Genomic DNA, 221,418 nt, shown 5'->3' with positions numbered 1-221,418 from the left:
AAAAAGGTTCTGTCTTTTTGATAATACGCTTTTGGTGGAAAGGCAGGAACGTAAGATCACTTCTCTCCTAAAGATAAAAAATTAACCAACCGCGGGTTCTTCAAAACAAGGGGATCATGGTTGTTTCTGATCTAGTAAAGTGAAGAAAAGGGATGTGTCTTTGCTCAATCAGAGACTGTTATTTTTCCTTCTTCGATCTGGGACTGATATGCTGGAGAAAACTGTGCTTATTTTACACGGAAAGTTTTGAATGACTAAAGTTCATTTTGTGTACTTTTCCTAACAGGGTGTTAATAAATTTGTAACGAGTCCGGCATACGATTTAAATATTTTACTTTATAATAATCACTTTATTGTTATCTTAAACATGTGAGAAATTCAAGAGTACCAAGAAGATATTCCTTACTAGAAATTCTATTAAATATATTAGTTCAAGAAATGCATCAAATAGATCGCATTTTTTCATTACAGTTTCAATAATCGCGTTGTGTTTAAGATCCAAAGTCAAAAATAATGACCTAACCTGAATTAAAATACTTGGCAAACAAAGCCATGCCTTATTTACCCCAATATTTTGAGAGGCAATTGGTGCAAATTAGGTAGGTCAATAAATAAGCACGAGCATAGGAAAACAATGGCACCTAAACAAAAACAATCGAACAATGAAATAAAATAAATAGCACTAAGCAGGCCATTGCAGCACCGGGTATCAAGCAGTCCAAGCATTTTTGTTCTTGGCCATCGCCATCGCAGTTATTGTTGTTCAGTTTGATTTGAATTTGTTTGGCTCTGGTGTATTGCAGTTGTAGTTGTCGCTCTTGTTGTTTTTGCTGCTGCCGCTGTTGTTGATTTGGCCAAGTTTGCTTTCAGGCTGTCGCCGATGCTGCTGCAACTGCCGGATTTCTGTCTATTTGTCGTTTGATAATCTACCCCCGCCAGACGCCCTGGACCGCCCTGGACCGCCCTTTCCCGCCTTTCTCCTTTCCCGGCATTGTTTGCCCGTCGTGTTGTCGAATGGCACACATACGAATTCCGACCGAGAGCGAATCTTGGGCACAGTGGCTCCTCGTTCTGGTCGCTGATTCCCAGATTCCCGGATTCCCGGTCTCCGCCGCAAATATTGAGGGCTGCCCGCCGTGTTTGCCATTGTCCCAGATCTCCAGAATCGACCAAAATGGGTCTGCGACCCAACCACTAGACTAGATTAGAATGATGTCATCGAGGCACTCGATTTGTGGCGAAAACAGTAATCAGGCAGAATTTGTCTCTTGATTCCTTAAATAGGGCAGAAAATAATGAGTCCTATGGGACATTAAAATAAATATTGATGTACCTGCGTTGGAGTTCTACCTGAGATGCTCTTTTTATTTAAAGTTATAAATATAATGTCGAATTCTCTTTCTTAAAATTGATACCATAAATATAAAAATCTTCTGCACCTTTACTGTACCGACGGATTACCGAATTCTAGTTTCGACTAACTATCAATTGGAGAACATTTAAAGTGGCCCGTATGTATCTCCACACCCCACCCCGTTCCATCTATCGATTCATTGCCCCGTAATGTATTTACTTCTGCATTATTACACTTGCCATCCTGCAGTCCCTCCGCCCCCTCGAAAACCGTGCAGCAAATATTGTTATCAAACATTTTAAATTTAATCAAAGCACACACATTCAATAAGCTTTGGGCCACATTTTGGCTGTGAAAAGGTAGACCAAGCAAAATGCCGATAAATTGAATACTCTACTTTGCTTTAGGGTTGTGCGATTTTGGAGGGAGTAATATTTCTACATCTGAAGCGATCACTATTGATTGATTGGTGATTGATTTAAAGACAAAAATAAATGAACCCATGCACCTAAGTTGGTAATTGAATAGCAAGAAAAAAATATTCTATTTTCCCAGGAAAACTTTTGAATTCTTGTTTTGAGGGCTACCCCCTTTCGGTTCCAAATTTCTTTTTGGTTTTGCATGCAATAATAATATCGCATGCAATAAAGTATGTGTGTTCAGGGTGCAGAGCACTGGAAATTGTAAGTTCCTGTTATGTGCTCGTGTCCATGGGCGGGCTTACAGGGGGATGGAGCCGGATGATAGCCAGGGGAGGGTGCCAAGCTGCTGGGAGCAGACAGCATGTGTTTATTGCCAGCACAAAATGATGATTATACGTAATGTGTAATGGTCAGAAGGGCGAAAGTGGGGCCGAGTGCCGGGGGCGGGGGTGTAGCTTTTCCGTAGTTCTGAGTGCGGCGTGTAAAGCCCCGGAAAAGCAGCCGGAATAGCATCAAGCAGACGGCAAAAACAAACAGGCGTTGGCGTTGGCGTCCTCGGCCTGCCAGTGGCGTCTCCTTGGTTTTGCCATTTTTCTGCTCCTGCTGCTCCAGCAGCACCTCCAGTACTTCGCCACGCTTTGCCCTCTTTCCGCTCCCCAGTTTTCCTCCACCGCTCAGGCAACTCTATTTTCCATATGTGTTAGCTGCATCCACAACAGCCAGCAACATACTTAGCCCATTTTGAGGCTGGCTTTCAATTTTCGATTTTCATGCCATTTTACGCTGTGGAGATTTCGAAAGGTTTGAAGAGTCGTTTAAGCGTGATTTTTTTAAAGATAGTTATCGAACTAAATTGTTTAATAATTATTTTTACAATTTAAACTGCTCTAAAATGCAAATAAAAGTATAAGTAATATATATTATATATAAGAGCTGAAAAACTGAGCCGTTTGGTATCAGTTTAAAATTAGTTCTTCCTATTTTAAATATGTTCATTTAATATTAGAAAGTATTTTTTATAATATTAGTAATTTTTTTTTGCTTTTTTTTTCCAGTAATTTTATATTGCTACCATAACCGTACAAAGAGGTTGTTTTATTGCAGAGTTCATAATTTCGTGAAAAAATGTAGTTTTTCTTCGCTTTATTTAACATATAATATTAAATGGTTTCACTTTAGTAAACTTTTCACATATAAAGTGCATTATATGACGTAAAAACGAGCATGATTTGGAACCTATTATATCTAAAAATCTCTCACGCTGTCACACTGCAGGTGGAACTCATTATGTTATCATTGCAAGTCATTTCCATGACATTTTCAACCCACGGCGAAAAACCAACAAAACCGAACCAAAAACAATAGGCGAGCGATATAGGGAAATGCGAAGCGCCTAGAAGTCCGAACCTGGAAAATGAGGGGCTCGAGGGACGTGGGCGTTGTGGAAAACATGTAAAGCCAAAGAGCCAAGGGAGCTTTTCTATATGAAGTTACCCGAAAACATGTAAATTAGGGATCCAGGGGCGCCGGGGCAAGGCTGTTGGTAGGTGCGGATGAGCGAGTAAGACCTTGCATTACAATTGAGTTACGTTTCAGTTATGCTGCCTTTATTGCCCTGGCTAGTGCGAAAGGGGGTTCTGGCGGTTCGTTCAAAGGGAACGAACCGTTCGGAGTTGTTTGCAGGAGAACCATGTTCATTTTGTGCGAAACAATGAATTTATATTCGTAGTCCTCGGTGCCCAGTTTCTGTTTTTTGAGCTGAGTTATGTTCCTGCTTTTACATAAACATCAAGCAAAAAATAGGGAAAAAATGGGTTTAGGTCGGGAAAGTATGCGAAAAGTGGGTGGAAAACTACAGTTGGGGCAGCCAAAGAATGAAGTACTGGAGTTGGGTCACTCGCAGCCAGCTTAACACATTTGACTCGTTCCGACTCGTCCCCGGCAACGAGCTCCGCATCCCATGGATGCGGATTCGCCCGCACCACCCACCCATCCAAACACCACCCCTGCCACCCGCCTGCCCCTGGGCTACAGATTAAACTGTGCTTGTAATGAGAATTTCTGCTCTCCACCTCGCTGATGATGATGGTGCTGATGAGGAGGCTGCTCACTGTGGGCGGCCCTTCTGGGTGGTGCTGCAGCATGTGTGGTGTGGGAGCTCGGTGCGTCGGGTGGGTTTGGGGTAAAAACATTGCATTGAGCCTCTGGCAATTTGCATTAAAGTCAGCTCTTTTTCCTGCCACCGCGTTTCCACCTCAACGTCTTTTGTTGTGCGAAATGAGTGTGTGCAAAGGTATCGGGTCAGAGCTTGGATTTTATGTCACTCTCAAAAGGGGAAAAAATGTAATATAGAGTGGTTTTAATACCCTTCTCGGGACTGCACTTGCACTGAGGAAAAAGCTGAAGCCGTTTCCAAGGGAGGTAATCGCCAAGCGAATGTAACCCCCGGAAGAACTGCAGTATAGTTAACACCTAAATAATTTAAAGGAGCGGAACAAAATCCAGCTGATAGAGCTTAGAGCGAAAAAAATGAATTCCACTTAAATAACAGGTTTGCTTTCAATAAATGGTATTAATTCTAAATATTAATAATTAATTCTAAAAATTTCGAAACGAATTTTGTATTTAATTTTATTCTTATTCAAATGCCTGGGTTGGAGCACAAAGTTAAACTTTTTGGCTTTCTGCATTGTTAGCCAATAATTACTCAAACAATTTTATATTAAGAACACAGCACTTTTCTCACAGTGCAGCCCATTTGAAAGAAAACTTTGCTGATGCAGTGCAACATGTTGCGGTCGGCTGCGTGCAATTGGGATTCGAGTGAGCATAAATTAAAAAGAGACGGCGTCCTCCGCCGAGGAGAGCTTATGAGTTGTCCTTACCGGTGCCCCCCTAACACCGCCCACTTTACCGCTCAGCATCCGCCGTCCCTTAACGCCCCAAAGCCCCTCGCCCGCGGCGAACTGCAAACTATTCGCACTCTCGGTGTTGCTACAAATTGAGATTTATGTGTGCGAAACTTGCACAACCTCAGCCAATTGTGTTTCTGTGAGTGTCTCCAATTCCCCGCCCCTTTCAGACCCCGCTTTTCGCTCAGTGAGTGTGGCCCGGTGACCGTCTGGGAAAATGGGAAATGGCAACTGGCAATGGGTTAACAGTTTCCAGCTGTGGTTAAAAAACTTTGCCAACTTGTCGCCTTTTGGCACTGCCACATTAGCCCACTGGGACGTGGCCAAGGGGGGTTGAGGGAGCCAGGAGCCAGGAGCCAGGAGTGCGGTGATCAGCACGATGGCAAAGTTCTTGGCCAAGGGCTATGGGAGTTCCGGCTGCGCCCGAGTACTTGCCTGGAAGTCCCTTCATCAAGGATATAAATGCATATTTAAGGGAAGACTAAAACTATACAAGCCACGGTATCGGGGGAGGCAGTAATTTAATTATTGTATGCCAGATAAGACAACAATATAGGGGTTGATCAAATAACTAAACTTATGTTATGTTATGAAAATAACATTTTCTTTTAAATTTAAGGGAGTAGGAATAGGTTTTTTTTTGTTTAAATGAAATTTATAACCATAAATACTTAAATATTATCTAAAAAATATACGCTTAATATTTAAACAAAGTATTAACAGTCAATTTCCATAAATAATTTCTTTAATGCAAGTAAAATAAAATGTTGATATCATGTGTCCAGAAACTTTAAAGCCGCAGCTGATCTCTTGCAACATGTTGCTTGTGTGTTTCACTACCAAATCGTTTCTCTATTAAGAAATTTAACATTATTTTTAAAACCTGTTACTCCTATTTTCATATTTTTTGTAAGTTTAAGAATATTTAAATGATTTTACTTTATTTTTTATAAATATATTTTTAATTTTTCTTCCAACAAATATGTTACTTGTTACTTATGTATAGTACTCCCCCACCCTCGAATGTTAACTGAATGTTAAGCACCTCTGCCTGCGTCGCCAGCGCTGCCGGCGTCAGCCGCCGACGTCACTTGCGACTGTACCTTTTGTACCTGTTGTTGCTTTGGATTTGTTGTTATTGTTATTTCCCTGGCTTTTTCGAATGCTCTTTACGCGCGCTTTTGCCCCGTCATCTGTGTGCGTGCGTGTGTGTGGTGCATCTGTGTTAGCTGTATCTTTGTATCCGTATCTTTTGTTTGTTTGCCCTGGCTGCTACCATTTGCCTCACGTTTTTTATTTTTTTTGATCCAGACCACATTTTCTTTTTAACCAAAAACCAGCAAACGGTCAAACTTTAAGGGGAGAAAGAGCTCCATAGGGGGCGAGAAAGGGACGGTCAGACAGCTGAAACCAAATTGTGACTTGGTCTTTTATTTATTCACTGCTTGCCAGCAAGTTTACTCTCCTTTTCAGCAGCTACGTGCAACGTTTTTCGAGCTTTGTCCCTCTCTTCTGGTCGCCACGCTAGATTAGATACAGATGCACATACAAAAGATACGGATACATGGCCACAGATTCGTCGAGCTGCCTTTCAAAGGGGCAGAAACTGAGAAATACAGTCTGCCTACATGTTTGTTTGCTCTAAAAAAGGTCAAACCCTTCGGCTACTACGCGCCCAAGCATCCAGCATTAAAATGCAATCTAATAATTACACATAAAACATAAAAGCAACAGCACCAGATCTTGAGCCAACTTCTGGCCAAAAGAGCCTGCAGTGTTGATTCAAGGCTAAGCAAAATACACTTATATAAACGGCGGAAATATGAAAGGCAAATCGATTAGAATTGTTGATTAATGGACTTAAAATTACATTCCCAGTGTTATTTTATTAAGCATTATTTATAAATATTACTGTGTTACAAACTTAATATTATAGTTTTTGGGGATAACCTTGCTTTTAATATATTTTGTTTATTGAATTATTCATTAAACCAAATACGGTGTATTTATTTGCTTACATGGTGTCAAAGCTTTCGCACATAAAAATTGTATTATTATTTAATTGCATGGTTAATATGTTTAAAAGATTCCTATAAGGCTCCTCCCCTGTTTCTTCTCAGTATATATACATTATATTTTTTAACCGTGTACAGGTAGGGAGTCAAACAAAGGAGGGGGATAGAGTTGACGGCGTCGTCTGTCCCAACTACTTAACCTTTCGAGCCAGCCAAACTGCAGGAGATGGCTGGCAGATAGGAGTCAGGAGTCAGGAACCTGAACCCGAAACCCGACACTGACATTAACCCGCCAACGCCAGACTCCGATTCGGCGTCGGATTCAGGCTCAAGCTCAACAATTGCCCAGGGAACACGCCCACGCCGGGGCCCAAGGAAAATGGGGCGGGGAAAAGTCGGGAAGGGAGCTGGAGCTGGGCACACATCACATGTAAAATGTTTTATATATGCTGCACCCACAACAGTCCTGACATCGTTGCATCCAACCAGTTGCAGCGGCCTCGGGGAAACTTCAGCCTCATCAGTACGAGAATTATCATCGCACTCCTCCGTCTTCCCACCTACTTCATCATGCCCATAGTCATCGCCATCACCATCATCATCATCGTCTCCTTGGGCGTCATCATTCTCATCCAACTCATGTGGCTCATGGGCTCGTTTTTATCATGCATTTTAATGCGGCCTTTGAAAAGTGAAGTGGAGAGCAGCAAGAAGTGGAAAATAACTAAAGTGTCGCCTCAGAGACTCGGACTTCAACGAGTTGCACTGCGATAAAATCGCTTTTTAAATCAAGGATATTCTCTGTAAATTAAGGACAGCGCATCTCAAGCGTTTTAAAGAGAGCCCGAACTCTGGAACCCAGAATGATCACTCGAGATTTTATCGCATTTCACACTGATTTTAATGATTTGTGTTACTGATTTAACAGTAATGATTTAATATGTTCTAGGCAAAGCTCTATTAATTTTAAAGATGAACTTACATTTAGTTACTTATTACATAATCGTCGATTTCCCCCAGTGCAGCCCCTGCAACTCCTTAACCAAAACTCCGAAAGTCTGCGTCTCCGTCTTTTGTCTCTAAAATATTATAAAACATAACAATAAGAAGGCGAAGGCAGTGTGAAGTTTACTTTAGAGCCCCCTATCTGCCCCTCCGAAACCCAAACTCGTTTGTGTCGTCACTAAAAAGTCGTGTGCTCCCCCCGAGGGAGCCGCCCGTGTATTTGTGGAACAGGTTTCCCCCTCTGCCGTGCACCATATAGTATACCACGGGCGTCTACTGTTGCAAGTCGCACCCAGTTCTCTACTTCGAACTCCATCTTCGAGTCATCTTTCTCTGCCATCTCCCGCTGGTTCTTAAAGCTTCGCTTTCAGTGCGTTTCGGCGTGGCTTCTTTTTTCTGTATTTTTCTGTGTTTTTGGCCTGGCCTTAACTAAACAAACCCGGTCCGCTGCATACAGGGTTCCCCCTTTTCTTTTCTCCCTGTAATTGCTTCGCTGCCGCACCGTAGGTGTCTCGTTTTCGGTGTTGCCTGTGGCGTTTATTGCCGCATTTACAAAATGTTACAAAAATTAAGAAAAGAAAAGAAGAGACGTCCGCCACCCACTCTCGCTGAATGTTGCCGGTGGGTTCGCCCATGTTGCTGGCGGAGGTTGCGTGTTGCTGGCGTAAATGGTGCCAAAATAAAATATGCTTTTGAGATAAGATGCGAACTCTCTTCTGGGGACCACTATTTCATAAAGGACAATTTTTTGCCGGGGTGTTTGGTAGAGTGTGCGGGTTGTGTGGTGCAAAATATTATAATAATAAAGATTTTTCCGAGTATTTTGGACCTTTATAATACTTCGTTAGATAACAAAATATTTTAGGGAAATTTTTTATTAATAATGTATAATTAAAACCTTTAATAGAAGAAAAAATAAATTTGAGGTGTAATTTTAGTGGTGTCCTAATATTTTTCTAGAAACCCCGATATTACTGGAAAATGTAAGAATAAATGCATATCTTTTAATACCTAGAAAAAGGTAATATATCATTTTTCGCTTCATAAATGATTATTTAAGTGGTCTGAATTGGTGGTTGTCTTAAGAACTCTTTAAAGGAATTTAACGTAGGCATCTATAGAAGTTTCCCCCGAATTCCTCCCAAAGGGATCTCTGTGGCACCCCGAGCTATCAAATTTCGATTGGGCTGTTCTTGTTCTAGCCACAATGGTGCTGTTGCGCCTGTTGTAGGCCCGGCTTTAAGCCAACTTATCGTGCGACTCGCCGTGGATAATTGAAACGGCGGACAGTTGCAAAAAGCCGGCCAAAAGCAGGCAGGTTGTCAGTTGGCATCGCCATCCTCCATTCGCTTTGGCTAGCGACTTTTGTTCTTGGTTCTGCGATACGTTCGTGATGCGATTTGATGTGTGCAGCTGCTGCTGCCCGTTGACAACGTCATTACTGCTCTCAATTTCACATATCGCATGGCACACTACGCAAAAACCCTCCGAAACTCCCGCTTTCGAGCGGGCTAAAAAGCCAAGACGACGCCGTTCTACCTGCCATATGCGCTGTGTGCTATTTGTGCCATATACCGTAGGGCTTTGCCTTGCCTCCGACTCCATTTCGACCCTGTCCCCCTGCCAGAGTCTGTTAATGTGTCGAAAATGTTACGAGTGGAAACATGTGGCCTGTGAGCTCCCAACAAAACAGCAACAGAAATGGCACTGCAAAAAATGGGAGACTCTAAAATAAGCCAGGCTATAAAATGTATTATTCGCTTCCTTTCATTTAAGAAACAATTTATAAAATATTTAAATTTATTGCATTATTTTACCAAATTTATTTGCATTCTTTTCTCGCACTGCATCCGCAACCGCAACTTTCGCCGGCTAGCAGCAGCAACATGGCGCACTTTTCCCGGGCAACTTTTGATGTTCGCTAGACATAATTCTAAGAAATTTTGACACTTTTGACATTTAGTAGTTTTGTCTACGCGCAGTCGAAGTTAGGGTCGATGTTGAGCCGAGGGCCGCAGCTTTATCCGTTGTCTTTTCCAGAATTCCGTCAGTAAATCCATGAGCGCAATTAAAAGTTGCAACTACTTGGGGGCAGAGGGTGTGGTGAAATTTGGGGTCTGGCCAATATCCAATGGTCAGCTCACGGGCCCTCTGATCCGGAGGCAATACATTAGCCAACTGTGTTTGCTTTTGGCCCGCAATTTTATGTTAAACGAAAGTTGCCGGAGTAGCTGAAGTTTCGAGGGAAGGATCTGGCTAAAAGTTTTCCTGGACAATATGATATGTATTAAGGGCGTAAACTTTTCGTCTGCATAAGCTGAGCATTATTTTTCCGGCTGGAATATTTGAAAAGATTGCCAGAGTGGAAGTGGAGTGAATGATTTTGGTTTGGTTTTGATGGTTTAATGGCTTTTTAAGTTGTACGAGTACTTTTTATGTTTTTAGATATTATATTTGAACTAAAGCAGGGTACTTGCAAATGGAAATTCTTCAGATCACAGGGCAAGTTTTTCCTATAACTTTTGAGTGCACTTTCCTTAATCGCAAGGCAAATAAATCACATTTCTAAGTACGTTGGTATCAAGAAATATAATCTCTTGTGGATTTGCCCGACCTTTTCAACCACTGATACTTCATATCGAAATGCCTTTTCGGCTTGATTTCTCACGGAAAATCGATAGAAATTTGGTTTGTTTTGTGTTTGGGGTTTATTCAATTACGGGGTTTCCAGCGCCCGGAAACAATTAGCACGCCATACAAAATCCATATCCATTCGATGGCCTCTCACGGACGATTGGCCTTCCTTAAGTGGCACCATAGCCCGCCTATCGTCGATTTACATCTGTTTCAATATATAGTTTCAGTTCGACTGGCGCATGCAACGCAGAGATTACACCCACATAAGAAGTGTGACAAATGCGAGGGTTGCTCCTGCAATCTTGCTGACAATAATCTTTGGCAATTTATTGCGCCCGGTTGGCGGGGTGCTGGGATGTCTGGTCTCTGGAATGGTGGCTAATGTCTTGGGGCAACACGGATTAGATGGTGACAAACCGCCCGGACAAGCAGCGTTAGTAAGTAACGCCCCCCAAAAAATGGCACATCAGTGGCGGAAAAAGTTCCGATCTATCCGGCAACTGTTGCTGATTATTTATTTGCGCTTTTAGCTGGCCACACACTGAGATAAATTTTCCACACACGCTGCTTTTTTCCTGCTCCGTTTTGGGAAACTGCGATTTTTGTGACAGCCAGTGCGGTTAGTGGGGAGGAAAAGTTGGAAGTCCTGGTCCTTTTTGACAAGGGTGGACAATGGCGATTAGCGTTTGGCACTAATGGGGGAAACCCAGAGACATGGGGCGAGAGTCATCTGTTTGCTCAAAGGCTTTGGCCACACGAGGGGGATGGGGGATGGGGAAAAGCTGAGAGCAAGGGGAAAACTGGTGGACATAGGGCGAAAAGCACGGGGGCAGGGAATCTGCTGTCTGGGGAGCTATGTGTCCTGTTGCTGGTGCTGACTTGCCACTTGTCTTTATTAGTTTTTCGTATGAGTTTTGCTTCTGTCTCCTAGTGCACAGCTCCAAAAAAATTTCTGAAAATATGACAACCATTGATATTATCGCATGTAAGTGCTAAAAAATATATATTTTTAAGGAATTGTTTTTAAACTAATATAATAAAATGAGTATACATAAATAACATAAAATACTTTGCTAAAGGCCACATTATTTATAGCTGCAGAAAAAGGAAGCAAGGGTTTAGGCAATTTGCGATCGACTTTTCAAATAAATAAATAACAAAAATTTTAATATTATATATATCAATTATTAATTTTTTGTGCAGATAAAAAGATAGGAGTTATTTTAAAAATAAATAAATTTCTCATAGTGTACTTGCCTCCGCTCTTGTCAACAACAGGATCAGGATAAAGTGCATTGGACATACTTTGGGTTTTGGTTAGATGGTTGGGAGATACAAGAGGGGGAGGAGATTTAGCAATAAGGCTAAGGACAAACGACTTTCGCCACTTGTTTACTTGCTGCTTAGGTTATTAGCCAATGCCACATGTTTGCTCAGCCGGCCAGCAGAGTGTGAAAATTGAATTTTCCCCCGTCCTGCGTAGCATTTCTGATTTGTAAATTTACATAATTACCCGGCAAATGAAAGGAAATATAATTTCTTATCCCAGGCGACCAAAGTGCTGGCCCTGAGTATCAATAAATTTTCGTATCTATTCCAATCTCTGATTTCTGGGGGAATGAACTCTGAGGTAACTATTGCACCGCGGGAGACAGAATGTCAATAATCTATCCAGATTCACTCAGGTAGAGGTTGAATCGGTTTTCTCCTGGAGTCTGGGTGTCCCGTGTCCAGTGGAAATTCTTTTTCGATGTCATTTGATGTCACGCTTCAAGAGCTGGAATTGGTTTTTGTTACCGCAGCATCCGAGGGAAAATCTGGACCAGGTTATTGACTTTTCTTGGATTTCTCTCTCTCTCTCTCTGGCTGAGACAATAAATACTTGATGTGTTTTGTGTGTTTTGGTTGGGCGTCGGACACTTGAAGGGGCATAAATTAAAATTCAATAAAAATGTCACAGCAAAACAAACACTTTGAGCCACAGAGCCTTTTCGTTTTGGGTTTTTTTTGAAAACCCGGCTAGTTTACTTTTATTCTGATAAGAGGCTGTCCAGGCTCCTCAGGTGGCAAAATAATAATTTGTTTAAAAAGGGTTCGGAAAAGGAACATTTGAATTTGGAACCCAAAGCCTTGGAAGAAGTAGGGACTTAATTTATTTATCATGTAAATTGAAAAAGCTCATAACTTGTGAAAAGGCCCCTACACTTTTTTAAAAAGCATTCACCTTAAATGATTTTATTTACCTACTTCGAACTTACATCATGTAAATCTTTCTTTAAAATGCATTAACTCATAGAATAATGCAATAAAACTTGTTCATATCCTTTTTGAATCCTTTGCAGATACAAATTGCCAGCTAAGTTTTGGAATACTTCATTTAATTTAATTCCATTTGAAGCTAACTTGCACATAAACAAACTTTGATTGCTATTCAAATCTGTTAAATGGCTAGATCACTTTGAAATTCATGTGTCGGCGAGTGGGCAGGGAAGGACTTATAAAATGGGGCAATAAAATAGGAATAGAAGGAGCAGAAATCCTGGCCAGTACGCAACAATTTATGTGCATTTATAATTCAAAGGGACAGGCAACAGGAAAAAAGGGAAAATAGATAAAAACTCAACGGAGGCTGGAGGAAAAGAGAAGAGCCGTCAGACCGGCGACAGGCGACAACACAACACAAATTGAATTGGCTAAAAAGTTTTAATTAATTTATTGTTACTTCAGCCTGGCAGTAGCAGCAGCTTGTGATTTCCCCCAGACACTTCCTCCCACCCGGAAGTCAGCTCATTTAAATTGTTGTCCTTGTGTTAATGCACGGCTGCAGAAGTTATCTAATTGTTTAGTGCCAAGGGAACAAAAACAGCTCAATTGGGGTGTAGCGGGTTAAGGCGAGGGGTTAAGGTCCAATTTTGGGACTGGGTAATGGCCAGCAATGAGTCAGCCATGTAAACGGTCAAAGGACTTCTTTAATTTTACTGTCCCTCACAAGTTAGAATAGTAAGTTACAACTTTAACCTTTTAATAATGTCTTTAACAGAACTTTTGAGCCATTTGGATTTAGTTTAATTAGAGAATTACTTCTTGTTAAAGTAAAGCAATACATGAAAAAGTAAATATTTGTTGCTTTCATTAACCTTCACTTAGGAAACTATTGAATGACTTAATTAAATGACGAAATAAATGATTTTGTCGTATTGGTGACAACTCTACCAATAATAATATTAAGAAACTAAAATAAAATTTTAGGAGCCCAACAAGCAAACTTGGAAGAACACCCAAAAGGTCACTTAAATAATCCACCATGAAGCCAACGTAGATCCATTTCAAAATGCATGAAAACTGAAGCCGGAAAACTCCCTAAGAAGCCAAACCACAATACGAGTCTCCAAGACAAGGCCAATTATTTGGCTAGCAACCGAATCGGGTAATAAATACACATCACCCTCGATTAAGATGTAGGCCAGAAAGGAAACCCCTCGAGAAACCGTGTGAAGGGAACGACACCTGTAACAACCCCGGAAAACCCTAGTATCGAAGAGCTACTCAGCCTAGGATATTCCATTGTCGGCCGAGTGAGTCAATTGCACAATGAAGTTGTTTTGATGATGATCCCGGGCAAAGCCACCGACAGCTGCCCCTAGAGTGCATTCCAGCGAATGTAAAACTATATTATTAATCAATATTTATGGCAGGGAGCGGGGCTTAGGACCAGCCGACCATCTATCAAGTGAGCAGCTCAAAAAAGGGGGGGCGAGATGAAAACCTAAATGAAAACCGGGAAACCTGTTATGCGAGAGTTGGGCAAACAGACGGCGAGACATCTAGGGTCGAGTTGCAAAGGAAAATATTTCCAGGTAGACCTCTCTCGATTCATGCTTGTGTGCACTTTGACCACAAAAAGGTCAAGACGACGCTCCCGAAGATACAGATACTCGAGAGGGAAGACGTTTGGGAAATCACTCGGAAAAACACTGGGAAATACAAAAGTATATGTTTAGTGGTTATATATAGTTAGTTATATATATAATAGTTGTCTATATTTTAAATATATATTTTTTGTATAATCTTTTTGTCATCATTAAAAAATAATATGCTTTTTAAAGAAATTAAATTGTAAACTATATTAATACAAGCTATTGAATACACTAACCAACATAGGATTGTTTTGGATTGATTTTTTATACATAACATTTTTCATAATTTCCTCTCATTTTTTCTGAGTGCAGCAGCAGCATTATAAATTGCAGAGGGATTTCAGGGTCTGCCCTGCACCGGGCTGTCTTCTCTCAAGCCAAATAAATATTTTTTTCCACAGACACAACTCGTTCAGGTCAACCCCTCCGTGTCGTACCCCTGATTCCCTATTTAAACTACATATATCTCTCTGGATTTCACTGCCCAGCAGTCCGTAACCAAACAGATGAGCAAACGGACAACCGTAAAAGTGTTGCCGTTGCCATGGAATGTAAAGTCATCTTCATGCATAAATAAGCTCGGTGGCAAAGCAAAGTTAAGAAAATAAAAAGCAGAACGCAAAGTGTTCCCCTTATATCAATTTCCATATGAAAATAGTCAAAGAGTCGTATGAAAACGCTTGCCTTTCGTCTTTGATTTGTTTGTAAAGCATACATGCTTTCCCACATTATTTTGACTTCGGAAATATTTCTAATTAAATTCACACCCAAGTGGGCCGGGCTTGTCCAAAGAAAGTTCTTCTAGTTCTATCCACGGCTGCAGATAGCAATAGATTCATTAAATTTCATGAGTGTGTTCTTTTGAAATGTCGGTTGTTTTGCCTGGAATTAGAGGAATAACATTTTTCTTTAGTTTGCTTGGTAATTGAATGTTGTTGGCTTGACGCTTGGTACATATTTCCCAGATTTTCAGTTCAAATAGAGACTTCTGTAGTCAAGTGGTCTTCTCACCTTTGACATTACAAGTTGGCTCCATTTCTTCCTAAGTCACACCTTAAGTCACTCCTTGAATTCGGACCTGGTTCTTATGAAATATTTAAATTTGGCTTTTGAAGGGAAACGTTTTATTAATGCATTTTCTATGGTAGAAGCCATACATTTCCTCATGAACATTTAAAAAGAGGATAACACATTTTTTTACCAATACGATAATTATTTAAAAATGTAGAAATAAAATACGTTAATCGTTTTTGTATACCTGCCAAAAAATATTAACTAATCTTCAAATTTGTATTATCTGTTTACCCAAATTTCAAATGGTACAAAATCCTTCTAATCTTTAGTGAAGCAATCGCCCAGCTCGTTTACTATTCCCTGTTGTACGTTTTAGAACCCATATACCTACATTTCCCCCCACCATTTGCACTCCACTTTGGCTGCCGTGCGATGCAAATTTTTTCCCAAACAATAAACCATTGGTGGCCATGTAATTAGAGCCGAAAACCAGGCCGGCACAATTGACAAATGAGCCCGGTTCGAGGACGTTGGTGCGTTGGTCCGCTTTATTAACGGCTCAACTTGTTGTTGGTCAACTGAATCAAACTGGGTCGAAATCCATGGGCAGAAAACGTACGGGGCAAGCTGCAGGATGGAGGGACAGGCTGTGGGAAATAGGGAGTTGCCAGTGCCACATGCAACTCAATTAAGTTTGGCGGCATCGACGGCAACAGTGTGGCTTAAATATTCGCTGTTGCATAATTTTCTGCTGCCAGGAGTCGACGTTTTATAAAATATATTACGCTGGGCATAATAATTCACGCGTGGAACGGGAACGTGAACAGGAACAGGATCAGGGAACAGTAACGGCGAGCAGGAGCAGGCTTCAAGCGTTGCGAAAACTAATTAAAACCGACCGGCCACTGCCAATTAAGGTGGCCAAGAGGGTCGGGACACACCCACTCGACATGCATGAAATTCTCATAATAAATAGTTGGCTCGTTGGCGGGGCGTGGATCCTGAACTCCCTCTAATTTACATGTGCTCCTTGCACAAGAAAAAACTGGTCAAATAATTAACATTAAAAATAGATGAATAAGGCCAGCTTGCAATTTTGTAGATGTTATGTGTCAAACTATAAAAATAGTACAGCATTGTGACTTAAAAAATCCAAGAGACATTTTATTCACGGTTAATTTACCAATAACCAATCACCAATTTCCAATTTATTTATTATTTATATATTATATACTTATTTTATATCTGTAATGGTTTGCCTTGGGTATTACCCTATACCATATTAAACACAGTTTCTCCCAGTGTAGTCCCTCATAATTAAAGTCAACCCAAAAGAAGCTTTATGAGTTTGGCGGCGCCCAAAAAACGCGGTTTTATATTTCAATAGGCCCAACTGTCCGCTCATCCCCACTGCAGTCCAGTAATTAATTGTCACTCGACGCACGAACACAAACGCAAACACAAGGAGATCCTGAGAGGCAGATAGGAGTACGCTGAAAGAGATGCAGATACTCGCGTAGAGGTTGGGGTTGAGGTTACGCGTAGCGGGAGAGACACACTGACCCTAATTACGTGTAACGAGTTCATAAATGCTACACGCACCTGCAGCGGCACTTACTCGGGGAATGCGGGGAAAATTTTCCCCAGATACCCTCGATGGGGTGGTATTTTAGTGGTAATTCAGTGGGCTCTCAGACCTAGTTGTGCTTATACTTATAAATATTTATTTTCCTTTTTAGCACATTATAAAAAACTATCTATTTGCAATGAATTAAAAATCTACGATTTTTCTACTTAAAACTTTATTGTTACACTTCTGGCAGTTTTTTTTTACCATGAAAATATTTTTATAGTCTTAGCATTCAAATTTAATTTGATAATATGGAATATGAATACGATAAATATTAGGTACTAATTATTTTGTTGTTTTCATTTAATTACAATAAAAATTTGTAGCAACCACAATTGTTTGAAATAAAGTATTAGCATCATGAAACAACGTAAAATATAAGTAAGCCAAAGGCACAACAATGCGTACCGAATACTATCCTATATCCGTGGCGACTTCGCAACTTGTTGTGGTCTCCTGTTGCGGCTAATTAAAATGAGGAAAACGAAACCTGGCGGCAACTTTTGCCATTGTCATTTAGGCGCAGGGATTGTCTGACTTTGGATCCGGACCCGGTTGCACGTTGTGTGTGTGGTGTGTGTTGCGTGTGGCGTTCCTCGCGCCACAATGCCCGACATGTGACGTGGCAACTGGAGAAGGCGAGAGTGTTTGTATCTTTGTATCCCCGGACAGTTTTGTGATTTCACAACTGTTTCATGGCCATGTCCAGTTATGTCTCATTGTCCTGCTGTCCTCGTTTCATTTCGCCTCGCTCGTTTTTTTCATTTTTTCGTCTGTCGCAGCCAGTTAATTAATCTTGTCACTTGTCACCTGAAAGTTTCTGGCTTAGCGCGGCTTGCTGTTGTTTCTGCCGCCATTAATGCCACCTGACGTCATGTCAGCTCACACCTTTCCAGGTGAGCCGTTCGGAGGATGGAGCTGGGTGTGGCTGGGCATAATTGTTTAATTTGTTAACGCACTCCGAGGAGGCTATGTGGGTTAATAGTTAATAATGGTGGGGAAATTAACTCGCAAATGACCTTAATGGTATGATCAATTTGGGTAATTTATTAGTGTTTTTTTTCATAAAACGACATTTTTGTACTGCATTAAAGTAAAGATATTCAAATTGTATCTACATTTAAAATGTATATGCATCGAAAAACAGCAGATGAAACTGCCATTTTTCCCACCAGCCCAACGGGCTGAGCCCATATGGCATTCACCTTAACCGCAGCAATTAAACGAAGACCTCTTGGAGCTGTCATAACTACATCCGAGGGCTTTAAGGACCAGCTCCACCCACAGGTTATTATTCCTGATTATCCGCAAGAATCTCCCTGTCTCTGGCCCTGCTTCCTCTCCGGATATACTATCCCACTGACCGGCTGCGGGTATTATTGATGACGTTTCCCTTAACGAACTCCCAGCCAGCTCAGCTCAGCTCCTTCACGAGCTCGTTCTTATCGCGCACACATAAAAGTCAAGAGGAATCGCCAGCGTTTTCAGTTGATTGCAGGTGTTGTTGCCGCTGTCCCTCTTTGTGCCACACCCCCTTTTTCTGCGCCCAAGGCCCGCGCCCCCCTGGACAGTGGATTGGTATATGTGGTATATGTATTGCAGGTGGCAAAGCATAAAACTTCATTATTGTGTCGTGTCGCTTACGTGCGATGATGGCAATAGAATGCCGTTAACATCTGGCAGTCGCATCAGCGGCAATGATACCGCAAAATAGCAGCAGCAACGGCGGCGACGTGCAACACGGCGAGGGGCAACAACAAAGCAATATATCATGAGTCCAGCTTTTAGCAAGCTTTTCATAATCAGTGATGCATTGCCAACAGCCAGCAGCTGACAACCATGAAGAGCAGTGCACTCGGCGAAATTAGGACACCTGAAAACTGCTTTCAAAGGGGCTATTTGGTGTAGATATCCCTAACAATTTGCCAGAATCTTAATGTAAGATATTGCAAAACAAGTACCGAAACATTATATCAAATTTTAAAGTTCCGAACAAGAGTTCGGTTAGAGAGTTTGTAATCTTGGTTAGCAATAGAAATGCCATGATTTATTAGGGCATGCGACTTCGTTCCATGAATAGATCCAAATCAAGCAGTCGATTTATTTTTATTTGTGTAAAAGGGCGCGAAAAACGACAGCTATGGGGCTGGCATGACATTGTTGTGACTCACGTCTTTTCTGGCTCTTGTTGGTGTTGCCGCCGACATAAATCCATATTTTGTTCAGCAAATTTCACGATTGGCCGCCAACAACAAGCCGAGCTGAAATCATAGGTGGAAAGCTCGGGAAATTGCTAAAAATTTCCAATTAACTTTAAAGTTGAAGGAGTGCCAAGAAGCAGTGCTGACCGTGCTGAATGACAATGACACCATCGTGTGCCAGGTGCCTTGCAGCATAAATCCCATTTGAAGATGACAAAATATTCAGGGAATTCCCCTCTGCCGTCTCCCTCTAACCTGCAGCCCTCTCGCTCGCCCCCCGAGGAGTGCCATCTTTGTCTCGCCCTGTGTCCATCATTCTTCATTTAGTGACCCGACACGAGCGTAGGATGTCAGCAGCTGTTGGCCCGGCTCTCTAGCATCATCATCATCGATGTGGCTCCATTTCCAGCACCTTCCCGCCCACTCTTGGATGGGTGGTGGGGGCCGGTGGGTGGTCGTTCTGCAGTGATGTCACTGGAAAAGGGACGGGAATCGCTGGATGTGTGCAACGCATGCGGAAAACAAACAATGCGCGACAGGCGGGCAAACAAACATCCGACTGACAGCAGAAATGCGCCACTGAGGCAGATGAATGGTGATGCAGGGACGGGCATTTTGAAAGGGGTGGGGCGAACCCCAGCACTAGCCCCTCGCACGAAGTCAACAGTCAAACGGAGCTTGCGGTTCCAGGACATTGCACCCTGCGGTATTTGCTCTCCATGTTTCCTTTAAAGTGTTGCCTACATCACAGCTGAATAAAAAATAGTTGGAGAAAGAAGAGGTAGAAGGTGAATATATAAAATACCACTTTTGCTTTAAGTATTAAACAAATATCAACAGGAACTGGTGCAAAAATTAGAAAATAAAGGCAAACATTTATAAAAAGTTTACCCAACTTCTAGCTTATAGAATAACAAAATTTTGAAATATTACATTTTACATTACATATTTGTATTTTCTTTTTTTCAATTTTGTAATATTTATTACGTTTTTTCTAATTATTATGCATTGGCTTCTTTACTTTTAGTCATATTTTTTGTCGTTTTATATATATGTTTTAAGCACCAGCAAGAGCAAAGCTCTTTAGCTACAATTCAAATCCCCTTTCTTCAAATATGAAACAGCCGCATCTGGCCGCAAAGAATTCGCTTTGAGCGACTGCAACAATTTAAATCCAACACATCATGCCGGGCAGCTTTTGCAGGGCTGCCTCCTCTAATTACTTAATTACGTGCTCCACCATCGCTGGGAAACCCGCCGTAGCAAAGGGTTTGGGTGGCAGGAGGGGGTTTTTCCGGACACAGGATTGCAGGCCGGACGGCAGGGAAGCCAGCAGGAGCCACCGAAAAAGCCGCACTGGTTACACCTGTGGCCAGACTAATCTATCATGTGCCATAAAGCGCTAAACGGGACGAGGAGCTCTGCAGCGGCAGAGCCATCTCTTTAGTTGCTCGCCATTCTCGGCCATTTCCATCCCGCCTCTCCCACTTTTCCCGCTTTTCCTCCTTTCTGCCGTGTTGATAAGCCGCATTGTGTCCGGTGAGTTGCGCACGCGGCTTTTGTGGTCGAGCGGACGGTACAGCGCTAGAAATGTTTATAGCTCCGCAGGGAGCCCAGCTCAGTGTTTGCCAGCGCGGTGTGTGAGGTGTATCTTTGAGTGTGATTATACACAGCGAGAAATGATTTTGATTAACCAATAGTTTTACCTAATTTCCGATTGGTAAAATAAGTTAAGGACTGCATCTGCATCTCAGAACATAAACACTACAATTTTCGTACAACTAGGCTATTAATGATTTAAAAAATTATTTAAATAGAATAATGTTCTAAAAATCTAAGCTTTTATTTAATATTAAAAATAAAATAATATTTTTTTTTATTTGCGAAATATTTTTTGAATTCCCTTCATCTTTTGTTAACAATTTTCCAAAATACCAAACTTACTGAAACTTACTTACTCTGCACTTGTGCTTCTGAGTGTAAGAGCAGGTGTGGCAGTGTGCGTGTCAGTATGTGGGTGTGACTGCCGTGGCGCAGTTGTTATTGGCCAAACGAGTTGGCCAAGCTGATCCCCAAAGAAGCGTCTAAAAGCCTTTTGTGCCTTCTGTCCAAGGGACGATGAAGCAGTGGAAAACTAAGGGCCGGAAGATGTTAAACATCGGAGCTTGGTTATCTCCCCCACTTTTTTACACATGGTCAATCGATTTGAAAGCACATACATGCTCTGACATTTTTTAATGAATAAATATTTGTGATATAAATGATTGTTTATTTGCAAGATTTTTGTAAACTCTGTAAACCCATCGCTTGTGAGCATTTTAGCCTGCGGCCCAAAAGCATGCAATGAAATGTGCTGAATTTGGCTTTGGCATGAAAAACTGCTGCATGCTTTTGGGCGCAACAATTTTTCACTCTGATAAAAAAGAGGGGAGGAAAAACTTTTTAATAAACTATTTTGCAGCGTCGACAGCTGGAACTTTCTTTCTTGGTGACTTGCCAGCACCCGAAAATCTCTCTTTTTACGCAAATGTGCAGATAGAAATCTGATTTCTTTTCTGGGGTACAGAATGAAATTGTCAACATAATTCGCAGTGAGCCATGAATTCTTTGCTGCCGACAGACGAAAACAAATGCTAAAACGAAAAAATTATTCAACCGAAAGGAGAAATTCCCATGACCTTTCTGTGTGCAACAACAGAACAGAATTTGTTGTAAGCGTCAATAATGCAAATTGATAAGGCACAGGCAAGATATTCCTCTGGGCAGGACTCACAAAAACCAATTGTGAAAATGGCTGTCGGGTGAAAAAATTAAATGAGGGCAATGTGATTGTCACAAGGAGCAAAAATCGAAGGCTGGCAAGGGTTTGGCAAAAAAAAAAAAACAGTTCAATTATCAGAAATAATTGAAAGTCAAAGAACAGGTGAAGTTTAGATTTGATTTTAAAATGCTTTGTTTAGAAATAAATAAATATGAATGACTATTTTATAATTAACAATATTGCAAACGTCATTTAAAAACCATCTTATAACAAGCTGACACAGTAAAATTAATTTTCTTGCAATTTATTAAATAATATAAACTCCAGAATATTTGTTTTGTTCAATAAAACACAGCATTTTTATTTGTATTACTTAATATGAACTCCAACATCGAAAACATTAATAAAACCCTTTTTAGGGTAATGACTCTTTGACTGCCTCGGTTTCCGAGGAAAAAATAATTTCTATAAAAGAGGACAATGAAAACAATGCAAGCCCCGAAAAATAATTGAAAAAGAAAGATACCACAAGAGATGTAGGTGCCTTGATGAATTTGAAATCAACAAAAACGAATTTACTTTATATTTTCGATGTAAATTTCGTGAACATTTTCCATCGCCCATATTAATAATTTTTTTGTTTTGCTTTCCGCACAATACAATTTCGTTGCCCACAACAAGCTGATGAGGGTCACCCTCCATCTCCTCTGGTGGCCAGGACTCAAATCGAAGCGCAAGGAGGCCAAGGAATTTGTATAAGAGACAATGTGGGGGCCCCGAATCAGATGTTAGCCGCTGCCTGTGAGGCTGTGGAGGCCAGTTCCATGGGATAGGACACGAATGCCTTCAGGGTTCGGGCTGCAGCTGACGGCAGAGTTTCCCTGGCTCTTAGATGCTGCTGATGCTGCAGTATGTGCTGCTGGTTATGAAGGGGCACGCCTGGCGCAATCCGATGCTGATCGCTGAAAAACGGGTGCTTCAGGGCCTCCTCGGCGGTTATACGCTTCTGGGGATTAACCTCTAGAAGGCGAGCGAGCAAATCGTAGGCGTTGGCCGGAAATATATCCAGCCCATCGTAGCGCTCCAGGTTGTGCCCACTGTTGCTGCACAGGCAATTAAAGGTGGGCTGCTCACAGCTCCGGCACATTTCGGTGCTTCCATCTGGCCTCCGATATTTCCGGTGTATTTCGGGGGCCAGGAAAAAATCCGCATACCGAAACCTCATGCACACCCGCCGCAAATCCAATGTGCTTACCTTTTGGGCCAGCAAAATCAGTCTATCCAGCATGAAGGCAGTTTTCCGCACTGGCATATCGCCAAATAAATTGATTATTTCCGCCAGAGCCCCGCAATCGTGGGGGGCCTTAAAAAACGGGTGCAGAGCCGAGAGCAACGAGAGCATTATGACGCCAGCAGCCCAGATATCCACCGCAGTGGATTGCTGGGGATACCGGAGGAGCACCTCTGGTGGCCTGTAGCCTGGTGTTCCTGCTCGGGAGGCGTGCATTTCCTTCTTCGAGGTGTTCGTAGAGACCACGTAGTTGTTGGGATCCACGTTCGGGCTCATGAGTCGCAGGCGGTTGAGCAGCCTGATGGTGTCGGCCTTCTGGTAGGCCATGTCCTTCTTGGTCAAGTGACCCCCCGTCTGTTCCCGCAGTTTCTGCATACTTGGAGGTCCTGGCAGAGCATGATCGACACCGCCGCCGCCGCCCAAGGCCCGCATCCTTCGGCTGGCCAGGTAATCATCGGCCTCGGCCTGGGCAGAATTTCCGTCGGCCAGCATAAGGTTCCTGCCGCTTTCCACCTCCCTCAGAAAACTGAAAGCCTCCCTAGAACTCAGGTCATTCGACTGAATGAGACTGCCATCTTCGGCGATCCGCTGAGCCAAGCCGAAGTCACAGAGCAAAAACTTGCCGGTTCGGCGGTTAAATAGGATGTTGCTCGGCTTCACATCCCGGTGAATCACATTGAATTTGTGCACATGGCGCAGGGCAATGAGCAGGTTCCTCAAGTAGTCACGCACCTCTTGAAAGCTCAGACTCCTGTAGATGTCGTGAAATCGGTCGTGGGTCATATAGGGCATCACAAAGGCCACGTTCTCGTTGTACCTTATGCAGCAGTTAATGCCAATCACATTGTCCACTCCGCCGATGCGAAACATGCACTCCAGTTCCCTGAGAATCCTCTCCGGATGGCTTGTGGGATTATGATGTTTGATGGCGAACCGCCTCCTCTGGGTTTCCACGAGGCACCGTTCGCGCTGCAGAGTGCCCAGGAGAACTGTGCTGAAGGTGCCACTTCCGATGCGGCAGTGTACGTCGAAGATTTTGTGTATTTCCGGAATGCTCGCTTGGAGGTCCTTCAAGGCCTCTTCGTTTTTGTCGATGGCCTGCATATTTCTCGCCTGCATGGCAGCCAGTTCTTTGTGGGCATTATGACGACTGATCTTGGCCAGCTTTTCATTGAGATCAACATGGGGCTTGGGCAACTGATGAGTTAATACCTGTTGTTGCAAATAGCCAGAGACGGAGGGTTGAATTCCGGAAGCCATACCACTTTGCCGTTCGTTGTAGTACCGATTTTGGTGATAATTAGTTGAGGATTCCGCATTCACAATCGTGGCGCCCATGTTGGTCGCCGATTTTTCCAGGACTCCCATTCTGATGGCGTAATGCGATTTGGTCGCCGTCTGCTGACTGCGATGGTGGTGTGTGTCCTTCCTGTCCATTTTAGAATTAGAATTTTAGCAAATATTCACGGCACCCATCAACAGCCCAGGCTTCAGCCGGTGGGACCAAATTGTTTCCTTTCCCAACTTGGCTTGGATTTTATTTAGTTGTGCAGTTTTTGATGTCGATTTCTAGGCCTCTTTCCGGGGCAGAGCGGAATCACCTGGCGCGGCTAACCGCGGTGTAAACACAATAATTTCGAATGTATTCGGGGGTGTTTGTGTTCGAATTTTGTGCTAGAAAATTACCCGTTACTAAATAGAGACTATGTACTTGTGTTTTTTTCTAATCATATTTCGACAACTAATGCAATGCTCTTGATGAGGTGGAAGAACTTGTTTAAGGCACACCCCTAATATACGATTTTTAATACATCTTGTTAAGCTTTAAGTAAAGGACTCATAGCATATTTTGTAGACCCCTCCAGCTCCAGTTCATCTATTCATGGCTGCAGACTCACTTACTACCCATTCATATTCGGGCATTCCCCCACCCCACATCCATATATCCCGGATTATATGGAAAAAGTTCCTGGGAAACCTATACCAGATGCTGCCTTTGTGGAGTTTGATTGCCCGTATGGTGTCGCCACCTAGCGGCGACCCTTCCTCGCCGTCGTTATTGTTGTTGTTCGGGGGCATGCAATTTACCGCCACTGCACTCGACCCTAAAAATGTCCACCTCGAAATTTCGCCCATTCTAAAAAAGACGGTGTCAACATCAGCTGCCCGTCCACTTGTTTTTCACTTGATGCTCGAAGTTTTCCCGCGGCAACAGCTGACATTGTGGGCGTTACTATACCTCAAATCGCCTCCCCCCCTATGGCGTCAGTAGTGCCAACCGAAAATCTCCTCCCACTTTTTACCTCCAACACATTTCGAACACAAAGGTAAGCTTTTTTGGTCAATTTTTCAGCTCCCGCTGTCGCAAGAAAAGTTGGTACAATGAATATATTAAAATATCGTTTCATTAAACCTAAATATTTGGCAAGAGTGAGTGAAGAAAAATGTTATTTCGTTTGAAGGTGTTTTATCAATATTTTATTACAATTATATTATATTTAAAATGCAAAATGTTAAATTTTTATACAATATAACTTAAAACCTCTAAATATGATCATTGAGCAATTCTTGAGATCTAAGCCCTAGATATTTTTTCATTTCATCTTTTTAAAATATATTATTGTGGTGTTATTATTCTTATGTTATGTAAAGATTGTTATGAAATGCCCTAAGTCTGGTTACTTAATTTCACCTTCACTTTAGGTCAGAAAAATTATAAAATAATTCGCATTTGTACACATTTTACATGTGACTAGGGCGTATAAATGCAAATTTTCCGCTCCTATTTTGCAGAATATGAGAGTCACTAACATTCAATCTTAAACGGATCTATCGACCGATACATCATGAGCCTTCCAAACATTCTTATTTTGCTGGGTAAGTTCTTGGGAATATAAAATTTAGTTTCCTTAGTAAAACTTATCAACTTCTTTAGCGATTATAGTGGAAGGCTGTCCCAAGTGCACGAGTTTTATTAAGTACGACCAGCCAGAATAAATGTTGTTTCTCCAGTGCATTCACTGCTGATTAAATTTGTGTAAATCAATTGCGGCGTTGGCAGCTAAAATGGCCTCTTTAGAAAGTCATTTGGCTGTCGAAAATATAAATGGGAATTGAATGTGTTCAGTCATTACGAAAGTTTTGGTAGTAGAAGGTACTGCGCCGGGCCCGAAGTAATTGCCCAACAAGGCAAACTGGTTAACTGGCATTTAAGAGCAGGAATTACAATTACCCAATGCTTTCCTTGCCGCTGTTTTCCTTAGAATTTTCCTCGCTCTTCGACCCACGCTTTTCCGGCCCCAGAAACTCCTGTTTATTCATTGCCGGCAGTCGAGTGCAACTGGCCTTTTCGAAGTTTGCGCAAAACTATTGTCAATTGGAGAGTTGGAGTTGGCCCGGGGATTCTCGAATGGCCAAAACACAATGCAGAACAACACTTGGCTGCCTTCCTGCCACCCCTGCTTCGCCCACCTCCACCCACTTCCGCCCACTGAATAGTGGAAGGAGGGTGGTGTGAATCCCATCGCCAACCGACAACAACTTCTTCATCAAGCGAAACTCCCTTTGACCGAATTTCCTTGGCGCCTTCCGTCGTGGCAAGCGCCAAACGGAAACTTTTCCAGCCAAGTCAGTTGGGATTAGCCTGGATGGCCAGGCGGAGCGGAGTGCGAGGACCCTCGCCGGCATCCAGGTTAGACACTCGGTGGCAAACTGCAAATTAAGCTCGACAAAACGATTTGCTTAGATTGCCGTGTGCAAATAGGTTTCGGGTTTTCTGATGTAGCAAGTGCCTCAGTAATGAGATGGTTTTGAAGGAAATTATTTGGAAATGGGATAAGTAGAGATATTTTGTGTTTTGAAGATAAGGTTTTTACTTTGAAAATGTCTTAATTATTTTATTAAGAGAACACTTTTCCCTTTATTGATTTGAAAAATCACGAAACTCTATATATTTCCTTAAATGCTTTAATATCCCTGCCCCTGCAGCTGGTTCTGTATAGGTCATATTTCACTTGACTAACTATCCAATTTCGACTGCCAGACATCTAAGCAATGGGCCGGCCGTATCACTGGCTTCCCCTTCAATGCAGACGCTACACTCAAAAAAAGCTTTAGGGGGCAAAGATGTATACCAAACTACATAAAAATATCTAAAGTATTTCAAGAGAGATATTGTTTAATTATTTAGCAAGATAGTTATGGCTTAGATTCAGAAAGACAAATCATTGGGTTACACTTCAATTTTGCGTCTGGAATTGTCGTCGCTGCAAACATCATGAATGCTGGTAAATGGAGAAATAATGATTAGAACTTTATAGGATTAGTTGTTTAAACAAAGTTTACCAATAATATTCAAGACGTTTCCAATACTCATTTTTCACGGAGGTTGCGAACTGCTGCTCTGTAAATTGCAGTCAATTGAGGATTTTTAAAGTATCGGAACTTTAGTACCGGTAAATTATTATATTATACACGGTTCTGCGTAGAAAATTTTTAAAATTAAATGTCAATGTAAAGTGCCAGCTTTCATCTTTTCTATAACACTTTTAAAAATATGGTATTTTATTTTTGAATTATAATTTGTATGCCCTTGCAGAGGGTGTTATGATTAAAGTCAGAATTTGCAACGCAGTGAAGGAGACTTTCGACCTAATAAAATATATATTCTTGATCAGCATCACTAGACAAGTCGATCTAGCCATGTCTGTCTGACCGTCCGTCTGTTTGTCCAAACTAGTCTCTCAGTTTTAAAGACTTCGGGCTGAAACTCTCCCAAAAGTCTTTTTTTATGTTTAAGAATTTTGAAATAAATTTAATAAAAATCGGACGGCTCTTAAAGAAACGGTCAAGGAAATAATAAAATAATTATTTTAAAAAATTGTATAGTGTCGCTGAAGCTAGCAACGATCCTTAAGAATTGAACATGGTGTTACTGACATTGATTATTTCTTATATTTGCGATTGTATACGAACTTTGGCTTGCCGAATTAAACTTCTATTCTAGCATTTTTAAACTTTAAATATTTTTACTAACAATACTATTGTTCGCCTAATTTATCCACATTTTTTCAGTGCATCCACACACCTTTATCCTCGCAGTCGGAGCCTTTGTCTTGCAGTTTCGGCCAAACAATTTCGCTTACCTCACTCGCAACACGTTGCGGTTGACAGAGGCGCGCCGAGCGGGCTTTTTGGAATGGGGGTCTGGACTGCTGGGGCGGATGGGGAGTTGGTTTTGGCACTCGAAATCTTGTATGGGCCAAACACCCGTCGCGCTGCTTGTTGATTGTTTTGCCATTTTGCGGTTGCAATTGATGGCACAGGTGGTGGGGAATGTTGCCGGGCTTCGCAAATGACCGCAGTGCACCTGCAAAAAGGGGGGGTGGGGCGTGCATATTCGGAGGGGCCGGATTCAGGAACTCAGCCAGCCTTAAAGCTCACCAAAGTCTCCTTTTGGCAACTGACGGCAGCCGGTAGTGCTCCTAACCGTAAAGGTAAATCCATGGAAAATGGCCAATGGCCAGGCATTTCTTTGGCTTGCGTTTGGGGCACGTGTCTGGTTCGGCATGGTCCTACTTCCCTTTGTTAGATTCTGTCATTGCAAATGCTTCAGTCGAGCTTATACCCTTAGTTCTGGATCATTTTTGGAGACTACCAGAAATGAAGTTTTTCAAGGTTCAAAAAAATATGTTTTTCAAAAAGAAACAAATTTCAAATATAAAAAATTAATCCAATAAATTGGAATTTGGAATTCTGTTTGTACACTTTTTGATGAAACATAAGGTGGAAATGAACCGAGATTTCGAGGGTATCTCTGAGGCATTTTCCAAATTCATCCCAAAACTGCCTTTTCTTTCCGGTACCTTTTGTTTGCCCATTGTTAACGAGCGTTAGCCCAAGGTAAGCTGAAGTGCAATTTAATTTCCCCGCCGATGATTGATGCTACCATGTGGAGGCTTCACTTTTCAGAGTGTCCCTTCCTGCCCCGACTCCTTGCTACAAGGATAATGCCGCACAAATAGCTAACAAATTTTGCCTGCCAACACACCGTGGGCCGGGGAGAGAAAACCACAGAGCAGCAGTGGAAAACTTTTTATCGCCGGGCAGGTTAACTTTTAAGCAGACCAACAAGGACTCCCGATTCAAGAGGAGCGCAGGACATTGCCAGAGATAAACAGATTTATTGTGCTTAAGGACGCACATTAAACGGGGCAGAGGGACTCGGGCTGAAAGCCGAAAGACCAAGTACAAGGACAGCGATAAGGACTGCGGAACTGCCAGGACTGTTTATAGATTTTCGGTGTCCCCAATTAGCGCAAGGGAAAAGCGGGGAATGCTGGGGAAAACGGGGAAAGCGACGGAAATTAGGCGGGTAAAAGGAGCGCACAACAGTGCTGCAGTGTCCTCCCAATTCCCGTCTCTTTACTCGTTTCTGGTTAATAGGAATGTGGCTTCAACACGGCAAAAAATCTCACGAAATATTTGTATTTTCTACATTTATTATTAAAATGTTTTATCACTAGGGTTTTGAAATATCTGTCAAATACTAAACGGGTGTCTAAAACGTATGCAAAGAACGAAGGGTAGTCGGATGCTGTTGCATACTTTTCTACACCTTAAATTATGTTAAAATGAATTTAAAACTCAACTCGAAAATAAATTTACTTTTAAAAAACATTATAAGAAAATATTTCGCATTCCACACGGTGAAGTATGACTTTTAAAGATTCCGATTCCAGGTTATATAGACTCCAGCTTTATTCCCAGTGCACCCTTAAGCGACTCCTTGGAGCTCGAAATGCAACTTTCGCTCCGCTCCTGTCGCCAAGTTGTGACAGTTGCCAAAGGATAAGCGCGGGCAGCGGCCCAAAATTAACCACAAATGAGGACAGTGCCGAGAAATATGGAAGTTTCGCCCATCGAAGTCGAAAGCAGGTGAAAAGGATGTCGCGGCTTTGTAGCGCTTGGCTGGCCAGGGATTTCAGCGGCTTCCTGGACAGCCACTTGCGGAGAACTGCGGCCACAAATGAGCTTAGTTGATGTTTTACTCCTGCCGCTCATTTTCCTTATCCTGGTTTTCGTGTTCCTTCGTTTATGCGACAACTCTGTTGGTATTTCGGAGCTTACGTCCTAAATGTCCTCATTGCTTGTGTTTTGGTTTTATTGAATTAGCTAAAGGTTTTCAGAGTGGTGTCAAAACTAAAGGAAAGGGATGGTTCGTTTGGTTTCATGAGATAAGTATCTAATGCAAGTTGAGAATTTAAATTATCAATATTAGTCGGAGTCTTAAACCCCTTTTTTGTTAGAGCCAATGTGAAATAAGAGCATAACTAAAGAGGCTTTCACAAATTTATTTATGGTTCAATTTATAATATATTTAAATCCGATTGGAGCTCAGAATATATTTGTTATATGTTAATTTTTAGCTTCACATTTTTATTTAATTTAATCTTCACTTAATCTTCCGACTACCAGGTAGTAAACCTAAGCTCTTACCGAACCAGCAAAATACTAAGACCCTAATTCCTTACTCCAGCTCGGTGTAAACCCAGTCGCAACAGCATTATCCTTGGACTGCTCGCCCCTACCAGCACTTCCTGCAACCTTCAGGCCACCTTTGGAGCCAACTAATAGCCGCAACGATGGCGACTTTGTCACACTTCAATGAGCCACATCAGCAATAAAAACAAATAACAGCTGAAAAGTTGTCGGGGAAAAGCCAAGGCTGGGAAAATCAGGGGGAAATGTACGAGTGAACTGCAATTTCCACACCAAATCGAAGTCGCTGCTGTTGCCGTTGGCATTGCTTTTAAGCTTAGTTAAGAAGCACTTTGAAGAGCTTTTCCTAAAGCTGCACCAGTGTCCTTGCCCCCGCTTTTCCCCTGCCGGCGGAAAATTGTTGCTTCATTGCATTTTATGCTTGTTCGAGTTGTCGTCGGAAATTGCTTATTTATTTGAACTGCTCGCTTGGCTAACAAAACCGAAACTAAACAAGGAAAAAAGGAAATCAAACATCTAATGGCATAATTCCCGGCCTGTCTCACTCGAACCTGATGAGTTTTCCTGTCCGACATTGGGGGCAATAAATTTTCCCTGGAAATGGCTCTGTTTTTCCACTGCACCGACTGACTGACAACTTGTCGTTTGTTACTACAAAATTCAATGAATATTTTCCTGGCTACCGACCAAGAGAGACAGAACGAAGAGGTAGATGGTGAAACCATTTTATTGACTGCATTTTCCACATGAGATTTGGAGTTTTCCCCCTCGGGCCACAAGTGAAAGTGGCTGCATATTTTTTGCATGGCTTGCTGCAGGTACCATAAATTCTCCAAGCTTGTCAACTGCCTTTCTCCTTCGAAAATTCATTCAATTTTCTGCCCCTTAAATTCTTAATTGTGGGGCGTTGGGAGGTCTGCGAAAATTGCTTACACAAATATCAATAACAATAAATTGTAAATTTATTGGTGGCTAGGGCGTAGCGAAGAAAGACAAGAACAAAATACAAATTAATATATTTCCAGAACGAAAAACAATTTGCCTCTAAAGGAAATTTTTCGAAGCCCAAGGCCCCACAACAATTTGTCTTGCTTAATCTCAGTTCATTAATTTAAAGTGCTACTTGCAGAAGCGCATGAAAATACTCAAAGGAGTTGGTCGGGGAACTTTCACCCACGTCCTGGAAAATGTCAAAACATCTTTCTGACCGAACTCGTGGTTTGGTTTTCTTTTGGGCGCAAATTTGTGGCCCGCTCAAAGTTTGCCACACAGAATTTAGTTCCATTTGGCTAAGCATTTTGCAATCATTGGCAGCAGCCGTTTTGAGGATTAGGGTCAACTGGCTGTTGTTGTGACTTTAATAATTCATGAGCCATCTCTGTGGCTGACCTTCGCAATTTTTGGGGTCAAGTTATTCTGGCCCAGAAGCCGACCTATCACTCCCCCAGTCATCCATCAGCCAAAGTCGCTCAAGAGCTGATGGCCAGACAGACGGAAAGTCGAGCCCATAATTCTGTGTAGGTGTGGCATTTGTCAAGGGCTTACTCTGATTTGGTGTTGTGGACAATAGACACAGATTGCTGCTGTAGAAACGAGTTGGGCTAGTTGTAATTAAAAATTAAAGAGCCATAATTTAGTTTGAAATATGAAAGCTTGTATCTTCCCGAATTATTTGAAAGGGTAATACAAAATATTTCGTTTGACGACAGACATAAATATGCAGGTTATTGAATTTTTGTACATTTTTCAATAGTTACAATTAACGTATCCTTGTACCTTAAGAATAAATTGCTTTATTATAATAGCCCAGGTTTCTTTTAAACTCCATTCAAATTTTAAAGATAGCGTAAACTGAGATTTAAACACCTTAATTTTCCTCTCTTCTACTTATCGCCATCCTAATTTCATCAAGTCGAATTGGCTTCCTCCACAGCTTGGTTTTTGATCTTCACAACCCGCCACGCCCTCTGCCACACCCTCTGTCACGCCCCCAGCAAACAATCAACTAAAGCAACATGCACACACACTCTGAAGCGCAGTCTACCATTTTCAACACACACAGGTGCGCCCCAATGATTCAGACTCCGGTGTCGGCTACTTAGCAGCTGCCAACGCCTTCAACGCTTCACGGTGTAAGAGACCCTGCAGAACGTACACTGTAAAATAGTTTAGAACATTAGAAATTTATTAACTGAAGGATTTTAACAGTGGTTGTATAAAAAAATACTACACATAGAATCGCGTCTTACCGCCAAATAAATTATCTTCGAAGCTAACAGATTTAATCGGTTAAAAAAATGTTCTCTGTAATTTTCCCCTATTTTCTACCGATATTCTCACACCGCCCTTTCTAGCTGCCATCACCTGCAGACGACCCCAGGCAACATTTTTTATGCTTCCTATTTGCAGCGTTCACGCTTCGACTGTGCATTTCGGCCTCTGGCATTTCGACGACATCGCGAATGCAATTTTTTGATATTTCTAAGAAAGAGTGTAGATTTACAGACACCTGGGTTCATGGCACATTTTTAAAGTAAATAGGCAAAAGTGAAGGCCCAAACACCAGTTTTAAGTCTTTAATTCAAATCAAATCTTATATTGCGTAATAAAAGGCTTTTTTTGAAAAATTGGTTAAAGTGTAACAATTTGTGATTGCTGTATATTCAGATAATTAAAAAAACAAAAGTTTTAGAATACGATTAGAGATTAAGAAGGCCATTTCCTCACTCCTTAGCATTAAATAATAAAGTCAAGGCAAATTATGAAAATAACATATTTGATTGAAGGCAACACTGCGTATGAGTAATAAACTTTGAAACCTAAGCACCACCCAAAATCTTGGCGTTTTTAAATATCAGTGTTATTTCCTAAATGACATTATACATAACTCTCCCCTGGAAGGTTTTTTAAATTCTTTTTTTTTTTTAAATGAACAAGAGAACACATAAAGTATAAAAAAATGCATTCAAGGAAAAAAGCAGAGCTTAAAATGAACGGAAAATAAGCAAAGCAAAGGCTACACAAAGCAAAAAAACGTGCACTTCTTTGCAAACAAATGCAACTAAACATGCAAGCCTATCCCACAAGTGTGGGTGGACGTATGTGTCTATTTGAAAATGTTCCCTACCCTAACGCGAGCATTTGTTGGTTTCACTCCTTTTTTCAACCATTTTTTGCTTTTACCGAGCTCCAGGAGGTGCTACATTTATACACTTCTAAAAATGCGGCTGATATACTTGTCTACAATACTTAAACCATTTATTCAAAACACTAGAAATGCAGGAAGCTATTTAATAATGCTTGAAGTACAAACCTAATACTCAAATATGTTATTTCATATTTTTCAATATTCCTTAAAAGGGTATAACATTTTCTTCCAAACCCTAGTATATTTTGCTTGCTTTTCTTTCTGTCTCACGCTGCGTCGTCGACAGTTTTTAAAAAAATGAAAGCGCTCGACTTGCCAGTTCGCCCATCCCAGGGCCACGCCCACCGCCACTTCCACCGGCTGCCGCCCACCATCGGCAGCATCAGCAGCAACGGTAGCATAAATTTCCATTACCGTTGACAAATATTTACACATCGACCTCAATTCATATTCCTTTTGATGCTGTTGCTTTTAGTTTTGCCAGTCGGATGGGAGGATTGGATGCGGATGACGCGGTGTGGGCTGGCGCGGGGGCGTGGCACTTTTTGCAATGCCGCAGCAATTGCTGCGGGCTATTAAAAGCTGCATTTAGCACTATTCGCTCACACTATGTCTCTGCGAGCGCCATAAGGTCATGTACTGCAATAAAAAACGTGCAAAATTGTTGTTCATTTTAATACTTTTTTATGTGAGGAAGCAACCGGTACAACCGGTATTTAATTATATTTTTAACATTTCATTGAAACTCCTCATAAGCGAAACGAACGAAATTCATAAAGCTTAAGGTATTTGATAAGTTTAAAGTAAATCAAATGTTAAATTAAGTAAATTATACAGCACCTACGTATTTATCTTTGGCAATTTCAATTTTTTCAGCATTAAACTCCATGTAACGTTATGTGTTATTTTACAAATTGTGTATCAGATATATGGTATGTTGAAATGGCGACCTCCTCGGTGTTACCCTTTTTTATTCCAGTGTAACATTACTCCTTATTTTGCCTTCCTCTCGGTGAGCAGGCCTTTCCCTTTACTGCCATAAATCCATCCAGACTGCAAAACCGACAGCCTGCCAGCAATCAGTCAAACAATTCGAATAGAAAAGCCGGCAAACCACCGAAAATGTTTAAAGTAGCGGGCTACGTTTTGCTGCTGGTTCTGTCGAAGGAACTGGGCATTTCCCACGGCGAGCCCTACAACAAGCAACTGACCATTTTTGTCGAGGCTGGCCGACAGGAGTGCTTTTACCAGCCGATTGCCAACACTGAGAACATTAAAATCGACTACCAGGTGATCCATGGGGGTCTCGGCGAGACGCATATCAATTTCAATCTGATGGATCCCAGTCGCCGCCTTCTGATCAACGAAATAAAGCAGGAAAAGGGAAACCGCGAGGTGGTGGCCAACGAAACTGGTTCCTATAAGATTTGTTTCGATAACACTATAAGCACATTTAACCAAAAGATCGTGTCCTTCACCCTGGAGGTAACTCATGCGGACAGAAACGAGCGGGAGCTGCGAGATCTGCGCCAGGAGATGCTAACCGATTACCACTTCGATGTGGCTTATACGGGTATCGACAATTACATGGGCAAGATACATGTGAATCTCATGAGATCTCGACAGACCCAGGACTTTATTCGCGCCATCGAGGCCAGGGACCGAAACGTGGCCGAGTCCACCTACGCCATGGTCAACAATTGGTCGTGGACCCAGTTTTTGGCCATGATATTTGTGGGCTTTCTGCAGGTCCTGATGGTGAGAAGTATTTTCCACACAACCGGAACGTTCCACAAGTTTTGGAAATGTTTTTAGGCGATTTGTGCATAGCAAATAATTTTTATAAAATAGATTTTAGAAACCTGAACTTGTATTATGTCTTGAAGAAATTTTAAAAGTTTATTAGAAATCCCTGGTGATCCTAAGAAGATGTTCTCTAATTTTTTATTATATACATTTCACTTTTCAGCCTTAAAGAATTTAATTTATACAGCTTAAAACAAAAAGAAGTTGAAAGATACTTCAGTTTACCAAGTGGTGTCTTCCTCATTCAGCTGCTCCTTGTGTCTGCTTGCTTCTAATGGCAATTTGCACTTCCTGAGTTTAATTTTTTTCCGCTTCTTGGGCTTGGCCTTACCTTTGCCACGCCCCTTTTCTGTTCGCCTTTTGCTGCAGCGCATTGTTGGCGTAATTAACAACTGTGGCTCCCGTTTGCCATTGTTTACCCAGTGGCAGCCGGCGTCGCAGTGTTAATTACTCCCCGGCGACCCAGAGTCTTGCTGAACCGCACCCCGCCTCTTAACCCTCGTGTGCCCGCCGTTCTCCTGGGGGTCCCACTGACACAGTGGCTCACTTAGCCTTCGAGCTGCCTTCCTGTGTGACTCCTGGGCGAGGCTGGCAGCGATGACAGCGCTCCCCCGTGCCGCTGAAAGGTGCAAATTAAGCGCCACCTGCGGCCAGTCAAGTGCCCCCAACAATGCAGGTACCTCCATATGTGTCAAAGTAAAGCTGACAAAGGATAAACTTAAAATCCGATTTGAGTTAAAGTTTTTGTGGCAGATGTGTGGGCCAACAAAAAAGGGGTGTAAAAAACATATCATTTTATTTAATCCATATTAAATTAATTCATTTTACCTGTAGATTTAATTAAGATTTAAACCTAATAAGTTATATGCGAAAAGCGATATCAATACGTTGATGGTCTATAATTAAAAAAATAAGACATGTATAAAGTATCAGTATACCAATTCATTTTGTTGTTCCTTAACCTTTTTTAAGATTTTGTTGAATCCAGTTAATATTTAACTTTATGCACGCTTTGCCTTTTTAAATGTCCCTCCATCCACATTAATTTTGGTTGGCGGGCTCACGCACTCACGAAGCGCTTAAGGACCTCACTGCGTCCTTGTTCCCGCCATGCAAGGCATCCGTCCAGGAAAAATTTAATAAAAAAGAGAAAATTTCACAGCACATGTATGCTTATTTCTTGGCATTTAAACGAGCTTTATGGGCAGTTTTACTTTACACATAAGTGGCGTTTTAAAGCCCGAGGGAAATTGCCGGAGGAGATGGACTAACGATCGTTTATCAGTGCCAGAGGAAATGCAGAAGAAAAGCCGCTGTTAATTTCATTACGTCGACTGCGAAGGCTGCGCAATCGTAAAAAAAGACATTTAATTGCAGCTGCCAAACGATGCAAAGGCGGCGTTGGCCATTTTAACGATCAAATTATGGCCGAGAAGGAGTTGCAGGCAGATATCTCCGGCAGATAATGTCCTGCCCATTTCTGCCATGGCGCCAGCTGTCATCGTCCCTCAGCCCCGAAATCCCCCTTCCGCAGCTTAATGAGAAGGACGAAAACCGGGTGACAAATTCATATAAAGAGCCCTATCTCTGCGCCTTTTAGACTACCAGTATGGAATTTAATAGAAAAGGAGCTGGAAAAGATTACAGCTAAGTAATCGCCTTTAACAGAGATAAAATGTAGGTATTTTCAATAAATTGAAAACATAAATAAACAAAAACCAGCAGAGCGTGTATTTACCAAAAGGAAACGAAGGCGTTGGTTGACAAAATATTAATGGAAAAGTCACACAAACGAAAGTCGATAACCAATTTAGGACAAAACACTGAAAAAAATGTTTGAATGAAATTATTGGGTTCAAAATGAATTTTATCTTTTTTCTTTCTTTTTGGTATTTATGTAAAGTTTATAAATATTTTAATGAGTAATTTATACATGTAATCTTAATTTTACCTGCTCTACATTTTTTGTATATGTAAGCCCATAAGATGTTAGCTAAATTCTGGTTACGGATCCACAAAGGTCATCAGGTGAAAAAAGGGCGGGCGTAGCCAGGAATAATTACATGAATATGTAAAGATTAAACTCAGTTCTTGGGCAGAGCTTGAATGGAGCTGATGACAACAACAGAAAGCAAAACAACATATGTAGATAGTTAGGTTTCTTAGGCTCTGTGGGAGATGGCAAGCAGAAGATACAAAGCCATAAAAGCTTTTACATGCATTTGGCTAGCAGAAATTGGCAAGCTTGTACAGAAACTTTGCTGATTAAACAGTACTTTTCTTAAATCGAAAGTCTTTCCTATTGATTTCCCACTAAAGCTGACCATCCTTGGCGATTGCATGCTAATGCAGTGTGTGGCTAACGTAATAACTTTGCTTGTGCGTCAAATGTGGGAATCGAATAGGATTATGTCGGTTGCATCAACGGCAAACAATGAACACACAGTGCGGTCGAATGTCAATGAAAGAGGATTATGATTATGCGGCCTGAGGTGCTCAATCGTTTAAGTATAAGGATTATTTTAGCCGGATTTTGCTTAAGCAAATGTGCTTAATCAGATTCGACAATTAAGCCCTTAACTAATTATTTTCTAAGAAGTTTAAAATGCTTGCTTTTAATTTTCAGATTATAATTCAACGATTTATTTGTATTTCAATGAAATGCTTACAATAAAAAATGTCTCCTTTTTATCAACGCTGTTTTACCTTAACATATATTTACGGAGCTAATTTGTGATTCCATTTTATCACACAAGTTTCGTTGCGCCTTTTTCCCTACGTCTTGCCCACCTTGATTTCTTAGCCTTTTATCTCGAAAGCAATCCCATTAAGAATGCAAGTTGTGAGCACATAAGAAATGGAAAGGAGCACAGGCCTTGTTCATTATGCATGACAACTGACATATCAAGACATATGGCAGAAGTTGGCAGAGGCCCCAACACCCTACTGCCCCCTGCTCTACACTCCCTTTTCCGCCCACTCGTATATATATTCTTTCATTTTGGGGGCGTTTTAATTGCAAACTGGCACACAAGGAACCCATTCGCGTTGCCTTGGCAGTCGCCTCCAATATTGCCTTTTGACCATGGCCATTAGGGGCGGTCAAGTGGCCATCACGCCCCTTTTCCACAACCTCCGCCTCCCCATTCGACCCTACCTCCCGTCCACCCACCACAATCAGGCGAACAAATTGGGTTACTGCTCAACTGTCTGGTTAATGGCTACAATGACACAATTAATTGCATGTTGGCGGCCATTTCCAGCACTCGAGAGCCTCAGCTGCCACCGCTGCCAACGTGAATTAAGTTTTGTGCAAAAATTTAATATGCGGCAAATGCTAAAAATAAATTAGTAATTAGTTTGGGGACTCCCCCAAGGCAGCGCAGCCACCGACCGCCGCGATATCGAAAATGGCACAGGGAAAATCAGAACTTAGGCGCCATTGATGGGATGTAAAACAGTATTTTTTTTTTAATGTATACTATTTTTAAGGTCACTAATTTTTTAATTAAAATGTGATATTATTTTACTATTTGGCACGGACAGAACAGACAATACATACCTAAACATGACTTAAAAGTATTTAAATGTGCACATTTTTTTTATAATTTTAAAGTTATGTTTTCTAAACATCAGTACTTAAAAATAAAGTTTAAATGTATAAAATTAAAAAAAATATTGAAAAATGAATTTAAGAAAAAAAGACGAGGAGTCTTACGATCCGCATTGTACGAGTTAAGTTTAATTTTCTAATCTTTTCATAATTATTAATTAATACCCAGTCTGAGCTTTGGAAACAAATTTACAAAAGTACATTGTACAGGTGAAGATTTTTGCCTGCCTTTAATTATTATTAAATTAAACCCAAGTCCGAGCCCTGGAAATTTATTCACATAAGTACATACAACTGACAAATGGGGACTTTTGACCATGCCTGGCTTACTTCTTCACAAGTTGTTTTAGTAACTAAAATAACTTAAATAAGTGAATTTAAATTTGAATAGAATTTCCTGGACATATTCTTCTTAGAACCCTCTTAATAACTTTCACCTTAGCCTCCCAATGGAGCCCATCTCACATATCCCTTCACCCCTGCCTTTTTTCTGCCGAGCTGCCGGCGCCGGAATGTCCTGTCCCGGGTCGAAGGATACTTCCTGCGATTGTATTGTGTTTAGCCGGGTTAAGGGAAGCTGATGCAGAACAGAGCGCTTTAAACTGCAAAAAGCTTTCGCCCTTCAGTCGCTCGGTTTTCCATTTTCTTCGCCCTGGGAAACTTTGCCAGCAGAAGGCAGCCCATAACAATGAAACTTTGCACGCTTTGGCAATTATGTGAGTGGGCCAATACACACACACGTATGATTCCATATCCTTTGGCAAATTAACCCACTTCTGCTCTGCCATCCGATGTTTTCTTAGTTGCGTCTGCAGTTGTACAATTTTCATTCCGTTTTATGGAGACTGAGTTTTACATTTTTTTTCCTCAACTTTCTTGGGTTTGTTTCGTAGCCAACCAATTGGCCAACTTTTGTTTAGTTTCCATCGAGCTTGAACAGGAGTTAGTCCAGACTAAAAACCCTTTGAGGGGCGTGTCCTCACACTCTCCCCCAGGAAAAGTGCACTTCTGTGTTGAGTGAATTTATGTTTCACATATTTCCGCCCTACCGCTGGCCCGGTCAACTTGTAATATGCAAAGGAATTCCTGCACGCAAATGCATTAGGGCTTTTTATTTCGCACCATGAATATGCATCTTTAGCGACGGTCACTCAAGAAAAATTTGCATTTCTGCCACCGAAATTGCTGTTTGGCACGGGCGGCGAAAAACAACTAGAAAAACTGTGACCTCAACTGGTGGCTCATTAAAATGCCTTTGAGTCGGCAAAGTCAAGTTGCTAATGGTGCGCCCTCAAACGCATGAAAAGCTGCTAAAAGTTGCTAATGCACTGGCCCGTCAAAAGCTTGCCACGAATTTTCCTCTTCGCGAGTCCAAGCAAACGAGTGACCAAAGTCAGCGATTCGCACGACTGAGCGCCAACCAAATTACACTGGCCATAAAAAGTACAACGAAAAGCGGAGTGTGTGAGCCTTTGTTAGCTCCTGCAGTTGGCGGCTATTAAAATGCTGTACGTCGGCAGCCACAGATAATGAGCACACACCGAAAAACTTGACAGCTCTTAAAAACCGATAATTTAGCAAGAACGGAAGATGAATTTATAATTATGGTTGCAAAACATGTACTTCATACTTTTATAGTGGCAGAGTTACACGAAAGTGTTATTTTTAATACCTGTATGCGACATGGTTGTTTTAACTCAATGTACTAGAAGTTAGTTAGCATTTAGCAACTTTAAGGGTATATGTTTTTAAGTTTCCTTAACACTTCTTAGCTCTTCTTTGCCGAAAACGGCTCTCCGATCACTGTAAAGAATGAAGTTTGTCTACATTTCAAAGCCCAATCTTTATTAATAAAATTGCATTGCCTGCTGGGAGCTGTTACCCCGCAAAGATATTGCAACAAGACGGTCGGTAATACCTCCCTGCGGAACAACTCGTCTTGGTCTATCCCCCGCCTAATGCGTAAATGCCTAATGAAACGCGTCCTGGCCAAAAAGCGAAAAGAAGTTTGCCGTTTAGCATAGGACCACCCTCGGTTGCCTGCCCCACGGAAAAGCCCTACAAGCCAGACGACAAGCTAAACTAAGGCGAGGACAATAACGACAGCGTCGAGGACAACGGAGCTGCAAGGATGCAGAGATTCAAGGATGCAGCCGCCCAGTGACAATAATTTAATTTAATGTGTTTGCATGCAGCGACAACAAGGACAAGAACAACCTTAACCACCGAGGAGGATGCCGTCCTGGGGACCCAAGATAACTCACAATTTGTGGCCGCTGCAACTCGCGACTCGCAACGCACATCTTGCGGCGCGGCAACCAAAGGCGAAATTTATGGCTCCTTCCGTTCGAGATTCCCCCGCCATTTGGAAGGGCGGGAAATTCATGCTGAAATTATTAGTGTAAACATTTTGCATTTAATTAATAATGCGAGCAGCCAAGCCGCGCTGACAGCCGTGGCCACAAAAGTATGCAACGAAGTGCGGCCAACTTTGTTGCCAGCAATGCGATAATAATGAGGCATCGACTGGAGAGGCGAAAATAGATTTAAATTAAATTATTGGAGTGCTGAGCTAATTTTACAAAGAGGGAAATATATTATTTAAAAGTAATAACCATGTTCTTATGTAAAATTACTAACAGCTAGGTAAAGTCAAGTGTCTTAGACATTTTAACAATTTTATTCAAAATCTAATGAAATATCCATAAAAAGAATTGTTGTTATTACAAATTTTTTAAAAGATTATGCTCTATTATTTTACCGGAACAAAATAAAATTTAATTATTGAAGTCATTAACTTGTATAAATAAACTGTATTTTAATTTCAATACAAACTACCTAATAGTAATTTAAAGTCAGGCGTGTTCTTCCTATATTTTATTATTCAATAATGTCTTAAAATTAAAATCCAATACTACAAAGGTCCTAAATGTTTTAAAAAGTTATTTTGTGGCACTACAAGTTTGTTGAAGGCCAACGGTATTCGGTTTTCAAAAACAAAATGAGTCAAAATATATTATACGATTAAAATAATATAAAGTAAATATATTACAAATAATTTTTTGGCACTACAAACGTGTCGAAGCCTAAAGCTCTTCAAGACTCGCAGAACAAGCCTACCCCAACGAGAACCCAATCGCCGGCGGCCTAAATAGCCATAATCCCTAGCTCCCAGTTCGGCTTTTATCTCGCCTTTCCTCGCTTATGGGAAGGCATAAATTGTCTGGACATTTTCTAGACATCATAATATAAAGCCTAATAAATATGCGACAACAACAAACAAACAAATGGAAATCAAATTAAGCTTTGGGCAAACCAAAAGCGAGGCAGAGGCAGCTTAAAGACGCAGATTGTTGTAAATTGAATCGAGGTTGGGGCGGTAAAACAGGGAGCTCAAATGCGAAGTAATGAGCATAAAAATGCTAACAGAACCACAAAGGAAAAAAGGGCGAGGGGGTTGTGAGTAGGTGCCAAGACGACCGTAAATCTTTTTGTGGCGCTTTCAAGGTAAAATAACAATTTAAGTTTATTACTCGGATAAGAGACAGCAGTAAGAAAAACTCCCCCATGAAGAAAAAACTGGGAAAAGGAGACACAACAGTGACCACTGAGGAGTTGCCGGGCTGCTGGGGCCCCCGCACAAATCTATGATATATGACAGAGAGGAATGTGCGTCAGTTGCCAGGACAGCTGCGAGGATTTGTTCGTCCTTACATTCAGCTCTTATTCCATTTGGCGCACACACAGAAAGTTTCTTCAACCCAGGGGCAGAGGGCGGAAAATAAAGCAATAAGGGCGATACTGGGGCGGCAAAATGTTGAGGAAGTCTCCGAGTCGCTCTTTTATGTAGATTGTCACAGTTGTTGCCCGCTCTTATTTCGTGGCAACTTTTTTTACAAATCTCCTGGATTTTCTTTTATGACGGCACCATGCAAAATTAACAGGGCAACTACCGGGAAGTTGGCCGAAACAAACAGAAAGTTGGGAGAGCGCGTGGGTTGCCCCTTTTGGAGACTACCAAAATGTCACCCATAAGTAATGCTGTATCTTTGTGCTTAAGGTTGAACGAGGTTTCCATATGACTGCCTGGATAATTATTTTGACAAGCTTCTCGCCTTCAGCCTAGCTTTATTGCCCTCTGCTTTTAAATCATCGTGGCTTTTAGAAGATTTGCATAATAAAATGATGAGAAGATCAAGGAAAATGTTTTTGGATGTATTATGAAAGGCATCTAATATATTATATTTTAAACGATTTTTTTGTATGTTTTGGTTAGTATTCGTGTCTTTATGGATCAATATAAATTATCTCTCACGTTTTTGTACTACCAATTTTAAGACGAGAAGTTACAGAGCTCAAATCTTTAAGGCCGAAAAATAAATATTTCTTAAAAATACTATTCATTTAAAAGGTGTTATACAAAAATAATTGTTAATGTTGTGCAAAAAGAATATACCCGTCAATTGTGTCTGCAAGGGGTATACAAATTTCAAGGCAAGTCACACGCTAGATTTCTTGCCGTGTAGACTGGAGACACCTGTGCGTTGGCCACCACCTTTTTGGCCAGCTCCGAATCGAGTGGAGTGGAGTGGACTGGAGTGAACTGAAGGCCAGCGGTGTGGGCCAAACATGTGCGCCACTTAATGGCCAAAAGCAGTCGAAGGAAGTGGAGCAGCAGACGACTTGACTGCCGCCCGCTGGATGGTCCTGCCACTTTGACAGAGTGCTCCATGGACACGGAGCACCCAGCTGCTCCCCTCTTCCACCCCGCTGACAAATCACAATTCGATTGTCTCTACGTGTCACTTACAGGACACGGGGGCTGCATTTAGGCAGCGTCCCTCCATTATACAATCAAGGTGCCACCTCCCAATTTTTCCGGCCGCCCTCCACCCCCTGATTTCCTGGGGCAAACAAAGCAGTTAATGGCTTGCAAGTTGAAACAACGCCTGTGTGGGTGGGAGAGTGTCCGTGGGTTTTGGTCCGCTCCACTGATTTGCCAGGGCCTTATATCAGTTTTAATGTCCTGGTTTTTGGCCACTGCTCGCCGCCATGGTTGCCATCCGTGTGGTTTAATTAGCGCTGTCTGCCAGTCAACCATGTGGACAAATTTGTACATTGGCCACCGTTGAGCGTTTAGGCCAGCTTTTCATTTGCCAGGCCAACGGTTTGGCCGTGTGCGGGTTTCGAGTTCATTGATTGCCCTTCGAGGCAGCTGTGATTAGGTATTTTGTGCTGTACGTTGTTGGGGGAACGACTTGAATGCGGATTGACTAAGGCCTTTCCATCCTGAATATGTGTATATGTTTATATGGGAATATAACGAAAATACAACGAAAAAAATTACATAAGGATAAATAAAAAAAAAAATAAGAAGTAGATTGAACAAAATAATGTGTTAAGCTAAACGAGTTCAAATAATTCATATTAAAGTTGATTTCTTTTATTTATAAACATCTAATTTATAGTGCTAGTCACTCGGACTTGGGCATTCAAATTTTTAAACATCCCAATTTGCTTTAAAAAGTCCTGTAACATCAAACACATTTTTAGTATTTAAGCCAAGCTATTAAAAAAGTAAACAAAGTCTGGTCGAAAGCTTGGAAAAGCTCTCTCCCCGCACAGGTCCTTTTCAGCGGGCTGAATGAGGACTCCAAGCTCTGGGACTTTCTCTTCCTTTCACCACTTTCTCTTAGGACAAAAGCTCGCCCAGAAAGCTCTGGCAGGGATGCTGTAATGGCAGAAGTTCGCTGCCAACACCTCGGATCTCTGCCGCCACTCCGGCGAGCTTCGTTCGCTCCTCGACTTTTTCGTCCTGGCCTCGTCGGCTTTGGCCTGATGTTGTAGTAGGTCCGGCCGCCGTCGAAAGGCTGGCTAGTTAACCACGCCGATTCAGTCAAGCTCCAGCATCCGTTCACTGAGGCGGCCCGATGCTGCCACGCTCCGCCACAAAATCCCAGAGACGAGCTGCGCGTTCGGTCGGTTGTCTGTGTGTGTCAGTGGGTGAACAGTGCGTATGAGCGATTTTCGGTGGCACCCAAGGAGGCCCAAAACGAGCCGGTGGACCTTAAAGTTGTTGGGTAAACAACGAAAAGTCGGTTTCGCGTGGCGAGTAACGGGTTGCGGATTGAATAAACAAGGCCAAGGGCGAAGGGAAAGTGCACAGGCTGCGTGTAAAAACCCCTAAGAACCTCTGAAATATCTCAGAAAAACCTTTGCCAAAATGTAAGCTCAGCTAACTTGTGTTTCCCCAAAAAAAAAATAGCTACAATATAACATTATTTCCCTTAAAGTAATCAGAAAATAAATGTATCTTAAAATTTAAAAACATCTCAAAAATCAGAAACCCTAAATTCATATTTATTTGTGTTTCTAAAAACACCACAAATTTACCAACTCAATAAACTAAATGAAAAAGAAAATATTGTTGAGTACAAAGGCTCAACTAAAATTATTATTAACATTTTGGAGCACCAAAACGTATTTAAATAAAATCAAACAGAGCATGAAGAGAAAAAAAAACACTTTTTATAGCCATAAAGCAACAAACCTATAACCCAAAACCAGACAAAAAATAAATACCAGCAAACAAAATTTAAATGAAGCAGAGAAAAAGTAATATTTCTAACGACTCACAGTTTCGGAATTTTGGCGAAAAACTTTCCAATCTCCGGTGCAGAATTTTCCTGATAAATTGAGAGGAATCCCTCTCCGGCACCGAATTGCGTTCGATTTTCAAGTAACCGAATAGTTGGCATAGTTTTTGCTCTAAATGCCGAGCGAAGGCCATAAAAACATATTGGCAACATTTCAAACTCTGCAAAGTTCTTTTACCTTTGGGCCAGTGAAGGACCCAAAACAACAGCACACAAACAGGCAAACAAACAAACAGAATGGCAAACAAAAACCATTTCGCCCAATAAATCATTGCGGAAAAGCAGCAACAGCAGCAGGAAAACTTGTGAAGAAGACGAAACTTTTTGTTTTTCATATACATTTTTGTAAGCGAGAATGTGAGCTGCAAAAGTTGAGGAGTCATAGGAATTAGTTTTGGAATATGGCCGGACAATCTGACGTTTGAGCAATGTTGTTTGAGCAACGAGATGGATATTCCTGACAAACTATTTACTGAAAAATTTGCATCGATTTCCGTGTGCCTTTGCTGTAACTGATGTGCATTGCGGGATGCTTGGGCTTCTCGGGGAATGGAAACTTAATTTTTGGCCCAATCTCCTGGGATAAATCAAGTGGCAGGTTCGTTTACCTAATCGCAACACATTCGCAAAGCCATCAGGGCCGAAATCACAAAGTGGCCAGCCGACAGAAGACGCCCTGCAGGATATTTGAACTGGCCCCTGAAAACTCTGGGCCAGCGTCTCTCTCTCATCAACTTAAATTGTGGGAAATTAATCAAGTCGAAAAGGTTTCTTCTGGTCCTCTGGCCTGCGAAGACGCCACAAAAGATTGCGCCTCGGGTTTCTGGGGCGGTTCGGTCTGCCCTTTGTTTTCTGTTATTGTTATGGCCTCCAAAGTCTGGCTCTGACTCACAAGACAAGTCAACATGCGAAGGCGAACCTTTTTTGTTGCTGCCAAAAACCTTTGCTTTGCATTCAAGCGGAAATTAAAGCAACTGCACTGGCAGAAAGGAAGCATGCGATTTTAGGATATTTAAAATGGTTCAATGGCACTTGCACCAACATTATTGGGGGATTTCATAGCGTAAAAGTGAGAAAATACAACTAACTTACCAATGAAGACCGAAAAGATGGTTTTGTAGCAGAAAGTAATAAATTTACAATCCATATTTGTTACACCTTATATTTATATAAAAAAATAAAATGATTTCTCGACACTTTTAAATTTCTATACCTTACAAATTGAGCGCTCAAAGTGGTTACGAATTTATACGTGTTTTTTTATGTGTGCTTTACAAGGCAGTGAAAGCCAAAGGCCGTTGGGCGACTTTCCCCACACTGCTCAAATTGAAATTGTGTTCCTCGGAGCCTGGGGCCATCAGCTCGCATATAAACAGGCACACGCACACACAAGCAGGGAGAGGACACGTGTAACACTTTCTGCAAAGAAAAAGGACCTTAAAGCGATCCTTAAACGCCAGGCAGAGTTTCAGTTTTTTCGCCTTTCTGGGTCAACGCCTGGTTGACATTTTAGCCCGGGTGCAGAGTTCATGGAAACCCTTTTTAATTAATACAGTCTGTGCTGCAGCACCAGCACCAGCCCCCTCCAGTGGAAACCTCATTAAAATGCGTTCGAAAATGGGACCGCAGTCGGCGAATATTTTGTGTTTGTGCAGCTCTTTGGCAGCGCGGGCTTAAAGCGCGAAATCATAGAACGACAGCTGATGAATTTTTATTGGTCGTATAAAAATGTGCAGGTCCGCCCCCGCGGTCCCAGGTATTTAATATAATTCAATTAATTAGCGCGCTCGAAAATATGTCACCGCTTCTGAAAGACCGATGAAATATGGAGCCTCATTAGCATATCCGTCAGAGCGAAGAGCTCAATAGCCGATTCGAGCCCATCCCGATTATGAGTAAGCAGATTGTGTGTGCCAAATGCAGCTCTTCAAGTGAGCAGCTCCACAATCTCTTTAAAATACACATCTGAGTGCCTTGCCACAAGCCGTCTGACTGGGAAATTATAATTTGATTGAGACTTAACTGCAACTAATTGCCAGCAGTTTGACTGCGATTCGGAGCTGTTATTCATCCATAAATTCATTGGCACAAAGCCCACAAATTGATTTATTTGTGCACAATATTACCTTGTTTGGCTCGCATACTTCCAAGCAAATATTGAATTTAAGCACAACGCTTTCTGTTTAATCCCCATTACGTTTTACGTTTTACGCTTTTCCAGGCCATAAAGGAGCACAAGTGCATATAATATATTTGCGTCGCGCAATTTCCAAATAAACCATTTACGTTGTGCGTTGGTGAAAAACCATCAAAAATAAATGAAGCATAAATGCCAGGAGCACACACAAAAAATATCCGAACTCGCCGAGTCTGAGGAATGCGATTTAATTTTTCTGTAATTTTCTTTATGGTTCCTTTTTTTTATTTCGTAAATCTCCGAGCGACAAACAACGAGGGAGTGTGGGGCGATTTTGGGGGCGAGTAAATAGGTTTTGCGAGGAATTAGAAACACGAAGCGCCATTTGGCGGCAAAAATAACCGGAAGGAATTATAGCAGGCCTCCCCAGCCGTCTCTTTCGCTCGCCAAGAGCCCGTCTCTCTCTAACGCGGGCCTCCGCGCGGAGGAAATTAAATGTTTTACTGTCTGCGGTGAGAGATGAGAGCACAATTATAATTTCATGCAGGCGACAGCAGGAAGAAAATACTTGGAGTGAAATCAGCGAAAATGGAAAACATTTTCCCATTTGTTGCGGGCGTGCGGGAGTTGCATTTCGGTTTTGTGAAAATGTTGCCATACACACCAGGCAATGTCCCGCTAAGAGGATCAGCGGAAAAGGCGGCGGAGCACGGGGAAATGGCGGCAGGGGCGTGAGAGTCTCAAACCGAAAGGCGGAAGCGTGGAAATTAAGTAAAATGCGAGGCGCAAAGCGCTTGGAATTAAATTAAAACGGAAATGAAATGGCCATCAAGTGAAAACGGATCTGGACTATAACGAATAAGGTGCTCTTAGTGACATTTTTAAAAGTTCCCGAAATTATATGTACCCCGAAACTCCATGTCTGTTTACAGAAAAAATAATAAAGTGTGTTTTACTTGTTCTCAAAATTTAAGAAAAGCCAAGGCTTCATACGGGTTTTTTTTCAAAAATGTATTTTCCCAATAATATAATAGTGGAGAATTTTAAAACATGTTCTCTCAACCTAATTTCCATACAGGTTTTTGACCAAAATTTTATCTCAATTCACATACCAAATAAATTGTACTAATTTAATTCTTCTTTCTTGCTCTTCCCTTTTCCATGGTTCTTTTCCACACCAGCATCAACATCAACCGGAAATCAACTAAATTGTCGTCACTCCAGTCAAGTGGAAATTTGATTAAAAAAGGAGAGAAGGGCGGCCGCAGGAAGCGCTGAGAAAGGAGGAAAATTTGATAAATTCGAGAGAAGGCAATAGACGAGTGTGGAAGGAAAATAGAGTGCGGCTCTATCAAAAGGTAGCGCCGAAGGAAATCAACACGCACGCACATGAACGAGTTTTCTGCACGGGATTCGCCGTACAAAACATTAAAAATCAGCGGAGCGTAAAACTTACACAAAGCTCGAAAAAATCCAGAATCCCACGTGAACAAAAGGGGGGGACAAAAAAGCAGGGCTGCACTAAAATAAAAACACAAATACAACAGAGTAACGAAGTGAAAGAACGAGTTTTAGTGGAAAAAATTAAAAGATCTCCCTGGTAGCGAAAAAACTAAGCCAGAAAAAGGAGAAAGCGAACAACAAGGACGAGCCAGCTGACGGCCAGGACACATAAACGTCTTGCCTCTCCTTTGGGCTGGAGCACGAAATTAAGTGCAGATTATCAGAAGATTATATTTTAATAGCATTTCAAGCTGTTTCCTTTTGGCCAACAAAGGCGAGACAGGACCTCCCAGGACGCCCCAAGAAGAGGGCTGACCCCGGAGTGCGAGTGTGTGTGTGTGCCACAAGTACGGCTTATTGCATGATTACCGCCAGGACTTTTTTCGGGCCTCCGCTTCAGGACTCCGTGCCCGGGAATAGCTAAGCAAACATACAAGTGTGCCCGAAATTGAAATTAAAGATGGAATTAAGTGTCGCGAGTGTGTGTGTGGGCTTGATAAATTTCGAGTGCTAGTGCCTGTGTTTGTACACTGAAAGCCAAATATCAAGTATACGCCGAGTGGTCCAGCCCTGAGAAGGCTGCGGAGCATAGCAACAGGTATGTGCCGGATTCCATCTTATCTATTCACACGCAGGCTCCCACACTAAGTGCTTGGTGGATTTGCAGACAGCGTAGTATTTATTTTCGCAGTTGGATCGGAAGTGTGTTTGGCAGGATGATTAAATGATATTTAAGGTTGAGATAGGCAGTTTCACAAAAAACAGCGTATAGGTAAATGTAGTTTCATTGATAAATTTTGATTTTACTAAAAGGCGAACTACATAATTATTCATGACTTCTTTTTTCTTCAATTCAGGTTTGTTAAAAATGTAATTTGAAGCTTTTCCTTCCAAATTAAAAAAAGATGCGCATCCCTTAAATGCCCCATAAAGAAGGGAACCATTTCCCAGACTCGTATTTTCCAGCAGCCTTTTCGCCCGTCCGCCGCAATGTCTGCAAGTCATTTGCGAAGCCCTTTGCGCTATCCGCCCAATCCTAAGCCGCAACAACTCCGCGGCCTGCACTCGGCTGTTAATTAATGCCAGCCCAGTTTCCGCTGCAGCATATTTAAAAACGCATTAGCTCTTTGGGCCGCTTAGCAGCCGAGGCTGTCATAATTTCAACCGAGCATTAGCGGGCATAAAGAGCCCAAATATCCTTTGCGTGCACACGTGGACTATATGCAATGGAACAGTCTTGTAATTACTTTAAATGCAAACGAACGCGCTGCGCTGTCCTTTCCGGTTGCCGAATGGAGGTTCGTCCTTTTTCGTTGGGTGTCCTGGCTCGGCATGTGTTGCTAATTTCATTTGGCCGACAGTGGGACAAAGTCGCAGTGGGTGGAATTTGCTAGTAGGTGTACGTATGAGGGCCAGTGCCATTAAGTCGGAGGAGTCACAGAACGTAACTCTCATTCACGTCCAGGGATAAGGCAGATCCTGCCATTTCCACTGCCACCTGACACAACAGGACACTTGCAAAAACTGCGTTTTGTTTGGGGAAGGGGATTAGAACTAAGTTTCATGGGCAGAAGTTTGGGCTTTTGAAAAGAAATATTTATGAAAGAAGAAATTTACAATTAAAAGTTTGCGAGCAGGTTAACTTATATATAATTGCAAGCATTTTGTAATAGCGTCTAATATTTCCTTCATTGAAGAACTCTTACAAGTCATTGGATGCGTTTATCCATTTAAATTCGTCGAACACAGAATATATTTATTACCCAGTTTGCTTACCTTCGCCGAACATCGCAGTTCTTATAGGAAACCATCCGAACATTGTACTACTACAGAGCACAGAAAACAAGAAACTTGTGGCAAGCTTACCCCTTTTTATCCCTTATCCCAAATGACATATTTTTCCTGAGTGTAACGATGATGAGACCGCCTGCCTTCCGCTGCTGAAATGGCCCATTGTTGTTTGTTGTTTTAATGTTATTTGCCTGGCTGCCATCGTCGTCTTTGGAATCTGTCACCGTTTTACGTGACAATACAGCTGCAACTTTGTGTCCTCCGCTCGGCGGGGCGGAGGTGCGGCCGTGCGACTGCGGTGGCCCGCTGCGGTGATGCGGTGGTGCGGTGGCTCATGAAGTGGGTGGCTCCCAGGTGCTTACTGGGGATCCTTGGCCGCTCCGCTGACCCTAAGCCAGCTTGCTGTTGTCGCATTGCGTGGCTGCTTACCTGTGGCCTCACCTGACAAAACTTTAACACAAAAATTTCATTTAAAAGTTTCGCTCTCGCTGCCTTTTGCCTTCATTTGGACCTACGCCAGATGCTTAAAACTTTCTTGCCCGGGGAAGGGGACTGCGAATGCGAGTGGCAAGAAAGGGCCCTTCCTTTATGGCAACTTTAGCAAATGGACATTGAGGTCGTTGTATGACTTTGGGTATTTTCTCCGTCATAAATACGGCTGGCAATTTCTCCGTGGTCCTCGGACACTCTATTAGCATTGCCGGGGAGAACTCACCTCCTGCTGGGGACGTTTTTAATGTCCCTCCTTTGAAGTTGGGAAAATTGTTGTGGATGTCCGCGCTGAAAAGAAATGTCGGAACCTGCTTTTCAGATCAAAGTTTTTGATTTACCACAACTATTTTGTACAGCCACTGGCTCGACTCTGCATTGTTATAATTAAAGTTCACTTTAAATTTTTATTTGTACATTGCGCTTCGTGTCATTTCGAAAATTCTTGTTGTTTCTCCGGTTGTGTTCGCTTAAATTGGTTATTCGGTTAACGCCAAATAAACACCGTCCAGCAAATGGTCAAACTGCTTTTTTTACACGCATCTCAGCTGCACTTAAAACGAATATTTATTTAACATATGCTGTTTTCTCTGTTTGTTGTTATGTTTGCAGTTGCGTGACTAATTAAACTGTTTAATTGCATAAATTTAAACGACGATTGGCAATGCTGGGCATTCGGTATTTGTTTGACATGAACAGTTGAGCAAATATATCAAGCATTTGTTTGGGGTTAATATGGGGAAAGGCATGATTGAATTAAATAATTAAATTCAATAATAACTTCAGTTTCCTGAAATAGAAGGGAACGAAGGAACGAAGGAACACAGCTTGACTTTGATTAATCCAAGGAAAATATTTACTTAACCAAGCAGTTTTATTTGTTGAAGGAAAATTATGAAAGCAATGGCTTGTGTAAGTGAGAGAAAATTCACAATTTTTGTCAGAGTAGCTGATACACTATTAAATTTATATATTTAGTTCCAGACAGAACTATTTTGTTCCAGACAGAATTATAATTTTTTTTAGAGGACAATAGTCAAACTCAATGAAACAAGAGATTCCCTTCGATTTGTTCAATATTTATCGACTGAGAATCGACAGGGCCTCGGGTGTATTTTTTGTAAAACGACACGCTGTGCAGCACTTGAACTGAGTTCCCTGCAGCCCAAAAGGGATCCTTTAAAGCTCTGTCGTTGCTCCGTGACGCAGTAAACACTTATTAGACGTTACAGGATGGGGAAAAGGACGAGGCCCAGGACACGGGACACAAAACTCCTAACAGAGGCCCCAGGCAATGGAGCGTGCTGCTAAGGAGTATTCAACTAATAAAAATGTCAAAACGCATGAAGCTGATGACAAGTAACGCAAAATGGCAGCTCAGTCGGCAGGCAGAATGGCAGGACCAACGTACTTCCACCGAGAAAAACATCTCAAATGTTGTGTGTATTATTTTTGATTTTCCGAAAACCAAATGGGGGTTATAAAATGAAATTTCCCTCAAAAAAATTATACTATTACTAGTTATTAGAGTGAGATAACATTTCGAACGCACTCATAGAACTAGAGGGTAATTTGAATTTTTCGCTCTGTAGATTTCCGGTTTAGGGTGGAGGACAACTTGATGGCTTGTCGCATGCGGGCTTCGATGTCTCTGTGCGGGCAGCAATTTGCCACACCTGCTGGGAGTGTGTGTCTGTGTGGCAGCTTTCCCCGCCCCGCCCCACCCCCGTGCACCCGGCTTTCCACCCGCAATCCTAGATTTTCCCCAGCTAAACTTTCACAATTAAAACTTGGCACTTTCCCTCGCTGGCTGCGCACGCACGATTCGCATTCTCGCATCGCAACGCACCGCTTCAATTTTGGTCCGCTCCCCGCTGTTTGTTTATTGGATTAAGTGGATTTATCATATCAGATGGCAAACGCTGTCTAAATTTATCCACAGCACAACAGCCTCCGCCATTACAGAAACACATATCAAGAGCCAACGACTTCTCGTTTTTAATTACGCTGTTTTTTCCGCCGAGATCACGTACAAAATAAAGTAAAAAAAGCAGAAAGAAATGAGTTTGCTGGCAAAAGTTTTTTTTGCTACGTGTCCTGCCAACAGACATTTTCAATAAATTTTCCTATGCTCGTGGAATTAATAAAAACACAGAAAACTTTTGCACTTGGCCTGGCTGCAGAAGGTCAAAGCTGAGAGCAAACGATAAAAGTAAGTTAAGTCACTTTAAAAATTAAATAAAGAAAACATTTTTCAGTGCCACAGAACAGGAAGTGCAATAAAACTATGAACTTTATTATTTTTATCATAAGATTTTTCTTAGAATACCTACAAATTCAGATAACTAGAGAATATATATTGTTGGTCTACGAAACACGACCTTGTTTATACTTTTAAATTAGTAAAATATTAACGTACATTTTTTTTCTTGTCTAAGATAAATTTATGTAATTTTTATTATTAATTCTCTTTGACCAGAAACTCAAAAAATATATATATTTTGAAGTGCAACGGATCAGGGATGACTTATAATTACTAAAATTTGTATGGCATAAATATGAATGAACGTATCCAATTATAAAAAAACAAGTTCTACATATTCAGAAGTGTTTAAACTAGTGTTTAAAAATGGTAAAGATATCCTGACAACCCAAGGATGGCATCTCTCGTTTTTTATTGATCGACTTAGGTCAACTTAAAAGGAAAAATAAAATTAAAATATATATTTTGCAGTGCTACGGATGAGGAATAAATGAATAAATTTATACAATTTAAAAAAATAGCTCCTGCAAATTCAGAAGTATTCAAATTAGGGTTTAAAAATAGTAAAGATATCCTGACAACCCATCATCTTTCGTTTTTTATTGATCCTGACAACCCATCATCTTTCGTTTTTTATTGATCGAATTAAGTCAACTTAATTATAGCTTCTTGGTAAAAATGTGGAATAAGCCAGAAATGATATATCCAATTGATTTCATCGCGTCCCTGCATTAATTCTTGCTTCTTGGCCAAGGAGCTCAGACATTTCACTGAGCATCTACATTTCATTCGCTCGCTTTCATGCGACGCGGTCGCACGACATCAAACACAGCGAACACGCGGCGTATGCGTCATATTAAGTATACGCCCACGCGACACACACTCTGTGTGGATGGCCCCAATTTCTCTGTGGAGCTGGAGCTGCAGGCTCGTCTGTTATTTAAACACAACAATTAAAACGATTTTCCCGGCACACACACACGCACAGCAGCTTTGTTGGTGCTGTTTATTTAGACGCGGGCATGTAGACATAACATTCGGCCCAGGAACAGGAACCAGGAGCACAAAACCCTGGCTGAAGCAGAGGCAAATTGAATGAACACGCGCCCCGAAAAGCGTTTAATAAACACAAAGGCAGCAGCAACAGAAACAGAAACAGAAGCTGGAACTTAGGCCCGAGAGCGAGTCTTGACTGTGGCTGTGGCCCCCTTTTTTTGGCCCGGCTTAATGAAATGTAATGATGAGTGGGCGGCCCCGGGCTCGAGGGGGCGTGCCAGGGACAACCAGAGACTCCAGAAAGTGGAAGGGGAAAGTGAGAAAATGGCAGGCCTAGACAGCAGTTTTGATGTAAACTGGAAGTGTAACAAATAACAATGGCAAACTGCGTGGAAACAACAATGGAAATGGGCTGGGGGAGTAGGTTTGTAGAAGGGAGGGTATATACGAGTGTGTGCAAAGATGTATACATTACTTGTTTTCAAGTGTAATTTTAATGTGTATATATTTGCATGTGTAGATTGTCATCTTTTGTTCGAACGTGACAAGTCACTTTGGAAAGTGATCGGAGAGGGGGCTTTTTTAATCTTAAAGTTCCGAAGAAAAATACAAATGGAGATATAAATTACAAGAGCAATAATAGCATGACCAAGAAATTTTATCTATATTTTATATTTATATATTATTTAAAAATTTTTAAGGAATGTAAAGAGAAGAAAATATCATAAGTATAAGTTGTTGACGACAGTTTTTAAACATTTGCAGGCAGTTATGGGACAGTTGACGTTTTGGCCCATATACTGTTATTATCATCAAAGTGAGGGGCAGAACAGGGTTTACCTTAAGGGCGAGCCCACTTCAAGGGCTCTTTGGTTAAGCAATTTAATGCGCGCACAATTAAGTCAACAACAGCAGCCAGGACTCCACGTTCGGGGTCCTTTTTGCTTCCGTTCCTTGGCTCTCTAGCACTAATTTGCATATGAAACATCCAGCCCGCCACAGGAGCGGGAGTACCAGCAAATTGGAGCAACATTTTTTTAAACCAGGGAAGCCCCCGGGCTGCGCAGCACAGTTAATGTCAACTGCACGCATGGGTCGGTGTGTGCTTCCCTCTTGTCTGCAGTCAATTGCCAACAAAAGTTTTGTACCCCAACAACGGACGTGCATTTCATTAATCCCTGCCTGGCTTTATTTCCCCCCTCATTTTTCCATACTCACTCCGCCGTGCCGTTAATGCAGGGAGCAAATCATTTTAAATGCCGTATCAGCGTAAAAAATCGTAATTAACATTAAGTGCTGATTTGTTGCCAACATGAGGGAGTTGCCTCAACTTTTTATTCCAATCCGAGCCTCTCTTAACCACTGCGGTCGATTGGTTTAATCAGGGCTCTTCGATTGAAGGTTGTATCCACAGATATGTTTAACAATTTACATGGGCATTTTTGCTCAGTTGTTGCTGGAATATCATTTAAAACAGTAAGCAGATTACGGCAGAGGAAATATTTTTATAATTACCACACAGAAACAAAAACACTGAAAAATTTTTTAAATTGGAAAGCAAAATTAAAACGGAAAAAATTGTTAAAAAAATATTTTACATTTAGTTCTTATTACTAAATTCTTTTTTCATATATATAGAAAATATTAAAAAAAACCAACAATTATTTAAATATAGATAAATTACACCTATTGTAAGCTTTTCTCTCTGCGGTTCGGTTAAATGGATCTGAAAAGCCAACGGCTTTCAGGGCCACGATTTGTTGAACAAGTCGGTATTTGTTGCGACTTTCTGGGGGCCCTCCACCGAACGCAGTCAGCACCTTCCCTGTGCAAACTGTTAACGATCTTTAAACGTCAACTGACACACATTCTGCGATGTGAGGGGCGGGAAAGAGTGTGAAAGAGTCGCCAGAGGGAGACGGGGCATGGTTGAGTGTGCCATGCGTAATGCCAAAATGTTCTACATACATTTAAGTTAAATGCCAGCCATATACAATCCTCTGAGCAGCTCCACTTGGAAATTACGTGACACATTTCTAAGAAAGCAAAACTAATGTCACCGAGCTCCAGAGATATATGCCGGAGTGGTAGGGGCGCCGGGGGTAGTTTAGGGGCTCTGGCTTGACAAGTTGGCATCATGGAAAAAAGCTAGCCCAAACACTTTAGATGTCATTGTACCGCATTTAGATTGAGTTGCTCTCCAGCAGCAGAAGCACCACCAGCAGCCAAAACATAACACCAGCTGGAGCAGGAGTGCGGAGTGCTTTTGGGGTTATTTTGGAGTGGGTTTTCCCGGGCCACAACTTCCAACTCCCCGCTTTTCCACCCAGCCCCAGCCCGAGTGGTTAGTGTCACTTAAGCCCGAGACTTTGGCACTCGTACATGCAGATGGATGCCAAGGGAGACGGATTGCGAAATCTTTCTATACGCTCCTTTGGGGTACTCTTAATGTGGCTGGAAATTGGGGTTTTATGGGGATGTGAGGGGTCAAATTATGGCAGATTTATCAGGTTATTTATGATTCCCTTTGTTGTGTACCCCAATTTTTATGTTAAAAATGTAATACCTATTTTTAATCTTATTCATTGAAAATGTATCTTATACAAAAATCATTCAACTTTGGCAAAGTGAATATCCTGATGATGAATATTTTGAATTATATTTTAAATTTAAAGAGAGTTTGTGCCTGGCAGGTTTTCAGGAGCGCACTCCCGTAAAATAATGGTTTTTTAATGGTTTTCCTGAGTGTGAAAAGTTTCGACCGAAACCACCTGTCCTTTTCACCACCATTTCGGTTTTGGCTTGCTAACTGCGCACTTGTAAATAATTGTCTATGTAAAGTTATACAGCAGCTTCTTCTTCTTCGGCATCTTTGGCCGACACGCCCCCTCGACACCGCCCACTTGTGCTTCCTCTTCGGGCCAGGAGGTTCTAGGGCCGGGCTCTCTGCATGCGTTGTGCATAATTTGAGTGGATTTCGAGGGGTATTCAGACATTCATACATGTGGCATCGCATTAAGCGTAAATTTGCAACTGCAGTGCGATAAAATATTTATAAGTCAAACGCAAATGTTTAATGGGCAAACAGACATCGTCCGACGTGGCTATATCGTGCGATGTTTGTCCGCAAATAAGCAAATATTTGTGCCCGGCTTTTGGCGCCGGCTAAGCCTCAACCATCAAACACTCCACGCCTGTCAACAATATTATCAATTAAATTTATGAGCCCAATGAGCCCAAATCGCCTCTGCTTGTCTATGGGACTATCCCACTCGGTTTGGCCTTTGTGTGCATTTGCCTATGAGTCGAAAATACTGCAAATTCAATCGCTCTAATCGCACTGGAAAGAAAGAAATGCGACGCAAATTTGATCAATTATAATCGCATACTTCGCTTATCGGCCTAAATATTTGCAAAATAAAATTAATAAAATTCAGAATGTGCTTTGCTTTTTTCACTCCCCTAATTGATTATAATCCTATTAAAATCACACATTTCGGATTTTTACGAAAAAAGCTCACACAATTCTATGAATTTATTAAAATCGGTTTATTGCTTGTTTTGTCCGAAAGAAAAATTGAGGGAAATCGAAGATGCATATGTCAAAGAGATTTGAGCTCTTGCTTTTTGAGTACATTTTAAATTTTTAATTATTTAAAAATGTATAATTATAATTAAAAGAAAATGTTAGATTTTTTGTAAATAAAATATGTGTTTAACTTCTTTTTTATACATATTAAATTACTTATTTGAAAGCCAATAATAATAATTAAAATAAAGTTTTGTATTTGCTGTACATAAAATACGGCTACAACCTATTTTTGAAGTAAATTAAAATTTAATAAACAAACTGTAATTTGTAAATCCAGGTATTTTGGCAGCTAATCCCAGTTTGCCAGGCATCTGCATAAACACCGCTGCGCGGGCCTTACCCATATCTATCAGTGGCCTATTGGTCTAACAAATAAAGCACAAATTGTGCATATCCGGGGAAATGTGCAATGTGTTTCCACCAACCCTTTCCCACCTTCCTCTCATTTCGTCTATGCAGCCGGGCGTAGATCTCCCATAACTGATTAACGTTCAAATTGTTATCAATTTGTAATTATGAAGCTCTGCAGGGATTTTGCCTCCGTGCAGCTATACAATTTCTGCCCGCGCTCTACCCGTCTCTCTCTGAATGTATGGCTCCTTCTCTTTCCATCTGGCTTAATGCCCCCTGCTGATTTCGGGACGAAAGTGTTGGCCTGGCATGAAAAAGCGTTTGCGGTTGGGAGCGGCTGTTGCGGTTGTTTTCCAACACCCCCGCTGCTCGTTCAAAATGCAGAAGCAGCAACAGGAAGTGGTACCCTAGGAATTAAATACTGGAAATGCCAGAAAATGTGAAGGTGTTGTCAGCTCTTTAAAATTTGGTACCGATTGTTTAATTTGCGAATTATTTTTGTAAATATTTACAAAGTTTCCCAATGGAGCGGATTGTTTTTATCTAAATGGGCACCTATGCTTACACTGAGCGTCTAAGGTATTCCCTCGTCGAATCTTTAAAGTTTTACGACACACCGCACACTAGCACACCCGAAAACTCTAAATTTAATAGCCCCGAAGAGCACGGGTACAATGTACAAAATGTCTACTCATTGGCCTGATAAGAAAGTTCTCCCAGCATAGTGATCAATTTTACAAGTTTCTAACGAGGAAACCGAGAGATAAATCTGCAGAGCGAGTAGGGGGAGTAAACAAGAGTCGGACAAATAAGCAAATCAAAATGATGCCAACGAGTGGCACGAAATCAAATTGAAATTGAAACTAGACAAAGTGAATTGGCAGGGAGCCACAGTGGCCATTGTGCCAGTCGTGGGCTGCCAAAGGGGCTGGGGATCGGGATCCGATGTGTTATACAATATTATCATGCTTATATAATTTGCCAGCACACACACCCAACCGCTCACAGAGAGATATAGAGACAAACGCAGGCGAAACTGCGATAAAGCTCGAGTAACAAAGTTGAATGGCTGTCTACTTCGCAGGACAATTTTCGGGGAAAGGGAATTCCGGCGTATCAAAAGTTATTGTGCTTGTGTCTCTGTGAGTTCGACTGGAGCCAGGGATTATCAAAGTATTAGAGGAACGGCGCTCCAGTCCCGATTCAGTCTCAGATTCAGACTAAGTTCAGCCCCGGCTTCTGCGCCAGCTTCGTCTTGAGCTTTGACTGCTCCTAAGTTTTCGCACTTTATGGGACGTCGTTGTCGTTGTCCCGCTTGCCAAATGCCTCGGGGGCTCATGTGGCAGGCTTGACTCGTCATAAAGTCCCGACCAAGGCACTGGGAAAAATTAGTCCGAATTAGACAGTTACTTAGGCAGAATTATCAATTTACCTTTATGCAGTATTGTTGCAAATTAGCAAGGCTTTTACCTTTTGGTCGATATTATGTACTATATTATTTACAATGAAATAAAATTAAAATATTTAAGATAAAATTGATGATAATTTTCTCCAAGTGCAACCACCACAGCGAGGGCAAATCGCAGAAAACGGAAGCTGGGCCAACGCACATGCACAAGTGAAAGACAAAAGACGCCAAAAGACAAAGGCACTGGGCTAACAAGGAAAAACATGAGATGGGAAAGGGCGGGGGACCAAGTTAAAGGACCAGGAATTGCAAGTTGCTGCGACATGTAAGAATTATTATCTGCTCCTGCACTCTCAAGTGGCCCCAGAAGAAATTGGTTGGGGGGGGTGGACAATGAATAATGTCCTTGGCGCGCAATGCGGAAATGCAGGCTGCGAGAACCCAGAAGGAGCCAGCAGTAGGTAAATAAAAGAGAGCCATAAAGGAAATATGCTTTCGCCTACATTTCAATCGACATAAAATTTTATAACCATCGTTTTATTTTCACTCAGCAAGCAACCGAAAAACAAACGGGAAACACACACACAAAATAAACTAGCAACTTTCTCCTAACTCTGGCATTAGGTATTTCACATATTTGGTTACGAAAAATTCCATAAATGTCTATAACGCATTGAATTTCTGCTGTTTGCTATGCGCGGTTGGCGGGTGTTTTATTTTAACAGTTCTCGCTAATTTGAAAATTGTTTGCTGCTCCAAATATGTTTTGCGCCCTTTGCCGTTTCTGGCACTTATTTGGCCTTTGGCCAAATTGCTCGGTGCTGGCCGATGGGGCGGATGCGTAATGTGCTGCTCGCCAACTTCTCTTTGAAGTGGCTCACGTGAGCAGGGCCAACAATGTGCCAGCGGGCATTTTTGCCATATTTGCGAATTGGCTGCTCACTTTGCGGATTTTTGCTTTCCTGGTCCAGTGTTTTCGTTATTTAATGGTGGCCAATTAAAATATAATCAGTTGGCTAATTGAATTGCGCGTTATGTGGGTCAGTTAGTGTTTTTGGTGGTTGGAGGAAATTGGAAATGGAGCTAAAACTTTGTATCAGATCGCGGAGATTGCAATATTTAAATTGAGTTTAAATTGCAGCCGTTTGGTTGTAGACAATGCCATTAATTTGGCTGATGCGATTGTTTTATAATGGTCTAAATTACATGGTATAACTGAATTAAATACGTTTAAATTTAATTCAGATTAAAGGGGATTATAGAAACTGATTTATTTATTTTACAAATTTCTTCTTTCATTACGTACAATTATTTTTAGAAATTTCATTTTACAAAACACAGGGCTGTGATATTAAAGGGGTTTTCAGTTTCTTTGATCTGCATTCCGCTCTTCCACCTCTCGAAGTAAAATCAAAACCACATCAACCCCCCGACGAAGCCAAAAACATTCCCGGGTCATTTGTATTTATTTCTTTGTACCCGCAATGCAAATGAAGTTGTTCATCTGGCTCTTACATTCTATACTTGCTTTTATTATTTTTGCAATTAAATTTCATTTGTGGAAAGCACCCACACACACTCGAACGGGATTGCCAGAGGGGCAAACAGCAAGCAGCAATCGCAGTGAAAGAAGTTGCCAAAAAAAGAGCAGAGGGCGAAAATGTCTATCAGGGAAAGCGAGGGGAAAAACAACAAGTAATAACGGCGTTGATTTCATTTCTCATCTAGACCCCCTCCCTTCTGGCCCTGTATGTTGTCATCCCCTCCCATTGGCCGTCACTTTTTCGAGCTATTTCCTCTTTTTGCCCGCTCTGTTTGTCTACTTGTTAGCAGCCGCCTTGGCATTAACACGTTAAAAATTCGCTGTCCGCTTTTCCGCTTTTCCGCCGCTCCCACTCCTTTTCACTATTTCCGCTTCCTTTCAAGTGAGCCATAAAAAACAAAAATCAACGAGCTTTCTGTCGCCCGACGCCTCGTTATTTGTTTGGCCATGTTTACGGAAATCATTAAGATTTTCCTCAAGCTCCCAGCGCAGCTCTAATGAATTGGAAGGGAAACCCCCAAGAAAATTACTGAGTGAAAAAGCAGCTATATCTGTGCTGCGTAAAGTAATTTACAAATTGAAGAATCAAGCTGGAACAGGCGAGGGGGAATATTTTTAAAGGATGGAGTTCAATTTCATTTCATCTAATGATTTTCTGAAGTGCTGCTCCTATAATTATACTTTATTTCGATGATACTATACACTGGTTATCGTAATATTACTGGTTTTAATTGCAAATATCTTTTATTTTTAAAGAGCATACTGTTTAAAGCAAATTCTTCTAAACCCATAAGTGAGAACTGCTGACCAAACTCGTTCCAGTGATTTATTTGGCTTACTTTGAAAGTGGGTAATTGCCGCACTTTCCCAATACATTCGCCCCATTTTCCAGCTTTTCTTGCACTACGATGCCCCTATTTTCAAGCCCCATAACGCGACCCCAATGGCGTTTTCCCCCCGGCCACTCCGGGCCCAACTCAACTTAACTTTTCACTTTCAATTTGCCAGGCTCTGCGGCCCATAAAGCGGGGCGTTTATGGCCAACACGCGTGGCCAGCACACTGAAAGCCGAACCACCCACCAAAAAAAGAAACTTTCATAATTCATAAGCCGCAGGAATAAACTGCCGACCGAGAAAATCTACTAAGCACACGGCAGCACTTGGATTTACACTTTATACGAGGGCAAGTGTGGCGTGGGATCCGTGCGAAGGCCACAAATCATGCTTTAACAACTTAATAAGTTGGGAACCGCTCGGCCAGCGAGCCGAATTTGAATATTGGCCCAGGGACGGGACATGTGTCTAACATTCTGTTTTCCCCGGCAAAATTTTCCACGTCTCCCACCTCGTGACGTGCGCATTTTCCTGCTTCATCATCAGAAGCAAAAAAAGGAAGAAGTAAGTGGGGAGGGGGATGAGACCACTCCACGATGCTTTTTATTTGCGCTGGCTTTTTATGACATTTCAAGGGAAAATTTATATAATAATCATAAAAGCGGGAGAGCATGACCGCTGCGGAAACGCTGCGATTTATTTGTATTTGCAGAGTCCTTTCCGCTCACTATGTTTGTGTTTTATTTGCAGCCAATTGATTTGACTGGCGGCTGGCAACTGGTAAGAGCGATGATGGGTACGATTTTCCGCATTTTTTGCCGAGCCCCGGGGCTTGTTTTCGGCGATGGTGAACATAAAAGTGTAACATCATATGGCCGAGCACTCGTCTTTCGCTGCACGAAGCCATCATTGTTGCCACTGCGGCTCAGTTTATGTGGCATGAATGCTTTTATGACCGCCCTCACATCGCTCGGGGAATTCGGGAAAACGCTGGAGAAAGCGGGAAAAGCTTGCGCGGCAGTTTGGCCCTTTCACTGGGCATCAAATCAGGAAATTGCTGCAATTAAAGGGTAAATAATGATGCAGCTAACAATGAATTACGAGTGGCCGACAAGGGGGAGATACTCGTAATGTATTTAACTCCCTGACGTTTTAAGGTAGATCTTTTAAATCACATATTACTGTTAACGAAGTGGGCCTTGGTAAAAAATTCCTCGGCAACGTTCACCTCTGCCTGAGATTTATTCAGTCTACCCCCAAAACTCCACAAAGAAACATATAACTTTCAATTTTTATTTTGCTTTTACCCAAAACTATCAGAATGTTGTAAGTATACAAAATTTAACAGTTCCCTAACGATTTCTTTATAAAACAAAATTTCCCCAGTGAGTCTTTTGATTGGAACTCGAGATTAGATCTGAAGAATTTCCGTGAAATAAAACAAAGAGTTGTGAAGAAAATCGGGGATCTGGAGCGCAAGGGAGTTGTGTGGGGACGCCTCATTTGCATAGAAGATGCCAAGGATGATGCTTTTTTCCGTTTCATGAGGGAGAACTCCTGAATCGGTTCACAAAATTTAATCAACGAGTATTATAAGTTACTTTGAAGCCAAGACAAGACTTAAAAACAAGCAGATACTCGTTCAATAAACAAAATGCATTATCATGCTTAAGTGATTTCGGCAAAGTATTTTTTATGACACTCGTATCTCAATCATTCGCTTAGCCTTTTATTATGGTGCCGTTGCCCGGACAACGATTCAACCGCAAAAATTGCAAAACTAAAAGAACGGCCGGAAAAAAGAGAAGTTCGACAGTTTGCCACAGGTTCAGCCAAGCCGAAACATATGGCAGCATGGGAAAAACCGAAAAGTGAGATGGGTGGCGTAAAAAAGTAACTGAAAAATTGCTGAAAAATGACATTAATTTTAATGCATCCCAACAACCCGGACAAAATGAAAAATACAAAAACTGTCCCACTTTTTCCACTCGTTCTTTTTTTAATTAAAAATTGTTTGTGGCGCGCATTTTGCATTTTTGAAAAGGCGGACAGTGGATGTGTTGCTGTGAATTTTTATTGTGGACCTCCTTTTATTGGAGCGAAAGGAATCCTTTACCTTTCGCCGCCGCCCGCTTGTCACTTGAACTGTCAATTACATTTGCGATCCGCTCATCCTCCAGTTTCCCCACATCAAACTCATTTTCCTGTGCATGCATGCGAAATTTTCCTTCGATTCTCTTATGTTCGGTTTCATCTTTTTCGGATCGGGTTTCCCGCCCATATTGTACTTATGTATATTCCTCAGCAGCGCCATTTGATTAACATTTAAATTTGCTTTCGGCGTATGTGCAACTGACAGTTGAGTTTGGCCCGGGCTGCGCTACGATTTCTTCACGTTTCCATCCGATTTTGCCAGGGCTCGGGTGCAAAGTGTGTGCTTACGACACACAATAATCAATTGTTTTAGCCCACTTATCGAGTGGCAATAGAGTCCTAGCCGCGCCCTGCTCCGGACACTCGACTCGGTGCGAGTCAAGTCTGGTTATTGATGATGGCTCTGGAAATCGGACTACACTCGGGCATATATTTATATTATTTGCTGCGGCAAATTGTTTATTGTTTATTGAAATGAAATATTGCTCTCGGCTGCCTCGGCGATTTGCATGCGTTGATTGCTAAAATGAAGTGTGCTCTCGAAGGCAAATCAAAAAGCTGTCGCTCGTTTGACAATCGAAATGATTTAAATTGTTCAAGGGAAAAGTGAAAAGTGCACAAAATATTGGCGAAATATTCCCGAATTTCCTGTGATAATTTATTGGACATATCCTTTTTCAGTGTTCCGCTCTGTGAAATTAATTTGATTTGATTTTGGAATTTCTTGTTGTTGCTTGGAGGCTCTTAAATGTTTAAAAAAGAATTAAGTGTTTAATTTTATTTTCCCTAAATAAGTTGCCAAATAAATAAAACCTAAAGATTTAAGAATAATTAAAAATGGACGTTTCCCAGCTATTTGACACTTGAAATTTCACATGTGTGAAATTCTCTTTTTTCTGATTGCATTTATTAAGCTAATTGAACATCAGATACGTTTTATATGATAAGGGTCTTTTAAATGCGTTGATGACGGGAAAAATAAAAATATAAATTGTAAATTGAATTCTTTACTTTAATTTTATGTGGCTTACAGAAAATATGCACTTTAGTTTTCCATCCGTAAGTCCCAACTTCTTTAAGAACTTTACTCGGAAACTGCAAATCTGCGACGCGTGAGTGTGTGGGATGTATCCAGAGTAAATCCTGGCCAGAATGGTGGCAGGACTTAAGTACGTGTTGATTATGGAGCGTGTTTGTTATTATTATTGTTGCAGCAACATCTTCTTCCTCCGCTCCGTTGTGGTTAATGGCAGTGGGAGGTACGGGGATGGTAAAACTTCTACACCATTTACCATATCCCACGACTAGCAAGCGTAGTTTTTTATGCAAATATTTAAGAGCATCATCGAAGGCACGGCGAGTGCAAGATTCTTTCCACTCAGCGGGTGCAAGTGTGTGCGTGTGTGTGCATTAATGCCCCTCTGCGTGCGAGTGTGAGAGTGTGGGTGATTGCGGATGGGGATTCCCCTCCTGCGTAAGCCATATGTAGATATATGTTTATGTCTGTGCACTACACTCGACGATAAAATCGTCATGTAGTCGTAATGTCTGCATCAAATTGCATTTGCCCAACGCCTCTGGCACGTCGCTACCTCCCAGGCCCGCCCATTTCCCACTACGCTTTTCCACTTTTCCCCAGGGTGGGGGAACAGGGGGCTCCATATGTGTCGACATCGTCAACGCAATGTGTATTTATGCATAGTTTAATGCGGTTCAATGTCTGGTAACGACATCAAAACACAGCCAGGATCGAAAGGAGTCAGGGCGGAATTCTCCGCCCACTCCACTCACTCCACTCACTGAAGTCATAATCATAATCAGGAATCATAGTCAGACGCAGGAAAAAAGGGAGAAAAAGCTGCGTCTGACTTGAATAGATATTTTTATTATTTTCAAATTGATTTCGCATATCGTTAGTACCGGCAAAGATCAAGGGAACTCGGGGAGCGTATTGAAAGTGCGCTTGAATGCACGTTAACCAAATCGGATTTGTTTAATATATGATCCGGAATTTGAATTTGATTGCTAAGTGCATTTCATGCGCATATCGGTGGTTTGACAATGTTATGACAAGACTTAAGTGGGGGGATTAAATGGCAAGATAAAGAAAAGACCTAAGCGGTATGGCAATAAGGGGGATTATTCGGAGATTTCAAAGGAGCAGCAAAGATAGGGATATAAGTACATTTTAAAAAAGTAAACTAAGAGTAACATTCGGCTAGAAACAAAATCATTACAAATAAATATTTTTTGAACTTTTCTTACATACATAAGGCAAAAGAAACATGACTCTGACTAACTATTTTAAGTTCGTCCTGGGCTCGACCTTGGCTCTTCCCCGGCACGAGCGAGACGCCCCATTCGTGTCATTTGCTTGTCTAGAGGCATTTTATCATTCTGCTGATTTGAAGCACCAGCAGAGATGTATTTCACTCAGTGTCCCGGCTCTTGTTTCCTGCGTATCTCGTGTCCTTCGCCACTCGACGATTTGAAGATGCAAAAATGTCCATTTAACCGAGATTTATGGCAGCCAGCAGGGTTATTTATGGCAATTTGTTTTATTTACACGATATCTGCCAGTGGCCAGATGGAAAGCCACCTCCATTCCCTGGCACTAAGCACTCGCAAATAAATTTGCACAAATTATTATGGGTCATGGGGATTAAATGCAAACACGACCTGGCAAAAAATATAAAAAAACGTGAAGGAGAAGTGCCTATAGCCATGGTTAAATGGATGAAATTCGATGGAACATTTTCTGGGGGAAGGGGACGCCGAGGAAAAACGGCCCGCGGGTCAGTTTATCGCATTTATTGGCGCTCTATATTTTATACATAAATTGCGAGCCACGTTGCGTTGTTGCAGGTGCAGCAGCTGCACACAAAAACAAACTGGCAAACAGGCAAACAAACGGAAAAATGAAACCAAATGCAAATAGCTTAATACACATTTTTTGGCCTGGCCAGAAGCAAGCTTTCCCTCTCTTATTTTATCCGCACCTATACACAAACATGTATCTGCAAACATATAGATGGAAAACAGGGACCGCCAGCAGCATAATGAATGCCACATAAATCCGATGGGTCCGTGCACTAGATTTCATGGCTATGATTTCGTAATAAAAATGCATTTTTATTACGGAAATAAATTGCATTCCTTTCGCTGCCTTTTCTTTATTTATCTTTTTTTTCTTCTTTTGTCAAATTGTTCGGATAGTTGAAGTGGGTGAGATAAAACCCCCAAATCTTTATTTAAATTCCCACGAAAAAATACCCAACAAATGATGAAAGGACTGAATGGAGCACGGAAAATGCTGGCAGTACAGGCAAATATTAATTAGTTAATTTAGGTTCAATGGCCCAGAAATGTGGGAAACTGGAAATGATTGCTTATTTAGCTGGATACCTTAAGGTTAATGTTGCGTGTACGTAATGGGAATTAATTTCGGGCACTAGGCAACTATAATGAAGCTCTTAAAGGAATACCTATTCAACTGAAACACAGAGGTATCTTCCTAAAAAGTATTTTCCAACAAAATTATGTTTAGGGAAAAAAGGAATGAAATTAATGGATTTATTAAGATTATTTAAATTTAGAATGGATAATTTAAGGCGTGTCTTTGTTTTATTGAACTGTCACACACTTTGACTGGCAATCTACCCTTGTTCCGTGCCATTTAATTTGATTTAGTGTAAGCTCCAGAATGTATTGCGTATACGCGATGTGAGCCGCTTAGCGTGCAAAACTGTTGCATGTTGAGCGGGTTTTCGTGTCGTAAAAACCGCGAAAGCCAAGCAGCAAGGAAAAGGGCCAACAAATGGCAATGCAAATCCAAAATGGCGTTAGCTACAAGCAGAAGAGCCAGCAACAACAACGCGAATCCCCTTTTAAAAACTTTTATTGTGCAGTCAGGCGCAAACAAAAATGCCCCAAAAAATAAATACAAATACAAGGACGAGACGGAAACAGAGGCACGCATACAGGCGAACGCACAATATGGCAGCGAGGAAAACTAATATGCTTTAATGGCTTAGGACTTTCAGGACCTTGAATGGCTGCCCTCACAATGTTATCCTTTCCTCAGCCTCTGAGTTGGTTTTTTACGTAAACAAGTCAGAAGGATAAAAAGCCACGACAATCAACTGGACACTGGAAAAAACAGTTCTTTGTTAGGACTCTTAAAATAATTTTAATATATAGAGTAATAAAAATATTCTATCCTAAAGAGAAGCTAAGGGAAACATTTGTTAATTATTTTATTCTATAAAAAAATACTTGGCATAGTGTAGATAAAATGATTTATTTTGGAAAATACTCCAATATCTCTATAGTAAATTTAAGAGTAGATAACTCTTAGAATTTTATGGCACTGTTTGGGGGACTTACCATTTTGTGCTTATTTTTAACCATCCTCCGATTCCGTCAGTGGCTGCTGCATATGTTTGGCTTGACTGGCGCTGCTTAATGCGCAAAATATTGCGATGATCAATAACAATCGCCTGTCCCGAGCAGCTTTAAGCCACAGTCACTCCCCTCCGTTCCGCCCCTGGAAATCCCCCATTAGCCCCCACTGCCATTTGTTGTTATCATGTTTGGCGTCATTATTGTTGTAATTTATTTACGCTCTGCACATTTTTCGCTTACGCCTTCGCTCAGTTTTTGCCCTTTGTCCGTTTTATTGTGTATGTGTGTGCGACTTTTATCAGTTGCGACAAATGTGGCAAGCTGGAAAAGCCCCTGCCTCCGCCTCAAACACACACAGTTTTCCTCTGCCTTGGTGTGTGTGCATTTGGCATGTGTGTTGAGCGTTTGATCTTTCAATTATGGTTTATGGTTGATTGATAATTGAATGTCTAATGTGGGCAGCGGGAACCGAAATCAAAGTCTGCGACTTATTGGGGTTCATGGAGGGGTTTGATTCGGGGGCTTTAGTTGAAAGAGATATGTAGTTTTTACAAAAATATACCTCATTTTGTTTCGAGGGAAGTCAATCAACTGAAAAGTTTGAAATCATATTCCTAGCACTAGCTTTACTTTGGAGTGAGCTAACAAATTAATGACTTTAAAAAGGAATGAAATATTATTCCTGTAATCTGTTAATGTCTGCAAATTGTAATGGACAAGTTTGGAATAACCATTTTACATTTAATTGTATAAAAATAACTTCCTCTTTTCTTCAACTTCCTTACAGGTCGCATTAAATCTCCGCTTTCTTTTCCCCGACATAATAAATTATACAAAGCGAGGTCAACACATACAGTGGACCTTTCCTAAGAGCTGCTCAAGTGAATACCTAAGTAAGCATCATCTGCTTTTTATACACCCCCTTGGCCAGGCCACTGGTTCTCCATCCCACCTGCCATGCATTAATTTGCGCAAATGACAAAAGCATGTTTGCTAATGGAAAACCTGTCTGTCAAATTTGCTTAAGTGAGTGAAATTTATTCTCACCTTGGTTATTTTTTCACTGCCCTCTCGCTTTTCCTTTCCCTTTCCCTTTCTTGGACGTCTAGAATGACTTTTCCTGTTGACTCGACATCGGGGTTAATAATGAGCGAACATAATTAGTGGGAGAGTGCAGTTTGTGTAGGAATTGCAGTGCCGAGTAGAATGGTAAAGTCTCGCAGCCATTTATCATACGATTGTGGAAATCGTCTGCATTTGACACTTTCCTTTGGGCGAACAATAAATTTAAAGCCAGGCCGAAGTGAGAGCAACAAATTATCCCCCAGCACACATGCCGACACAATTAGTTAGGAGCCCGAAGGAGAAAAAACCGAAACACCACAAAAATAAAACTTGAAATGAAAACTATGCTCTGGTGATTTATGTTCTCCGAAACTTGCCCAAAGAAACTATGCTATGCAAAACTTCAAAAACAACTGCCGAGGGGGCGGGTTGGGGGAAAAATCGGGGGAAAGGCCAAGCCGCAGCAATAAAAATTGACGGCAGGGCCAAGGATAAAGGAGCTCGCCTATAAGGGATACGAACTCCGGGCAAAACCCAGGGAAACAGCGACTAAGCCACATGTGTCGCGCCCCGATCGAGAGCGCCGTAAATTAGGTCAGCGGGAAAAAAGGGAAAATGTCGAGGGCGCTGCGGAAAAGCCGGAAAACCTTCAACCAGAGTGTAACTCACCCACAGCGAAACAAATCGCTGAAGCATACCAAATCATGAGGGTAAAACGTGCTCACACTTTACAAAGCTGGTAGGTTTTATTTACAGTGAGGAAAATTGCTAAACTTAAAGCTTGACAGAAACAAATGGTTAAATATCTACTAGTTCAACAAAAAGAGTTCAATCCAAAGGTAAAATATTTGTATTTAAATCTATCTATAAAATACTATTCATTGGGTACATTTCAAACGTTTTATTTGCAACACCATTTCAATTATTAACTTATTTGATTTATGTATTTTTCTCTCTGCATAATCAACTTATCTGATGAATGTGCAGATCTGTAAAACTACTCCATTTTGCCGCAGTAAATGTATTTATCAATTTGCAATTGCAATTGGCGCAGCCAGACAAAAGAGAAATCTCAGGGAATTACATTTTATTGCCATGCGGCTACACATTTTTCGTTTTTTCCAAGCCTGAACTCGTTTTCTTTGGATAGTCAGGTGCCTAGACCTGCACTAAATAACTTAGCTCCAACCTTTCCACAGTGGCTGGCTTTCTGGGTGGGAAACTTTACTTTCAGCCCGGTCGAAAGTTTCACGAGTGTGTGTAAGCCACGAACTCCTTTATTTTCAGCCATTGGTGCAGTTTAAAGTTAAGCCAAGTCGTTGAAAAGTTGGCTTTGCGGCCAACGGCAGCCGGAAGGCTTCAAAATAAATGCGCTGCGAAAGTCAATCAAGTGTTGCAACATCGGCCCTCTGCCCGCCGCCCCTCGGCCACTCGCTACTTTCTCCCCGAGTTTCCCAGTAACAGCATTTACATCTTGATTGCAATTGATAGGTGGTCGGCAGGGTAAGTCGAGTGCAGCAGGAGATAGTTAAGAGAACCTGGCTTTTCCTATTAAATATTAATCACACTGAATGTGGACGATGGAGAATCTGCTGAAATCGATTGATAATGGAATGCTGTTCAGTAATTAATTGCAAGATTAAAGGCTCGAAATATATGTACGGAAACCGATGAAATTATATAAGGCTTAAAATGGTCTCGGTGAGGAATGCTCCTTCTTAAAACTATGGCTTATCGAAACATTCATTTACTTAATTTCTAGGCAAAGATAGGAACATTAAAGGAATACCCATATTATCCTTTATATATTCCTTTTCCCGAGCATAAATTGACTTTCATTTTCAGGATTCCTGAGTTGTTACCTGCTTTTATTTATTTCCGCCATCCTCATTTCCACATTTTCTTCTTTGGCCTACAAAATAATTGCCTCCTTTTCGCTGCCACCAAACTTCATTTGAATTCTCCGAGGTTTTTGGAACCCTTGGGAATAAGTTTCGGTTTCCTCGAATGCCGTTTGTGCTCCACAAACTCCCCCTGAACTTCCCTCGTTAACCAATGGCGACTGTAAAATTATACAAATTAATTTGGGAGCGACAATTGCGTCGAGTCTCATTTGAGTGGGAAAAAATTGGGAGGGAGGGGAGAGATGGAAATCCCTAGGCGGGAGGATCTATTCCGGTTGCCATTTCCTGTTGTGGCGGCGGGGCTGTGGGCGTGGCATGGCATTAATTATACTCAAGTGTCCGCTGGGAAAGCGGCCAACACTTGTTCCATAATGACTTTTGTACCATCAGACGACACGCCCACGCCCTCAAAAAATGAAAAAAGGGGACATCAGGATTTTAAGATGATTTAGAATTCAAGCAGCTTTAAAAATCCGAAAGGGGAAAGTGAAGGATTTTATTGCATAAACCCAAGTGTGTAGCGTCGAGCTGAAAACGTATCGGTCATGCAACAGAAAGGCAATATATCAGAGACTTATGTCAGCATCATCACCCACCTAAAACAGATAGAGAGGGAATGTGAAAAATAGAAAGAGAGCAACAATGAAGCAACTATAAACCCGAAAAAGAAAGTAAATAAAAGCCGAAACGCAGTACAAGAGAAATGGCACCGAAAAGCTAAGGAAAGCTGAAATTGGTGAGCGTAAAAATGAAATTGAGCAGCAGTCTCCAGTCTATCTTTGTACAAGGGTAAGTGTGAGTTGGGAAAAGCAGGAAAGCAAATGGCAGCAAATTGTAAACCTTATCAGAGCCTGTAGCTTCAGGATGGGAGAGGAAAATGGGAAATCGGATAAACTGGCAGAAAGCAAACATGCAAATAAATCTGTGGCTCCCAGAAGTTGCTCGACTTAATTTGATTGAAGCAAAAACTACAAAAAAGTTAAGAGCGTAAGGGAATTAAGTGACCCAGCTAGGAGACAACTACTTCTAAGACTTCGTCTCTAAGTGAAAGATAAAACTTTAATTTTAGCTGGAAAAGTTGGAAATCTAAGACACAATACTCTTTTTCGCGTTTTTTTTACATTGTGTCTAAAAGTATGCAACAAAAAGTTTAAAAACTTCGTTCAGCATTAGTTCATCTAATTTCAAATCCGAAATAAATTGTTGCATACTTTTATACACCTTTCCATGCATATTACTTTAATTACCACGGTTATGATTTTTATTTCTTCGAGTGCGTGATTGAAATAAAAGTTTTCTTGTGAAATGTCATTGATTTATTTCTTATCTTCTCGAAAAGACATATTTTTAATGCGTTCATTTCATTACTCATGCTCTCATATTTCGTTTGATTCCCCACATTATTCAGCTGTGCCTGTTTGCTTTTATCTTTATTTTGCCTGCTTTCTCCTCGACTTTTCCTCCTTCCGCCGGCCACTTGTATTTATTTGTTCTCAATTACTCTCGCATCTTGGGGCTGCCAACATTTTTAAAGCTTAACAGCATTTTTCCACCCACTTGACTGCTGAAAATAATATAAATTTATACATATATATATATATGAAACCAGGAAGAAAAAGTGAAATTGTTCAGCTCTTATTTCCATTTCTGTGGCTTATTTCGCTTTAGCCCATTTCTGTGCCATTTGTTATTGTTGTTTTACGCTTTCGCACTGCCGCAATTTTAGATATTTCTTTTACTCGGCCAAAGGGAAAAAGAAGCAGAAACAGAAATTGTGGCCGGCAAAAAGTTGAAGTTTATTTATTCTACTGTGGGTGTGGAAAGCCAGGGAAGCGGGAATGAAAGCCACCTGCACTTTTTCTTTCACGTGCCAGCGACCACGAGCCACTTTTCCAGGAAAACGGGATGGAAAATGCCTGGACTTTCATTACATGGCCAGAAAACGCAGAAAACTTTTCACTTGTTCTCCCGTACTCCCGTTTTTCCTGTTTTTTTTTTTGTTTGGTTTTGGCCTGCGGCTCTGGTTGCAGGTATTTATATTTAAATGCGGCTTGCGGTTCGCCATTGCGCCTATTGTTATGCAATGAAAGTTTGTTCGCCAACAGCAACTCCCTTAACCTCAATTTCGGATGGGCTTTTCCCTTCTTCGTTCTGCTCTCAAGAGCGCCGGTCCAGACAATTTTCATAAATTTTCCAGGCCCTACCCGTCTTGCGGTTTTATATGTCTATGGCAGCCATTTCTCAGCGACCTTCAATGTCAACGTTTTTATTATGTTATTGACTTCCAACCACATTTTCACACCAAACAAATGTGTCCTTGACAAAAAGGACACACATAGAGTCGGATAACAGCTGCGAGATACCGAAGTCTAAGAGAAAAAACGTTTAGAAAACTCAGTGAACCATAATTTGTTGTGGTTTTTTCTCCTCCAGTATAGTTTTCGAGGCCTTTTCCTACATATTTTTATATATTTACAAGCTTTAAGCAGAGTATTGAAAAGTATGCATAAACATAAATAAATAAATATATAATTTTTGTAGTATATGCCTGGCATATCCCATACATTCTAAACTGCGCAGGCATAAATATGTATTTATATACATACTTTTTTGTCTGATGACGCAAAAAGTGTTTGCCCCGCTCCATTTTAGCCTCCTTTTGGGGCTCGTATTTTTTGCTGTGTGCTTGCAAAGTGAAATTTATTAGAAACGCAAAATCTGTTTGCAGATTGTGTATAAGATTTGATTATTTATGGTCAGTTGTTTGTTGTGGCCAGCAAGCCAGAAGCCAACACTGAAAATTGGCTAACAAAACAAGCTAGCAGAGGCGGGGAAAAGCCAAGGAAAAAGCGTAAACACATAGCGAACGCAGGCCAAGAGAGTTGATTTATGTAAATTTTCTCCGTTTCGCCCACAAAAGTTGAGGCGGAAATGTTGTGGAAATATGGAAAATTATATTCAATAAAAATATCTTCCTCATAGGCCAAAAATTCGCATGTAGCAACCAAAACTAAAGTTTTCTTTTGAAAGTTTAGCTATAATTTATGCTTTGTCAATACAAATATTTACCAAGCTCCTTGCAATTGACTCTTATGTTTAACTGTCAAAATATTCACAATTTGATTTTCAACATGGTCGAAATGTCGAACTCAATTTAATTGTTCTTGTATCAAATCAATTAGCACTAACCAATCCCTAATACATCTTAGTTTTTTATGGCAAGCACCCGACTATTTCTGTCTTTCCGCACGAAAATTACAAAAAACATGCTTTAATTTAATGAAATCTTAATCCAAGCTAGTCTAGGACCCAAAGAAATCTCTTTGGATTTCCGGAAAGAATTTTCTCCGGCATTCTTTCAACATTCGACTGCCAGCGTTTCCCCATCTAGACACAAGTTTTGCATCCACTAAATTAAACTAGGAAAAATTCCCCAGCTCGCACAAAAAACTCTTCAACACAAATTCAACTAATTAACTTAAGGCTCCTCGAGGAAGCAACCAAAGCAAAACCAGACCATTCCAGAATGCTCCCTCCATCAACAACAGGGAAAGCAAATAACTTTCAACAAATTTAACTAACGTCGAAAAAACTTTACCCTGTTGTTGCTTTCAGAATTAACCCGGCTGAGAAGGGAGAAATCGAGAAGAGTGCGGGGGAACTGGAGAACTGGATAACTGGAGCGTGAGGCCAGGCTAAACAGGAGGTAAGTTGGGCAAACACTCCAATCGCAATTAACGCCAAGGGGTCTGGATCCGGGAATTCCCCGAAAAATAGCTCCACGCCACTTGGACATTTTTTGCCTGCCTCACGGTATTTTATTACCGACTACAATTTGCATAAAGACTCAAAAGCACTTGCCGCATGCAGGTGAAAAACTATTGGGCTATGGGGGTTACCTTAATGAAATACGCGTTACGGAATTTGCGTTTTCCATGAATAATGCATGATCCAGGTGGACACAGCTGCATCTGTTGCTCCAGGCGCATGCACGGGCGACCGTTTTGTGACTGACAAACCGGCAATAAGTCTATTTTAACAGCCAGATATCCAGTGGGAAAACTATGGCCCAACTGCCATTAAGGGGTTAAATAGGAGTGGTTCTTATTTTTGTGTTTTTTTTCTCCCTGCTCTGTTGTACTTTGGCAAAAAGTTTTTTCGCTGAGTTTTCGTTTTTATTTCGTGCGTCCGCAAATATTGACCGAATTAACAAAAGCTGCTGCGAAAGTTTCACCGCAAACAAAGGCGAGCAAATGGCGGTGGCGAGGAATAGTCCCTTCTCTTTCTGCACCCCATCCCCGTCTCTTTCGCTCATCCTGTAAGTGGGCTACTTGGACCTGACCTGTCCTGCGAAGTGTCAACCTGTCTTGGTAACCCAAAAAAAAAGGAATGCGGATGCTCCGCAGATGGAAAACTTATTACTGACACTTATTACTGTGCATGTACAGAAAAATCTGAATATTAAAGTGCTCAAGAAATTTCAGCCTTTGTATAATATTTCTAGGTAAACCATTTCAAAACGTATCCTAAACTACAGTAAAAATACTCCACATAGATATTTATTTTGCACATGCATTGTTTTAGTATTCCAGCCTAAACAAACTGCCAGCTCAAACAAAATAGTTTCCATTTAGGCAGGAATCTACGGCCAGAACAAATTGTAACCAATCCAGAATATTTCGAACTAAAAAGCAAAAACTAAAGTGGAACTCAAAGGGAGGATTTCGGAAGCCAGGGGAGTTTGGCTAAAAAATGTGGCCATGGTTAGTATTTGTATTTGGAAATTCCGTGCACGTTCGGCCACGGGGGTACGTGTTTGGTCCTGGGAATCGAGGAGCTGCACACCAGATATCCACCCCCCGGGCAGTTGGAGTCCAGTTAGTTTGGGAATCGGTTGGCGAAAGGGGTGCTGCGGAGAGCTCTGAGGTTTGTCGGGTGAAATGCTAAAAGCAAAAAGTCATGCAACTAAATCCTGTCGAAAACGTTTTAAACTCCCAAAGAAAAGGAATAAAAAGGATTTGTGCTAAAAAGCAGTGGAAAATGTGAAAGTCAGCGGGGGTTGGCTTAGACCGGGGACTAATGCAAGTGGCGGGCTTAAAAATCCAAAATATGCGGTTCGGCCATAACGAACTTAAATGCCAAGAAGGGAAAGGCAATAGCAACTACGCGCTTTTCCAGTTCGATTTGGCTTTGTATTTTTCACACCTAAAATCCCCAATCAGAACTTATAGTTGCAATTAAAGACCTTTAAGTTTGTTTAAGCACCACAATTTTATTGATTTTAATATGGCATATTTATTTTTCGAGCCATCATCTAATTGAGTTCTGAAATTAGTCCAAGTAGAGTACCAAACATTGGGTATCCCCATTTCAAATCCTCTAAGCGAAGTCTGTTGGCAAATAAGAACTTATATTGCGTTGAGTCAGCACTTAGTGCAGACTGTCATGCAACATTGCATCCGTGCGCTGCTGCAGTACCCCTAACCGGCATTTCCCCCCACTTTTTCCTAGCCCATTGCCACCGCATTTCCCCCAAGCTCGCCCCTTATCGGGCAACTTCAGAGTTGTCAATGACTGTCAGCGGCAGACAAGCAGAAAAGCGAAGCACGACACTGCAGTCGGGTATCAAGGGGCATCTGTGCAGCGGGTACCGGGGGCGGTGGAAAACTCCACACTCGACACTGAACTGGTGACATTTCAATTTTCACACACGCTCTGCGGTTTTTCGGCATACGAGAAGCTAGAAAACCGCAGGAGGGCAAGAAAATCGCAAAGAAAAACCGAAAAGAAATCAAAGCGAGGCGATGTCTTAAGTGGAAGTCCGAGCAAAAAGGCGTGGCTGTGGCAAAAGGGGGTGTGGCAGGCCACTATTGACCACAAGCCACAAAGTGCAAATTAAAATTCAATAAAGCACAAAGGGCCTGGGCCAGGGAACTTTGGAACTGCAAAAATACACTGCTATTGTGATATAATTAAAGTAAGACAAAGAAATGCTATCTGTATCTAACCTCGAACCTTTCCTGGTCTCTTTAAATTATTTTATAATATATTTTATTACATTTTCCATAAAAGTAAATAATTTAGTTGCTTTAAAATAAGTTTACCCTTTCGACTGACCTCTGTAACTTGAAAAACAATTTTCGTGCGGACTGTAAGTTTCATTGGTAGTCAATTCCCAGCCCCAACCCCAGAATAAGTCCCCCCGCAAATTGCGTACTAATTAGCCACAGAAATTACTCGGTTACTGGGAAACAGCAATTGGGCGTGGGAGTTCGGGGATTCGCCATGTCTGGGTCCTTTGTTAGGACAGTTCAAGGTCCTTTGACAAGGTCAGTCGTTAACCAATTCGCCTCCACTCCCCCCGCCATGGTTAAGCTTATTTGCTGCCCATCTTGTACCCCAGCCTTTTCTCTACATTCGTTGTGCTGAAAATTGCATGCAAATTTCATGGCCGGGGGCTTTTCAGGCGGGGCTTTTCCGAGAGCAACAAAGACTGAGCCTACCAGGGTTTTTCACACTCGCCTCCTGCTCCCGTGCCCGTTGACATTGTAAATAAATGGGTGTGACCGAAACTGTGTCAAGCTGCAAGTGCAGCGGGAACAATAAAAACAATGGCAAACAGGAAATGTGCAAAAATTTGTTTAAAATTTCAACAGTTAAGCTCCAGACTGTGTTTTCTTGCGCATATGTTGCACACTTGTGTGGCCGCGTTTGTATGTAAATTTAAATACACTTCATTGTTTGGGGCGCGAATTGGGTCAAGCAAATTGCACAGCAATCGCATGCGAGGGCCTTGAGCTATTAAAAGCCGGTAATAAGTTGTGGTGGTTAAGGCGCAAATGCACATGTTGACTGGGAGTTTAGTCCCATAAATCCCCCTGGAATGTTCCGCACATACCATATTTTTCGAGAGCACTAATAGTTTTAATCCCCATTTTATATTTATGTCTCACTCACCAACTCTTGAGACAGTCTTGCCTTATGCTTAGCCTCCCCTCCAATTTATACTGCAGTGCGAAAATAAATCTAATAAAAGCATGGCAAACATATTCATATATCAAGGTGCCACATAATTTTTATGCGGGCAACAAGAGAGAATAAAACAAAATAAAAGTGGGGAAATGGGGGAAAAACCAAGGGAGATAGGGAAAAGCAAAGGTGAGGGCAAGTGCAGCATAAAAATCCCACAAGTGCATAAATTTCAAGCGGATTCTTCGGGGTTATGATGCTCGCAGGCAATAACAACATCCCCGGGAATGGGGCAAATTTAATATGCCCGTTGCACCAGGCAATGAAGCAGCTTGTGCAACTGCAATGGTGCAACACGTGCATGTGGGCCACACCTGCCGAGATTTTGGACATGGCTGCATTTCCCGCTTTTCCTTACATTTCCCACCAAGTTATGGCCACAATTTCAGGGCGAACTCGGAACTCCCGCTTACCTCCACTCTTTTTTTTACTTTTTACACTCTTTTTTTGCATTCACAAGTCGAGATTTCCAGGGGCCAACTTTGCACTCAGCCAAAAATATTCCACGTCTGCAATGTATATATATTGTATTGAGCTAACGCTCTTTTTGAAATTAGCAAACTATATTCTTTTCCAATCTATAGCTGCGAATAATTTTTGAAAAGCAAAACGTGTCTTCACTACACTCAAAAAAACCAACAATATTTTTCACTGCACAAAAAAGGAGGTGAGAAGCAGAGGAGCTCTGTGTCGCTTGAAAAACCAAAAAGTGTCACCAGGACGACAAGGAAGCTGCAGCTTCTGTTGCTCCTAGGGCAGAACTTTGCTTCAGCTTGAGCAAATAGAATTCCAAGCTCTGCAGGTGTGCCTGGGGCGGTTTTTTAAGGTGAGCTGAGGTGAGGTACGCCAGAGGCGGGGGCGTGGCCCCTCCTATTAGCCTGGTTCGCATGCCAACTGAAGTGGCAATAAGTGCCATGCATATTGTCGCCAGCAGCTGCCGCTGACTCTGCGCAGCCAAGGAACAGGGGCAGAAGAGGGCTAAGAGACGGCGAATGCAACTTAGCTGGCAGAGCAACTTGGCTTATTAGAATTACAATCGCTGGATAAGAAGTGGTAGAAGTTGAGATGGTCTGAAAGCGGAAACAAGTTCATAAGCACGTCAGAGAAGTTCTGAAATACTCTCACGGAAGTTATTCATAAATAGGAATGGACATTTTGTTAATGAACAACACGGTTTTTTTAAACTTTATCAATAATTTTTTTTTCATAAATGTCCGACCAATTAAAATTGTTTTAAAGAATACGTACTTTTGAATGAATTTAAAAACGTTTTTTTGCATACAAAAATGTTTTTACAAAAATTCTGGCCGACAAATTAAGCGAGTTGTTAGATTTTGAAGTTTGGGTGTAGCAAGTGGACAGAACATTTTTTTTCTTATTTTAACTTGTTTTCAAGGGAAGAAAGATTTTTGTCCAACACCCAAATTTCAAGATCTAACTATTCACTTTATTTGTCGTACAAAATTATTTTTAACTACGCCGCAATCTTCTGGTTTATCTGCGAAAAACTCTGAACTTTGGTGTTGTGTCACATTTCTATTAAATTCACAATTTAGCAATCTTTTATTAAGCACAATACGAACTTCATACCCAATTCTTGTTAGCCAAGCCGTAAAAGTTTCCGCCCACCGCAGACACAGCGGTTACAACAACATTTATTTCAACTTTATGTCAACCATGACTTTTCCAACTCCGCTCCTGTATTTTATTTTTCACAAATTTCTAATGGATTTTCCTGGGGTTTTTCACCAGGGAGGCGGGGGAATGATTGGCCCGGGCCTGCGACTTTGGCTTGTGTGCACTTGACTTGAAGTGGTTTATCCATGTCAACACGGCTGCCCTGTCAATGTTGGTGGGTCAGTGGTCTCGGTGGTTTCAGGGTTCTATGCAAATTCGAGCCGCGTTCAAAGGTCAACAACGGCGGGCAACAAAGGAAAAAAGGTCAAGCAATTAGTGTCACAGCCGCCTGTCCAACTGCCAGACATTCGTTGAAGCTTGTTCAACAAAACTGGAGGATGGTGGTCCCCACCAGGGATTGATAGGATAACAGATAAGGGTATTATTACACTGGCACTGCGTTTGACTTTGATTTGTGAGCCTAGACGTGCATGTGTGTGTACGTGAACTTTGACCTGCTATCTGAGATTTTCCAATCACTTAACTTTTCGCTCTTCCCCATTAAAGATCGCCTTAAATGAAATGCAAATGTTCCCGGCACAAGTGACTTGTTCTCGAGTATTTACACCTCGCAGACAACCTGGTTTCGTTTGTGACACATGCTGTTTTGCTTCTCGCACAATTTAATTACGCATACGCTTAGTAGGCCGGGGCATTTCTGGGTAAACTCTTCATATTACTTGCACTATCCTAATGAGCAGTGCCAGCTGGCTACGAGCGAACCATTTAAAGGAGTTACAGGGTAGACAGGGGAGTTTGAGCTATCCCGGAAGCTTGTGGGTTAAGGGGTAAGGTAATACATCTGAAAAAAGCTGTAGACATCAGGTGGTACGTTTTATACATCTGAAAAAAAAAGACTTTAATTAAAAGAATTGTTTGCTGTAGACAAAGAAATCCTGGAAATTTGTATTCAAAAGAATTTTGTTAACAGCGGAAAATCTCTTCTTATTAAGGTTGTGTAATTTAAAAAAAAAAAAAATGATAAAAACGATTTCTGTCTGGTTTCTAGGGCAATAGGCGGAGATTTCTTTTAATAAGGAAAATAATTAAATATTCCATTATTTTTCATTCACAAATTTTATTTATTTATATATTTTATTTTTTTATATATATATTTATATATATATTTATTTATTTAATCAATGTTCAATTTAAGTTTTACCAAAAACCATCCGCCATATACTCATTCTAGTATCGTTTGGAATATTCTTCTAGGTAGAGCTCAGTTCCCATTCGAGTATGTTTCAGGCCCTTCCTTTCCCACTTTTTACATATTCATTGCGATGTAGCCTGTGGGTGCTTGTGTATGAGCACTTCCCTTTTTAGGCTACACTTTATTTTCATTTTACTTTTGGCACACGGAGTCACTATTTTCCGGAGTGGCTGCCTCGGCCTCAGCCTCGGCCTGCAGTTAATGTAATATAACCATCATCAGGGCTGCCGGCTTTAATGGCGCGGCGCCCTAAGATATGCTACACTTTTCCAGCGTCGTGACTGGCACGAAAATGAAATGATTTGTATTCGCGCGAAAATAAATTATGTGCAAGTATTTTAAATACATTCACTGAGCATTTTTTCGCCAGCTGTCTGCTCCTTTTGTTCCGCACAAAATGAGCGCGCAATTTTTCACCAGCTCGGCCCGTAGGAAAATGAAAAAGGAGGTGACTCTGTCTATGGGTTCAGCATAATGAAAATGTCGAAGTGAAAGTAGTAAAATTTACATAATCTATGCGCACGAAAATAAATGAGAAAAAATCACAAGCGACTGCTCCCCTCTCGCACTGCAAAGATAAACATTTGATTAAGCGTATTAGAGGGGGAAAAATGTAAGGAAAATGACAGTGATGGAGGGAAAATATCCTTGCAGGTAATGCTCCACTTGATAGTGGAGAACAGCAACTTTTGATGGCGCAGCGCCAGCGATAGAGAGACGAGAAAACTTTATTAGATGTGAGAAATATTAACATGGCCCACAGTGTATATCTGAATCCTTGGGTGCGAGAAAAAGTTCTCCTGGGAGCAACATCTATGCAAATCGACATGGAGCACTAAAGGCAGTGAAATGGCAAAGTTGTTGATGCTAAATTAAAATGCATTCTAAATGCAGCCACGACAATGGAACTTCTTCTGAAGTCAAGACTTTGCTAGGAGCGAGCGGACAGATGGAATAATACATAGAAATAAGCGCAGAATAATAGAAAACAATGGGGAGTTGCGAAAGAAGTCATGATACAATGAGAGCTTGTAAGGGGGGTTACTTTTTAGTCTCAATAGGAGCTTCTTACACAGGGACTTTATTATTAATTGTCAGGAATGTGTAAAAAAATATGGAAAAGGAAACAATATTTTTGGAAAAATATTTAATAAGTTTGTCTTAGTTATATATTTAAAGCTTGTGCTTGTCAGTTCTTAGCCAAAGATTAAAGGTTATTCTTAATTGTGGGGAAAAGCTTTTCTATTACCTATATTTACTTAGCTCGGGAATATTTTCCTCTCTTTTAGCCAGCTCTCCGCAATTGTCAGTCAGTCGTTTTGGTGGCGGGAGCTCTTCAACAATGCGAAAGCCAAGATAAGCTCAATAAAACTGTCGCCTTGCCACTTGGCAAATACATTTACATATGCTCTCTTTTCCCCAGTTTTCCTCCGCTTTCCCATCGCCCCTGACTTTGTACAAAGGAAAAGTGCAGCATCAGCGGTAAAAAGAATGTGATAGCCAGACTCCCCAGTGCTCCTCTCTTTATTCAAATGTGCAAAATATTCATTTATATATTTCAGTTCTAGTCAGGCTTTTCCGCAACCAAAGTTCAAAAAACTCCCGACAAACTCGTGAAAGGAAAATGCAAGCGTCATCGACAACAACAAAAGGTTCCATTGAGAGGAGTGAACTCTTGTTTTGCAGTACAGGTTCCACAGCTTAAATTGGTTCAACCTCTCAACTGTCCCGGGAGGAGACTGAGTTCCAAAATTCTGCAGGAATAAAGTATTAGGCAATGAGGGATCTACCGGGGACAACATTTAATATTCCCTTTCTGGAGCATTTATTTAAAATTTATGCTGATGTCTCCGACTGTCTGTGGGCCCACAAATGACACTCGCCGAGCGAGAGGAACACATCCTGGTAGAAAGAGACAGCCACTCGCATGTGTGCTTATGTAAATGTATTTACTTGTCTGCCGTCGTTTTGAGGCAGTCGCCAGTCACAACCTGCTACATTTCCATAAATATTTTAGGATATTTACATAAAATGGTAAAGGCGCTGGAATTCCAAGAACAAGATGAGCCGCAAAAAAGCGACAGACAAGCGGAGAACACAGAATAAAAATTAATTCATGACGACAAAAGTCAATTTTGTAAATCCACAAAACATATGGTGCAGGAAAGCCACAGCCCATATGTGTATGTGAAATGAAAATGCAAACGATGTGCGGATGCCTCAGCTTTTCCACCTCTGTTTTCCTTCCTCCGCCCCCCCATTTTTAGATTTCCCTGGCACGTGGCAAAAATTTAGACGCATTGGGCCGCATAAAATTGCATTAAAAGCTAATGAGCTCGAAATAAAAGACAATTTGCCTTTGAATTGAAGTTTTCTCTCCTTTTGTGGCTTTGGCGTTTGGTCTTTTGTTTCCGTTGCGGCCAACCAAAAAAAGCCATTAAAGGAAATTTTCTTTAAATTACAAAACCAAAAAGTCACCAGGGGTCGGCTGCAAACGTGGAAATTGCGGTTGAAATGTAAAGTGCTGACCTCAAAAAGCTGCAGGAAAATGTACGATTCTCTGTAGGAGCACATACATTTATTTGCAGTTCATAGAAATACGGTTGTGAAAGATACAGAGTTACTAATTAAGATTTAAAATTTATTTTCCAACTTCCTCACTTTGGGCTCAATTACTTATAGATAGTAGTTAAGAGTGTTCAACTTTAGTAACATGTATGCACGCCATAACAAGTGCTTGCCCATCTGTAACCAGCTTATGAGATGCTCCTAATTACATCAAACTGGCAATCCTGTGACCTTTTATCCGATATCCCTGTATGCTCACATCCCCTTAACTCTGGAGACCTATATCAGTATCTCTTCCTTTCAAGTAGTTTGCATAGCTCGTAGAACAATTTGCGAGTAAAAATTTGCTGCCATTGCAGTTAAATGAACCAACAAAGTGGGCGAGAATCTCCCTATGCAGTGTGGGCGTGGCATTGTGTTGAAGTGTTGTTCAGTCTTCTAACCTCATCAATCGTTTACTTTATGGCGGAAAGGCTTGGCATTTATTGAAGCTGCTTGCCAAGGCTTTTGTATATGCCATGCTAGCAGCACAATACTTTTCAAGCACTGTAAAAAACGTTGTAGAGAATAGTAAAAACTGATCCTGGTCTAGCAATCCAAGAAAAGTAAAAATATTCTACTTTTATAAAACCCTTAATTGATTTAATTGATTTTCCCAATATGCCTGGATAATAAATTTGACTATTCAGAAGCGTTTTCTGGCACTGTATACCAACCCGCCTGGAGCACCAGGTCCTTTTCCTGGCTGCATGCGTATTTACAAGAGGACTCGGGGGCAAAATCTCGTCCGACTCGACTGCGTCTGTCGTTAGCATGAGGCCCGTCATTTCTCCACCTCCCAAACCGAGCCAAGCTCCCGGTTCGTCCTTAAATCTGGCCCATAGAAAGTAATCTTAATGGCTTTTTTGTTGCTGGCGAAGCAGGAGCTAGATGCGGTTGCAGCAGAAAGGGTAGAAAAAAGTCCGGGCAGGCCATGAAAATTGCAAAATGCATTCAACGTTCCGGGGGCCAAACGCATAAATTGTAGCCCCAACGAAACTCCTGGCCCTTCTCAGACTCAGGCTCCGTCTCCAGCTCCTGCTCCTGCTTTTGCTCCTGCTCGTGTGGCGTCTGCGGATTTGAATAGCCAATTTGTTTGGCATTGTTTGCCCAGATACTCTGGCACGAGGAGGCGGTGGTGGTGGGAGTTCCGAGAAATCTCGAAGAATGGGCATTTGCATTTCTAAGATAAAATGCAAATATTTCAATTTTTAACTTAAGCAAATTGCCTCAATGAGTGCAGCTGTCAGTCAACCTCAATGGCATTCTCCGCCGCTCCGAACCCTTTCATTTTTCAGACACGAGCCTTTGCCCCATAAAGAACCTTTAGAGTTGATTGCATTCGGCAATTGACCGTAACCCATTTGCCATATATCGTCCTGAAATGCACACAATTGGGGGGAATTCAAAAGACATGCACTTTGGATTTTTGTGCATTTTATTGATGCATCAATTAGCACGGAACGATATTTGGGGAATTGAAAGAAATGGTTCTGTGAGTTGAAGCATAAAGTAGTGAAACGATTTTTCGGTGTTTTCCTGTGAGTGTATTAAAAAAATGTTTCTCAAAGTTATCCAAAGTCTTTTTATTGAGTTTGGCACTTATTGGCTTTCACCAAAGCTAAAGGAAAATGGTCTACTGAAGTGGAAACCTCCAGAATTGTGAATAAAACAATTTCTTCGACAAGGCTTTTCTTTGAAAGATGTTCTTTCTCTTAAAAAATTAAAAATCAAATTATACCGTTAAAATACAATTTTACTAGCCAAAGAAAGAGCTTTGAAAACATAGTTTTGAATAACTTAATTGACAGCTTTTTCTTTTATAGAAATAGAACCCCGCAGCAACCATAAAATCGAAATATCCGAAAACTAGCTGAAACAACTGTGCATCTGTGTGTTGCAAGAGCATCTTATCATTACAAGCACTTACAACCTAGTATCCATTTGCTATCAAATCATCGGAATTAGTGAGCAATAGTGAGCAACACCCTGCAGCAACAACGATGGTACACTTTTTCATCAGCAACAGCAGCAACACAACAGCAACAACTTTAGTTTCTGAGTTGCAACAATAGCAACACATCGGAAACCTAGCAGCAACAACGCGCAGCAACAGCCTAAGCAAACAAGCAACACGGACAACCAGTTAGTGAACAACGCCGGGCTTTTCCTTGTTCCAGTTAGTGTTGCTCCTGTTGTTGCTGCTGCTGGTGTTGCTGTTGCTATTGTTAGCAATAAACTTTTTTGTCTTTTCGCAGTGCTAGTCGCACTCTTTCCTCCATTTCCCCAGACTTTCTCGCACTGTCTTATGGGCTTGTGTACTTGTTACTCTTGCTGTCTGTCAGTCAAAACGTCATTATTGTTGCTATTGCTTTTGTTGTTGCTGCTGCCGATGTTGCCGCTGTTGGCTTTCTTGTACAAGCTGCGTGTTGTTTGAACAAAAACTGAGCGCACACACAAACACACGCCGGCCACCCACACCGAGATGAACATGTCGAGCAGCTCGAGAAATTCTGTGGCTGCACTTTCGAGTGGGCGGGGAGGCGGTGAAGGATCTTGGGGGCGTGGCCAACTGGCTCCTGACACTCTTGTTTGCTAACAATGCAATGTATGTCAAGGCAAAATATGTTCATTCAACTCAACAAACAAAACAGTTGAAAAAACGCCCACACGCACACAAGAAGTGGCAAAAGCAACGGACGGCGGGGGCATCAATAATGCAAGGAAACGAGGTATTTTTCCTTGATATGTGTGGGCTGCACTGGGAGAAATATACACGCCTTTACACATAAGATATAAATTGAAATATATGCAAAAATTAATCAATAAATTGTAGTTTTTGCCTGATATAACTACCATACTCGCAAGTTCATTTTAAAAAATGTAAAATAAATGACATAATTTTCGTCGCAGTGCATGAGAGCGTGTGAGTGGTGCTTCTTGTTCGTTGATTTCATAAATGCAATCGAAATGTAAGAACGCCCTGCATTGGAAATTGAAAATTGCAAATGGCTAGAGGCTAAAGGCCTTTGCACCACCCAGCCATTTTCCTAACTTTTTGGGGTGGTCTACTGTGACCTTGGCTGGGGGTTGGGGAAAACACTTTCGCTGCTCGAGTACAAGAATGTGTTGGAAATCTGCTGAACATCACAATTGAAATGGTTCGAGTGCCTGGAAGTGAAGTATGGCTCTGTTAAACAGAAATAGCAGAAAGTGCCCTTGCATTGCTTTTGCAAAATGTGAGTAGTTGATTTATAGAAAACTTGCATTTAGGGCGGTCTTGAAGTGTATCCTCACAGTTTAAAATAAAGAATAAACTTAATTGAGCTTGAATTTTATTTTTATAAATATTTTCAATTACTAATTCACAGATGGTGTCTATTATGTTTTTTTCTAGAACCTTGTCTCTAATAAACCCAACCCAATAAGCTCCTATTTATTTGCGTACCGTCATTTGAATCTCTTTATGCGCTGGACATTCATGGCCCATCTTTAATGACAGCAACAGCCCCGTCATCATCATCAGCAAACATCTTTTTAATTAGTTGTTTGCCTTTGCCCAAGGAAACACAGAAGGAGATATTGCAGAGGAGAATAATGGGTAGGGGAATTGCATTGCTGCCTTTTGGAGTCTCCTCTACCGGCAAAAATTGCATAACAACTGCCATTAAAAGGCAGACAAGCAAATTAAAATGCACACAAAACAACGGCGGGCGAAAGGGGAAAAAGTCGGAAAACAAAACAGCGGCAACAACAATGGGAATCAACAATAAAAACAACCGTGACGAGGCAACAAAAAGTTATAAACTTTGTTTAAAAAACAATTACAAGCGCCGTGGAAGAAGGCATAAAGAAAATATTAAAAAATATAAACTTTACAGTCGATAAAAAGCGCCAAAAGGCGAGACGCTAAAAGAAAACTCTTTATGACAAGACGGCGAAGTAATAATAAACCGAAGTGGGATTCGGGAAGGAGTTCGGGATCAAACCGGGATACAGATACGGTCGCAGGGGGACAGGGATACGATTACAAGAACGGATACAGATACAGATACAGATACGGATACGGATACAGATACATATACAGGGCCAGGCGTAGGCACTAAACGGCCACTTAAACGTTAACTTGATTTAGCACCTCGTAACCAAGGGAAAACCCAAACAATGGAGGCAAAAGGGGGTCAAAAGTCACAAGTGGGCACTGTGGGCGTGGCACCGCCATAAAAACAGATCAGCAAGCTGGGAAAAAGGAAAAGCCAAGCTTGGGAAGAATTGTTTGGGGGAGAAGTAATAAAAAAATGGACAAGCGACCAGAACGAATGAGCAAACGAATAAACGAATGAATATGATGGCCTGGAAGATTAACAATAAGAGTGGTCCTATAAAACGGAGAGCAGGCGAATTGATATCAGAGGGATTTGATAATTGTCGTGGGATAATCGTAAACTGGGGCTATCAGTCAGGCGCTAGAAGAACTGAAATGAAAGGGCGCCTTTGAACAGAATTATTTAGTGAAAAAAGCACCTGTCCGAAGAACTTATTTTTATAATATTAAATAAACTATGAACAAAAGAGTATCAAAATACCGTTTCTCTTAAAAGTATTTTTACCCAAAAAATATTTTCGCTTAGGAATTATGCCTACAATTAATTTAGATAATTCATTAAAAACTGCTCACTTTACAAGCAACGTAATCCAGTAGGTCGCTTTCATTTTCTGCATAATTTCCACCCACTCAATTTGCCTCCCCTCCGCAGGACAACTGAAACGAGCCTTATTATCACAGAATTGTGCAATTTATTTCTCCCTCAACTCGCAGATCAAGTTGGCAGCACTTCATTCATATTCACCTGTAATCGCTGCCATTTGTCTCCCAGTACAGTTGCCCCAACTAATTGCGTCATTAGTTCGGCGAAATGAATAATTGCAAGTTCCCGGGGTTGGCGCCGAAGGAGAGGGCGGTATAGATACCGGGGGGAACCTGTCATAAGTTTTATCACAAGTTTATCTTCAACTTCTGACGGCCGCAGCAAAAAACATTTAAGAGCCGGGAAAGGGAGGAAAACCTACGGAAAATTCCCTATTAAAGGCAGGAGGCCAAATGCACACAAAGAAAGAAGAACAGAAGTGGCAAGCACACAGGGAGAAGATGGAGACATATTCATGGCAGAAGAATGACAGGCATATAAGGGTTCCTAAAAAGGGGGCGCCAAAAAAATGGATAAGGGGTGGGCGTCCAAGGAATAATGTCCTGCGGCCGCTTTGGGAAATGAAAACTTCTTTGTAATGTGAATGACTCTCGGCCTTTGCGGATCTCTTGTTTGCGTTGCCCTGCCCGTTCTCATTTTTTAATACCCTGCAAGAGTTCAGATAGCTCCACAAAATTTTGAATTGGAAAGCATCTTACAATTATTGTAGTATTATTATTTTATTTTTTTAAAGCAATTACTTACAATATGAAAGCCTTACAGTGCTATTTCTTGGAAGCTGTTTTTTTAAGTTGAATGTGTACTTTGCTTTGACAAAAACCCCCTAGTAAAACTCTTCCTAATAACTGCTAGAGCATCCAAGCTTCGGCTTTCCAAATACCACTTACTTTTCCTTTTTCCCTGCGCTTTCCTGGGGTTTCCCACATTTTTTTGGTTGGAAAAGTTACGCGAATTGCTTGCAGCTGATGAGTAGTCGAGTGTCAGTCTGGGGAGTAGAAAACTATGTGGGAGAGTGGTCGACATGAAAGTGAGCCCAGAAAGCGTTGGTATCGCTGAATTTATCGCCCAAAAGCCGCAAAAACCGCAAAAGGCGGCGAAGGCAAGCTCAAAGACAAAGGAATTCATCACCAGGCCGCCCTTATCATCATCGCCATCGTGATGACCATCGTCAACTGAAATATCACGTATACGGAGGTGTTGCGAATGAAGACCTTTGGGCTCCCAGCGGCCTCCTGTTTGATGTGGCCGGCACCGCCATGCCCTTTATTATATTTCTTTAACTTTTTCGCCTGTCTCCTGTCTCTCGGAAAAGTTAATCCTTGGGCATCAATTTCCCGAAATAATTTGAGCAACATCAAAAGTTTTAATACGCCCAATGATAATGGCGCCTCAGTCACCCGGGCGAAACTTTTTTATTGCTCGCGCTCCGTAATTTCTTTGTCATGAGTTATGGCACCCAGCTGGCTATATGTCCTGCGCCCGCTCCCCGCCGACGACCTTTGGCCCTGCCGCGTTATATGGCCTGCGGTCAGCGGTAGTCATTATGCTGTTTATTGGGCACCTCACCTGGGCAGGAAGCCCAGCCACTCGCGACGGGTGACCGAAGTACTTCAGGCCGCCAGTCTCCCCGGATGTGATGAATCGTTCTGGCTCCGCCGCGGCAAAAGGACAATAAGGGCACTCAGCAGGGGACTTCGGTGAATGGGAGTCTTTGTGCACTCCTTGCCGTTAACGATTGGCAACTGATGAATCGTAATGACTCACTCAATGGAAATATTTCAATGTATTTTTATCAACAAAGTTGCCTTTACCAATTATATGTAATTTCAGCATTGCCATTGTTATTTCTTACGTAAACAAATGTGAAACTCAAAAGGGCAATCGTATTTTAAGATGTGGACTACCATCAACTATTTTTATTCAGTTACTTTGTTCCAAACATCACACTCTGTATCTCAGGAACCCACAAACCGCTTCAACTCCTTCCCATTAGTGGCATTAGCGACGCTTGCCAATAATCGCATTCGATCGCCGTTTTCCAATTTGGCATTTTCTAATCAACGCAGGCTCCGAAAAATTCACAATCAAACGGCAACGTGGGGCAGAGAGAAAGCGAAGGCAATAAGCAATCTCGGAAATAATGCTCATAAACAAAGCAATGCAATTAGGCGATATATCCAGGACATGGCCATCCACACACGGAGCCCCTGAAATTATGCAACAATACTTCAATACGTAACAACGGACTCGGTCTCTTTATCGCACCACGCCCCTGCTGCCGCCCCCTTTTCTTTGCCAATTAAACGCATTTGGTAAAAAACAAATTTCGAGCAGGTGCGGGGGACGCAGGATGCAGAATCCTGCTGCAGAGTGCACAATGCCATCGATGGGTCCCACCGACACACCGACAGACAGCAATAAGCGAAAAGCCCGAGAGCAGGTGCAACAACAGCTCGCTCGTTTGTTGCATGTGCACTGGGAGAAATGATGTGCTCTTATTGCTTAAAGAAATCATGTTATATGCTGAACAATTCTTCAAAATATCTTCAAGTACTGCAATATTTCTAGAACATTTGTAAGTAGGGCTTGCCAGTGCTTATAAAATTGAAGATGTCTTTTCAAACGGTTGAGACATAACATATTTTCTTCAGTGCACTTAAATATCATTTTATTTTATTGACTGAAAAAAGAAAACGTACTGAATATATACTGTTCTTAATTATGTATAAAAAGTGTCCAGTGTGTCTTGTGAAAAAACGCAATCCATTTATGATCGTATCGCTAGGCAAAAACGCGTATTATAAAATGCTTAATTATGCTGCCCCTTTTTTCTCTGTGCACTTTTGGTTTTTCCTGTCCTGTCCCAACGACTGTTCAACGTTGAAACAAGTTTATCAACGTGTGAAAATTGCGAAGCGCAATATGCACAGGCAACAACAATAATGAGGGGAGACGGAGAAGGGGAGCACACAATGTGGGTGCGGGGTTGAGAAAATGTTGGGTGGGTGGGTGCGCTGAGTGGGTGGGAAAGGAGGAGGAAGAGAGAAAAATACGTCGCCGTGCTGGCCACATATTCAAATGCAAATCACGCCATCAATATGCAGCACACACCGACATAGACTCACGCATAGGAGACACCCACTGCACCACATACGCCCCCTTCTTTCCCCGCCTGTGCACACCCAATTTTCCAACGCCCACTCCCACCCCCTGTGTGTGCTCTCCAATATCGAACGTTGCATTTTGACAAAATTATCCCTGGACGGGGTTAAATTTTGTGGTCATGCGATGCCGGCACTGAAGCTACGCCGTTCCGCTGATGATGATGAACTGGATGTCGATGACAAGGCAATCTTTTTTGAACCGGCCTCCCGCTCGGCCCCCGCCCCCGCTCAAGTCACCGCTTACACGTGTCAGTTGCCAGGCGGCCTTAAGGGATCACTAAGTACTTATGCGGTGCCACTAAAAACTTGTAGGTTTTTAATTACGCTGGCAAATGGGAGGGTATTTTGAATGTGAATAGAGAGATTCGGTTGAAAAATTCCCGGTGCTTAATAAAAACTAATTTTTTAAGTCGATAAGGATATGATATTAGGTTTTTAATTACACGGGCAAATTGGGAGACATTTTGAATATCATATCTTAGTTTGCCACTAAAAACTTGTAGGACTTTTATTATAGATTCTGTCAAAAACGTTCTCTGGACTTAATGTAAGCACCAAAAGCAATATGATATTTACATGATTAATTAATAACCTTTAGGTTTAAATAATTTGATTTGTAATAATAAACGCTTTCACAAAGCTTGTACCATTTAAATCCAATTTTTTTTTTAAGTTTTTGAAAATTTGCTTTTGTTCTTTTTCCGACCTCTTTTTGGACAACCTCCCTTCGCAATTTAATCAACCCGCCCTCGCTTAACCGCCTGCATTGGCCAGCCCAATTAAGTTAAAGCCTTGTGTTTGAGATGTCAGGGGCAACTGTGGGATGGCCAGGGCGATGACGATGCCACTTTTGCCGGCATCGATTTAAAAGTTTCGCATCTCCGGCTCACCCTCGAATTCAGGAGGCGGCCAGGGGTGCAAAAAATAAGTCACTCACTTAAAAGTTGGGCGCCTGCAACGTTGCAAAGTTTGCTCAGTGTCCATGTCCATGTCCGTGTCCCTGTCTGGACCCATGTCCTTGCTACTCGCTGGTCAGTTAGTTTCAATTTTAGTTTTTCAGCTCGCAGTTTGCGTTTTCCCCTTTTTTGGCAGGGCGGCGGGGGGTCTGGAATAACTGGACACTGATTACATGTGACAAGTTAATGAGTTTGCGGCCAAACATGCCTTGTTGAGCAAATAAATTAATTAGCGCTCTAATTGGGTTTTTTCAAGGACCTCCGCTCCGCTTTAAATAATGCGCATAAATCGCGTTTCAATTACGCCTGCTGGCCTGATGGAATCCTGCCGTCCGACTTGAGCATTTTAATTTATATGCGAAACAATTTCAATTTCCCCGCCGCCATAAATAAACGTATAAATGCACGCAAGTTCTCAACTGGGTGCGTTGAACTGAGATTTACCAGTCGAGCAGTGCCAAAAAACGGAAAATTTATACTGAGCTGCCTTGCTCGGGATTCCGTTGCCATTGCACATCATTAAGCGATAATTATTTGGAGCACAGAGCGAGTTCGAGGGGAGAAATTATTGCATTTTTAACAAGAGGCCTGCCAGCGAGTGATAAAGCGAGGGCAAGATTGCAGAGCCGAAACTTAAACGGATGAAATATGGCCGGGTGGGCATTGGGAACATTTTGGCTGGTATACAATTTGATTTAAACCGACCCCTGTTGGTCTTTATAAAGAGTGTTTCACTGCCAAAGTAGGCTAATTATTTTATTTTATGCTGTTTTAGAGCGTCTGTCAGCGAATTACTCAACTGAAAACTGATAAATCAATATGAGATACATTTTTTCTTTACTTAAAATGGTCACTCGACTGGTTTTAAAATTCAACAAACACAACATTCACAAAGGAAAATAAAAACTCTTAAAATTTTACCTCTTTTTCATTTTTCTTTAAACTTGACGCAACAAAGCCAAACTTTTTGCAGGAAGCCCTTACGATTCTGTATAGCGCTTTTTCTTTTCGGCTTTTCCGCCTATTATGCAAAATTAATTTTTAGAAACCCGAATCCCAGGAAAAGTGGTCAGGCAAAGGGAAAAGCCTTCGACTAGGCCTAAGCTCTGCCCAGTGCACTAACAATTGACTTTTCCTTGAAAAGTCCAGAAAACCCGGGAGGCTATTTAGTTGTCAATTCGGAAAAGGCACGCCAGAAAGGCAACTAAGAAGCAAATAAATATCTTATACAAAATGAAATGAAAAGCTGGACCCAAACGAGTCAGAACTGAAGCTGAATTCGAAAAAGAAGAGGCAGCAAAATCCCATAAACACGACATGTCACAAAGGGAAAAAAGCAGCAGAATGGTTCTTCCTAATTTAAAGAAATATCGGGCCAGGAAAAATCTTAAAAATAAAGCTGACAAAACATTGGACAGCGGCTCGGACTCTAACATATTGAACAAAATTTCCTGAACTGGATTTCCCCAATGACTTTGTTGTTCCGTTTCGTTTCTTTCCATTTGCATTTCAAATTCCATTTGAATGACTTTCCCTTTGGCAGTTGGCAGTTAATGTTGGATTGACAAAAGGTCTGGCCAGCTTGCCTAATCGGGATCTGCGACTTGTCCCTAATTAATTTGCTAATGCATATGCATGACCCGAACAATTGCTGCTGGGGCCATGGAAATTCGGTTAATTGAAGGAAAGCCACATTTGTATTGGGCCATAATAATTGAATTTATTTTTCCTTTGGGTCAAGAAAAACAGAAGCCAAACAGGGTATAAAAGAAGACTGAAAATCAAATCAGAGGCGTGGTCTCAAAGGAAAGCAAAAGAAAGCTCTATATATTGAATGTTTTGTGGGTGCCTTCTCCTTCTTTTCTACACAGAGCACAGCTCATAGTTATTTTAAAATAACTTATACAACAATAATTGCTTCTAAGCTATCCCTCCAATTTAACTTGAAATTTAAATCATTTTTTTGAGTGTCCTTTTAACGCCCCTTTTTCGCCATGCGGAAATATGCAAAACAACATTTTGAAGCTGGTAGTAAACACACTCTGCTCTTCTCTCCTCCTCGTCGCACTCATTTACATAATTATAAGATAAATAAAAATTTTCCGGCAATAACAACAGCCGAGGTTTTCCATCCTCGCCAGCTTTTGTTTCATTTTTGATTTCTCGCTGCCAAGGACGACATCCAACAATTTATGCAAAGTGTCGAGGGAGGAAAGGGCGGAAAAACCGGGAATATATGGGGGCGTGGCAGGCACATGGAAATCATAAACAAAAGTTTTCCCGAGTCTAAGCTAAAGTGTGTGACAAGCGGATGGCAGAAAGTGCCAAACAGGAAGCAAGCACGGACAGTGGGAATTTCTCGAAAATTTATCGTAAAATGTGGAATGAGCCGTTGCATTTTATTCCATTTGGCAGCTTAAGTGGCAATCGTGTCGAAATCCATCGCAGGCGGAATGTGCATTAACTTCTGACACTTTGATTGGTTTGGCCAGCAACTTCGGTTGTTCGTTCCCTTAATTGAAATCGGAAAAGTGCAAAAAAGAGTGAGCTTTCACTCAGGCTCTCTGGGTTTTGCTGCATAATTAAGTTTGTTAAAATTTGAATGGCGGACGTTAAATGTCTTTCCCTTGTTTCATTAACCTTATGAAATTTTAATTTGCAACTTATGAATATTTCATGCACACAAAATGCTCTACACAATTTCCTTTCTCCGGTCAAGTCAACTTTTTGGGGGTTCTCGAGGGTTTGTGCATGGAAACTTTATTTCCAACATTTAGGTCAGCTGTCATTGTGCGAGAAACTGAGGTTTTCCACACTTAATTGAGCTAATTGGGGGTTGAGAAGTTTGGGTTTTAAAACGTTAGTTATTGTGACAGAAAGGAAGACTGGGGTTGGGCAAACTCAAGAGTTTAACTAAAATTTAATTTAAATTTTAAGTAACGCTAAGCATTCAAAAACCTCTCTACAGCATCATAATAAATCAATCTTCTTAAGGTTTCAACTCTATATATTACTGACGTAATGTAAATTCAAAACCGCACTTTCTTTGAATGTCGTAACCCATTTACCCTGCAAACCGCAACAACGAGCTCATTTCGTAAGGCGCAGCTCAAAAGATAAATTCCGCAGCGCAACAAAGGATTTAAAATTCATTATAAACACCTGAGAGTCCCTGTCCGAAGGACCGTCCCCCGAAATCATCAATACCCGGCTGTCTTAACCCTTAATTAAACAGTTGAGACTATTGCCACTCCGCATCTTCCCGTCCCCAGAATGCCCGCTTTTAAGGATGCTCGATTGGGCGGACAACAGGGCAAACAACTTAAGCTGATATGAAAATTATTTCGCTCTTGCGTCGACAATTAAATGCCACGCCCAGTGCATGTTGTGCCGCCCCAAAAGAGTACATAATTAAAAACAGAAATGATGGGGGCGGGGCAGGTTGAAAAATCTGTGCATTTAATTGAAAGCCGCCGGAGAAGGACAGGCCGCAATCAGCTTGGTCCTTGGTCCTTGGCCGTGGCGTCTTCTCATAAATAAAATACGCCAAAGTGAACCGCCAAAGAGTTTGTCTTAATGGCCCTCCGTGGCTTACTCGGACCCCGCCCACCCTCCTTATCCTCCTGCTGCCCCTCGGCTGTCAATCAGGCTTTTCACCAGCCGTCGCAGTTTTCCGCGAAAAGTCCATGTTGCTGCTGTTGTTTTTGATTACAGGGAGCCGAGGCCATTTAGCAGACAGGCGAGTTTTTCCTTCCTGGGCCACAGAAACTCTGACATATTAATGAAGTTCAGGGCGAACAAGTTGCCGCAGCAACAAGTTTTTTAAATCAATTCGCGAAAACAATTAAAAACTTGACTTTCGCTGCCACGCCTTCTTCGTTTCGCGCCGCCCCCTTGTGGGTGAACTGCTGACATTGCGCATACGACATGTGGCCTAAGAGCAGGAGCAAAGGAACCTGCTTAAAGTTTCTCCGCTCGCTCGAACAGCATTGTCATGAGCACTCAAAAAAATGCATATTTTTTTAAAAAAGGGAAAATAATTTATTCAGTTTATTCATTAATATAACGCCTTGCGATAAACTCCTTAAAATGATGTATTTAGTTCTAAACCCCCTTTAAAAGTATATTTATAAGTCACTTTTTCTATAAAACAGTAAAACAGAGTAGAGTATTCTCCATGACAAAATATGCATTTTAAAAAATGTAATTCTTTTATAACTTATTTAAACCCTCTTCACGTTTTTCTCAGTTTAGTCACACACAGAAAATCATTCGAGGCTAAAGGAAATGTAAATGGTTGCGAGGGAAGGGGGAACAAGCGAGTAGAGAACTCTTCTAACAGCAAACACAATTCAACAAAAAAGTTTTCCTGCTCTTTGCATAATTAATGTTTTAATGTCAATCATACGCACTGCGCGCCATGAAATATATGCAAACTGATTTTCGCGTTTTCCAATTTGCCCCGGCTTTTGTCTGTAGCCTAAAGTTTCCGCTGGTAATTAAATTTGTAAAATTTCCATTTACAATGCTAAATGTCTGAGAAACTCCTGTGCATAAATTGTAAGTAACACAAAACTTTAAGCTCAATGCCTGATATATTTTTAAGGGGGAAATAAAACTGAAAAGCGAAAGCACTCAGCGGCAGAAACCTTTAGACACCTGCTGCCATAGAAAGGAAAATTGATTGCACATGACACGCCCACACTAATGTGCAAAAAGCAAACTATGGTGAGATGAAAAATCCCAACAAATATTCGACAACAAACAAAACACTGACAATGGCAAATAGTAATGGCATTGCCTCTGGCAACAACTATGGCCCAGGAACAACATCAAACACCATGGGAAAAGGATCTCAGATCCAGCGGCGAACAATGTGACAAACGATGTGTGAAGGAGTCGCTGCTGCTGCTCAGAAATCCTGAAGCCTTAAGACGGGGTAACAAAAAATCTAACCACACAATTGTCACGGGGGTTCATGGGTTAAGGGCGGGGGCTGCAGGGCGGGCATTACGTATACGCAGCGCTGAATTCGGTCATTTTTCATGGCTGGCAAGGGCGTGGAATGAGCTGAAGACGATGACTACAAATCGTGACAAATTCTTGATGCGGGTTAGGCTACACATTTTTTTTGCCGCCTCAACTTTCGGTGATTTCTTGTTTTTTTGCTGCGCCAACTTTTTGGCTTAGGAATACATTCTAAAATATTTCTGACGTCTGGCGGACATGTAGGGATTGCCTAGCTTAGCCGGGTTGCCATAAAATCGAGGCAAAGTCCAAGTCGACAATAAAATAAAAGGCGGCTCCCGGGTAAAATGAATTTTAAATATTTTACGGATGAATTCGCCGCGTTCCGCTGTCAACGCTGATGGCTTTCTGCCCTACATACACGATTTTGCATTTAAACTTTCGGCCATAAATTACACTGGCCAAATAGGGCGGTTAGAGTGCGTTTTTTTTCGTTTTCCGCTGCCTGCCTTACTGAAGCCCCACCACCTGACCATTACGCAAAAGCATATTCAATGACAGCATTTTTAATGCAATTTATGGTCGTTAAGGCGACAAAATATAATAAAAATGAATAATATGCCAACTGCCGTGCGGGTAATGCAACACGTGACAGGGTCCTGCCACAGGACACAGAATCCTGAGTGCGACGTACAGGACCCACACATTACCACCGCCACCACACCCACAAAATTTATGGGCGCCGTAAATAAATCGACGCGCCAAATGTGCGAAACAATACATAACTCAAAACGAACGCGAAATGAAACGAGGACAGCTCGAGAATGCAGGGCGCACATATTAAAATATTTATGGAATGTACGAGCAACCAGGAAAATGCAAAAAGCACATGTATCTAAAAAAATAATCTGATTTGCCATTAATTTCTTCAAAAGTACTTAATGAAGCTAAAGTGCAAAAGACTAAGCAAAAAGTGCTCCCGGTAAGAAAGACAATCAATAACGCACACCACTCTTTCCAAAAGGTAATTTAAAGCAAAAAACCAAAAAAATTTATCAAATTTCTTATAAGTATACATGTAGAGGGAATACATAATAACAAGATGACAGGTTTGTAGCGCTAAAAAAACTTTCAGATAAACAATTCAATTTATGATAACTTGAAAAGAATTTCAGGGGATTATATTCAACATACATCATATATGTTTCAATATATGTTCCAGAGTTCTTAATTTTAAGGCACTCCAAGATGAGGGTACTTATTGATTAATTCCAACATCCATTATACCTTTACCTAAACTTTTCTCGTATAAAATTCCCTTCCGATTAAAGAGGCCACCCGATCATTATCCTTCATACACCTGAGCATGTAAAAACATTTATATCAATATACACGAAAAACATTATGACCAAAGGGAAGGGCTCATAAAAAATTCAAAACGACTTAAGTAGCTTCAAAGTAGCGCCAGAAACAACAAAACAACACGCCTCGAAAGTGAAAAGTACACAGAACAGGGGCGGTGGAGAGCGCGGGAAGGGGTCTTCTGGGCTGGGGGTTCCTAACTGGAGTAGGGCTGCAGCTTGTTCTGCACTGACCCGGAACCGAAACCAGACCCCAAAAACCGACCCAACTCGACACGCATGTTTATGTGCTTTTTACAGCTGCTCCTGGCTTATCTTTGGCCCAAAGTTTCCCCATGTGAGTGTGTGCTTGCTCGGAAATGATTTTAAAAATAACTTTTGCGGTCATTTCACTAAATGTTCAGGGGCAGGGGTCAAACCGCGCGGGCTGTGTGGATAAGGGTTAAAAACATAAGGGAGATGGAGGTGAAGCCTGCGTGTTGCGGGTGGATATAAGGTCGCAGCAGCTTCAAATGCTTTTGGTCTCACGCGTCCAGCAACTTATTAATAGATTTTTAAAAGCGTTAAAAATTAAGGGTGAAAAATATTTCCATACAGGTTGTTTTATTTCTAATTCCAAAAATAAAGAGTGTCATTGTAAGGCGGAACAAGTTTGAATTTTACCAAGGCCTTTTAAATAAAAAGCCAATCAAATATTTTATTTCTGATAAATATTTTTATATTTTCCTTTAATAAAAGTTTTAAAATACTAAAATTTTTTACTTTTACAAAAGCACAGACTAATAAAATGTGTGCCGCTAAGAAATTGGTAAAAAGTTTTCCATTTCCCACTGCCAAAAAGATAAAAACGCACTTTCCAGGTAACAGTCGGGAAAATGGGGACGGAGATGTCGGACGTGGAAAAGGTGAGCTGGGAAAACCGAAAGAAAACACATGCACGGTTTTTGCTTTATTTCTGTGTGCGTGTTTTTTATTATTGTTGAACTTTAACATGGCTACAATATAAATTAAAATGGCAGGCACTCCGCGGGAAACGAGGGCTTGGGGCATGGCCAATGAAGTTTATGTGCCGCGCACTTTACGAGAAGTCACCTAGCACGCCCACCCTCCTCGCATCACCATATTGCACTTTTCCCGTTGGCAGCTGCCATATGAGATTATGTATCTTACTTACAAATGTGGCTAAAAAGAGTAACAACTGAAATTGTTGCAGTCAAAATAATATAACGACATATTACAATTTTTATTCTCTTCTCATTAAATATCGCAAGGCTTAGTCAAAAATTAAGTAAAGTATTTTTTGTCTCAATTCTACTATTTTACCCCCTATTGTATTTACCCAAGGATATACACACATGTGCAAGTGAGAATGTAGGGCAGAGCCTACAAAAAGTGAGACAGAGAGGGGAACAACGCGGCTGAAAGAGATAGCGGAGTGGCAGGATGCTGAAACAGATTCGACTCTTAATAATTTCCGCACTCGAGTTGATCGAAATCATAAAATTTTATGAGCCTGCCAAGAGCCGAGTAAGTGGAGCCTGCATCTCTCCCTTTCTGTGCCCGCCACTCTGCATCTCTCTCCACTTTTCCAGCCTGTGTACTGGCAAAATGGCTGCCACACTCAGTCACTCAGGAAAAGTCGGGAAAAAGGCCAACAATGCGACAAATAGACAGCCAGACGTGGAAACCGAAGGGTGGGCAACCAAAGGAGGCTGTCAGGGAACCTTTTTTAAAGCCTACGGCCAAATGAGCGTTAAAGTTATACTCGGTTTTTCCGACACATGCTCGGCGAACGAATATGATAGATGGTTAAAAAAGTCTTCAGGGAATAGAAAAAAAAGGAGACCAGGGGAAATAAAAAATTGTTCTGTCTGAGGAAGATCTATTGATTTTTGTTGTAATGTCATTTGGCTGAAAGAAGGGAATTCAAGCAATTCGCCAGACATTTCACATTCTTTACAAATTTATTGGATAATGTTTACATTTAAAAACTATTTTTTTACATTCTTCTAAGATATTAAAGCCTTCTCGTAAAATAGAAAAAATTAATTAAAAGGAAAATCAAAAAACTTTGCTCACAGAAACATACTTATATCTTTTTTGCCACCTTTTCTCAGCAACAGCCCCAGCTAAATCCCACCCAGATTTTCTTAGATTTGATTTTCGTTAGCCATAAAAGTCAAACGCTGAACTTTGGGGCTTCTCTGAAGTCCCCGAAAATTCTGACATTGCTGGCGGCTTTCAGTATTCATCATACTCGCATTATGAGCAGCTCCTAACTTCCCTTCTCCGCTGGCTACAGTTTGCCATTACGTCGATTTATGCGCTGCTGGGACTGGAGAATGCCTTCCCCACTGCCCCTGCTAAATAATGCACTTGGGAAATTAATTTTCCAACTCTGGCTCAGCATTGGGAACGGCAAACGTCTTCGGCTGCATTAAGTCATAATTTTCGTGGGAGGAAATTGCGGGGTGAATTGATTGAAGTTTTTCCAGTCAGAGGAAATTAATACGATTGTGCAATACAAGCTGCTCAATTAGCAAAGGGGCCTTTGAAGAATGGGGCTTCCCAGAGATTCTCTACCCCGCAGCTCTGTAGTAATTATGTTGTTTGTGCACTGCTCCCGATAGCTTCTTGGGCAAGGCCGAAAGGCTACAAGCTTCTGCCATTTCCCTACGTGTTTTCCGCGTCTCCCAACGCTGTCTGTTTGCCGGGTGAGCCAGGGGCTGGGAAACCGGGAAAGGAGACCATGTTAACCATCCAAATGAGAGCAGGGAGGCAGCCAGGGAAAACCACCACAATAAACAACAACAGAGGCACCGATAGCAAAGCAAACATAAAACTGACGCGGGGGGAAAACAGAAAAAGTTATAACGACTGTTCCGTACCCCACAAAAATATTATTTATTGATAACCAAATGGGTTTAACTCTTGGAAAAATATACTGACAAAGTGGACCTTTCGTGCCTCTAATTCATATTTACATATATTTGTTTCTTATGCCTTAACAACTCCAAAATACTCCCTGGGTTCGCAATCACTGGGTATTGGCGGCGTCAAAAACAAAAGCCAAGGCTGAAGCTCTTATGTTTATTATGCCAGGCATGTGAGTTAATTCTTTGAACTGTTGAGGTTGTTGTTATTTTACGTTGGTAGTAGGACATCCCTTTCCCCTACTTTCCTCCTGGCCTGATCATTATTTTTATTTCAGTCGCGTGCATGTAACACAAAAATGTTTGATAAAGATGTTATTTGATACCACAAGCGCACACCCTCGAATAGATAAGGTGCCTGCACGAAAACACAGGAAAACTGAAGGAAAAGCGCAGAAAAGTTGGGCCAAAAGTGCTGCATACTTAGAAGGGCAATAATCGAGAGAGGACGAGTGGTCTCCTAGATAAAGTGAAAAATAAGTAGTAGCAGCAAACTGGCAACTAAAACTAGTTACTTAACTATGTGGAACTACATAAATAGTATTTTAGTTTATAGACAAACGGAGAAGTTTAGCATAAGATGAGCAAATTTATATGTCAACAAGAAAAATAAACTCATAAAAAGGCAAGAACTTTATGACAGCAGTTTTTTATTATAATAAAAGTTTTGAATATTCAAATTTGAATAAGCAAGTTTAATATATATTGAATTCTTTCCTCTCTAGTTACAGCCTAAAGATACTGTATAATAAATTCACCCCCCGAATCACCGATGGCATGCAGCACTCCACTTAGTTATGCCCAAAACCTAATTACAGCTTCGGTCATAAGACATTACTTCTCATCCACGGAGACTTCCGTTCAAGGAGCTCCAACCCTTAAGGCGGAGACTCCTCGCTAACGACTGCATCATTAACCGAAGTGGGATTTCTCCAGACAAGGCAACCAATAGAACCGCCCGAGCCCCCCATCCTTATTATCCGAAAAACCAAGTAGAATTATCGACACCGAACTCCTTTTTGGATACAGAACCAAAAATTCAACCTAACTGATACATTTAATTTTATTTATAACGCACGCATGGCCAAGGAACAAGAAGTCCTGGGTGTTGTATAAGCATAAATATTAATGCACTCACCAAGGTTAGGGGATAAGGATAAGGATGTCTTGAGCAGTGTTCGGGATACCTAAGAGCAAACTTATTGGCTTATTAAAGTCTAATGCTACACGGGACTGTGTGTGTTTGTGATAATGGAGCCAAACAACACCTCCGACAGGATATCAACCATTTAGGCCAGCTACACAGTGAGAAAGTGGGACCGTAGTGTTATTAATCCACCCGAAAAATATGTTAAAAGTTTGAAATGGTTCAAAGAATGACATATTTCTTGCACATATATTTAAAAATAAAATAAAGGTAATAAACACCTATTTAGGTCTAAAAATATCACTTTTCTTTTAATATTTTATTTATTGAAAGTGAGTATAGTAATAGATTTATTTTCTGTGTATCCCCCACCCTATCTAATTGTTTCACCTAGCCATTGAAGTCGGGTTCAACGCTGAATATTAATGCCAGAATTTTCTGCTGCCCGCCGCTATTTAATATCAATGTCGATTCCCCGCCGGCAGCCTTATAAATATCCCAAAAAAGTGAGAAAGGAATAAACTTTGGCCCGACAAAGTTGAGCTCATGAAATGGTCAAAACTGTTTAAGCCATGGCCAATATTGGGCATTAAGTAGGCTTTGATGAGCCATACCCATGAATAAGAAAGAAGCTGTCCAAGTTGCTGTCCCGCTCGCTTTTATTATCAAGCCAATAAAGTTTCGGGGATGCTACACATGCCCCTGCCCTTCGAAAAACTTTCCTACTCAATTTTGCCCAGGCACATTTTTTGATCCTCTGTTTTTTGGCATTTTTAAAATATTTATGTTATTACCATGTGCTTTAATTTATGAATTTGCCAAAGTATTTAGTCAATAGCTTAGCCTGACAGAGACAAAGGGAAAACAACCAAAACTTTTATATGCTGCATATTTTATACCAACTCTCATCGAAGTAAGTGGGTAGTATTTATGGGGGTAAGGTCTTGAATTTATGTCCAAAGTTTTGACTGTTCAACCTGCGGACAGTTGAACAAAGGCTGAACCACATTATGAAATCTTAATAGATGTTCGGCAGAGAAAAACTAGTTAAGCTTTCGATGATACATGCTGAAATAAGTGATTCTCCTGCCCACCTTCAAATTAATATTTAACTATGATTTTAGTATAATAAAACTTCTAAATAAGTATTACAAACCCTCTTTCAGCAGATATTTATCCATATATTAATAATATGATTAAAATATTAAACAAATAATATACCCTCTGCAAGGTATAAAAAGGAATTACAAATTAAACAAAATAAATTAAATTATCATACATTTAAAATTAAAATATTTCCATTAGACTTTACCATTAACAAATAAAATTAATCAGACCCTACAGAAAATCGAATAATTAAATTTCCATATCAAATATCAAGCTGCCAATGTTACATGTAAAACAAACAAATAAATCCAATTTCAATCGACCAAGAAATTGCGGCCGAAAAGTGTCATTACATTAATTAAATGAGCATTTTTATGCTGACAATAACAAACAAATGGGATTGGGAATCGGCCGACTGTAGGTTCACCCTCCTGCGAATTTTCTCCGTGAGCACTCGGAACTGAAATAATTTAGGAAGGTATATCCTGAGTGCAGCTCTGCATCTGACCATTGTTTTCAAGGCCCCAAACGACCCGGCCCCGAAACTCGAGCAGCGGCAATTTCCGCTCCAAATGCTCCACTCGGCAGGGGAAATTATTAAAAGCGAAACCGGGCGCGCTATTATTTTTTGACACTGATAAATTTACGGAGCAGGGCGGAAAATGTGGAGCAGCAAGGACCTTGTAGCACTAACCTCCTCTAGAAAAAGCGAGGACTCCGCGGCAAACGGGGAAGTAATATAAATCGGTCCCCGGGGATAAATAACTCTATATTAGTTATGACAGTGTGTGTTTGGCAACTGCACTCGGTCTGTTTTCCTCCACGTCTGAGTGTGCGCTAGTGGCTTTTATAATTGTTAACCAGCATTTCTTTATGGCCAACATAATTATGCAAATTAATGTCATGCAAATATGCAACGGCGCAGCCACGGCAACTTTGACCAAAGCAAAATTATTTAAATTAAATAGCACGCGGAGATTGTGTGCTGTCTAACCAAATTTGATGTCCTTTCATGACTGGAAGCTTATCTAGTACTTCAAAAATCACAGCTATTGCAATTAGTGTTAATAAAAATAGAGATAAAGAGTATCTACAGAAAATATTGGCATACCTTAAATTAAATAAAAAAATGTAGGATCTTCATAATTTGACCTATTTTTGGGTTAAACTGTAGTTAATAAACAAAAATTGTATAAGAAATTGTATATCTAAAACTGTATTATTCACATTATAATCAGTTTATTAAATAATTGTTTAGAAGGTTTAAATATTAAGATAATGAATGCTTTAAGAATTTTAATAATTTAGGTTCATCTTTAGATAATACTAGAAACTAAACAAGCTTTATTTAATTCCTTTTCAGAATCGCAGCCTTTGAAGTCAAATACAACTAATTTTGCAGTCCTTTTCGGTCAAGACAAAGGACAAAAACCCGATTTCGAGGTACGTAAATAAGTCAAAGTGCACTCAAACAATGCATTTGGCCATAAATAAAAATAATAACAAAGACCCAGAGACCTCTCTAAGCCCAGCCGCAAAATATGCCAAAGACAAAGCGGAAAGTGCTAAACTTTTTGGGCTGACTGTCACTAGTAGAGGGCAAAATAAGGGACAGCGAGTCCTGGGGTTGGGCTGTTAAAAAATTCACAACTCTGGCCAAGACTGCTTCGCCACACCCACTTGAGTCCAGAGGGAAAACGGGCGTATACCCATGTTAAATTCTTCGAGGAAATGTCGCGCATTGTTTGACTGGAACTATGCTGTAAGTTATTTCTTTATTTTAAGTCACGCTCGACATTGCGCAAGTCTTTTTATTCGCATCCGCAAAAGTCACACATATACGCACAATATCCAAGCGCGACTTTTTGCAAATTTTTGGGAGAAGCAGGAAACCCTTTCTTTGCGACATGCTTAAGCTCAAGCTTTATGAGGCCGCTAAAAAGGGGAAGTAAAAGCACAGGAAGGGGTGCAGCCATATATTAGCGAAGTGTGTGTGGGAATTTTTGTGGGCACTGAAAAAAACCATAAAAATAGTTCGCTTACATTGCAGGCAGATTCAAAAATAAAAATTACTAAAAAAAATTATACATTTTTCATGTCCTAGGAAAAATGTCAAATAAAGCTTACAACTATAATATTATTCTTGAGATCATCTGTTGTTTTCCATCATTAAAAATGATTAAATAAATGCTTGTACTTAAAGCACTTGAAGTTGTTAAAAAATTAACTCCCTCAGACCTTAAAAGAAATTTTAAAAGGGCCTCTTTTCTCCCCGTGGATCTGAGAATGTTTGTATTCGCGCGTTTGCTGGTGTTAAGTCAGCTAAAAGCCTTCGGTCCAACCACTTGAATTTTCGGGTGCAGGGTAACTTTTTAGAAACGGATGCAAGCTGAATTACACGAGATAGAAACGCGGGGAGTTCGCAGCGCGGAAAGCGGGCTCCACAAAGCCAGATGACTATTTGTGGGGTGGCCAGAATTCCCGGGGTTTACGGGGGGTCAGTGAGCCCGAAAAAGTTTTATGCGAGCGCCAAAAGTGCAGTCATCGCACTTAGGAGCAAAGTCTAAAAATATGAGTTGCGAATGGGATTGCTAAATGTGCAGAAAGTGGACCAGGGGTGCCAAAAACCGGCATCCAGAGCTGAAGCTGCGAAAGTTTTCGTTTAAATAAATGTGGCAGCTTAGCCGAAGGCAGCTGGCTGTGGAAATAAATTCCGTAATGAGGCGAAAAGCGGCTGGAGTTCGTTGAAATTGATTAGAGGCTAACCAGAAGTCGTCCTTGGAAATTGAGAAGCTATGTGCACTTACCATGGGCAGTCAAATTTACTCGTTTATTGCTCATATTAACTTGTATTATTCTCCTCCATTCTGTGCTCCTCTTTTAAATATAAGTTTGTTACATCTATAAACCCAAGTTTGACATTATAGTTTCACACCTCAGTTCATGTCAAATATGTCTATTAGTTTGTTTTGGCTTTTACATGAATCTCTTTAACAGCTATCAACAATTTTAATTGATTTCACAGTTAGTTGCAAGCCGAAATACACACATTAGCAAGAACGAAATTACAATTGACACACATTCTAATTGTTGGAATGAACTAAATTTAATTGGCGTTCTTAAATTAAATACACACAATATCAGACACTCACAACGAATTCCGTTTGAAGACCGAACTGACTCTATTGTTACAATGTTTATGCTTTTTCTGGCATATTGTTGCAATATTTGGTTAACTTTACAGCCTTTGAACAGGGCTTTCATTTGTTCAACACATTTTCTAGTGTCTGCCTCTCGTTCTAACGCTCCTCGTCCTGTCTCTTTCCAAGTACACTTTGGCTGCTTTCTCTGCTGAAATGATTTATTGCGTAAATTTCATTAATTTGCTGCGCTGTCATAAAAACGACAGCAGCGCAGAGACCGAGGAAAAAAGTTGAATAAAATAAATTTGATTTGCCCTGTATGCATAAGCTTGTGAGTGTGTGTGTGTGCGAGGTGTACGTGTGCGTGTTAAACAAATTTTTATGGCCCACCTACGGGCGATGCACACACTCCAAATGGTATTTATGGCCCGCCGCCAGAGAACTCATTATGCGATCCTCCTCGCCCCGAATCGGAATTTTAAAATACTTGTTCATTTTTTTGTTTTCACATTTTTATTTGCAATGTCAAGAGCACATGTTCGGGCTTTTTGGTAAGACTACGTGTCAAAAATTAAAAATGACACCCTCTCGCTCCCAGCCGAGTTTATCAAGTGATGTGCTGCTTATTCCCGGCCTTAAGTCCCTGCTCCTGACTCCTCATGCATATAAATCCGGCCGTAATAGATCGTGTCTAATTTATGAGCTACGCGAGCATTACAACAACTTATTACATCATACTCGTACGTACAGATGCGTGATTGCAGGGCGTTCTGGGAGTTCCAACTTTCTCTTTTCGGAATACTCTCTCAGGGGGTTTTCTATAGGTTAGTTATTTACAATTTGACCAGGAGTTCAAATCATAAATAGTGTGTCTTAAGTCGACATAGTTCGTGGATATGTTCCCCCTGTCCACACATATCTTGGAAAAAACCTGTTATCTGGAGGGTATCTCAACTTCGGCAGTCCCAAACTGACTCCCCTGCGGCTTTTTTTGTAGCATTCTTCTAATTTACGCCTTGCGTGCTCTTGGCCAAAAGCTCTTGGCCCGGCTCGAGCATTTTCCATTAAGTCTGCAGCTGCTTTACTCATAATTCATGCCACCCACACACTCCCGCACCCAAGAGCAGAGACAGTCGCAGATTGGGGCATGTTAATTTGTAGGCCAGTGCAGGCGGAAGTCCTTTCTGAGGTCTTTAAACGCAAATGAAAGGCAGGCCGAAGCTTTTACTGCCTGCCATGAACCCATGTATCACTTGTGCGCCGTCTCCACCACCCGCCACCCCCTGTTTTCCCACTCCCTCGCCCTCCAGTGCGTGTTGCTCTAAATTAGATTTTCATTTGAGTTCGGCGTTGTCCTTTCGGGTTTCTCCCCCACTCGCATTTGTACGCTAGTTATCGGACAAAGGACCTCGCACTTTACGACCCAGTTGTAAACCCTTTTATACAGATACACTCGTATGTAGCCGCAACAGCGGAGGACCAAGCCAATGCCGAAATTAATTAGTCCGGCCAAGTTGAAGGTGTCATAAACAAGGTAATAAAGTGTATCATGTGTGCAGGGAAAAATTCAAACTTATCAATACCAACCGATGAAGTGAAAATATTTGCTCACTAAATAGATAACTTGGGTAATACCAAAACTTACCAAAACAAGACCGGTAGAGGGCCCAACTATCCGAAGCATTTAACCGTTCCGAAGCTGCAAAACAATGTAAAACAATTAACTCATTACGGGCGCTCATTAAGTGCCACAAGTTGATTAAAGCCTTCAAAACTTTTGCCGAAAAGAATGTTTGGGCAGGGCGCCCCGCTCCGCAGCAAGAGTCCCCGAACAATTTGCTCCCTGGCGGGACTTGTGACAAGTGAAGTGCCTCTCGAAATATGCCCAAGATAAAAATGTTTGCTGGTGTTGTGCCGGGTGTTTGGCTGCTGCCTGTTCGGTTGTCGACAAAACTTGGCGATGGCAAACTTCTTAAAAATACTTAAGAAGCGATAAATATCGCAAATACACACATATACATGCGCACGCCAAGGGCGGCCCTGGTGACTCTTGAAAGTTAGCTCAAGTTGCCTATTTGTTTCTCCTCATATTTATGCCCCCTCTCCGGTCACCCCAATTTATTTATAAGATATATATGTACATATATAGATACCGCCTCCGAAATCGGTGAAATTTCAGCACCAAGGCCACTTGTTGTTGCTGCTTTGCGTAGCCTGTTCTCATTATCTTTTAACGTTATTATTACGTAGCATACTTTCTGGGGAGCGTAGCTGTCATGCCTTTCCCTTACTTTGTTGCCCTCGACAAATGCCTTTGCCTTTCCCGCCTGTTTGCTTGATTATTATATTTGTTTTGGCTTTTGTTTTCGTTCCGCCGGCTTTTGCTTATTAAAAAGTTGCCATCGATTATGCGAAAAGTTTGACATCAAAATATTAAAAATGAAGGGGGGGAAGCTGTTGCCTAGCATAAGGCGGCCAATTTGTCCTAGAATTACTCGAGGGGCGCCGAAAAGGACTTCAATCGATTGGGAGATCAAAAATAAAAAACTTTTCAGCACGCGCCGGGAAGTCAATATACCAAAGGTTAGCTAATTGGAAAAGGTCTGAGCGTTAATTTGACTACAGGTGTACTTTAAAAATTAAATTACTTTTCTGATGAAATACGTGTATGATCAGAAATATACTATATATAAAATCGAGTTAATGCTTCTAATATAACTCCTTTCAATTTCTTATTTGTACTCTAAGTACACAACTTATTTTATTAAATGCGTACCCTTGACTCCAATTGTATTTATGCTGCCTTTTTATAAGAGAAATACTTGATTGATGCCCAAAATTGGTTTCTAGAGCTCTGCGCTCGCTTGGGAAAATTCCTTGGGAAATAAGTAAATAACTCCCTCCATAAATTATTTGTACATATTTACAAGCACACTCTCCTGCTGATACTCTGGCAAGCAATGAAATCAATTTAGAATAGACTTTTCAGCACACATATCGCCTAAGCCTAATCTCATCCCTCACTCTTTGCTGTCTCTTTGCAGTTATTATAGACAAACAACTGGCGGCGTCTAAGCCAAGTCTATTAACAGGGCAAACAAGGGAAGCCGAGTCTCGGAAGAGGAACCAGAAAAAGGCCAAAGAATGTGAGCAGTGTAAAGAAGAAAGATATTCGGGAAAGCTGGCGATGAGAGGGCCAAGACGACAGGGGGCGCGGGCCAGAATCGAAACAGTTAGCTGGCAAATCGGATTGCGAGTCAGCCGTATTGACACAAGGAAATCGTTAGCCGGCTTAGCCAGCAAGAGGCCAAATTTAAAATTAAAAATAAAGCAAGCCAGCTCGAATCAAAGTGATATGCTAATGCCCGAGTCGCGGAGGAGTGTGGCATGAATATTTCATGAGCAGAGCGATGACAATAAGCCGGCTCCGGGAATAAAAGACGAGCAGAAGAGTGAAATCGGCACGATGACGGAGCTAAGACGGGCTAATGGCCTGCACAAGCAGCACTCCTTGCGGGATCGACAGGTGCACCCCATGCTGCACTCTCTGGCGGATCACGGCTGCAACCTGAGCAGCGGTGGCAACAGTGCGGCCAGCACCACCAGCAGCAGCACGGCCACGGCAACCACGGCTCTCGGTGGTGCCCTGAATGGCGGTGCCGCCATAACCACTCAGCGGAGCGTGGAGTTCGACGAGCACGACATCTTCTACGTCTCGCCCTCGAAGCGAAAAGGAGCCGCAGCAGGTGGGTTGCAGGCCAGTTAATTAATTACCGAAGTGTCAATCAGAGCCCAACCAGAGCTCGGCTAGGTCATACTATATTTTTAAGCGTTCAAGTGATGACAGCTCCTCGGTTAATTGGCAAACTATTAAAATATAATATGACTTTAACGAGCCAACGCTCTGATTGACATTGATGATCGGCACACTGATTGATCGGCTTTTGAATTTGTAACTCAATACTTCTTTTCATACATTAACCTATATCAGAGCATCCTTTGTAGACTCATATTTCAGTGGGAAAACTATTTTTTAACAAAACCAAAAATGCTTCCAAAATTGCAAAATACAAAATAGATAACAAAAGTGTGTATATATAACTTTGTTTGTATTAATGTTGGCTGTTAAACAGAACACAGATAAAAGATTTTCTTAAAAATTTAATTTTTGTTAGAGATTACAGATTATTAGGCAATAATTAATATAGGTAACTTGCATTTTAAGTTTTGTTTCTTAAATGTAATCTTGATATCAACTTTTGTTATAAATATGTTTAATTGTACGTACTTAACTTAGGTCCAGAATATTTTTACTGGTAGTAATACCAATGTGTAATGTCTCTCCTACAGGTTCCGCCGGCAATGTGGTGACCTTTTCGAATTTTGTGAGTGAGCAGCGGCTCACGCCCTCATCGTCGAACCGCGGCTCCCTGAAGCGGAGCAAGGGCCGCTCCAACCAGTCCCTGTGCAGCTGCGACGCCGGCGATGAGGCCCAGCTGGACCTGCAGCCGAATGCGGCCAGGCCGCTGTACGAGTACAGTCTGGAACGAAAGCGCAAGACGCACACCTACTCCTGCGAGCAGAACGCACAGATACTCATTAGACTGGAGCGCGAGCGTAATCGCAAATTATCGCTGACTGGCTTGGAAGCGGGATTGGGAATCGGAGTGGGACTGGGGATGGGAACGGGAATGGGCGGAGCAGGTGGCGTGGCAGGAGCGGCTGGAGACCCCCAGGTGAGTGAAATCCCGCTCCACTTTGTGTAATTGTAATTGTAATCATGAGCAGCCAGCGGCACGTAGCTCCACCTGAAATTCCATCCGAATTTCGGGGCCCCTGCAACAGGCAAATGCGATAAGCAAACAGAGCGTGGCACGTAGGAGGTAGATGCTGTCGTCTCAGAACCAACTGACTGACACCTGCCACACCCACGGTCTCCCGGGGCTCGGGCTCAGCCCCCAATCTGCTTCCTAATTCCAAGGGGAGTGGCGGAGTTCAAGTTGCCCCAGCATTACGGCACATATGAATTTTGATTGTTGTGGCGAATGCTGCTCGGAAGTACTTCGAATAGATAAAATATTTAGCGGGCTGCAAAGAGGATTTCAGAGATTACTTTGAAAGTCAAAGTATTCCCTTACATAAAGATGTCTCTTTATAGACTTTCAAAAGTACGTATTAAAGGTTGCATTTGGGTAGATAAATATTAATAATTTAGGGAGATTCTTGGCAGGAATTTTTCCAGAGGCAATCGAACTATGTCGTAGTCAAGTATGTCGTGCTGTTAACTGTCGGCCAGTTTGAACAACCCGCCCGACCTATAAACAGTATACGTTCACACTCACTGAGCGTTGATCTCAGGCAATCGATATTCCCCCGATTTTTAGTGGAAAACGATTTTCCGATACAATCATCATGGCCAGCAAACGACTTGGCAGCATGGCGTCCTCGGCCAGTGTGATGCAGTCGACGGCTTCGATTTCCAGCAGGGCGAAGAAAGCGAAAAAGGCGCGGCTGCCGACCTTTGACCTTTCGCTAAATCAGAAGGTGGACATCAAGAAGGCCTTCGATCTGTTCGACACCCAGTGCACGGGCTTTATCGAAACCAAGGAGCTTCGCGTGGCCATTCGCGCCCTTGGCTTTGAGCCAAAGAAGGAGGAGATCAAGCGCATGATGGACGAAATCGACAAGGACAAGACGGGGAGGATTGCCTTTAACGATTTCCTGTACCTGATGCGTCAGAAAATGGCCGAGAAGGACTCCAACCAGGACATGATGAAGGCCTTCTCCTTTTTCGATGACGATCGCACCGGGAGCATCTCCTTCGCCAACCTAAAACGCGTGGCCAAGGAGCTGGGCGAGCAACTCACCGACGAGGAACTGCAGGAGATGATCGATGAGGCCGACCTGAATGGCGATGGCGAGGTTAGCAAGGAGGAGTTCCTCAACCTCATCAGGAAAACCAATTTGATATAGCCCAAATCTTGTTTAAATGTACCTCCCAATTCCATGAGGGAAACGACGTTGTTTCTAACCCATATAGACTTACTCATTTCAGGCAGAATACTTTTTTTTAACACCATCCTCACTCACACACTCAGTAGAGTATCTTGAAGAAGTTTGGATATGCTTCGGTTAAATAAAGCAACGCACTGTAAAGGCACACTATGGTTTTTCCTTTTTGGAAGCTTCCAATTAACCCTTGTCACCCGCTTTTGCCCTTAAATTACACTTGGGTGTGTCTACCATTCAAACTGGGAGACGCTTTCCTGATTTTTGTTGTGTTTAGATTCTCCACTGCATACCCTCTTCCTGAAGAGTTTACGCATAATTTCATGAACAACATTTAACCAATATTGTAACTTATAAAATTGAAAACGGTGTTAAATTAAATTGATCTGAGTTAAGACTTACACAAAGGTTGTTCTATACAAAATAAATTGTTTGGAATTAGGCAATTCAACACGTTATATATCTATTACTTTTTAATTAATCAGATAGTATATATTTTTCGAAGCCTAAGAAAATTAGGCAGCTGCTGATAACGAAATAAAAAATAAACCATTTTATATATTCCAAAAATGAAACAAAAAGATTTGGCTAATTGTTTGTTTAATTTTCATAAATTAGTTTTGAAACCCGTTGGGGAACATTGAAAATACCTATATACATTCAACCATTTTTAGTTTACATTTTTAAGTTCAGATAGCGCGGTATCGCAGAGTTCTTGCCATTTTTAAATAGACAAAGTTGGTCCTGCCATTTTTTGCGAGTTCTCTGGCCCAGGCCCCTGTCATGCATAGCAAATCTCTTTGACACATTTGATGTATGCCTTTCCATGGGCCTGCTCCACTTTCGGTTTTCAGTTTTCAGTTGAGTTTGTTGCAGCAAATTGTGGCTGCAATTTGGTGGCATGCGTGGGTGCTCTCCTAACTGCCGGAAGAGCTTTCCCATTTTCCAGCCCCTGCATTTTGGTCCCTTATTCGCCCTTCAACTCTGTGTCTCCGTTGCGTTGTTCAAACGGCAAACATAATTTAGTAGCATAGTTTTTGGGTTTTTATTTACGCTATGCGTTACATTTAGTTGCTAGTCGCTCTTGGGCTTTAAATTTATCAACTTCTAGTTGAAGGAATGGGAGGAACGATTGATGAATGGATTGATATATTACTGACTGGCAGCGGGAACTGGACAAAAATTTATGGGGTACTCGCAGGTTCTGGAAAAAAATTAATTTAATACCCAAAATCATTTATTGGACATTCTGTGCTTACTCAAAGCTGTATAAAACCATAACATTCAAAAAATAACATATTTGGAAGATTAAATATTGAACATTTCCTTTATAAACACATGTCGAAGTAATATTAAGTATACGCCCCATCGCACTTTAATAATTATACCCAGAAACAAAAACTTTATGTCTTCGCAAAAGCAATATATATATTAAAACTACACTCAGTTTTTATGGCCAAACATGCCACGTTTACCGCCCTAATAATTGGTAAGTTTTCCTTTTTTGGCCAGCTGGCTTTTAGGGCCAAAATGAAAGCCGAAATGGCCCTTGATAAAGTCGTAAAGTTAAAAGCTCTGATGGATAATTACAAATTGGCAGGGAGAGTTCTCGGACTTCGGGAAAAACTAAAACAAACTTGAGTATTTATAAAAGTTTTTTGCTTATTGCTTTTGCCAAATCGATTAAAGGCGATTGTATTTTCGAGGAGGGGCGTTCCCAGCACAGGGACCGCCAAAGTTCCGGTAAAATATAACCAACACTCAATTTTACGAACATTTAGCTAAATACCCGAACACAGGGAAAAAGTGAGACCGAGAGACGTTCGTAAAAAAGTTTTTCGCAAACTACAAAACTGCCATAACTCAACATTACGCCCGACACACAACCCCCGTGCCTTCGCCGTTTTCCCATCGCAAAAATGTTGTAACTGTAACAAGAAAGTTGAGAGAGGGGTGCATACCCCCACACCCACACACACAGCTACATAAATTATAGTAAAAAATTGCACGAAATTGCAGCAAAGTAGACGAAAAATTATTATAAAATGTGCATTATGAAATTTAAAACGAGACAAAGACGCGCAGCATAACTCAAAAGAGCACGAAGACGAGAAGCGCGAAAGGGGATCCGAGAAAAATGTCCATGCAAAAAAGTGGCTGCGAAAATCCGGGAAAGTCGCGAGGAAAAACTAAGGCGATATATCAAGCAATTTAATGCTTAAAAACGCAACGAGATGCGGTTCACCACAAGACCCCAAGCCCTCCCCCCCCCCCTTATACCCCCGATGCTTTCCAGGCCCTCTTCAACCCCATAAACTCGTCGTCAAATTTGCGGCATAAACGCCAAATAACCATTTACTGTTGCATACATTTGTGCGAATTTATTCGCTCTATGTATGCTGGTTAGGGCTTAAAAAGGCGGGAAAAAAGAGAAAGCTCAGAGCTCGGGCTTAATTAGAGAGTGATTTGCCATACCAGCAGCTGTAAGTAACGAGAGAAAGACTCATGGAAGAAAGTACGAGGGCTTTAGAGGAATAAATGAATAAGAAAGCAACATTTGCAAGGGGCATTTAAGTCCTGCCACATATTAAAGACAGATTAGCCACATTTTACAAAGCAATCAGGGTCATTTTAATGTTTCGTGAGAAGAATTTTGGTACTTCTCATATTTTACTATATGTAATTTTTCATATAACTATAAAAAATATGTTTTCTTTTCCTGACGCGTCTGACTTAAAACAATTAACCTCAACCCAGAAAATGTCGAAACCAAAAACATCACAAGATGGTGAAAGACCAAAAAAGAGGAACGCCCACAAATTGGCCTGTCTTAAAATATGCAGCACACGCCACCGCTAAATATTTGCATAAATTATTTGAGCTGTCGCCGGCGGAGGGCCGAAAGAATAAATAAATTACCAAATGAAAATATGAAAATTTCAATTTCCACTTAAGCAGCGGACAGGGTGCGACAGGACACGACAACGCCATTGAAAAGGACAAGACAAAGTAAATAAAAATAATCAACAAAAAGACAGCACAGACAACAATAACGAGCCGAGGGCCGGGGTGAAAGGAATTTCTCCGGGAGTGGGCATAAAGCAATCAAAATTCAAAGGAAATTTTTATTAATGGCAATGCGTTTCGTTTCGCCCAGACGCATAAAAATAATTCTGCCAAGCCAAAAAATGCCGAGGCAAAGAAGGTGGGGAGGCAAATCAATGCAAATGTATTTCCCGTAACTGAAATTCAATTTCAAGTCCCTAAGCATCTCCTGTCGATGATTATGACGATGGCGACGATGATGGCGATGGTGATGATGCTGATGCTGACCGTAGCAAATTCAATTAGGGCACTTGGCATGGCCTCGACTCGGGAAACTTTGGGAGTTTTCGGGGGATAAACCTTTTTCTTGCCCTTTTTCGCACGCCTTTTATGGCCAGCTCGCCCTGTGTGCGAGCGGGTGTGTGGAAGTCTTTCAGTCTGAGCCGGTGTCTATGGCATAATTAAATTTTATGTAGCCAGGGGGTCAAAGGAACGTCTTCAGTCCCCGGCACTTCGCCACCATTTTTGTAAATCTCCGGCTCCTTCTGGCGAATTTCGCCAAGTAACGTCAAAAGGAGTGCGTGGCATATTTCTCGGAAAGTTTTTACGGTATTGAGAGCCGACTTTTATATGCTCCCTAAGGAAGAACTTTAATGCTCGAGCGTAGTTGGCAATATAAGGGATAAAAGCCCTGTTCTCACTATAAAAATGGAATTTTATTTTAAATTGAATTTTGACTTTTACAACTCAAAGAAGAAAAAAATGAAGTAAAATCTTATTGAAAAACCTATTCCCTATATTCACACAGGTCGAAAGGGCATCGACTAGTGTTGATAGCTGTCGAGAAAACTTATTCCCAATCCTTTCGGAAGGCACGTTGTGGGGTTACATCCGCCGGAAGCTGCTCATGTCCATATTGATTTAATGCGATTTCCCGTTTGTCAACAGCTTGATACTCACTTGCTCTTCCCTCTCTCTCCCTGTTTCCAGAGTGACACGCCCAGCTTGTCGGATGTGGATGTCATACCGCCCGTGCCGCCGCCGCCGTCGATGAAACGCAATGGCAGCATGCGCAGCCTGCGATTGTTGCAGCACCTGCAGCAGCAGCAGCAGCAGCAGTTGCAACAGCACAGTGGCAGCAACAATAATAACTTGTCGCAGCTGTGCAGCAGCGATCTGCTGCAGGAATGCACCAAGTCGGCACTGGACGAGTGCACTGCCACATTGCTCAAGTGCACCACAACCAGCAATCACAGCAGCAGCATCAGCAACCATTCGAGCAGCAACATTACCCACAACAACAACAACAACAATCAGGTGAAGCCGGACCTTTGTCAACCACCCGGCCACGCCCACAATCACAGGCACAAGCTGCCCAGCTGTGCCACGCCCACTATTAGCAACCCGCCCCCGCCCCCCTTTGCCGCCCACGAGGAGGACGAGATATTCTCGCCGCACTCGAAGAAATCGGATCCCAGCCTGTGCTTCCTGCCAGGCGGCAACGGCACTGCATCCTCGAAATACAACACCATTGGGCCGAGCAGCGATTATGCCCGACATTTGGCCCACTACAGTCGCTACCTGCAGAAGCAGCACCACCAGCAACAAATGGCGCACTTCGAGCAGCAGCGGTGTCGCTGCTTCTCCCAGTCCCTGCTCAACTTCCCACAGCCGAAGCAGCCGCAGCAGCAGCAGCACCAGTTGCAGTTGCAGCAGCAACACCAGACCACAGAGCAACACCAGGCGGTGGCCCATGCCCCCCAGCAGCCGGCAATCTTTCACACCAGCAGCATGGACTGGACGCTGCCAATTAATAGTCGCAGCTTTGGCAATTTGGTGAACATCGATGGGCTCGGTGGCGGCAGTGGCAGCGGTGGTTGCCGTGTGCCGTATCAGAAAATGCCGGGGAGTGCAGTTTCGGGTGGTGGCCCCATGGCCGCCTCATCCACGTTCACGCTCACCTCCTTCGACAGCGATATCGGACATGGGCTCAAAGAACGCGAGTCGCAGACATCGCTGCACCACCCACACACGCATCCGCATCCGCACACCCACTCGCATCCGCATCCGCACCACTATCACGCCCATGTGGGTGGTGCAGCGGTGGGCGGCGGGGTGGTGGGCGGATCGGGTTCGGTGACGCCACAGAAGCACCACCAGCTCCACTCGAGCGTCACGAGCATCATGCCATGGAAGCACCGCCAGTGTCCCAGCAGGGGATCCTCCAGCTCGGGCACGAACTCGTTCCGTAAGTACAGGGGATTGGGTTCCTTTCAAGGGGATTACTGTACGGGTTGGACGGAGCGGCTCGTTATATGTTTAGGGGAGCTTTACGAACTGTGGAAAAAGCTTGAAGTCCGATTAGTTTTATGCTTGCTTTTTAGGAGAACATCTACTACATTAGTAAGAGGATTTCAAAGAAACGAAAATTTCAGGACATTGCGAGGGCTTATCTAGCAGGGATATGTTAATGAATGACAAAAATACGTACATATTTCCGAATTATTACTAGCTTCTGTCAAGTAAGCCCAAAAGTATTTACAAAAGTAAAGAGCTATCAGTAAGCTCATTAAAAAGAAATGTGAAACATATTTTATCACTAGACATGGGGTTTTATGTTAGATCTTATCTTTAAATACGATTGCAAGACACATTCAACTGGTTTCAAATGTTTAATATGAGATCAATATGGGGTTGCTCAGTAATGGATATAAAGAAGATTGGCACCAAATTTGACGACCAATAATAACCTATGACTTCGATTTTATACCTTCGGTATTTTATCCACGTAGTCATTATAATGAGTCACTATGTTTTACAGTATTTCTAAGCACAGATACTCTCCAAAATTCGATCACCAAAATGCCTACATCGGTTTAGAGCTGGTTTATTTCCAATTCCCATTTAAGACGCAATTTTATGACATTTCGCCGTCGCTTTCGAGCGGGATGCATCGGTATTTGCCTGGTAGTTCTGCCAGACGTCGTACATGACATTGCACTTAATATTCCGCAGCCCGTTCGCCGCTGCACCACCCCGCCCCGCCCCAGGGGGGCAGTGCCATTTAGTCGTTAGCCGTTTGATTGCGCTTCATGTAACATGGCTGCTAAATGTTAAACGTTGCCAATGCCCGCGTGACTTTGGTCTCATCATCATCAGCATCAGCAGAAACATCAGCGGCGGCAACGTTGTCGTCCTCGTCTGCATCCCCATCGCCGACACCATCGCCACCATCATCCTCATCATCATCAGTCTCCAGCTCATTCCCATCCTCGTCATGTCTCCTGGCAACTGCAATTCGTTAGCAGTCAAAAACTGCGTAGCTGCGGACGATGTCCTGTCCCCTTAAATTTATGCAAATCGCTGGTGCGGCCGCTGAAACTGGACTCGTTACACTGGCAGAAACCAAAGGAGTTTTATAAAAACATACAGTAGTTTTATGTTTATCGATGAGTAAGAACTTTTTAGAAAATTCGTCATTAACTTGACAAACTTTCTCTTTGCTAATTTAGTAGATCAAACGAAAATATTTTAATATTTCTAGATAAAGGGTTTTTTAGTTAAAATTTATTAAAATGTTTATCAAACTGAAAAAACATAAAAATATTTCTATTTCTATTGTGAATACATTTGATAAATGAGCCACTAATTTTCAAATACTTCATATTACAAACAATTTTGTTATTTAATTCAAATAATCAATAATTTTTAAGCACACTTTACTAATAAATTTAAGCCACAATTTTGCCTCAGTGTACACATTTCTAGTTCATGTGGCATCGCACCTCATCCCTCGATTCTCGTTAGGTTGCACATCGCCTTTCATTTGCCACTTGCTTATCGGTAATTCACTTTGGAGTCGCCCAAGTGCCGGCCACTGTAATCCAATGGATACATTGCAGCCATCGCTCTTTCTGCTGGCTGGTTCCGAACCCAAATCCAAAGAGCATCAGCTAGTTTTTCGCCTCACTTGGCTTATTTGCTTAGCTCCAGCGTCAGTTTCACATCTATGTGCACTTGTCCTTATCAATCGGATTTGGTTGCATAATCAAATTTGGCTTGCAATTACAAATTACCAGTCGTCATTGATAGTCGCCGTAAGTGGAATCGTATAATGAGATTTGCATTTCCATCGAGGAGCTTTGCGTAAGTTTCATATGGCTTAGAATTGCATCTTGCAAGTGTTTCCGTGCATGATGTAATTACTAACAATAGGAACTCGGAGTGGCAACAATTAAAGGGTGTTTTTTGTGTGTTTTTGGCTATTAATATTAGGATTAAAATAATTTTAAAGAGAAAAGTGAGTCTCAGCGGGTAAAGAAAAACAATTTATTTTCTCTCCCCGTCTTATAAACTCAATTGAAAACATTTATTTACCAGAAATAAAATTATAGTTCGTCCGTTATTATTTGGCAGTGCAATTCCCAATCAAACCCACAAAGATTCCCCGGGCAAGATGAACGCTTCTTGAATCACAAAATGGGGATCCTCCTTGTGAGCTAATTTCAGCACATATCCAACAAGTTGTTCTGCTCGAACGAACTCGATTTACTTCATTGGGAACTCGAGAGGGGAGGAAAAACCAACTCGAAGATGGTTTTCCCCACCCTTTCCAACTCTTTTTTGCTACCGAAAACCCGAAGAAAAACTCAATTTTAAACGTTTAACTAACCATATTTCCTTATTATCGTTTCTTTTTGCTTCCTCCTCGACGGCCACATCTTGATGCTGACGTGGATGATGCCACTGTGCTTTCCTGCAATGATGCTGCTGCTTTCCTGATTTTCCCGGTGCTTCCCTGCCATTGTTGTTGCTGCTGCTGCTGTAATCAATGCCACTGTCACGGCAATTTGCACACACACAAAATGCAACACAACAACGAACGACGAACGACGAACAATGAACAATGAACCACCATGTCCATGGTAATGATTACGATGATGATCATGATGATGACAACGATGCTGCAAACGACTTGGCATTGAACTGCCAATAACAACGACAACAATCGATGTGCCACCCCCGGTCATCATGAATGCTGATGACGCCTCCATGCCTCCAAAACCTTCTCGTCCTGGTCGTCCTGCTCGTCCTGGAAAATGCTTGCAGGATTCGATGCAGCCAAGCACTGGCTGGCCGTGAGCTCCATCCTCCTGATAATTGGCGCTGCCAGTGTGGCCGTGCCACTGGCGCTACGTGTGGCAGCAAGTGAGTATCGCATCGCATCGGACCAAATCGATTGGGAACGGGGAGCCTCCGACAGACACAGATCCCAGAGTCTGAGACATGGACGCTCCGTAGACAATAAATCAATTACCATAACGCACTCGACACGTGGGCCGGCCCTGGAAGGGAATCTCCGCAGCTAAAGTGTTGCAGGAGAGGTCCTAAGTGGCCCTTAAGTTAGTTAGCAAGTGAATCTGTTGCGAACAGAGAAAGATTGGATGGGAAAAACAACTGCTAGAAAGCCCTACTTTTTACCAGGAGCAAAATGTTACAGCTCATTCAAAAGTCCAGTGTTTTATTTATAAGTTACAATTCCAAACATTTCCATTCGAATTAATAATTTTAATACAAGCTAAACGTGAAATATATTTTTTTTTTATATTAACACATTTTTTAAAATATAATATTTACTCCGACTATAATCAGGTGCACCTTTTGAGGAGCGTTTGCGCGTGGCCGTTCAGCTGCTGGATCAAGTGCCTTTAATCGACGGGCATAACGACCTACCCTGGAATATTCGCAAGTTCCTGCATAACAAACTCAACGACTTCAAGTGAGCATCCTCGCATAGAAATGCAATTAAAATTTAATGCCAATTTGTGTTATTATCCCCACCCACACCCACATCCACCGCCGCCGTCCGCAGTTTTGACGAGGATTTGCGCAATGTTATGCCCTGGGGTCGCAGCCATTGGAGTCACACGGATCTCACGCGACTGAAGAAGGGACGCATATCAGCACAGGTAAGCCACCTTAGATGGCCGAGCGCCGCCCTTCCCTTCAGAAAACCTTAAGCCGCTCACCTGGAATCATTATAGCACGTAGTTTGGACCTGAAAGATTAATACGCTTCGATGGTCGGTATTTTTAATTTGTATTTCTGTTTCTCAGGGATTTTTTTCGTGTTAAAAATTAATTGCTAAACTTGCCTTATGGGGTCTGAAAGGGATCACCAAACAAACCACACACTTCACTTCGGAATAACAAATAATATATTTACTCGTTGATAAAGCTATCGTCCTGGGTATCATCTTTAAAAACCTACAGAACCATTTCCCTTTAAGGGCATCCCATCTCGCTCCTTCAGTCACACCGAAAAATAGCTTTTAATATTTTATCTGCTGGCAAGTCGTTGTCCAGGCAACAGGCGACTTTGCCCTCAGTCAGCGGAATAAGGGAAGAAAAATATTAATTATGAGCCACTCACGGAGCTCAGGAGCCGGATGCCCCTGAAGCTGCTCCTTCTGCTGCGGATGATGAGGTTCTTAATTATTTTTTGCCAAGCTACCAGGAATGGTCGGATATCCACTTGGTGTCCTTATTGAATCGCTTAAGGCTCGATTGCAAGCCGTGGGAATCTGTGGGCCGTATTTAAAGTGACACCGGGAGGGGGTTGGGCAACCAGATCAAATGATACGGATCGCAATTAAACTGCTAGAAATTGCTCAACTAATTGGGAGGAATGCCCTCCTAATGATTGACGTGGCCAGAGCAACCAAGATAAATGAGGCAAGCCGGCCAGAAAATACCGAAAGTAGGAAACGATTAACCTGGCCAAAGTTCATAAATCAATGGGAAACCGAAAACCACTTGAATATTTCAAATTGTCCAGAGAGTTTTCCACTGCCCTGTGCTCCTTTTGCGTTTTTTGTGGCCCGACCGCAAAGACGATTTTTCACGTTCGCCGCGGGAGAAAGGTAATGGAGGAAAAGCGAAAGCAGGAATTTCCACCTGCTTAGGCCATAATGAAAATTAACTTTTCCATTGCATTTTACTTTGGCTGCCTGCAGAGCCATAAATTCGGATGCATTCCGTGTTTGTGTTGAGGGCTAACAGGTAATTGCAGTTGGCCAACTACAAGCAAAGTTGGCAGCCGCAAAGTAAAATTATGCAGCACTCAATTTAATTACCCAGCCGAATGGCTCGAAGCCTGACTGATGTAATCACAGAAATGGGAAGTGTATAGTATAGCTTGTACACCGATACAAAATATAAGATCGATTTCCATTATATTTGCAATGCAGACCATTTTTAACCAAAAAGTCCAGTTTGTATTATTTATTTTAAATTACTATTTATATATATAGTATATTATATTTGTTTATATTATATTATATTTGTATAAAGCAATTATAACAACACTTCTTTTTCGAATTTAAATTTTACATTTATATCTCATACAAAATTGATTTCTCTGCACACTCTTAGACTTTCCTGAGGGCTGGCTTTTATGGCGCACTAAACGCGGTGCTTATTAAAACTTAACACTTTCAACAGCCACGGTAGGGCTCAATTGATGGCAGCCCACACACTCCCCGTTTTCCTTCAGTTTTCCATCTGGGGAAGCCCCTTAGGTCACACCCTTGTGAGCACGGGAAAACTTCTTGATTTCTTGTTCGATATAGGTGGCAAGTTATTGCGCCAATTTCTGGTTTCTCCTGTTGGCTAATTGAACTTGTTGACGCGGCTTCCTTTGAGCAACATCGGCAGACGGGAGTTATTGTGTGAAAAATATTGTGCAACCTCTAAAGATGCAGTTAGTTTAAGGGTAGAGTGTGGATAATTACTTTTTTTGTGCATATAATTGCAGTAAGAAGCAACCAAAAAAAATATTAAAATATATTTTTTCTGTTTTCTTTATATTATACAACATTTTTCATTAAAATTATGAGCATTTCAACTTACTTGACTTATAAATGAGCGCTCTGAACTGCCTGTCAGAACAGTTTTTTATGGCTTTCAGCCTAATGTGTTGCACAAGTGCCATTTGAGAACTTTAGCAACGCTCGATTCCCGGGAAAACAAGTTAACTCAATAAACTCGCTCTCCACTGACTAACAACAAGAACTGGAACGAGGAGAACGCCATAACAACAAGCCAACAACGTGGCGACTAACTAGTTGACAACATGTTTCAACAATTGTTGCCCAAAATGCCAAACGTGCAACGAATGCGCCTCCGAAAGCCATAGGGAAAATCCGCAAAAAAGTAAAAGAGATATGGAGAAAAACCAGTTTAATAGACTTGCTGGAAAATCACGTTTAAACCATCAAGTACTCAAAATCTTGTAGCCTGGCAAACGGTTTTCAGCGGCTCAGTTTTTTTCTCCGAACAGCATCTGGGCCCAAGGCGATGCCTTGATGAGGAATAGAGGAGATCAGGATGGATACATGTAGAAAAACGGCGTGGAATATTTCATTTAGTAAGAGATCTCAACTTGTCCAATGGATTAAGGTTTAACTTGATAAAAACTACTAATACCTGATAGACAAAAATACTGGGAGACTGAGGGACAGTTAAAAAACAACATACAATTCACAGATAAGACTATATAAATCTAAGGACAAAGAAAAGCATTCCTTGCAGTGCAAAATAGAAGAATACCAGAAACAGGTAGCAACAATGTTGAAACATCATGGGGCCCCGAAAAGTTGGCCACTGTTTTTGGGGCCAGGACACGGAAACGTCGTGTTACGCTTGTCCGGCTGCATGGCCGCCTGCATTCTTCCTTTCCATCTTTCGTCCTTCTTGGTCCTCCTCCTTTGGCCACCCACACACACAGCTACAGGGAGCGTCAGCGTAATGGAAACTGCACACATCGAAACAGTTGCAGAAACAGGACGAAGGACCAAGGCTCGCTGGGAGCGGAAGTGGCCGCAACGAAGAGTCGTCGACGAGGCTGTAATCTGGGCCAGGACATTCAGGACATTCGGGGCATGCATGACATGGAGGACATGCCAACGTTATGGGAGCGAAACTCTGTATATAGAACTCCCGTGGTAAAAAATTGCAAGTGGTGTTGCAGCCAGATTTGCCAAATTTGTTTTTTAATTTCATCTTCCAACTTAGTTTCCAAACTAAAAGTTCAAACAACAACTAAACAACATTTAAATAACATAATATCAGACGTTAGAGCTCAGAAAATGTTTGAAACGTTCGTCTATATGTTAAAAATCTTCACAAATTTATTAAATACATTTTATGTATTCGATGCAATTTCCCTAAATGTCCCTTAAACTAAGTTGGAATATAACTGAAAAAATCTCTAATTACAGTCTATAGAAACTCAAATACAGTAAGCTTTTCCCTAAGTATTTAAGGGTATTTAAGCCTTCGCCCCCTGCCCTGAGTTTCTTTTTATTACTTTTTTCTTGGTGAACAAGGCTTATCTTGCTGCAACATTGGCCTGCAATTTACATTTACTTTCAGAAGGTATTTAGTACTGTTCGGACTGCCGACTCAGAGGTAGGCACGGATGTAGCTGACCCCAGACCAAAATGGAAAACCAGACTAGGACCGGGCCCTCGGAGAACTCCACACAATTTTTTGTCTTGCCAGAATGATGGTGGTTTTTCGGGGGATTTGTTTTGCGGGCTTGTTGCATTCTTGTGGGACTGTAAAGGTGTTGGACTTGCGGTTTTTGCTGCTCGCCACAAGCTGCTGGGCTCTGGAATCCTTCTCAGCCCCATTTCCCCGTCTACTTTCCCCGTTTCCCTGTAATTACTCTATGCATTGCCATGCCGCAAGGCAATCAAATGCAGAGCTCCCCAGGGCGGAAATAATTTTAAATGCATAACGAACACATTCATGGCATTGTTCTGGGCACAAAAGTGACACCAAATTGCCTCGAGTTCCGGCTCCGAAATGTTGATTAAATGCTATTACAAATATGAATATATTTATTATACTGTCGTGGTAAATTCTAATTAAGAGGCCGGCTAAGGCCTGCAAATTAATTATTAAATACTAGTTTGCAATTGAAATTAAACCACAACTTTAAGGCAGGACCTTGAATTTGAATACATATTGGCGCTATAAGTATGCACACATAAATCCGGGCGCTCTGGGCCACTTCGGTCCCAGCTGCTGGTGCATTTGTTATTGTGTATTCTGCTAACTTTAATATATGAATGCTCTAACAATAATAGCAACTAGATTGCACAAGTAACCGCAGAGAGACACACAAATGTGCACGGCGGAAAATTGGCAGAGGAATAGTTTTGAAATTTATATCAATTATGGCATATACACAGATAACAAAACGGAATTTAGATTTTCAGTAAATCAAGATATAAGGGAGGTCCTTAATTAATTTGACTTTACTATTGCCTTTCATTAAAAATTTTTAACCTCTAGCCACTACATACAATTATCTAAATTTATAAACCAGACCTACATTAAATTTCGCTAATAATATTTGCTGACCTTAAAGAAATGTAAATCTCACAATCAAAATCCAATCAAGCTGATTTTGTTTGAGTTTTACCTCCAGCGTTCCACATAAATACCACATTATATACCGGAGTTAATGGCTTATCCACAAATACGCCCTTTGAGCTTATTTTAGACCCAGTTTTTTTTTGCCTGCACCACCCACGCGCACATGCAGGCCCATTAGGCAAACACATTCACACGTGCCGCCCATCGACAACAAATCACGCATATGGCCACCGCCACCACAACAACACCATTGTCAGATTCACAATTAACTTGGAGCCAAAATGCTGTCCTTAAGGGAGTTGGCGCTGTTGTTCTTGCTGCTGCCGCCAAACAAGTTTAAATATTAATATGCTTTGTGCCCAGGACGTGGGGGTGAAAATGAGTCTGGGAAATGGAAAATGGGAAATGGGGGCGGGAGCCAGGACGATGATGAGGCTGATGACGAGGTTTCGAGGACGGCGGAGCACCGAAGGCGACGCCATCGAGACGCCGACGACACTTTGGCCACGATGATGACGATAACGATGGCCCTGCTGGGGCGACGAACAGGTGTGTTTTGACGTGGGCGGGGCAGTGGGCTAATGGCAAAGTGCCTTGCTTAAACACACTTAAAGGCGCCCCAGAAAGCCAAGTACACAATGAGGCCACCCCCAGTTCCATTCTGAGCCAAAAGCATCTCAACGCGCCCGACAAACAAAGGTACTTGGCCATTGTAAAGTCATATACATGAGGTACGATGCTGCGATGTGGCCTGAAATGGCAAAACACAACCATCAACAGGTGCCGCAGAAGACCCGAACATAAATGAAATATTTTTATCCGCGGCAGAAAGGAAAACATGCCAACTTGCATTGACTATGCCAGCAGTCAAGTGCTGAGTACAGCTGGGAATTGGGGGAAAAACAAGCGAAAATATATGTAGAGCAATAACAGCGAAAATAAAGTTATCACCGTAAAAATGTTTTTCGAACAAAAGATTTCAGCATCACAAGTATTTAAGACTCTTTTTGTGCTTAAGGAATTATTTTTTGAACTCACCAACATTTATTTCTAATTAAATATTTTGTGGTATACTTATTTATCTTAATCACTGGTAAAAGAAAACACATACAAAACAAGCAGCACCACCATCGTTTCCTGAGAAAAGGCGATTTAAAGTGGAAATTTAAGCTTACCCCTTGAACCTGTTGCCTTCAATCAACAGCACAGACAGACATTTCACACCATTGCAGTTCCGAAAATTCGTTTGAATGCCCACCAAAAATGTTTTAAGAGGCTTTTGCACTGAAAACATTAGATAAAAGGAGCCCAGAAAAAAGGAACACTGCCGGGCAAGGGGACGCGTGGAAGTACCGCGAACAAAGCGGCGGGAAAGCGGATGAAAAAATGAGTTTTCACCCCGCTTTTCTGAAGCCTTTGTCTGCGGTAATGTCGGGGCATTTTTCTTATCTACCTGGAAATGTTCTGCGCGAAGCCGCAAAAAAGAAGCATTTAATGTAAATTGCTTTATTTAGGTTTTAATATGGGGAAGGCTGAAAAAAGAGTTCTTATTAAATCGATAAATGCCGAGGAGGCGGAGTGAATGTCCTCACGTATTTAATGCGTAAGAGTGGGATGACTGGAGCTTGTCCAGATAGCCAAGTAATAATTAGCAGTTTTAAAAATAAATTGTTCAACTTCTGAACTCATATTTTCTCTACTTGTCCTTATATATTTAAGAACTAAATTCATAAGTAATTATTGTGTTTGAAAAACCACTGCAAGGTTGAACTTAGAAAAATTTAAGGTTAAACACTCTGGTTGACTTTGTGCCTTCGTTACTGAATGGAAATTTAAATCCATTAAGCATAAGCAACTCAATTAAAAGATACAGGCGAATACAGCATGTTCTTTGCAATCATAGTTTCCACAGATTTTTAAGGCCGGAACCCAGCCACAACCATTAGCATTGTTATCACTCATACCGGCGCTTCATTATTTCACCCGGAAAACATAAGCGCAGCAACACCTCGAATTCCGAGTCCTAAATCCAGGAGCGCAAATGAACGCAAATGGTAATGAACAGAGTTAGGCGGCATGGTCCGTACAATTAACCCGAATTGAACTAATGCCCTCTGCTCCGACCACCTGATAAGCCCCCCAGCATCCCGGATCCCTAGTTGCCGGAACCTTACGACCATTTTTGGTGTTTTTCGGGGCTGGTATGCATAAGTGAGTCAGCCCGGCAGAGCCCAACTAAAAATCAACACTGGGAAAATGTGTTTTCGGGGATGGGTTTTCCCTGGTCCCGGTGGATAAACTTTATGCCTCCGAAACGGAATTTTCAGCTGTCCCTGTTATTGTTCAGTGTTTATTTGGTCGGGGGGGAGTTGCAGAGCAGGTGCTTGGAAATCCACAAATTTCCTCGTCTGTTGTGCAATTAAAATTGCACAAATGCAGAGCCAACAACCGAGTTGACCCAGGTCCCCCGAGTACGAGAGCACAAATCCAATTGCACAACCAACGCCGCACACAGCAGTCCGTCTCTGGCCGTAATTGTTTTTCTGTGACTCGTTTATTGAAAAGTTTTACATATTTCATATGCACATCGACCGACCTGGGGAGCAAACCGAGTTTAGCTCCATGAATTACGCCAAACTTTATCATCATCATCGTCATTATCGTCGTGAGGAGCTGCAGACACGGCACAGAGCCGAAACGGAGCAAATGAACATTTAGAGTGTTGCCTGTTTTGGTTTTAATTTACTGCCTCGGCCCAGAGAAATGGCTTAAACTACGTGCTTAGCACAGGCAAAAAAGTGAAGCAGAAATAGGGTTTGTTCCCTGCTTCCTTCTTCCGGGTTTCCGGGTTTCCGGTGCAGGCCTCTCACGAATTTATATTAAAAATTATTTATTACGCCACTTGCTCAGTTTTCGCTTTGTGCGAGTGTGCGGAGCGAAAAGCCAAAACTTTTTAATTGCTCTTTTTTCGAATCGCTTTTTGCCACTTTCCAGCTCGTTCCTCATTCTGGTTTCTGTTCCACGGAGACACGTACGTGCTTATTTTTCCCTTAATGATATAACGTGATGAAACTGTTTTGCTCACTTTTCCCTGTTCTGCGCTCTGCTCCTTTCGGGCACTCTCTTGAGGAGTTTCTGTTTATAGGAGCTTGTATATCATCCTCCGCCATAATGTGCAATTAACAAAAAACTTTCAGACGCCGTCAAAAATGACAATAAATCGCTCCGACTTAAAGGAGGAACTTTGCGGAAAGGAGTAATATGGTTCTTAAGAAATGTTTACTAGAAAGACTCCTTAAAAATATTTATAAGCTTCCTAATAATATTTCAAATATTTTAAAGAATATGCATTGAAAAAAGAGCCAGGACTGCAAAGTTTTACAACAATTTCCGTAACATTCTACCTAATTGGCTACTTTCTCGTTTCAGTTCTGGGCCGCCTACGTCCCCTGTGAGGCGCAGCACCGGGATGCAGTGCAGCTGACTCTGGAGCAGATCGATGTGATTAAGCGGCTGACGGACCGCTATTCCCCGCAGCTAACCACCTGCACCTCCGCACAGGGTAAGTTAACCGAAATATCGCACATACGCCGCATGGGCGAGCAGAATTCCTCAGAAGGCGAGGAACTGAAAGTATTCCTGGAACTGCGAAAATGCCAGCCGGCCAGGAATTCAGCTGTTTTTGCCCCGTTTTCAGTAGTTTTTTTTCATTTTTTTTTTTGTGTGCCGGTTTTCTCCGGAAAACTTTGACTCGCGAGTCCTGGGCAAAAGTTGTTGAAAAGTATCTTGGCCGGCTACCAAAAAGCAGTTTGCCGAAGTAGATGGCGGCCCTTGAGGCAGCTTTTTGGTCTGCTGCTTACCGCGTGCCATATTTTTCACCATTTCCTTTGATACGCTGCTCACTCACCTAGTTGCTAGCCAGGGAGGCCTCGCTTAAGCGAAAGGAAAACAGTTCATATTTCTTTGTGGAGGAGAGAAAGGGCGTGGCAGTCGCACCATCCACTTGCCGAATGGCGAACAAGCCGCGCACTCAGAAAAGTCACCTCACACTTAATGTGCCAAACTTAAATCGTTCTAAACTATAAAATATAATGACTTAACTGACTTTGGCACATTGCTCCGATGAAAGTAAAAAACTGTACTGATGCTATAACAGAAAAGATAGCATTTTTAGGATCCAACATAGAGCATGAGAAAAGGATTGATTTATTGAAAGAAGAGTATTTTTTACTGTATCGTACAACAAAATAATAGCTTTCATTATTTTATTAATTGTCTTATTATTAATTTATTTGCGAGGATGTAATTTTTTTATACTCGTTGCTATTGATACTCAGATTCCCTTCTGAAAAGGTTTTCTTAACTCCATTCGAATGGTTCCCTGTTCTATTTCAAGATGACCTTAATTGTAAACTAATTTTTTTAAGTGTACACAAACAGCAGAGAGGACTGCTGAATGCAACAGAAAAGCGTTGCCAGTGCATGGCAACTTTTGACTTATGCTCCGACTCCCCGGCCAGCGTTTAAGTTTCCTTGTTGGTTTTCCGTTTTGCATTTTGATTTGCACTCACTCGGTTCTTTGGGTCTTGGCAATATTTTAGTGCTGCAGCTGAGGCTGCAGCTGCAACACACAACCACTCACTCTCGGAAAAGGGATGAGAAAAAATGTGGGGAAACCAACAAATCGCTTCCGGCTTTTGCGTTGAAACATTTATGTAGCCGTAAATGGAAATGTCAATAAATCATGACTGAGGAAAATCATCCACAAAATAACAAGAAATATGAAACAGGAAAACTTGCAGCAAAGAAATATTGCTGCTCAATCGCCTGCACCCGATGGATGAGGAATGGTTGAAGGATGTTTTTATTTTGCAGAAGCCCATGCATATTTTTGACAGGTGAAAAGCCAAAGAAAACTCTGAACCGGCGCATATATGGCCAGCAATGTGAAAATCAAACGGACCTAGCAATTTGCCAATCTTCTTGATGTACCCCGTTTTTTCTTTCATCTCTGTCTGTCCGAGTCAGCAAAAACATTTTTCTTTTAATTGATGCGGTATTTTTTTTGCTGCTAAGAAAATTGGATTGAGTGAAGCGAGTGGAGTGGCAAATTGAGCAATGAATTTGATTAAAATTGGAGCAGGCGATAGGGTGAAAAAAATATTGGAAAAACAAAGACATAACAAAAATAAAATGAAAATCTTTTGAACGGAATTTGTTGTACTCAGCAGTAATTTTTTACTTCAAAGCAACTTGGTGTATTTTAAATCCACTCAAATTCCTTCAACAGAAAACATATACCTTTTTTGTAATTTATTTCCAAATTAAAAACAAAAATATTATTATTTCATATTGACTCGAAATACGCAATACCTCGCCGAACAAAATCCCTGTAAATGCTTTATACGCGCAAAATAATATATGCAAGCCGATTTCTACCATAAAAAACTCCCAATTACTTGCCAAGCAAATCCCAGCTACATTTCCATATAATCAAACGAAATCCCGCTTTGAGCTGGCTGTAAACAAGCTGCGAATCAAAGGCCCAAGCGCAGAAATCAAACCGGACCCCCGAAGAGCAACAAAAACTGACCTACCTTGGCGCACTGCAAAGTACCAAAATAAAAGGGAGTCAAAATAGCCCCCTCTGCGGCCCTTAGCTTTTTTGTGAAATCCCAGCTGCCGCTGCATAAAATAAAACCGAGCATTTTATTTTAACTACTGCAAATAAATTCAGTCGAAATTGTTGTCCGCTCCCGCTCACATGTCGTGTAAATAAAATGCGAATCCAAGTGACTATTGAGCAAGTGCAGCAGGGCGTGCTGTTCCCACTCCCGACTCCGATCCCCAGGACTCCAGCACTTGTCCCTCCACTCGGCTCCATTCAGACCCGTTCTGGAGCAGCTACTGCCAAAGAGATTGTAAAAAATGCAACCTAACGAACCGAAACACAACGCGTCGAGTGACGGGCCACGTCAGTCAGCCCGCTCCGGAATGCGAAACCAAATCCAAGTCCAAGTCCGTGTCCGAGTGCAAGCTGAAGTCCGGACTAAGCCGGAGAGCTGCACCAGAAAAAAAAGTTTTAAATAAAATTGAAATATATATTTTTAAATAAAAAAAGTTATAAATTTTAAGTGGGTATCCAACACGAACGAGTTTTACCACAATGAAAAAATTCAGCATCTAGCTTGGCAATGAATGCCTGCATAAATCAATAGATTTTATGTTGCATAATGGTCAAATAAAATTAATTAAAAAATGATAAAATAATCATATAGAATTTAGTTCGAGTTGAAACTTCTCTGAGCAAACCTTATTAAACTAGCTTGGATTTCTAGCTTTTGGTCTTAGTCTTGAAGCATTGCAAGAAAATGGTTTGAAAATTTTTTTTTGATTTAGCTATTTCTTATTTCAAGTAAAAATTTTATTTTGTGAAGTGCACTTGAAGTTTTTGTATTAGTTTCTGTCCCTTTTTCAACCAAACAAATGAGCGCTGCATAAACACAACAGCCACATAGAAATAACGCTTGGGACAGGTATATCCCTGTATGTCCTTGTTGTGGCGTCCTTCTCGACTGTCACCTGCCAGCAGCCAGCAGCCAGCTACTTTACATTTGGCTTTCCCATGTGCGAATCGCTTTTATGTGCAGTTTTCAATTTTCACCTTCGAAGTGTAAACTTCAATTTACAGAGCCCAGCACCACAATCCGAACAGCAGGAGCAGCTCGAGAAAAGGGATATTGAGAAAATTGCATTCTGCTGCAGTGGAAAGGAAAATAAGTACCAAACGGGGCATTTGGCATCATCTTGGGCACTCCCATGCTTCCCCGATAAAAAAGGGTATATTCCCTAGAAAGGAAAATGGAAGGAAGAACATTTTAATTGGGGTAGATAACCATAGATGAGTTTCCTGAAAAAAAAGATTTTTCAAGGGGAAATAAAGCTTACAAAATATTCAATAGTAACTTAAAAATACAAATATTAAACAAATAATTTATCCCAGCTAACCCCTTAGGGTATCTAATGCCCAGCAGCTGCTGCTTGGCCCAGCCTTTGTTGTTCCCCTCTCTGGAGCTGCTGTTGCCAGTGCTCTTGGTTTATTGCGTCAAGTGGCATTTGGTTGGGATTTTCATTTTGAAATGTATTGGAGCATTTCCCGTGTGCTCGTGTGTGCGAGAGAGGGCTCCTCGGGCAGTGCCTCAATTCGCATCCGATACGGGGGCCATCTATTATACATTACGGCCCTGGTCACCAGAAATCGAAAACAGTAGCAGTCACAGTTTCAGTACCGGCAGCAGTCCCGGTCACAGACAATTACATGCAGCCCCGAAGAACCGAGTCAAAGTCCTGGCTACGGAATTGAACTTCAGCTCACGTGGCGCATTTTAGTGCCTCTTCGTCCTGAGAAGGATTCGCCAGTATTGGTTTTGGTATTGGCCCCGGTACATTTGTTTATTTGCTCCATATTTTAGGGTTTTACGACGTTTCCGACATCGACCAGGTTCTTGTGGCAGCTATTTGGCTTTTGCGAACAATACAAAGAGGAGGTAGGGGAATATGGGGGGAAAGTTGAGGAAAAGAGCACAGAAAATTGCACTTAGCGAGGACTCCTTGTTTTCAAAAACCAATTTAGGCTCAGATAAGTTTTTAATCATTTTAGATAGCTCTTTAAATGAAAAAAAAACATTGGCTTGGAGTTAATTAATAGTAAGCTATGTTAAAGGCTTCAAGATATTATGTACTTACGTTGATTATAAAGAATAATTACAAAAATTGTTCCCAGTGCACGCTATAGAAAACAGCATCGAGAACAATTCCCATTTCCTTCCACCTGCCGTTGCTTTTGATTTTGCACAGCTTATTTGCTTATGGCCCCGAAAACTTCGCCAGTCCTGTGTGTCTTGAGTCCTTTTCCTGCTGCGAGCTCTGTTCCCCTGACAAAGGCAAGTAATGCCTTTTGGCCTTCGTTATGTGGCCAAATTTATTAACCCGTTTGCCTTTCCTGTACTTGCGAATGTGGGCGATACATTCGAAATGTTATCAAAATTGGGCACACAAAATGCCTGATTTGAATAGCTGGGAAACACAAATTTCAGGCACAAATGGTGAGGTTCTGGGTACATGTTTCCCCAATTAGTTGCAGATAAATCGAAAGGGCTGTTTATTGATTGACAAATCCATTTGAATGGAAGTGTTTTCCATATCGATCAATGTCCCATTTCCTTACGAAGAAAGTCCAATTTCGAAGCCACTAGAAACATGAAGATATCAATAAATAGTAATTATTTTGTATCTACTTAATTGCATGTTCGCTTCAAAAGCTAAAAACAAATCATTTTTGAGATAGCATTAGGTCGATAGCCAATGCTCTTGAGCCCTTCACAAATTTGCCAGTCAAATGATTATTTTAAATCATCAAGACTGAGCCACTGCCCATTGAGTCAAGATCTTGGCAAAACTCCACTTCACGCCACTCCAGAAAATATGTACTTAGCAGCCCTCAAAGCAAACTTGGCCAGCAACTTTGGGCAAACATGGCTCTAGCTTGGCTGGGCTAAAACAATGGTAATAAATGAATGAACAGAGCACAAGTATTTTGACAAGTGCTTGTTGGCAGCAAAATAAAATGTCAAGAAACAGATCAAAGCTGGCTGGACCAAGACAAGCGTGAATATTGCATGGCCCAGCGAAATGTTTTGTTGGCCAGGGATAAACTGACGGAGTGCCGGGCCGGAGGGAGCAGGCTAAGACCCAGGACCCACAATGCAGAGTCCTGGGCCAACCACAGTGCACTGAGTGCTCAATGGGGGCAGCCGAGCAAATGACAGGCCACAGAACAACAAATGTTACTCATGGCCAAAAAAACAATGCCAAAGTTAGAAGTTTAAGTTTGGGCTCACCACAAAGCCGCAAAACATTTCAGCCACACATCTGCTTAGGTTGCAGCAAGAAGGAAATTACAAAGGACTTAAAATTACAAAGTATTTTTAATTTTCACTTGCACTCCAAGTAGGCGTCAATTTATATTTTGGAATCAATTATTAACTTTGTACAAAAAGCTTGACCGGTGATATACTAAGAAATATTTTAGGCAGGATTTTGTCTTAACCTAAATTATCTGAACGAGAAAAGCCAAAAGCGAATTGCTTAAAGCTTAACTATCTTACTGAATTTGTTATAAAAAGATTATTTTTACATACTCTGTTGACAGTCAATTTGTTAATACTAAATTAAGTTTGAATCTAATTAAACAGTTTTACAAAAAAAAGGTTAGGCACCGAGGACTCTTCCTAGCGGAAAATGTAAATTTAACTAAAAATCGTAACCACATAATATTTAATAATCCATCTTCCCTGAACAGTCTTTCTTATATCCATTTATGTATTCTACCCGCCTTGCAGACATTATCGATGCCCACAAGAACCAGCAATTGTGCTCCTTGACCGGCGTGGAGGGCGGTCACTCCCTGGGCGGCTCCCTGGCGGTACTGCGCACCCTGTACGCCATCGGGGTGCGTTACATGACGCTGACCTCAACCTGCCACACCCCCTGGGCGGACTCGAGTTATGCGGACGCGCCGACCTTCAACATGAAACGCGGCGGCCTCACCATATTCGGCAAGGTAAGTCCTGCTCCCACTTTCTGCTGTTACAGCTGATTTAATGCTAATTAGTTGAACGGTCCTGGGTCGCTGGTCCTGGTCCCCGGTCCTCGGCCGTGGGTTGCGGTCCTTTGAGGAGCTTACATGGGGATTTGGTCGCTGATGAGGCGTCCTTTCCGCCGTGTCCCCCTCTTTCCCTCGGCCAACTTCATTGTTCGAGTTACTGGGGTCAACCGCAGTCAACGCTTTGTTGGCTTAGCCATAAACATGTGCAATGGGACAATGGACGGGGAAAAGGTGCATTGAAAAAATTAACTAACAGTTTTCTTAACTAAAAAGTTATATAACATATATTCAAGACGTTATCTTAGATACCAAGATAAACTGTTCAAAGATATTGAGTAGAACAATTTGGACAACATCACTTTCCCCATATCATCTATCTTATATTGAATGTATATTTCTAGATAAAATATAAAAAGGCATCTTAAATATTGAAGATACATATTATAAAAAACACCCAACATCCGTACATCATTGACTAAATTTATTTCGGTTTCTTATTTTAATTTTACGAAAAGGTGATGCTTTAGAAATCACTTTTTCTCAGTGTATGAAGGGAACTCGTGGAAAGGCTGGGTGAGGGCAGTTATGTACTTAAGTGCCCTCGCTGCGTGGGTTTATTGGGAGACTTTGGCGGTCTGGCTGGGACGAAGAATCCGCTGGCACCTTGTGCCCTCTAATGGCTCAACAGTTCGCAAATTAGGTGCCTACTACAGTTTACAATTACCAAGCGGCTTTGCTGCGGGATTTTCGTGTGACCCGAGCAACCGTCGGAGCGGATCATATATATTAAACTAGGCCCAAGGTCTCCCCCACAGAACTAATCCGACATCGACTCCGAATCCGTGTCCCGTGGCCGGCTTTGAGACCTAATGGGGCATAATCGGCGGTGGCTGCGGCACCTCTTGAATCTATTATGGATTTCCGCCAAACAGAAGCTGAGTGTTGGGGCATCGATTTCATGGTTAGCTGCTAATTGGGAATATGCAAATAAGCTCACTGAATAATCCGCAAAAGATGGGAACAGCTCCAGGTGTGTTCACGGTCGGACCAGCGGAATCTCCTTTAAAATCAGCGAGCCTTAAAGAGTTGAAAGGTGTAGAAAATGTATTAAGTTCAGTTGCAAAAGATTCCAAATAATTTTATAAGTACTTCTAGTTCTAAGAACTATACAACGAATGGCCTCATTTAATTCTTAGAAAATAGATAAACGAATGAATTTGGAAATCGCTATGATTAATCAGTCTACGAAATACAGCCTGACCCCGTTTATAATTTCAAAAATGCTGCCCAGTGCAATTTTTCCAATCAAAAGCCACCTGAACTTGAAATTCCATCTGCGCTTCTGGGCTCTCAATCAGCGTGAGGTCATCAAACTTAATGCCGCCAAGCATCAAGGCCAGATGACAATCAAATTTAAATCAAATTTCGCCTTCTGCAGTCAGTCAGTGCACACATTTAAATATGTATCCCTTGCAATTTCGAGATGCGCTGCACTCGTGTCGGATTCGCGTGTAATTATTTTGAAATTCGAAATTTTCTCGGGCACCTCGAACCCCAATGATGAGGTTCAAACACGATTACAGCGAAATGGCAATTTGTTGGGACTGTTTGTTCTTGATGTTCTACTCTTGACGGGCCTCCGCTTCCTCTTTTTCCGTGGGCTAGTGCCAAGTGCTATTTGCAGTGGTTCGCCGGGACAGACAAAGTGTGCATGCGGAAATAAAATGTGCAAAAATGTGCACCCAAACAAACTGAGAGTCTAGCAATAAAAACAATGGCAGCGAAAATATCAACAAACCATCACAGCTGGCTGCGTGCGAGCAGGAAATGTAAATTACTGAGGACAAAATATATTCGCGAATTATTTATGCATACAAATGGTATATTTCGCCATGTTTGCTTTCCATTTTCCAATGACCAGCGCCCTGCCAATTAAATATGGAAAACAAAATGCCAGCCAATATCAGCGTCACTTCCTCATTTAACCTGCGGAATTTTCAATTACACATCTCAAAACAATAGTCGACGAACAAAATACGAAAATGAAAAGTGAAAAACTCGGCCAGGGCGCAGGCGCCAAGAGAATTTCCCAGTGAGAGCGAAGAAAAGCGGAAAATGGCGAGGAGGAGATGAAACTTGCCGTGGTGTTGGCAAATGGAAAATTTCAGAAGAGGCTGAAATAAGCAGGCAATGGGAAAATCGAAATTTTCATTCATACTATAAGGTGAATTGCACAGTGATAGAAATTTACGCTAAAAAGGAAATATCATGATTTTATAATATTGAGAAAAAACATAAAATACTTAAATTATTATTGAGCTGAATGGGAACGGAACGAATGTTTTTTATTATTATATTATAAAATATTATATTATTAAAGTTCTTAAAACCAAAGACAGTAAATCAGATATAATTTTTAAAAATGTACCATGATGTGAAAATCATCTCACAATATGTTTTAGAAGCAATTTATTAGTATACTTAATGTCGGAGTCTATGGTCTTAGTTACCAGCCGTCAAATGTATATGGAAACCTGTCTGACATAGGGTATATATTATATGGATTTCTCTAAAATAAAAATAAAATATTTTTTATAATATTACTTTTAACAATTAACCCACGGTGGCCACTTAGCGCTGTCCGCCCGCGCTGTCTAAAAATACCCTCCCCGCCGACGTCGCGCCCGTCAAGAGGCGCCAGTCACATGGGCCATGGTGAAAACGGGCTCTCCGCTCCGGGTTTTCCCGCTCGGCGGCTCTCTCGCCGACATTTTCCCGCTCTCGTCACGAATTTCCATCGGCCTGTGTGGTAGGAAAAGGCCAGTTTTCGATGCGAATCGGCTCTTTGGGGCGCTGTGGTTTCAGTCGCCGAACGATTTTCGCCCCAACAACGAGGAGGCAGCTGCTGAAAATCGACTCGTCGCGTTTTTTGTGTGAAGTGAATGGAATCGAGGGAACGAGACGGAGGAAGGAAAAGCAAGAAAATACGAATATACACAGAATATACACGAAATTCTTTTTATAACGAACCAAACGCGCAGCGCAACGCACATAAAGCCACAAAAAGGTGAACAAATTAGCTAACAAATTCGAGTACTAACCCGCCCATGTTTCTGGAATGCAATATGTACTAACCCAAAGAGAAAAAACAAAGAAAAATAGCTGAAAATGCAGAGGCAAGTGGACTAATCGACTACTTCCTCCTCTATACGAATCGAAAAAAAAACACCCAACAACGACGGCGACGGCAACGACGACGACGACACTTTCTGGCATCGTGATTTTGATGATGACAACGCAGCAGCTTGTGGGAAAGCCAGAAGCAGCGGAAAACGAGGAAAAATCACCAGCAGCACCAGGAGGAGAAATGACGGCGGCCACGGGAGGTGGTAGTGGGGCGGGGAGTGGTGGAAAGGCTGGAAAACACAGGTCGAGGTCATCCGCACGATACGACGATGTGGAGAAGCAGCAGCGGAAAAGCCGAGCCATCGTCTCCATCCCGAACACCATCAAGCTGAGTATGCTCAACAGCGGACTGCTTTCGTTCGAAAGGATAAAGCTCGAGGCGCGCGATGAGAACAACTCCCTATCGAAGACGATACCCAACGGACCAATCGACATCCGACATTTTCTGAAGCTCTGCGACCTGCGCAGGAAGTTCCCGGTGCTCTACAAGCTGGAGTTCCAAACGGCGGCCAAGGTGGAGAGCAACACCTGTCGGCATGCGATGAAGAAGAACAACCTGGAGAAGAACCAGAATCCCAAGTGCATTCCCTACGACTACAACCGGGTGGTCCTCGAGAAGGTGGGCGGTCTGCAGGACTCGGACTACGTGAACGCCTCCTATGTGGACAGCCTGCTCAAGCCGAATGCCTACATAGTGACCCAGGGTCCCGTCGAGGAGACGGTGCAGGCCTACTGGCGCATGGTCTGGCAGGAGAACATCAGTGCCATCGTAATGCTGACGAAAACCTTCGACTTCGCCAAGGTCATGTGCCATCAGTACTGGCCACCCAACATGGAGGTTCACGAGCAGTACGGCGATATCTTCATAAACATTGTGAGGGAGGAGCAGCTGGCCAACTTCCACATAAGAACCTTCAGGCTCTACAAGATGAACGAGAAGCAGGAGGTCACCGACGAGCGGCTGATCCTACAATTCCACTACACCGAGTGGTACTCCCACTCGTGTCCCTTCTCCAATGCCCTGCTGGAGTTCCGGAGGAGGGTGCGCCTGGTGGTGGGCAACATCATCAAGGACGAGGACGACATGCGGGGTCCCATCCTGGTGCACTGCAGCGATGGCGGCGGCAGATCGGGCGTCTACATGTCTATAGACGCCAACTTGGAGCTGGCCGAGGAGGAGGAGTGCTTCAACGTCTTTGGCTACCTCAAGAAGTTAAGGCAGTCCCGCAAGGGTCTGGTGGAGAATGTCGAGCAGTACAAGTTTATATACGACACCCTGGAGGAGCACATCATATGCGGCAAGACCTGGTTCCCCGTTTCAGAGCTATCGGACCGGTTGAAGGCCAAGGCCAGGAGGAACTCGGGCACCAAAATGAACGAGTACCAGGCGGAGTACGACCAGATATGTAAGCAAACCCCACGATTTACCATCGGCGATTGCGCGGGCGGTCACAGAGCGGATAACAGGGAGAAGAACAGGGACGTGCTCTGCGTGCCTCCGGATAACTTCAGGCCCTACCTGACCTCCTTTCAGGGCAACGCCTTCACGGACTACATAAACTCGGTGTTCGTGGATGGCTACACCAAGCCCAGGGAGTACATTGTGACGGAGTGGCCCATGAAGCACACTCTGGGCGAGTTTTGGTCGCTGGTCTACGACCAGGAGTGCTCGGCCGTGGTGGTCCTGTGCCAACCGCCCTCGCAATCGCAGCAGTACCCCTCCTTCTGGCCCAACAAGTCGAAAATGGAGAAGTACGGCCCGGTGTTCTCCGTGCACTATGTGATGTCCAAGAGCTACACGAACATCAAGCAGTGGGAGTTCAAGATCAACAAGAAGATCGTCTCCCTCACCGAAATGATGGCCGGGGTCAAGGCCCCGACCCGAACCGTCCAACTATTCCAGCTGACCTGCTGGCCCATGGGCCACAAGGTGCCCAGCTCGACGAACTCGCTGGTGTACCTGATGAACATGGTCGAGATCTGGCGGAACAAGGTCGACTACGGTCCTGTGTGCGTTGTCTCGCCCGATGGTCGCAGTCGTGCCGGTGTTTACTGTGCCGCGAATGCGTGCATCGAGCAGGTCATCCAGCACGGCGAAGTCGACGTCTTCCAGGCGGTGAAGACTGTGCGGCGACACCGTCCCCAGCTCGTGGAGAACATGACCGAGTACAAGTACTGCTACGACCTGGTGCTCCACTACGTCCTCCACTTCCTGAACAAAAAGGAGTGAGGCGAGGGCGGCGAAACTATTTGGAACTGTTTGGAGATTAACTCGTTTTTTTGGTACTTTTTCTGGAGTCGTGCTTTAACAATGGTTAACAATGATCCGAAATACTTGTGGTCCACATTTGATGATGCCTGGATTTCTTTTTTTGTAACTCCGGGCACCGCCTTAAAGCAATAATACTGAGTATTTTTGTTGTCCACAGAGAAGAGCCAGAGAAGGGGAATTTATTTGTTGCGAGCGTCGAAATGTAATTTCACGCCACCGAAGATACTTTTTACTTGTTTTTTGAACACAAAACAATGATACCACTATATACTACTTGTATAAGCTTTTTGATCTGAAATGTATGTGCCATTTGTAACCCTAGTTGTTGTTGTTATAAACAGGAGGATATGAAAAGTGTGATGGGGATTATGGGTATAGAGCGAAGTAATGAAACGATACGAACAGAGAACTATTACCATTAAAGTTTATATTTATATCTGTAGTTACTATTACGTTTACTCCTAAAACTTGCTACCTGGGCAATTGTTGATATATATCTAACTACATATACCTACTATGAATCTATTTATACATCAAAATATATATAAATGTTATGTACTGTTGTAGATGGCGAGTCGCAAAGATTTCCCATTACTGTTGGCAGAACTTTATTTTTTATTCATGTTAAAGAACAAATATTTATTGAACCACACGAAGGGAGAAACTACGAGGTGTTGGAGTAAACAAAGTTTATAAATATTGTTTATTTATAGAACACACAGAACACACGTAACACTCAAACAAAAATACATAGTTATATGATTGCATCATGATTTTCCTGTATTTTCGCATTTATGCATTCGACACACAAACCTACCTACATATATTGTTGTAACTCTAATTAACTTATTTTTTAAACGGTGTGTAAATGTGCGTATGTCCATTTTATCCTTTGTAAAAACCAATCTACATGTGTAACATTTAGCACAAAGATCGTATTGGATAGGCTAACGAAACGAAATGAAGCCAAGAAAAATGAAACGAATCGAACTTCAAATGTGCGTGTTTTCATTTATTCTGGGGGGAAGTTGCAGTTTTCAGATTAAGAAAGAAGTCCAGATATACGTAGACCTTTCATGGAGTAAAAAATATTTAAAATTATTGGTTGTTTTATATTTTAGCTAATAAGAATTAAATATATTTTAATCAAATATATTCATCATCACATTCATATTTCATCACCATATTTTCGAAATTATTTTTATAATAATAATTATTTGTATATTATAGCAATATTATTTAAAGCTTGTTTTGCTCAGTTAATTAAGCTTCAATTTATTTAAATATTTTTCTGTGTACTTACGAGTGCTCTACATTTCAAACAAACAAAAATACAGATGATCTTGCCCCTCCACAATTTTGCATTCCTCAACTGAGTCATAAAAGCGGAATATCAATCAAAATATTGGCCTTTCGCCTCGAGACTGAGATCATTCCAGGGCAGAGTGGTTCCACATGAATTGGCAACTGGATATAAACAAAACGTTTAGCAATCCCGCAGGGAGAACTAAAACAACAATCCATATAAACCTTGACCAGATTACAGTTTAATGCGTGCAAATCAAACAGAGGCGCTGTCCATATAGATATGGCCATTCGATAAGCCAGAAGTAAGGGGTTACGGGTGGTGGACCGTGTGCGGTCGCTATAAAATCGATAAATGACAACACACTTTGCTTTAGTCGGCTATAAAACCAACGGCAATAATAGTAAAACTTCGTGGCGCGCAATGACATCAGCGGAAAATCGGGAACAGTCCGCAATATGAAATTGAAAAATTGTGTAAAAATCCAAGCCGAGCGGTTTAAGCCAAAAACGAATATCAACCTGACTGGCAGAAAGTTTTCCATTTTATTTATACGATTGTTCTTTAGTCTCAATGGATTTTTGGCATTGTTTTCAGCGCTTAAATTGCGGGACTCATGCAGCGCACTGCCATGGCTGGGGCCAAATTTTACGCCAGACAAATAAACCAATTAGGTTTTTGGAAATTTATCTTTACGAGCTATTAATACAAAGAGCAGCGCGTGGCCAAACAAATTGCAGGCGAGGTTGGAGGGGATGGAATTTAGTTTTAGTTAATTAAAAAGTCAGTGGCAATTAATTTAGGGGCTCTGCCCGAAAATTTATGGCGCGCACATAAAGTTATGAAAGTGAATCAAAGTGGATTGGCGAAATTGGAATTTTTATAGAGGGAAGTTGGTGGACACTTTACGGGGATAAATGGCCTTTACAGTGGCAGATACAGTATTTATTTGGGAGGATTTTTTAGAAAATAATGTTTAGCCCCAATGCGGATTTTTTGTAGTATTTAATAAGTTAAAATCTTTTACAAACCAATGTAAAATGTTTAACTATTTTAACATAATTTATTTTTTTACAATGAAAGGATTATTTTAAATCATGAGAATTACTGAGTTTGGTGAGCAATTTTTTGCCGAGTGTGCGCGAGCTAACGGTTTCCAAGTTGATTGATTAGTTTTTGAGTTGAGGAACTGTTTACGGCTATCTGGCTGCGCATAGATACATTGATGGGGTTTTCTGGTTGGTCACTCCTTAACTTGGCCACAGTAAATCACAGTCTTAGTGGCTGCCAGCGGGTGTGCGAGTGTGTGTTATTGTGCTAAACATCCTGAGTTGTTAGCACACATGTTTACAATAAACCCGGCCAGTCAACTTGAGTGCCAACACACCAAATGGCAGCTGCAAAGTCCAGACATGACAACCTCCTGTGCCTTTGTGCGTGTGTGTGTGTGTGCAGGACAATGGACATTAAGCAAATGCAACACACACACACTTGCTGCATTCAGCTCTACATGCATATAGCTCTATATCCCGAGTCAAAGTCAGTCACTTAGGCGGCCAGGAGCGACCATTTCAATTTGTCAGTCATCAGCAGGACCGTAGAGCACTGCGGTTGTGTATCCGTGCGCTTGCCTCCGTGCGAGTATCTGTGTGCGACCCCAACTATTTGAATTGTGTGCCTGTCAAAGTCGTCGTGTTAACATTAATTAAATCTATAGCCTGACATGCACAGCACTGCACTTCCCATTGGCCATTGTCTTTTGGCCGACGCATTGAATTATTGGTTTTGATTCGACATTTTTCATTAGCAAGGGAATTCCTGGGCTATTTAAATATTGAACAGCGCGTTAAGTAAACACGCATTCGCGTGCTTTTGTTTCAACGGCCAATTGTCACGCTGAAAAGTATGCTAGGCCCCGAAGGGAAAAACGAGCGCACACAAGTGCTTTATTATTCGCATAATTGTTTTTATTTTCACCCACCAGTGTTGGATTATTTGTAACATTTAAATGAAGTGCTCCGATTTGGCTCGAGGGGTGTGCATTTATGATTTTGCTCTCCACACCCTAAAAGAATGCAGGAATGCATTTTAAAGTTGTGCCTTCAAGTGAAATGTAAATCAATTTAATCCATTTGTTTATCAATCTTTAACTAAACAACCAAGCACCATAAAAAGAAATAGGGTATATGAATAGTAATCTTTTACTTGTATTATTATAAAAACTGTGTAAAAAGACATTAGTAAAATCTCAAATCTAGCAATGTAAAAGTGAAGTATTGGAATTGCAATTCTAAATTTTCCCTACCCATAAAAATTTGCTGCATATATAAAATTTATTTTAACCCCTGGCCGACATAAAAACTGCCTAGAGATGGGCTTATATTTGAAATCGAGTCGGAGAAATGAAGAACGAAGCCCCAGGGCATGAGTTGGGGCACAATAGGCATTTGTTTAATTATTTAAATTTAATTCGTGTCGCTTCAAATTAGTGCCACTCATTTTCACCCCGAGCACGTGGAACCTGTGTAAAGGCCCACTCCTTCTAGCCCACATTCCCCGCACCCATATGCAAAAGGGTAAAGGCCAACACTTTTTAACTCATTTCCATTACGTGCCCGACCCGTGGGCTGGCTTTTCTCCGGCTTCTGCTCCCGTTGCCTGGCGTAAATAAAAGGCAAAATGTTCTTGCATTATGCTGCCAACATATTATTATTATTCTTATTATAAACTCGTTTCGTTGGCATGGCGGCCGCATGCGTGACTGAGGGCCGTGAAGTGTGTGCATACAGGTGTGTAATGGGCATCACTGCAACTGCACTCCAGGTGGGGGCAGCAAAGCAAACACACGTAGACGGCGCATAATTGAATTAGCTGAACAACAAGACCAGGGAGCTGGGTAGGAACGCCTCTAACAATGGCCAATAATGCAATCTGCAATTGCCGGGTGACGGGTGACGGGTGACGGGAGAACTCAAAGTGGCTGCTGCGGAAATTGCCAGCAACTTTGGGGAATAGCAGGCGGATCAAATAACTACATTTTTCCAGCATTACTGTGCTTTAAGAACAGAGGATCGAGAAACAAATAAACAAGTTTGTAAGGTTTCATGGGAAATAAATACGAAAAGGAAAAAAATATTAAACATTTTAAGTAAACTCATCCCTATTTGACCAGCAAGATGATGGCATTTTAAAGCGTACTTTAAGAAATCACAGAATCGAGTTTAGCACAACAGTCCAAAACCACAACAACATTTGCCCATTAATCAATCAAGGCTTTAGGTTTGCAATAAAACTACGTCCAACATATAAATCATTTCAAGTTCGTGGTACCTTCAATTGCAGCATCGGTAAATCGAGTTTCGCAGTTCTTTTAATTTTACATTTATTGCACGTTTCTGGCCGAACGAAATTGTAATTTATTTATAACGTTCAACCCAATAATTGCAAATCAACAAATACAATCAAATATTTATTGATTTGCCTAATGGCATGTGCCATATCCAGCATGAATAATAACAATTACCAGCATGGTGACTAATTATGTAAGCCGCATAAAATATTTTTAATGATAGAATAGAATAGAGGAGGTGGATAATTTCTATATTGTTGCCATGGTCCAAAGTGAAAATTTTAATTACAAAAAACTGTGCTCTCCTTTTTTTAGTTTTTATATTGTGCTGAGAACAATGTTTTTTCTAAATATAAAATGCAATCGATTTAGTAATGCAATTCATGTAATTCAATAGTTCATTAACATTTGATTATATACCCTATTAACATATTTGTGAGACTAGGCATAAATAAGAAATATACGTATTAAATAACTGTTTAATGTTCTAGAAATTAGTGTAATATTTTTTAATATTTTTATGCGTTGCCTTTCCCACTGATGGCCGTCGATTCCATACAAAGCTGCAAAATGAATTATTTAAATATAAAACTATAAGTTGATTATTTTACACGGAAAGTTCCCAAGTCGGCGAGGCGTTCAAAAATTGTTAATGACATTTAAGCAGACAAAGTGCTTGGGCCAGAGGGCGGTGCATTTCAGGACAACTTTTCATGCTCTAGCCAAACTTTTTTGCGGCTTAGTGTTTGCATGTGTTTTGCAGAATGCACAAAAGCGTAATTAAATACATAATGAACAAGAGCCGTACAAAATATAAACAGCGGGCTGAGTTTTGAGTCGGGCTGAGTTCGTTGCATATTAAATGTGTCTCATATGGGTGCCCACAAAAAGGCTCTACGAAATTTGTTTAACAACCGAGCGGCGGAAGCTCATTATGAGTGGAAAAACAAAAGCAGTGGTTGTTCATTTTTGTTCATGCTGCTGTGGAAATGCATCCGAAATTTGCACTTTGCTGCTCGAAATAACTGCGAAACAAAAGACTCTTTGTCTCGTGTCAGAAGAAGTGTTGACTGCAGTCCGCCTCGCAGGCGTTTAATTAAATGCAGCCTGGATACACAGTAAGGTATTTATTTCCTGATTAGATTTAAAATTCCTGCAGCAATTTCGACCTTTCCTTCTTAATGGCTTGAACATCAAGTGGAAATTATTTTGAGCTGTGACTCGGCTGAGAAATCCCCACTTATCACACAGCCCACAAATCCTGGCCTCTGTGTCAGTTTTGGCCATCCATCATCATCATCCAGCTGGCCAGCTGGATGAATATTTAAGCCAGGATCCCAAGGAGCTGGGACGTTCGGCTGGCCCTCTTAATTAAAACTACAAAGCCCAGGCCACAAGGCAGCTGCCGTCAGAAGGCGAACTGTGTTCCAAGCTGCCAGCATGCCAGGACCACTTATTGTTATTGTTGCTTGTTAGTTACGGATATGGGAAAACACTTTTCGAATTTAATTGAAAATTATTGCACATGTATTTGGGCCGAAATACACTCGCCATGCATCGATTACTAAACAGATGGACCTGCAATTGGTCCCCAGACAAATCAAAGGTCTCGGGCCTGGGCTTGAAGTAATAAGCTGAAATTGTATTCAATTATGTTTGCCCATTGGCATTGAAAATGCATCATTGTTTTCCCATTATGATTGTTATCATTGGTTGGGGGAATTATTATCAAAAGCGCACATATATGTAGATGTATTCTTAGATATTCCATAACTTATCGGACCAAGCTAACAGGAGGAAATAAAACCACAATTTACAAACGAAATGGTGCATATGGTGAAAGGTAAATTTTAGGAAAATGCATTGTGCAACGAAGCTAGTATAAATATTTTTTCATTACTGCTTCATAGAGTTTTAAATCTGAGTTATTCCCCACAAGCACACTTCAAACTGCAAAGCTAATTAACCCTGGGATGGAAATACAGTTGCATGAAAAATTACCACATCAGATGCTTAAATGAATTTCAAAAAATATGCAGGAGACTTGTACCGCCGCAATCTGCTCTCAAAGCGGACTTCACCGCCCCTACTACCTGATTTTACTCTAATGGGAATTACGAACCGCGACTAAAAACGTCAAAGGTAAAGCAACAGAGAGTTTGCGGGAAAAATGTAAATGAAACATATCGTGGATCAAAAACCAACTGCGAAAAACCAGATGGAATAGCTCCGCACACGCACACTGAGGCGCAAAACACACACACTCACATTTATATACGTATGCATGTGGCCGCACGTATGCATAAATTTCACGCACAACTGAATTACGAGGCGCATGATGACGAGGCTGCCTGGCATGTAATGTAATATGTTGGATGCGGAAATCTGCACAAAGAGCGTTTAAAAACAACAGAGGCCTTGCCAGAGGGAGGGGATCGAAGGTTAGGCGTTGGCTACACTGGAAAAATACCAAGTTAATTATCGAACCTAAGTGCTTAATAGGGAAAATTCATAAAAAATTAACATTTGTGAAAATATTATTAAAGATTTATGTAACAAAAAAAAAAAACAAAATAATTACAAAGATTTTTAAAGTATTAGGTACATAAAAATTTTTTTAATTTTTATTACATTTCTGTAGGTGCCTTAAAGAGATTCGTTTGGTTTAGATTGAAAAGAAGTGGCCTGCAAAAATAATCAAATATACCTCAAAATTCGTCAAATTTTCGTTGCATTTCTGTCGGTGTACTTAGAGGTTCGGTTGGGTTAGACAGTTAAACAGACACGGCTGACAGGTTGGTTGGGGCGTGCAAAAATTCAGCACGCCATCATTAATCTTTATTTGCGCCCCACATCGGCCCCCGCCCCCTTCGCCTTCAAAAGGCAGCGCGTGAATAATTTAGCTACCTAATAATAAATCATTGCAGCCTGTGCATTAGTTGACTGTCTCCCGGCTCTATCAGTCTCCCTCTGTCACACCCACACACCGACGCATACCCACACACCCGCACACACACTTACAGGACCGGAAGTGCAGAGTTACATGCTTAAATGCTTATCAAATTTTATGCGTCGCCCTTTGTGTCTGTGTCTGTGTCTGCGTCCGTGTGACTCTCGTCCTGTCAGGGACTCGGCTCCACCACTAATGAGCATTAATTAATTGCCGAGCTGGCAAAGGGGGCGGCCCAGGATGTGCCACGCCCACCTTAAAGGTCTGGCTGGCCGGAAAGCATTTTTGCGGGCTTTTAGGCGCTGAAAGGTTAAATATAACCTTTGTGTAATTTCATCTTGATTTATTTTTGTGCGGAGATAATAAAAGGCAGGAAGGCATTCGTTTGTGAGATATCATTTTGCCTTTAGGCAGAAAAAAATGTAAATTATTTATCTACTGACTTTTCTGGAATTATCTACTCTAGCCTTTGGATCAAATTCTTTCCCTTTTTTACACAAATTACAAGTATTTAATAACTTTACTGCCAAATAACGTATACGACATGTGAGACGCACTTTACACCACAATGTACTAAACTTTCAGCATTATTAAAATTGTTCATTGAAAGATTTCAGTGTTTGTTTTATCAATACTTTTATTTTTGACGCCGGCACATTCTATCTCTTAAAAGGAATTTGAGACAATAAAAACAATTTGCAGAATTTCGTATGCAGCATAATTTGATTACTTTGGCAAATAAAGCACGATGGAGCAGCTGACAAAAATGTTTGGAGGGTGTGGGCTAGGTGCATGGGTATTTTAATTAAACCAGGCACACACATCTGCACAGATACTAAGAGGAAACAAATTATTGCTTCAAAATTCCGGCATTGTCCACTGTATAACGCAAGACAAAATGGATGGGTGTGAAGGCTATAAATATGCTAAAATATTTGGGCATCTATTTGCAACTTAGTTTGCGGCTTTCCGTAGAATGCAATGAAATATTTAAATGCACAATCAATAAACTGTGTGTCTGCTCCCCAAAGAAATTCCGCTTTGCATTTATTTTGTCGGAGAGACATTTCTTTTTGCCTATTTTGAGTGTTGCCCAAATTGATATTTCGAGCCCGGGCCCTGCGGTTGATGGCAGTGTCAAATGGACAAATATTTTCAATTAAAAATGTTTCTCGCAGCCACCCCCAACGATGTGATATCCCCTGTGTCGCTTTAATTGTTGTCCTGCCCAGGTAGGCTTGAACTCTTCTGACCGATGCAAATTGTTGCATAATCGAGTGCATTTCCAATTCGAAATTGTCTACGAAATATCTGCACGAAATGTGAGAAATATTCTTGGGAAATATTCGCTGGTATTGCAATTTCGGCCATTTGACATTTCATTGTAGTTCATCAAGCTGCATGTCTCGGGTCGAAACCATTTGTAAATTATTCTCGGCTATAATCTTCAATTTCGGGCTGCCGCCCCCAGCCCTTCGACTCGTATTTGTATCACAAACACTTTTTGTGACCTGGCTCGGAAATTCTCAACAAGCCAAAGGCGACCAAATACCAGAAAAGGAGTGGAGTATACCTGGGATTTAAATGCCATTTACACAGCTTTCATCTGGCCAATAACATGCGACCAAATCAGAGTCGCAGCAAAAGGATCGGAGTGTTGGGAATAGGAAACCCCACCGGAGGAGCGGGTCCCGAAATAGTGTTGACCCTTTTGCCATTGTCTGGGCACGTATGAAAGGGCTAAAAATGTGACACTCCGGGAATGCGAATGGGGAGCGGGCAGCAGCTCGGGCTTAGATGTCTCCCAGTAGCTCGCCAATTTACAGCAGCCAGCCCAACAGGCCCATTTCAGCCCACTCCCAGCCCAATCCGGCAATTCCAAAGCTGGCCGAGATTCAAATTGTGCGCACCTGTCGGCGGACAAAGACGGCAGTAATACAGTTGGGGGCGAAAAGATAGGAGTTTTGAAACAGTCTTTGAAGTAATTCAATATATATAAATTCTAAATTTAAATTAAAGTATTAAAGTCATGTTAAGACTTCTAATTGGTTTTACTACAATACTACTAAATAAAATCTTATTTTAAATATTTATATAACCTCGAAAAATGAAGGGACACCTTAAAAAAGTAAAGCATTTTATTTAATTGATTTTTTGTTCAAAATCCTAGACACCTTTTAAATTATTAACTTTATATTATTTTAAAAATTATTAAGGTATTTCATTTGAATAACACAATAAATTAATAATATAAAGAAATCATATCAGAGTACGGTTAAGCTATCCTCAATAGATACATCTCTAGCATTTCTGGCGTATCTGTAGACGCGTTCTGGGAACAGTTGGGCGGAGTTTGGGGCCTGTCTTCACCATGCCCCTCGACAATTCCCGGCTGAGGCTCAGGCAACGTTATTACCTTGACACATGTGTAACGGCTTTGTCTTTTTTGCGTTCTTCTACCATCCTTCCGCACATATTTTTTCTCGTGCCGAATTCAACTGTAACAACAACTGCAAAAGCGGCTTTTGTTTGGGCCGTCGACGGGCGGAGCAACCTTTAACCCCCCACCTGCGACCCCGCACCCTTTGACCCCCTCGTTGTTAACACTGCTATGGGCCTAGCGTGTTGCTAATGCATGTTGAGTCGAGCTTAAGACACAATTTCAGTCTGCTGGAAAAGATTTGTGCGCCCCCTTTGAAGTGGGCCCAAAAAGGAGGCCTAGAGCAGCCGAAATCCATTTAGCAATTTCCTCATTTTCAATCAGCTGGGCGGCGAATCCCCAGTTGGGGCGGGGCAATCTCCTTCGGCTCGAAATGATTAAGTATGCTACGTGGCATACCCTGGAGATCGTGCCGAAAGTGTGACAATTTCGTTTGGGAAAATATGGGAACCAATTCGGAGCTCCCGAGGGATGTAAATGCTTAAAAGACAGTTTTTCAAATTACAATATACAATATATCGTATCAGTATTTTTAATAAAACATAATAACCTCAAAAAACAGCCCTACGTTTTTATTAGAATAGCTACTCATTGAACAACTTTTACAAAAAATATAAAACACAAATCCATTCACACCAAAACACTTTGTATTGATTTGGTTACTTCTACATCGCTTAGTATTCATTTGGGACTCGTTTCAAAATACTTTTGTCACTTTCCAGTTCGATAATCGCTCACATAAATCGCATTTGGCTGTCATTAAAGTTCCAGTTAGCTTGGCCATAAAGGCTGCAGAGTTCAAGGGATTGGATGGGTTTTGTAAAAAATACGAGCCAACTTTATAGTCGCCCAACTCAGGGGAATGGCAACGGAAAATTGATGAAATTGATTTCCACATTGGCAATTTTCTGAGCGGACTCACGTTTGCACCTGACAACTGCAACCGGCTGACCTCTCAACTCCCGACTCGTGACCCCGCGACCCCCAAGTAAATGCTTTGGCCAAACATTTTGTCATCCATCTTGGGCCAGGATCCCCAACAACCACGTCGCTGTCTATTAGTAGCCTGTGCTCCCCGGTCCGCTCCTGCCCCCAAATTCCCTGCGGGTTCAGACGTCGCCATCAACAGGAGCATCCATTTCCCAGTCTCAATCTTGGCCAGCTGCAGAAGCTGCTGGATTTTTCTTTTCCGCTGCAGCACGTTTAGCCAGTCGCCTTTTGCTCGATTTTTGCAACTCGCTTGCAACAAATTGTGTGCCCTGCTTTGGGGAAAGGAGTGGAGAAAGGTTGGTATTCACTAACGACACTCTATAAAATATTCAACGTGCCTGCCAGAGACGGCTGCTAGGTGAATGTGTTGCCGCTGTCTTGGCAGCTAAAAGTTTTTAATGAATTTTTTAGCAAGCTAATCGAAGTCAATGTTAGTTGAAAAATGCATTAAAAAGCGAGGCACGTGTGTTCAACGCGTCGTATGCGCAATGTCGCCAGCCAAATGTCGGCAAATCTGACACGGGGTAAGGACAGTGTTTCTTGTTGCACTCTCCTCGTTTTTTATTGCTTTAAAAGTCTGAACTGCCACTTTTGACTTTTTAATGTCAGCTCTAGCAGAAGGTCAGACAGTCAGAAGAGCGGGAGGTGGAAAAGCTAACCAGCCGCATCAAGAGTTGCCATGTTTTTTTGCCCGTGCAGAAGGGAGGATATAACGTGCTTATCAAATTTGCATTGCAAATTTGGAATTTTCTGCTTGCTGGATATGTGGAAAAAAGGACCAAAGTGAGGGGCTCTGGTAAAGGGCAGAGTTCGCCGAATAATAAGATAAATATTTTATTGTAAGTGCAGCTCAACTGCAGGGCGATATTTTTATATGGGGTTTTTACTCCCAGGGCCAAATTAATTTTTATCAGCGACATCAAGAGCAGGCGTATCTGCTGTATCGGCTTCCAACAATATTTACAGGAAACGGAACTTTAAAATAACTCTCCAAGGACTTAGTCAAAAATATAGTTTTCCGAGTTGAATAGTTTGAAAATTTAAGATTTGTTTGCATATAAAAACAGAGCAAGCTTTAACGAACCGTGATTTTGACTGGAACTGAAAGAAAAGACTCATTTAAAACCCTGCTGAACTTGTAATTAACTTTCTCCGCCTGGGCATTACCAAAATATTTATCCAATTAATTTCTACCTTGGTTGCCGAGCAATTTATTGCAACATTTTCATTACGCTCTTCGCATATTTTCACTGCCATGGTGTTTGCTTTGGCTCATCGCATCTACTATATCTCATTTTCCCTGCTTATTTTAGCCGGCTCCTTGGTCCTGCCCTCTCGAGCATCTGCTCTGTGCACCTTGTGCCCCAGGCTGTTTTTCCAGTTGCAGTTTTCCGCAGCACTTGCCACGCTCTTTGATTGCTCGCTCCCATTTTCCCACTCCTCGCCGCCAAAGTAAGCGCCTCAATTATAGACTCAGACAGAAAGATAGACAGCCAGACGGGGAAACGCCAGCCAAACGCAACTGACGAAGGAGGCGAACATTTTTCCTCTATTTCAGGCATGGTGAAATGCGTGAAAAGCGAGGGAAATGTGGAGTAGGGCTTTTCCAGAGGAGCTCATAAGTAGGGATCTAAGTAACCCAGAGCAAGCTTGGCTGTATGACCTGCAGTTGAGCTTGGGTAAACAGTGTGCTCCGCTGCATCCTGGCATTCGATTGTTAATCATGGCCAATATTCCTCCGGGGATCAGGGATTGAGGGATAAGGGTTGGCAGATGAGATTTAAGATGATTTTTTACGCACAGGTTTCCCTGTCTTAACCTACCTTGACAATTTTTAAGCCTAATCAATTTCGAAATGTCCCCTTTTTGAAGAAATATAATCAATTTTCGGCCACTCCTAAAGTCTAATGAAGTTCTTGATTATATGTTCTTACTTTCAGTACATTTATTTAGAAATGTAACCAATAAGGTCAATTTTTTCAGATGCCATTTCCATATACCAGTGGCAACTTTTAATGGTTTTAATGTTTTCCTTTCAATTTGCAAATAACAAGTTCAGTGTCAGCACAAAGTTGTTTGGCATTTTGCAAAAATTATTAGCCAAAATAATGAGAGTCCACGCCCCAGAAGCGGCGGCAAGTCCGCACTTCATTTCCGAGGGTTTGGCTTTCCCATTCCTTCCGCTTTCCGCTTTCCAGCCCTTCCCCGGGCTCCCCCTCGAATTTCCCGAGCCCTGACAACCACAGCCAGCAATGACCTAATAAATCCGTTTTATGTCTTGGTCCTGGCGCCGCCCTCATTCGACGACTCCAATCGCTTGGACGGAAATGCCAGCGGCGTCTGTTTGTGGTAAGCCCCTCAGACAGGCCCTCCATTTCTCCAGCCTCATTTGCCTACACACTGCGAAAAATATTTATATAATGTGTACTTATCGAAGGGAAAATGAAATAGAATTTATTTAGAAAGCTATTGAAGTCACTGAGTTTCTAAACCTTACTCATCACTTAACCAAAGCATATAAACAAAGGAATTCTTTGAAACTTGTGTCTATCCTATCAAGAGACATAGTACCTAATAAACATATCTCAGTTAAATACTCATGTATATTTTCTGTTACCTTGGAGTTTTGAGTTTAAAATCGATCGCATGTTACAGATAACTTTATATTCCTCCATGTACGCCCCGCCGTTTCAATTCATATTCAAATTCAAATTGTAGGCGTGGTCGCGCCATTTATTGTCTGCGCCATTAGCTGCACTAATGATCCATTCATCGGGAGCCAAATCAGTGAGGGGCGGGGATTGGGGAGCGGGTGCGCAGCGGTGAAAGGAAAAATCCGAAGGGAAAAAGGGAAAAGGAAAACCCTAAGGCGGGCATATTTAAATAAGAGCCGGGATGCAGACTCCCACACACAAATAAACCCGTGCCCGGGCGAATGCCAACGCAGACAGACACATCGGCATTGTCAATATGCTTAATGGATTTTCAAATATTTAAACAACCCCGAGAACCCAAGACGATGGCGGCTTTTCCAGTGCCCAACCCAATACCCTGGCACCCCGCTGGTCCTGAATGCATTTGCACACATTTACGCATTCAGACAAATAAATCAAATGTTATGGGTCCCGGGCTAATGGAATTACAAATTGGTATTTTCTTCTATTTGCCATGCATAAGCGATAATTGATAATTGATAACTGGGTCAGGAAAATCCGCATAATGCCGATGAAAGGGAAACACACACAAAGTGCACTTTCCCGAGGCAAACATAAAAAAGAACACTTTTTAGGTGCTTACAACTTTTTTCATTAAAATTATAACTTTGCAAAAATTTCTAAATATGCAAGAAAAATAACTATAAGAATCTTAGTTTCCCCCTTTACAAAGATGCGGAAAAACGAATGCAACCACACGCATATCCCAGCTTGTTCATATAAGTTTTGCGGATATGCATTTATTTTATTTCAATTTAAAGTTTTAATGAGTTTTTGCATTGTGCCCTAATGCTCCTGTGAAAAGGGCCAACCCCTTGCCGGGATTTATTCCGTGTCGAGTTTATTTATTTACTCTTCACAGCGATTATTTCGAGCAGAGTTTTTCTGCACTTTTCCTCCTGCGCAGATTTGAGCGAAAATTTTAAATTAATTTGAAAATAAATTCAATTTAAACGCGGCTCCGTAGTTGTTGCTCTGTTGGCTTAAACTAATTGCCCCAGCAGTTGGCAAATCTCTGTGCAGCGCGGAATGCAATTTTTATGTTCGGCCTTGGTAACCGAAATTCATAAATTGCATATTAAATATTTTTGGAGAATATTCCAGATCGACGCGGGCATTTTCAATTTAATTGATTGCGGGTCAAAAAATTTAAATTCCACAAAAGCTTGGGGCTAATCTATACAAAGTCAGTTAAACCATGAGAGCAATTGATACAAAATTAATAACAATCGAAGCGATTTTTCTGCTTGTGTCAACCTGTCAGGAACTCGGCATTGTTGTGAGAACAAATAAATAACAAATAAAATAACCACGGCCGAAGTCCTGCTGACATTAATGAGTAAATGTGAAAAGTATCCATAGAAATCGACTTACAAAAAGGCCTCACTTCCATTGTTGAATATTGTCCGCCGGGCTTTGTGCGGATGTCCTTTTTCAGGACAACCGACACCAGGTCCAGTCGAGGAATTTCCTATAGTTATTTTCACATGAAAGTATTAAAGTTTGCGTTGGCCGTAAGAGAGTTGCAGGGTTGTAGAAAATATTTGGAAATTGCCTTCATTTTGCTTGCCACAAACAAACCGGAAACCTCCAATTAAAATTGCAATTAAATGCGACTGACCAGCATCAAACGGAGAACCGCCCACAAGGCCGAGAGAAAAACATATTTCAATTGAATTGATTATAATTATGTATATTTTATAACTGGCAAATGATTGCTGGTGCCGGGTTTCATGCAAATAAGCGGCATAAATATCAATAAATACGCACTTATATACATCAGTAAATATTGCCCGACAAATTATTTGTTTCCGGCTGCCTGGCTAAGTAATTAATCACCAAATAATTTGGTAATTTTAATTTACTAACCTCGTCCTCCGCCAAGCAATTTGTGCCCGTGCAGCGTTAATTAAGATTTAATGCCCTACTGGCACTCAAAATCGAATCCTGCCACGCCCCTTTTCCCATTTCTATTTGCCATTTTGTGTGCGTAATTAAGCGACAATAAGCATTTAATACACATTTTCTCCTGCGCACACACTTGCAATTAGTTTGGGCGTGTGTGTGTTTGCCTTCCGCCCAAATGCCACGCCCATTAAGTACACACTCCGCCCCATGGCACACACACAAACACACTCTCACGGAGCAGCAACAAATTGTTGGCTAATTTGAAAGGCACCGAAAGGCCGCCGCCTCCAATTGACATCGCTATACGGTTGTTATATAAATATATGAGTGGGGGGGGGCTTATATATACATATATGGTTATCACCAGGCTGATACGTCGTGTACATATGCCTGCAATTAAAAATTATCGGCGAGGCGGCATCGGACATTAAATACACTGCAAATTGGCCATGAAATTAAGGCTAAAAGGAGGAAGGATTTGAGGATGTGCATATTTGGTTAAACAGAAACATAAAATGGGTCCTTTAATATTGAATACTTTATTTATCATTTTATAAATCAAAGTACTTCTCTTCAAATTTACAAAAATTACCCAATAACATATAAGAAATGTTTTACAATTTTAAAATATTTTCAATAAGTTTTGATTACATTTTTATAACTGTGCAACATGAATATAATACATAGCTCTGGTCGGAAAGATAAATCTGCAAATCTATTTCAAGGAGGGAGAAAATAAAAGCTTCCATTTGGGGTAATTCTTCCTCCATTGAAATGTTTAATCAGAGTTCCCTAATTTAACGGCTAGCAGTGTAATAAATTTTGCCCACATAATTTGTGCGTTTCCTTGGGGCAAATGGAACAAGGGCGCAACAAGGGGCAACTTGCATCAGATTAGTAATTATGTAGGGCCCACAAACACACACGACCACGAATTCGCCCAATGAATCCCCATAAATCCGCGCATAAATACAAATTACTCTGGCAGCCAGCAATATCAATTTACTTGGGCGGCAGCGGGTTAAGGGTCAAGTGGCAGCCAAAGGTTAAATAAAAGCCCATGCATAATGAAAAGCGTTTTGAGATGTCCTTTGCCTTGGCGGTCATTACTTATGTTTTATGACATGCGGCTTAGGTTTTATGCCCTCGGCATTTCCTCTCTATGGAGGAAAATCCACCATAAGTATATTAGAATAGAGGGAGACAGAGGCAGCTACTTAGCGCTAATCAGTGACCATGGAGTTAGTGTTTCACCTCCGATTAATCCACTTACTTGTACTTCTTCACCTTTCAGACAATTATCCGCGAAATGAATCGACTGGGGATGATGGTCGACCTGTCGCACGTCTCCAAGGGAACGATGAGGTAAAAAGCAACTATCTAGCTAACCCGGTCCTTAGCCAACATATATCACACCCTACTAACTCCAACTTAACGTTCACTAACTATTACATTTTTTTTACCGTGTAAAACTCCACCTTAACCCAAATTAAACCATCCCTTTTCGTCGCCACAGTCAAACTAACCGAAACTAAACCTATTTACACTTTATCCTCTCATTAACCCTTACTAACCCTAAATATAACCGCAACTTAATATCACCTTATTCGGGCTTTTAACTAACCCTTCCTTAACCGGAACTTTATCCCATATTTTGCCTTCTTAACCCCACTTTAAAACTAATATCAACCCACATCGAACCTACCTGAACATCACCCTAACCTGACCCCTGTAGCCCGGGGGTCCCCTCTCTCAATCTTAACCATAACTTAACTCCACATTTACTTAACCATAACCTACAACTTGAATTTCCTTGATCTGCAGGGACGCCCTGGAGGTGAGCGAGGCACCTGTGATATTCTCACACTCCTCGGCCTACGAGCTCTGCAACACGAGCCGGAACGTCCAGGACGACATCCTGCAGGCGCTGGCCAAGAACGGCGGCCTGGTCATGGTCAACTTCTACTCGAAGTTCCTCTCCTGCAGCGACAACTCGACCGTGCACGATGCAGTCGGTAAGTGTCCCTACTTAAGAGCCCTTTAAGACATTTTACCCAAACTTTAAAACTTTAAATATTTATGAAATATTCAAGTTCCATTAGTGTTACACAGGTATTGCAATACTAAAGGTTTTTCGATCTTTTTTTCTTGAAATATCCTTAGTTTACCTTTTGAAACTACAACAATAAGGTATATCTTTAAGAAAAACAAAGCGTTTCACTAAATTTCTTAAAAAGTCTTCGACCTAGTGTTTTTTTAAACATATATTTCTCCGTTTCACACCTTTTATTATATTTTAATTTAAAAAAGGCGATATATTTTATGACAGTTTTGGTAGAAAAAAACGTGGCTGTCACTTATTCATTCTTGTACCTTTCTCAATGCCCTCGAGGGAACTTTGCCCCATCCGAAATCAATCAAAGCCAGTGACTTGGTCGCGGTTGCTCTTTGCTGGGTGGGATCCTGATTGTCAGGCTATTGTTTCAGTTAGTTCCTTATTGCCCCCTCCCCCCTCCTTCACTCCCTTTATCCTATTTTCGGCACTGCCTATCTTCTTCCCCCTTCCGTTCTGATTTTTGTGGCATTGCTTTTGACGTGCCATCAAAATGGCTCTCGTAATCACTTCCTGGATTCGTTGTCATTCTGTGAGCCACCTCAGATGTCTCCCTATTTTTTGGTCTGCACCGTAAAAAACACTAAGTCATTTTTAAATATGAAATGGTTTTTTAAAAATTTGTGCTTAGTTACCAGTTTTATTTTCGTATTTTTAATACATAAGTTTTAGGTTATTAACAAAACTAGTAAAAATATTTCAAAAATTGAAAAAAATTACATAGACCTCTGACTTAAATTAAAAATTACTTATAATTACTTTTATAACATTTAAACGCGTTTTTATCCTTTTTCCAAGCGCTTGTCTGGTAGTAAAGCCCTCTAATGCCTACTCCTTCACTTTCTTTTCATGCCTTTGTCTCTGCGGCTGCCTTGGACATGTTTCAAATTCGCGAAAACTTTAATAACGCTGACTTATGACGGCGGACCCCCAACAATGGTCCCTAATGAACTTGACTTCGAAATGCAACCCTGCCACCGGATATCCCTCGCTGACCACTCGCACACTCCCAACACACAGCGCATATTAATCACATTAAGCGAGTCGCCGGCATCGATCACGTGGGTCTGGGCGCCGGCTACGACGGCATTAATTAGTAAGTAAAAGTCATTTATTTCACTTAAATTCACATTTCTCCTCTCGCTCGCCGTCGTCGATATCCGCGTGCTCGTATTTATATATGCACGCTGCCGTCCTGGTGGCTTTCAGACCGTCGCCCTCTTTTTAAGTTATTAATTGATTTTATTTAAGACCCGGGCCTTAACATTGGCATATGGCCAGCGGTGCGATGGATGTGGATAGACCGCTATTATTTTACCGCTCATTACTGGCACATTTTCCCCGTTTTTATTTTTTCGGGGGTTTTCCGCGAACAACGGGTGCAATCTGTTTACAAGATTTTTAAGATAATTTAATGAGCTCTCATCGGGCCAACGGGTGGCGAGCGATAAAGGATTATCAGCCGGCGCATTGGGTTCGAAGTTATGGTGGTCGTAAAGGATTTAACTCGTAAGTAACTGCCGTGGAAAGAAACTGCAGGATATGTATTTAACATTTTTTGATAGGAGCTTAAAGACCATTAGAAAAATTAATGCAAATAAGCTGCTGTAGCAAGGCTGCCTTTAAACCACTTACCAATCCGCAGTTCGGCCAGTTCCCAAAAATATTTAAAGCCTGTGCTCATTAGCAGGACCAAAATGTTCATTACCTCAATGCGTGTCCTTTCCACTGCACCATCGTCATCAACGTCATTCGTCTCCATTATCGTTGAAATTATTCGTTATTATTCGTCTTCATGGTCGTTGTAATTCCCGTGATGCTGGGCAGAATGCATTTGCATAGATTTCCATTTCATTGCATCGTGGACACAATGCGAAAACAAACAAAATGTTCAAGCCGAAATTCAGATAAAACTACCTGTCCCCCCACTCTGATGTCCCTCGGCTGTTTTTGAATTAAATATTTTGAGTACATGGCCAAAAATGAGCGTATGAGCTGGATTCTCACCCAAAAACAACAACGAGGATAACAGCAAAAAATGTCCATGTAAATCAATTTCCACCGAAATGAACTTCATTTTGTGTCGGCTGTAGGACCGCGCGACCACAGAAATGTTTTTGAGGTGTTTGAGGCCAATAAAAACAAAAAACAAGCGAAATTCGTATGTATGAATATTTATGGGGCAATTGCCCGGGACCAAAATACGAAAAAAACACGAGCATGACACAATAAATAATCTAAAATTCTATGAAATTACTAAATGTCAAATGGTCTCGTTTTCGGTTCGCGACTCACCACATGGTGGATGTGCCTAATAAAACGCCATTCCACGTTGAAGGTTCGCTGGTTCCCAGTGACCTCTTTCCAGCCTTTGGAGTGTGTTTATTTAATTAATTTGTCATTAGTTGCACCGATAAACTGGTCGAACTATTGTGAATTGAATTTAAAGTTTTGGCCATCAAAACCACAATTGAGTGCCATTAATTTGTCAGCACAAACGCTTGCACTTAAAAGCAATTTCGCTATTATTCACAGAGGGAATTTTAAAATGGCTAAAGTCAATCCAAGAGAAAAAGTCATCTATTGTTTAGCAGGCCACAGTTGTTATGGCTTGATTTGGAAAATACTATACATTTCTTTGGTACTCAACAGGGTGTCAATAATGTTTTAAGTTCCAAAACAAATGTCAGCCTGATATGGCAATAAAAATAATAAGCGCCCTCGTTAGGATTATATTTTTTTTCCTTTGAATGTAAATTTTTTTTTGGCTAGCAAAACTTGTTTTTTATTTATACGTACGACATCCTGTACTTTGAAATATTTAGAATTATTTTTTAAGCCATACAATTCATCCTTAGCCATGCATAGGCCAGTATTTTTGCTGTTTGTGTCATTTAAATCGTTTAGGCCAAACGCCTGCATATAAAACTAAATTATTATTTATTTGTACAAATGTCTGTTTATAAAATATGATTACCGAGCACTTGAGCGTTCGGCCAGCAAAATATGTATTTATTATTTATTTTCCTTTGTGTGCCATTCATTATTTATATGTTTTTCCGTGTTGCTTGACTCCATGCGACTTTATTACGCCCAGAATGTCCTGCACACGAGTTGTTTTGCCTGTGGCTCTGCCTTCGGTTTGCTTATTCAATTTATTTCGAATGTAGGTAGAGCAGAATTAAATTAAATTGGGCGTAGAGATTTTTCGAAATGTGTGTTGTGAAGAGGGCAGAAAACATTATTCAAATTATTTACGACCCGAGAAAAAGTTAATATTTTTCGATCCGAAATCTGTTTTTTAGTACGCCCAAAGGACTGGAGGATGTGTCTTCATATCCGACGCTATTTGCTGAACTCCTCGGAGGCGGTTGGACAATTGATGAGCTGACTAAGCTAGCTGGCGGGAATTTCCTGAGGGTTATGCAGCAGGTGGAAAAACTGAGGGATGACAAAAAGGCGGCGGGCGTCAAGCCCTTTGAAGATCACCCCAATTTCCGCACCGACGACCCCTACAATTGTACATCCAGCTAATTGAGCACTGGACCCAAAAACACTGAGGTTGTACCAGAGATGCCGGGGAAGTCCCCAAAGTCATATGCAAAATCGATTGAGCTCCTGCTTCATATGTATAGTGAACTAAATTACGTAGCAAATTTATAAATACAAACTTGAATAACTTACAGCATAGCCAAGTACGATTTGTATAAGCTTTAAATATGTAACTTTAAGACATATTTATATTTTAATGTCTGATTATTCGGCCTAAGAAAAACTTTCCCCTGTTCCCCCGGTCTAATCGAATTACGTTTCATTTTGGTGACAATCCACAGACTGCCAAACAAGAGTAAACTTAACTATAAACTGCACAAGAAACACCCACAAATTTTGTGTTAGATTCTTTATTCTCTATACCAAGTCAATACAAGTACCAGACTTTGTTATCTCATCTCCAACTGGACCAACAAACACTTCCTTTCTTGCCTCTGAAACTTCAATTAACCCATTAATTTACTCGAAACCACATATCAAGTATGTAATAAACTAAGGTATTGAATTATATGGTAACTATTTAGTTTGTTTGCATTCAAATTCAATGCAAATACTTGTAAGTGGGAAAGCATACACTTAAAACTAAATAAGTAAAGTATCTACAGAGATAAATACTAGAGGAAATAGGAGGAAAATTGAATACTTCGGTTCCACCTTGGGGCGGGACATAAATGAAATGTTTAGTTAAATTTTTAATCAGTTTGAGGGCGAAAACTGAAAGAATGAATAGCGTAATAAATACTAAATTAGTGCGTAAGCCAAATGTGGGCGTGGCTCTGCCTGCTGCACAGTAAATTGTACATATAGTGTAAAGCATTCATTTCTAACTACACACCTGAACATATAGATGTCACCATTTTTCCAGAACACATATTCCCCTTCACTCCCAAATAGATCTCGACGCTCTGTCAGTCAGTCTCTCTGTACCTTCTAAACAAAAAGAAAACCCAAGCAGAAAAATCTAGTAAAATGCGTCTAGGTTAAGTAAACAAAATATACATACTAAACCAAATATTACAAGCCAAAACCAAAAATTCCCAAGACAAAATCAATAATTGTACATTTTTCTAAACCGAAACCGAAACCAAAACCGAGAACAAATAATAAAACTCTCTACAAATATATTATATATACATATATATAAATCTATTGTTACGTTTTGTACGATTTTGTATGTGTATATAGCATTTTTACCTATGCTCTGATTTTTATGGTCACTATATAGTTTTCTAGCAAACAATTTAAGCGTATTACTGTACTGGGTCTGAAGAGCAGAGTTGTTGGTAATCACCTAGTTCTTAGTCGGGCCTGGAAGGTCGAAAATAAATATCTGTAAAGTTTATACATATACGAATATGCCTAGATATAGAAAACCGAAAGCCGAACTAAGACGGAAACACCATATATACACAGAAACTCCATTCTCAAAATGTCTTTCAATTTATTTGGTCTCTTCTTCAGTTGGCAATTAAAGAGAAACAAACACACAATCCCCGACACGTATATGTAAAACCAAATTGTAGTTAAAAACTTGAAAATGGTAAAATGTTTAGCGGATAAATCTCAAAAGACAAACTGCAGTAAATATAAAACAATTAAATAAAAACCAACGCCTGGCTTTTCTGTGGTCTTTGATTTTTGAATGGCTTGGATATAAACTGTGTTTTCTAGAGTTACTCTTCAATATTTGTGTTTGATTTTTACTTACATCACTATATCTTTACCAATAACCATTTGGACTTCTTTATATTTATATACTAAATTTACTATTTCAAAACAACTAAATTGAAGGCTCTGTCTGAAGGGTAGATCCGAAGTGTCGACTCTATTTAAGAGCCTTGGGCATTTGCTGTTATCTATTTCGGGTGCTCGGATGATCCTGATTTTTGTTGATTCTTTTACTGATTTTCTTCATCTCCTTGTATGTAGAGCAGATTAATAGTCTTTATTAAACTTGCAAATTGGTATTGAATGGGTGCGCTCCTTCTAAAATGCGCTAAATTTTACTTTAAAAACTTGCACTGCAGAGGCTTGAAGCTGTTGTTCTGCTTTGAGAGCCTTCCCAGTAACCAATACTTATTTTGAAGCTTGGTGACAAGGTGACCGATTTTAATATTTTTAAAATTGAAAAATGGATTGGGAAAACTGTAAGTCTCAAAGTACAAATTTAATATTTTTCACCCCACTATTCGCTACTTATTTTTTTTCAGAAAGACGTTTTGCCTGAACGAAATTTCAGATGTTCTGATATTAAAACCATTCAAGCTTTTGAACTTGCACTTTATTTATTGTATTGCTTTATTTCCATATATATATGCTATAATTAATCATCTCAATTTGAACGGCAGAACGGGCATTGGCCGCGCACAACAATCACTGTGAAATAGAAACAAACAAAATATGTCTTAACATTTTTGTATATTTTAAATTTAAATTTAAAATAAAAGTAAAAGACGACTAACTTTGGCAAGTCAAAGGTATATTCCTTGCAGATAAGGTAGTTTGTAGTTTAGTACAATCATTGGTTAATTGCTTGAATTATACGACTTTAACATAAAGATGTTAAAATGTTAAATGTGTAATGTACATGTTTATTAAAATGTCCTCCTGTTGCTATTAAAATTAACTATTATTTTAACGATCAATTTTCAAATGATGACAAGTCGGGCCGAGGTAAAAGAAAAAAGTTTTTGTGGTATTCTTTATTTTAAATTTTACTGAGATGCATCGTTTCTAACAGTTTGGAAACTATCGGAGGTTGCGGCTATTCCTAAGTTTATCCCGACATGGAGGAATTTAACATATGAAATACTTACCACCTGGCAAGGGGGTGGCCAAGAGCTGAACAACGCTCAGGAAGAAAACGATCCCTACAATTAGAACTTTCAACGCAACCATTCTGGGTGATGGAAAATAACTGAACAATCTCTTTCGGTGAAATATTATTTTATAACAGCGGCTGCCTGCAAAAACCAAAGCGAGTGTAATAAAATGAGGTGAAAGTTCAATTTTCTGGAATTTGATTGCACACGGAATATAAGCTGTTCGAAGTTGACTCATGTCAATAACGAATACAATATGTGATAAGAAAATAAAATTTTGGTCCAAGCGAATTTTTTTGACAAAAACGTTATCAAAAAATTTGTATACCCGTTACTCGTATATTAAAAGGATGTACTAGATTCTTCGAAAAGTATATAACGGGTAGGAAGGAAGGAAGCTTTGGCCACCCCGTAAAGTAAATATATTCTTGATCAGGATCACTAACCGAGTTAATCTAGTCAGGTACGTTTGTCCGTCTGTCCGTATGAACGCTGAGGACTCGGAAACTATAAGAGCTGGAAGATTCAGACTTGGCATACAGATTCCTGGGCTTCCTGCGCAGCGCAAGTTTGTCCCACAATCCGCGAAAATTTGTAGCGCCTACATTTTTTATGATAGAAAAAAAAACTTTTACTGAAATGTATTTGTCTTATAAATACCTATCGATTGACTTAAACAAAATTTTGGCTCGCCCACTCTACGCCCACAATCGGCTAAAAGCTTAAATCTGTCAATCGCCCACTTAACATATATACATATACTGAAATAGCGGGTAGATGGCGCTTTACAACATCGCTTTGCTGCTTTCCATTCTTCTTTTGCTCCCTTAAGCTCAGTAAGGGGTATCTGACACTCGACTATAGCGTTCTTCCTTGGCATTTAGCTAACGGCTTAGTTTTGTAAGTAGGAGCAAAGCTGTAAAGCGCCACCTACCACCAATTTAAGATATGGTAGCGTGCCAGACCTGACTGTTTTAATGTACATTTTTCAATGCACCAGTAACTATTAGATGTCGAGTCGTTTTCCCTGCAATCCTTAACTTACATACTTACATATAAAACGAATCGATGTCGATTATAACACCTAGATTATTCAATTCATTTATTGAAATCAGTCTTTTGGTTTTTCTATTCCTAATATATTGCTTTCAAGAAAAAATGTCGTTTCGAATTATCCAAATTTCAGTTCTTCTAAAAATACTAAACAATTTTTAAGCTTTTGAACTGGATCCTTTTATTGCTTTTCTTTCCCTATACATTTTTCATAATTATCCATCATAAGGGCGGCGAAATGGGTTACCACCGCTGGTAGAAGGAGCTGTAAAACAAAAACATACAAAATATAATTTTTTATGTTAGGTATATACACTTTTAAATTTATTAAATAAGTAAAAAGAAAGGTAATCTTTTTCAAGGGTGTTGAACTTTCGGATTGTTACCAATAAGATGAAACATTTGAACAAGATCACTTTTTAAAACTTGAGAATGATTCGAAAGTTTTTCCGAAAAGGATAACGTATAATATGAAACGCTTACTTGGTATTGGAATGGCCAAAAGCTGAACAATTTTCAGGAGAAATACCATCCCTACAATAAGAACTTTGAACGCAACCATTCTGGATGATGGAAAATAACTGAACTATCTCTTTCGGGCGCGAGTCTTATTAAATGTTGTGATAACCAAATATATGGAATTCAACGAGTTCAATGCATCCCATTTTCTTGTTAATTATTTTTAATTACAATGCATTTTAAGTTAAATGATAAGGCCTCATAGATGCTTCTCTTATTAATCTTGCAATATATTTTGTGTACATTTCAAGAATAAGATTAAGACGCATTGGTTAATAAGAGCAAATACAATGCCTGTCCTAATATCGAATACAATGAGTGATAAGAAAAGATATAATCGGGTAACCAAACTCCCATTATACTAAAAAAATATTAAAACGTATCCAAATTTTTTTCTTTTCGACAGTATAGAGGTCTATACAATAAATATAATTTTAGCGAAATACAAAATACGATCTATATTTTTATTGGAAATAAAAAAAGGGGCTATAAATTCTTTCCTTCCATAAACTCGTGGTAAAATAATATTAGATGTGTCATGCTTTGCTAAAATACTAAACTATCCAAAACATCCCCCTGCATTCGCCAGCGACTGTTTGCCAAGTGAATTGGTATTTTGGTATATACTAAAGTTTACCATTAAGCGTCTAGAAAGTGTCCTCGCTAAGTTAGCCGCGTCACGCAACACTTTAACGTGACCAGGTATTCGATTTATTTTATAAGCCGAAAAAGGTATTTGGTATCGATAAGTGCTTAAGTAGTTGATGGCCACCCTATTTCATAACAAACAAAGTTGTAATTGGACCTTTACAAACATCACCCATAAAACAACAGCCAGTGCATGATTAAGGGCCTGGGGACACCGAGGACCAACTGCCAGACCGAATGGCGTCAGAGGAGCGCAATGGGGACCACTTGCTCCAGCTGCATCCCGAGGAAGTCGGGCAAAATGACAGGCAGCTGCCCAGGGAAATCGAGCGGTGTTCTGGCCTGAGTTACAATGACTTCTTCTGGCGCTACATGCACAAGAACCTCCCGGTCATCATTACAGACGTCTCCAACGACTGGGAGTGCCGGAACTGGACGGTTCCCCAGGAAGCCCGGGACCTCAACTCCAATCTGAGCTCATCTTCCATCAACTTCGACTACCTCAAAGGCAAGATTTCCAATTGCCCGGTTCCGGTCGCCGATTGCAACTCATCGTACTTCAACAGTCACACCAAGCTGGAGCTCAACTTCCACGATTACCTGGAGAAGTGGAGAAGCGGCATTGAAAACCAATCCTCGACGACGCAGGAAGTCAACAGCAATGTGGATCCCACGAGCAGGGACAATCTCTACCTCAAGGACTGGCATCTCGCCGCGCAAATGCCGGGCTATAACTTCTACAAGGTGCCTAAATACTTTGCCTCCGACTGGCTGAACGAGCAACTGATTGACCAGCAGAAGGACGACTACAGATTCGTCTACATGGGACCCAAGAACTCTTGGTAATGGTCATCTTTTGACTCTCTTCCTTCCTATATTAATTCTCCTACCATTTCAGGACCTCCTATCATGCGGATGTGTTTGGCTCCTTCAGCTGGTCCACCAACATTGTCGGCCTTAAGAAATGGTTGATAATGCCGCCGGGCGAGGAGCTCAAACTGAACGATCGCTTGGGGAATCCGCCCTTCAGCATAGACGAGAAAATGCTGGATGAACACAACGTCCGGTATTACACTATCAACCAGCGGGCCAATGAGGCTGTCTTCGTGCCCAGTGGCTGGTGCCATCAGGTGTGGAATCTAACCGACACCATATCCATCAATCACAACTGGTTCAATGCCTGCAACATAGCCATGGTCTGGCAAAACCTCAGGAACAACTTGAAGGCCGTTTGCAAAGAGATCTCCGACTGCCAGCAGATGGACAATTTTGAGGCCCACTGCCAGACAATGCTGAGGGCCAGCTTTGGCATCAACTACCTCGATTTTATAGAGCTCCTGGAGTTCATAGCCACTCGCCGGTTGGTCGAGGCAACCGCTGCCACCAAGTTTTTACTATTCGATAGGTATAGGATGAACGATTATCATGTGCAATACGACCTCGAGTGCTTAAGGAAGATCACAAGGACACTGACAGAGGATCCGACTGTTCAGCGTAGTGCCCTTCAATTAGAGGATCGCTGCCGGCACCTGCTCGCCCGATTAGAATTTTAGTAACAGCACGTGGAAAAGGCCTTGGCGTATTTTTATACCAAACTTGTATTCATATACAAACGATAGTCGTAATATTTTAATACAGATATTTAAACACCAACTCTACTCGCCCTCGGGCCAGCTGCCATCTCCCTTGGTGGCTTGCGTCCTCAGCCAAAGGCATTGGTCGATGATTTGGAAGCCGAGCTTGCTGAACATTCCGAAGGACGGTTTATTTGAGTGGCCTACAAGGGCCATGACGTCGTGACCGTGGGCGGCAAGGCGGTACGAGATTTCTCTAGTCACAACACTGCCAAATCCGCGACGTTTATAAGAGTCTTTGACTTGTAGAGCTCCCAAGTAGCCGCCTTGTAATCTGAGAGATAAACGGCTCAGACATCTGGATTATGACATTATATGTGACTCACCTGATGCACCAGGCAACCAGTTCGTTGCTATCTTCCCGATACAATCCAGCACTGACGCACATGCGAATCTGTCTCTCTATAAAGTAAAGAGATCCCGAATGACGATTGGGCCACTCTCGGTCAACCAGAGGGGCGTCTGCCACACCCAGAGACTTAAGGACAAACCCAGCAGGGGGTCTAGGAAAAGTGTGGCTCATAAAGAGTTCTTCTACACATATTAGAAATGAGTATTTCGTACTCGACCCTCAGCTTGAGAGCGTCCTCCGCTTTCATATAAAACAGATCCGTGCCATCCCTGAACAGCAGCTTCAACTTCTTGGACTCGACAATGCTATCCAGGGCATCAACGTGCCTGGAGGGAATGGAACTGCCCTTCAAACCCGATGACCAGTCCAGCAAATCCAAAGCTCTTCTGACAAGGCCGTTTGTGTTGTTCAAACTGCCCACAAACAGTTGATAGCGATCCTAAAAGTGACCAACACGACCCTCTGCGCGACTTGTTTACTCGTTGAAAGCAGCAGAACTCACCACAATGACAAAGAGACCCTCATCTCTGGCTTGCTTTGTGTCCAAGGTGTACATGTGCAAGTGCTTCATGTGGGGCTGTGTGGTTAAGAACTCTATGAAGTTATCCAGACAGTAGTACTCCTGGCAGTATTTGGGCCAGTTCTGTTTGTAGAGTCCCTGGAACCCCTGGATGTCTGGCAAGCCAATTTCTTCTAACTGAGCGCACATTTTAGTTCGGAAACGACCTCTTCCCCCAACTAATGGAACTAGAATAGATTGTGTGTGGTTGATTAAGTTGATCAACTTGCAAGGCAGCTTGCACAGTGTATTTCTCTTCAGAGATATATAGATTCTCTTACTCGGTTTCTCTTAAAGCTAGCCAACGCGTTTCTACCACGGCTGATAAAACTAAGTAATCTTAAAATGGTAACATCGATCAAAGCAGTACAATCAATCTTTGTTTGGGGCTTCCGTGAGCAGCCAGTGACACTGATCGTTGTACCTGAAGCCCAGCTTTTTGAACAGGTTCAGCGATGGCTGGTTTTCTGAGCTCACTTCGGTGATAATGTCGCGTCCCTGCTCAGCCTCTCGTCTCGAGAACTCCTTCACTATGATGGCGCCAAAACCTCTGCGTTGGTAAGCGGCTTTGACCTGCAGAGCTGCCAAAAGTCCATCCTGCGCCCTGTTCAAGGTATTCTAGTTAGCACGCATACATATTTCTGTTGGGATCTCCTTACCTTATGCACCAGGCCACGAGTTCGTTGTCCTCGTCCTTGAACAGGCCCACGCTGGTGGTGCACGAAATTTGACGTCGAATGTAGGGAAGAGAACCAGGTTCCCTCCACTCCCAGTGATCGTCTACCACTTGGGCATCGTCTACCTCTAAGGGCTTCAAGGAGAAGCCGACTGGAGGTCTAGAAAGTAATTAAACTGCTTTATAAACGAATAAACCTTACTTTTTATACAAACTTACTCCACATAAAAGTACAGGGCCTCTTCCTTGCTTAAAACCAGGGAATAGGTCACGTAGTTAAGGCCCAATTTAATATTTTTCGCCTGAATTACATCGAGCGCAACTTTCAGATATCTTTGTGGCATGGAGGCGAATTGTTCGCCCCCATAAAACGGCAACTTGACCAGGGACTCCTTCAAAACCCTTTCGAAGCTTTCAGCCTCCAAAGAGCCCACCGAAATTTGATAGCGATCCTTTACGAGAGGTAAAGATATGGCACAGATTGATGGAAAATGTATCACGTTCATACCACGATCACAAACAAGCCGAGTTCCAGATTGGGGAGAGCGTACACTTGCACATCCTTTAGCTTGGCGTCCCTCTGGTAGAGCTCCTGGAAACTGTCCAGGCAGTAGTACTCCTTGCAATATTTGGGCCAGTCTCGGGTGTAGAAACCTTTCAGGTCCGCCAGTTGCTGGGCGACTTGCTGCAGGCAGTCCATTTTAGAAACTGATCCATGGCAACCAGACAGTGATTCAATTTATACTCAAAAAATTATCTCAGACATCTTAATCCGCTTTATGATGTTATTTAGTTTAGCCCTTGCACACATTTCTTTATCCATATTTGCTTTCTGACATTGTCTATTGTTCCTCTAAGATACCTGAATTAAATTTGAATTAAGGTCCCCAAAAACAAGCCTCGCTTTCTTACAGTGTCAGTGGCTTTGGAAAAAGCCCGGAGCCCTTGAAAATCTTGGAGATCCGGAAAAACTTGTACACCTGACGCTATATGATTTTCCATTTGGTTTGTGATCGGTTTAAGTTGCCGGCACTTTATGATCAACGGATAGCTTTGTAAACCACTTTCCAACCTATCTTTACAACAACTTGTTGGGCCGAGATACGTATTATGTGCAAGTCCATAAAGAGCTTTCTCAGCTGGGAAAATTTGTGAAATGAACCTAATCAGATATGGCATTTTAGAGAATTACTCATTTCGTAGAAAATATAAGTCTACAATTTTACCTTTTTTTTGTTATATTTTTGTGTTCTGTTATTTATTTGCTTAGCTTGTTTCGGTCTGTACTGGATTACAAAGTGGAATCTTCAAAACTATATGTATTGCCGACCTTGCTTTTGCGTCAAAATAGCACTTCCATATTAGGTACTTGATTTTATTGTTACTCCAAGGACCAACTTAGATGCCCCACTAGCTTAAACGTCTTTGTCCCATTTTCAAGCATTATAACAAATATTTTGCAGATGAATAAGCGCTTTACCTTATTAATTCTTGTCGATTACCAAACCTTGATCATAGATCTAAAAGTTCAATTTTTATAATAAATTTTAGGGCGCCTTCTTTTCTTCAAGAGCCTCTATTCTGGATAACTTCCTTAGAAGGGTTCCTTAACTTGAAAAACTGTCAGTAAGCCAACCTTAGTCCTATTAGAGATGGATATTTGGAGCATACTCTACATTTAGTCATTTTTTGTTAGGTACTTATAGAAAATCAATCACTTAGAGCTTATACTATAACGAGGAAGAACTAAAGCTATAGTCGAGTGCCCCGACTAACTGATGCCCTTTACTCAGCAAGGGAGCAAGAGGACGAATCTTCAGCAAAGCAAGATTGTAAAGAGCGTAGGCCGTGTTGCGATAGATAAAGAAGAAAGGAACCTTGTAGGTCGCTCCTGTGGTAGCAATGTATGCATTGTTAACATCAATGAAATAGCAAATAACTAACCTTGACTATTTCTTATAACTGTGTTCAAGAAAAGCACTAATTGTCATAAATATGAGAGTTTTTACGAGCTCTGTCAATGTCAATATGTAAATATATCTAGAGCCGTAAATAATGATCTGTAACTTTAAACCTACAAGGGTGCAGTGCCGAACAATTGTAACCTTGAGTGCAGGCCACTTGAGCCTGACCATAAATATAGTTCCCACACTGTACTGTCTCTGCGTAGACCATAGATATGTAAGTATATCATAAGAATTTCAGGTTAGTTACGTAAGCGAAGGCTTCGAAAAATAAAATCACTTTTTAGACAGAACTCAAACGAGAAGGTTGTTTTCCTTATTACTGGAGTCCCTTTCAAACTGCAAGGGTATATAAAACCAACTTAGCTTTGCAAAATATTGATCCAATTCTAACATTTAAAGGTTATTAAAATATAAAATGTGCGGGCTAGACGGGTTCTATTGTTCTAGAGTTCATACGGACGGAGAGACGAACTTACAGACGGACATGGATCAACTTAGCTAGTGATAGATTGTGCTAGTGAAGTAAAAGCTTTGCTGTAAGCATGTCTTCATCCTTTTCGCTCTCCTTTAATAAAGGATATCAGATAGTCGAGTCCTCGTTTTTTATAAGCGCTTTCAGACTTTATTCATTGCTGGGCCAGGATATCTGGCCACCGCTCTTCGGTGCAATCATGCTCCAATAGTAGTGCTCGCCGCTTACAAGCTTAAAGTTTAGTTTTTCGAAGACGCGACAGGCCGCATTGTTATTCATATTGACCAGCGCCGTCACATCCTGCTGAAGATCGGTGGCAATGGCCTTAGATATGGCAGCAGCAACCACCAGCCCGAGTCCACGACGCTGATGGGATTGGACCACTTCTAAAGCTCCAAGAAATCCGCTTTGTAGCCTGTGGAACAATTATACAATCCTTATCTGGGGTGTTAAATTAGAGCACCACGTCCTACCTTAGGCACCAGGCACATAGCGCTCCCGAGGCCTTCTCAAACAACCCCACATTGGTATTATAGGTTATTAGCATTTGAATAAGTTTCAGGGAACCCGGATGACGGGCCGACCAAAGATCGTTTATAAGGCCTGCATGCTCCAATCGCACTTTATCCAGATAATAACCCTCCGGACATTTGATCTCCCCGAGCCTCTTAGCCTCCTGGCAGGATAAACTATACATAATGGTATTCATTTCCCGATCCATGTGAAGATTGAGTTCCGCCACAAGACCTTTGTAGACTTCATGGTGTGCTTCGTGGATAGCACTGACTTTGAAACCTCCCGACCAATCCAACATTTTCAGCGCCACTTTCAAATCGGATTTGCGTTTGCTTAAGTTGCTGAAGAACAGCTGATAGCGGTGCTAGAAAGGAAATATATATGACAAAAATAGCAGATAAGATCCATACACGTACCACCAATATAAACAGGCCATCCCTTTTCCAGTCATTGTCCAAAGTATAGAAGTTGAGGTGCTTTAAACTAGGGTTTCGATGCAACCACCTCAGGTAGTTATCCAGCCAGAAGTATGCAACGCAGTTGCTGGGCCAATCTTTTAGATACAACTTTTGCAAATTTTTCAGATCGGCGATATCTGTGATTTTCGTCAGCTGTTTCGCTGTTGCCATGTTGGAGAGAATCACTAGACTGGTTTGTTGTGACGAACCCTCTCTGTTGTTCAGAAGCTTTTTGATAAGCCTTAAGAGAAATTTTAATACTCTTAAAAGGTATGCTCATCTACTCCCCTGCTTGTATGGAATCACATTTTTTAAAGCTATTTTTTAAACCAGAATACTCGAAGTATTTTTAATTAGTATCTTTCTAAGCATATCTAATTTTCTGTCGGTGAAGAACACCATATGAACATTTTGGATATAGTATTCTTCTTGGATATGGCAAAAACGTCTACATAATCTTTTTATAAGTAGTACCAAATTAAAGCGCTAGAACTTATAGTTTGCCCCTGAATCGTGTCCACCGCAAATCATTATCGAAAAAACAGTGTTCCGAGATAATCGCGTTTAAAAATGTAAGTTTTCTACAAAGGTAGCCATAGAAAGTTAACTCCAAATATATAGATATACCGATCCGTTCAGTATGATCAATCTACATTCAAAACGATTTTACCCTGTTTATTCTGTGTAGAACAAATTGTTTTGATTGCCTAGATGCCCCACCGAAACTGCCGGGTTTGATAAGGAAAAAGCAATCGAAATGATAACGTGGTGGGTTGGACTTTTAGTGTTTGCTAACTATTTTAATGCTTTACGTGGGCACGTAGAAATGAAAAGTAGGCACGTTTTTATAAAAGTATACACTCACAGAAAAGCAGCCCAAAAATGGCAATGAATTTATAAATTCTGGACGAGGAGAGAGAAAATGAGTTTATAGTATAGCAATTTAAATAAAAGAAAAATAAATAAATCCAGATTATATTAACTTATTAATACAAATACAAATACAAATACAAAATTAACTTGCAAATGCTTTTTGAAAGCCAATAAAACATACCCTTAATTTGAGAAAATTTCCTCATTGATATCAAGAACTTAACTTCTGGCAAAATACCAGACAACATTTTTCCTATATTTTTATATTTTGTACTATAAATTATTTATATATTATGTATAATTAATTGGATCAGTAGACCTATTAATTCAATAAATATGTTTCTTTAAATTATCCCCTCTTACAAACAAAACGCACCCAACTAATATGGCGATTTTAAACTTATTTTTGCATCTTTTTCCCGTTTCTGTTTTTCTAGATGTTGGTAATGAAGAAATTACATAGCAATTTTCCTAAAATAATTCAGTTTAAGTATATATATCGCAGAGATGATAATACCCAGAGCAAATAGCAGATTTGTTGACCCACTGACAGGCGGTGTTCCGCACGCGAAGCACCGCCTGTTATTGAGTCGACTTATCAACCCATCACAACTTCTGAGAGAACACCTATGACGTGGTCGAATGACTTTGTTCAAAAGGTTTGCTGGATCACAACAAAAATGTGGAAAAGAGCCCGAAATTAATTATAGTTTCATGAAGCCACCAACATGTGAATCTTCATAAAAAGCCTAGATGTGGATGACTGTGCAAAAGTCGAAGAGGCGACACTCGACTGAGACATTCGGCTCTGAGAAAGCTCCACGCTTACGCTGGAACTGTGGGACACAGTCTATTTTATTGTGTTTATCATTTGTTTTTATATTGGCGATATTACAAACGATTACCCGAATCAGAAAACTCTTTTTCAATCTTGAATAAACACACATAAAACTAAAAGATAAACTTAATACGTTGCTTGGATAGGTAAAAGATAGTTCGTATTACTTATGACTACCTAAAAAGCTTTAAATTATTATGGTGTAACATTCAAAAAATCGGAAACAGTTTAGTTTTTTGTGGCTTAGAATTTAGATAGAAAAGAGGAATGCATGATAAAAACACAACTGTTTTAAGCCTAAAAATGTTTAGTATAGCGTCTAGTAAAGCTTCATGTTTGTTAGACAGCACAAAATGCTAAGCATCAACCACTGTGCTTTTTAACGACCCCACGGTCATTTAAAAAGCTTGAAACTGTCGTAGAAATATTTCCCGAAAAACAAACACTATCACGAGCAAATATAAAAGGCTAGTTCTACACCGTCGAATTAGTTGGCTCCGAAACGCAAGCGCTATAGTGTCGCACGGGCAATAGAACAAGAAATATGGTGGTTGTGAAGAACGAACAGAAGATCTCGGTGCCGGAGTACCTGAACGAACAGTTCTTCACGGACACCCTCGAAGAGGGTCTGAGGGAGTCGAAGGTGACGCTGAAGGAAGTGAACTTTGAGTGGGGCAGCAACCCGGGGGACAACTACTGCTCGGCCATCTACAGGGTGGGCCTGACGTTCGCAAAGTGGGCCGACGGCAAGGAGTCTGCAGCCACGGAGCAGCTCTCGGTGATTGTGAAGACCATTCCGATCAGCGAAGCCACCCAGTTTCTGGAGGACGTCAATGTGTTCATCAAAGAGAAGCAGACCTACACCGATGTCCTGCCCCGTCTGGATATCCTGAGTCGAGGCGACACATTTGGGGCCAAGTAAGGGGGTGAAAGCCTCTTTTGCAATTCTTATCTCAATTATCGTATCTTACGACAGATACTACCACTCCGTGAAGACGCCCGTTCAGACCATTGTGTTCAGCGACCTCAAGGTGGAGGGCTACAAGGTGGCCTCTCGGGAGGCAGGTCTCGACTGGAACCACGCCTCGCTGATCCTGCAGCAGCTGGGAAAGTTCCATGCCACGTCCATGGTGCTGGCCAAGAAGGTAGGGATGGCAGCTGATCCAACATCAGCCTGGGAAACCATGCTAAGTTCGTTTCTTGTTCCTGACACAGGACCCGGCCATTGTAGGGAAGTACTCCCGAGGCATGCTCAGCGAGGACACTCTGATGAAGAGCGACACCTTCGAGCAAATGTTTGGCGGCTTCCTCAAGGGCCTGGTCAAAAGTTCCACCGCTTGGCCCGGTTTTGAGAAGATAACCAAGAATCTTCAGCGCCTCTTGGACAACTTCCGGTCCGTTTGCGCGTCTGCAGCCAAGCCGAAGGAGGGCGATCGGTACGTGGTGCTGAATCACGGCGACATGTGGACCAACAACTTCATGTACGCCTACGAGAATGCCTCGGAGCCCGCGGTTCCCACGCGCGCCATCTTCGTGGACTTTCAACTGAGCTTCTACGGCAGTCCAGCGTGCGATCTGAACTTCTTCCTGAACACCAGCATCAAGCTGGAGTTGCTGAAGGAGCGTCGCGAGGACCTCATCAAGGTGTACTACGCGGCCTTCAAGGACGCTCTGGAGTACGCCCGCTTCGAGGACATTCCCACCTTCGAGGACCTGCAGTACGAGCTGCGCAGCCGCGAGACCTACGGGCTCTTCGGCCTGTTCGCCTTCCTGCCCATGATCACCATGCCCAAGGCGCTGGCCCAGGACAACAGCATCGAGAACATGCAGGACGAGGCCTTCAAGCAGCGCAAGATGGACGCCATTTTTTCGCAGAAGTTCCTGAACGACCACCAGAAGTGGGCCCTGCAGCGAGCCGACTCCCTCGGCGTCTTCGGCGACTACTAGGGCGTTGGCCTGGCACTGGGAGCTGGGGATATTCAACCTTTGTGATATGAACTGAGTTACCTCCGGGGCGTCCGAACCGTTGATGAGGTATTGCTTTTAAAGCAATAATAAAATAATTTAATAAAAATTTAACTTAAGGCCTGTACGTAGAATTTTAAAAAACTGATAGCCAGATATTGGGAGTGAAATCCCACAATTGAATGAGAACGTTGGTGTTAATTCTAGATCAAGGTTGCACAGAAGATCATTATTGTGCAATCCGACGGATGCAAAGGCCAGGAATTCATTTATTTATCCACACTATAAGATGGTAGATGGTAGGTTACAATAAAAGATACCGTTGAGATCTTCTAGAACATAGCATAGCTAATCAATTTAAAATACCGCACAGATAAAATTTAAAAAACGGACGAAATGGACAAAAGCTTATCATTACTAAATGTACTTTTTTATTAATTAAAGTTCTGAAATTATTTGAAATAACTACTTAAGGTGGCCGACTAAATTACCTGTATTTACTGACCACTTCCGAATGATTTTCTTGGCCAAGCTATTTACTTGTGGTTCAGGTCTTTACACTGCTTTCGGTTATACTTTTTACCACCCCCCGCAGTAAAGCAATTTTCTCAAAAACTGTGTGTTTGATTTTAATACAAATTTCATAGAACACTTCTCAAACGATCCGCGATCCACTGTCGGTTTGATTTTGCTGAAACTCTTAAGCAAACAAAAAACTTGAACCGACGCTTATTAGCATGGCTTACAGTGCGAATTGGCACATTCTCTGCGAGGGGCAGTTAAGAACTCGATTTTTCGGTTTAGCGGGAAAATTTAAAAACAAAAAGCTCCCCTGCTCCAAGTTCCACCATTCCATACTCACTGCTAACAGGCGACGCTAGCTTGACGGTCGTATAAACGATCGATAGGTTGGCAGGCAGAACCGGTCGACAGACCAGAGGGGAATTCACAAGCAAATGTAGATGTTATTGTTCCCAATCAGAAGGCTAAAGACAGCGATTTGTATCCAATAACAAAGTGAACGGTAGTGAAAACTGGATACAATAACTACAGAAGATATTTGTTCCTCAAGCCCATTGCTAATTCTGGGGCTTTTCAGTTGTTTGGCTGCATACTAGTTACTGCATCTAAGTTTTAATTCGTCGAAGGTCAGGAGGCAAGCACAAGCGAAGTACTGTCGTTATTATTATTTGCAATCAGAATACTAATACAAAAAAAATGAATTTAATAATAAATAAAGCAATAATGATAACTGAATATATTTATTATAGGGAAAAGAGGAGAGAAATCCGGCTGAAGTGATGGATGAGTCATACCTATTTCACAAGATCACTTATTGTTGGGCCTATCAGTTGTTTGCCGGAATTACTGCTGAATTAATTGGCTTTGTGAGTGAATAATAACCGGGAAAACCAGAAGCTAGCCCTTCAAAATCCGAGATTTAGAAACTCTATGGTCAAAGCTGCCTAGATATGAGCGCGCAAAGAGATATTAATGCCCCAATCCAATCGTTAAGAATCGCTTCATATAACATCAGAGGTCTGGAAGGCAAGCAATACAACAGGGAGCTTATCAAATATCTACGCAACTTCGATATCTATATCCTACTCGAAACACACACACTTCCGGATGCTCCGGCCCTTGGGGACTTCGAGAAGCAGCAGCCCGATTTCGAATTTTTGCACTGGAAGGATGCTACGAAGGTCTTTCGTCGAGGCAGGGGTATCGGTGGGTGTCTAATAGGCATTCGGAGATCGCTCGAGGAGCTTGGCATAGCCCACTCAACTGCTGAATCCAATGGCCTGAAGATTCTGCAACTGCGCCTGTGTGACAAGATACTGAGCATCGTTCCACTTTACATCCACACCACAGGATGGGAGGCGGAATTCGAGCCGGTGAAAAAAGCTTTACGGTCGCCTATCGCACGATAAGAAGAGAAAGAACCACGGCCCTTTTCTGGGCTTTTGCGGCGATTACAAACTTCAAATTCTGAATGGCCTGACCCACGGAGACTCGGAGGGGAGCTACACCTACTTCAGCCCGTTGGGCAATTCCACCATCGACATAGCGGCAGTAAGCCAGAATCTAATGGCCTCCGTGATGGACTTCAAGGTGGACCAGCCAGAGGAGGGCCAAACGAGGCATGGGTCCGATCACTTACCCATCTGCCTGCAAGTGGACCTGAACTCCCTGCTAAGCTCTCTAGGCACCAGAGCTTCGCCAATACAAAGGACAGCCAGGAACGTTGTACAATTCGATTCCAGCATTGTTCTGAGCGAACCGACATTGGACTCGGAAATTAGGATAGAGGAAGTTTTATTCGCTCTCAGGCACGGCTCTTGGCCTGAGATTTTCAAAAACCCCCCAAAAGATATGGTCGATACTGTCGCCCATAGCTGCAACGTTCTTTTCAGCGGATCTAAACCAAACCAAGTCGCAGGCTTACGAATTTTATCAATTTCGGATCTCACAAAGATCGTAAGCAGTATACTACATAAAAGGCTGATCAAATGGTGCAAAAGAAAGCACATCTTGAGTAATTCTCAGATTTGTTTTTCCGGAAAGTCCTCGAAGACCGACTTTGTTTATGCCTTGAAAGCAATGGCCGGAATGAAGTTGGTCGAAAAAGGATCCAAAGTTTACTCGTATTTCGTGCAGTTTGAATCAGTGTCCTCTGAAATACTTGAAACACTTCTGTGGCCCAAGCTTCAAAAACTTCGAGTATCGTCAAAAATAGTCGACTTCTTAAGATTTGTATGCAAGCAGAACCATTACCGAGACCAACTCCTCGGATACTTTCAACGCGGCTACAGGGGCCTGCCAGCACTTATGTTTGCCCTATACTTAAACGATCTTCCCGATGAGTTAAGAGGTGGCCTCGTCATCGGTGATCGCCAAATAAGCATCCTGATGCACGCCGATAAAATGGCCCTTCTTTCTGGTAGTGCTCCCGGTCTTCAAGATTTGATCAACCAGCTGGAAGACTACTGCAATAAGTGGGGCTTGGTGGTGGACATGAAGCAGTCTAAAGTTGTGGTTTTTAGGCGAGGTGGTCCGCTATCTGCAGTTGAGAAGTGGAATATAAAAGGACAGCAGATCAAAACCACTTCTAGTGCCCTATTTCTCGATTTCGAATTCACCTCCTTACTGTCAAGCAGACAACAAGTGCGAAATATGATATCCTTCGCCAAAAGTCGGCTTGAGGATTTCAGCAGCGAATCAGAACCTTGGGTACGATTAATGGAGCTTTATAAGGCCCAAGTTTGGGGAAGTCATACGTTTAAGGAGATTGACAAGATGCAAGCGCACTTTGCTAAGAAAACGAAAAGCAATTGTTATAGCCTTAATGGTCTCGCTCTCGATCTTCATCTTCAATACATTGGAAAGCATTACTTCTCCAATAATGAAAACTCCCTGGCGCGATTTCTAACTCACAAGGTAATAGAGAAAAATATTTTGTGGGCAGCACAGCTAAACGATATTTGTGAACCCTTTAAATTGAGATGGAGGAATTGTCTGAACTCTGAACTGGAATGGAACGATTTTTGTTTGAATCTTCGCAGCCGCCTTGAAGAATCCTAAATTTCAAATGGAGCTAGACAGAACGGATTTAAAGACAAAGTTCTTTAAAAATCCTACAAAAATGTTGTTAAAAACCCCTTTTATTAGTTCTTAACTTTCCTTCTTAATGTTTTGTTACGTTTTATAAGCATAGAAAACCTTTTAATATAAATTTAAAAACTTGTTCATTTGTTTTTAATTAGTTTTCTGGTCAATCTTTACAGTTACTTTCTTAATTTATAGGCACTAATAAGAGTACCATTTAAAAACTGCATTATAAGTGATTGCACACTAAATAAAAATATTTGAAAACAATTGCAAATAAATAAGTATTAATTGTATATGTATACAAAAAATTCAATGTAAAAACATTTCATGCTTGTTACCATAAATAAAAGTAAAAATACAATAAACAAAGAAGTCGAGTGTCTCGACTATCAGATACCCGTTACTCAGCTTAGGGGAGAAAATGGGAAATGGAGATATACAAAGCAGCAATAGTAATCTGCAAGCCAAGTTTGACTCTTCTTTCTCAATAATATATGTACTTTATGGGGTCGGAAACGGTTTCTTCTACCTGTTACATACTTTCCGACGAATCTAATATATCTTGTACTCTACGAGTATCGGGTATAAAAGGCTTACAGAAAGCAGTACAGAAGGTATAACACTTTCGACTAGAGCATATGTGTTTGGGTCCATGATAAGATTAGCACAGTTGAATGCAACTATGGTAAAGGCCACCCAGTTTCTCCACCTTTTTCGGAGCCTCTGTCAGCTCGCCTAGCCAAGTTTTCCACCCGCCGGTACTACCTTTTCAGCTTCCGTTTAGTACCTTTTTAGTGGGTCCCAGTATCGAGGCGAAGTCCGTCGGCAGTCACACTGAAGAAACGGAACGAAGCGGACGCAGGGCGAAAGATACAGATACTTTTCGGGGAGGAGATACTTCTTCGTATTCGTGCGTGTTTCGTTTTCGTTTCGTCGAGAAAAATTGCACAAATTGACGGAATTGCACACTATCGAGCGGAAAATCGGTCGAGTGCCTCGCAGATCGAAAAGTGCAATTAGTGTGTGCGAGTGAGTGTGTGTTGGTGTCACCTCAAAGAGAGATAACGTCAAAAAGCGAAGAAAAAACCTGTGAAAGCAAAACTAAAATATGCTTAAACTACGGTTTGGCCAAACTGCCAACTAGCCAAAAGTAACCAGCACTCTGAAAATAGCCAGCAAGTCAAAGGAGAGGTAAATTCAGAAATACTTAAACAACTAGCACATTGTGGCAAGCGGAATTCCGTGAAACGCTTGCTGTTTGCATAAATTACAAAAGAAAATAGTTGCCGTTCGCCATATAATATTCGCAAATGCCATTGATAAATTCATTGGGGGAAAGGCATATTTTCCGAGAACTGGGAATAAGGGGAACTGTCGTCTATACTGCCTTAATATATATTTACGATATATATATTTATATGTGCGCCCGAGCTCTGTGGGCCCGAAAGAGCGATACGAAATTCCCAGAAACGCATTTTCTAATTTAGACCGATTTCTGAGAAGTGACAGACAGCCAAAGCGGACCAGCAGATACAAAGATACCCGTACTCGCACTCGCACTCTCACAGATACACAGATACACAGGCCAGCCCGTGCGCCCGTGTGTGTGTATGTGTGTGCTTGATGATGTTGGCAGCTGCTGTTGTTGCTTTTGCTCGCTCGGGCTATTGAATGAAAAATGCTGCTGCAAACATTTAACACCGCAAGCCAAGCTGAAATGAAGCTGGCCCTCACACAGACTCGAAAACCGAGAAACGCGCACGGATACGAGGCACGAACACAGATGCAGATGCGAGCGCACGAGCAGATGCGGATACAGTGGGGCCTCGCCAGAGCCACGCACCCAAAGAAGTGCACAAGGCATTCCCCCGTGCGAATTCCCACGACAAACATGGCCATATCAAATATCACTGATCACATGAGCTGTCGAAACTTGTATTGATTAACCCATGCTGGGCCTTTTCGCTGGGGAACTCTGCAGCACACTCATGCACTTAAGTGTTTATCTTTGGAAATATATATTTCTCATCATATTTTAGTGCTATCAACATTTTTGAAATTTGTTAGAAGTTAAAAATGGGTGCAAATGCTACAACTTGTGATAGTTTTCATGCCTCAGCTAATCTAAAAGTGGACTCAGCCTTAAATTTCTGTGCCCAAAGGGGTGAGATAACTGGTTCTAAAAATAAAATAAAAATGTATAGCATGAGTTTTATAAGTTAGATTAGAAGTAAAACTTAAAACCAAAGACTCTAACTTCAGGATAGTATAGTCCTCCTTCACCGGGAGCCCACTGTACCTGCACTGTTCTCTCGGCGCACCACTACCAACACCGAGACCCGGTTGCTGCTGCCGTGGCCCATACCAGTCGCGTCGCTGTTGGCCATGGCTTCTTGCTAAAGGTGTACAAATGTAAAGGTGTAGCCGCTGGATTCGGCCGAAGCCGTACAACAACAAATGCTCGAGGAGGGGGGTGGGATGGCAGGCAACTTGGGAACATCGGGCTGTTGTTGTACCCTTCATGGGAAAAGGTGTTATTAACTTCGTTTGTAATGCGTCAAATTGTTGCTGTCTGCGTTCGCTGCTCCCGCTGTGTGTGTGTGCACTTTTTGATGGTTCTTGGTAAGAAGCCGCTTACCATCCTCTTCCGCTCGTTTCCTTGAATTTTCGTATTAAACTTGAGAGCGTTTTCAATTTTTTTAATAGCTTTTCATGTGAAACGGTTTCTCGAGGGGATAAGTGCAGTGCGAGTGCCGGAGCGAGACAGCGATCTTGCGAAAATGCCAAATTGTCTGCCCGGCAACAAGGCCGCCTGTCCCCCTCCCTTTCACTTCGCATACACCCCTCTCTGTCGCACGCCTAATCATAGGTAGATTGCTGCCCTCCTGCTTACACCCCCACCCCGGGCCGCTCTTTCATCCCATTGTTGTTTGTTTTCCTTTTTTTTTTAGACGAGATTTTTCGTTGGAAATTTGATTTTGTTCGTTATTGTTAATTGTTCGCGTGAATTTGTTCAATTGAAACGCAATGCCAAAAGTGAAATGTGGGCAAAACACTCAATTGTCGGTGTGTGAGTGGCTCTCGAGTGGGTTCACAAGGGGCAGCCAGAGGGGTTCCCATATAGAGATGTTTTATGGAGAACTGCAATTAACGGAAAAACACAGGCGCAGATGTTGTTACTTACGGATGCAAAGCCACAAAAGTGCCACCATAAGTTGAGCACATCGGATTCCCCAGAATTTAATCCCCATATAACCTAGTTTCACTGAAACAATTCAACTGTTACGAACATTTTCCACAACCGACTTGCTGTGCTTCCATTGAAAAGCTATTATACGGAATCTCCTAAAATTACTTATCAATTTTGCGAAGCTGTATTTCCGCTAGATATGTATTTAGATACATATATTGTACATAGCTTTATTAAGAAATACTTGAATTTTAAAACTGTTTTTGTTTTATGATCATAGTATATTTATTTAGACATACTATTCTTTTGATGAAAAGCTAACAAATATAGAATTTAAAATTAAAACTATACGATCATGGCACATTTTTTTGTATGATCTATGAGCTTCTTGAATTTCCTAGGGAGCCCCTTTGGTAGCATGGATCATAGAGCCAAAGCACACATTGTTTATAAGAAAAGACGCTTAAAAACCAGTTCAAGTGGGGCTTTTGTAAATTCTCTATTTGTGCCCGCGTTTCGAAATTTGAAATCTGAAGTCCCTGAGTGTGTTTGTTTGTTGTGGCCAATAATATAATATATGTATATCGTCCTGACCTTACCCCACAGTTGTTCTTCCCTCCCCTTTATCGTTATCTCAGCGCATGTCAGCCTGCCTCCCCTCGGCACCCGCCACCCTACATATTTGCTTTTCCCTGGAAAAGCCAACGAAATGCTTTTGATTGTTCTGAGAATTTCGTTTCGTTTCAACTTTGCAAACGTTTCTGTTGATAAGCGTGTCTGTGGGTGTGCATGTGAGTGGGTGTCGGGTGAGGTGCAAAGGTGTGTGTCTAGTGTGGATTGTGCGATTCGTAGTAATTTATCAATGAATTTTTATAGAGCCTTGTGTAATCTCTGGAATACTGCCGGAGCGACTACGTATTCGCAAAGGTCGATTCAGTGCTGCAGATAGCTGGTTCCGCAATCGCTAAATTTAAAACTATTTAATCAATCACGTTTACGACCCATTGTTAGCTGCAAATAAAACGCCGTGTTACCTGCCCGTTCGTCCAGTAAAGAGTTCAGCTCCAAGCTACTAGCAGGTAAACCATTGAACACTAATTTAAATCGATTGTTTGGGAATAGTGTAAGAAACGCAGGCACGTTGCTGGCATTAAACCTACCTCAACAAAGATTTTAAGGGATAAATACAAAGTGAAAAAGCGTATGTATGAAATACTAATTTGTGTATCTTAGGGATTAAAATAAGGCCTATCTTTTTCAGGCCTTTTCTGAGACATCTTAACACTTTAAGCTCCACAGTATTACCGTTTGAATAGCTGAGAAATCTCTATTTACCTTAAACCATTCATATAACAGCCTTTCCAAGACAAGATAAACTTTATGATGGGTTCAAAAACCCCTATCTAAGTTTTTCATAATTTCGGCGTATCTGTGGGCCATCACTCAAGATAATACGATTAGCTACCAAAACAAAGCCCGCACACGCCCAAGATACCTTTGTATGGATATACCATATAGCTCGGGTTCCGTTGCTTTCCGAAACAAAAGTTCCGTGAGCTCACGGTCATAATTTCAGCTCAGCGCGACTAAAGGAGCCCGGCGGCACAAAAGTATCTAGGGAAACCATCTTTTTATTTTGCCAGAACCGAAAAGAAATCGCTTGGGCCTAACCCGGACCTGGAGCGAATTAAGTTGAATTTTTGTTAGTGCTTTCGCTTAATCAGAAAACCGCACACAGACACAGGAACTCCATGACTTCACCGCCATGCGAGTACCGTGTGCACATTTTCCAGGAATTTTTCCACCCGTGTGTGTTCGTGCGATGGATTTATCATGGGGCGGCCTGTTGGCTGTGTGCGAATTTCCAAGAAATCGCCTCTCTTCACATTAAATGTTAATATTATTATTTTCGTTGTTATCGTTTTCGGGCCTAGATAATCAGCCCCGCCCCGGTGCTTTCCCACCTCCTCGCGATAACAGAAGAGAGCGGCGAGATAACAAATTCGAGCGTAAAACGTAGTGCACACAGAATGATGCCTGCGTCAATGGAGATATTGTATCTCTGAGGTCCGCCAAGACGACCCCGTCGAACACAATCAGTCACGAACCTTGTTTAGCTCGTGCCCCATCCGATTTTGCTGGAAACGCTAATTAAAGTTCGCATAAGTTTGAATGCCGAATCGGCCTGATGAGAGGCGTTTGTTTACTTACCACATTGCCTTTCCCGCAGAGCAATGAATGGGCAAATTACGAATCCGAGTGCCCAAAGCGTAATAAATCTCATTTCAATTTTCCTGCGAAAAATATATCAAAATGAAATACACTTTCTCAGGATCCCCAGACCCCCAGACCCCCAGACCGCCAGACCCCCAACCCATTCCCATTCCAGTTTCTGGCACTTTACTGCTCCGCTTTGCATGTGATTTTATTTTCGAGCGAACTTCATTTGCGAATTCCCAGTAAATGCAAAACAAAATGGAAAGAAAAAAGATGCGACGTCGGCAGCACAAAAAGTAATTGAATTCGCTTTAAAATCCTTCGCCTCTGCCCCCCGGACTTTTCGCTTCTGGGGCGCTGGCTTTTTCATTGTTGTTGAGGTTTCTTCTCATCGGGAGTTTCCCCGCCTTGGCAACAGGCTCTGCCGAATTCTTCACTAATTTTGCAACAATATAGGGTTTTTGCGCTGTTTATGACAACCTCGTGAGCATATAGTTAGCATGTCAGGCGGTGGTTACGAAACGAAAAAAAGTATCTTTTAGGTATGTTTAAGCGTTATATAAACGTAGTTCGGTTGAGTTTACATTTTTTAATTAAAAAATTAATTTTGAATTTAAATTGTTATTGTAATGTACAATTTATAGAGTATCTAGGTGTCGGTTCGACCTCTGGCTTGTGCCCCTTTGTGTGGCTCGCTTTTTTGCACTAGCCCACATTCCGTCCCCCATTCGCCCCGCTGACCGCGATTCACGCTGCTTCAAGCCGCTTTTGCCTCTGCCGCCTTGTTGTGACAGTTTCTGCGTAAAACATAATACATACAGGGTGCTGTGGGACGGCCAGCTAAGCCATGGCTAAGTTGTTGTTGGCCAAGTTGCTGGGAAGGTTACAAAAATCGTTTCGAGTGCCCGGGCTCCAAATGGTTTTTTAATAACGGGCCTTGGCGACGGGGCGCGGCACAGAAATTATTCACTTACAGATAATAAGATTGGATTTGGATTGTTTGGACTCAGGGAAAAAACACCCGGCCACGAGCTTCAAATTGGCAACTCTTGTATGAGCTCATTACCGTAAACCCAACCCTTTCTCAGTACTGATTTAAATATATTTTTCAAAATTGTGCACATTTTGGGGCTCCCCTTTTCCATATAAATATTTATGGTTCGTAGGAAAGAGAATACTAATTCAACATGTCTTCATCACGGCTTAACGTAACCCTTTTGGACCTAAACAGATTGCCTATTTTTAGATGCTCTGTTTGCATTTAAACGCGTAATAAATGCAAATAAAATTCCCTTTTCCTGCTCCACTTTGGTACAACTGGTTTCTTTTAAAATTTTGATATATTCCGCTTGAGTTTCCACCGAACCTTGTAGGGGGTGAGTGCCCCCTTCATTAGAGGCAGGCGGAGTCCCTTATTAGCCATGCAAACCACTCCGCTGCTGGCTTTCTCTCCCATGCCCATCCGTCTCCGCCCGGGAGCGTTTATCAACGTTTTTACCCCGAACAAGTTATGTATTAGATCATTATCCGCATTTGGATTTCTGACGAAATTTCGCATTGTCTGCAGCGGCGCAGAAAAACTTCAGCTGCTCGCTGGCAACTGGAAACAAGAGTGAAGAGCTGAGGGCGGAGGGCCAAGGGAAGTTCGGCTCGACGAGCCCTCGAAACACTCGGCCGATAAAGAAGCACGAGGTTGTGTGTAGTGGGTTAGTTCACCCGGAGTTGCGGTCTCTCAGACGGCCTGCTGCTGCTCATTGTCTGGGTGACTCATGGAACGCCTTGTCCTACCTACGGATACCATCCACTGCACTGAGAGAAACCATACATGTTTCTAAAAAATGTTATGTTTAGAGAAATTTCAATAATTTGTTTTAAAAACTGTAAATATTTTTATATTTTAGGGAAGCTTGGACATATTTTAGTTATCCAAAATATTTATTTAAATAAAAGCGAAAGAAAAAACAATTTCGAAAAAAATGTTGATAATAGTTTTAATAATTTTTTTTTAAACTATATAAACATTTCGAATTATTTTAGGATATTTTGTCATTTTTATAAGTATTCTTATAATTCTCAAAATATTTGTTTACATAATAGCGAAAGAAAAACTATTTCTATTAATAACTATTTCTTTTAATAATTTGTTTTTTAAACTACATAAATATTTTTATATTTTAAAAACCTTTTCTAATTTTTTTAGTATCCCTATAGCTCTTAAAATATTTTTGTGAAATATTATTCATCATAGGAAAAACAAAAAATACCCTAGAAAAAATGTTAACAATACCCTGATTTCAGATCGCTTTCTCCTTAAACTACCATTTTTTTTCGGTGTACTTGTCCAAGCGGATCCAGTCCCTCTTGTTAATCCCGAGTTCGGCGGTTTATCTGCCGTTTCAGTTTCGTATTTCCATTGAAAAATTTTGTTACTGGCCCGCCGCTGTCTCATGCGGGCCTCTTGGAATCTGAAGTTGAATCTTGAGTTCAAGTCACTCTTTTGTATTTCATCATAGTCGTAAATACACTGCAAAGGTTGCCGGGCCCCTGGGTCCCTCGCTAAGGGGAAATATAATAATTATCTGCGGCTAAAGGCGAACGATCGTGTCATACGTTAGCCAGAATGTATTGATTACTCACCCGATCGAATCGTACGATTCGAAGCCGATAAATTGCTTGCAGCACGTGCGCCTTGGAACCGTGCATGGAAAAGTATCTGTATCTACGGAGGTGTGCAAATTACCGTTAGACCAATCGGGTCAACGGTGAATGCGAACTGAATGCCTGGGGCCTCATTATCCAGCGGGCACTCTATAATTTGAGCGGCGATGCCCCCACACATGTCGTTTTCCAGCTAAAACACGTCGTTTATAATTTTTCGATTCTCGTTAAAAAGCTGCAAGTTCGACTGTTTACTGTTTGTGGGTCGCATTTCCGGGAAATAACTTTAATATTTTCCCTTCCATTTTCGGGTAAAAGTTGTGAAAATATATGCACTGTTAATTGCCTGGATTGTTCGACAAGGTAATGTTTTCGGCACTGTTTGACTAGGCCCGAACGCAGGCGTATGCGGCTCGTTAGGCGATTAACACAAGGGAATTCCGTGGAAATCGTCAGGGTTGATAGCAGCGGGAGGTCGAACTGCCGTCGATAGCTTCGAAATGATAACCGTTTGTCTGCCATCATTGTTCCAGCGAACTCCCCATTTGGCCCGCCCCGAATCAAATCGAATTACCAGCACTAGCCGGAGAGTTCTGCAAAATTCCCTATGGCAATTGCCCACGGTTCCCAGAAATGATAAACATTGTTTCCGCTAAACTCCTGCCCCGATGTACGTCTTTGATTACATATCGCGGCCTTGTTCTTGGTAATTCCTAATTAATCGCTGCGATAAACAGTCTTGATTAAGTTCACATAAACAGCGCGATTCTAATCGTTACTGCGAAAACTGAATTTATGGTCAAAACAGGAGGACTTCTTATGGAAAGTGCTGGCCTAATTGAAGGCACTACTTTTGCTGGACTCATATTTCCATGAATTTGGTTAAGTGTGCAGGTGCCGACTATCAATAAATTAAAAATTTGCTCAGCGCAGTTTCGAATACCGAAAAGCAGTTAAAGAACTACAAATTTTGAAGCTCAAAATAATTATTTTTAATCAAGTCCTTGAAGTGGCGATTCATCACCAGCATGTATTTAACATATTTAAGCTGAAAAGTAACTTATTATTCTGCTTAATTCCATTTCTTCGAATTCGCTGAGCTTTAAATAAATAAACATTAAATATGATTTCAGTCGTCAACCATTCATACTACAATTTCTGTATGTAAATCATAAAGTCCGAATTATTTTGTTTTTCATTTATTATGAATTGCGAGAGTTCCTAATAATTGTTGAAAATACTTGTGGGTTTTTTTTGGAGGGCACGTCAGAAATTTCTGTTGAAACACTTGTTTCGGCAAAGCCCTACTGTAAGTTTGTAAATTTAAAATAACCATAAAATACAATTTTGAGTAACCAAGTTGGGGCTCAGTTTATTCCTGGAATAAGTATTACTATACCATACCATGACTGATAACCGTCGATCAATCAGAGGTTTTATTGGCCAATGATCTAATTATTTCGCCATTAGGGGAAATGGCCACCTGCAGAATTCGATTAAGAAACCGCAGTGGCATTGCTCACAGTCGTAGTCAGTCGTTTTACGCGATTTCGGTTAATTTCCACCACAGCAAAAGATGAGTCAGGGCATGGTACAACCAGTGCTGGCTACCTTTGCCTTGGCTCCTTCTGTATGGCCCAACTTCGGAAGTAAATGACGCATCTGGGTGATGTGGGTGCGATAAGGATTTGTCAGTGTCAATTGTCAATTACTCAGCGGAAAGCCACTTCCCCGTGGAAAAGTTACATTCACGCGAACTAAGCCGAGTATATCAGTGAATAACAACAGATTTTCCCTGAATGAGTGCTTACTGTTGGCGCCTGATTCGTGTTTTCTAGCAGCAGAGATAAGCCCACTTGACCCAGAAGTCAGTCACATGAGATGTGGGGTTTTCGAGGACGGGGGACCTACGTGCATGGCGTGGTGTGTACTTGCCTTCCACATTGATTTCATCAGCTCTCCAGGGGCGAGTATCTAAAAATAGGATGTGCCCATTACAATCCGCTGTGTGTTGGTGCGACGTACTTGCTCTTCTGGGGCCTATTGATGCGTGGGATTGGAATGCCATGGTGTGTCCTCATCATCTGCATGACGAGGTCCCCAGATCCCTCCCTGGATGAGTCAGTGCGCGGGGGATAAGTACATGTGTCTACCCGAAGATCAGCTGGGGGGATCACCATTAATTAGAAGTTAGACAATGGCATTTAATTGCCCACTTGACCGGCGAACCGACGAGTCCCTTTGCCACTGCGGAGTTGGTGAACTCCTCCGCCCGTCTGAGTGGGTAATTGATGCTCTGGTGAAGCCCCCACCAAGTGGTTCTGTGCTGTAGGTCAAGACATTTCACACGCCGCCGGGTAACCGGGCAAAACTCGTTTCACCCGGCTGCCGGCTATTTCTGGATCTTGCGAAATGTCCGAAAAGCAAGTATGGAACACGAAACATGCTAACTAAGCTAATCAATAGTTTAGCTAAGACTAACGGGGGTTCTTCTCCTCGAATGTAATACTTACCCAAAGTAAAATATATCTACCCTTTGTATAAAACTAATGTCGAATGCCTATTATTCTGCCATTCCAGAACGCAAACGAAAAACCCACCCCAAACACCTAGAGACCTTCCAATGGGTCATTACCTCAGCAAGCCCTCTGTACGCGCCAATAGCCAGGATAAGAGCGATCTGCCCGCGAGTTCGAGCCCCAGGGAATCCGCAGCGCTAGTGGAGACAATCGGTCTGGACGAGCAGGAGCTGGGAGAGATCTTCACGGAGGCCACGTCCGCCACATCGCCGGCGGAAGTGCGTCAGATCATAATTAAAATCCAGTTGGCCAAGATGGAGAACGGCAATGCGGCAGTGGCAGCGGGTCAGGTGGAGAGCCGCCACCTGGAGGAGGACGTGCTGGAGGTGGAGGGTGCCGCGGACGCCTCGCTGTCTGCGGACACGCTAAATGCAAATGGCCAGATTGTGAATGTGACGCTGGAGGGCGGCAGTGGGGAAGTGGGCGTGGTGACGAATCGAACTGCTGGCGGTTCAGCGGAAGCGCCGAAAACCGAAAGACAGCCCGTGAATAATAACAATTTAGCGGGAAGCGTCGGCGCTGCGATAAGTACGTTACAATTGCACGACGGCAACAGCAACAGCAACAGCAACACCAGTCCCAGCAGCAACATCAGGCCCAGCGGCAGCACCAACCACAACTACCCTGTGGAAGACGACGACGACGACTTCGATGAGTCGCTGCTGCGTCGGCGTCGGAGCAACAGCAACATCCACCAGAACCACGAGGCCGAAGTCGTCGAGTATTGCGAAGTGCTCGAGTCGCTGCCAGTCAGCAATATGTTGTCGGCGGGAACGCAACACACCAGCAAGCAAGGTGGGCAAAAATTGATAGATACGAGAGAGATTCTCTTTGAATCGGGCAGTGCACAGCGAAAAATTCCACCGGTTTTGTTTTGTAAAATAAAAGTTTCTGAAATAATAGTGACATTCTAAAAAATGAACTTATGTACTCAGTACTTATTGGAAAAATAATTGTGAACGTTCAACTTTTAATTGATTCAAAACGATAAGTGATGGTGACATTGCAAACATAAAAGTTCGAGGCCGTCAACTAAAAAAAAATTTTAATTACAGTATAAAAAAAGCTTTTGTAGGTTGTTTAATTTATCTTATTTTTGATTTTAAAAATAATATAAACTGTTTTAGATTAATTAATAATGATAACATCACAAATATAAACTATCTTTACAAAGATATTTAAATATGATAAGTTACCAACATAAAACTTTAATATGCCAAAAGGTTTCATGAGACCAATGCTCCTGCAGTGTAAAAAAAATTAAACGACTGCCCGTACTTAAATAAACATAAATTTATTATTACTGAACGTAAAAACCAGCGAATAAATAGTGTTCGAATACAAAAACCGCATAGAGTGAAGCACTGGTTTCAGATCAGTGAATAATATAAATAATTTTCCCAGTGTCACGAGACAGTCAGATTTAAAGAGAATCAAAATAAATCTCATCAAATTTAAAGTGAACCAAATTAATCATAAATTGTTTTTCCCAAATCAGTTTCCAGAAGCAATAATAGCAACAGTTGCTGCCGGAGTCGCAGCAGTAAGACATTGTCAATGGGCGCAGCAACATCCTCATCCTCGTCCGCCGCATCCGCATCCGGATCCGGATCCTCGAAGCGGCGGTGCTGCAAGTGCAAGTGCCGCGATGCCTTCCGGGGGCTGAGGGACATGCTGCCGAGCAGCAATTCAGTGAGCAACAAGAAGGACTCCGGGGCGGTGGCGACGGTTCCGAGGAAGTCCCGGACAGCGGATCGCCGCTCCACCCCGCCCACTTTGGGCTCATCGAGCGGCAGTGCCCAGCACCGGATGCAGAGCCAAAGGAAGCGGAATTCCGTGGCCGTTTCGGATGCGAGCCACCACCATCACCAGGTGATCATCCGGATAACGTCGCCGCGCTTTGTGGTCGAGTCGCCCAATGGCAACCGGGTCACCGTGGTCACCGAACCCGCCGTCCCCCCACCGCCCCAGACTCCGACCCAGCCCCGCCCCCTGACGTCGCTGCCCGCCCCCGGAATACCAGGCGTACTGGGCAACCCCGCCATCGGAGCCCGCAACATGACCGTGCACTCGCAAATCGACTTCATGCACTGCCTGGTTCCCGATCTGGAGAAGATCACGAACAGCAGCTTCTACTGGGGCAAGATGGACCGCTACGAGGCGGAGCACCTGCTCGAGGGCAAGCCGGAGGGCACCTTCCTGCTGCGCGACTCCGCCCAGGAGGAGTTCCTCTTCTCGGTCACATTCCGCAAGTACGGCAGGTCCCTGCACGCCCGCATCGAGCAGAGCGGCCACAAGTTCAGGTGAGCACTCGTCCTTGTCTGGGGTCACCTTCTGGAAACGCCTGATCGCATTTCCACTCCATAGCCTTCATGCAAGTGCAGAACAATGAACCTGTGAAAAATTTCTGGGAATTTAGATTAGACTGTTTGATGACATAATGAATAATCTAATATTAAATGAGTTCATTATGAATAAATTTATTCTTGGAAAATTAATTCTAATGATTTAGCTTTGAGTTGCAGGGCAGTAGGTTTAGCCCTGAACCATATTTGTTTAAAACATAAAAAGTTGCCATATTAAATTACGAAATATTGTGTCAGATTTTAAATATTTAGAGACACTATTTTTTTAATGAGCCCTAAACTAACGACATCCCATGCTTGCTTACAGCTTCGACTGCCATGATCCGTGTGTGTTTACGGCGCCCACGGTGACCGGACTTCTGGAGCACTACAAGGACCCCGCCTGCGTGATGTTCTTCGAGCCCTGCCTGACGATGCCCCTTCACCGGAGGCAGACCTTCTCCCTGCAGCAGCTGAGCCGGGCCACCATTGTGACCAACACCAGCTACGATGGGATCAACCAGCTGGAGCTGCCCGGGCGGCTGAAGAGCTACCTCAAGGAGTACCACTACAAGCAGAAGCTGCGCGTCAAGCCCATCGACCAGAACACCCCGGTGCCGTACTACGGCGATGTATAGCGGGAGGAGCAGCAGGTGGGCTTCACCTACTACGAGGACGTGGAGAGCGGCAGCGAGGAGGACGAGGACGACGACGAGGGGGTCAACATTCGGGTCTCCTATGTGCAACACTCGGAGGTGGTGGCCCAGCTGCAGCAGGTCACCACGGCGCCCGGATCAGCCCCCAGCCGATCCTCAAATCTTCAGGAGCAACTCAGCCGGCTGCCCAATCGCATGGTCGCCGCCTTTGGCCGCATGTCGGCCAATCTGAACTGCTACCAGAAGACTGCCTCCACTCCGGAGCACCGCCTCCACTCCTGATGGACGCGAAGCAGCTGAAGGAGCCACAGCCCCAGAAACCAAAACTCAACCTGAGACAATCCCAGTGCAGCGTGTGCCGCCACCATAAAGTTAAAGATCAAAAGGAAATCCAAGCTACAAAGGCCCCAAAACAAAAATCTCGCACTTGCTGCAAGACTGTCATGGATCGAAAAACTCGTAATTTTACCATCTCCAACTGAGAATAAAGTGTACCCATTGTGTCTCATGTCATAGAAAGTAAATTGTAATGATCTTTTGAATTGTGACCTTCTTGTTGGCAAGTCAGCGCGTTGTAGGATCAAAATCGTATAGCTAATTGTACTATAAACTAAGTATTATTACCTAAAGCAAAACCCTCTCCTACAACCATAAGCATGGCAAAGTGGAAGACCCATAGAGCCTTTGGTTTTCGCAAGTATTCTTGTAATATTTCGTTGTATTTATTCTAATGTATGGAATCTAAATTATGTTATAAAGTATGTGTAAATATGATCTACAAATACAGCCTAGTTAGTGTAAAACTCTCATTAGCCAAATTTCCAAATGTAATTTCACCTATTTATAGTTGTACCTTATTTATTTATTCGCAGTGATTTCGTTTCCAGGCGAGTGCTTTGTTTTTACAAAACGATCAGTTATACACGTGTAGAGCATTTGTAAATATTACCGATTTTCGCATAGGCTATAGCTATATTAAATATAATGAATTATAAATCATGTATTCCTACCTAGGTGGTTGCTGTTATTCGTAAACATTCAATAAGCAGTTGTTTCCAGGCCCTATTTAATGTATTTCACATATCCAAAATGTTGATGAGCATGAGTATCAACATTAAAAAACAAAAAACAAAAAAGGAAGCCAAACAATAAAGTTAAGAGAGATATTAGCAAGAAACCTAGCTGCGTTTTTACTTCGTGAAGCTGTGGAATTGTAGTGGAAATTACGTATATACCCATAGTTTTAGTCAGAAGTGGGCAACGCAGTGAAGAACTTGGTTCCGAACTCTTTGAAGAATATATATTATGGATCAGCATTACTAGACGGATCTGTTAATATCTAAAGCATTCCCAAGTCCTTACTCCATTACAGGTAGTCTATAAGTTGGCACGAACAATTCTATTTTGCCATTACAATGATTAAAATACAGATTACCCGTGTAGTAAATGATAGTAAAAGGTAGCAGGAATATTATTCGATCCTTAATGAGGATCATCAGTCGAGGCGATCCAAGTTCGCCCGTCTTTCTGTTTGTTTGTCAGTATGAACGCTGAGATATCGAAAACCATAAAAGCTAAAAATTTGGTTAAAGAACAACGATTATATGTGTTCTAAAGCGGCCCAAGTTTGTTTCAGCAGAGGCCACGCCCACTCTAACGCCCACAATTCGTGAAAGTCTGTATCGCCTGCAGCTTTAGTGCTAGAAACAAAATTTTAATTGAAATGTATTAGCCTTATCAATACCTATCGATTAACTTAAAAAGCTTTGCAACGCCCACTCTAACGTCTACAAATGGACAACACGCTTAAATCAGTGTGAACTAGCTGGTAGGTGGCGCTATATTATATCGTTTTGCCTTTATGTCTCCATTTCCCTATTGTTCTTTTAAGCTGAGTGACAGGTATCTGATAGTCGAAGATCTCGACTATAGCGTTTCTTCATGTTTCTGATTCTTTCTATCTATTTAACTAATTCTAGCTTTTCCAATTTATTTATGATCGAAATCATACAGCTGGCACAGAGAGTTTATTATACATAATCTTACTAATCTTTATGGACGGGTATACAAACGTCGGCTTTGCAAAGCTAGTTTTCTTATTAAAAAGTATTTGGGGTCAGTCAACGCAATTTTATGACTCAAAATAATTTTTATTTATCACTTATTTCTATTTAGAGATAAAAAATACATTAACCTTTCATAAAAAACAGTTCATATGGTTCAAGGGCATTCGCATTTAACAGAATCTTGTCAAATTAGCGTTTTAATTAAATCTCAAATTGTTAATTTTTATTATTAATATTATTTATTGATATTTATTTTTTTATAGTTGTGTACTTCTGTTAATCTTCTAAATTAATTTTATAATTATTAATTAGTAATTAAATAAGATTTTTATATTTTTATTTAGTAATTAAATAGCATTTTAAATTAAGTATTTATATTTTCATTCACTTTAACTTTTTCAGTAATTGAACACCCGCGGTACATTATATGACCGTTTCGCGGGGACTGCGCCACCGGAAATATACCAGATGAATACCTAGTATATTACGTCCAGCTGCACTGTTTAGGGGTTAATTGCGGCCAGCCGACGACCGGTCACACTGCTCTGGTCGCGTCAAAAAAGTCGGTGTACAATTTTTCACCACTACGTTTGTTTTTTCTGGCCGAGCACAGCACCTCCGATTCGCGATCCGATTTCGGATGATAGCTCTGAGTGCGCTGCTAACCAAATACACGATCGGTATTATGAGCAACCTAAGCAATGGCAACAACAACCAGCAGCAGCAGCCACAGCAGGGCCAGAACGCACAGCAGCCACAGGCCCAGAATGAGGGGGGAGCGGGGCCGGAGTTTGTGGCGCCCCCGCCCGGACTAGGGGCTGCTGTGGGCGTGGCAGCGATGCAACAGCGACAGCGCCTGCTGCAGCAGCAACAGCAGCAGCAGCACCACCAGAACCCCGCCGCCGAGGGAAGCGGACTGGAGCGGGGCAGCTGCCTCCTGCGGTACGCCAGCCAGAACTCGCTGGACGAGAGCTCCCAGAAGCATGTCCAGCGGCCCAACGGCAAGGAGCGCGGCACGGTGGGCCAGTACAGCAACGATCAGCACACGGCGCGGTCCTTCGACGCCATGAACGAGATGAGAAAGTAAGGATAACCCTAGATCCTGCCTCAGGATCCACCTCGATTCTATCCCCTGACTTCCTATCCCATTAGCATGCTACCTGCGACAGGGTCGTTAAGTCGAAGTTATAAAAAGGTGTATAAGTGGGGAGTTACTCCAGCTGGCGTCAGCCATCTGTTCTGGGTACAGATAAGACCATAGACCCTAAAACGTGAGTAGGGATAGATAGGAAGTAGTTGTAGCTCACTTTAGATACCTGGGTTCTTACCTTATCTACAATTCAAATACCTTCCAATACATCTCAAAAATTGCACTTCATTTCACATCGCTAAATCCTTTAAAAGCAACATTCGCCCACATTTTTGTCAAAAACCGGTACAAGCCATTCTGTTTTGCTTTACTCGTCAGCATTGGTTTTGCATAAACTGGTGAATGATATAATATAATAGACACTTAGTGTTAAGCCAAATCAGAGCTAGCCTTTAACAGAAATTTAGCTTATCAGTGGTCGGATTTGTTTTTCATTGCTTAAAGCATTTATTTGAGTTTTAAAAAAGTTAAAAACGATAACTACTTCATTTAGCTTCGTCAAAAAAGTATTGTCCGATGCTATCGAAACTAATTTCCATATCTCAGCTATTTGAGTATAAATACGCGAACACTGACTTTTTGACCTACCTCAAAGTATACCTACTTTCGGTTGAACAAAATGTATTATATGGCTAGGTTCTATATTTAAACCACCTCCCTTTGTTCCCGAACAAAGGAGGCATAATTAAATCCCTATGTTGGACGGGACAGGTGGGCCGTCTGCCCCTCGAGATCTCAGATTTGGGCCAAGATGCGAAAATATAATCGCTGAAATGTCGGACGATCGTCACTCACATATTTGCGCAGTTCGCTTTGTTTATCTGCCCGCTGCTAATATTTGTGTTTGCACACTATATTTGCCGACGCTCTTGTCGTGGGGGCATTCGCATTAATTATTGTCTAGTTTTTATTATGATGAGTTTACGCCTTCGGGTTTCGCATTGGGCCACGACCTTGAACTTGGCGGGGCCAGAGATATTTCGGTTTCGAGTCTTATTTCGATTCCGCTTCCGCGTCGCCGCTTTTGGCTGTCTGGAAAACTACTGGCGGCGTGGAAACTTTATTGGCAGCTTACATAAAACGAGTTTTTTCAACCCAATCGAAATCGGCGTCAAAAGTGAATGTGGTGTAACGCAAAAAGTAAACGAAGCGTTGTAAGCTGGATACATGTTTGGGATTGTATTTAAACAACGATTTTGGGAAATGAGATACATCTATTTATAGGTTCTAGGAAGACTACTTAGTGTTTGTCGTAAAATTCTAAAAACAACACCCGCAAACAATCTTTTCAGATTTCGCGGACAAAAGGTTTTAATATTTTCAGCAGTCATCAAATTTTACCGCGCGAAACTGAGCAAACAAAGAAAAATAATTACCCGAGTTTATATTTACAAAGCAAAACATTCTTCCGCGAAAAAAATTAAGCACTTCAATTTACAAACATCTTTAGCCTTGAAAATATTTGGCACACTTTTGAAATGTTTATTTGGCAATCAATACTGCCTATTAGGGGAATTTAAGGGGTACATAAGCGAATGGAATTTAGTTTTGTTTGTGATCGAGCGATTCAAAAGTTGTAATTGTTAATGCCCATCGTTAACTTCAAGGAAATTACTCTCTAATAAACTAAAGTCAAACATTGTAAAATAATACTTCTTCTTTTTCAGACAAAAACAGCTCTGTGATGTGATATTAGTGGCCGACGATGTGGAGATCCACGCCCATCGCATGGTCTTGGCCTCCTGCAGTCCGTACTTTTATGCGATGTTTACCAGCTTCGAGGAGTCGCGCCAGGCGAGGATCACCCTGCAAAGCGTCGATGCCAGGGCCTTGGAGTTGCTCATCGATTACGTTTACACTGCCACCGTGGAGGTGAACGAGGATAATGTGCAGGTCCTCCTAACGGCCGCCAATCTGCTCCAGCTTACGGATGTGCGCGATGCCTGCTGCGACTTCCTGCAAACGCAGTTGGATGCCAGCAATTGCTTGGGCATCCGCGAATTCGCCGATCTTCATGCCTGCGTGGAGCTCCTCAATTACGCGGAGACTTACATCGAGCAGCACTTTAAGTAAGTGGCAACAGATTACGATGACGCAGTGGGTACACAAATATGAAATTGTTTCTATTTGCTTGTTAACAGATTGAAACCGATTTGCTATTCAAGTGAATTTGTTAGGAAATCCAATTTATTAAGTTCGCTTGTTTTTCTTTTTATCAGCAATTCGTTTTCTGGAAAATTAACTTTCAATTTATTATTGGCATAACCAGTACTTATATGGATTGAGAAATAATGGCTTGCGTTGAAGAAATAACCATAAACATCCAGTAGATAATAAGGTTTAATAGATTAATTATTCATCGGTTATCAAATAGATATTTTAGTTGATTAAATGACTTAAAGATTATAAGGGTAATAATATGGTATCAAAATTAAGTGCTCTTTGCTCAGACAATAATTATTTTTGCTTATATTATTTTGCATTGCCCATATTAAAATGAAATACTTAAAGTTCAACGTTTTTTGTCAGTCATTCAAACGTACGATCACGTATTGTTGTCTACAGAGCACATATATATATATATTGAGGCAATTCTGTGGTCTGTTATAAGATCACGTTTTAAGTGCTATTTATAAAAATAATAATAAAAAAGATAAAGCCAAAGTTAAGTCAATACCCAATACTACCAATAGCCCAACATTAATTTAATTATAGAGTGACTCAAATGCGAAAGCAAATGTGCAATTATTGAACCGGTTTGCTGACGATAATTGAATTTAGGCTTACTCCACTCCGCTCATTACTTGTGGGCCAGTACTAACTGATTGGCTTTGGTTTACTTACAGCGAGGTGATCCAGTTCGATGAGTTTCTGAACCTCTCGCACGAGCAGGTCATCAGCCTGATAGGCAACGACCGGATTTCGGTTCCAAATGAGGAGCGGGTCTACGAATGCGTCATCGCCTGGCTGCGCTACGATGTCCCGATGCGGGAGCAGTTCACCTCGGTGCTGATGGAGCATGTGCGTTTGCCGTTCCTTTCCAAGGAGTACATCACACAGCGCGTGGACAAGGAGATCCTCCTCGAGGGCAACATCGTATGCAAGAATCTCATTATTGAGGCGTTGACCTACCACCTACTGCCCACTGAAACAAAGTCCGCCAGGACGGTGCCCAGGAAGCCGGTGGGAATGCCAAAAATTCTACTCGTTATCGGCGGACAAGCACCCAAGGCAATACGCTCTGTAGAGTGGTATGATCTGCGAGAGGAGAAGTGGTACCAGGCTGCCGAAATGCCCAACCGAAGATGCCGCTCCGGCCTAAGTGTCCTGGGTGACAAGGTCTATGCCGTCGGAGGCTTCAATGGTTCGTTGCGCGTCCGAACTGTGGATGTCTATGATCCCGCCACGGACCAGTGGGCCAACTGCAGCAACATGGAGGCCAGGCGATCTACCCTAGGAGTAGCTGTCCTTAATGGATGCATTTACGCAGTGGGAGGTTTTGATGGCACAACGGGTTTGTCGAGTGCCGAGATGTATGATCCCAAGACTGACATTTGGCGGTTTATCGCCTCCATGTCGACGCGCCGCAGTTCTGTGGGCGTAGGCGTGGTCCATGGACTTCTTTATGCCGTCGGCGGCTATGATGGCTTCACCCGTCAGTGCTTATCATCAGTGGAGCGCTATAATCCGGATACGGACACCTGGGTAGCTGTGTCAGAGATGAATTCGCGAAGGAGTGGTGCCGGAGTGGGAGTGCTCAACAATATATTGTATGCCGTGGGTGGACATGACGGTCCCCTGGTCAGAAGATCAGTCGAAGCCTACGATTGTGAAACGAACTCTTGGCGATCGGTGGCCGATATGTCCTACTGCCGCCGAAATGCTGGAGTGGTGGCTCACGACGGCCTTCTGTATGTGGTCGGTGGCGATGATGGCACCTCGAACCTCGCTTCCGTGGAGGTCTACTGCCCAGACTCGGACAGCTGGAGGATATTGCCTGCCTTGATGACCATTGGACGCAGCTATGCGGGCGTGTGTATGATCGATAAGCCCATGTGAATGGAAGAGCAGGGTGCATTGGCCCGGTAAGTAATTTGAAAACTTAGTACCCACAGCAAATCGTAATGTTTTGCTTTTCTTAATTCCAGCCAAGCTGCTTCGCTGGCCATCGCACTGCTGGATGATGAGAATAGCCAGGCGGAGGGCACGATGGAGGGCGCCATTGGTGGTGCCATCTACGGCAATCTGGCACCAGTTGGAGGGGCTGCAGCCGTTGCTGCTCCAGCTGCGCCGGCTCAAGCTCCTCAGCCAAATCATCCGCACTACGAGAACATTTATGCGCCCATTGGCCAGCCAAGCAACAACAATAACAACAGTGGCAACAACAGCAATCAAAATGCAGCCGTCGCCAATGCTAATGCCAATGTCAATGCCAATGCCCCTGCAAATGCCGAGGAAATTCAACAGCAGCAACCACCAGCGCCAACTGAAGCCAATGCCAACAACAATCCGCAACCACCAACGGCCCCAGCTCCAGCACCACCACCACAACAACAACAGCAATCACAGCCTCAACAACAACAGCAACCTCAACGCATACTGCCCATGAATAACTATAGAAATGATTTATATGATCGATCTGCCTCCGGAGGAATCCTTGGATCCAGTAGCTCTGCCGCTTACGATGTTCCGAGAGCCGTGAGATCTGGCCTCGGATACAGACGTAACTTTCGAATAGACATGCAGAATGGTGAGAATCAAATCTTATGTTGAGCAGAAGGCGATTTGAATGGGTTGATTAATTAAAGTTATATTCGGATTAACCAGCTTGAGCTATAAAACTTTGCCTGCATTAGTTTGCCTTGCTTTCCGCAAAGTTTATAGGCAAACTTAGTTTTAACATTTATTACGAAGCTGCGAAAAAAGAAGCAAAACAAACATTAGTAAACGAACAAATGCGAAATATTTGCTAGCATTGACAAATGAAGATCAAATCAATTATTACTTTTAACCAGTTAGATCGGTTCAAATTTGAGACAACGCATAAACTCGATTAATTTTAAGTTGTTTTTTTGTAGTTTTGATCATAATCACCAGCAACACTTACTAACCTTTATATTTTCTTACCCCAGGAAATCGCTGCGGAAGTGGCCTTCGCTGCAGTCCTCTTTATACAAACAGTCGCTCCAACTGTCAACGCCAGCGTAGCTTTGACGATACAGAGTCAACGGATGGCTACAATCTTCCTTATGCGGGAGCGGGAACAATGCGTTACGAGAATATCTATGAGCAGATCAGGGATGAGCCGCTTTACCGTACATCCGCTGCCAACCGAGTGCCGCTCTATACACGTCTCGATGTTTTGGGTCATGGAATCGGCAGAATCGAAAGGCACCTTAGCTCGTCCTGCGGCAACATCGATCACTACAATCTGGGAGGACACTATGCCGTACTGGGGCACTCGCACTTTGGGACAGTGGGACACATTCGATTGAATGCCAATGGATCGGGTGGAGCAGCAGCTGGCGGAGCAGGGAGTGGCACCTGCAATGTACCAAATTGTCAGGGTTATATGACAGCTGCTGGTTCAGCTGTTCCCGTGGAGTACGCGAATGTTAAGGTCCCCGTGAAAAACAGTGCTTCCAGTTTTTTCAGCTGCCTGCATGGCGAAAATTCGCAGAGTATGACTAATATTTACAAGACGTCTGGAGCAGCAGCAGCTGCCATGGCTGCTCATAATTCCCCATTAACGCCAAATGTATCTATGGAGCGAGCTGCACGCTCTGCTTCTGCTGGAGCAGCAACAGCGGTTGAGGACCACTCTCCGTCAGATAATATTCCAAGCTCATCAAATAGCATTACCAATCGGACCACGGGCGCCATCCCGAAGGTAAAAGCGGCCAGCAAGGCACCCAAAGAGACTGGAGGATCCTCCACAGCTGCATCGCCGATTTTAGACAAAAATACATCTACTGGCCTGGGAAAAAGTGGAACTTTGGCCAAGAAAACGTCTTCAGCAGCGGCACGTTCAAGTGCTTCCGCAGATGCTAATGGAAATGGGACTTTGAATCGTATCTCAAAGTCCAGTTTGCAATGGCTACTAGTTAACAAATGGCTGCCGCTGTGGATAGGCCAAGGACCCGATTGCAAGGTATTTATTAACACTAACAATATGTTAATTTTGTACTTAACAGATTCTCACTATTTATATTTACATCAGGTGATCGACTTCAATTTCATGTTTTCCCGTGACTGCGTCAGTTGCGACACCGCTTCCGTGGCGACTCAGATGTCAAATCCGTACGGCACTCCCCGTTTGAGTGGTCTTCCCCAGGATATGGTTCGGTTTCAGAGTTCCTGCGCGGGAGCTTGTGCGGCAGCCGGATCAGCTTCTACCGTACGAAGGGACACCAATGCATCAGCACGCCCTTTGCACAGCACTTTAAGTCGCCTGAGGAACGGAGCCGAGAAAAGGAACCCCAATAGATTGGCTGGAAACTATCAATATGAGGATCCTTCGTATGAGAATGTTCATGTTCAGTGGCAAAATGGTTTTGAGTTCGGAAGATCACGTGACTACGATCCGAATCCTACCTACAATCAGCAGCGTCCTATGTTACAAAGGGCCAGATCGGAAAGCCCTACGTTTAGCAATCAGCAGAGGCGTCTTCAGCGCCTATCAGCCCAGGCCCAACAGCAAGCGCAGCCGGCAATGCCTTCAGGATCGCCGGATCCCTACAAGAACTACAAGCTTAATGCTGATAACAACAGCTTCAAGCCGAAGCCCACGGCTGCCGAGGAGCTGGAGGGAGCTGTTGGTGGAGCAATAGCTGAGGTAGCTACTCCGGAAGTGGATATCGAAATCGTAGATCCTGTGAACTGCAGTGATAATGAGACTGAGACAACCAGCAGTCAAAACAACCCTTCAGGCACTACCAATGAGCACAATGATTAGAAGTTGATAGAAATATTTCTGGCAGAGCAGCGCTGTGTTTAGTATTTCATTTTTGCAGGTAAACTTCTCTAGAGACCTCAACATTTTGTAAGAATTGTACGATTTTAAATGGAATATAAGCTGGCTTTTATATTTTTCATAAATTTAATAGTGATACCAGTAAATAGTATGCAAGTTAGTTTTTAATTGAGTGTTAATTGAAATTCTTTATGTGCAAGTAATTTTTAATAAGATTTAGTCTTTGGGGACTCTAAAATTAAACCTAGAGAAGTTTATCTGTATTGAGTTTCTAATAACAACGCTACTCTTTAAAATTAGATCTCACTAAACAACAAGAGCAAAAAAATCGACCAAAACCAATTCGAGCAAATTAAAAAATTTTAACAATAAAAGAAATCAGCATTGTAGAATTTGATATTACTATAGAATCGTGCGACTTTGTGTAACCAGCCAAAGCTCAAGATCGAATATTATGTTGCGTACTGTAGTTGTAGTTGAATTTTTGTGTCATGTCAAGTTATAGTAAACCTAAGAGCCATATCATATCACTTTTCAGAACCATAAGCAATATGCATTTGATATGATAGTTTCGTTTTTCACTGCCTACTCTTGTTTCCAGTACACATTGGCATTTGTCACTTGCACTTGCTTTGTTTGAGTACGTTAAGTTATGGCTTTAAATCGAAACAATAATATTTAGCAAACAATTGTACAAGCTCTCCGTTAAAAACCTATTGTTTAAGTCCATTAGAGTTACAGGTATTATTTACATGCATATATATACAAGCGCATATACAATACTCCAAATCGGTACATTATATAATCATACTTACATGTGTATTAAGTTTAACTAATTCATAATAAAACAGTTCAACGAATCGAAATTCGCCGTGAGTTGTTTGGAAGATTTTTGTTTTTATTTTAACAAACTATTATAAAATTGGATGCTTCGTTCTCATTGCTTTTTGTTCATATACACAGATACATTAAATATCAATACCGTTAAATTAAAAAATACAATATCTGTTCGTAATATACTCGTATTTATAGAGATATCTGCCTCGCTCCCGTCCTCCGCCAATGCCCTCCAGGGAATTTTCTCCGAGTGAACTTCGAACGCTCGGGGTTCGATTCGCCGATTTAGCCGATATGTTTCGCTATGCTCCCTCACATGGATAGACTCAAAAAAGCATAAACACTGATGAGCGCTAATTGAATTTGCATAGTATACGTATATGTTTATATTTTCTTGAAATTTTGCTTCTAATTCGAATATTACGGGAATGCTTTACTCATTACTCGTTACACGTTACTCGTTACTCTTTGAATATTTGTAGTAATTTGTTTGGCTGCAACTTCTCGCTATGTCTACAAGCTTTGTCTAAATCGCTGATAATTTCTTTAGGATTAGGTTTTATATATTTGCTGCTGTCGCTGCTGCTGCTCTGGATGTAGATTTTGTAGTATACTTCGTTTCACCGCCTCGTTCAATGCTAAACTTAAAATATACACGAAGAACTAAGAACTAAACTAGAGAAATGCTTTAAAAAATTAGCCCAGAACTATACAAAAACGCTTTAAGCGCCTCGCCTCCCGTTTTCAAACCTTGCTCTAACTCAGATCAATTGCAAAAAAAGTTCACATCGCTGCTTAAGTGCCAAAATAAAATAAGCGACAAAAATAAATTGGAAAGGTTCGGAAAGACTGATTAATATGCAAAAGAAAATGGATTAAACTCTATAAAAACAAACACAGAAGAGGGGATACTCTAAAACAATTGCAAATAGGTGCCGCCTATGTTATTTTCGCATTTACATTCGCGATATTTACTCTGACATGAACCCTGCCTTCAAGATCCGCACTCTCTATTTGGGCAACTCGTAGATCTGGACGGGCAGCGCCTTGGGCGTGATAATCTCATCCTCGAAGTCCTCGTCGTCCCCGTGGATGGCGTAGTCCCCTCCATGGTGCTCCCCCTCGAACTCATTGGGCACGATCTCCACGTCGCTGGGCCGCGAGGTGCTCCTTGATCCTCCGCCAGAGTCGCTGCCGTGCCGATTGGATCTCGTCTTGGTCGACTTGGTCACAAAGTCGCGCAGCATGTGCGAGTACAGGATGTCGTCCAGGTAGTACATGGTGCCCAGGTTGTACACGAACACCTCGCTCTCCGTAATCTGTGCGTTGTTAACGCTGGTGTAGTTGCTGCCCGGGTTCCGAGTGATCTTTATGTGGCCACCGCCGATCGTCTCAAAAACCTCATTGTCGCGCAGATCACGGTTGTACAGGCGGCCCTTGACGAAGTGGTTCAGCAGCATTTTCACGCCGCGTTGTGAGGCCTAACGTATAGGTCTTTTTATGTACTTTATTTTTATAAATATATGTAAGACTCACCATGACCTCATCTGACAGCTTGTCGAATCCTAGCTTTTCAAATGCCCGATCCTCTGGCACAAAGAACGTGTAGTTTGCTCCGGAAATGTGGGGAGCAACCTCAGCACTGTTCAGGTATCTTTGGTAGGGGGTAACATTTTTATTTAATACTCAAACACCATTTTTGTAACTTTAAAATATGAAATACTAACCTGGTAATCTGAGTAAATCGTGGATCTCTCTCCAGAGCCAAGAACGAATGGGACAGGAACTGTGCTCCGAACCAGGGGAACGCCAGCAATGGAGGAGTCTCCTTGTCCTTGTGCATCTACGGTGTTATTTTATTAAAAGAATTTATATAAATAAAATCCTTTAAGTATGTTGATTTTATAAAGATAAATTGATATTAACTTGGAGTATTCCATTATTCAATACATAACATAACCCTAATCAGCTTACCTGATGCAACTTGGAGACCACCGCTTCGGTGACGAAGAGCACCTCGGAGATAATGAACACCTGGTTGCCGTTGGAGAGGTTGTAGTCGGACATGATGCTCACATTGTTCACCGTGGGGGTGGCTATCGAGGAAGGGAAACGCCACAGACCGTTGTCATAAATTCAATTTGGGAATGTAATTTATGGGAGCCACTTACGTTGGCCGTGGAAGACGACATCCTCGCCACCCATGGTGGTCACGACGACTTCGTCCATGTTCCGGACGTCGGCCAGCCGCAGGGGTCGCTGCATGGGCAGGAAGTGGTTCCTAAGCACCGACTCGGTGAATTCGGGCACGGAGAACGGGTAGAACCCCCAGTCGATGGGATGCCAGCGCTGGAAGGCGTTGTCTGAGGGAATCAGCACCGTATACGCGTTGTCGTCCATAATCCGGGTCAGATTGCTCTTGGAGAGGAAGTGCTGGAACACCTTGGTGCCCGTCTTCATGTTGGCCAAAAAGGACATCAGCGGGCTGGCCTTCGACTCCTTGACAACGGGCTCCACCTTTGCATGTGCGTTCGTAATGTTCGGCTGCTCCAACGGTTGGGGGTCGTTATAGCGGCTGCATAGTGCACAGAAAGAATATTATTATCAAATTTCACATTATATTATTATATCTCATATTTTTACATTGCTGAAAGGGTAAATTTGTGACCGCTTCTGCAACTCATTCTGCAATGCGATATGTTGGGATTAAGTCTTTAAGTGAACAGCTCATCGACTAATTTGTTTTTCTGTGTGAAACGAAATGAATATGCAGTGGGTCATTATGAGGATGTGGTGGTTCTAGGTCCACAGATTGAGATTGAGTTTCGCTCGGAGGCCTTGGTCAGAGTTGCGGAAGAGGAAAGTTGGAGAGTGTGTGTGCGAAAAGTTGGTCTAGCAAAAACTTTGCTTGCCGCCTGATAAATTTCGCATGAGTGCATTTTGACCGCAAACAAACTAGGACTAGGAACTTAGCAGAAGCCCTGTACAGTGGGTTTCGATGCAGGAATACAGTATACCTTTTAATAGTATTGAAAATTAAAATTAACGTGGTTACATCTTACAGATGTAAAGTTTAAAAAAATAGAAGGTTTAAATGTAATACTTTCATCCGAAATATAGGAACAGGTAGAAGCAATCATGCCCATGGAAGCAAACAAAAATATTAAACAAATTGAACTTAAGCAAACGTGAGCTTTATTTCACCCAATAACAGCATTTATGGCATCGTTTGGGCCCACTGTGTGGGAATGGTCGGCGGTGGCCTTACTCACTTGTTCGTTTCCTGGATATTTCGCTTGGAGTAGGGCGACTTCCTATCGCCCAAATAACCATCAATTGCAATGGCCATCAGGTTCTCATTGATACTCAGCTTGTGGAGTATTTGCTGGCCATTGAGTAGCCAAACATTGTTGTGGGATTTTTCCAATTTACGGAAAACGATTTTGTGTCCGTTCCCATTTCCGAAGGACTCCTCCTCCTCCTTGCTGTTCGCATTCGCATTCGCATTCCCATTGCCATTGGACACGGCGCTGTAGCTGTCGAAGATTTTCCCGGGCACCACGTGCTCCAACATGAACTCCTTCAGCCGCGGCTTCTCAATGCTCCGCACATCGATTTTGGGCACAATCAGGGTGTACGGCAGGTCTGCCGGAATACACATGTCCGCCGGAGTCGCGCGAGCATGCAAAGGAGACGGAGAACCAGTTACCACGGGAATTGCTCACTTAAAAATGTAAACTGTTTTCGTTTCATTTAAGGCCAAGTGCTGCGCACAGCGCACCTGAATCCCCAACCTGTCCGCATGCTAATCAAGTAATTAACTTGGGTCCCGCCGAGGGGTACATCTTTTTTTGAGGGCGTGTAGTCTGCTGAAATTCGTGGCTTTAATTAACTCGTATTATTATGGCACACGCGTCTTGGATTCTTACTTCGGGAGGTGTGTCAGAAGCTATTTTCAATGATTCCTAATTACTCTGTGGCTTGTTCATATGCTGAGAAGTTAGTACTCAGTTATAAATAATAATAATTATTTTATTGGAATTTTAATTTCGCATTTGGAAATGGAAAGATCTGTTATAAACGATTTTTCTGGCTATTAACTATTTATTTTTATGTTATATATTGTATAATTTTTATCAAATAAAATGCATCGATAAAATGCTCTTAAAGACGTGTATATTACGTAAACGCTGCTGTAGAAATGTTCTTCTTCTTTGATAGTCCTTATAATATATAAACGATCTTTTCTGAATTTTAATTATTTTTATTGTGTTATGGCACAACGGGGACTTTGCGTTAGGAATAACATATTTTTTAATTAACAATCTTTAAATATTTAAATAAATGTCCCAGACTTTCTCTGAAAACAAACTGTACCTCATGTTTTGGATTGCCTTCTTGCCCGCTTGGTTTCCATATCCCCATCCAACCGTAATGGGTAAATTGGCTATTTTTTGTTTATGATCAACATTTGGACAGCTGAACGAAGTCATTTGTCAACGTCACACATTTCCATTTCCCCATTTTCAGAGTTTTCTGACTGTCTCTAGCTGATTCGGGGGTCAGTTGCGCCATGTCCTGTCTAACGAGCGTTCTGCAGCTGCTGCAAGTGCTGACAACGCTTTCGGGTTGCAACATCTACAGATATGTCGAAGGCAGGCGGGTGTTCATGGTGAACCAAAAGATTGATTTTCTGGTGACGGCGATGCACAGATTTTGGCTGCGACCCTGGCTGCTGTTGATATTTCTGATGCACATAATCTACTGGGGCGTTGAGTTCCTCCACGGACTAACGGACCCCACTCCCGGCAGCGAAAGACCCCTGCATCTTATCTACAGAATGGGGCTGACCGTCGCCACGAATCAGAATATTTTCATCAGCATGGGGTTGGCCTATCATTACAGGTACACTGATGTATCTTATTTCAGATTGAAAACATTTCTGAAGGTGCTTAAGACACTGAACAAAGATAAGAACTGAAATAATCTGTTTTGTTGCATACTTTTTGGTACCTTTATGAATTATTTCAAACCTCTCGTGTTTACCCCATATTCTAACTCATATTTTTTGGACCAACCTAAACTTAGGTATCATCGGAATCTGATGCCTAAGGTGCTTAACGGACTCGTGGGCATATATCATAGCTACGAAAGAATCTGTGGTCGGGCTCCGCGTATAAACTGGTGGCTTTTTGGCATCGAAGCTTACAGATCTGTGGTCGCTTCGTTGGCGGCTCTCAACGCGACTTCCTCTGTGCTGGTTCCTGGCTTGGGACCAAATCTAGACATGTTTTTAACAGCATCTGGAGTACTATTCGTATGCATTCAGCCTCTTTTTCTATCCCTTGCTGCCTACTTGGGCATCTTGATCATACATGCCTGCTATGACATTCAGAAGCGTTCACAGCGAAGAAAAGCATTCCAACTTTACGATTTTTACAGAAAACTCATTAAGCTTAGGCTCAACTTTGACCTGTTGGCCAGGTCCTTTGTGTGGACGGCCCTGTTGGAGAGTTTATTGCTCTTCATATCGAGCTTTCATCTGATCCTATATGATGAGCAATCAGTCCACCACCTTGTAAAGTCTCTGCTAACCATCTTCATATTTCCAACAGCCCTTCTCCATATTAATGTGGGCATCAGCTCCACCGAACAAAAATTTGGAAAATTTGAAGCCAACTTCAGGCCGCAAAGGCGGGTAAGTATATTATGAAAACTCTTCCAAACAAGTTTTCTTATAGAAAATTATATTGATTAAGATTGATTGATTATGAAGCCTGTAAAAGTTCTTTTAACATTTCAGTTCTACAATGTTTCTAACTATTTCAGACACAATTGCTTTGGCATTTCAGACACATTATGAAAGCAACAGTTGATAAAGGTGACTTTAACGTTTTTCAACTGGATCGGGGACTTATTTTGGAAATTGTAAGACTTGGATGGGTTTTCTCCATGTTTACTAATAGTTTGATGCTCAATAGCACCGCCAGGATTAAACACTTTGAGGCTGTTAATTATAAAAAATTATTGTAGTTTGTGGAATTTTTTGTTTGATTTTTATATTTGTTACATTTGATAATAACTTAGCAATTAAAAATATTCGTCGTAAGGATTTTTATACACATTTTGTAAATTTGTGTATTATTTATTAAAAAGTTATCAGAACTCATAGCGAATATTTGATTAGATTTTTATATTTCATACTTGATCCATTTTATACATTTGATTAGAACTTTGAAAGCAATTAATAAGGTTGCTCTTATGGGCTTTGATACTCATTTTGTATATTTTTAAATTATTTATAAATAATTTGTCAGAACTCTAAGCTTAGATTTTATAAGATTTTTTGTGATGATTACTTTTTAAGCAATTATTAATATGCTCCTAAGAATTTGTATACCAGTTTTGAATATATTTGTATTATTTATAAATAAATTGTCAGAACTCAAAGCAAAGATTTGATAAGAGTGTCATATTTTATACTTGCTACATATGATAAGAATATTATATTATGCCATTGTAAATGTAGCTTTTAAGAACTTTTGATACTCATTTTGTAAATTTCTCTTTTGCAGCTCATAAATAAAACGTCAGACCTCAAAGCAAAAGTTTGTGGTCTTCCTTAAGTGCACCCATATATTTGCCCCATTTGTTTTCCGCGAACCACTCACCTGATCTTGGCTTGTAGCCGTACAACTCGAGGACGGGGAAGCCATCGTCGATGAACCGGTAGACCTGCTGCCACTTTTCGTCTTCCTGGTTAACGCGCTTCAGGACGGCCAAATCGGGGAGCACTTTGGCCTCAATCAGCTTGGCATTCTTCAGGCTGGCATCGATTCCGGTTGTCATCGACGATGTGGTTGCTGCTGCTGACGCTGCTGTTGCTGCTGCATCTGCCACGGCAGCAACATCGGCAATCTGCAGCAGCGACAGCAACACGAGTGTTGCCACCGGCACTTGCAACATTTTGCGCGACATTCAAGATTCCTTTTCTGTTTTACTACGTTTTACTTGTAGTTCTCTGCTCTTGTTCGTTAGCAAACTGTGAAATTATTTTTAATTGCTAGCACTTTTGGAGAGTTTTCGTTTTCGTTTGTTGTTAGTTACTTTGAGTTGTTGCCACTTGTTCCACAGTCTTTGATGGTTTTACGGTACCACGAGTTTATTCATTTTTTGTTGTTTGCTAACTTGTTTTCGGTCGCGGGAAGCTTTACATAATTGTCAAGTGCTGGAAGAAGAAGGGGTGCTTTTGATTAGTTTGCAAACTTTTAAGCCCATTGAAATTCCAGGCGTCGCCTATGCGACTTAATGCGGGTATTCAAGTGTTTTGTATGCAAATCGCGTCGCGTTTTTCGCCCCTCTATAAATACGAATATCTATGCGGCTATAAATATATGTATGAAATAAGAATAGTTTGCCTGAGTCCATCACGGCGCGATTTGCATTCGGTGATTGCGAGTGCAGTCTGGGGAAAACCCGAAAAGGGCGGCACTTCGGCGATGAGATGCCAGCCAGATGGGTATCAGGAATTGTTGAATTTGCACACTGCCAGTCGTGAGGGGCCCTCTCAATTTTATTTTCATTTTGCATATGAATCGTGGCCGTATAATAAACCATAATGTGCGACAATTTGTTTATTTGCTGACCTCTGCGCTCAAATCTGATCGCATACAAGGCTGTTCCCTCAGCGGCATGGGCACTCACAAACACGACGTGAAGAAAGTAAATTAATTTCAATTAAAGTTGACAAAACTAGACGGCAAACTACGGCGTAAATAGGCCCAGGGAAGAACTGCGACAAACACAAATCAGATCGAGTAGGGGAAAAACTCCCAATCAAAATCAATTTTCCCCGGAATCCGGAAGTTTTGATTGAATGCCAAAACTTTTAAATGTGAGTTGTTTCTGAATGAACGCTGTTTTTTGCTCTAGCCCAGCTCCTTTGGCGCGCATTTGCGAACTGAACCGCACCGATTCCCGATTCAAACTATACTGTAAGCCCCTGGGGTGGTCAAGTCGGCCGACTGGAAGACCGGAGCAGAAGCCTGAGACAACAGGCAAGGCGGGCGAGCAGCGGTGGAAAACGGGCTCAACGGATGCCCGGTGGGAAATGGGATGCCGGTGCCTCAGTCGCCTTTTCAGGCCCAGAGGAAACCAGTTTGGCCCAAATCGGTCTGCAAACTATAAAGGATACAAACTATTTATAACGTTATAAAGCGCTCGACATGCTTGCCAGAAAGATACATTTTTAACTACCTATATCTGAAAGATATTCAGGAGGCTTAGGTTTAAAAACTAGAATCTTGTTCTTCTTATTGAAATCGGTAGCTAGGGAGACATTATTTTTTATTATATTTTTATTTAACCCAAAGAAAATAGTATGCAAATTTTGAGGTATCGATCCAACGCAAAGTTTTCCCAGGCCGGACCGATGAAAACAATTTTCTTCTTATTTAAGTTCCCTGTGCATTTGCCACCGGGCATTATCACTTATCACAAACGCTCATTATTCATGATTATGCTTTGGCTTTTGTGCAAAATTGTGCAACTACCGCCGCAGTCCCGGCTCACATGGACTGCTGGCTGTCTGGCCTGTCAGAGGTTCCCCATTACTGCGGAACTCGTCTCCGTTCCCAGTTCTGAAAAGCCAATACCATTCCCTTTTCCTCTTCCACAGAGAATAAAGAAATAGCTTATAATCTTTTTGGAATTAAAATATTTTTAAATGTATCCAAAGGCACATTAATACTGGTATTCAAAAATCCTAACTCCTAATATCGTTGCATACTTTTTGGAGTTAAACCTGTGATAATTTAGGGTCAAACCAAAAAGCCTGCTGAAGAAGAACAGGCAGAAAGTATAGTGCTAGATATTTCCCCATTTTTTCCAGTGTGGTCTCCCGTCTGGCGACTGGCAGCAATTGCTGTGATTGTGCTGACGAGGTTTTGTGGCCGAGCTTCAGCAGCAGCCGACTGACTGCTGCACTATATAAATGTTGTCTTGCCCTGTTACAACTTTGTATTTTGGGCTTCTTTTCGAACCGCTTTGTGAGTGCGAGTGCTTGTGTGGTTTTTAATGAGAGTCTCGTGCAGGTCTTTTCCATTGTTGGAAACCGACTCCTCCGGTCGCCCATATTGTAATTGATATTATTGTCAACCGGAGGGTTTATTTATACTTTAAGTCGGCTTTTAATAAGCAGAATTTAAATTGCATTTCGTATGCCAAGGGAGCAGCCGGCTTTATCTTCATTAAAACTCAGCTCAACCGCTTTTTGGCCTGCTGTTATGAATATTCGTTTCTTAATGATTATGAAAAAGTAAGAGCAAGTTTCAGAGAAATTGATTTGGTATAACAATAACCTAAGAACTCTATAATTTCACATCCAATGATTACTGAAAAAGTTAAAAGGTTTCTAGAGCACTTAAAACCGCAATGACAAACTCTTTAATTTAATCGGCACAATCGGTTCGAGGAAATGCATCGACAATTACATTAAATGTCGAACATTTCCCAGTGCTCAACTGCCGGACTGAACTTTCAATCAAATTGGATGGACTATTAAAAAAAGTACCCACTTAAAGGTGAACTTAATCGACTTGTAATAGGCATCTTTGAGATAGTTTCCGGGTACTCTCTTCGACGTACACCCGAACTTTCCTTGGCTCGCATTTTAATTACTTTTCCACGTAAAGCTTGCCAACTTGGCTCGTCCTTTTTTGCACGTTACATTCTCGTATGATTAAAAAATTCTTGGAAAACAATTTTCATAGTTTTCAACCGGAGAAAAGCCGGTAAATCTAGCCAGGCACGCACACACTTGTTATGGGGGGAAACGGAAATGGAAATGGGAAGGACAAAGGCAGTGGGGTGGGCGAACCCCAGTGCCGAATTTGTGTATCCGAAAACGGGAGGTCGTGGATAGTGGTCTGAAGTAGTGATAGTGACAGTGATAGTAGTAGTACTACGGCACTACTACACAATACTACAGTGACCAAGAGCAACAAAACAGCAGCAGCAGCAGCGGCAGCAGCGGCAGCAGCAGGAACAGCAGCAGCCACAATAAACAGTGCCGCAGAGTCCAGAGTGCAAACCAATTGAAATTAATTTGCATAATATAAATCTGGACATTCAGCAATAGAATGGAACCGAATCCACTCTTGTCCGCCGCCCACTTTCCCCTCGATGCACAGGGCACTAATTCTGGGATTATTCACAGTTTATTGCACTTAGTTTTCTTGCACAAAAGTTCTTGCTCCCCGTCAGGTTTCCGTCACTTTTCCGCAGTTTTCCTCGTACCACGGCTTATTTTCTCTGTTTTTCTTTTCACATTTTCATTTAGCACTTCGGTTTAATTGGATTGTTTTCGGTTTAAGGAGGCTTGATAATTTTTCATTGCAGTTTTTGACTGACACTGGTTCCACTGGACATTACTTTTCCGCTCTACGCAGCTCGCGCGTTGCTCTTTTGGCAAGTGTTCCGTCTGTTGTGCCGGAAAATTGACGACAAATTGAGAGCTTTCGCTTTGGTTGCGTCGCTGTAGGTGCTTTTCGGGCTCCTTGGTTATGGGCCAGGGTTGCCAGGTTTCGTATACTTTTTCAGTTTGAATTTAACTGTGAAAAAGTATTTAATTTTCTGGAAAAAATGTATAAAAATGATGTAAAATTTGCTTTTAAAATAGCATTGCTTATTTTATATCTCACATTTAGTAGCGGAAAAAAGATTGATGAACACGCTAGCCAAGACCAAGTGTTATGAATAAGTTTTTCCGGCATAAGCTTAAAAAGTAATGGTTTGAAAATAAAGCTTACTTTTGCAGTTGAGACACAAACCCAGTAAAATGTTTTGGATATTGCGTATACGAGCTGTAAACATGTTTATTGACAGTAGAAAAAATACAACAAACAGCTGTACAGGCACTGTAAAAATTCAAAACTGATGACTAAATAGAGTTAACTATAAAAAAATTCTGAGGAAATAATTAAAAAAAATATTTGTACTTTATATGTAGTTAAAGTTAAAAAAAAAATGTATATGAAAGTGTTTTAATAATTAAATGCTTTTAAGTTTCAGTTAATAAATTGTTTTTGGATTAATTTATATAAGTTCATTAGGGAAACTTATCCTACAAAAAAATGTTGCCATCCTACTTGTTCTTATAATTTTCCCGTGTGACTTTAAATTTCGGTATAATTTATTAATTTATTTACCTTGTATAGCCGACTGATATCACAAATCGAATGTGAAATCAAAAAGAAGATATACGTAAATTATGTTTGAAATATTTTTCTGTGTATTTTATAATCTTTACAATTTATGACCAACATTTCAGACCATTCTTTCCAATACTTATCCGTAATAACAAATTAATCAAGCATCCGCCATGTACACCGCACACAAGGGGCGGAATAACAAGACATCAACACATTGAACAGCTTTTGGGTGGCAATTATTAACACATTAACAGCTCGCTACTTGGGAAATGTATTTGCACAATGCATAATTATAATACGCAGGCATCACTGGTGGGCGACACGTGGCAATAAAAACAATACATAAAATATGCGCCAGCAATTTGTTTGCTTTCCGTAAGAATAAAAACTGTGAATAAGTAATACGAAAAAACCGATTGGCGCCCGTTGAAACAAGCGTATTAAATGTCAAATTAATTTTCATGCCATTAAATGCAGTAGGCGTTGCCGAAAGCAAATATAAACAAAGCAAATAATAAAAACAATCAAACGCAAGGACGTCCAATCAATGCGACCGATTCAGGGTTTTTCCAAACAAAACGAGAAAGAACTAAAAATGTGGAAAAACAGTGCAGAAATGAAAGCAAAATACGGACCGAAAAATGTGCATAAATATGCCGCAGAGCTTAGGCAGCCACTGGCTTAAGGTCTTAGGAGGCGTCTGAAGAGCGAGCACATGGGCAACGAATAAATATGGCTATGGCATTTATCCGGACGAGAGTTCCCACTTCTGGCGAGAGTCTTTCTTTTATTTGGCAACATGTATTTACATAGATTTACATTGAAAACACTTTAAATGCCTGGCAATCAACGCCGGGCTGCGTAGAGGTCCTGGGGCCCAGGACCCGGGCCCAATTGTCCTGGCCGAAACATGGTTAAATGACATGAAAGACCGATGCCCCTTGGCCAAAAACAAAAGTGCATCGAGGTCGACCGAACACACACACAAACACACATCCACAGCAAAGCAAACTTTGTGGTTAAAACTAAAGTGGCCTTTTTAGCATTCAACAAATACAAAAAAATAAAGAATGCCAAAGAAGGGGGCTTCGAAAAGTGTCCGAAAAGTTGAATGGAGAAAGAATTTTGTGCCCGCTCATCTGCATTTGGCCACAGCTCTCACAGTTGTGGCCTCTTTTTTAATATTTCAACACAATTTCTGCATTGCATGGCGATGGCAATGGCTTTGGCCACCAGGAGCAGAATCCGGAGGACTTCGGTCTTCGTGGCGCTCTGCGGTAATTTATGCATGCCGTTTGCCTCCGCTCGACTGTTGGCTTTTGTTGGTTATAAAATAAATAAAAGATGTCACAAAAATGCTTTGACATGCTCGTTACTCTGCCGAATATAGCCAGCACAAAATATACAAATTCACTCGATTTAAAAGCCGAAAGTACTAAACTCGTAAATAAGATTATAACTGTCTCTAAAAATATTGTATTGTACCATAAAATAATTATTTAAGAATTTATTAGATATCAAGGAAATGTGATAAAGTAAAGGAGTTCTTTTTTTTAACCCTATTTGTAACGCATTTATCTTCTTAAAATTTGAAAAAATAATATTTATATTCTAATTTGTGGCTAAAAAACGTTGTCCAATTTTTACCAGTATATTTGTGATCCTCAGTGAGAACTTGTCCACGCTTTGAGTGCCATCCTTTTTGGTATTAACTGAAATTATCACCAGTAGGCCTTGTTCCGAGGCCATTTGGGAGGCCTTGGTTCGGGGTAGGAACTAACTCAGAGAGGGTCTTATCACTGAATTGGCAGTTAGACTTAATTGAATATTCAAATGGGTGCTGGCTTGCCAGTGGAGAGCCCATTGGTTCTTCGTCCGTTTAAATTTAAAGCAAAAAACGTTTCATTGTTTTGATTTAAATTAAGCTTTGGTGCGCTTTAAAAACCATTGGAAAAAAATATATTTTTAATTTAAGTCGTTGAAATTTTTATTAGTGCGGCAACACTTTGTAGCCTTGTCGTAATTAAATTATACATTGCTCACACAAAAAACAGGCCGCTTAAGTATGGAAAATTTACATAAATAATTAACATAAAATGGCCATGTATTGTGGGCTTTTTGAGTGTTCGATTGAAAAAGCGCTTTTTAATGGCGAAATCTACGATAAAATTTAAACGAACATTCCGCATTAAGTGTTGAATTATGCAACACTTTGGCCAATAGCCGAGCTCAGTATTTTCAAATTATATGGTGCACTAACCAGTGCTTTAGTTTCCAATTTCTCTGATTTATAAAACAC

General features: G+C 41.6%; 16 protein-coding genes and 3 long non-coding RNA genes across 27 annotated transcripts; 12 read left to right on the top strand and 7 right to left on the bottom strand.

Annotated features, from left to right (window-relative positions):
* Window positions 1–22,405: 22,405 nt before the first annotated feature.
* Window positions 22,406–24,901, bottom strand: LOC108033329 (cell division cycle 7-related protein kinase). The gene has a single exon (XM_017107615.3). It carries the CDS (start codon window positions 24,594–24,596, stop codon window positions 22,650–22,652), a length of 1,947 nt encoding a protein of 648 aa, XP_016963104.1. The 5' UTR covers window positions 24,597–24,901; the 3' UTR covers window positions 22,406–22,649.
* Window positions 24,902–25,940: 1,039 nt separating this feature from the next.
* Window positions 25,941–26,277, top strand: LOC108033583 (uncharacterized). The gene is made up of 2 exons (XR_001768682.2): window positions 25,941–26,036; window positions 26,095–26,277. It is a non-coding gene; the product is annotated as an uncharacterized LOC108033583 (long non-coding RNA).
* A 1,041-nt stretch (window positions 26,278–27,318) lies between these two features.
* Window positions 27,319–27,617, bottom strand: LOC108033595 (uncharacterized). The gene is made up of 2 exons (XR_001768686.3): window positions 27,504–27,617; window positions 27,319–27,442 (listed from the first exon to the last, which is right to left on the bottom strand). It is a non-coding gene; the product is annotated as an uncharacterized LOC108033595 (long non-coding RNA).
* Window positions 27,618–34,830: 7,213 nt separating this feature from the next.
* Window positions 34,831–35,674, top strand: LOC108033510 (transmembrane emp24 domain-containing protein 1). Its single transcript, XM_017107854.3, has one exon. It carries the CDS (start codon window positions 34,930–34,932, stop codon window positions 35,620–35,622), a length of 693 nt encoding a protein of 230 aa, XP_016963343.1. The 5' UTR covers window positions 34,831–34,929; the 3' UTR covers window positions 35,623–35,674.
* Window positions 35,675–45,139: 9,465 nt separating this feature from the next.
* On the top strand, window positions 45,140–165,894 carry LOC108033751 (uncharacterized). Of its 2 annotated transcripts, XM_017108322.2 has the most exons (16): window positions 45,140–45,451; window positions 49,201–50,120; window positions 75,933–76,023; window positions 106,552–106,631; window positions 111,376–112,077; window positions 112,682–113,067; window positions 118,376–119,633; window positions 122,495–122,593; window positions 123,038–123,164; window positions 123,258–123,354; window positions 131,260–131,392; window positions 137,232–137,452; window positions 159,907–159,977; window positions 160,437–160,627; window positions 161,746–161,821; window positions 164,031–165,894. In XM_017108322.2, exons 5-16 carry the CDS (start codon window positions 111,798–111,800, stop codon window positions 164,257–164,259), a joined length of 3,168 nt encoding a protein of 1,055 aa, XP_016963811.1. In that variant the 5' UTR covers window positions 45,140–45,451; window positions 49,201–50,120; window positions 75,933–76,023; window positions 106,552–106,631; window positions 111,376–111,797; the 3' UTR covers window positions 164,260–165,894. The 2 variants fall into 2 exon arrangements, with proteins under 2 accessions (XP_016963811.1, XP_050741292.1); XM_050885335.1 differs by lacking the exons at window positions 45,140–45,451; window positions 49,201–50,120 and adding an exon at window positions 70,193–70,241.
* On the top strand, window positions 63,961–64,462 carry LOC108033756 (uncharacterized). The gene is made up of 2 exons (XM_017108329.3): window positions 63,961–64,116; window positions 64,177–64,462. The coding sequence occupies exons 1-2, from the start codon at window positions 64,112–64,114 to the stop codon at window positions 64,349–64,351; spliced, it is 180 nt and encodes a 59-aa protein (XP_016963818.1). The 5' UTR covers window positions 63,961–64,111; the 3' UTR covers window positions 64,352–64,462.
* LOC108033755 (uncharacterized) lies at window positions 113,627–114,491 on the top strand. The gene has a single exon (XM_017108328.3). The coding sequence runs from the start codon at window positions 113,744–113,746 to the stop codon at window positions 114,302–114,304; it is 561 nt and encodes a 186-aa protein (XP_016963817.1). The 5' UTR covers window positions 113,627–113,743; the 3' UTR covers window positions 114,305–114,491.
* On the top strand, window positions 140,259–143,952 carry LOC108033754 (receptor-type tyrosine-protein phosphatase kappa). 2 transcript variants are annotated; one of them, XM_017108327.3, is made up of 2 exons: window positions 140,259–140,564; window positions 140,802–143,952. In XM_017108327.3, the coding sequence occupies exon 2, from the start codon at window positions 140,865–140,867 to the stop codon at window positions 142,911–142,913; it is 2,049 nt and encodes a 682-aa protein (XP_016963816.1). In that variant the 5' UTR covers window positions 140,259–140,564; window positions 140,802–140,864; the 3' UTR covers window positions 142,914–143,952. The 2 variants fall into 2 exon arrangements, with proteins under 2 accessions (XP_016963816.1, XP_016963815.1); XM_017108326.3 differs by having other exon boundaries at window positions 140,260–140,564; window positions 140,799–143,952.
* Window positions 165,895–166,543: 649 nt separating the features above from the next.
* LOC127010678 (uncharacterized) lies at window positions 166,544–168,781 on the bottom strand. Its single transcript, XR_007763394.1, has 4 exons — window positions 168,636–168,781; window positions 168,153–168,417; window positions 167,094–167,240; window positions 166,544–166,653 (listed from the first exon to the last, which is right to left on the bottom strand). It is a non-coding gene; the product is annotated as an uncharacterized LOC127010678 (long non-coding RNA).
* Window positions 168,782–169,428: 647 nt separating this feature from the next.
* On the top strand, window positions 169,429–170,972 carry LOC108034109 (2-oxoglutarate and iron-dependent oxygenase JMJD4 homolog). The gene is made up of 2 exons (XM_017108887.2): window positions 169,429–170,161; window positions 170,218–170,972. The coding sequence occupies exons 1-2, from the start codon at window positions 169,557–169,559 to the stop codon at window positions 170,870–170,872; spliced, it is 1,260 nt and encodes a 419-aa protein (XP_016964376.1). The 5' UTR covers window positions 169,429–169,556; the 3' UTR covers window positions 170,873–170,972.
* On the bottom strand, window positions 170,900–172,063 carry LOC108034110 (uncharacterized). Its single transcript, XM_017108888.3, has 4 exons — window positions 171,808–172,063; window positions 171,518–171,744; window positions 171,280–171,456; window positions 170,900–171,227 (listed from the first exon to the last, which is right to left on the bottom strand). The coding sequence occupies exons 1-4, from the start codon at window positions 172,012–172,014 to the stop codon at window positions 170,975–170,977; spliced, it is 864 nt and encodes a 287-aa protein (XP_016964377.1). The 5' UTR covers window positions 172,015–172,063; the 3' UTR covers window positions 170,900–170,974.
* LOC108034111 (uncharacterized) lies at window positions 172,063–173,259 on the bottom strand. Its single transcript, XM_017108889.3, has 4 exons — window positions 173,049–173,259; window positions 172,760–172,992; window positions 172,524–172,700; window positions 172,063–172,468 (listed from the first exon to the last, which is right to left on the bottom strand). Exons 1-4 carry the CDS (start codon window positions 173,238–173,240, stop codon window positions 172,237–172,239), a joined length of 834 nt encoding a protein of 277 aa, XP_016964378.1. The 5' UTR covers window positions 173,241–173,259; the 3' UTR covers window positions 172,063–172,236.
* A 1,847-nt stretch (window positions 173,260–175,106) lies between these two features.
* Window positions 175,107–176,159, bottom strand: LOC108033485 (uncharacterized). Its single transcript, XM_017107824.3, has 3 exons — window positions 175,912–176,159; window positions 175,453–175,859; window positions 175,107–175,394 (listed from the first exon to the last, which is right to left on the bottom strand). Exons 1-3 carry the CDS (start codon window positions 176,122–176,124, stop codon window positions 175,130–175,132), a joined length of 885 nt encoding a protein of 294 aa, XP_016963313.1. The 5' UTR covers window positions 176,125–176,159; the 3' UTR covers window positions 175,107–175,129.
* Window positions 176,160–178,149: 1,990 nt separating this feature from the next.
* On the top strand, window positions 178,150–179,743 carry LOC108034332 (uncharacterized). Its single transcript, XM_017109211.3, has 3 exons — window positions 178,150–178,582; window positions 178,641–178,809; window positions 178,880–179,743. Exons 1-3 carry the CDS (start codon window positions 178,209–178,211, stop codon window positions 179,609–179,611), a joined length of 1,275 nt encoding a protein of 424 aa, XP_016964700.1. The 5' UTR covers window positions 178,150–178,208; the 3' UTR covers window positions 179,612–179,743.
* An 800-nt stretch (window positions 179,744–180,543) lies between these two features.
* On the top strand, window positions 180,544–183,505 carry LOC122818854 (uncharacterized). 3 transcript variants are annotated; one of them, XM_044094412.2, is made up of 2 exons: window positions 180,544–180,777; window positions 180,901–183,505. In XM_044094412.2, exon 2 carries the CDS (start codon window positions 181,718–181,720, stop codon window positions 183,209–183,211), a length of 1,494 nt encoding a protein of 497 aa, XP_043950347.1. In that variant the 5' UTR covers window positions 180,544–180,777; window positions 180,901–181,717; the 3' UTR covers window positions 183,212–183,505. The 3 variants fall into 3 exon arrangements, with proteins under 3 accessions (XP_043950347.1, XP_043950346.1, XP_050741158.1); XM_044094411.2 differs by having other exon boundaries at window positions 180,544–180,800; XM_050885201.1 differs by having other exon boundaries at window positions 180,570–180,587.
* A 572-nt stretch (window positions 183,506–184,077) lies between these two features.
* On the top strand, window positions 184,078–198,060 carry LOC108033917 (uncharacterized). The gene is made up of 4 exons (XM_017108588.3): window positions 184,078–184,429; window positions 193,884–194,677; window positions 195,381–196,185; window positions 196,556–198,060. The coding sequence occupies exons 2-4, from the start codon at window positions 193,927–193,929 to the stop codon at window positions 196,863–196,865; spliced, it is 1,866 nt and encodes a 621-aa protein (XP_016964077.1). The 5' UTR covers window positions 184,078–184,429; window positions 193,884–193,926; the 3' UTR covers window positions 196,866–198,060.
* A 1,417-nt stretch (window positions 198,061–199,477) lies between these two features.
* Window positions 199,478–207,938, top strand: LOC108033698 (ring canal kelch protein). Its single transcript, XM_017108198.3, has 6 exons — window positions 199,478–200,032; window positions 201,767–202,168; window positions 202,946–204,184; window positions 204,248–204,849; window positions 205,232–206,250; window positions 206,320–207,938. The coding sequence occupies exons 1-6, from the start codon at window positions 199,590–199,592 to the stop codon at window positions 207,052–207,054; spliced, it is 4,440 nt and encodes a 1,479-aa protein (XP_016963687.1). The 5' UTR covers window positions 199,478–199,589; the 3' UTR covers window positions 207,055–207,938.
* An 11-nt stretch (window positions 207,939–207,949) lies between these two features.
* On the bottom strand, window positions 207,950–218,430 carry LOC108033699 (uncharacterized). Of its 5 annotated transcripts, none has more exons than XM_017108202.2 (8): window positions 218,341–218,430; window positions 214,581–215,137; window positions 211,182–211,554; window positions 210,081–210,484; window positions 209,884–210,005; window positions 209,637–209,752; window positions 209,446–209,563; window positions 207,950–209,390 (listed from the first exon to the last, which is right to left on the bottom strand). In XM_017108202.2, the coding sequence occupies exons 2-8, from the start codon at window positions 214,885–214,887 to the stop codon at window positions 208,920–208,922; spliced, it is 1,911 nt and encodes a 636-aa protein (XP_016963691.1). In that variant the 5' UTR covers window positions 214,888–215,137; window positions 218,341–218,430; the 3' UTR covers window positions 207,950–208,919. The 5 variants fall into 5 exon arrangements, with proteins under 5 accessions (XP_016963691.1, XP_016963693.1, XP_016963692.1 ...); XM_017108204.1 differs by having other exon boundaries at window positions 218,320–218,410; XM_017108203.3 differs by having other exon boundaries at window positions 218,206–218,383.
* LOC108033700 (uncharacterized) lies at window positions 212,483–213,942 on the top strand. Its single transcript, XM_017108206.3, has 3 exons — window positions 212,483–212,814; window positions 212,998–213,607; window positions 213,739–213,942. Exons 1-3 carry the CDS (start codon window positions 212,483–212,485, stop codon window positions 213,940–213,942), a joined length of 1,146 nt encoding a protein of 381 aa, XP_016963695.1.
* Window positions 218,431–221,418: the final 2,988 nt, after the last annotated feature.

This window comes from Drosophila biarmipes, chromosome 2L (assembly GCF_025231255.1).
Source record: "Drosophila biarmipes strain raj3 chromosome 2L, RU_DBia_V1.1, whole genome shotgun sequence".
Taxonomy (NCBI): Eukaryota; Metazoa; Arthropoda; class Insecta; order Diptera; family Drosophilidae; genus Drosophila; species Drosophila biarmipes.
The sequence above is the reverse complement of the archived record's forward strand: the minus strand, read 5'-3'. Positions and strand labels throughout refer to the sequence as shown.

Bases quoted from the DNA above. Each gene is read 5' to 3' on its own strand.
- LOC108033329 (XM_017107615.3), bottom strand. From the start codon at position 24,596: ATGGACAGGAAGGACACACACCACCATCGCAGTCAGCAGACGGCGACC.
- LOC108033510 (XM_017107854.3), top strand. From the start codon at position 34,930: ATGTTTAAAGTAGCGGGCTACGTTTTGCTGCTGGTTCTGTCGAAGGAA.
- LOC108033751 (XM_017108322.2), top strand. From the start codon at position 111,798: ATGACGGAGCTAAGACGGGCTAATGGCCTGCACAAGCAGCACTCCTTG. The intron at 112,078-112,681 runs GTGGGTTGCAGG...TCTCTCCTACAG, and splicing joins GCGAAAAGGAGCCGCAGCAG to GTTCCGCCGGCAATGTGGTG. The intron at 122,594-123,037 runs GTGAGTATCGCA...GACTATAATCAG, and splicing joins GGCGCTACGTGTGGCAGCAA to GTGCACCTTTTGAGGAGCGT.
- LOC108033755 (XM_017108328.3), top strand. From the start codon at position 113,744: ATGGCCAGCAAACGACTTGGCAGCATGGCGTCCTCGGCCAGTGTGATG.
- LOC108033754 (XM_017108327.3), top strand. From the start codon at position 140,865: ATGACGGCGGCCACGGGAGGTGGTAGTGGGGCGGGGAGTGGTGGAAAG.
- LOC108034109 (XM_017108887.2), top strand. From the start codon at position 169,557: ATGGCGTCAGAGGAGCGCAATGGGGACCACTTGCTCCAGCTGCATCCC. The intron at 170,162-170,217 runs GTAATGGTCATC...CTACCATTTCAG, and splicing joins ATGGGACCCAAGAACTCTTG to GACCTCCTATCATGCGGATG.
- LOC108034110 (XM_017108888.3), bottom strand. From the start codon at position 172,014: ATGTGCGCTCAGTTAGAAGAAATTGGCTTGCCAGACATCCAGGGGTTC. The intron at 171,457-171,517 runs GTACGAAATACT...CACTTTTCCTAG, and splicing joins GCTCTCAAGCTGAGGGTCGA to ACCCCCTGCTGGGTTTGTCC. The intron at 171,228-171,279 runs GTGAGTCACATA...TTTATCTCTCAG, and splicing joins CTGGTTGCCTGGTGCATCAG to ATTACAAGGCGGCTACTTGG.
- LOC108034111 (XM_017108889.3), bottom strand. From the start codon at position 173,240: ATGGACTGCCTGCAGCAAGTCGCCCAGCAACTGGCGGACCTGAAAGGT. The intron at 172,701-172,759 runs GTAAGTTTGTAT...ATTACTTTCTAG, and splicing joins GCCCTGTACTTTTATGTGGA to ACCTCCAGTCGGCTTCTCCT. The intron at 172,469-172,523 runs GTAAGGAGATCC...TACCTTGAACAG, and splicing joins CTCGTGGCCTGGTGCATAAG to GGCGCAGGATGGACTTTTGG.
- LOC108033485 (XM_017107824.3), bottom strand. From the start codon at position 176,124: ATGGCAACAGCGAAACAGCTGACGAAAATCACAGATATCGCCGATCTG. The intron at 175,860-175,911 runs GTACGTGTATGG...TTTCCTTTCTAG, and splicing joins ATGGCCTGTTTATATTGGTG to CACCGCTATCAGCTGTTCTT. The intron at 175,395-175,452 runs GTAGGACGTGGT...ATTGTTCCACAG, and splicing joins CTATGTGCCTGGTGCCTAAG to GCTACAAAGCGGATTTCTTG.
- LOC108034332 (XM_017109211.3), top strand. From the start codon at position 178,209: ATGGTGGTTGTGAAGAACGAACAGAAGATCTCGGTGCCGGAGTACCTG. The intron at 178,583-178,640 runs GTAAGGGGGTGA...ATCTTACGACAG, and splicing joins GGCGACACATTTGGGGCCAA to ATACTACCACTCCGTGAAGA. The intron at 178,810-178,879 runs GTAGGGATGGCA...TTCCTGACACAG, and splicing joins CCATGGTGCTGGCCAAGAAG to GACCCGGCCATTGTAGGGAA.
- LOC122818854 (XM_044094412.2), top strand. From the start codon at position 181,718: ATGGCCTCCGTGATGGACTTCAAGGTGGACCAGCCAGAGGAGGGCCAA.
- LOC108033917 (XM_017108588.3), top strand. From the start codon at position 193,927: ATGGGTCATTACCTCAGCAAGCCCTCTGTACGCGCCAATAGCCAGGAT. The intron at 194,678-195,380 runs GTGGGCAAAAAT...TTCCCAAATCAG, and splicing joins GCAACACACCAGCAAGCAAG to TTTCCAGAAGCAATAATAGC. The intron at 196,186-196,555 runs GTGAGCACTCGT...GCTTGCTTACAG, and splicing joins CAGAGCGGCCACAAGTTCAG to CTTCGACTGCCATGATCCGT.
- LOC108033700 (XM_017108206.3), top strand. From the start codon at position 212,483: ATGTCCTGTCTAACGAGCGTTCTGCAGCTGCTGCAAGTGCTGACAACG. The intron at 212,815-212,997 runs GTACACTGATGT...ACCTAAACTTAG, and splicing joins GGGTTGGCCTATCATTACAG to GTATCATCGGAATCTGATGC. The intron at 213,608-213,738 runs GTAAGTATATTA...TAACTATTTCAG, and splicing joins ACTTCAGGCCGCAAAGGCGG to ACACAATTGCTTTGGCATTT.
- LOC108033699 (XM_017108202.2), bottom strand. From the start codon at position 214,887: ATGTCGCGCAAAATGTTGCAAGTGCCGGTGGCAACACTCGTGTTGCTG. The intron at 211,555-214,580 runs GTGAGTGGTTCG...GTATTCCGGCAG, and splicing joins CGGCTACAAGCCAAGATCAG to ACCTGCCGTACACCCTGATT. The intron at 209,753-209,883 runs GTAAGCTGATTA...ATAACACCGTAG, and splicing joins TGGTCTCCAAGTTGCATCAG to ATGCACAAGGACAAGGAGAC.